At 37.6% G+C, this 237031-nt stretch overlaps 3 protein-coding genes, 1 long non-coding RNA gene and 3 pseudogenes across 14 annotated transcripts; 4 read left to right on the top strand and 3 right to left on the bottom strand.

Moving 5' to 3' along the window:
- Positions 1–395: 395 nt before the first annotated feature.
- Positions 396–4221, top strand: LOC100404843 (breast cancer anti-estrogen resistance protein 1 pseudogene; annotated as a pseudogene). Its single transcript, XR_013528461.1, has one exon. The product of XR_013528461.1 is annotated as a breast cancer anti-estrogen resistance protein 1 pseudogene (transcript).
- A 1588-nt stretch (positions 4222–5809) lies between these two features.
- Positions 5810–147317, bottom strand: IFT80 (intraflagellar transport 80). Of its 5 annotated transcripts, XM_054247144.2 has the most exons (21): positions 147196–147317; positions 146960–147110; positions 126465–126546; positions 123400–123622; positions 119366–119476; positions 117731–117799; positions 107556–107665; positions 103463–103552; positions 102145–102282; positions 66242–66421; positions 54037–54155; positions 50296–50370; positions 47304–47467; positions 32553–32617; positions 29308–29443; positions 27530–27677; positions 26085–26256; positions 24685–24774; positions 24414–24586; positions 15140–15263; positions 5810–6255 (listed from the first exon to the last, which is right to left on the bottom strand). In XM_054247144.2, the coding sequence occupies exons 3-21, from the start codon at positions 126498–126500 to the stop codon at positions 6145–6147; spliced, it is 2334 nt and encodes a 777-aa protein (XP_054103119.2). In that variant the 5' UTR covers positions 126501–126546; positions 146960–147110; positions 147196–147317; the 3' UTR covers positions 5810–6144. The 5 variants fall into 5 exon arrangements, with proteins under 5 accessions (XP_054103119.2, XP_078210061.1, XP_054103117.2 ...); XM_078353935.1 differs by having other exon boundaries at positions 146960–147317; XM_054247142.2 differs by lacking the exon at positions 146960–147110 and having other exon boundaries at positions 147111–147317.
- Positions 83542–84387, top strand: LOC128930025 (large ribosomal subunit protein eL6 pseudogene; annotated as a pseudogene).
- LOC128930038 (large ribosomal subunit protein eL33 pseudogene) lies at positions 84545–86092 on the top strand (annotated as a pseudogene).
- A 392-nt stretch (positions 147318–147709) lies between the features above and the next one.
- On the top strand, positions 147710–184015 carry SMC4 (structural maintenance of chromosomes 4). 4 transcript variants are annotated; one of them, XM_002759430.7, is made up of 24 exons: positions 147710–147819; positions 148884–149024; positions 149971–150149; positions 150709–150900; positions 152394–152570; positions 160477–160641; positions 160851–160978; positions 161952–162092; positions 162858–163008; positions 164398–164562; positions 166106–166339; positions 167762–167947; positions 169160–169321; positions 171512–171737; positions 171845–171924; positions 173266–173418; positions 174438–174564; positions 178399–178588; positions 179813–179957; positions 180246–180419; positions 180848–181030; positions 181453–181685; positions 182177–182360; positions 182790–184015. In XM_002759430.7, exons 2-24 carry the CDS (start codon positions 148889–148891, stop codon positions 182940–182942), a joined length of 3864 nt encoding a protein of 1287 aa, XP_002759476.1. In that variant the 5' UTR covers positions 147710–147819; positions 148884–148888; the 3' UTR covers positions 182943–184015. The 4 variants fall into 4 exon arrangements, with proteins under 4 accessions (XP_002759476.1, XP_008981804.1, XP_035134294.1 ...); XM_008983556.5 differs by having other exon boundaries at positions 148699–149024; XM_035278403.3 differs by lacking the exon at positions 148884–149024.
- LOC144579885 (uncharacterized) lies at positions 166022–173160 on the bottom strand. The gene is made up of 2 exons (XR_013528462.1): positions 173040–173160; positions 166022–168330 (listed from the first exon to the last, which is right to left on the bottom strand). It is a non-coding gene; the product is annotated as an uncharacterized LOC144579885 (long non-coding RNA).
- A 474-nt stretch (positions 184016–184489) lies between the features above and the next one.
- TRIM59 (tripartite motif containing 59) lies at positions 184490–199104 on the bottom strand. 3 transcript variants are annotated; one of them, XM_008983557.6, is made up of 3 exons: positions 199007–199104; positions 198008–198083; positions 184490–188096 (listed from the first exon to the last, which is right to left on the bottom strand). In XM_008983557.6, the coding sequence occupies exon 3, from the start codon at positions 188091–188093 to the stop codon at positions 186882–186884; it is 1212 nt and encodes a 403-aa protein (XP_008981805.2). In that variant the 5' UTR covers positions 188094–188096; positions 198008–198083; positions 199007–199104; the 3' UTR covers positions 184490–186881. The 3 variants fall into 3 exon arrangements, with proteins under 3 accessions (XP_008981805.2, XP_008981806.2, XP_078210064.1); XM_008983558.5 differs by lacking the exon at positions 199007–199104 and adding an exon at positions 198759–198858; XM_078353938.1 differs by lacking the exons at positions 198008–198083; positions 199007–199104 and adding an exon at positions 190291–190423.
- Positions 199105–237031: the final 37927 nt, after the last annotated feature.

The following is a 237031-nucleotide window of genomic DNA, read 5'->3' as shown; positions in this document are numbered from 1 at the left end:
TCTGTATATTTTTGCTCCACATGGATGTACCCAGAGTAAATATAGACAGTATTGTACTATTCTGCACCAAAGGTTTTTGTTTATGTGCAATATAATTATTTGGTAGCTTCATGTAACCATCACCACAATCAAGACACAGAACTATTCTATCATCACAGGATACATACAGAAATGCAAAATAATAAGAAATATAGTAAACATCCCTTGGCTCTATCTATAATATAGTTAAAGTGAGAGTCAAATAAAATGCTAGGGTGCATGTTGACCCTGAACCAACTTAAGATTTTGGTAGGTCTCATCTATGACCACTAGCCTCAAGCCACCCCCAAAAGGGAATAATCATAGTAGGACAGCAGGAGTTGCAAGGACTCTGAGCGCTCCTGGATCAGCTCTGGGTGGCTGGATCGGTGGTACCATGGCAGCCGTGGTGTGCTTGGAGCTCCAAGGGCACACGGCCCAGGAAGCTCAGTGTGTGCCCTCGGGGGAGGGGGGTTCTAGGCCCGCTGGACACCATGAACCACCTGAATGTGCTGGCCAAAGCCCTCTATGACAACGTGGCCGAGTCCCCATATGAGCTCTCCTTCTGCAAGGGCGACATCATGACGGTGCTGGACAGGACACGCAGGGCCTGGACAGCTAGTGGCTCTGCTCACTGCATGGGCACCAGGGCATTGTGCCCGTGAACCGCCTCAAGATCTTAGTGGGCATGTACGATAAGAAGTCAGCAGGGCCGGGCCCTGGTCCACCCGCTGCCCCTGCCCAGCCTCAGCCCGGCCTCCCACAGGGCCTCCATGCCCCAGCGCCTCCAACCTCCTAGTACACGCCCATGCTCCCTGCCACCTACCAGCCCCTGCCTGACAGCGTCTACCTGGTGCCCACCCTGAGCAAGACTCAGCAAGGCCTCTACCAAGCCCCCGGTTCCAGCCCTCAGTTCCAGTTGTCCCCAGCTAAGCAGACATCTACATTCTCGAAGCAGACGCCCCATCACCCGTTTTCCCAGCCTGGCCACAGACCTGTACCACATACCCCCAGGGCCTGGAGGCTCTGCCCAGGACATTTACCAGGTGTCACCTTCTACTGGGATGGGGCATGACATCTACCAGGTTCCCTCGTCCATGGACATACGCAGCTGGGAGGGCACAAAGCCCCCGGCAAAGTAGTGGTGCCCACCCGTGTGGGGCAGAGCTATGTATGAGGCTGCACAGCTGAAGCAGGTCGAGTATGACATCCCGAGACACCTGCTGGCCCCCGGCGCCCCAGAACATCTACAGGGTGCCCCCTGTTTGGGGGCTGCTTCCCAGCCAGTATGGCCAGGAGGTATATGACACACCCCCATGGCTGTCAAGAGTTCCAATGGCCGAGGCCCGTTGCTGGAGGTGTATGACATGCTCCCTAGTGTGAAGAGCCTGCCCCTGTCCAGCCACCACGCAGTCTACAACGTTCCTCCATCGGTGAGCAAGGACGTGCCTGACGGCCGCTACAGCGTGAGGAGACCTACGAGGTGTCCCGCCTTCACCAAGGCCAAGCCCTTTGACCCGACCCGCACCCCGCTGGTCCTGGCTGCGCCCCCTCCAGACTTCCCGCCGGCCGAGGACGTGTATGATGTGCTGCCCCCAGCTCCTGACCTCTACGATGTGCCCCCTGGCTTGTGGCAGCCTGGCCCAGGCAGCTGTATGACGTGCCCGGTGAATGGGTGCTTCCTCCTGAGGTGGCCGACGGTGGCAAGGCTGACGATGCTGTGTATGCGATGCCTCCCCCAGCTGAGCGTGAGGCCCCAGTGGAGGGGAAGCGCCTGTAGGCTCCCAGCACCGGCAGCACGCACAGCAGCCAGCCGGCATCCTCCTAGGAGGTTGTGGGGCCGGGAGGAGAACCCCTGGAGTTGGAAGTCGCTGTGGAGGCCCTGGCTCGGCTGCAGCAGGGTGTGAGCGCCACCGTTGCCCATCTCCTGGACCTGGCAGGCAGCGCCGGTGGGACCTGACGCTGACACAGCACCCCTGAACCACAGGAGCCACTGGTGCAGGAGCTGCAGGCCACCTTGGCTGCAGTCCAGAGTGCAGTCCACGAGCTGCCAGAGTTCACCCACAGCGCTGTTGGCAACGCTGCCCACACATATGACCACGCCCCGCACGCCAAGCTTAGCCGGCAACTGCAGAAGATGGAGTAGGTGCACCAGAGGCTGGTGGCACATGGTCCGGCCCTTGACACTGGCCGGAGAGGCCCAGGAGCCACCCCTGAAGACCTGGACCGGCTGGTGGCCTGCCCACGGGCCGTGCCTGAGGACGCCAAGCAGCTGGCCTCCTTCCTGCGTGGCAACGCCTCATTGCTCTTCAGGCGGACCAAGGCCCCTGCACCCCAACCTCACTGACAAGGTGAGGGCCCCAAGAGGGCCTGAGGGGGGTGGCACCCTGCATCCCAACCTCACTGACAAGATCAGCAGCATCCATCTTAGAGGTCATGGCCCCTGCCCTCACCCACTAAGTTCACCTCCCAGGACTCACCAGATGGGCAATATGAGAACAGCGAGAGTGGCTGGGTGGAGGACTATGTCTACGTCCACCTTCATGGGAAGAGTTTGAGAAGACCCAGAGGAGCTGCTAGAAAAGGGCAGCATCACACGGCAGGGCAAGAGCCAGCTGGAGCTGCAGCAGCTGAAGCAGTTCCAACACCTGGAACAAGAGGTGTCACACGGCCCATAGTTGACGACCTGACCAACTGGACGCCGGCCCAGCCCCTGGCCCCAAGGCAGACGGGCAGCCTGGGGCCCTCGGACCAGCAGCTGCTGCTCTTCTATCTGGAACAGTGTGAGGCCAACCTGACCACGCTGACCAATGCCGTGGACGCCTTCTTCACTGCTGTGGCCACTAACCAGCCACCCAAGATCTTTGTGGCACATAGCAAGTTCGTCATCCTCAGCATCCACAAGCTGGTGTTCATCCAGGATACACTGTTTTGGCAGGCCAAGGCGGCCGACGTGCATAGCCAGGTGACCCACTATAGCAACCTGCTGTGCGACCTCCTGTGCGGCATCGTGGCCACCACCAAGGCCTCTGCCCTGCAGTACCCATCACCCTCTGCTGCCCAGGATATGGTGGAGAGGGTCAAGGAGCTGGGCCACAGCACCCAGCAGCTCCGCAGCGTCCTGGGCCAGCTGGCAGCCCCCTGAGGGCAGTGATCCCGGGAGGGAGGCAGGGGAGGGGTGTGGTGGCCCCAGCTCCCCATCCCCCGTCTCAAGAGTAGCTGTGTTGCAGGCCTGGGGACAGGACCCCAGCTCTGCCTCAGGCCTGGCACCCCGGATGCCCAGGATCTGTATATATTTATGGCTGGGTAGGGCGTGGGGCCGTGCCCCTCAGAGGAGCCGAAGCCCAGGGGCTGGCCAGTGGCCTTCCCCATCGTGCACCACAGGCCCGGGCTGGTCCCCAGGCAGGGGGCTGGAGTGTGAGGGCCCACAGCCTGCAGGACCTTATGCCACCCGAGGGCTGAGCCTGGCCCCCAGAGGGTGCCCTGTCCCGACAGTGCCAATATAGTTTGGTGTGTTCCTCCGCCTCACCAGGAAAAGACCCTGAAGAACTATTTTTCATTATTGGTTTTCCAATCATTTGACTAACAGTCTCCATTTAAATAAAGTTTTAAAATGAAGAAAACCAAAGTTGGGTCAGCAAGAGGGTACTTCACGTTGCAGAAGGACAAACCCAAAAAATGACTGAAATCAGCAGGTATAGTGTGAAGGAGCTGTTTCATTTTCTGAAGTTATCAGCTTCCCGAAGAATCTTTACTAAAATGGACTGTAAGAATATCAAATTTAGGGGCAGTACCTTTCATTTTGAATGCTGCAGTACAGAAGGTTATGTCTGGGTTGATACAGGACCCACAGCTCACTATGGAACAATCGTAGGAGGCTGTATGTGATCCAGATACATAGCAGGTTATTCCAGACGGAAGAGCTGCCTTGGTGGACTGAATAAAAGCCACTGTAAGAAGTGTGATAAAAGCCCTGAGAAGGACTTTCTGACTTTCCCTCTAACTGCCAGGTGAAATAGCCCAGATGAAGCAGCTGATATGTCTTGTATGCACACCACTGAAACTGGATTTATGATGATCAGGATATTTATCTACTGAATGTGCCCATTACCTAGTCATGGTAAATGCTGTGATTAAAGGGACCCCTTTTGCAAGGGCACCCCATGTAAACTTACTCTTGCAGAATTAAACAACAGAGAAGGCTTATCAGGTTTGCTGTCTCTGCTTCTTGATGTGGGTCATAAAGATATCAAGAACATTAATTAACAAGACAATGAGAAGACACAGGATAATCAAAGGATTCCTTCCATCAGGGTGGAAATTTTTAGACGGTTATTAAGAAATAAGATAAAACAGGCACTGGTGGGTTGAAATAAAGATCTTAATATAGCACTATAGAAGGTTGGGTGGACCAATGGGACAGGACCCCTTGCTGAGCCTCCAACAATAAAAGGACTCCTAAAAGTCTGCTTTATTTATCCCAATTTGGAGGATTTTTTTTTTTTTGTAGAGACAGGGGCTTGTTATATTATAGCCCAGGCTGGTTTATGGATGGCAGTTCCAATGGGATCAGAAAACATCACAACTCTGATCAGAAAATGTAAAACCAAAAAAAATTTTTTTTTTGAGACAGCATCTTTCTCTGTTGCCCAGGTTGGAGTGCAGTGGCATGATCATGGCTCAATGCAGCCTCTGCCTCCCTGGTTCAAGCAATCCCCCCTATTGAGCAGCTGGGACTACAGGTGCATGTCACCATGCCTGGCTTTTTTGTAGAGATGGGGTTTCACTATGTTGTCCGGGCTGGTCTCAAACTCCTGGGCTCAAGCAATCCCCCTGCCTGGGCCTTCCAAAGTTTTTAAACTTCTCATTGAAACATAACAATACAGAAAACATATTAACAGTACAACTTACAAAATATACTGCTCAATCAGATTTCATCTGGATCAAGAACAGGATATTCCAATATTCCAGGAAAGAAAAGAAACATGCTATAAAGAAAACGATTTTTATTTTAAAATCCTAGACATAGTAATTAAAATGGGAGTTAAGAGCAGTAATTCCTCTATCCCTGTGTGTGTGTGTGTGTGTGTGTGTGTGTGTGTATCTGTAACATATTTATACATAATCCCATATATATGCATATACCCACTCTATAATGTACCATTTCTAGAAATGGGTTCACAGAAGACTTTCTAAGAGGTATTTGTTTTATTATTTAAAAGATTATGCGATAATAACTTCGGGACATACTAAATTAAGAGTAATCAAACCGTTTATCACCTATGAAAGTACTTCAGGGCTTATTGCCTGGCCATTCTCAAGTCAAGAGAGGAATGAGGAGAATCCTTCTTGCCATTCTAGATATATTTTTGAAATTATGACAATATATACATAGCAAAATTTACCATTTTAACCATTTTTATGGGTACAATTCAATGGCACTAACATTCACAATGCTGAGAAGCCATCATGGCTATCCATTTCAGAATCTGTTCATCCCAAACAGAAACTATGTACCTGTTAAACAATAAGCCCCCCATTTCCTCCTCCCTGCAGTCTCTGGTAACCACTGTTCTCCTTTCCGTCTCTATGAACTTACCTAAGCTGGTTTCTCCATGTTGGTCAGGCTGGTCTCAAACTCCTGGCCTCAGGTGATCCGCCTGCCTCGGCCTCTCAAAGTGCTGGGCGTGAGTCACCGTGCCCGGCCTCCGAATGTATTTTTGTTCTATAAATAAACTTTTCCAGGCACTTTAGAATTTAGAGGTCAAATAGAAATTAATGGTAACATATATTTCAAAAAGTACAATGTTTTATTATCAACATTAATATTTGTTCATGCTAAAGATTCAGGGATGAAGTAATAGGCAAAAAACTGAAATATAATCAACATTACACAGGTATATCTTAAGTATACAGTAATGCTTTGCTAATTATTGGACTAAAAAATATAAAGAAGTACATCAATTATTTTGTGTTTCACCTTTCTGAATATAGTTTTACATTAAATACACAGCAAGTACTTATTTATAAATTAAGCTTTTTTTCTTTAGGAACCAAAACATGCTTATTCTTGATTAATCAGAATTTGTTTCAAAAGATAAAACTTCTTAAAGATAAGCATGGCATTTAGAGTTTTAGACCCATATTCTTGCTGGATTGGCTGTTTGAAGATTGCTCTTGTTCTTTTGTAATTTCCATCTTGATCTTGGCTTTGATTTTCTCCCAATCTATTTGGAGCTGCAATAGAAAAAAAAAAAGAAGAAATATGCTTAGATAGTATAAGACACTTTTGTTTAATCCAAAGTAACCAAGAGTAAGTAGATAGAATGTGTGAATTCCAAAAGATTAGAGAAAAAGAGAGCATCAAAGTTAAGAAGAAGAATGCTTGGCCAGGCGCAGTGGCTCACTCCTGTAATCCCAATACTACAGAAGGCTGAGGTGGGTGGATTGCTTGAGTCTAGGAATTTGACACCATCCTGGGCAACATGGCAAAGTCCCATCTCTACAAAAAATAAAAAATTAGCTGGGTGTGGTAGCACACACCTGTGGTCCCAGCCTTTAGGGAGGCTGAGATAGGAGAATCAACAAAACCCCTGAGGTCAAAGCTGCAATTTGTAAATATTTTGGCTCACCTTTATTTAAAATAACAATTCCATATAATCAGGTATAATACCATAAAATAGATGAATTGATAAAATAATTCCTCTTACTCATAGAAATGAGTAAGACTCATAGTAATTCCTCTTACTCACAGACAAATGTCTGTGCTAAGATGTAAGTGACAGCTCATTGAAAAGCCAAGCAGATGTTAGATTATTTGAAAGACTCATTTTTTCAATCAGGGCAAAACCTGATACTTTTTAAATGGCAAAGCACTCATTTCTATGTCTAACCAAACAAAGAGAAGACAAAACTTGATGAATGCTTTGGCCTTCTTCCAGCCTTAAATTGACTTACATATATTTCTCAAATCAATCACAATAAAAGCATATAGTGATAGTATACTGAACAACTGTTGCTCTGTCGCAAGTAAATTGATATATTCTTATTAGTTACTTGTTATAATACAAATGAGGGTGTCAGTGGATAGCTGTCCTACTGAAAATAAATGTTTCACTTTCACTTTGGCATTGATCCAGTTTTAAAAGTGTTTCACAGATAATTTAGCTCTTGGATTAGAATATTTTTAATAGCAGGTTTTAGATAAGAATGTTCTCTGATAGCGGTCAAGTGATTTGTACACTAAAATCCATCTTTTGCTAGTATAAGGAGTGCCAATATTATCTGGCACTCCTTATTCTACTCGCTAGTCAATTCTTATTCACCTAGAAGCAATTTCAAAATCATACCAAAAGACTCTCCATTTTCTTAACACATTTTTCTTCCTCTCAGCTGAAGATCAGCTTCCTACTTTACAGAGAATACAGTGGCCATCAGGCATGAGTTCATTCAATTTTCCTTCCTTGTATTCACAAACTTACCTGTTATCTATACCCATCATTATCTTTCTCTTCCATCTCTGGCCAACCTCTAACACATGTCCCGATTCCATTTTCTTTGACTCCTAATTATTCCTCACACATTCAGTGTCCTTCTTTTCACTGGCTCTCTCTCATCATCCTTGCCTCTCTATTCTGTCTTCTCCCTGCGAGCTACCATCCCTCATTCTTCTCATTCCTGACTCTCATTCTCTTCCCTGTCCACCGTAATTCTGATCCATGACATTTTAGGAACTTTGCACTAAAGCTACCATCGGCTGTTTTCAGTTCTTATCCTATATACTTTCTCTGTATGATTCAATTTTTCATTCAACAGATATTTACTGATTAGTATATGTCAAAGAATGTTTGAGGTACAAGGATTCATCAGTGAACAGAAAGATAAAAATCACTGTCTTCATAGAGAGATAATAGAGACAGATAAAAATGGAAGAGGCAGATAATAAATAAAATAAAAAATATATCTAGTATGCCAGAAGCAGTAAAGATTTTGAAAACAGAGAAGGGAGACAGTCAACACCACGAATAGAATAAGAGGTTGCAGTGTCATCAGTTTACCTGATGGGAAGCCAAGGCAAGAGGATTGCTTGAGCCCAGAAGTTCAAGACCAGCCTAGGCAACATAGTGAGAAACTGTCTATGTAAAAACTTAGTTTTTATTTTATTTTTTGGGCGTGGTGGCATTCATCTGTAGTCCCATCTACTCACTGAGCTCAGTATGTTGAGGCTGTAGTGAGCTGTCATTTTGCCACTGCACTCCAGCCTAGGCAAAAAAATGAGACCCTGTCTCAAAAACAAAAGGCGTGGTGGGAGGACTTGATGGAGACGAGTGAGTGAACCCATGTGTACATCCGGGGAAGGGCATGGTAACATGGAGAAGAACATGGCCCTGGGATAAGAGCATTCTCTGGACCTTGCTTGCTAGCCACCGCTCTTTGAAAAATCTCTCAGACTGTATAATACTACGCTTTTCTACTTCTTGCTATCCTTTCTAAATGCTGCTTCTTTTTTTCTCTCTCTTTTCCCCTCTATATTCTGCTCCCTAAACAATGTTGGAGACGAAACAGAATTTCTCCTCAACTCTTGTAAATTTATTGATGGGATAGACCCCTGTCATAAGAGACAGGTTGAAAAGAGAAAAACAGGCCAGTTCAATAATATGTGCAGTATACATCACATTAGGAGAAATCTCAATGAAAGGTAACTCAAAACAGTATCTTGGAACTCTGGCTTACAGAGCATCTTCAACAAAGAACAAAACATTTTAGAGATGTGACAAGACTGTTTTTACATAAGTGAAAGCAGTTTTAGGCTTCCAGAGATTGGAAACCATGGGAATAAAAATATATGGAAAAAAAACTAATAAAGTGGAATTTGTTCTTTTTTTGAGACAAAGTCTTGCTCTGTCATCCAGGCTGGTGTGTGGTGGCCCAAACATGGCTCACTGTAGCCTTGACCTCCTGCTGGGACCAAAGGTGTGTGCTACCATGCTTGGCTAATTTTTAAATTTTTCTGTAGAGACAAGGTCTCACTTTGTTACCCAGGCTGGTCTTGAACTCTTGGGCTTGGCTTATGTGATCCTCCTGCCTTGTTCTCCCAAAGTGCTGAGATTACAGGGGTGAGCTACCACCCCCAGTCATGGAGTAAGGTTTTTTTAATTGCTCTGGAGTCATCTCTGAGCTGACAAAAGTTGTCTCCAGTAAAGGAGAATTTGCCTTTACTGGCAAATTAAATATGCCTCTTCCAAAGAGGCATATTTAGGAGTGTCATATTTTGGTTTCCTTCGACAACCTCTCAACTGTTAATATTCACCGGGGTCCAACCACAGCTTTCTCACGACTTCCCTAAGAAATATCAATTCACATAGCTTCAACTATACCTAGATGGTCAAGACAATAAATTTAGTTGATGTCTCCTTGTCAATGTCCTTGTGTGTTCATATTTATATTTCTAATTGCCTTCTAGATACCTCCACCTGGACACCTAATAGATATTCTAAACACATACAAAATGGTATATTTTCATGTATTCAAACTCAAAGGTCCAAAATGTGTATATTCTTATGTATTCTTTATCTAGATTAATGGCATTCCCATCTATTAGCTGCCCACACTAGAAATGCTCAAGTCATTCTCAAATGCCTTGCCTTACTTTACCACCTCTCCTCCTGCCCCCAGCCACAACTGTTCTCTTAATTTGACTCGTAAAATTTTTCTTACATTAATCTTACCCTTTCCATTTCCTGATGGGATTATTATAGCAACTTCCTAACTAGTCTAGTCACCACGCTCACCTCTAAGCTATCTTTCACATCTGATGTTATCTTACAAGTCATTCTCTTGATTACAAATCTCCAAGTCTTCTCATTGCCTTCATTATGAAGTCTATTCTCTTATCCTGGTATTAATAAGACCTTTCAGTGTCTTGTCCCAACCAGTATTCCAACCACCCAGGGCCCAGAGCAGTCACTCAGGATTCTTCCTCATTCATTCAAGAACTCATACGTTTGCTCTTATCACCACCTTCAACTGACTGGCAATATCTTAAGATAATTTTGTAAAAAATGTTGTTTCCATTTATTTTTAGGAATCAGGATTTTATTTTATTGATTATTTGTTTCTTTTTTAATTGAGACAAGGTCTCACTACATTGCCCAGGCTGGTCTCGAACTCCTGGGCTCAAATGATCATCCCATCTCAGCCTCCCAAGTGTTGGGATTACAGGTGTGAGCCACTGCGCCTGGCCAGGAATCAGGATTTTATTTTATTTTTTTTGGAGATGGAGTCTTGCTCTGTTGCCCAGGTTGGAGTGCATTGGTGTGAACTCGGCTCACCGCAACTTCTGTCTCCTGGGCTGAAGTGATTCTCCCACCTAGGCTTCCAGAGTAGCTAGAACTACAGGTGTATGCCAACATGCCCAGTTTTTTTGTTTTTTTTTTTGTAGAGACAAGATTTCACCATGTTGCCCAGGCTGATATCCAAACTCTTGGACTCAAGCAATCCTCCCACCTGAGCCTCCCAAAGTGTTGGGATTACAGACATGAAACACTGTGCCTGGTCAGGGATCAGAATTTTATTTTATTTTTTTTGAGTTCTTATTCTGTTGCCTAGGTTGGAGTGCAGTGGCACGACCTCAGATCACTGTAACCTCTGCCTCCTGGGCTCAAGTGATTCTCCCACCTAAACTTCCAGAGTAGCTGGAACTACAGGTGCACACCACTATGCCCAGCTAATTTTTTTTTTTTTTGGTAGAGACAGGGTTTCACCATGTTGCCCAGGCTGGTCTCCAAACTCTTAGACTCAAGCAATCCTCCCATCTTGGCCTCCCAAAGTGCTGGGATTACGGGTGTGAGCCACCGCACCTGGCCGAATCAGAATTTTAAAAGGGAAAAGTAATCATGTTATTTCTCTCCAATGGCTTCTCTGTATTTAATTTGCCCTGTGAAACCCTAAAGTCAATCCCTCCATTGCTTTTACTCTTTCCCACTTCAAAGCCTTCCCTCTGCCTGGAACATGTTTGTCCTCATCTCCCATCCCCAACCTCTACCCTGCAGTGAGCTTCTACTATTCATTCTCTAGAGCTAGTTCAAATATCATGGTGCTTTGCTAGAAAATTCTCTGCTGATTGCCTCACCCTAGGTCAGGATCCCCATTCATAAAGTCTTATGGCACCATGTACACCTCCTTCAAGGCAATTATCACAATTGAAATGAACAATTAACTATATAATTGTCATCTCCATTTGAATATAAACTTCATAAAGCCAGGGCCAGTGTCTGTCACATTTACTATTATAGCCCAACCACTAAGGAGAAAACATTGTCAGCAGGGGGCACTCAATAAATATTGAATGAATAAAAGGCAAATAATTACCCAGCAAATCAGTAATCAGCTAACAATTCCTCACCATTAATAATTCCTCCAAATTAAAAACCTGTAAAAGCAGCTTTTAGGTAGTAGCTAAGCCTAAAGTGATTTGTCCTAAATAGAGTATTGACTCAGATCTTCAAAATTCTAAACTTTGGGAAATCCCGCTCATGAGTTTGATTTCTTTCACTCTTTTTCTTTTTCCTAGCAACATGTTTGAGGTATTTCCCAGATCTACTTTTCTTCCTGTACAGAGTATATATGCAATAGAATGAATGTATTCTTTGACTGCATTTTGCAAGATTTACAATTTGTTTTATAAATATTTACAGAACACTATTGTAGACCTAGTACAATGACTCTAAATATTAGGGTTCTTAGAAAATAGTACTCCTTGTGTGAATCCCAGATTGTCATATTTTAAATCAGAAATGCCCAAATAACATTTCAGGGCTCATAAAGACTCTATCAAACTTCTCACTTCTTCCCTTATATAGATTCCATTCATTTATAAACTTCCAGATGGTATGCACTGTGAGCCCACCAAAATTCACCAAATATCTAGAATAAATTTCTCAATTTTATTTTTAAGTGACCCTTTTCTATTTAACTCTTAGTTCTAAAATAAAGGGCTTGTATAGTCATAAGTCTGGCAAAAATAGATAAATATGGATAATATATCATGACTAGATTATAGACCTAAATGAAACCAAAAGATCAGCAAGTAATACAGATATCCCTAAAGCTATTTTCCTAGGGTTACATTTTATTTCATTGGTGGGAATTTTTTAAGGAAAAAAAATAATTTTCATCTTAAAATACTGCTTTATAGGCCGGGTGCGGTGGCTCACGCCTGTAATCCCAGCACTTTGGGAGGCCAAGGCGGGTGGATCACAAGGTGAAGAGATTGAGACCATCTTGGCCAACATGGTGAAACCCCATCTCTACTAAAAATACAAAAAAATTAGCCGGACGTGGTGGCACATGCCTGTAATCCCAGCTATTTGGGAGGCTGAGACAGGAGAATCACTTGAACCCAGGAGGCAGAGGTTGCGGTCAGCTGAGAATGCACCATTGCACTCCAGCCTGGGTAACAAGAGCGAAACTTTGTCTCAAAAAAAAAAAAATACTGCTTTATGATTTTTAGTTAACTCCAAATGACATTTATGAAGAAAAGTAGGAAACTAGAACATAGTACCATAGGGAGTCAAAGTAATTATATAGTTTCTGGATGAAAAAAACCCTAAAATGCCTAAGAAAGCCATGTTGTTCTGGTTATCTCAGTTTGGAAATTTCTGCTACTCTTATGATTAAAGTATTAAATTTTGCTAACAGTTGAATATATGCATAATGAAAAAGATGATAAGGATGGTAAAATTTTGCTATCCCAAATATAATTGCCTTTCAAGTAAGAACTTTCCTTCCCTCCCTCCCTCCCTTCTTCCCTCTCTCCATTTCTTCGTTCCTTCTCTCTCTTTTTCTCTTTCTCTGTTTTCTTCCATTCCAACAGAATCTCACTCTGTCACCTAGGCTGGAGTGCAGTGTCATGATCTCAACTCACTGCCGCCTTGAGATGATCCTCCTACCTCAGCCTCCTAAGTAGGTGGGCCTACAAGCATAGGCCAGCATGTCCAGCTAATCTTTTAATTTTTTGGTAGAGGTGGGGTCTCACTATGTTGCCTAAGCTGGCCTCAAACTCCTGGGCTCAAGTGATCTCCTGTCTTGGTCTCCCAAAGTGTTAGGATTAAAGGCTTGAGCCACCACACCTGATCAGAACTATATTTTCTATGTCTTCAAAAGTATCTAATGTGAATATTGAAAAAATATTGATGACGATGAGGAAGAAGAAGCAGAGCAGCTTAATCTGCTTTAAAATTATACAATAAACAAGGTAGGTGCTTAGTTTTAACATATAGCCATATTTCCAAAACTGTGACACAAAGATCACGTAATCTGGTGATTCCCTGGGCTGCTTAGCACTGTTTTGGTGGTGGCTGCTGTCATATACTATGAATCAGAGTATAGCCCCAGAGATCCCTGGGATGCTGTGTTTGCCCTAATAGTAGAGTACACCCACATTCCCAGGAAAATGAAATAAAAAAAGGTTTGTGGAGCTTCTATAAAATATGCCTCCCTTTTACCATGAAATCCACAACTTGTAGCTATCCTGGATCCAGACGTTGAAGTTGCATTGCTAAACTCTAAGAATGATCTCAAGGGCCTGACTCACCTGAAAATTGTTCTGAAGTACAAGACACTATGTATTCTAAATACAATAAGTAGATAATGTTGGCTTTAATGGAAAATTGTGGGTGCCTTCTCTCTACCTTCTCTCCTTTTCCTAAAGCTCCTCTAACCCACTCTGCCCCTAGGATGAACCAGAATATTCCATTTTATTCTATACCAAGAAGGAATGTTCCCACATAATCTATAAGCTCCACAGAGACATACGAGGCTGTATCTGACTGTAACCCCTAACATAGTGTCTAACCAGAGTGAGACCTCATAAATATTTTTTGAATAAATGAATGAATAAAAGGCTAAAGAAAGTGGTTCACAGGACTGAAAGAAAGGTCAGCCCTGTCTTGTAATCACAGCTCTTAGGAGTCAAGCCTCTGGGATCTATATAGCTAGTGACAGCAACGCTGTTTCTACTATCTAAAACGAAAAGAATCTGAGTAAGTGGCTACAATCAGTTATGGTCTAGGCAATGGGGCAAACACATTCTGAGTCTCCTTGTGGGCTGATCTTTACTGGAATAAATTTCTTCTTATTATTTTTATTTATTTATTTATTTAGAGGTGGGGTCTTGCTATATTGCTCAGGCTGGACTGGAGCTCATGGGCTCAAACAATCCTCCTGCCTCAGCCTCCCAAGTAGCTGGGACTACAGGCATGCACCACTGCAACCAGAATGACTTTCTCCTAGAGTGATAAAATCTGAGATTCTGGTAGGAGCTTGTAAGGCAAAGGATGAGTCTTCTTTGGTTCTAGCTAGTGAGATCTACCTAGGCTAGGCACTTCTAAGAGGTACAACCTAGCTCCCTAGAATTCTACAAAGTGACCAACTATGCATTTTCTGGTCAGCACCCTCTGTGTATATGTATTTCCCCTGCAGCAGAAGAGGCAGTTGGTGGCAGGTAAAATTTAGGAGTTAGAAGCTTTTATTCCATCCACCTATATTATTTATCTAAAAATATCAAATAGGACCCAACCTTAGCACAAATAGAATATGATGATGACAGACCTGAGTTAATCAAAACATGCCTGCAAGTCTCTGGAAAAAAAATTCAGAACTATAATTACATAGTCAAAATAAGATGTCATACGGTAAAAAGTAATTCTTTTAGTGATTAACAGATTCAAAATTTTTTTTTTTTTTTGAGACGGAGTTTCGCTCTTGTTACCCAGGTTGGAGTGCAATGGCGTGATCTTGGCTCACCGCAACCTCCACCTCCTGTGTTCAGGCAATTCTCCTGCCTCAGCCTCCCGAGTGGCTGGGATTACAGGCACGCGCCACCATGCCCAGCTAATTTTTTGTATCCTTAGTAGAGACGGGGTTTCACCATGTTGACCAGGATGGTCTCGATCTCTTGACCTCGTGATCCACCCGCCTCGGCCTCCCAAAGTGCTGGGATTACAGGCTTGAGCCACCGCGCCTGGCCCCAGATTCAAAATTTGAATAATTCACATTTTGTCTCAGGATGAATATGATATATACTTATATGTATTATTATAAAAAATTGCAAAATACTTACTCCTTCTGCATAATGCAAGAATCGTTTATTAGTTTCCTGTTTACCAAATGTCTCCAAAAACTTTTGACGGTAAGCAAGAACTGTATCAACATGTGTTTTGTATTTTGCAGCCAATTCCAATGCCCTATAACGAGAAATAAAACATTATTAACATTGTTTGTGTCAGACTCCATGAGTAGTAGGGTTCTGGAGTTGGGGGTAAGACAAATGGCTGTTCTCTCTGTTTATTCCAGAATATAAAATGTCATTTTCTACCTCATCCATCTTGCAAATTCCTATTTTTATACTTCAAGGCCCAGACCAAACATGACCTCTTCTTCCCAACCAGCTCCCCTTGTAGAAATAAATGACTATTATCTTACCTATGCTCCATACCATTTATATATATATAAATATATATATACACAAATATATATATAAGTATATATATACAAATATATATACCATTTATATATATTTACATATATACACACAGACATACACACTTATATATATATTTACAGCACTGCTTATAGTACAATTGTTATGAGTCTGTTTTCCCTACTAGCCAGTACAGTTTTAAAGGGATATATTTCTCTTTGGTGAGTACTACAGAGTACATATGTGGTAAATATTCATTGAAAATATTTTTGAGGCTTGGCGCAGTGGTTCATGCCTGTAATCCCAGCACTTTGGGAGGCCAAGGTGGGAGGATCACTTGAAGCCAGGAGTTCAAGACTAGCCTGGCCAACATGGCAACATTCTGTCTCTACTAAATATACAAAAATTAGCTGGGTGTGGTGGCACATGACTGTAATCCCAGCTACCTGGGAGGCTGAGGCAGGAGAATCGCTTGAACCTGGGAGGTGGAGGTTGCAGTGAGCTGAGATCACGCCACTGCACTCCAGCTTGAATATCAGAGCAAGACTCTGTCTCAAAAAAAAAAAAGAAACTACTTTTGAAATCATCCTGTAATCCTATAATTCAAGTGAATGAACTTCCTCACAATGTAAATGATCCAACTATTTTGACCATTTTCATAAGTCTATACTGAGTTTATAAAATTAAAAACTGGTATCTTTACATTATTACTACAGCAAATTAAAAATCTTATGCAAGTAATAAATTGAGGCTAAGAAGTCTGACAAAATGCCTTTTACCATCTGAGTCTCAGAAAAAGTTGACAGTCATTTAAGTTTTATAATTCAATCAATATTTATGCAAATTATTTTAAAAGTAATATTTTATTTAAATGGTAGATGAGAACTAAATGAACTGCTGCTGAAAACGGTGGTAAAAACTAAAGATATAAAATATATGCACTGACAGTAATCTGCAGGAAAATAAAAAGATTAATCTTCAGTTCCAGGCTTACTTTCACAAGTGAGTTTTAGCACCTCAGCCACTGCAATTCTATGCATAACACATATTAGTTGAGTTGGGAACAATCCAGTGGATGATAGCTCTCCTATACTGTTCACTGTCATCTCGTTTCAAAACATAGATAACAGGCATTATAACAGTCAAAAGCACATTAATTCTCAAGTTCTCTTTCTTTTTCTTTCTTTTTTTTTTTTTTTGAGATGGATTTTCACTCTGTCACGCAGGCTGGAGTACAGTGGCGTGATCTCAACTCTGCAACCTCTGCCTCCCGGCTTCAAGCGATTCTCCTGCTTCAGCCTCCCAAGTAGCTGGGATTACACCATGCCTGGCTAATTTTTATATTTTTTTTAGTAGAGATGGGGTTTCACCATGTTGGTCAGGCTGGTCTCAGACTCCTGATCTTGTTATCCGCCTGCCTCAGCCTCCCAAAGTGCTGGGATTACAGGCATGAGCCACTGCACCCAGCCTTGTTCTCTTGCTTTCTAATATGACATAGGACTTCTGAATATTCCAGTCAGGATTTATCATAGCTAACTATTATAAATCTGTTGTTTTAGCAAAGCTGACTACTGATTAGATTTTTTGCAATTAGACTCTTCAATAGGAAAATCTGGTTCATTCTTCACATGCTTTGGTGTGCCTTACTATTTTTTTTAGATGGAGTCTCACTCTGTTGCCCAGGCTAGAGTGCAGTGGCATGATCTTGGCTCACTGGTGGCTTGAACCACCACCAGGTTCAAGCAATTCTTCTGCTTCAAGCTCCTAAGTAGCTGGGATTCCAGGCATCTGCCACCACATCCAATTAATTTTTTATTTTTAGTAGAGAAAGGGTTTCACCATGTTGGCCAGGCTAGTCTTGAACTCCTGACCTTAAGTGATCTGGCTGCCTTGGCCTCCCAAAGTGCTGAGATTACAGGCAAGAGCCACTGTGCATGGCCTGGTTTGCTTTACTATCGATCAAACTAAGTAGTCACTTTAAAAAGTATTTTAGACATGGTGTATGTATTGACTGACAACTGATAGACTTTTGAGAAAGATATTAAACACTTAATATGAAAAAATGATGAATTTGTTGTATATGATACAAACAGTATGATTTCTTATAAATATGTTGACATATACTATATTGTGAAATCCAAGGGTCAGTATTTGCTACCTATCACACACTCTCACAAAGTTCCCGACCATTCCTCTGTGGCCTTAAGTCTTCCAGAGAAAAATCAGATAGGCAGAAGAGAATGTAAAGTTACTAGAATATAGAGGGGAAAAGCAGAAGATAAAGAAGGCAAAAAGCAATTCAGAGAGGCTCAAAAAAGGCAAAATGGAAGTAAAGATGCCTCAGGTCTTCTAACCCTCTCCCATACAGTCCTCCCATGCATATCCCTAAGGCTCTGATTCCAGTGGTATATATGTGAGTGGAGACTGATAAGCTACTTTTTTGTCACCTTAGAAGCTCCATCTCCCATTCTTTCTTTATGATTGAACATGATGAGGGAAGGGGATCTTGATTGTGCAAAACTGAAAGTATTCTCAATGGGGAGTACATAGAAGCATCCATTCTGGGTTGAAGCTTTTCCAAAATTGCAAAAGAGATACTTTGGTATAAAACACCAGTCTATTTAATTATGTAGAAAGAATAGAATATGATGTCTAACCCTGTATTTAGATGCTAGATACTAAGAATTATCTATCATTGTCATAATAAAATATGTATCAATTGATTGAACAGCAATGGCTAAAGGTGAACATTCAAATGATATGTGCTATTTTAAATGTTCTCTAAAAGCACACACTGGGTAAAAAAATGTTTCTTCACCACTTTTAGGAGGGAGCTTACTCCAAATTATATAAGGATTTTGGGAACAGTATGTCTCTAGTTTTAAAATGGTTATTTGGCAACCAAACAAATATGACAGTAGATTCTAAGGCTGGAATAAATTCATAATTTTAAGTAGAAGGAAATTATATAAAATGATGTTATAACTTCAAAATATGATTTTTACATAACTGGAATGAAGCAAAATCACTTTGTATAACTGGTAGAAGATTAGAAATTATCATTATTAATATGCACATGAAGAATCAATAAACATATCTGGAGTTGCTAGTTTCTATCTCTCTTAACTTCAGTTTTTGAGAACAGACTATCACCAAATGTCCAAAGTGGATAGCAAACAGATAACTTGCTTACCTATTACTCTGCAACCTTATTATGTTGTAGGCAATTTTCCAACTCAAATATAAAAGACAGAAGCAAGACCATGGTTCTCAAGTGGAATATCACATATGAACAAAACAAAATCTGTTCCCTTCTAGAGGATTTAAACAAATATAGAAATTCAGGAATATTAAAAGCAATCTAATGTATTTACCATCTAACAAATTCTATTCTTCTGGAATGATAGAATATCATCATTTTGTAAGCCCATAGAAATAGATTTGGGCAATGATCATCAATGGCTAACAACATCACAAAAAAATATCATGAAAAACCACCAGAGCCAATCATTACAGAAACATATAACACTACTATAGTGAAGTCTTCTACAAAAAAAATAAATAAATAAAACCTAAATCTAATCAAGTTCCTAGACTGAACAACCAATTTGCAACTAATTCAGGGGACAGAGGACTATGTTAAAGTATACCACAAAAATGCAATCTTTGTCCAAAGATCCAATAATGCCCACACTATGGTAAATTCTGTAGGTCCAGTTTCCTCAATGGGAAAATTGCAAGAAAACAGAAAAAAGAATAGGAGAAGCTATAGATTAAAATAATTTAAGAATATATCAGTCAATCACAATGTATGGATCTACAGGGTTCTGATTTAAACAAACCGTAAAACAAAGCAGAACACTTATGAGTGAAACAGAAATAAGAACACTGAATATAATTACTGTTAACTTTTTAAGGTATGACCATAATATTGTGGCTATGTTTAAAAAAATTTAGAGATACATACTGAAATATTTACAGAAAAAATGATATGATGATTGGGGTCTGCTTTAAAATAAATGGCACGGCAAGAGTAGAAATTGTTCACAAATTGATAATTGTTGAAGTGAATGATGGGTACATTCTGATTCATTACCCTATTCTCTCTACTTTTGTGTTTGAAATTTTCCATAATAAACACTTTTTAAAAATTCCACCTTTTTGTTCCCATCTGATCTCGACTGCTAAATTCTCTTCTTAAAGCAGATCGTGAAATATTGGTATTCAGCAGAGATCTGCTTGCTGCTGCTCTCTTAAGTTTTCATGATTAACTTTAGCCATACTCATGGCTTCAACTACTGTCTATAGGCTGATAATTCCCTCACTGGCTTTCCTTCAATGTCTAGGATCTCTCCTGAATATTACACTTGTATATCCCACTCCCTACTGGGCCTTATGAACTGGATATAGAAAGTCAATTAAAGGTAAACAAATTCAAATTGTTAGCTTAACCATTACCTTATACTCCCTATAAAAAAAATCTAGTACAGTTCTGTTCTGTACATATATTGAATGTGGGCTTTCCCTGCAGCTAAGGTACACAAACAAATTCAAGTCCTGTGCATAGGTTATATGTGAATACTATGCCATCTTATATACAGAACTTGAACATCCCAGATTTTGGTATCCTGAGGGTTCTTACCTGTCTCATGGATACCAAGGGATTACACCCAATCATCTGTTGCATGAATGAATGTGTAGTTGGAACAAATACTCCAAACTGTTTCAGAAATATCTGTAGAACTTAGAAATGAAGACAATATATAAGTTACCTGAGGGTTTCTTAGCAGCTATTAATTACTTTTCCTTACTATTTACAGTACTTTCTTATCCAATCTCAATATTTATGCTAAAAGTAATGGGAAACTATGAATTTCACTGAAGCAGGTTTCATTGAAGTGAATCAGAGGCAAGAGTGATATGATCAGAATTCCATTGTGAAAAGATCACTATGACTGCAGAATGAAGAATGAGTAGGAAAGAGACAGAGTAGATATAGGGAGAACAGTGATGACATTAAACCGAAAAACTTGGATCAACTTAGATAATGGTACTGGTAGTGAAGTGGATGAGTGGCTGAGTGGCTGAGTGTTAGAGCCAGGTGGGAGGGAAATGGTTGATAATACAGAGGGGGAAGGTGAGGAATATGTCAAAAGTAACTTCTAGATTTCCAGCTTTGTACAACTAAAAGAATGGTAAGATAGACTAGTCTGGAAGAGGACCAGGTTTATGAGAGAATAAACATAAATTTGAGCTAAAAAAAATGTGAGATATCTAATGGAAATGTTAACTATGCAGCTGGAGAATTGATTCTGGAAACAAATATGGGCAGAGCAGAAGGCTAGGTGAGAGGGGCATATTTTGGAGTCTTAAGTGTATGGATAGTGTAGTATATAGATAATTATTAGAATTTATTATCTTATCAGTTAGACTCAGAGATTCTACTAGCATCTGACCAACCCACTGGCTTACGTTAGATAAAAGCAAGAAACAAAGGAAAAGGAAGTGCCAGGAGATAAGAAGAATGGAGGAGCACCCAGAATTCATTCTCTTTCCTCATTACATGTTCTTTGATCCTCTTGTTTTCCTTCTCCTTGAAATCTAATAATCTCAAGGCAAGGTCACTCACTGAGAATTGGAAGGTGAAGAGGGGCATGCAGGGAACAGGATATAAAGATAGCAGGGAAAGTCTGAGGTCTCAGCAAAAAGTAAGTAGAGACACATGATACAAGCCTTAAAGGACTGGAGATTTTATAAGATAGGCAAATAAAGATGAGGGAAGCAAAAAGGACATCAACTCCACTGACACTGGATCCTAAGGAATGTAGAGAGAATAAATGGACTCCATTTGAAATGACTGGTAGAGAAGTGGTGTGCTCTGGGAAAAGGTAGGTTTCATTTGGGTCAAAGAGGTACAATAAATGTTCAGAAGGTTATTTGATAGGCCATCAGAGGCAAATTTCCTCATCTTCTTCTGTGATATCTACTCACTCACTGCATGCATCTACATCCAATAATTGTTTGAAGAAGAGGAATGCTGCAAAATGATGAAGAGTATTATAGAGAGAGTAAGAGCATGAATATTAACTACCCACTATGTATAGATAATGTGAAATGTTTCTGCTCTTCAGGAAGCATATAATCTGTAAGGGGAATAACATCTTCAAAGATAAAGAGATAAATAGTAATCCAGTAAAAACAACGTAAGTGTGGCTGAGCACAGTAGCTCATGCCTGTAATCCCAGTACTTTGGGAGGCCAAGGTAGGCAGATCGCTTGAGGTCAGGAGTTTGAGACTAGCCTGGCCAACATGGTGAAACCCCATCTCTACTAAAAATACAAAAATTAGCCTGTAATCCCAGCAACTTGGGAGGCTGAAGTGGGAGAATCCCTTGAAACCAGGAGGCAGAGATTGCAGTGAGCCGAGATCATGCCACTGCACTCCAGTCTGGGTGACAGAGTGAGACACTGTCTCAAAAAAACAAACCAAACCAAACCAAAAAAATATAAGCAATGGTACCAGCTGCAGATAATTGATTGCTTGGTTATAAATTGAGCTCTTCTTTGATATTATACAACTTGAGGGTACAAATACTAGATTTTGTGCTTACTTATAAGTAAACCTCGATTTCCTCATTTGTAAAATGGGGCTGGTAATATCTAAACTTCTGGAGCTGAGATAACCTAATGAAATAATATATAGGAAGTATTTAGCACAGTTAATGCCTGGTACATCATAACCACTCAATTAAGTGGAGGCTAGTGTGAAGAAGTATTATTTCAACCTTTGTATGTTCCCACTAAACATTAGTTAGTGGGTCATTTTTGATTCTTTAGATGGAAGTTTTTTTTATAGAATTGATGTACTGAATCCTATCAATCTAAAAAAAAGGAATGCTGCAAAATGATTATTAATGATCACGAAGCAGTTAATTACATACCGCTGGTACCACTGTTCATATTGTTTTTTACTGGATTACTGTTTATGTCTCTAATTATTTATCTTTCTAGATATTTATGTTATCTGTCCCCCTTACAGATTACATGCTTCCTGAAGAGCAGAAACATTTTACATTATCTATACATAGTAGGTAGCTAATATTCATTCTGTGTGCAATACTCTTCATCATTTTGACATTTGACTATTATTAATCATAATAAAGTGGAATTCCTAATTAGGTTATAAGCTTTTTAAGATAAAGACCATTAGCTTAAATTTTTTTGTTAAATTGTACAGTATTCAGAATGCTATATGAAGGGTAGTGTCTACAATTTCAACATATTTTTTCAAGAACACTGGTCAAAAGAATGCTATAAACACAATTCTTCCCTATTCTCATAGAACTCTGTTAGCTTGGTAATGATATATACAATTTTCTATAAGTTACTTAACATATGATTTAAAAAATATTCGCACTCTCTAAACTAGTTACCTTCAACTTTATGAATTATGAATAAATTCAGGACAAAGACAATGGCCTATTTATTTATCTATTTTTGAGACAGAGTCATGCTCTGTCACCCAGGCTGGAGTGCACGATCTCGGCTCACTGCAACCTGTGCCTCCTGGGTTCAAGCAATTCTCCTGCCTCAGCCTCTTGAGTAGCTAGGATTACAGGCATGTGCCACCATGCCCGGCTAATTTTTCTGTATTTTTAGTAGAGACGGGGTTTCACCATATTTGCCAGGCTGGTCTTGAACTCCTGTGATCCACCCACCTCAACCTCCAAAGTGCTGAGATCACAGGCACCAGGTGGCCTATTTATTTTTATAGAATTAAAAACACCTTTCATGATCCTTTGTATGGCTAGACAATGACAATGAATTTGTGTTAATAAAGGACAGAAACAGAGTAGCTAAATTATATGAATAGTATAGATCATTAGGTATAAATTAAATAAGGAGACTACAGTATGTCAATCACAAAATTAACCATCTGCCATTTTTGTCATTTCTAGTCAAGGGAAAGACAGAGATAAAATATCTATAAAAATTCTAATCCAAAGACGTTTAAGTAAAGGGCCTTGTAATTGACAAATACAGGGGTTATTTTTCAGCCCAGGGAGAAACAAAGATAATGAAAGGCATTTCAAACCTGGAAAAGTACATCAATTTCATAACATAGTAACTTCAAGAGCATATAAAAACTATAAGAGCAAATAAAAACTATAGTTTTGTTCACTGAGTGACATGTACCTGAGAGAATGAGTGGGAGGAACCTCTTTATGTCACAGAAAAGAGCAACTTGCCACTTTGCTTCAGAAAGCAATCTGTCCCAGAGCCTAATGTAAGGCTGTTGATTGCTGCTGACAGATTCTTTCCTGTTTCTTCCTTAGCACTACACATCTCTTGGTTCTTCTTTTCACTGCCTGTCTGGCTGCTTAATGGAATAACATTTCACGTCTTTCTTTTCTTTCATCCATCTCATAATGTAGAGGATGTCTTCCCATTCCACACATTCCCCAGGCAATTGCATCCATTCCTCTGACTTCAACTACTATCCATTTGCGAATGACTTCTAAATCTAAACCTGTAGTTCTGTTCTTTCTTATGAGTTCAGGTCCATTTAATCAACTATTATATCTCTTTGCAAGTATTTCAAAGTAAACTTGGCTAAAATGAAATTCACTGTCTTCCCTACCAAATCTGCAAATGGTGTCATGATCTCTCCAGTTACTAAAACAAAAATTTGGGAAATATCCTAGCTTCTCTTCCTCTTCACACCCCAACTTTTAATCAGTCACAAGTTCAGAAAAGAAATAAACTGCAAACTATTCACAAATATAAATATGAATAAATTATTCTGTGATTTAAAAAACTAAAATATAGTGGAAAATGTAATTTACTAAGTGGTAGGTGGAAAAATACATTAAGGTCAAATAGACTTTGGAACTGATGAAAAGTATTCTTATTACCTTTCCCAGTTGTACAGATTAATATTGATCTGGATTGCTTGATAAACAAGGCCAGCCTGAAGAAGTACTATTTCAGCCTCCTGTATGTTCCCACTGAACAGTAGTATGTGGGCCATTTTTGATTCTTTAGATGGAAGATTTTTTATAGAATTGATGTACTGAACCTTATCAATCTAAAAAAAGAAAAGAAAAAAATTGAAGTAGATAATAACAGAAATAAATTAGGCTAAGAAAAAACACACATATATATATGTAAACATTAACTACTTACTTCACCAATTGCTGCATAGGCTATTTCTGCAGTAGTCATATCTCGATTAGCAACTGCCATAGCAGCTAGACAAGCCCACATGGTTTGCTCCTAAAGTGAAGTATGAGAACAGTTATCTTAACTACATGGCTGAACTGCCTTAAAATAAGGATCATTTAAATGCTCATATTAAAATTATATTTTAATTTAAAAAGAAAAATTACTGAGCACAGCATTGAAAAATAATAATGTAGAAATTTCATTGTGGCCATTTTGTTAAAATATATTAATAACACAGAAAACTTTTGAATGAAATTTTCAATTTCAAGTTATCATGGATTTATCTCTGAATTAAAAATAACTCAAGGTTATAAACCTTTCAGTCTTTTGATGAAGTGTCAAAGAATGTAATTCATAGGGAACCAAAGAAATAGTGAAGTTCTCATACAATGCTATACCGGGGGTACAGAAGTCCTAGATAAGGTTTTCCTTTTAATGAAAAGCAGCCCCCAAATCATTTTCTTTTCTAATAAAGAGCAGTCTGTAAAATTGAGCTGTAGACATAAGCAAGCAGGAAGCTTGCATGGGTGAATGCCAGTAGTTGTGCCCATAGCAATATACTACCTGGGACTAGGCATGTTCAAAATGGCAGCTCCATTTTCTCTTTTTGCCAGCCACGTGTACAGTAAGGAGTAGACAAGATGGCGCTGGCCAAGTGGAAAGTCCATTTGCATAATAAGATTAGGGTGGGGTGACAAGCCTTCCCTGTGCTATGTAAATGTCACACCTGGTCAAACCAATCTGTGAGCACTACATAAATCAAACACAGCCTCCTCAAGCCTGCCTGCCTATAAAATCTGCTGCAGTCTGCCACTTTTCCCTTTTTGGCTGCCTCTCTCTGGCAAGAGTTGCTCTCCTCTCTTCTTTCTTCTGCCAATTAAACTTTCCACTTTTTAACCTACTCACATGTCCACGTCCTTAATTTTCTTGGTGTGAGATGATGGACCCTGGTGTTTACCCCAGACAATGATGCTGCTTTACCACCAATGATCCATTGTTAAAAAAAATCATCTGAAAGTCATTTCACAAAAGTGTATATTCTAAGGAATGTTCACTGATATTCAATTAAAAAAGTCTATGGTCAAACATGTTTGAAAAATAGATTCAACCAAGTTGGAAAAAGGCTGATTGAAAGCAGAGATTCTTAACCTTAGCTGTATAAAACAATCATCTGAGGAAATTAAAAAATATGCCCAGGACTCAATCCAGACATAATGAATTAGAATCTTTACTTCTAAAACAAAAGACATGATCTTATTCACAATCTTTCCAGCCTTTAAGCCTATTATCATTACTCATTTTTAACAAAGGTAAACTACTATGCAATATATATGCAACTATGAATCTAAAATGTAAATTACCTTAACAAAGCGACAAAGTCTTACGGCATCTTCCCATTTTGAACTGCTTACATATTCATGGAGAATAGCAGGATATGGTGATATGCTGATGTGAACCAGGGAGCCATCAGCTCTTCTAATAGTTACTTGATTTCCAACAAAACTCATAATATGGGGATTTTTACTAAATTCACTGTTTAAAAAAAAAGCAAAGTATACTTTAAAGTTGTATTCTAAGCAAAATTTTTCATGTATATTAAATCTGGGGAGTGGACTGTGAAACATATTTGGAGTCTCTATTCTCCAAAAGGCACACCCCTAGAAGGTAATTGAAATTTATTTGAATATATACATTCTCCCTGGAATTAACTTTGAATATAAACATTAGAATATAACTTGCTATATACAGTTTAAATTGGCAAAAATTATTACATATTTAAGAGCTATTCCTAAGAGCATTTGAAGTCTTTTTTTTTTCCTGGAGCTTAAGACAAATTGCAACAATGATTAATATAGCTTTAGTTTTTAAAAGTATTAAAGGGTAAGCTGATAAAAAATAAATTTAATTCCAAGACTATTTTCTTAGAATAAAAAGAGGGGAGCCAGGTGCAGTGACTCGTACCTGCAGCCCTAACTACTTGAGAAGATCACTTAAGCCCAGGCTGAAGTGAGCCATGATTGCACCACTGCATTCCAGCTTGGGCGACAGAGTGAGATCTTGACTTTAAAAATAAATAAATAAAAAGAGATAACCTTCAAATAAAGAGACTAATTTCTTTTCGTTAGTTCGAATACTTTTTAAAATATACTGTTTTATTTTGATGCCTCTCTGGTTTTGTTAAGGTTGTGAACTTGAATACTAAAAATGAACTCAAAATAGATTTGAAAACTAAATTAAGGTCTAGAATTAAGAAGTCTTTGTATGCCTATTGTGTCAAGAATAAGATCTCCTTGCCATTTCTTAGAGAATTTAGGAATATAAATGATTTTCTGAAGCAAATACATTTTTTAAAAATTTAAGTAACTTTGGTCTTTTCCTACTTTTAATATTAACCCAAAATTCAATTCTAGAGACGTACACATTCTTGAAAGTGTTGAAGTCAATGATAATACGTGATAGAATTGGGTAGTTGTCACAAGTTCGTGCATCCTGTTAAGAAAAATCTTAACAGTGCCTATACTAAAATCACTTGATCACATTGAGAAAACTACTGGAGCTACCATTACACCATACTAAGCTTGAAAATTATATTCATACAAGGGAAAAATACATAATTCATATCATACAACACCATCGACTTGATTCTGTCACTTAAGTCTCAAGCTAGCTTTAGCTGAACAATTTATCTACCAATAATCTGACTGATGTGAAAAATACCTTGCAGGATTGAAAACAGAAGCAAAACATGATACTCTATTAGAGTTTTATTTACTACAATACAGAATTATATGCAGTAAAATGTTACCTTGCATCCCTTTCATATAATGTGTTAGGCAAAATGTCTCTGTCCACATAAACTGTATTGGGGTAATACCACACTATAAATCGAGTATCTTGAAGTCCACAAAGGATATTGCATGCATCATTCCATGCCAAGGTATGCACCATTGTTCCTTAATTTAAAAAGAATGTTAATATGCTATCAGTTTTAATATGTAAGTATTAAAATATATCTTTAAAATGCCTGACAAACAAAATCCCATATAATTTCTGATATATATGACTCTAGTTTCTGATTGTATAATGGTGAAAACACATACAAAATAATTACACAAGAATTGACAGAAATATTTGAATGCTTTACCTAGAACCCTTATATTTTTAATTTGCAAATTTTTCTTTCAGTGACAATTTAAGTGCAGCAGCTAAAGACTTGCTATTAAGATAAGTTAATCCTCTTGCCTCAGACCATCAAGTTCCAGATGATCCTCAGTGAGGGATACCGTCCTCTCAATATTCAAGAGGCACTCTTCTACAGGGGACCTCTAGTCTGCCTATCAGTGGGACATGACAGAGGTGAACTCCTGCCCTTCTCTCCCTTGGACCTGGCTGGATACTGCTTTCACCAACCCATGGAGCCATCCTGCCCTGAGAGCTAGCAGGAGGCTAAAACCCACAGAACAACCACCACTGCTCCTCTGTCAGCAGGAAGCAGTTAAAGAAGACTGACCTTTCTCCATTTTTACAATAGAATTAGGGTCTTGGACCCTTGGGGGGTGGGTATTACTGCAGGTGGTCAGGTAGACTTAAGCAAGGCAGGAGAGGCCCCCCGCCACTAGCACCAGGAATGTCAGGTAACCATCAGCTGATGGTCAGGTAGTTGCTAAGCTGTCTCTCTAAAATAATAATTGGTTACAGCCAGTATCAGGGAAAGGCAGTCTCTTAATAGAAACACCGAAACTGGAAATTAGTAGCTTCTCAATACGATCTCAAGAGCTACGTGAGTGGGTTCACACATGTGCACTAATGACAAAATGGTAGAGGAGTTTAACTGGTATATGAACTTCGTTAGGAACACTGGAGTGGTAAGGAAAAAAACGCCTCAAGTGAGCATGTGTACAACTTCAGTAAACACACTGTGCATGTGGCCCCTCCCAGATGCTGGCAGGCCACCGTGCATGTGGACAGCCCACCCCAAGGGAAGAATTAAGGCCAAAGAGTTGCAACTCCCAGAAGAATGCCAAAGTATAAAACCACAAATCAGAGGTCAAACAGTGCACTTGATCTCTCAAATTGTGTGCCGGCCCTCTTGTGAGTTTACTTTACTTCCATTCTTTCCTGCTCTAAAGGTTTTTAATAGACCGGACACCTATAATCCCAACACTAAGAGACTGAGGCAAGTGGATGGCTTGAGCTCAGGAGTTTGAGACCAGCCTGGGTAACATGGTGAAACCCTGTCTCTACCAAAAATACAAAAAAATTAGCTGGATGTGGTATCGCGTGCCTGTAGTCCTAGCTACTTGGGAGGCTGAGGTAGGAGAATCACTTGAGCCCAGGAGGTGGAGGTTACAGTGAGCCTTGATCGTGCCATTGCACTCCAGCATGGGTTACAGAGTGAGACCCTGTCTCAAATAAAATAAACTTAATATAAAAAATAAAGCTTTTGAATAAACTGTCGCTCCTGCTGTTAAAAAAAAGTAGCTAAGATTAAAACATTTCCAGATTCATTTGAACAAATTATTTATTATAGCAAATATAAGAAAGTAGACAATTAAAACTTCAAATGTATTAAAATTATTTTACCAAGTTTGATAATTTGTTCTTCCTTCCCAAATCGTTTCACAGAAGCGATACAGAGATCTCTATTTTTATCAATGAAAGCAATTTTTCTATCATTGGTAAGTCCTTTTTGATCCAGAGCAATTTCCAAGATTTCATTCTAAAATTTTTTAAAAATGTAAATACTAGGTTAGTTTTAGTGTTCGATATAATTTTAATTATTTAATTATAAAAACATTTTCTTTTTTAAGATCAATTAAATGTCATTTACCCACTTACAATGATAAAATGTCCCTGTTAAATAATTTTAAACTGCCAATATATTAATTATTCAAAAGCTGCACTAAAGTATATTTGCCTGACATCCAAGGAAAAGATACCTCTCAAAATACAATAAAATAACATATATTTTGATACTCTGTTGGCTGAGAAACACTGCTATCTGTCTTGTCCTATCTTTCACAGTCAGGGTGAAAGGGGCAGGTAAGTCTGAGTATGATGAGAGGTCTATTTTGATTAACAAGTTGCCTAATAACTATATCTTAAATATTTGTAAAAATAAATTTTGGAAATATATCATGTGTCCAGATCCTTGTATTTTACAGATTCTCTCACATTCGTTCTTGCAAAACAGAAAAATCTTGTAATATAGATATTATAATACTTACTTTGCAAATCATAAGACTAGATTTATACTCAATAAGTGGTTTTGCTCAGAAAAAGCCAGTATAAAGTATATCTAAACTTGCAACTCAGACTTCTAACTCCAAGATCATTGGTTTTCATTTGCTAGTACGATGAATTTTCTTAAAACTTGAAAATGTTTTAATACGGTACATTTTAACCAAAATCGAGAAAGATTTATTTACTGTCTACAATGTCTGAAGACTTTGCTAGGAACTGTGAATTCAACAAGAATCATGACCACAACATCAAATCATTGTATCAAAATGTAGTATAAGAAACATTGTTTAAAATAAAACAAAATACACATATATCTTAATCCAAAATGATGAATCAATCATATACCAGTTCATAATACATTTTAAAAAATTCAACTCTTTCTAGAATACCATAATTTACATTTTAAGGAATAAAATAATTTTGTTTCATATATATCAAGGCATGCAGGAAATATAACGCTAGGTATTTTCAAAATGGAAATGTTTCAGAGAAACTGATCTTTACAATAAAGAATTGCTTATCATTATCATCATCATCAGAACCTAGTGTATTATTTTAAAAACACTGTTAAACAGATATGATTCTTCTGTCTAAGAAATTAAAAATCAAAGATGCATAGTAATTATAATAATGCCTATGTACGTAGGGGAAGAGGAGTTCTCCAACTTCATTCAGCAGGGCATCCCCCATTTTCTTCTTGTCAAGTCCATCTCCCCCATATGTTCTATTCCTCCTGGGTGACTCTTTGTAGTGGGGCATAAAAGCAGTTCTGTGTTCAGTAGAACCATCTCCCTTGCCCTACACTAATTAATATTTATTTACTGATACACAGACTTGAGCTCTAGTTTGGGTTCTGTTACTATTTGGGAAGATCCTGGATATGAGTTTCTTCCAGATATAAAATAAAATAGTTTGGGTGAGTTTTCTATTACTTCATAGAATGTAAAATTTAAAAATCCTTTGTATTGCATACCAATGTACTGGGTAATTGGGTGAAGTGTGACAAGTAGAAGTCACTTCCATTCTTATAATTAGGAAATGGCAAATTTTCTAGGAAATTCTTACACTTAGGAAAAATGTTATAGAAAGCATTATAACATTAAAATAAATATTTAACCTTATTAATTGACTCTCTTTTCAATCCTACTAACAAAAATAACTGCATCTTGAAAAGCTGAGAAATTTACTCCTTTTGATATGCTTAATCTTACTGAAAAGGAAAATCTCTGCTTACAGTCTTGATTTAAAATGACAATAATGGAGACATTGTAGTGAAATAAGCACCTCAGATATTACCAGTGCAAAAGTAAACTGATACAATCTCTTTGAAAGATAACTTCAACATACTTATTAAAATTACAAATTCTCATATCCTTTGACCCAGCAACAATATTTCAAGAATAAATCCCACAGTTATACTAGCACATTACAAGAAGATGTATATGCAAGGTAATAATTCATCTTGCCAATACCGTAATATTCATAGTAAAAGGTTGGAAACAGTTTAAATTCTGATACATCCATAAAATGTTATACCATACAGTGGAGAAAAAAGGGTTGAGAAAACACTTTAGGTATAGATATGGAACCATCTCCAGAAAGAGAGTATTACACGAAAAAAGCAAAGTGGTGTAGAATTGTGTGTTACATTTTTGTAAAAGAGGAGGAAGAGAACATATATCAGTTTTGTTGGTACATACGCTAAAAATCTCTGGAAGAATATATAAGAGATTAATAACAACAGTTACTTATTTGGTAAAGAGGCACTATAATGATGAATAGTAGGTATAGTAGGGGGACTACCACTGTATACTTTTTAATGCTTTTTGATTTCTGAACCATATGAATGTATTTGTTATTCAAATTTAAAACTAGGGCCAGGTGCGGTGACACATGTTGGTAATCCTAGTACTTTGGGGAGCTGAGGCAGGTGGATTGCTTGAGTTCAGGAGTTCGAGACTAGCCTGGGCAATATGGCAAAACCCTGTCTCTATCAAAAACAAACAAACAAATAAAAAAACTAATAATTACAAAGATATATATATATGATTTTGAGTAACATTTCACTAGAAGTATTAATAAAACAAAAGCATCTTTAGACTAATCAGTAATTTAGAAGGATAACTCAATGCAATGTGCTTCTTTAAGGCTAAAAATCAGAAACCAATAAACAACTTACAATTCAGGGTCTTTTGTACTTGTATAGATTTCTTACTACAGTCTTAAAACCTAAAGAAAATGCTAGCTAAGAACAGGTCAATGAGAAAACTGCAAGATATTCAGAAACACAAATACATTTTTATTTACTGATAAATGCTAACATTTTAATCAAAATAGAACACATAACTGAAAAACAGTGAAGAGGTTGACAATAGACATATAAGTCAGATTCTTTTATTCAATTAATTTCCATATATAGACTAAGGTCTTTGCGACATTTTTAGGCAGAAGAGTCAATGGAGAATGCAGTCATTTTAAATACAAAACTAATTCCTTTGTGTCCTCTTTCAATTGAAAACATTAATTTTAAAAAGGAAGTAAATAAATAGTGGCTATCTACATTAGAAGTAGTTAATGTCCATTACCTTATGAGAAAGAAACTTCCCATCACCTAATGGTTTTCCAGTTGATGCCTCAAAGAGGAAGATTACTTGAAAAAAAAGTAGAACATTAATTAATGTGTCATATTAAAATTTTTACTGGTAAAATTCAGCAAAACTATTATAATCCTTATGAGAAATTATTTAACTCTCTAGACCACAGAGAGTTAAATAATTCAGCACAGAAGAGCAGCAGCATCCAATTTTAATTTATTGATGTGGTCACATTTCTTATGAAAATAAAACTGAATACTTCTTCCTAAAACACATCCCTTAATTAGAATTTTTATTAATGGCATGGCATCAATGCTCCATAGGCTCAACAATGGCAAGTCCAAATGTGAAAGTAATTTATAATTCTGATAACTTTGATTTAAACCAATATAACACCATAGTGTATGCGCCAAAGAAAAACTTCCTCTTTGTCCTTTGGAGGTTAGCTAAAAACCAACTCACAAAAGGCAGATTAATAGGATAAATGGTAGACATATTTATCAACTTACATGAGGGAGAATCATAGAGTGATTACCCTACCATACAATGGGGTGCAGATGGTTAAATCCCCTTATTCCCCTCTTAAGGGAAATGGAGATGGGGAATGTGGATGATTTTAGAAGGGGTAGTAAATGATTTCTAGGGGAATTCAGTGGGCAGGAAGAACATACAGAGTCTGTTGGGCACACAAGAGCACACAATGGTTTGTGGCAAATGTCTGCCCAGGTGTGTTGACAGCCTTCTGTATTTCTTCCTGCAATAGGAGTTTTGTTAATGATAACTCAGGGAAGGGACCAGAGGTAATTTTTTTCTTCTTTGGTGGGTCCAAAGTTGAGGCAGATAAGGAAACTTCAGCACAGCATGTCAAAGAATCATATTTTGGGGTATTGGTTTCTAAGCCCCAACAATAGACAATCATATTCCACAAAGAAAAAACATGTTGAATGCCTATTATAATGCCAGGCAACGTGTTATGTCCTGCTCAGTTTTCTGTTATTAATATGTTACTCTGGTATAATCAATAATTTATCTGGTCTCTGTCCTGGAGCTTCAAAAACTCTTAGAATTTCCTGATTAGAGCATCTTTATTACTGCTAGTGAAGAGACTCTTGGTGGGCCCCTAGATAGCCTCAGGATAGGGGCCAATAATCCGATCAAGTATGTGGTTTGACAGTCTGAATTTCAGGAGATGGGAAGCAGGCTGGAGACAGTTCATCCGGTAGCCAATGATTTAATTAATCATGCCAATGTAACAAAACCCCATAAAAATTCTGAATGTCAATGTTCAGTGGAGCTTCCTGGTTAGTGAACACAGTGATGAACTGGGAAGGTGATGTGTCCTGAGAAGAGAGGACACAGAAACTCTGTGTCCGTCCTTTATAATAAAACTGTAATAATAAGTATAGCTTTCCTGAGTTCTGTGAGTCATTTTAGTGAATTTTCAAACTTGAAGGAGTTGTAAGAATCCCTGACTTTGTAGCTAGTTGGTCAGAAAGGTAGGCAGCTGCAGTGGGGTTGGAGGAGTCTTAGATTTGTAGCTAGCATCTGGAGTAGGGGCAGTCTTAAGCTTTGGTGTCTGCACTAGGTCCAGCTAGTGTAGAAATGAAATGCAGTAAACTCAGTTGAGATGAAAATGGAATAGTTGGTATTAGGTTATTGAAGCACATGGTTTGGGAAGAGAAAGGATGAAAGGGTAGAGGATGAAGAACTTCTGATTCCTCAATGGCCATGGGGTCACCCATGGTATGAAACACCAGTTATGCTGCCATCAGTTATTGGAGGTAAAAGTTACCCATGGAATTTAAGATGATCCATACATCTTCTGGGGAACTGGCTCACTAAACGTATAGCAAAATGCAAAATCATAACAAAAAGAGAAATACACAATCTCTTGATTATTGCTATCTCTAATAGCTAAAAATGAAAGGAAGAGATGAACCAAATATAAATTCTGGCCAGTCTAAATTATGGCCTCTAGTCTCAGGGCCCCTACTGAAGGAATGAATGTGTTGGGAAAGATATTGATTCTTGTCAGTTCAAGGAACAGGCACTAGCCTCAGAGTCATTTTCAAAGGAAAAAGTTATGCTGAAATAAATCTTGAAAAAGACTAAAATAATTTCTAAGAGAACAGAGATAGAAAGAGGGAAATGTCTAGAAATTCACCCAAACTGGAGAAAAAAAATCTTTAAACAGTTATTAAGAAATAGAGTGAACAACACTATAAAAACTCAACCTAGGCAATACCATTCTGAACATGGGAACAAGAAAAGATTTCATGACAAAGATACCAAAAGCAATCTCAGCAAAAGTAAAAGTTGACAAATGGAATCTAATTAAACTCAAGACCTTTGTCACAGCAAAAGAAACTATCAACAGAGTAAACAGACAACCGAGAGAATAGGAGAAAATTTCTGCAAACTGTACATCTGACAAACGTCAAATATCTAGCATCTACAAGGAACTTAAATTTACAAGAAAAAAGACATTAAAAAGTAGGCAAAGGACATGAAAAGACACTTAAAAAAAGACATACATGCAGCCAACAAGCATGTGCATAAAAACACAATATCAATTATCATTAGAGAAATACAAATCAAAACCACAATGAGATATCATCTCACACCAGTCAGAATGGCTATTACTAAAAAGTAAAAAAATAACAGATGCTGGTAAGTTGTGGAGAAAAAGGAATGGTTTTACACTGTTGGTGGGAGTATAAGTTAGTTCAATCATTGTGGCAAGAAGTGTGGCAATTCCTCAAAGAGCTAAAAACAGAACTACCATTCAACCCAGCAATCCCTTTACTGGATATATACCCGAAGGAATAGAAATCATTCTTCCATAAAGACACATGCATGTGAATGTGCACTGCAACACCTATTCACAATGGCAAATACATTGAATCAAGCTAAATGCCCATCAATGACAGATTGGATAAAGAAAATGTTGTACATATATACCACGGAATACTATACAGCCATAAAAAAGAATGAGATCATGTCCTCTTTGGGAATGTAGATGGAGCTGGAGGCCATTATCCTTAGCAAACTAATGCAGAAACAGAAAACCAAATACCACATGTTCTCACTTATAAGTGGGAGTTAAATGATGAGAACTCATGGACACAAAGAGGGAAACAGAGACTGGGGCCTTGAGGGTGAAGAGTGGGAGGATGGAGCAAATCAGAAAAAATAATTATTAGGTACTAGGCTTAGTAACTAGCTGATGAAATAATCTGTACAATAAACCCGTATGACACAAGTTTACCTATGTAAGAAACCTGCACATGTACCCTGAACCTAAAACAAAAGTTTTTGTTTTTTTAAAGAAATGAAATGAAAAAGCAAACAATGATGGGGGTAAAATGAAAGAGAAAGAGAAAAGGGAGAGTCAAGGGACTTATCATAGTAGGGTGGAAGTCTGGGGTCAAAACACAGCGGCTGGGTGGCCTGATGCAGGGGTTCCTGCTAGTGTCCCAACATTTAAGAACACTAAGTAAATCTGCTTTATTCATCTTAGTTTGGAAGAATCTGGAAAGCAGAAAGGCGAAGATGGCAACAAGAAACTCGACCTTCAATTACCTGGAGCAACAGTCTACCAATTTAATCAAGAAAGATTCAGGAAAAGGTCTGGATTCCTTGGCTCAGTTATGAGCTGGGGACCCAACACCTTTATCACATGAATGGGCAAACTGATCAGTGGGTGGAGAGGAGAAGACTTGAGGACACCTTGACACAAAAGTGCCATGTACTTTGATCCAAAACCCCCTGGTGATGCCCTAAAGAAGACTACAATTAAATCGAAAGAGTACAGAAGTGCAAGCATTGATGGAATTAAGGTGAAAGTTTAAATGAAAACTGGAGAGTTTAAACAGACTATGTGAAGAGGCTGCGTCTCCTTTACTTGAATGTTTCATGGGAATAGATATTATGTCTGACTGCAACACTTCCCCTACTTACTACTGAAAGTCCCAATGGGGCTGGGTGTGATGGCTCACATCTGTAATCCCAGCACTCTGGGAGGCCAAGGTGGGTGGATTACTTGAGGTTAGGAGTTTGAGAACAGCGTGGCCAACATGGTGAAACCCCATCTCTCCTAAAAATACAAAAAATTAGCTGGGTGTGGTGGTGCATGCCTGTAATCCTAGCTACTTGGGAGGCTGAAGCAGGAGAGTCACTTGAACCTGGGAGGTGGAGGTTGCAGTGAGCCAAGGTTGTGCCACTGCACTCCAGCCTGCAACAGAGTGAGACTCTGTCTCAAAAAAAAAAAAAGAAAAGTCCTAAGGGGAATCACAGCTAGATTGAGAGGATATAGAAAGGTAAGAGTTAATGAAATTAAGGCAAAAGTTTGGATGAAAATTGGTAGTTTAAACAAGCTTTGGTTTTTTTTTTAGAAGAAATTTTTGCTCTTGTTGACCAGGCTGGAGTGCAGTGGCACAATCTCGGCTCACTGCAACTTCTGCCTCCTGGGTTCAAGCAATTCTCCTGCCTCACCTTCCTGAGTAGCCAGCTAATTCTTTTGTATTTTTAGTAGAGATGGGGTTTTGCCATGTTGGCCAGGCTGGTCTCTAATTCCTTACCTCAGGTGATCCACCTGCCTCAGCTTCTCAAAGTATTGGGATTACAGGTGTGAGCCACCATGCCTAGCCCTAAACGAGCATTATGTTAAGTAGTTGTGTCTCATTTACCAGGATGTATTATGGGGACTGATATCATGTCTGGTTGGAGAGCGTTTCCTCTAACAAGTAATATGAAACAGAAGGCATATAAATCCACCCTTTAAGCAATATTAACTGGGAATGCCAAATGGGAATAAATAAGATTACTCAAGTTCACACAGGCCTTTAATATCAATCAGTATATGAACTATTATGGATGAATTCTCTGTACAATAACCCTGGGTGGAATGCAGACTGGAACTTAAAGCCTATGAGTTTTCACCTCTCAGTGAAAATTACTGGGACTGTGGACTAGAAAATTCCCATCTGAGGAGCAATTACTAGCTTGCTATGTGACATTAATTGAAACTACCCTTATAACCGAAGAATAAAAAATAATTTTGAAATCTACTGTACTCATAATACAGGGTGATATTGGAGACAGATTCTACTAGGAAAGGCAATGCCCAAAAGAGCTTCATAATAAAACGTAAATGTATTGAGTAGAAACATATTACTGGGGAGTGCAAAAAGTTACACAGTGTATATATATATATATATATATGAGTCTACCTGCTCTGACTGGCTTTGGAACCACTTGAGGAGCTGCCAGATTCTGTCAACACTTGGACAGTGGCCTATAAACAGCTCTCAATTAACCAACAAATAGCTGCCTAGTTTATGAATAGCAGTTCCACTGTGAACATACAACATTTTATTTGTAAGGCCACCCCTCTGACAGAAGGTGAAAACAAGCATGGTGGGCTGCACTGCATGCTGTTTGCCTAGATATGTGAGTTCTTATTAACTCACAGGCAGTGGTCACATGGTCAGGCAAGAAGGACAGTTGAAAACTGGCCTATTATAGGGATGCCCATATAGGGTACAGCCTCAAGCAATTTACTATGGGAATGTGATGGCTGCATTAAGGTATGATGTATCAATGCCCATCAGGAGACTTCCCCTTCTAGGTTCAAAAGTCGATTGGAATTGATGAGCAAATACCTCAGGATGCCTGCTTGAGGTGGCCCCCTGGATACATGAAGCAAGTGGACACTGAGGGCTGCAGCAATGCAGAGATGAACTGAATCTAGAAATGTTCATCTCATACCCTCTGAGGCACAAAATACCAATAAGAACTGTTCTGTCTGCCCATGACAGACTGCAGATGGCTATGGGGCAGATTCCTTGGGAGAAAGGCTCTACACACAGCTGGAAACTTGGACTAATGCCAGTAGCTGGGGAGGGCTACAAATGGGTCCTGACATGAACAGATGCCAACTTGGGACCAGGCTTTGTTTAACCAGTGGTAGCCTGGCAAATACTAAGGGTACTATAAAAGAACCAGTAGAGAAGGTAATTCACTGATTTGGACCACCTAGTCACATTTCGTCAGACCAAGGAACATATTTTACAATTCACAATGTCCAACAATGGGCAGAGAGATATCCTCCCCAGCGTAATGGTTTGGTGAAATATCAGAATGGGAAGTTAAAACAGTGGCTCTCGAAAACAGGGGAAAGGACGAACTGGCTTGCATGCCTGCATGAGTATGGCCTCAACAAGAGAGAAACAAAGAGATAGATTTCTGCACTAGATTCCTCTGTTGTTTTTGTTTTGTTTTGCTTTTTAGACGGAGTTTTGCTCTTATTGCCCAGGCTAGAATGACACGAACTCACTCATCATAACCTCCGCCTCCCAGGTTAAACCAATCCTCCTGCCTCAGCCTCCCCAGTAGCTGGGATTATAGGCATGCACCACCCCGCCCAGCTAATTTTTGTATATTTTAGTAGAGACGGGGTTTCTTCATGTTGGTCGGGCTGGTCTCAAACTCCCGACCTCAGGCCATCCTCCTGCCTCAGCCTCCTAAAGTGCTAGGATTACAGGAGTGAGCCACCATCTCAGGCACTGTTTTGTTTTGTTTTGAGACAAAGTCTCACTCTGTCACCCAGGCTGGAGTGCAGTGGCGTGATATTGGCTCACTGCAACCTCTGCCTCCCAGATTCAAGCTATTCTCCTGCCTCAGCCTTCTGAGCAGCTGGGATTACAGGTATGTGCCACCATGCCTGGCTAATTTCTGTATTTTTAGTAGAGACCAGGTTTCACAAGTTGGTCAGGCTGGCCTCGAACTCCTGACCTTGTGATTTGCGTGCTTCAGCCTCCCTCTGTTTTTTTGATGAATCTCAGGAAGAAGGGGAGGGGAAAGGAGGATACTGGTATGGCAAAACGCTTTTTTCTTTCTTCCCTATATCATCTCAGCTTTCTCCTATCTGATACCATGGTCCCAAGGTCAGGGCTACCACTATACTTCTCTGTCAGAAGCAGAGATGGTTCCCAAGCAAGAAACTGTAACTATACTTTTAAGCCTTAATGTCAAAATTCCTAAGGACCTGATAGGATTGGTTGTGCCTTCACTCCATCTGGAGAATTTGGGGTTAATAGTGAATGCAGCTTTATTGGCTTGTAGTGGAAATAGCCTGTTTGCTCTATACAAATGAAAAGGATGAATAATAGCTAAGAGTAAAGGAATGAATAAATGGGTTGTGCAATAAGTAAAATTTTACATTAATGCTTCAAAAGAGACTCAGAGCAAAAGAATGATATTGTTTCTTGGCTTAATTATAGCTGATACATGAAAGGGTGAAACCATATATTGCTGAGACCTCTCCTGTTTGGAACTTAACACACTTGAATGGAATCCTGCAAACCTCAGAGGCCTAAACTTGAAGACAACTTGGTCATAGAACGTGAAGATGGACTGGACTAATTACTAATGACTAGTAGAACCCTAGTAATGCACTAGTGTCTTCTGACTCTTATCTTATAATATGGTATAACACTGGAATTGTTGGTAAGTGTATAATACTGACAGTGATGGTCAGATGTACTGGGAATGGAATTTAAAAGCCTCCTATCTCTACCCAATATCGATTCCTCCAAACACTAGGCATATTCATACTGGTCCTATAGACAGGAATAATCCTTTTGCTATAAGGGATCCATGGTCATAGACCAGGGGATGATCTGTGGTATAATAAATAATTTGTTTGGTGTTTGTCTTGGGCTCCTGGCAGGTAGCTTCAAAAATGCTTGGAATTTTCTGAGTGATAGAAGTGTCTTTGTTGTCCTAATAAGGTGACTCTGGTGAGCCCCTAGATAGCTTTAGGATAGTGACTGGTCACCAGAAAGACCAATCTCATGTTCAGAGGGTTGAGCACTTTCCCCCCTCCACCCCACCCGCAACCTCGAGAAGAAAGCTGGAAACTCAGTTTAATCACATGGCCAATGATTTAAATAATTATGCCTAATTAATCAGGTCATCAAACCGCAGAAGTCTTCTCTGGACACCAAAGCTCAAAGCTCAGTGGATCTTCCTTGTTGAACACATTGATGTGCCAGGAAGATGATGTACCCTGATTCCATGAGAGCACAGAAGCTCCAGGCCTCATGTCTATCCTTTGCAATAAAATTATAATCATAAATACAGTGCTTTTCTGAGTTGAGTCATTCTAGCAAATTATTGAACTTTAGGGGTTGATGGGGTCGCCAAATTTTTAGCCAGTTGGTCAGAAATGCAAGTGCCCTTGGGAACCCCCATCCCCCAAAAACTAGTGCTGGCATCTGAAGTGAGGTCAGTCTTGGCAGACTTTTGTCCTTAACATTTTTTTTCTTTTTTGGAGACAGGGTCCCTATCCGACGTGCAGGCTGGCGGGTAGTGGCGTGATCTCAGCTCCCTGCAACCTCTGCCTCAAGCAAGCTCAAGCAATCCTCTCACCTCAGCTTTCCACATAGCTGGGAGTACAGTTATGCACCAATATGCTTGCTTAAGTTTTGTATTTTTTGTAGAGATATGGTTTTGCTATGTTGCCCAGGCTGGTCTCAAACTCCTGGCTCAAGTGATCCACCCATCTTGGCCTCCCCAATTGCTGGGATTGCAGGCATGAACCACCACGTCTGGCCAACTTTTGGCATTGCACTAACTCTGAGTAATCAGTGTCTGAATTGAACTGAAGTACATTCAGTTGGAGTAGAAAGATTAATTACTAACAAGTGAGATTTTCCATAAGTCATCAATACAGTATTACAAATTTGTGTCCTTATTGTAAAATATTCAACTCAAAGTTTCAGAATACCAGAGAACTAGGAGAAATCTTGAAGAACTTTTATTTGTCACAAACACTTGCTTTGAGAGCTAAGCTAGTTCCCAGTCTGAGAATTTCCCTAAACTCTTGAGGGAGGCTTTCAGAACTGTCCTCTCCATATCTCCAGTAAGCCCCTTAATTTTTTAGTTAGTGAAGGAAAAAGCATACATGCAAATAAGGTGAAGTCTATAAAATTATTTATTAAATTAGATAATGATTATTTTAGCATTACTTCGAAAGTGTTTTTCTTTTTGAGGGCTGCTTAGCAATGATTTATCTAACTGATAGTTGGGTAGATTAGCTCCTGTAATAAACTGGGGCAGGTATTTCAAGATTAAATATTTTCCAAAGATAATCAGGAGTTGATTCTAAGACAGAGAGAACATATGCTTGGGTCAACAGGTAAATGAAAAGGTGTTCAATGTCATTAATCATCAAGAAAACGCAAACCAAAACCATAATGAGATATCACCTCAAACTTGTTAGGCTATTACTTTAAGAAGACAGTATGTTGGTAAGGATGTGAAGAAATTGGAACACTTGACCACTTCTAGTGAGAATGCAAAATAGTACAGCCACTATGAAAATTATGAAGGTTCCTCAAAAAATTAGAATCAGCCAGGTGCAGTGGCTTATGCCTGTAATCTCAGCACTTCGGGAAGCCGAGGTGGGAAGAATGCTTACTCAGGAGTTTGAGATCAGCCCGGGCAACATAGTGAGACCTTGTCCTACTAAAAATACAAAAAATAACCAGACATTGAGGTACCTGCTTTCTGTAGCCCCAGATACTTGGAGGCTGAGGCAGGAAAATCACTTGAGCCCATGAAGTAGAGGCTGCAGTGGAGCACTATTGCACTCCAGCCTGGGTGAAAGAGGAGACCGTCTCAAAAAAAAAAAACTAAAAATAGAACTACCCAGCAATACCACATATGAGTGCTTATCTGAAAGAACTGAAATCAGGATCTTGAAGAGATATTTGCATTCCCATGTTCAGTGCAGCACTGGTCACATTAACCAAGATGTAGAAACAACCCAAGTATCTGTTGACAGATGAATGGATAAAGAAAATGTGGTATATATGTACAACTGATTATTATTTAGTCTTCAAAGAAAAAAGAAAATCCTGTAATAGGTAACAACATGGATAAGCCTGATGGACATTGTGCTAACTGAAAAGCTTGTCACAGAACAAAGACTGCATGATTCTACCTATATGAGTATACTAAAATAGTCAAATTTATTGGAACAAAAGCAGATCTGGTTGCCAGAGGCAAAAGGGAGGAGGAAATGGGGATTTGCTAATCAAGGGCATAAAATTTCAGTAATGCAAGATGAGTAAGTTCTAGGGATCTGCTATACAACATTGTACCTATATTGTATTGTGCACTGTTAACAATATTGAATTGTATCCTGAAAAATCTGTTAAAAATATAGGTCTCATGTTAAGTATTCCTATCACAATCAAATAAAAATAAATTTCAATCCTAAAAAAAACTCCCTGGAAGCCACTAAATAGATAATGAAATATTCATTAAGATGATGTATTAAAAATTTTCACTATATAAAAATAAACTTTTGGTAACTTTTGATGTAACAGCTCAATTTCCCTCAGATTTATCTCCAAACTTACTTATAAGTTTGGTCCTCACCACATGCATTCTAATTTCAGGCAAAGGAGTATCTATTGCCCATACTTCTCCATCCCTACTACATTCTTTACCTATATATTGTTACTCTATCTGTTATTGTATCTGCCTGGCTTTCTCCGAAGTATTATTCTATCAACGATCCCCACTTTCTCCTGCACCTTTACCCTGGTTCATTCTCAGCATACAAACAACTCTGATATTACCCTCACTTAAAAAAAAAAATCACAGTTACAATTATTTGCCTTTTTTTAACTTCCTGAAACAACAATTATTCCAGTTTTTACAACTCCCATCCATTCTTCAACCTATGACAATTTGCTATTCAACCTCACTACACTGATGACCCACATGTTGCCAAATAGGAGCCTATTTTTATTCTTGACCTCCCAGCAGCACTGATGCTTCTGACTATCCTCTCTGTCTTGAAACTCTTATATGGGCTCCACATAACATTGTTTTCTCCCAATTCTCTTCTATTTTGGATCATTCCTCACTCTCCTTTCCTAGCTTCTCCTTATCTGACAACCCTTGATCTTAAGGTTTTGTTCCTTGCAGACTTTTCACTATAAATACTTACCCCAGTATCATTTACTTCTATGACATAAATCACTATTTAAATAATGATAATTCATAGTTCTCTATTTCCAACCTCAACCTTTCTCTGATGTGCAGTAGGTAAAGCTGTAAAAATTACAGTAGATATTCTACTGAAGAAGCCTGTAACGAATGCTGCCTCTGCCCCTTTCTCTGTTTCACCAAGGCTTCTTTTAGTCTCAATCATAACAGTGGTATTGGTAGCTGTTGTTTATACTTTTGAAAAGATTGTTGGGAAAGAAAAAAACAAGATTATTTTGATAGTTCTCTTTAAGTAATTTTCAAATTACTTCAACCCAAGATTAATCTCAAATAGAGTAATTTTATATGACAGCATATGAATAGGATTACAAGAATTGAAAACATAGAAATGGCGTAAGACAGAAGTGGCATTGAGTACTCAGCTAAAAAAATTGGACAAAATATACAGATTACAAAAATGCTACAATGTATATAACATGAAATTTAATTCCAGAGGATCGCACTAATACATTATTAGCTTCTACTAAATCATAGGATGTTAAGTTGGAGGTCATTGGCTATATTCACAAAGAAAGGCCATGTTGTAACGTTTAGTTATCTTCTAAAGTTGCCAATTACGAAAAATAAAAAATAAAAATACTACAATAGAATTTTTAATTAAGTAGGGAAACAAAAATTTAAAATTTTTGGCTTTCATTTAAAAAATGCTTTGGGTTTAGCTAATTCATATTATTTTCATAGCTATGCAAACTAATAAACTTTTTAAATGATAGCAGCCTTCCATCCTTTTTCTGACTACATATATAAAAGCTAGAGGTAGGCAGATGAACTTGTCTACTTTTTTCACAACTGTAAGTGCACCTGATCTATGGGAGGCTGGTCCTGTTTTTCAGTGTTAACATGTCATCGAAACTGGCAGAATGAACAACAAAGGAGCTGTGAGTTGAAAGAATTGCTTCTAAATATAAATAACTATCCCCCAACTTCTAGACATTTCTTTCAAATAATCACCCACACTTATATAGCATATCTGTGCAAAGTGAATAGGGAGAAGAAGGAAGACAAAAACATCAGCTCTAGTACTTAATCACCAAAAGGAGTACTCAAACCCACCCAAGATCTATTTATGGAGCACCTGTTATAATACAGAGTACTACACTTGATGCAAGAATAAAAAAGCTCCCAAATTAGGAAGAACTAGTGATGTCAAATACAGATGGCACCCTTCTAAGGGTTAAATATGTTGGGTACTTCAATTGTATTTTCCATTGTTAGCACTTACCACTATTTAGCCATCAATAACTATTTTTTTAAAAAAGGAACATACAAAAATATTTTCCCTCTCATTTTAAGTTCTACAATAATTTTATTTTAGTCTTTTGAGTTTATATTCACAGCAAAACAGAATTACATAATTATCTTGTTTAACAATCTAAACTTACAGAAGTAAAACAGATAATTTATTGGCTTATAAATTCATATTTCTGTAAATGTTAATAATTTTTTATAGTTTTAAAATTCTATCAATTGTCAATGGATTAAAGAATAATGAAATATGTTCCAGATGTGAATTAACCACAGAAAATTTCAGAATAGGGTATATTCAGTTGGGAACACACATACTGTCATGCCTTGCTTAATGACAGGAATATGTTCTGAGAAATGTGCTGTTAGGCAATTTATCATTGTGTGAGCATCATAGAGTGTACTTATATAAACCTAGACAGTATAACTTACTGTACACTAAACACAGAAAAAGGTAATGCACTATGACATCACAATGGCTATGACATTACTAGCTGACAAGAAATTTTTAGCTCCATTATAATTTTATGGTATATGCAGTCTGTTAATGACTGAAATGTTGTTAGCAGGGCATGTCTGTACTTTATAAAATCTTTTATCTAAAATTCATGGTATTGAATAAGGAGAGCACAGACAACTCATAGTGATCACAGGGGCTTTCGATCTTAAGTTTATTGAAAACAAAAATCTGTCTTCCAAACTACTATTATTTTTACAATTATATAGTTATCTTAATTCTGTCTGCTATCTGGATACTATTTTATTCCATTCTCTTTTCTTCTTTTTTAGCCAGAAAGAAAGTCCTTTTTAAAAAATTACTGAATGTCTTCACTCAGAGAAGGTCTAAGGCATGAAGAGATAGAAAAGCTCTATTTAGGAGAGTTGTATTTCCTACCAGTATAAGAGGTGCTATTATCCGAAGTACTGAAAATTAAAAATTAGGACAGTTCCTAGTTCATGAATTAGGTCTTCTGTGGTATGAACTAACAAAACTAACATTCAAGTCAGATTTTTTGGTAACAGTAATATACAATATTTCATGATATATTTTAACAGAGAGAAACAATTATTTAATATACAATATTTTTCACTAGGTTTTTGGGATCACTCACTCTTAACTTTCCTCTTATCTCACTGGCTTCTCTTCCTTTTATTCATCCCTAAGTACTGATGTGCTGCGTTTAGTCCTCTTCTCTGTATACACTTACTTCCCAGGTGATTTCATTCAGTGTTATAGCTTTAAGCACTAGTAGTACACCAATGACCGCCAAATTCATATCTTTAGTCCCAACCTCTCTCCCAAGCCTTCGGCTGGTTTATCCTATTGTTCACTCTCATCCCTGCTTGGCTGTCTAAGAAAGATTTAAACATACCAGGACCAAAATCAACTCTTGGTTTGCAGACCGGCCCCCTCCAAATGACCTCTTTCCCTGTCTTCTATCTCATTTACTCAGGGCAAAAACCTAAGATAATATGCTTGCCTCCTCTCTTTCCTGCATGCCCATATTTTTACCATGGCCAAGTCTTTACGTGATCTGGTTCCTGCCTATCTCTACGTTGTCCTCTCCTCCCACTTTCTAGCTAGCTGATTTGACCCAGTCACATGGCCTTCTGGCAATTCCTTTAACATGCTGGTTGCTCCCACCTCAGAATCCTTGCACCCTTTATTCTCTCACCCTGCACTAGTCTTCTTCATAGCCTATATCATTATGTGACAATTTATTAAATATTTATTAAATTTTAATTTTTATTTGCTAATTTTGTTCACCATTGTATTCTCAACTTCTAGAAAAGTAGTTGGCACATAGTAAGCACTCAATAATACTTACTAGATGAGTGAAACTGTGAGATAGACATGCCCTAATAAAATGGTTTCATTGTACTATGTAATCCAAAAACACCTGACATACTTATATTTATTTATAAGTATTAATGTGGCCTAGATTTTTAAAAAGAAAATTTAAGTTATTCATACCTTTCTTTCACTTAAGTTAAAAATATTAATTTAAAAATATAAACAAACTAAATAGTTCAATGAAGTGCGGTATTTACTATGTTACCAAATGAAGAAAACTGACATTTAAAAAGATCAAAAACTTAAACATTAATATATATTTTTAGGACCACAACATTGAGTTCAAATTCTCTATCAACAGATACTGAATATATATGTTTTCCTTATCACTGATCTTCGATGTTGTGACAATATCTATTTGTCCTATTAACTAAATAAAATATGACAATTTTAGTTGCTTAATTAATTCATGTTTTGAAAACAAATTAGAAAGCTCATAATTCTTTTGATATAAAGTTGATGAATTGGTAGATAAGAAAATGTAAGTTAATTTATGAAAATTTTATAATGTTAACAAATTTCATATTTGACAGGATAAATTACAAAAATATACTTACTTTTTTCATCAGCTTTGTCTCTTATTGCTATGGTATCATTACTCAAAGATACAGTCTGTGCATTCAGAATATCTGTTCTCATCCCAGGAAATTTTGGAGATGAAATAAAGCGCCCTTCATACGAATATAAATAGATACTACTACCATCTACAAGAAGAAAATGTCTAAAAAATAAAGAATAGAAATAGATTCTCAAATATGGGTAGACTATATTTTCATTTTTATATTACAGAATAGTTTATCTTTGGGAAAAAAATCTAAATCTTACAATTGATATAAATGTGTAGATATATAAGGAAGAAAACATTTTAAAGACTGAAAGCCAGCACTGGTTGTTTTGGTTTGTTTTCTGGGTTTTTGTTTTATGATGACGTAGGAAAAGAAAAATGAAAATGTCCATAATCACCACCCTATACACTAAAATTCTGATTTTTTTTATATTATACCCACAATTCATTCCCTTTCCTAAAGAAGATTCTATACAAAGGCAATTGAAAAATCTTATAATTTATAATTCAGTGATTTTAATGCCAGGTGCCATTTGTTTCATGAAAGTTTTAATATGTATTTTATAACTAAAGATTATGCTAAAAATAATTAAAGATTCAATACAGGTTAAAGTCTAAAGCAGTGAAGATGACTAAAAAAATTACCATGAGGGCAAGCATTCATTAAAAATAAGGCAGTTGTGACTTTAAAATCATATGGTGACCATCAGTATGTATTCACATCTAAAAATTCCTATATTTTTGCTGCAGGGTCAGATTCATTTGCTGTGTTGACAGCTATATTTAAGGCATAGGGCTCTGTGTAGTTAATTTTTTATTAACTCAAAACATAAATATTTTATGGCTGTTATATTTTTCCTTTGAAAATTTATGAATATTGTACAAAATAATTCAAGCAATACAGAGAAAACAAAAGACCTCTTGAGATCCTACCTCCATAGAGATAACTATGCCGAAGTATGAACTTCCATAACTTTACTAACTCACTCATTCCTGACATGCATTTGTTTCAAACTATTCACTGTTTTAAAGAATATCTATAGTGTATATACATCGCCAATGTCTTCCCTACTTATTTTCCTTAGTACAGCTTCTAGAAGTGCATTACTAGATTAAAAAGCATACATTTAAAAATTTAAAATATATATTGTTATACTGCCCTTTGAAAAGTTGTATTGATTTACACACATACTAAGGCTATATTAGTATGCCTGCTTCCTTAATGCTGAAGACATTACTTTTCAAAATCTTATGTTTAATGTTTTAATATCCTTGATTCAGAACTGGTTCTTGATTAAGGAACTGTTAATTATTCTTTTTTTGCTATGGAAACAAAAGGGAAATAAACACAAAAACCAATGAAAAATTAGTATCTAATGAATACCAATTATACATACTTCAATTAAATTAATACTTGAGGATTGGTAGGTACTTTATTTAATTGAAGGGTTTGGCCCTTACACACTGGTGTCTGGTCATGTATAATGGCTATGAAAACTATATTTGCTAAACTTGACAAAGTGACATATATTGGTATGTATTCTTCTGTCTCAATACTAAAAGCATTTTCTTTTCCAAACAAGAAACTATAGCTTTTAACCTTACTTGTGAGTAAACACCCTGTTTCAAGGGGCAAACAACTCTTAAGTGTATAAATAAGAATAATGATAGGTAGTAACTATATTTTTTGGCTATTTATGCCATTAATATATGTTTTATTAAGAGCATATTCAATAAATACATTTATGAATAATATGTAAATAAATATTTGGAATAGAGTAAAAAGCATTTCAGAAATATGGTCTTTTAGAAAGCTGACATCTTACCTTCTAAATGACAAAAATGACTGACTTAAAAATGTATGATATAACTAATTCATATATTTAAATTTCATTAAATAAATAACATAAAAGTTGATAAAATACTTTCTTGGGCCCTCAAGGTCATCAATATGGTGACCACATTTTTCAGTAACAATTTAACTGATAACTTTGATACTCATCGGAATCTGTTGGTGCTCAGAATCATTACATTACTCAGGCACTCCAATATTCCCTTGCCAGGCAGTCACTTTTCTTCCTGTCATTGTGCCAGCCTCTGACAGCCCACCAGTACCATTCTTCTTCTGGTTTTCTATTTATAAAAAGCTGTGGGCTAGAAAACCTACTAATAAACACTATTAAGAGCTGTCTACATGATGAGTAAAGGGATGAGGAATAAAGTACATGGTTTTAGTGCAAATGTTTTATGGGTAGATATTTTAGGTAATTGTCGATTATATTTTCATAATTTTTTAACAAGTTTTATTGGGTCATAGCTGTCTAAGTCCTCCTCTGATTCAGTAGAATATCACTGTATTCAAGAGACTGACGGTTTTCATGGAAAAGTGTGGGTTCTTGAGTAATAGCTATTTCTAATTTACTCAGTTAATTGCCTGGGATTTCTTAGCCCTGCATACACTGAATGTCTAAGTAGAAAAAACTAGTTTTCAAACTTCAGGTCACAGCCCAGCAGGCCCACAAAACCAGTTTCAACCAATATTTAAAACAAAGCAGAATAGAATAGAATGGAAAATAGGGAACTATGAGGTAAAAACTCTTTAATAGTTATTTGCCTGTGTTGCTTTCATTCTCTCAGGTCATTACTCTGATGTTTACTTGTAATGAGTTTATTCTCAACGTTTCAAATAAATAGCTTTAAAATTTCTGTTTTAATTTCTAATATCATAAACGTTGATATATATAATCCATATATAACCCTCAATAATTTTCTAAGAATGTTAAGAAATTCAGAGATTAACATGTTTCAGAATTACTGATTTAAAGAGCTTATTCATTCTTTTTTTCTTAAATGTATAACAGAAACAGATTAGTTCTAAATGACTAGTATACTATTCTTTAAATTAGATGTTTTTACTAAAGAGTGCTTTAGTGCTTTTTGAGATATTTTAACCCCAAATCCAATCGTTAAACATAATAAATTACCTTTCTGCCTGTAGAATTAAACTAACAGTTCCTTCTTTGAGATCAAATATAATTGGTGTATTCCAGTTCTTTGTGCTAAAAGACAAATAAAATGGATATTTATTAAACTTTAAAATACCGAATACTTTAAAATAAGTAGATAGGTATTCATTTTAAATAAAGTGACTCCAGTTTCATAGCAATTATATACATACTTCTATTACAGCACTTGGTGCATTGTTCTGAAATTATTCACTTATATGTCCGTATCCCCGAATAAAAAGCAGAGACTCTGTATCCCCTAGAACTAGCACATAATAGGCATCCAATAAATGCTCACTGTAGTATTACAACATGTGAATTGAGGAATTCTAAGTATAAGTCTGAGTTCTGCCATTTGTTGGCTCTGAGTTTGGGCAAGTCATCTCATGATTCTCATTTGAAAAACAGTAGCAGCATGGCATAATGAAGAGATGATAGCTTTTTGTTAGACAGATCTGGATTAGAAATATGGTTTCACCACCTGTCAGCCACTTGATCTCAACAAGTCTAACCTGCTAAGCATTAGGTTTTTATTTGTAAAATGGGGATAATGGGCCAGGACTTACATAGTGTCTGGCAAACTACCTAATATAAAGCAGGTACCAGACAAACAGAAACTGAAATAACAGTAATATGATGAACATGATTATTTTTCCTACAGGCTTCCCAAAGTTATTGCTGGTTTGAAATAGAAAGATTTCTTTGAAGCATTCTGCAAACTCTAAAATACTATATAATTTAAGCTATGAACATGCTTATTAAATAAATGGATGAATAAATAAATCATTTTGTTTTTACAGGGTAACATGAATCAAAGATTGGGGTGGGTAAAGGGAACATTTACAAACAGGAAAACCCATCCTCAAATAATAAAAGTTGTTCCACAGTTTAAAATAAGTTTTATTACTTCTATATATTCTGAATTTCTCTCAGTAACTTTCATAAAACCAATTCTGTAAATCAAATTAAATCTCATGTTCAAATCCAGAAGATTGAGGAGAGAGGAGGAAGAATGCAGTGAATAAAAGCAAACTGGTAGGCAACTGATCTTGGCTAATGCAAAGAATCTGATAATCATTTTAGTTAGTAAATACATGCAAAATGCAAAATAACAAATAAATTACTACTAATAATTAGTGATTACTAATTACTGATTATTAATTAGTTTGGGGTTCATAGATATAAGATATGCTTTTGTATTTTAGAAAAAATATCACAGCATACTTTATTAATTAACCTTCATTCTTTGTCAAGAGAGTTGGTAAGCAGTGATTATGTATGGTTTTTTTAATGTCCCTTCAGAAAAAAATCTGAGATTTCTGACAACTGAGATATATAAATGCCATGAAAATATAAATTCCCTAAGCTACAAATGCTGAATAGAACAAGAATATTTTCAATATAATTATCTGAAAAATCAAATGAAAATTTAATGTAGAATGCTTATATATTGTTTTCTTTTTCTGGAACTTCTTTTCATATAAATCAGTAAAGTACTTGCATGTCTGTTTTTAAAATTATATTTTTATTACTAAAAAAGAGGCAACAATTATTAAGAACTTGGATTCAAATTCCTGCTTTCCTTTAGTAACAAAGTCAATAATCTGACATAAGGCAAGTTACCTAATCATTTTTATGTCCTTTAGCTTCAGATTTCAAATAAGAATAATAGTAAACATAAAAGAGAGTAAAACAATTGCTCAATAAATGATAGTCATTATTATCTAAAATGCTAGGTTTTAAAATTTTATGAAATATGTTTTGGTGATGATTCATTCCCACTACTACATCCTGGTATTTCATTACCACTGCTGCATCCTGGTACTAATAAATATTTTGTACCTTAATAAATGTCTTGACAATCAAAGAAGGGAGGCAAGGTTCAATCACAAAAGAAGAAAAGCAGTCTTACATTTGCCACGCATTAACTGGTAAGGAAGAAGCAGAGTGACCAAAAAAAAAAAAAAAAACCTAACAGCTACTAAACTTTGGGTATTTTAAAAGACAGCTTCTCTAATACATGTAACACCTAATGATACTAATCCTACAGATTTGCCGGCCGGGCACGGTGGCTCAAGCCTGTAATCCCAGTACTTTGGGAGGCCGAGGTGGGTGGATCACGAGGTCAACAGATCAAGACCATCCTGGTCAACATGGTGAAACCCCATCTCTACTAAAAATACAAAAAATTAGCTGGGCATGGTGGCGCATGCCTGTAATCCCAGCTACTCAGGAGGCTGAGGCAGGAGAATTGCCTGAACCCAGGAGGCGGAGGTTGCAGTGAGCCGAGATCGTGCCATTGTACTCCAGCCTGGGTAACAAGAGTGAAACTCCGTCTCAAAAAAAAAAAAAAAAAATCCTACAGATTCAAACATTATGTCCTTACCACTATAACTAGTAGAATAAAAGGGAAGTTATTATAGAAAAGTTAAGAGCCTGGCCTTTCTTCAAACAAACAAATAAACACTAAACTGAAGAAATTTCTGTTCTCCCCTGCCCCATGAAAATTAATTATTCAAACACCTATCTGCATTAAAGTGATTGAGTGATCTTCTCACATTCTATAATCCCTTCCCCATATCTCAACTGCTTAACTTGGTACCTTTTTTGAATTTTCCCAAATTCTTACTGTTCCTCTTTCCTGCTCATGTAAGGGAAAAAAAAACTCATATAAAATTAAGTTGCTTATTTCTTCATCCACTCACCTCTGTTTCTTCTATTTCATTACTCCAGACTTGGGTATTTGTCCCAAATTGCAGATTCTGATTAGTAGCAGGTTTACACATAGTGAGTGGCAATTTTTAAATATATAGTTGTAGCAGTTGTTAATTAAATTAAATACCTTTGTGTTGTGTACTACTAGACTTTAGGATACTACGATGACAAAGTACTTTACATATTTTAATTCATTTATTCATTCAAAAGTATTCATTAAGTACCCACAACATGGGCACTGTGCTAGGTGCTGGGCATACAGTGGTGAATGAGACACGTATAGTCTCCATCCTCAATTTTATATTCAATGACTAAACTATAACGACATAATGTTATAAATACAAGGAAAAAATTTTTAAAAATCCTTAACTATGTATAACTCTTGAAAGTATCATAATGGTTACTTGAGTTTTCTGGATAGTTGAAGAATCAACTGGTAGTATGCTAGAGCCAGCTTGTACTAGTTATTAAATTTTCAGGAATTTTGTAAGACAACTGTTAAATAAAGCCATTATTTATTATTTGAGACAGGGTCTCCAGCCTGGAGTGTAGTGGTAGGATCACAGCTCACTACACCCTCTGCCTCCTGGGCTCAAGCAATTCTCCAATCCCAGCATTCTGAGAAGCTAGGATCACAGGTGTGCACCACCATGCCCTGGTATTTTTAAAAAGTTTTGTATAGATGGGGTCTCACTATGTTACTTATGCTGGTCTCAAGCTCCTGGCCTCAAACAGTCCTCCTGCTTTGGGCTTCCAAAGTGCTGGGATTACAAGCATGAGCCATTACACCTCACCTGACTATCAGCTGTTGATGTACAAACCTTGTTAGATCTATTTTTGCTGCTCTAAGTTCACTTTCTCTCACTTCCTGGTTTGAGGTAGTTCAGGATAGCTGAGGTTTTGAGAAAGTTAACTTTAAACCAAACCATGCTGATGTGAAATCCTGAAAATAAACCCCTCAGCACAGACAAAACTCTGAATTTTTAAGAAATACAAGATGCTTACGAGAACACATAACATTGAAGAGACGTTGAAACCACTAAATGTGCATAGTTCAAAGATGCTTTAATGACTCTATCACGGAATTCCAGTAAATCCACTGCATCATTAAGAACGTTACGAACCTAAACAAGGAAAAATAAAATACCAGCAAACATCATTAAAACACAACCCTATTTTATTTAGATAAGTTAGCAAGATTTTGAAACACAAAAAAATTCAATGCACTATTGATTACCTAATCATATAAAAAAAGAATTTAATAGAAACTAGGCATAAGATAGTATACCTAATTTTAAAAAACCAACCAACAAAGTATAGATACAGAAAATCTCTCAGAAATAAGTAGAAAAAAACCTACAGAGATTTCTAACTTGCAAACCAAAATAAATGATGTAGCAATGAATTGATATGAAAAATACCCCAACACTGAGATGTAGTCAAAGGAGGGTGGCATATTGAAGTTGGAAAGAATCTATGTGATTTCTGCCCAAACGGTAAGAATATCTCTTTTTGGGGTTAGATTTTACTTTAAAATATACATTCTAAAAGAAGAGACATAATTGCTTTAAAAATCAAAAGTGGGGTAGGAGGTATTGGTAAACAAACCAATTACATAGTGAAGAAGCCAAGCTGCATGGAGTGGGGAAAGGTATTTCCATATGCAAAAACCTGGAGATCGTGTATAAAAAAGTCAAGCAGCAATGAACAAAGAGAGATTTGCTTATGATAGTCAGATTTATCATAAAAGTTTGTAACAGACTGTTTTGCAAGGATTTTTAAATTTCGCAGTATTGGCCAAAAATCTTGAAGTTGATGAACAAAGTGCAAGAACTTAAGAAAAATGTTGAGCAAGTTAAATTTACCTAATCTCTGGTCTAAACCAGAATAGGTATTATGGGAGTATAGTAAAAGGTGAAAAATAGAGGAAAAAATGTAATTATACCTACAGATTAAAACTCCTTTAAGTTCTCCTCAAAGTGTTACCATATTTCTAAATAAAATGTGACAATATTAAAGAGCAATGAAAGGGTATAAAAAGAAAAATAGGAAGGTAAATCAAACGTCTTGTAAGTACTTCAAAGAAGTACTTATGCCTACCAGGCACTGCCATGATCTAAATGTTTGTGTCTTCAAAATTCAAATCTAATCACCAATATGACAGTATTAGCAGGTGGAGCCTTTGGAAGGTTGTGGGTGCTTATGAATGGGATTAGTGTTCTTTTAAAAGAGGTCCCAGAGGGCTGCTTTGCCCATTCCGCCAAGCGTGGACATAGCAAGAAGGCACCATATGAATTAGAAAGTGGGCCCTCACCAGACACTAAATCTGCTGGCACCTTGATCTTGGACTCCCAGCTTCCAAAATTATGAGAAATAAATTTCTGTTGTTTACAAGCTACCCAGATTATGGTATTTTGTTATAGCAGCCCAAACAGAATAAACAAGTATGTTACTTTTTTTACTATCTGCTCCCCAACTCCCACCTCCACCAAAATATTGACCCAGCAATCTCATTTCTAGAGTTCCATCCCAAAGATAAACAAGCAAAACTATAAAATAACATATGCACAGACTATCACTATAGCACTATTACTAATACCAAAAAACTGGAAATAGCCCAAATGTCTATTGATAAGAGACAGGTTGTATAAACTATGATATAGTCAAACAGGGGAATATTATACAGCTATAAAAAGAAATAAGGAAGATCTATAGACATCCATGGGATACAGTAAAGTAAAAAAATGCAAGATGCAGAACAGTGTGTATAGTATGATACGTTTTATCTTAAAAAGGAAAAAATATAAAAATATATGGATTTGCTAACTTTTTAAATAAGAAATCTTAAACAGTATTCACTAACATATTATTAGAATAATAATATTGTTATTTTAAAACTATATTTTGGGATATAATGTTTTTAGGAACCAAATTTTTCTGGTCACAAGAGTTGCTCTTAAAAAACCAAGAAGTAAAACTCTATAATCTTAAAGTTAAATTAAAAATCTCAGTATAAACTTGTGATGCATTTTTATCTGCCAAAAACAAAAACATTTCTTCCCAGTATAGACTCTAGTAAAAAGAAAAAAGAAAAAAAATTTTGTCTAGAAGTAATGATCAAATCAATAGTAATGAACACATGTTATTAGAGATCTGATTATGTCTGTAAATAACATTTCCCTCCAAAAGGAACGAGGCCTTCATGGAAAAATAGTTGGTTTTAGTCTAGATGGGAAATGTACAAAAGGAGCCTGAAACATCTTGTCACACCAGAAAGCAAGGACGCTACTGAAATCAGTCAAAAGAATATAGGAGCCAACTGGCCAAAGATGGGACAATCTGAGTATTAAAGTGAGAATAACCACGATGGGTAGAAACACATTAAAAAAGTTAAAATCGGCAGGGTGTGGTGGCGCACGCCTGTAATCCCAGCACTTTGGGAAGCTGAGGCAGGTGGATCATGAGGTCAGGAGATCAAGACCAGCCTGGTCAACATGGTGAAACCCTGTCTCTACTAAAAATACAAAAAATTTACCCAGGCATGGTGGCGCATGACTGTAGTCCCAGCTACTCGGGAGGCTGAGGCAGGAGAATCACTTGAACCTGGGAAGCGGAGGTTGCAGTGAGCAGAGATAGTGCAACTGCACTCCAGCCTGGGCAACAGAGCGAGACTCCATCTCAAAAAAAAACATTAAAATCTACAAGTTTATAATGATAACATCAATGATAACAAAAAGGAAACTTATTGGACTTGCTAGGAAACCAGATTATTACTTGAAAACTGGCAAAAATAGAAAAATAATTCAGCATTTGATACCATTCTCCAAAGGGTAACCCAGTGGTGGAGGAGGCAAACAAAGTCTTTTACAGAAGAATTCTAGCTAATAAATGTGGAAGGAATGATAGAATTACAATGTTACCATTTCACAATTCCCCAATGAAAAATACATCTAGATGACTATTATCAATGGCAGCTAAAAACATTAAGGTGAAAAGCCCAGTGGGGAAATACATGATAGATGAATCAGGTTTATAATATCTGATCAAATGTTAACATCAGTAAAAGAGAGACAAGCAGACATATGCACCTCCTGATGCAATGCAACAGGAAGCACACAGCATCACTTAAGGCTTTAAACCTAATAACCAGTCTACAGGAAACACAAGATAAATGAACATATTAACTGTAATCAAGGCCAAGAGTGGTGGTTTATGCCTTTATTCCCAGCACTTTGGGTGGCTGAGGTGGGCAGAGTTCAAAACCAGCCTAGGCAAAAAGGTGAAACCCTGTCTTTACAAAAAACAAAAACAAAATAGCTAGGTGAGGTGGCAGATGCCTGTGGTCCTAGCTACTAGGGAGGCTGAAATGGGAGGATTGCTTGTGCTTGGGAAGTCAAGGCTGCCATGAGCCGTGATTATGCCACTCACTCCAGCCTGGGTGATAGAGTGAGACCATGTCTTGAAAAAATAAATACATAAATAAGTAAATAAAAATAAATAAATAAATAAATGTAATCACATCACAAAGATGGAATCAGTTAAATATAGAATGTGGGAAATTCAACAGAATAACCTGGTTTCTTTAACAAATAAATCATAAGTTGATAAGTTGTTTCAGATTTCAAAAGACTTAAGAGACAAATTAACTAAGTGCAATGTGGGACTTTATTTCCTGATACAAACAAACCAACTGTAAAAATATACTTAGAAAATAATTGGAGAAATGTGATCTGTTACTGTAGAAAGATGTTAGAAAAAGACTGGGGAAATGTGAATGTTACTATGGTAATGTTAAAATGAAAATAGTTCTTATCTTTCAGACTGTTTAAAACAACTTAAAAAACAATTCCAGAACTAGTAGTGAAGAGATATCATCTCACGCCAGTTAGAATGGCGATCATTAAAAAATCTGGAGACAACAGATGCTGGAGAGGATGTGGAAAAATAGGAACACTTTTACACTGTTGGTGGGAGTGTAAATTAGTTCAACCATTGTGGAAGACAGTGTGGTGATTCCTCAAGGACCTAGAAATAGAAATTCCATTTGACCCAGCAATCCCATTACTGGATATATATGAAAAGGATTATAAATCGATATATTATAAGGACATATGCACACGAATGTTCACTGCAACACTGTTTACAATAGCAAAGACCTGGAACCAACCCAAATGCCCATCAATGGTAGACTGGACAAGGAAAATGTGGTACATATATACCATGGAATACTATGCAGCCATAAAAAACGATGAGTTTGTGTCCTTTGTAGGGACATGGATGAACCTGGAAAATATCATTCTCAGCAAACTGACACAAGAACAGAAAATCAAACACCACATGTTCTTACTCATAGGCAGGTGACACATGGGCACAGGGAGGGGAGCATCACACACTGAGGTCTGTTGGGGGGAACTAGGGGAGGGACAGCGGGGGTGAGGAGTCAGGAAGGGATAACATGGAGAGAAATGCCAGATATAGGTGATGGGGAGGAAGGCAGCAAACCACATTGCCAAGTATGTACCTATGCAAAAATCTTGCATGTTCTTCACATGTACCCCAAAACCTAAAACACAATAAAATACATATTTTAAAAAAAGAAAGAAAGAAAAAAGACATGAATATTTTTGCTCACCTCTTCAATGAGTAAGAGTAACGACTGCAAAGAGGGGAGTAGTCTGATGACAAAAGTTTCAAAGGAGCTAGAGTTTTTTAAGGAACCTCAGAGGTTATAGTGATCTAGAATCAGCAAGGAGGAGTAAGGAAGACATCAACCCAGATCCAGTGATAGGTGGCACATCAAAGAAAAACGCTTCTACTTGAGAAGGCTGGAGGAAAAACACTGCTCTCAGTATTCAGCTGCTGTTAATTAGAACAAGAATGCTTTCAGTGAAAGGGCTGAGCTTTGTAAGGCCACAGCTATATGACTGCAGGTTGTGTACTGCACAATTCTGGGTCTATGTGAAAGGTGCCCTCTGGAATCGAGCGGGCGCTCACTGCAGTTGGTGTCATGTGAGCCTCTCTTCAAATTTCCTAGGACTACAACTCCACATATGAAGCCCATATAGCAGTTGGCTATAGATTTTTTAGGTCACCTTTTTAGGATGAAGAGAAGGAAGCTACCTCATAGACCCCCCAGGCTCTGATTTCAAACAGAAACCTGGATCTAGTCCCTTGTCTCACTGTAAGTATTAATACTTTCAGTTTCCTTAGCCAGCAGGAGCTACTCTCCTCACTGCCTTTGCCTGCCTGCTTCTGGACCTGAAGTAGGTCTGAGACTCCACACTGCATTTTTGTTCTGTTTCTAGTCCACAGAGATCTTTATCTTGTTTTTGAGTCCAGATAAGTCTTTTAAATACATATCTATATATATTTTTTAATTTTTTGGAGCCAAAAGTATGTCTTTTTCTTCTAAGAATGAACTAACACCATTTTCATGAGAAGTCTGAGCTCCCAGAGATTTTTTTTTTTTAAGAGCCAATTTCATTGTTTTCTAGAAACAGTTTAAAGCTAATAGAATGATATAAAAACTTTAAAGGGAAGTTATATGTTAGTATTTTTATAGCAACTTGCTGTCTAGTCAAACTGCCTGCAAACTTTCCTAAACAGGTTTAAGAAAATTCAACATTTAAAAATTCAATTGTATAGGCCTCTAACATTATTAAAATTATAGATAGATTTCTTAAGATCCATATTTGTCTAAACCTTCACCTGGGGGAATGCACCTTTTTGTGAATCTCGTACACTAGAACCAAACCAGAATAAAGCATCCTAGCCATAATAATAAAACTAAAGACAGTCTAGTAATTGCTGCTATAGTTTCAAAATTACAGTAAATTTCACATCAGAAATGTTCTGTGCTGAATTTTAAAATACACATATTACTCTATTCAATTCAGGGCAGCTCCAGGATTAATCTCCTGATATTCACACCACCTAATTATTCTATGTGATCACAATATTTAGACTCCTCAGATTGACATAAGTCTAAACATTCTGTTTGCACATTTGCAGAACACTCATTTAGTCCTATACATAGCTATAATCATAATAGCAATAGCTATTATGTATTTTTGTTATATATACATTATCTCATTTCATCCTCAAAATTATTATTAGCTCTTATTTTTACAAGACATAAAAGTGTCCTGTAAATTAGACACTTTTGAACTTTGACTACTATTAAAAGCCAAATTTGTGCTCCATCTTAAAATTAGAATGGCAGGAAAGAGATAAAGGTAATTTCTGAGACACCAGAAATGCCTCATCCTTTGTACCTGCACACTTTCCCACCTAGGTAGGCACTTCCTTCCAAATATATCAACGATCTCTTTGGGAAAGAATTATCCACTGGGCTGCTCTTCCTGGAGGCAAGAGGCAGATTAAGAAACTTTTTCCCTCCAGCTATTGTGCCCCACAAAAGACAGTAGGGCAAAGAAGTCTATTGTAGGAAAACAGCACCAGCCAGTCAAGGTGTAGATTTAACAATCATGACTCCACAAGATCTCTGGTTTCTGAGTTAATAAAACACAGACAAACCAAAAGTCAACTAAGCCTCTAAAGAAACTGTAAAATTCTAAATTGGGCAAACAAAAAACTTGTGACTGTTTAGTTTCACTGAAATCCTGTGACTCCACTTTGCAACAAAATTGAGCTGCTAAAAAGTACAACCCTCAGAAGGGGAATCCTCCAAATGTCCAGGGATATCTTCCCAGAAAGGCAAACTAGAGTTAACAAACTGACCAAGCAACTGCTTTATTGCAAAGAGAGTTAACAGGATATTCTTGGTGTAAAACCAAAGAAAATGACTGGAGGTGAGTCTCAATCAATTTGTAGGTTTATTTTGCCTAGGTTGGGGGTGTGCCCAGGAAAAAGGAACACAAAACTCACAGGAACATCTGTGATCAATGCTTTTTCCAAAAATGTTTGGAGAGCTTCAATATTAAAAGGGGGGGGGAAGTAGACAGGAGGGGAAAAGAGAGAAAGAAAGAGTAAAGAGGGAGGGTATGGTCACATTCTTGTGAGGCTTCGATGAGAGCTCACTGAATCCACATGTTGCAAGTGAAAACAGGTACAGCGATAGTCAACTATGTATTCCCCTTGCAGTGAATCTGAATTTTTCAATAAGGTAAACACAGAGTAGAAGAAGCAGTGAAATATGTATTGTCTCAGGTGATCAGAGGGATGACTTCTAGTCGTGTCTTTCCCACATCCATGAAGATAAGCTGTTAATTTATATTGTCACAGTGAAACTCAACAGAACTCTGTTTTAGGGTAAAGATTTTGGGGCCCAAAGGGAATTTACTCATGGGCACATTCTGAGGAAAGCCCTCTGCAGAGGTATGTGTTCTTTTATCTTTGCAGCTATCTACTTAGGAAAAAAATGGGAGGCAGGTTTGCATGACTCAGTTCTCAGGCTTACCCTTTCCCTTTGAGATAGTGAGGTTGGGGTCTCAAGATTTTTAATTTTCTTTCACACTCACCAGCTAGATTTTAGCTATAAACTGGTAATCACTGTGTGTTGTTTTCCTTTCTCTCCTTTTCCAAATTGTTTTCATTGCAGCCACCCTCTTTTCCCTTTGCCACTGTAAACTGGGAATATGGAGAGTGGGAGGGGAGGGGAGAAGAATTAAAATACATACTTATGTATCATTTTCCAAACCAGAGAATTGGAGCTGGATGCAATAACTGGAGAGTCAGGTTATCTTTTTTTAGAAAGGGGATGGGTTTGTTTTCAATCATATATTAAATATCTGCATGATAAAGTAGTATATTTCTGAATCATATGTATAAGAGTAGGTTGAATATATATTCATATATATAAATAAAGGCATTGCAAGGTGACTCCCAATGATGCCTGCCTCCTGGTATTTACACATGTGCAAATCTCTCCATTTAGTGTGGACTGGACCTAATAGCTTGCTTCTAGTGAATAGAATATGGCAAAAGTGATGAGATACCACTTCTGAGCTCAGGTTATAAACACTGTGACTTTTGAGAGGCCAAGGTAGGCAGATCATGAGGTCAGGAGATCGAGACCATCCAGGCCAACATGGTGAAACCCCATCCCTACTAAAAATACAAAAAAATTAGCTGAGCATGGTGGTGTATGTCTGTAGTCCCAGCAACCTGGGAGGCTGAGGCAGGAGAACTGCTTGAACCCAGAAGGCAGATATTACAGTGAGCTAAGATCGAGGCACGGCATTACAGCCTGAATGACAATGCGAGACTCCATCTCAAAAAATAAAAATAAAAAAACAAGAACTGTGACTTATGTCTTACTTACACTCTCTCTGTTCCTTCTTGCTTGCTCTAATAAAGCAAACCACCAAGTTGTGAGCTTCGCTTTAAGAGGCCACATGCAAAGAACTGAAGGAGACCTCTAGTCAATAGTCAAGAAAAAACTGAGGCCCTCAGTGCAAAAGACACTGATGAACTGAATTTTGCAACAATCATGTCAGTGAGCTTGAAATTAAAGCTTTCCCCAGTTGAGCCTTTAGATAAGACTAAAGTCCTGGCCAACACCTTGTTTGGAGCCTTGTGAGACTGTGAAACAGAGGAACCAGCTAAGCCATGCTTGGATTCCTGACCCACAGAAAATGAGTGGTAACAATTGTTGCTGTTGAAGCTACTATGTTTAGGGTTATTTATTATGCAGCAATAAACAACTAACACAGTATAGCCACTAAACAGTGCAAAAATAGACTATAATATATATCTATCATTTTTTTGTCTGCCCAGAATCAAATGACATATTTTCTTGCAAATATACATTTATTTTCCTTTAAGAAACCATTCCTTCCACTATTCTCAGTGACTGGCAAGATGGGATTGACTCATCTTCCTCTGCCTCTCCCTGACTAAATACATTTGACTCAGGCTCAGCATATAAAATCCAAGGCTGAGATTTCTCCTGGAATTACTGGGAAGAAAGCACTCTTTCTGCTGAACTTGAAGTTGGTAGGATGTCAGCCTGGAACTACCAAGGCCACAAAATAGAATCTTTCTGAAAACTAAGACAGTTACAGAGAAAAAGAGAGTTGAGGAAGAGAAAGAGATGAAGTCCTCTTGGCATTATTTAAGCCTCTGAACTAGTAATGTCTCTCAAGTCAGTCTATCTCTTAACTTCACATGAATCAATAAATTTCCTTTTTTTCCTTCATTTTTCACTTTACATCAATTTCAGCTAAATTTATGAAAAAAACATTTTCAAGGTACTAATCGCGGAGGTCCATAAAAACAAGGACCAAATCTGTCTTATTCACTACTGTATTCCTCATTGCTTAGCCCAACCCCTGGCAAGTAGGGATCACTCAATAGATATCCATTGAATGAGTGAATACAATCATTCAAAGAAGAAACAGTGAATAGGCCTAACTCAGCAAAAATGCAGTAAAATGTTTTATAATCATGGAGAAAGTAAAACCTCTTTTAAAAAATAAAAATAATGTTCTAGTTTAAAACTTTATTTATTTATAAATATTATTTTAAACACAAAGATAATTTAATTAGATAAGCCAGTTAAGCATTTCCACAGTTCATTTTATTTCACATAAAAATCCTCTAATCGCTAGGATAATTCCTTTTTATTATAAAAGAAGAACTCCTATTTCTAGATATATTCTCATGTTGGGGCACTTCTGTAATTAAGGCCAGAACTTATTTTAGCAATACTATATTAGCTATAAATATAATATTATACCCCAATTAGCTGATTAGAACTCACAATGGATTCTATGTCATATATAGAATATTATAATGTTTTAGATGCCAGGTTAATTAGAAGTAATATATATTTACACCATCATCTAGATCATAAATCCTTCTTTAAGGAATTATAGAAGATAGAGGGGCATGTCAAATCACCCCATGGAGATACAATCAGCCAAGTCCAGCCTGAGAAACTCTACCAGACAAATTACTTGGTTCTTCAACAAAAAAACTGCAGGGCAAGAAACAGGGATAGAAAGGGAATTCACAGTAATCTACAGACTAAAAGAGACTTAAAAGATACATCGGCTGGGCACAGTGGCTCACACCTGTAATCCTAGCACTTTGGGAGGCTGAGATGGACAAATCACCTGAGGTGAGGAGCTCGAGACCAGTCTGGCCAACACAGTAAAGCCCCATCTCTACTAAAAATACAAAAAAATTAGGTGGGTGTGGTGGCAGGCACCTGTAATCCCAGCTACTTGGGAGGCTGAGGCAGAGTAATTGCTTGAACCCAAGAGGCGGAGGTTGCAGTGAGCCAAGATCGCGCCATTGCACTACAGCCTGGGCAACAGAGGGAGACTCCATCTCAAAAAAAAAAAAAAAAAAAGATACATCAACCAATTGCAATATGTAAACCTGGATCCTGATTCAAACAAACTTCTGTGACATGTAGGAAAAAACTGGACATTTAAATACTTTGTGGATATTTGACAATGTTAAGAAATTATTTTTATATGGTATGATAATGGTAGTGTGACTTTGTAAAAACAGAGTCCTTATCTTTTAGTTATATATACTAAAATATTTACAAATGAAATACAGTGTCTGAATTTGGGGAATAGGGAATGTAGATAGGACATGGACCAGGCAGGCTTAAGTATGAACTGATGATTTTGGGAGCTGAGTACATGGGGATTCATCATACTACTCTGTGTGTGTTTTATACTCTCTAAATAAAAAGTTTTACAATTTTAAAATAAATAAACAGAAAAGGAAAGTATAATATATCTAATTATTAGGAATCTAGTGATAATATTATCCAAATTTTAAAATCTGGATACCTGGGCTAACAGAATATTTGAATAGGCCTGTGCAAGAAATCACATGATATATGCTTCTAAATTTTTGTAGTAATAATATGAATTATGAATACTGAAGAAAGAGGCAACTGATACAGACAAAAGGAAGAGGAGGAAGGTCGAGCCTTCTTTTCCAGAGGATTTGCGTTGGCACATTGTATTTTGGTCTTCTCCTTGTACCTTTCTTCAACTAATTATTAATATATTAAGTGCAAGGCACTGGGCTAGAGGCCCTGAAGGAGAGATAAAGATGAGCCATGAGGATACCTGTGCCCTCTCACTGATGTCCTAGGACCTGTAAAACATTTCCCCCCACTCCCCATTGCCATATTCCAACCTTCTCGTATTAATCTACAAAGTATTTCACTTCAAAATGTTCTTCTGATGGGATTGAGGATACACTATTCCAAAATATGGCACTATGGCATACTGAATAAGCTAAAGGAATTTGATAAAACTAGAGCAGCGGCAGATCACTCTGACTTTCCCCTACTCTTCTTACCAACACAGGTCATAAAACCTAGGAAGGATTTTCTGACCTTTCCCTGAAGCAAGTCATAAGACTGTCATATGAGAGGTGCCCTCCCTATACCCAGAGGAAAGTTACAGTCTTATTTCTGAAGACACAGGGACACAGAGAAGAATCTAACAGGCCTTGCTAAATCTCCCCCAGCTTATTACCACAAGATGATATCTTTTTTGCCCTATTGTGTATTGCCACCAACTGTCTACTCTTCATCAAACCTGCATAAAAGCACACGGGTTTAACTGTTTCTTCAGGTCTTCATTTCCTCAGGAAGGCTCTGGTATCATGTAAAACTTACATGGAATCAGTTAATATGCTTTTTTCTTGTTAATATGTCTTTTGTTACAGTGACGTCAGTTATGAACCTAAGATGGGTAGAGAGTTTTCTTCCCCTACACTTCCTAATCCCCAATAAGAACTTCCTATACCATTTTCCCATTTTGACTCTCCTTAGGTAATTCTTAAAAGAAAAAAATTTTTTTAAATCAGGTTAAATAAGTTATCCAATTACAAATAAGTAAAACAATTAACCCTGTCAGTAACTGGCAACTTAGACCTGCCTTGGAGTCAGCTCCAGGAGTTAAATCCAGTATGTTTCGATTTGTTACAACTTCTTCTCTCCTTTCCTCACTAAATCCACATATTTCCTCAAGGTTTCCAATTTCATTGTCTTTGTCCTAAATGTATAATGGAAGAGCTTGGGGCATTCAGGTTCTATATCTGTGAAAGGTTCTTATGTCAGAGAAAAGCAACTAATGGCATAGTTAAAATATTTCTAATGTGACTGAACTTTTATAAGCTTGACTAAATATAATTATGAAGATAACTCCATATTCTGTACAGTTAACTAATACAAAAAGAAGTAGGTTGAATCAACCTTGGAACATAATCATACCTGCATGGTCCTTCTTTTAGTTAATGTTACTTGAAAATTTTTCCACTCCCAATGTTGTTCCACCACATGTGCAAAAACAACATGTCCATTTCCACAGGCTCCAGCAATCTGAGTGCCATCAATAGACCACGCAATATTAAATATGCTGCCAGTGTTCGGTTTTTCTAATGTGTATGACCACTGGGGAAGAAAAAACAAGAAAAAAATTGACTTATTGAAAAGAAAATTTTAGGAAGTTTTAAATCAGGCATGTGACAACATATTAGGTCATTTTAAAAAGAATATCTGTTTATTCTGGAATTATGAAACACTGCATGAATACTATTTTATATATTATTGGAATTTTTCTCAATAAAATTATATCATACTAAATAGAAAATACAGATATAATTGTTAAAGTCCATAGTAGAACATCATGATAAAAGTGTATGAAATATCTCAAGAACTGTAAAAAACAACATAATTTTAATGTACATTATTACTTTTAAGTAATAACACTTAATAGGTAAACACAGATTCTATAGAAAAAACAGACATGTTACTATTCATTCTTAAGGCTGCATATAGTCTTCACTTCTAAAAATTTCTCATTACAATATTTTAAGAATGTCACAAAAAAACTGAAACTAAACACATAATGTAACTAAAATTGCTCTACACACATCATGAAATTACATGCAACTGAATCTATTTTTTTCTTTTCTTTTTTTTTTTTTAACAGACTACAGTCAGTATAACCTCTCCTAGAACCTATCTGTCTGAGAAAGTTATCTAGAGATATCAATAAGCATTAAATAGGATGAAAGAGATTCTGGTGCATGTGTATAAATAAGACATAAGAAAACAATCCAAACTTTTTGATACATGGTATTATGTATACTTGTTTCATTTTTTCAGATGCAACATATGTTATTTGCCAGGATGATTAATTTGACTAAACTTATATACATATTCTCTTTCCATTCTTCCAGCCTTTACAGCCTGTAGGCACAGTCTTGATTTTGTTGTTGTTGCTCTTGGCTGGAGATATACACACACACACACACACACACACACACACACACACACACAGTTTGTTTGTTTGTTTTACATTTTTTTTTCCAGAAATATTCCTTATTAGCTACAGGTTCACCTTGACAACAAATTTGGAAGAAATGGAAAAATACAGATAAAGATTTACTAACGGATGCTATTACAAATCAAGACTTTAAAATTCCTAACAAAAGTTCACACATAACCTAAAAATACTGAAAGGCTCTTTGACCACTCACTGACACTTTTTTTCAACTCTCACCACCCTACAACTTTGCAGCTACTAATTGTTGCCTTAATGGCTTAAGTAAAGGCCTAATAATAAAGTTATCAAGACGAAGATAATGAACAAACCATAACCTTTGCTTCATTAGCAGTATGAAAATACCAGAAACTTTCTTTTTGAAAATTAAGAAGAATAAATTTTTTAAAATACATATAATATTTGAAGTCATCTTTTGAAAATAATTGTAGAAGACTGGGAACTTCAAAGATACTAATGATCTGCTTTGGGCAAGACAATGAAATTAAGTCACTTCTGTCTGACAAACAAGAATTATGAAACACTACATGAATACTATTTTACATAAAGATTAAAAATGGTTGATAATGACAAATGAGACTTGATTTGTTAACACAAAGGCTTACGACATAGCTCACTCTTTTTCTAAATCCAGTCTATAGTCATGGCGTAGAAGAAACAGAGATCTTAGTTTAATTTGTATTTTAAAACCATATATTCATATAATAGTCTCCCCTTAACCATGGGGATAAGTCCCAGGATCCCCAGTGGAAGCCTAAAACTATGGATGATACCAAAGCCCATACATCCTATGTTTTTATCTACACATACATACCTACGTTAAAGTTTAATTTATAAATTAGGGAAAGTAAGAGGTTAACAATGTCTAATAACACAATAGAACAATTATAAAAATATACCATAGCAAAAGTTATGTGAATGTAGTCTCTATTTATGGAAATTTCCATTTTGGGCTGCAGTTGACAGAGCAGAGGGTAACTGAACTCACAGAAAGAGGAAACGTTAAAAAGGGAGGACTACTGTATTTAAAGTATGGTTTTAAAACACTCGAAGAACCAAATCAGCCAGAAAAAAAAAAGTCTTACTAAAATTAAACAGAAATATTTATCTAAGAACTTATAGATGCATGATCCTAAGAGGACAAATGAAAAGAAATGCTAAGATAATAGTATATCATCATCCTATATTCAACTGACTTCCTTTACAGTCCACATGAACCAACAAAAATAAAATCTGCAACATGCAACTTATCCCTGAAAACACATTTCAAGGAATACAGATTGAGTATCCTTTACCAGAAATGCTTGGGGGACAGAAGTGAATCTCGGATTTTTTCAGATTTTGAAATATTTGCATACACATAATTAAATATCTTGAGAATGAGACCCAAATCTAAACAGGAAATTCACTTACGTTTCATATACATGTTATACACATATCATGAAGGTAATTTTTTATATATTTCTTATAATTTTATGCATGAAAAAAAGTTTTATAATTGTTTTGGTTGTGGCCTGTCACATGAAGTTAAGTGTTGAAATTTTCCACTTGTGGCATCATGTTGGTGCTCAAAAAGTTTTAGATTTTGGAGTATTTTGGCTTTTGAATTTTTCAGATTAGGAATGCTAAACCTGTATAACAGTATTACAATAGTAAAGTTAAATTAAGTTCTTACATCAAAATTTTTTTAATTCACAATTTAAAAATTATTTTAAATGTAAGCATTAAAAATTAAAATTTCATCATCCAGGTATTAAGCCTAGTACCCATTAATTATAACAAATCCCCATGATACAAGGTTACCCATATAACAAACCAGCACATGTACCCCTGAACTCAAAATGAAAGTTAAAAAAATAAATGATTTATCTCTTTTAGATTACTCTAGTAATAAAACCATATAATCAAAACCTAATCAGCAGAGAATAAATCTTTAATAGTTACAAAAATTGGGGAGACATTATGGAACTACTCCAAAAAACTAAAAGGAGGCATTCCTCTCTAAATCATTCTATGAGGCATCCTGAAACCAACATCCTGGCAGAGATACAACTACAAAAAAAGAAAACTTCAGGCCAATATCTTTGATGAACATCAATGCAATAATCCTCAACAAAATACTGGCAAAGTGAATCCAGCAGCACAATAAAAAGCTTATCCACCATGATCAAGTAGGCTTCATCCCCAGATGCAAGACTGGCTCAACATATGCAAATCAATAAATGTAATTCATTACATAAACAGAACTAAAGACAAACCACGATTATCTCAGCAGATGCAGAAAAGACTTCTGATAAAATTCAACATCCCTTTATGTTAACAACTCTCAATAAACTAAGTATTGAAGAAACATACTTCAAAATCCTAAGAACCATATATGACAAACTAACAGCCAATATCACACTGAAAGGGCAAAAGCTGGAAGCATTCGCCTTGCAAACCGGCACAGGACAAAGATGCCCTCTCTTACCATTCCTATTCAATACAGTACTGGAAGTTCTGGCCAGGGCAATCAGGCAAGGAGAAATAATAAGCGTACTCAAATAGGAAGAGAGGAAGTCAAACTATCCCTGTTTGCAGGTGACATGATCCTATTATATATCTAGAAAACTCTATCATCTCAGTCCAAAAGCTTCCTAAGCTTATAAGCAACTTCAGCAAAGTTTCAGGATACAAAATCGATGAGCAAAAATCACTAGCATTCCTATACACCAAAAACAGAGAAGCAGGAGCCCAATTACGAATGAACTCCCATTCACAACTATCACAAAAAGAATAAAATACCTAGGAATACAGCTAACAACGGAAGTGAAAAACCTCTACAAGAAGCACAAACCACTGCTCAAAGAAATCAGAGGTGACACAAATGGAAAAATATTCCATGCTCATGAATAGGAAGAATCAATATTGTGAAAATGGAGGCCAGGCGCGGTGGCTCACGCCTGTAATCCCAGCACTTTGCGAGGTCAAGGCAGGTAGATCACAAGGTCAGGAGATCGAGACCACCCTGGCCAACATGGTGAAACCCCCTCTCTACTAAAATACAAAATAGCCGGGCGTGATGATGCATGCCTGTAGTCCCAGCTGCTCAGGAGGCTGAGGCAGGGGAATCACTTGAACCTGTGTGGCAGAGGATGCCATGAGCCAAGATCGTGCCACGGCACTACAGCCTAGGTGACAGAGCAAGACTTCGTGTCAAAAATATATATATTTTGTGAAAATGGCCATACTGCCCAAAGCAATGTAAGGATTTGATGCTATTTTCATTTAACTACCATTGATATTCTTCACAGAATTAGAAAACAACTATTTTAAAATTCATATGAAGCCAAAAAAGAGCCCAAATAGCCAAGACAATCCTAAGCAAAAAGAACAAAGCTGGAGGCAATATATTACTTTGACTTCAAACTGTAAGCTACAGTAACCAAAACAGCATGGTAGTGGTATAAGTACAGGCACAAAGATCAATGAAACAGAAAAGAGAACCCAGAAATAGGACTGCACACTTAGAACTATCTAATCTTCGACAAATCTGACAAAGCAAGCAATGGGGAAAGGATTCCCTATTTAATAAATGGTGTTGGGGCAGGGCGCGATAGCTCACGCCTGTAATCCCAGCACTTTGGGAGGCCGAGGCAGGCGGATCACCTGAGGTCAGGAGTTCAAGAGCATCCTTACCAACATGGAGAAACCCCATCTCTACTAAAAATACAAGATTAGCTGGGTGTGGTGGTGCATGCCTATAATTCCAGCTACCCAGGAGGCTGAGGCAGGAGAATCGCTTGAACCCGGGAGGCAGAGGTTGCGATGAGCTGAGATTGTGCTATTGCATTCCAGCCTGGGCAACAAGAGTGAAACTCCATCTAAAAATCAATAAATATATAAAAATAAATTAAAAAATAAAAATAAATGGTACTGGGATAACTGGCTAGCCATATGTAGGAAACTGAAACTGGACCCCTTCCTTTAACCATTTATAAAAATTAACTCAAGATGGATTAAAGACAAACATAAAACACAAAACTATAAAATTCCTACAAGAAAACCTAGGCAATATCACTCAGGGCATAGGCATGGGTACAGATTTCATGATGAAGATGCCAAAAGCAATTGCAAAAAAGACAAACATTGACAAATAGGATCTAATTAAAGAATTTCTGTACAGCAAAATAAACCATCGACAGAGTAAAGAGACAACCTACAGAATGGGAGAAAATTTTTGCAAACTATGCATCTGACAAAGGTCTAATATCCAGTATCTCTTAGGAATTTAAACAAATTTACAAGAAAACAACCCATTAAAAAGTGGGCAAAGGACATGAAAACATACTTCTCAAAAGAAGATATACATGTGGCCAACAGTCATATGAAAGAAAGCTCAACATCATTAATCATTGTAGAAATGCAAATCAAAACCGCAGTGAGATACCATCTCACACCTGTCAGAATGGCTATTACTCAAAAGTCAGGCCAAGCACAGTAGCTCACACCTGTAATCCCAGCACTTCAGGAGGCTGAGGCAGGTGGATCACTCGAGGTCAGTAGTTCAAGACCAGCCTGGCTAACATAGTGAAACCCTGTCCCTAATGAAAATACAAAAATTAGCCAGGCATGGCAGTGGGCTCCTATAGTCCCAGCTACTTGGGAGGTTGAGGCAGGACAATCACTTGAACCCATGAGGTGGAGATTGCAGTGAGCTGAGATCATGCCAGTGCATTCCCCAGCCTGGGTGACAGAGGGAGACTCCATCTCAAAAAAAAAAAAAAAAAAAAAGTAAAAAAGTAACAGATGCTGGAGAGCTTGTGAAGAAAAAGAAATGCTTTTACAATGTTGGTGGGAGTGCAAATTAGTTCATTGTGGAAGACAGTGTGGCGATTCCTCAAAGAGCTAAAAACAGAACTACCAATCGACCCATCAATCCATTACTGGGTATATACCCAAAGGAATATAAATTGTTCTATTATAAAGACATACACAGCCATATGTTCATTGTAGCACAATAGCAAAGACAGGGAATCAACCTAAATGCCCATCGATTATAGACTGGATAAGGAAATGTGGTACATATATGCCATGGAATTCTAGGTAGCCATAAAAAGGAAAGAGATTATGCACTTTGCTGAGACATGGATGGAGCTGCAGGGACATTAATTATCCTTAGCAAACTAACACAGGAGCAGAAAACCAAATATCACGTTATCATAATAAAGTGGGAGCTAAATGATGAACACGTGGACACATGAGGGGAAAAACATACACTGGGTCCTACTGGGGGGTGGAAGGTGGGAAGAAGATCAAGAAAAATAACTAGTGGATACTAGCCTTAATGCCTGGGTGATGAAATATTCTGTACAACAAACTACCATGACACACATGTAACAAATCTGCACATCCTGTACGGGTACCCCTGAACTTAAAAGTTAAAATAAAATTGGGGAGACAGGGTTATATTTTTCCAATGAGTAAACTGAATAGTTTTTATTGGTAAATTTAAAAATGCATTTATCATTTGGGCTTTCTAAAGAGATCTTTTTAACATTCTAATTCTGTTTTCTTCCTCAAATATGCTATGAAATACTTGATTCACATTTGTATTACTACCCTCTAAAAGGGAATGAGACAGCTGTCCTGGGTGTAATTTAGTGGTACTGACAGTGAGAACCCTGGTAGATGAATTTTAAATATCCCTCTTGATGGGGCTCAGAACACACTACCTCCAAAGTATGGCACACTGACATAGAGAACACAGCAGAAGCAGGAACGTCATTCTCTAATCTTTTTCCACCCATCTCCCAGGGCAGGTCAGTTCAAGAGAGAGGTACCTTCCCTGTACTGGAAGGAGACATATCCTTATCTCTAAAGACAAACAGACATAGAGAAAAAGAATTTGAACAGAGAAAGCCTTTGCTAAATTTCCCCCAGTTTATTAGCATTAGATCATATCCTCTTTGTCCAATCATGGACATTTTTCCATGACTGTTTGTCATAAAACCTAAGCATAAAAACACACAGGTTTCTCTGTTTCTTGGGGGGGAGGTCTGAAGGATTCCATGTGATGTAAAGTTTGTATTAAATAAAACTGTATGCTTTTTTTTCTTGTTCATCTGTCTTCCGTTATATGGTCCTCATACATGAACCTAAGATGGGAAGAAGAGATATTTCTTTTTCTCCCCTACACTCTTACTTACCTTAGGTATCTCTTTCTTTAACCAGACTATCTCTTACTCTAAGATGTTACTCAAAGTGTGTAAGCCAGCAGCATCTGTATCACCTGTGAGCTTATTAGAAACGCAAACTCATGAACCCTACCCCAAGCTATTGAATCTGAATCTCTGGGGAGAAGAGACACGAAGCTTTTAACAAGCTCTTGAGATAATTCTTATGCATATAAAGCTAGGATACTTGTTCTCAATACTAGCTAAACATTATAATCATCTTAAAAACTTTTTTTAAAAAACCAACCAAAACCTTGGCTCTGATCCAACCAATTAAATCCAGAATCTCCTGGGGGTAGGTCTGGATATGTGTTTAAAAGTTCTCTAGGTAATTTTAATAAACAGCCATTGTTTCAAGAGAAGAGCAAAATTTGTGATTTGGTTTATCATTAGCAGCTGGCTCTCGGACGGTACCTTACCAATTCATCTGCTAACCATTAAGACAATTAGACAACCTTGTCTTAGCCTCTAAACCAGCTTCTCCTAGCTATGTGTACATTTGGCTTCTTATATTCATAACCTAATTTTTTCTTTTGCACTTTTTATTTATTCGAATTTCAAACATGAATTTAAATAGGAAGAATAACACAAAGCAGTGCTTGTGTGCATTAGAGTTACCTAGAAGGATAGTTAAAATGGATTCCTGGGCCCAACCCCAGAGTGTCTGATTTAGTAGATGTGGGCTGCGGTCAAATAATTTGCATTTCTAACAAGCTCCCACAGGGTGCTGAAGCTACTGGGCCAGTGACCAGTGACTTTGAGAATGACTGGCACAACAGACCCCCATTTACCTGTTACCCAGTTTCCAACAATTATCAACTAATGGCTAATTCTCATCTCTGTACCACCACTCACTTCTCCATGGCCCAGATTATTTGAAGCAAATCCCTCACATATCATTTCATCGATAAATATTTCAGTATACAGTAGTCCCTTTTTATCCACAGGGATATGTTCTAGGACCCCCAGTGGATGCCAGAATCCAGATAGTAGTGTACTTTCTATATAATACTAAGAACAGATTTACTTTTCCTTCTTCACAATCTCATGGACAGAAGATTCATTTTTACCACAGAGCTTAATAACCTCAGCATACCATTTTTTTCTTATTGAGAACTTTCACCTTTTCACTTAAAGGAACCACTTTACGGCTTCTCTTTGGCACACTAAATTGCTAGCATTCCTACTCTTGTGCTTTGGGGCCATTATTAGTAAACTAAGGGTGACTGAACACAAGCACTGAAATACTGTGACAGTTGATCTGATAATTAAGCCAGCTACTAAGTGACTTACACAGGTGGGTAATGTATACAGAGTGAATATGCTGGACAAAGGGATGATTCATGTCCTGGGAAAACAAAGTAGGATGGCTTAAGATTTTATCATGCTGCTCAGAACAGTGTGCAATATAAAACATAGGAATTCTTTATTTCTAGAATTTTCCATTTAATATTTTCAGATCGTGGTTGACCACAGGTAACTGAAAAATCATGGAAGCAAAACCACAGACAAGGAGGAACTATCATATATCACTAAAAACACGGATTTTTAAAACCCAACTTCAATAAAATCATTAAGTTACTGTCCAAAGTTTCCCAATTGTCATTTTTTTCCAGTTTGTTTCAATCAAGATGCAAATAAGGTAAAACCGCTGTTAATGGGTCTTTTAGATATCTTTTGATCTGTATGTTCTCCTTCCACATATTTTACCCTTGTATTTTTTGTTTCTTTTGAGACAGTGTCTTGCTTTGTCATCCATGCTGGAGTGCAGCAACACAATAATAGCTTACTGCAGCCTCAATCTCGGGGCTCAAGTGATCCTCCCACCTGAGCCTCCTGAGTAGCTGGAACCACAGGTGCATGCCAACACACTAGCGTTTTTATTTTTAGTAGAGATAAGGGCTCGCTGTGTTGCCCAGACTGTTCTCAAACTCTTGAGCTCAAGTGATCCTCCTGCCTTTGCCTCCCAAAGTGCTGGGATTACAGGCATGAGCTATCACGCCTGGCCTCCCCTTGTAATTTTGTGGCTGTTGAAGAAACTGAGTCATGTGTCCTATAAAATTTCCCACAGTTTGGATTTTGCCTTCTGCATTCTCAACGTGTTAACATTTCTTCTGTTCCCTTTATTTCCTGTAAATTAGTAGTTAGATTTAGAGTCTTGATCAGATTCAGGTTCCATATTTTTGGTAACATTGTATACTGTTGTGATTTGTTAAGTGAGGTATTTAAGTTATGTATTTAAGTTAGGTGATGTTATATACTGTTATGATTTGTTAAGTGAGATATTTAAGTTTTGCGTGGCACAGTGAAGAACATTCAGACTGGAGTGGTGGAAAGATTAGGTTTATTACCCATAGATTTAAGAGAGAAGACAGTGGGGTGTCATTGAGAACATGAATGCTCAACCAGCAGATGGGGAGCAAGAGAGAGGCTGAGACCTTTGGGTGGAGGCCTTCATTGGTGTCCAAGGTTTTACCTAGGTGGGTTTCCCCTGACAACCCCCAGGTGCGGTTGTTTGAAGGGAGCACAAGTTTAAGCACGGGCTTGGGGATTACATTATCTGGTTCATAACATTTAAAAGTAGAAGGTGGTCAAACAGTTCAGGGTATGGGCCTTATCTATCTAGAAGAAATACTAACTAGGTGGAGACTATCTCAAAATAGGTAGGTCAAAAGTAACAAGTCAGGGACAACATAACAAGATAAATGCTGAGACAGCATTACATGAATAAGAGTTGTAACACGTACTACCATGAGGAAGCATTTATTGCCTGTTGCCTCTCTTCTTATGGTTTTAGTAAATGATGATCATTGCCTACATCTACTGATTCAGTAGGGTTGCAAAATGGGTAATCTTCTAATCTTTTCTTCATTTACTAACTGCAATAGTTTTACAAAAAGAAATATGTCCTCATCACCTACTTGGTTACCCTGGGGTATATATATCAAAGGCAGGATAAATTCTTGATTATTTCTAGTTCGTTGTGATCATGTGTTGCTTAATGAAGGGGATGCATTCTGAGAAATGCACTGACAGGTGATTTCATCATGTGAACATGACAGTGTGTACTTACACAAACATAGATGATACAGCACCTAGACTATATGGTATAGCCTATTGCTCCTAAGCTACAAACCTGTCAAGCACGTTACTGTTTATAAACACACACATTAGCCTAGGCCTACACAAGGTCAGAATCATCAATATCACATCTTCCTCCGCTACATCCTGTCCCCGTGGAAGTTCTTCCAGGGCAATAACATGCATGAAGCTATCATCTCTTACGATAACAATGTCTTCTTCTGCTATATCTTCTGAAGGACCTATGTGAGGCTGTTTTACAGTTAACTTCTAAGTTGGAGTATACACTAAAAAAGAATAGTATAAGAAGTATATAAACCAGTAACACAGTCATCTATTACCACTATCAAGTACTATGTATTGTACATAATTGTATGTGCTGTACTTTCACATGACTGACACCTCGGTGGTATGTTTACACCAGCATCACCACAAACACATAAGTAATGTGTTATATGATAATAGGATGGCTGCGACATCACTAGGCAATAGGAATTTTTCAACTCCATTATAATTTTATGGGACTACTGTCATATATGCAGTCTGTCACTGACCAAAATATTGTTATGTGGTACAAGATTGCATCACTTTTCAAAAATATAAATTTGAATAGTGACTGGATATTTAAAAATTACTGTTGTTTTCAGATTTAATAATGGTATTGAGGTTAGGTTAACAACAGACTTTGTGTTTTCAGTGATATATACTGAAATATTTAGTGATGGAATAATAGAATGCCAGGGATTTGCTTAAGTGGGTGGTGATACAGATGCGATATGTATTAGTTGACAATTGTTGGAAATTCAGTAAAGGGTAAATAGGGGTTCATTATACCAGTTAGTACACACACATTTGATGTGTTTCGATAAATATGATGCTCAAATTGGCTCACTTTTAGCCAGTGAGATCTCTTTCAAGTTGGCTTTTATTTTTTTAGTCTTCTTAACAGGATCTCATAGCTTTCTTTAAAAAAAAGTGACTTTCCTTGTTTTCTACTATGATAAGATGTCCACATTCACATTTTACATTTCCTGACTCACCCAGGGAATTCTCAGTGAGCTCTGATTCATTTTATAAAAATGTGGAAAATATTATTTAAAGAATGCCCACAAGTGCTGGGATATTCACTATTACTGAGTTCATCATTGTTCTTCTGGGCCTTTTGAGTGGACAGAAACAGGTAATTTTTTCAAGATAAAAAACAAACTCTAATACTTTCCATTTAAATACAGGAACTATCAGATTTCTACTTACCCTCACCAATCTTACCTCAGGATCTCCTTTAATTAACCAAAAAAAACTCCTTTTTTTTTTTTCTGTTGAGACAGAGTCTCACTATGTTTCCCAGGCTGACGATGTCAAACTTGGTTTGGCAGAAAAATCACAATTTTTTTTTTTTTTTTTTTTTGAGAAGAAATCTTGTTCTGTCATCTAGGCTTGAATATAGTGGCATGATCTTGGCTCACTGCAAATTTTGCCTCCCAGGTTCAAGAAATTCTCCTGCCTCAGCCTCCTAAGTAGCTGGGACTACAGGTGCCGCCGCCATGCCCAGTTAAATTTTCTATTTTTAGTAGAGACAGGGTTTTGCCATGTTGGCCAGGCTGGTCTCGAACTGCTGACCTCAGGTGATCCACCTACCTCAGCCTCTCAAAGTGCTGGGACTACAGGCGTGAGCCACCACACCCAGCCCTAAAAATCCCAATTCTTAAGACGCCAATATAGATACTCAGAATAACACTATTAACACCACAAACAGATGACTATAAAAGAGTTTAAAGTGTCTTTTTGCATTCTATTTTTCTCTTAGGCCAATTTTCTTTTAAGCAACATCTTTCTTCAATATTTGTGTATGTGTGTGTATCCCTAGCAATATGTCCCAGAGATCATCTATTGTAATACATGAAGATATACTCTTCTATATAGCTACTGACAGTATGATAATGTTTCACCTCAACTCTATCATTTTACGTAATATGTATGTTCATACATCTGTGGCTTTCAAACAGCCTTTGCAGGTGGTCTGTTTTATTTGCTCTCTCTTTTTCTTTGGGATATACTTTAGTATACAGGAAAGTTTCTATTTTTAATGTAATGATTACATTTATGCTAATTATTTTTACAAAAATACCTTATCCCCATGCCACATATTTTTCAGGGCAATTTTCTATTTGTTCTCCACTATAAGCAAGATGAAAATTAAAAAACAGCCTTCCCCCTCCTCTCCTTTTCTCCATATCTGACTTTAAGTAGTATCATTTTATTACCAATTAATATCTACAAGCCAATGAACAAATTTATTCTACTTTCCTAAACTCTTTTTCATTCTCTTCCTATTACTGCAGTGTTGGTGTCTATAGTCAATATATATATACTTACTATACTGTATCTTTCATGTCTGCCATTTTATCTTAGTTCTATAGATGAATATAAAATGCTCAAAATCAGTCCTGATTTTACTGTCTCTAGTCGTATTGTTTATCTGAATCTGGTTGATTGCTCAAAACATTTATAGAAACATTCTGTGAGTTTTTACATGTTTATAATAGTTTGCTTATGACCTTTATAGTTAAAGGTAAGAATGGGCCAGGTGCAGTGGTTCACGCCTGTAATCCCACCACTTTGGGAGGAAGAGGTGGGTGGATCACGAGGTCAGGAGGTAAAAACCAGCCTGGCCAAGATGGTGAAACCCCATCTCTACTAAAAATACAAAAAAAAAAGTAACCAGGTGTAGTGGCAGGTGCCTGTAATCCCAGCTACTCGAGGGCTGAGGCAGACAATTGCTTGAACCTGGGAGATCGCTCCACTGCAATCCAGCCTGCATACGGTGAGCTCTGCCTCAAAAAAAAAAAAAAAAAAAAAAAAAGGTAAGAATGATTCTATGTAAAATCTTTGGCTTGCATGTTTTTTGACACATAGTTATTATATTAACCTATTATCTTCTGACATGAAGTGTTGCTGTCAAAGTCTGATGATGTTCTGATTTTCTTCTTTATGAGGGACTTGGTCTTTTCTTTAGATAGCCGAAGTATTTTTTTCTCTTTTCTCTAAATTTTTATAGTTTTCTTAGCACATATCTGGGTGTTAGCCATCTGGATCAATTTTCCTAGTTATCTGGTATGCCTTTTCAATATCAATGTCAAATCCCTTATTTTGAGGAAATATTTATTGAATGGTAGCTTTTAATATTTCTTCTATTCATTGCTTTGTGTTTCATCTTTGAAGACTCCTATTATATGTACTTTGGATCTTCTCTGCCTAAATTCTCTATCACTTTGTATTAAAACGTTTTATCTCTTGAGACTTCAGGTTCTAAAATGGCAGCATAGAAATAAGGTGGCTTCAACCATACCCCTCACCCCCAGAAAACCAAAAACAAATATACAGCACCAAGATTATCCCCTTCAATATCCTAGAACTCAAATATAAAGATGAGATAGTTCCTAGGGCCATAGGTAAATGAAAAAACTCTTGAGCAGATAGTAAGAGAATGGACTTCCATATCTGTGGCAACCTTTCCCCATCTGCTTGGCACCAACTACACAGAAAAATTTGCCCCCAGGCTGGTTGCAGTGGCTCACGCCTGCAATCCCAGCATTTAGGGAGGCCAAGAGAGAAAGAGCACTTTCATCTAGGAATTTGAGACCAGCCTGGGCAACATAGTGAGACCCTGTCACTACAAAAAATTAAAAATTAGCTGAGCATGGTGGTATGTGCCTGTATTCCCAGCTACCCAGGAAGCTGAGGCAGGAGGATTGCTTGAGCCTGAGAGGCTGAGGCTGCAGTGAGCCATCACGGTGCCACTGCACTCCAGCCTGTGCAACCAAGTGAGACCCTGTCCCTGAAAGAGATGAGTGAGTGAACCCATGTGTATATCTGCGGTAGGACATAGTGACATGGAGAAGAACACGGCCCTGGGATAAGAGCATTCTCTGGACCTTGTTGACCACTGCTCTTTGAAAAACCCTTCAGACTGTATAATACCACCCTCTTCTGGTTCCTGCTCTCCTTTCTAATGCTGCTTCTTTCTTTCTCTTTTTTCCCCTACATTCTGCTCCCTAGACAGTGTTGGAGAAGAAATTTAATTTCTCCTCAACCTTTATAAGTTTATTGCTGGGATAAACCAGTATAACAAAAGATATATTAAAAAGAGAAAAACAAGCAAGTTTACTAACATGTGCAGTGTATACATCATGCAGGAGAAATCTCAATGAAAGGTAATTCAAAACAGTGCTTTGCAACTCCAGCTTACCTAGCATCTTCAAGATGCTATGTTTCTGGAATATTTATAATGTTCTTTATTAATATTGATGGTGGTTTCTTGGATATTTACGTATGTAAAAAATTACTGAGCTGTACACTTAAGTTACTGTATATAATATCTCAGTTAAAAACAACATGCTGCCTCTGTCATTATCTTTCCTCCTCAATCTATTTTTATAGAAATTATAGTCAGGCCTTGCTTTCATAGTTTAAGAGTATTGTGAGACTATATAACATAATACTGAGTTAAAATAAGTATATCAATACCAAAATGTAAAAAATGTCCACTCAAAGACAAAAACCTGGAAGGTACACAAAAACATTAAAATATTTTGTTATGATTATGGGTACTATTTTTTCTAGCTTTTTGTTATACTAATTTTTTGCCATAAATGTCTCCAAAATATGTTTATCCTATATATCTAATTAACCACTTAACACAATTTTTGTCTCCAAAATGGTTCTATTTTTCCCTAATTCTATACAGCAAATTGCAGCTAACACAGTTTTCTTAGGTTACAGAATATGAAAAAGTAAACAAAGATTATTTTTGGCTTCATTTGATACAAATAATTTCTAAAAGCAAAAAGTAGGTAAGCAAAAAATGGAAAAAAATACAGTAATTACAAAAGATATTTATAGGATACAAAAGTGATCTGTATTAACAATATGATATCCAACTAAAGAACTAATGTTATTTTGAGCTACTTATGAAGAAGCTCTGTATCACTGAACATGAACACAACAATCAATTGTTGTTAGCTTTTGAAGATTTAGCAACATATTTTTGTCTGAAAGCGGGGCAGTCTTGAAAAAGTCTGAGGCTGACCAATTTGGTTTTTAGCTCTGGGCAAATATCACTGACATTTCCCCAAATATCCAATACCTGGATAGTGTTCTATAACTAGCCAAAATCTCTCCATAAAGGGCCATCTCCTGGGCCAAAAGATTCTATGCCTCTCTTAGCATACTATAAAGTCTGCTCTCAGCTACCCAAGTTACTTAGAAAAGGACCTGACAAAAATAACTTTATGTGTTATTCCCATGATACTCTTACATTTTAAGAAATAATTTCTTAAAGCAATAAAGCTAATGAGAGATTTATTTTTATTTTATTTATTTATTTTTTTTGAGACAGAGTTTCGCTCTTGTTACCGAGGCTGGAGTGCAATGGCGCGATCTCAGCTCACCGCAACCTCTGCCTCCTGGGTTCAGGCAATTCTTCTGCCTCAGCCTCCTGAGTAGTTGGGATTACAGGCACGCACCACCATGCCCAGCTAATTTTTGTATTTTTAGTTGAGACGGGGTTTCACCATGGTGATCGGGATCGTCTCAATCTCTTGACCTCGAGATCCACCCGCCTCAGCCTCCCAAAGTGCTGGGATTACAGGCTTGAGCCACCGTGCCCGGCCCAGTAAGAAGAGGGTAAAATCCTTCCCGAGTTATCTATCTGTGTGACTCATTGCTCACACGGCCCTAAAATGGAGTTACAAAGATAGTTTATATCTTTGCAGATATATCTGCAGTGTTTTATTACTGCTATAACAAATTACCACAAATTTAGAGGCTTAGAAAAACACAAATTGATTATCTTGCAGTTCTCTAAGTCATAAACTCAATGTGATTTTCACTGAGCTAAAATCAATGTGCTAACAGGGCTGTGTTCCTTTCTGGAGGCTCTGGGAGAGGGTCCATTCCTTGATCATTCAGGTTGTTGGCAGAATTGTTTCTTGCCACTGTATGACTGAGGGCCCGTTTCCTTGCTGGCTTGCATAGCTCCTAGAGGCCACCTCCATGCCTCAGCTTGTGATCCACTTTCTTCACCTTTAAAGCCAGCAACAGCCGGTGGAGCTGCTCTTACTTTGAATCTGTCCTCCTTCATCCACTAACCCCTAACCAGGAAAGGTGCTCTGCTTTTAATAACTCATGTAATTATATTGGATGACTGGATAATCCAGGATAATTTTACCATCTAAAAGTCCCTACCGTTAACCACAATTGCAAAGTTCCTTTTGCCACATTAAGTAACACATTCACAGGTTCTGGGGATTAACACATGGGTATCTTTGGAGGCCTATTATTCAGACAGTCATGAAATTACATTAGGAAGAATATAGCAGTTAATTTGGGGATTTAAAATTGTATTCCTTTTTTTTGAAAGATTCATATTTAGATATGAGCATAAACACATAAAATAATATTTTTATTACTTTTTTTTTCTTTTGAGACAGGTTCTGACTCTGTTGCCTGGGCTGGACTGCAGTGGTATAATCATGGCTTACTGCAGCCTCAACCTCCTGGGCTCAGGCAATCCTCCCACTTCAGCCCCCTGAGTAGCTGCAGCTACAGGCACCTGCCACCACGCCTGCCTAATTCTTTTTTGGTATTTTTGGTAGAGATGGGGTTCTCACCATGTGGCCCAGGCTGGTCTTGAACTCCAGGGATCAAGCAGTCCTCCTACCTCAGCCTCTCAAAATCTTACCACTTTTTAAATGTAGTTTGTGATATGTGGTTTTGGCTTTCAAGGACTTATTCACAATGATTTTTTTTTTAAAGCCTAAATAACAATTTTACCTTGTGACCACGTTGTCACCAAGTGGTGGTAGGAACTTGGCATGTGGTACTAGATTACTAAAGATATCCAAAAGAGCTCTTTTCCATCTTGCAAGATGGCGGGTGAAAATGTTGAGAAGCCAGATACTAAAGAGAAGAAAACTGAAGCCAAGAAGGCTGATGCTGGTAGCAAAGTGAAAAAGGGTAGCCTCAAGGCTAAAAAGCCCAAGAAGGGGAAGCCCCATTGCAGCCGCAATCCTGTTCATGTCAGAGGAATTGGCAGGTATTCCCGATCTGCCATGTATTCCAGAAAAGCCTTGTACAAGAGGAAGTACTCAGCGGCTAAATCCAAGGTTGAAAAAAAAAGGAGGTTCTTGCAACTGTTGGTGGTGACAAAAACGGCAGTACCCGGGTGGTTAAACTTCGCAAAATGCCTAGGTATTATCCTACTGAAGATGTGCGTCAAAAGCTGTTGAGCCACGGCAAAAAACCCTTTAGTCAGCACGTGAGAAAACTGCGAGCCAGCATTACCCCCAGGACCATTCTGATCATCCTCACTGGATGCCACAGGGGCAAGAGGGTAGTTTTCCTGAAGCAGCTGGCTGGTGGCTTGTTACTTGTGACTGGACCTCTGGTCCTCAGTCGAGTTCCTCTGCGAAGAACGCACCAGAAATTTGTCATTGCCACCTCAACCAAAATTGATATCAGCAATGTAAAAATCCCAAAACATCTTACTGATGCTTACTTCAAGAAGAAAAAGCTGCAGAAGCCCAGACACCAGGAAGGTGAGATCTTCAACAGAAAAAGAGAAATACGAGATTACAGAGCAGCGCAAGATTGATCAGAAAGCTGTGGACTCACAAGTTTTACCAAAAATCAAAGCTATTCCTCAGCTCCAGGGCTACCTGCGATCTGTGTTTACCCTGACAAATGAAATTTATCTTCACAAATTGGTGCTTTAAATGTCCTAATAATCTAATTAAATAACTGATTACCTTTAAAAAAAAAGATATCCAAAAGAAAGTATTTTAAATTATTGAAGTTGCTTTTAAAAAGAAAAAAAGAACCACAATAGGTATACTACCCCAACCTGCCTAGACACAATTCATTAGACCAGGCATGTGTACCAAACCTAAGCCAAATCTGTGATCCCTTCCCCGAGAGAGTGTTTAAAATTGGGACTAAGATGCTGTCTCAGCCTGACTACTCTCTCAAATAGAAAAATGTACTCTTGAGACTTGTTAACACTAGTCACTTTCCAGCACATAAACGGAGGGGGATAAAAAAGGTCAATCACTGGAAAAGAAAAAAAAGGACCTGGATATACAGACAGAATCAGATACAAAAGACACGAAGAAAACAGAGACTTTCTGTGTTCTCCTAGCACTCCAGTTCCTGTTTCCTAAGGTCTGACTACATCCTTTCCCTAGCTTCTGCAAGATATCCCTATATCCTTATAACCAATTCTCCTTTTTGCTTAATGGTTTCTTCTACTTGCATCAACTAAAATAAAACATAGAGTAAATCTGAAGTCATAAGATCAGTCACACTTCTCCAGCACTGCTTGTGTTTTTCTCAATTCTGGCATATCATTGCAGTGTTGCCTCTTCCTATATAATAACTTTATATTAAAAAACAAAGAAACAAACAACACACTAATACTTGTAAGAGGAAGCAAACAGGATGCCCATGGAGAAGTTATCATAGAATCCTGGAGTTCAAAAGAGAAAGGTAATCATTTAGCCTAGACAATTTACTTTGTAGATGAGAAATATTAAGACCCAGAAGAGGCCTCTGACTTTGTAAACTCGCCACTGGAGTCTTGACTCTAGGCTCCACAAACTTGCTAATGCTACTCATACATTTAAACAAAATAAACAATCATACTAAACAGCACAATAGAGAGAACAATAATTGAGAATGTTTTATAAAGTGTTGATATATCAAAAAATGATACATTCCTTTGAGGAAAGAGACTACTTTTCCTTCTGTATTCTGTCAAATTGCTTAGGCATGCAGGTTATTTCCCAACAGAGAAATAAATATTTAAACTAAAAGCATGACTTGACTATAAGGACTTTTAAAAGTACCTCCTCAATGCCAACCTCACCCTTCTCTTTACTACTCCTGTATAAATATATTAGATTGAAAGAACCCTCAAAAGTATAATCTTTGGCTGTTTCTGCCATCTTGGAGCCTGTGGAGGCCTGCTAGGAATAGGATGTCTAAAAGGGAAATACGCCTGGAAGGCTGTCGTACAAGATCATGTTTGCTTGCTCTAAGTGGGGACTCCAGAAACAAAGGGAGGATGCAGCTCTTCTTAAAGTTGAAGGTGTTTATGTTTGAGATGAAACTGAAATTCTGTTTGCGCAAGAGATACGCTTATGTATATAAAACAAAGAACAACATAGTGACTCCTGGTGGCAAACCAAACAAAACTAGAGTAATTTGGGGAAAGATAACTTGGGCCCATGATAACAGTAGCATGGTTGGTGCCAAAATCCGAAGCAATCTTCCAGCTAAGGCCATTGGACACAGAATCTGTGTGATGCTGTACTCCTTAAGGATTTAAGCTAATGAAAAGTAAATAATAGTAGATTTGTGTTTTTGGGGGAAAAGGCATAAACTTTGGCCAAGTTCAATGAATTCAATTCATAAAATTGTACACTCACAAACTTTAAGTGGGAGAGAAATTAGATGTAGAGTTTTCTATATTCTATTTAGGGTACAATAACTGATGTTTGGGACCAGTTACTGCAGATGATAAGTTTCTCTGTTCATCTATTCATTGTAATTATTTTAATTGAATAGATGAACAGAGATATGTCTTTTTATTATAATGTCTAAACGAATATTCAAAGACAGAGAAAATGAGAATCACAAAAAAAGTTATCTCTTCCACAAGAAATAGCACCACCTGCTGATAAATAAAAGCAATAATGTCAATTAATTTAAAATGAGGCCAAGTACTTTTTATATTTAGATCTTTCCCCTTGAACACTATTGTTTAATATCGATAATTCATTAATATATTGTATAATTTACTTACTTATAATAAATATGTTAATTTAAACATTTGTCCCTTACAATTGGAATCAAGCATTTCTTTAAAATCAAAGGTAAAAATAAAATTTATTATGTAACATTGAAAACATTATGGTACTATGACTTTTAATTTTTATCCCAAAGGTAATTTACTTGTACCACATTTATTTTACTTACCATCCAGTACATTTAGTTTCTACATTTGTTTTTATATTCTCTGATCATTTCACTTAAAATAATGCCATCTCCTTTTCCCAGCTTAATTTTTATAGCACTCATTCCCATTTAACATATATTACATTTACTTTTTTGTTTATAGTCGTTCCTCTGATGGAATAAAAACTCTCAATAACAAAGAATTTATTTTACTTATTGATTTTCTTTAACAGCTAGGGCAAGTGTCTGGTATGTAACAGACTCTCAATAAGAGTCTGTTTCATATTTGTAAAACAATAAATATGAAAATAAATGAACAAATTAATATGCAATGCATTTTTGAATTTTTTTTTTTTTTTTTTTTTGAGACAGAGTTTCACTCTTGTTGCCCAGGCTGGAGTGCAATGGTGCAATCTTGGCTCACTGCTACCTCTGCCTCTTGGGTTCAAGCGATTCTCCTGCCTCAGCCTCCCAAGTCGCTGGGATTACAGGCGTGCACCACCACATCCAACTAAAATTTTGTATTTTTAGTAGAGATGAGGTTTCCCCATGTTGGTCAGGCTGGTCTCAAACTTCCGACCTCCGGTGACCCACCCGCCTTGGCCTCCCAAAGTGCTGGGATTATAGGCATGCATTTGTATACTTCCTTGAAGTAATAGCTATATCAAAAGTTCAAAGCTCTTGATAGATTTTGCCAAATTATCCTTGGGAAAAGCTGTACCTGTTAATGTTCCCATCAATGTTCCATAAAGAGGCCCATTTTCCCATTTTCTAGTGAGTAGGAATGGCATAACATTGTGATTTTTATTTTCATGAAACTCACCGATAAAGAGACAACATATTTTGGATTTCTGGGGATATTACCCTTCTTTTATCCTTTGCTCACTTTTTTCCAATTCCAAAATTTCTATTACATTCCTCTTGCACAATTTCTATTTTTTATTGATATTTTCTATTTGTTCAGACTGTATTTTTTCCTTTGGCTCTTTGAGCATATTTAAGAGCACTGATTTAAAGACTTTGTCCAGTGTCTTCAATAAATGGTGCTGGGAAGACTGGATACTTATATGCAGAAGAATGACCCCTGTCTCTCACCATATACAAAAATCAAGTCAAAATGGATTAAAGCCTTAAATTGAAGACCTTAAACTATGAAACTACTATAAGAAAGCATTGGGAAAAATCTCCAGGATGTTGGTCTGGGCAGAAATTTCTTGAGTAATACTCCACAAGCACAGACACCAAAGCAAAAATAGATAAATGGGATTATATCAAGTTGAAAAGCTTCTGTATAGCAGAGGAAATGATCAACACAGTGAACAGACGACTCACAGAATTGGAGAAGATATTTGCAAACTACTCATCTGACAAAAAGGATTAGTAACCAGAATATACAAGGAGACCAAACAACTTCACAGGAAAAAATCTAATAATCCGATCAAAAACTGGGCAAAAGATCTGAATAGACATTTCTCAAAAGAAGTCATACAAATGGCAAATGGATATATGAAAAGGTGCTCAATATCACTAAGCATCAGAGAAATGCAAATCAAAACTGCAATGAGATATCATCTCACTGCAGTTAAAATGGCTTATATTCAAAAGACAGACAATAACAAATGCTGGTAAGGATGTCGAGGGAAAGGAGTACTACTACACCATTGGTGAGAAGGTAAATTTGTATAACCATTTTGGAGAACAGTTTAGAGATTCCTCAAAAAACTGAAAATAGAGCTATCATATGAGCCAGCAATCCCACTGCTAGCTATATACCTAAAAGAAAGAAATCAGTATATCAAAGAGCTATCTCCATGTTTGTTGCAGCTCTGTTCACAATGGGCAAGATGTAGAAGCAAACTAAGTGTTCATCAACAGATGAATGGATAAAGAAAATGTGGTATATATATATACAATGAAGTACTATTCGGCGATAAAAATGAATGAGACCCTGTTATTTGTAATAACATGTATGGAAAGGGTGACCATTATGTTAAGTGAAATAAGCCAGGTACAGAAAGACAAATACCACATGTTCTCGCTTATTTGTGGGACTTAAAAATCAAAACAGTTGAACTCAGAGAGTAGAAAGATGATGTCTGTAATCCCAGCACTTTGGGAGGCAAAAGCAGGTGGATCACTTGAGGTCAAGAGTTCAAAACAAGCTTAGCCAACATGGTGAAACCCAGTCTCCACTAAAAAAATACAAAAATTATCCAGGCATGGTGGCAGCCATCCCAGCTACTTGGGAGGCTGAGGAAAGAGAATTGCTTGAACCTGGGAGGCAGAGGTTGCAGTGAGCCAAGATCGTTCCATTGCACATCAGTCTTAAGTGACAGAGCGAGACTCTGTCTCAAAAAAAATTAAAAATATAAAAAGAGTAGGAGGATGGTTACCAGAGGCTGGGAAGGGCTGTGGGTTGGGTATAGAGGGGAGGTGGGAATAGTTAACATGTATTAAAAAAATAAAAAAGAATGGATAAAATAAGGTCTATTATTTGACAGTACAACAGAGTGACTGTAGTCAAGAATAATTTAATTGCATATTTAAAAAGTAACTAAAAGAGTATATTAGATTGTTCATAACACAAAGGATAAATGCTTGAGGGAACAGATACCCCATTCTCAGTGATATGATTATTATACATTGCATGCCTGCATCAAACATCTCATATATGCCTTGAATATCTGTACCTATTGTGTATCTACAAAAATTAAAATTAAATAAATAAATAAATCAAATCTATAAAAGTAGAGAGTAGAATGGTGGTTAGCAGGTGGTAGGTAGTGGGGAATGGAGAAACGCTGATTAAGGGGTATAAACTTTCAGTTAGACAGGAGAGAAAGTTTTCAAATCTATTGCATACCATGGTTAATAACAAAGTATTGTACATTTCAAAATTGCTAAGAGTTTAAATGTTATCACTAAAAAAAAGTTATATAAGGCAATAATATGTTCATTAGTTTGATAAAATCCTTCCAAAATGTATACATATATCAAAACATTACATTGTACCAGTACCTCATAAGTATTTACAATTATTATTTGTTAACTGACAATAAAATTTTGAAAAAAAAAAAAAATAAAGTCTTTATCTAATAAGTCCCATGCTAGGCATTCTCAGGGATGGTTTCTATTGATTTCTTTTCCTGTGAATGGACCATAATTTCCTACTTCTCGTATGCCTTGTAATTTTTGGTTGAAAATTGAATGTTTTTAATATCATAATGTGGTAACTCTCGAAATCAGAATCTCTCCCCAACAAGGCTTGTATTGTTGCTTGTTGAAGGCTGCAGTCATTTATCTATTTACTGACTTTTCCAAACTATTTTCACAGACTGCTTTTTGTGTGTGGTCATGGAAGTCTCCACTCCATTATCTCAGCAGTCAGCCAGACAGAGCCAAAAAGAAAGAAAAAAATATTCTCCCACTGTTTGCCAACTGGTTCTGACCTAGGCACTCCTTTAACACATAGCCAGACCACCTACAACTCTGCTTTACCTTTCACTCCTTGTTCATTCACAGATCAAAGATCTTCGAGTGATAGAAGCCTCACATCCTCTGGTCTTTTCTGAGCATGTGTCTGGCCCCGGGCATGTATGCTACATTCTAGATCCCTCAGGATATGTGAGAACCCCCCAAAATCTTTCTTCTTTGATGCCACTCCAGCTCTGAGAGATTTCTAAGGGGTCAAAATAAAGACAAAACTCTATGTCAGTCCTTCAGAGAACTATGACAGGTCAAAAAGTGCAATCTGTGAGAACCACAACTTCTTGAGGACACTGTCCATATTGCATCCCCTGCCCTACCCCCACTGCACCACCAAGTAAACGCACACCAGCAAGACACACCCGAACCAAGGCTGCCATCATTTTAGCTGCTGCTAGACTGGGAGTGGGGGAATGGTAGGCAGGTAAGCAAAAATGCCACAATGCTTTCTTACCAAAATTTAGCAGTATTTTTTAAAATTAAGCACGCCTTTGGCTGCTAGTGGTTTTTTATTAGATCCCAGAGCTCTGAAAAAGTTGATTCTGACATTTTTTGCCAGCTTAATGGCTGCTTCAGTGGAGGCACCAATTTTTAGGACTGCCTACTCCACCATTTTCTGTGACATCATGCTTCCTCTGCTCATTTTTACTGAAGAAAGTTTTAAAACCTTTATTCCATCTGCATAACTGATAGAGTCAAAAAGAAAGGCTCAAACTATACAAAACCATCTAAGGAGGAAGAAAAAGATGACCCAAATATACTATCCAACAACAATGAGTATACCTTTAGCCACAGAGTTAAGAGATATGGGCACACAATTTTACTTAAGTGGGATCATAGACTAACATGCTGTCCTACAATCCAGTCTTTTTACTAAATAACATCATGGGTATCTTTCCAGGTTATTACACATGATCCTTCTCCATTTTTAATGAGTCAGAGTATTGCACTTTAGGTATATGGAATAATAACCAATTAGTCTCCTGCTCATGGACATTTATTTTTAATTTTTACTATTAATACTGTGATGAAAACTGATATGCATATATCTTCGTGTACTTATACAATAATCTCTTTAAAGAAAATACCAAGAGAGATTCCTGAGTCAAAGGATATGTACATCTGACATTTGGATATGTATTATCAAACTACCCTCCAAAAAGTCAAATCACTCTATATTTCCACTAATACTGTATAAATGAAGGAGCTTATCTCCTCCTGCTCAAGTGAAACTGAGGTGATTCTTAATCTTTTCAACTTACTGGGTAAAATATATCATTTTATTTATTTACTTCTTTATGTATTAAATTGAACATCCTTTCATGTCTTTATTGGCCATTCACATTTGTCTATGAACTACTCACGGCTTTTGGCTATTTTTCTGGACAATTTCTTGAACGATGAAATTCAAACAGGTAGCTTTTCCACTCTACTCCACTGTGAGAATCACTGCAGTAGTTTAGCATAGCTCTAAAATGTACAAAGCTGATTTTTACAAACTTATGTTCAATTATTTAAAATAAACTTTTGGTATGTAAGGAATGACAATAGCAGAACAGCTGCTATCAGATCTGCCTCTCACAGATAACACCTATACACTCCAGACAAAATACAAAACACGTATTTGAAGCCTGGAAAGCAATCAAAAGTAGGCAGACAGCCAGTTTGGAAAACAATTTGGCAAGTCCTCAAAGAATTAAACATAGGGTTACATTTGTTGCAGCAATTCTACTAAGTATACACCCAAGAAAAATTAAAACATATCCACACAAAAATAAAAATGTGCTCACACATTCATGGCAGCATTATTTCTAACAACCAAATTTTGAAACCACCTAAATGTTGATTAACTGATGAACAGATAAACAAAATGTGTTATAAACATATGATGAAATATTATTTGTCTATAAGAAATAAAGTACTGATACATGGATGAATCTTGAAGACATGCTAACTGAAAGAAGCCAGTCATAAAAGGCCACATACAAATTATTTCATTTATATGAAATGTCCAAACTTGACAAATCCAAAGAAAAAAAGTAAATTAGTGGTTGCCAGGGACAGGAGTGGAGTAGGGAAAATAGGGATTGACAGTCAATGGGTATGCAATTCCTTTTAGGGGAGAGAAAAATGTTCTAAAATTAGAGTTTGAAAATGGTTGCACAACCCTATGAATACAGTAAAAAAACTGACTTGTATATTTTATTTTATTTTATTTATTTATTTTGAAGCGGAGTTTTGCTCTTGTTACCCAGGCTGGAGTGCAATGGCGCGATCTGGGCTCACCGCAACCTCCGCCTCCTGGGTTCAGGCAATTCTCCTGCCTCAGCTTCCTGAGTAGCTGGGATTACAGGCACGGACTTGTACATTTTAAATAGGTAAAACGTATCATATACAAATTGTATCCTAATAAATTTTTTTTTTTAAAAAAGCAGCAAGAAACTTGAGAGAAGTCAATGGTTGAAAAAGGGAACAGTATTGAATGAATTTCCATTTTGTAAACAATCTTTTACCAGAGAACAGATCCTACTTGATGTCAAGCATGATAGCTCAACCTCAAATAGAAACCTACAGTTTCTACGGTTTACTGGTAGAAAGATTAACAGGGCAGAGTTCTGGTGACCACCAGAGACGGGGGAAGATCCTGGAAAGAATAAAGTCACAGAGATCTTATCTTCTGACTACCACATAGGAGTTCAATGCCTGATTCCTGATATGGGAGACAGTTTGAGTTTCAAACAAATTAAGTCCCTGTTAACAGACACCAAAAAATTAGCACTCTTTAGAGAAACACAACAGAATCCAGTCTCTACTATGCATTATACACAATGTTTGGAGTACAACCCAAAATTACTAGTCATTCAAAGGCACAGGAAAACCAACACAATGGAAAAGGTAATCAATGACAAGATGTTAGAATTAGCAGATGATGATTTTAAGGCAGCTATTATAACCAAAGCCTTAGTGAAAAATAAGTCCCTGAACATGTAATAACAGTGAAAATCTCAGCAGAGAAATAGGAACTATGAAAGAATAACCATATGGAAATTCTAGAATTAAAAAATACAATATCTGAAATGAATTCACTGGATAGGCATATGAGAAGAGTTGACCAATGAAAGGCTTAATAAACAAAGATAGATCAGGAAAAATTATCCAAATGGAAAAACTGAGAGAAAAAAACAAAATCGAGACTTGTTGACCTGTGGAACAACATTAAAAGGTCTCAAAGTTCTGAACTTCCAAAGGGAAGGAAAGAGAGAATTGGATAGAAAAATTATTTGAAAAAGCAACGGCCCCAAATTTCCCAAGTTTTGTGAAATCGTAAGTTTACATTTTCCAGAAATATAGACAAATATGAAGACCTGTGGAACAACATTAAAAGGTCTCAAAGTTCTGAACTTCCAAAGGGAAGGAAAGAGAGAATTGGATAGAAAAATTATTTGAAAAAGCAACGGCCCCAAATTTCCCAAGTTTTGTGAAATCGTAAGTTTACATTTTCCAGAAACAAGACAAATATGAAGAAAATCATATGCTGCCAAACTGCTAGAAACCAAAGACAAAGAGGAAGTCTGCAAAGGAGCCAGAGATAAATGCCATTTACGTTTGGAACAATGATACAAATAATCACTTTCTGATCAAAAACAATAGACCAAAGGACAGTGGGGACAACATCCTTAAAGTGCTGAAGAAAGAAGAAAAGAAAAACAAAACAATCTGTCAACCCAGAATTCAGTGGTAGCACTCCTCCCCTTCCCCACATGGTGCTTTAGAGACAGTGAGGTAGAGAGCCCTGTCAGATCATTCCAGCTTTGCAATAATAATGCAGTGGCCCTCCCCAGTGAGCTCGGTAAAGACTGTGTGGTACATCCTTGCCTACTATCCCCAGTCTGCACTAACAACAGCAAAGAGACAATATTAACCCCTTCTCAACAAGAGAGTTAGGGAAGGATTATGGAGAGAACGGAGCTGGGGAAATAGATTCTTTAAATCAAAGTATGAAAGCCTTGGAGTACTCCTAAGCAGCCCACACATGAAACTGACTAGAACCAACACAGTAAAACTGATAATTGAACTACAGTGTGTAATGCTACCTAGGTTTCAAATTTGCCTCTGGGTTGAAAAGAAGCAGGGCAGATCAGAATAGTACTGCAATGACTTTGAAAACTAAATTGATATTTGAACCACAGTCCACAAAAGTGAGCCAGAAAATGACTTCTGAAGCAATACAAGTAAATGCCTGCTCAAACAGAAGACGTAAACAGGAACTGGAATCTCCTCAGCTTAGTGATGATCTTTTTTGACCAAAGGAAATACTTCAAAGTTGATGGGAAAACTGGATTTACTATATAACGATGGAGTTGGAGTAATGTGCCTATAAAAAAATGAAAATTTCTGCTTTTTCAAGTATTCCTATCATAAATCCAGTTACACACTTGAATATTAAGAAATGCATTCATGAGGCCAAGAGTGGTGGCTCACACCCATAATCTCAGCACTTTTGGAGGCTGAAGCAGGCGGATCACTTGAAGTCAGGAGTTTGTGACTAGCCTGCCCAACATGGTGAAAACCGGTCTCTACTAAATGTTACAAAAATTAGCCAGGTGTAGTGGCTCGTACTTGTAATCCCAGCTACTCAGGAGGCTGAGGCAGGAGAATTGCTTGAACTGGAGAGGCAGGAGTTGCAGTGAGCCAAGATTGCACCATAGCACTCCAGAGTGAGACTCTGTCTCCAAAACGACAACAAAACAAACAAACAAACAAACAAAAAATGCATTCATTCTAGACACTGGGGGGGAAAAATACATTGAAACCAAAACTTAATCTATTATTAATATTAACAGCATAGAAGTACTCAAGCGTTTTCTCCCCACTGGAAATATTTCTTTTTTTTTTTTTGAGACAGAGTTTTGTTCTTGTTACCCAGGCTGGAGTGCAATGGTGCAATCTCAGCTCACTGCAACCTCCGCCTCCCGGGTTCAGGCAATTCTCCTGCCTCAGCCTCCCAAGAAGCTGGGATTACAGGCGTGCACCACCATGCCCAGCTAATTTTTCGTATTTTTAGTAGAGATGGGGTTTCACCATGTTGACCAGGATGGTCTCAATCTCTTGACCTCGTGATCCACCCGCCTCGGCCTCCCAAAGTGCTGGGATTACAGGCGTGAGCCACCGCACCCGGCTGGAAATATTTCTTAAAAAAAAATTTTAAAAGGCCGGGCACAGTGGCTCATGCCTATAATCCTAGCACTTTGGGAGGCTTAGGAAGGCGGATCATGAGGTCAAGAGATTGAGACCATCCTGGCCAACATGATGAAACCCTGCCTCTACTAAAACTACAAAAATTAGCCAGGCATGGTGGTGAGCACCTGTAGTCCCAGGTACCCAGGAGGCTGAGGCAGGAGACTTGCTTGAACTTGGGAGGCAGAGGTTGCAGTGAGCCAAGATGACACCATTGCACTCTAAACTGGTGAAGGGCCAGACTCCATCTCAAAAAAAAAAAAAAAAGAAAGAAAGAAAAAAAATCACATTTTCTAGGCTTAATATTTGCACAGATAACCTGGAAATTCACACCAATGTCATTATTTTAAGCTAATATTATAAATTACTCTTCAATTTCTGTCAAGGAAGCCTAGATAAGAACTTTTAACAAAATGTTAAGAAACACTGCACTCAGCTAAAAATTTGTGAAGAGCTCTCAAACACTAAATAGAAATTTGATAAATTTGCGGAAAATGCTAGGGTATAGATCATTCCTGAGGATTAGATTCTTATAATATGTAACATTGAAATTCTTTTACAAAATCTGGCCCTGGATAAATGATTACTACATTATTTAGACATATATTCATTATACCACTTTAAGTTACAGATTATGAAACAAAAAGAAAGAAGAGGCTACATTTAAGGGTAACATTTCCAAATTAAAGAAAATACGTACTTTTTAAAAGAAGTCTAGGAAGTTTTTTTTCCCCGAAGGGGGAAAACATTGTGTGAGAAAAGCAGCTAGCACCAGCACATTTTCACGTCTAAATTGACACCCTTAAGAGTAAGCTGGGTCAATTTACTCTAAGCTGACACCAGCAGTTACTGTATGTACTTACTTGGTAAGCAAAAAGGAGAAGAGCCTCAATAAGTGTTGCCCTTCTTACCTTTTCATCACCTGCCTTGATCCTCCAGACATACTAGTTCTCATTACTAGCGCCTGTTCCTGTTATTAAAATGTATTACAACTCTAAGTAACTGAGGGTATAATTATTTAATAGATGTCTTATCAACAAAAAAGTAAACTTTATAAAGGCAATGTCTGCTTGGCATTCTTAAAAAAGATATGAAGGGCCAGGCATGGTGGCTCATGCCTATAATCCTAGCACTTTGGGAGGCCAAGGTGGGTGGATCACTTGAGCTCAGGAGTTTAAGACCAGCCTGGGCAACATGGTGAAACCCCATCTCTACTAAAAATACAAAAAATTAGCTAGGTGTGGTGGCGCACGCCTGTAGTCCCAGCTACTCGGGAAGCTGAGGCATGAGAATCACCTGAACCCAGGAGGCAGAGATTGCAGTGAGCCAAGATTGTGCCACTGCACTCCAGCCTCGGCGACAGAGTGAGACCGTTTAAAAAAAAAAAAATGCATAAAATATTTAGATAAATTTTTAGCTCAAAATGCTCATAGTATTTATATCTTAGTAAGTAGAATTATTCCCCAATGAAAATGGATGTCACCAGGCCGGGTGCGGGGGCTTACGCCTATAATTCCAGAACTTGGGAGGCCGAGGCAGGTGTCATGAGGTCAAAAAATGGAGCCCATCCTGGTCAACATGGTGAAACCCTGTCTTTACTAAAAATATAAAAATTAGCTCGATGTGGTGGCACACGTCTGTATTCCCAGCTACTCGGGAGGCTGAGACGTGAGAATCGCCTGAATTGAGGAGGCAGAGGTTGCAGTGAGCAGAGATCATGCCACTGCACTCCAGCCTGGTGACAGAGCAAGATTCCATCTCAAAAAAAGAAAAGATGTCACCTTAAAAATAATTTCCCATGATTTAACTAGTACGTATTTCTAAAATAAATTGGATAGCTTCAAAAATAGTAATTTTTTAAAAGAGAAAGGCTGAATTACATGATTACAGAATCTAGTGAAAACTAAATAAAGAATAAAACTATTTTTTCCTTTTTCAAAAACTATACATTTTATCTAAAAAATGTACATTTAGAAAATGTAGATATGCAAAAAAGAAGAAAAATCACTATCACCACCTGTGACCAAATCAACAAACTTGAGACATACCATTGTTAAAATTTGTTATATCATGTCAGATTATTTTTCTGTTCATTTATACAGATATGTACTAATAAGATCATAATATGCATAAAGTTTGTAACTATTTTTTTCTTGTGGTCATATATTTTAAAACATTTTCATGGCATTATAAAATCATTTTTAATAACTATATAATAATTTATTATAAGGCTTATATTCTATAATTAAATAATATCTTGCTGTTAAGAGATTTAGATTGCTTTTCATTTGTTAAATTATAAATAATTTTATAATTTAAGCTCAACTGAGCATTCTTTATCTTATTGTTACCTTAGGATAAATCCTAGAACTGGAATTGCTGGGTTAAAGTATATGTATATTTCTTGGGTTTTTGATATATAATGTCAACATATCCTCCAGAAAGATTTGAACAAATATACAGAGTATGTACATACATATATATGCATACACACAGATAAATAACACATGAAGTCATAAAAATCTAAATATTAAGTAACTCATAAAAATCTAAATGATAACTGTATATGTTACAGGATTAATAAAAACCCTGCAAAAAGAAAAAAAATGATTGCATAAATGAATTCCAAATACTTTTGTGGAAATACACAAGGCAGAAAATGAAACAAAAAATCTATTGATAATTCAACGAATGAAAGTGTTTGAATAGTATTTACAACTAGTTATTCTGAAAGAATCAGTCTAGAATATTAATAGATAGTATCATTGCACATATGATTCATATACTATAAACACTTTTGCTGCAGCAAAAAGGCAGACATAACCAAACAGTAATTTTTTTTTTTTTTTTGAGACGGAGTTTCGCTCTTGTTACCCAGACTGGAGTGCAATGGCACAATCTCGGCTCACTGCAACCTCCACCTCCTGGAATCAGGCAATTCTCCTGCCTCAGCCTCCCAAGTAGCTGGGATTACAGGCATACGCCACCATGCCCAGCTAATTTTTTGTATTTTTAGTAGAGATGGGGTTTCACCATGTTGACCAGGATGGTCTCGATCTCTTGACCTCGTGATCTACCCGCCTCAGCCTCCCAAAGTGCTGGGATTACAGGCATGAGCCACCGCACCCAGCCCCCAACAGTAATTTTAAATGAAGAACATGCTTAGAACAAATCAGAAGAATAAATTACCTGAGATTTTAAAGAAATGTATTTTTTCTATTATACTATTCTTTTTTGGCATCACCTGAATTATAGTTTACTATTTCATCTCCAAATTCAAGGTATTTTTTTCTACAATAGAGTAAGCATTGCTCCTTTCAGAACTCAAAAGGAATATCAAACATCTCACTAAGTCTTCTTTCAAGTGCCCTCTAAGGACAACCTGCATAAAGACAACTAGGAAACTTCCTAAATATATCACTTTAGAGAGCCTCATTCTCGGAGATTTTGATTCTCCATATTGCAAACGGTGCACAAGAATGTGTATTTTTATAATACCCAGGTGATGCTTATGAATGCTGAAATTTAGGTAACTTGGTTTACTATTGTAATGATTGAATAGGGCATTACGTCATGAAAGGGCATTATTCTCAGGCCAACCTCCAAACAGTAAAGTACTTGAATAGATACTCAGGTAATTATTCTTGACTCTTTCTACTCATACACCAAGGATTTATCTCCTGAACCTCTTTCTCTCCATCTCCATTACTTCCCTATTATTCAGGCCAACATCATCATTTTCTTGTACTACAACAGCTCCTAATTAGCCATTCTGCCTCTAGTGTACCTTTAATCTATCCTCTATGATGATCTTAGAGTATGCTTCCCCAAAAATGCCAAATCTAATAAGGTAACTATCTAAAATGGATCAGTGACTCACCATTGCCCCTAAGATAAACTCCAAACTATTGTAGCACACTAAATTTTTAATTTTTCTAATATACTATTATTCCTTACCTTTGTTTATTCCCTCTCTTGAATCACTGTTCCTTTGACCTCAAAGCAGTATTTCCAACATTTAAATACTATCATGTTACTACACACAATCCATGGCTCTCTACTGACTAATATATTCAATTTCCAACTTCACTATTTCAGCTGTTCAAAGAAAATCTTATACTAGATGCTGAAACAGTATAATTGGAGCTGCTCTCGTTGCAGGTAGTGAGAGAGATCAGGAGCTCAACTCCCTCACCTCTTTTCCACCCCACAGCAGCCCCAAAGGAGCCCCCACAGAACATAATTAGATTTTAAAAGACTGAAATCTGGATTCTGTTACATAGCAAACACTTCAGTCCATCTATCTTTTCTGAATTATCTCCAGGTATTATGCCATGAATATTTTACAGAAATTGCACAAAAAGCACCATACTGTTTTATACTTTGCTTCACAAGAGGTTTCCTTTGCCTGCAACTCTCTTCCCCCAACTTTATCTCCTTGGAGAATTACTAATTCTTCAAGGTTCTGCTCTTGAAGAAACGTCCCACAGGCTGAGTTAGGCTCTGCCACATATTTGCAGTGTTTGTATGAAAAAACCTCTTGTATAGCACTTATCATAGTTACTGTAAGTCTTTTAGTCTAATTCTCCACTAGACTGTCAACAACTTGGGTGAAAGTCTTTATATCTTTTTCTTATTTATAACCCCAGTTTCTAGAACACTGTCTGATGAGTAGTATATATTTAACGTTTATTGAATAAAAGATAGATGTTATTAACATCCTAAATAAAAAGACTTGGTGCTTAATGAAGTAAATCTTTAATTCAAGTTTTTAAAATTTTTAAATACTTTAATCAAAATGATAAAGTAAAATTATGTTTAAATTGACTTATTAATAAATTGTTGAATATCTACTGTGTTGTACAGATAATAGAGAATCGTTGAACTATGGGATTTTATAGCCAAGGGAGTCAAAAATAATATACATGAAACTATTTGGACAATGTAAGAACATAATACATTGTGAAAATGAGACTACACATTTTATAGATTTACAATCACTGATAGGGAAAATCAGAGGTAAAAGCTTCTTAAGTGATTAGATGGGATGATTTAACATCCTGATGTAATTGAGAAAAGAGGGACCTAGCAGAAAAGAAATTAGAAAAATATACAAACTTTGGAGTCAATGGAAGGCACGTTCAAAGGAAGTCAAACATGAGACAGGATTTTAAGAATGGGTAGAACACCAGGGCGCGGTGGCTCACGCCTATAATCCCAGCACTTTGGGAGGCTGAGGCGGGTGGATCACGACGTCAAGAGATCAAGACCATCCTGGTCAATGAGGTGAAACCCCGTCTCTACTAAAAATACAAAACTTAGCTGGGCATGGTGGTGTGTACCTGTAGTCCCAGCTACTCGGGAGGCTGAGACAGGAGAATTGCTTGAACCCAGAAGGCAGAGGTTGCGATGAGCCGAGATCGTGCCATTGCACTCCAGCCTGGGTAACAAGAGCGAAACTCCGTCTCAAAAAAAAAAAAAATGGGTAGAACTCACTATTGTCTAAGACAAAAATCAAACTATTTCATGAAACGAGAAAATGAGTGGGGATGTTAGTAAGAGGCAGGAAAGGTTCGAGAGCCAGTATTCAGTGTGATTTGAACACAGTTAGAGAGTTGTGGGAGAAAAGACTAAATGGATTTTACGGCATCAGGTTTCAAAGAGCTTCTAAAGCCAGGCAGAGGACTTCATATTTTATGTGGTAGAAAACAAGTAACCAGAAATCTTAACAGATTAAGCTCTAAAAATTCTAACTGTCTTTTTCTGTATTAGGGGCAAATAAGCCACAGAATAATTATATGATTTCCTCAATTAGGAATAGTATTAAACAGCCCCACTCAAACTCTTTTTACCACATAATGCTGCTGCTATGGCAGTACTTCAATGAAAATTTATTCAAGTACAATGAGTAAATACTGCTGAGCTTGGCTATTTCCTAGGTTCTAAACAGAATTTGTATGAAGGAGGGCATATTCTCTTGTGAGGAAAAATTCTTGCATATATTCAAACACGAATTCTTGACAAAGAAAACTATGTCCTTTAGATATTTATTTATTTAGAGACAGGGTCTAATTCTCACTCGGGCTGGAGTACAGTAGCATGATTACAGCTCACTGCAGCCTCCACCTCCTAGGCTCTAGTGAGCCTCCCATTTCAGTCTTCCCAGTAGCTGGGACCACAGGTATGCGCCATCATGCCTGGCTAATTTTTTTATGTTTTTGTAGAGACAGAGTTTCAGTTTGTTACCCAGGCTGGTCTCAAACTCCTGGGCTCAAACAATCCTCCCTCCTTGGACTGCAAAAGTGCTGGGATTACAGGCATAAAACACCACATCCAGCCATGTCCTCTGGTCTTAAAATGACAATTTTTCAAATGCACTATTAATTCCTTACAAAAAAATATGCAATTCAGATTTCATATGAAACATATTGACAGCAAAAAAAAAAAAAAAAAAGTTTCGGAGCTTCAAGTCAGTGAAAGCTTAGAAAAAAAGTTTAAACCTGAATTGTCCATACTGAATGGGCATTTTAATACTTTACCCCCATCACAATCATGCTCAAAATAAGTATTTCCAGAAAAAAAAAAAGTAGAGAATGTGCTCCATTCTTCAAACTTAAACAGATTTTGGTCCCATATATCTGGAATTGATTAAACCAGCATATTAAGAAGACAAATTAGAAAGATTCAACCAAACGCATCCATTGACAATGTTTTTTAAAGACTGAGAACCATGTGTGTTGTGCATTACCACATTTATGACAGCACATCCGTGATTGCTCACCACTATAACTTACCCCAGTTTTATCACACAAGCGTAAAGTATGAAATGATCCAACAGCAAATAATTCTCCATCTGGAGACCAGGCAACTGAAGTAATAGGATGCTCATGAGGTTGTGAATTGTACAGGAGGCGGCCATAACTATCCCATACCTACAAAAGCAATTTTTAAAAATCTTTTATAATATCAGGGAGAAATTTGCCAAAACTGAAAGAAAAATACATGAATAAAATAAAAATATTTTATAACAGACACCACAGAAAAACAAGTTTGTCTTCCAGTAAGGTAGCAAATAAAAATTAAGAAATCAGCACCTTATTTATTTGCAATTAAACATCTTTACCATCACATGAGGGGAAAACAAAGCTGTATTTCTTGAAGCCTAAATATCTCAAAAAGAAACTATTTTATAACATTGTCAAAATTTTCAGATTTTACTTAATCTCTGAACATAAAATCTATCAATTTTAAGTCCTTTTAAATTTAATAGTACGTTTTGACAGGTATATGCTGCCATGCTTGGCTAATTTTTTAATTTTTATAGATACGGAGTCTTGTTATATTGCCTAGGCTGTTCTCCAACTCCTGGCCTCAAGTAACCCTACTGCCTTGCCCTCTTAAAGCACTGGGGTTACAGGTATGAGCTATCATACCTAGCTTGCTTAGTATTTTGCTTAAATTTTTTTCACCCTGTAAGGGCTCTACCTACTTTCTCTAAACCTATTTACTTCAATTTAATTGGCTCTAACTCTAGTTATTTATATATTAAACCTTATTCTTCTCTACAAATTATTTTGACTTGAAATTAATCAATATTTAGTAAACCAGCAGGGCTAATTTTTAAAAATGCACTGAATTGACTTAAATTGAGTCACAGTAAAATTAGGGGCTATGCTGATATTGTTACTTATTAAATATCCAACTCTATAGATCAATGAGATAGTCTCTTTCTCTTTTTTTTTGAGAGAGAGAGCGTTTCACTGTGTTACCCAGGCTAGAATGCAATGGCACAATTATGGCTCACTGCAGCCTCGATCACCTGTGCTCAAGTGATCCACTTACCTCAGCCTCCCATGTAGCTGGAACCACAGATGTGCCCCACCACACCTGGCTAATTTTTTTTTTTTTATAGATAGTGTCTCACTATATTGTCCAGGCTAATGAGAGTATTTATGAAGTCTGTGCTTTTAAACACCACTTAACATTATAAAATAATTTGCTAAATTACTAGAGTATAAAGACATGGCTAAAGTAAAAGAACATTCTTATATACTAAAAACTTTTCATATAAATTTGATTATTTCAGTAGTGATAAATCTAAACATTACATACCTTATATTTACAGTCTTCACCAGCAGATAAAATAAGATCATTGACTGAGTTCCAATCTACTTTTAAAATAATGCCATCATGAGCTTTCCACTGTGAGAAAACAAATAAGATATTAATTATAACTTTAAAAGCATTTAAGTTTTTTTCTATAAGAAAATATACTTTGCCTCTTTTTAATGACTCCCTTGTCATCTTCTCAGGGATTCCTATCTTCCTTTTATAGCTATTGTACAATACCTCATTTGCTTGTTTCATTTGCAATTTACGCTAATGTTGGCACCTATAATACTCACTAAATAGCTTCCAACCTTATGAATTTCCTCAGTTGCCTGGACTCCAGATGGAAAATCACTTGCTGCTGAACTATTTCAAGCTTGACATTTGTGTGATAACACCGAATGAATATGTTATGTATTCCAAAAATGTCAACTGAATCCAAATCTTGCTGTCTCCTTCATATAGCAGATCCCATTACTGCTATTACCTTCATGCTTGTTTACTTTTTTTTTTGAGATGGGTTCTTACTGTCACACAGGCTGGAGTTCAATGGCATGATCAGGGCTAACAGCAGTCTCAACCTCCCATGCTCAAGCAATCCTCTCACCTCAGCTTCCTGAGTAGCTGGGACTACAAGCGTGTGCCAACACACCCAGCTAATTTCTTTTTTTCATTTTTAGTAGAGAAGTCTTGCTATGTTGCCTGGGCTAGTCTCAAACTCCTGGGCTCAAGCAATTCTCCGGCTTTGGCCTCCCAAAATGCTGGGATTACAGGTGTGAGCCACCATGTCTAGCTCCCAACCTTTTTTTAGAAAACCTTCTGCACAAACATCTTTAATACTCTCTTCATTTCATTCTGTTCGTCATATTCTTCTAAGTTTCATTCACTTTACCTTCATGTGTCTGTTCACAACGGGACTACTCTGAGAAACTTCTTCTGTATTTACCATGTAACAAAAAGATGTTTTCCATAGACAAGTATATATTCTATGTATACAGTCAATCTTTGGTATCTGTGGGGGACTGGTTCCAGGACCTCCCAGTGACATGAAAATAACAAGTTTTCCTAATATAAAATGGCATAGTATTTGCATATAACCTATGCATATCCTCCCATATACTTTAAATCATCTCTAGATTACTTATTATATGAATAAAATGGCAATACTATGTAAACAGTTGTATTGTTTAGGGAATAATGACAAGAAGAAAGTCTATACATGTTCAGTACAGATGCAATTTTTAAAAAATATATTTGATTCATGGTTAATCTATCAGTACAGAACCCACGGTTACGCTGACTGTACATACAATGCATAGACATGGGTGTTTTTAAGTCAAGAAGAAACTGGCAATCTAGAAAGTAAACATGAATGCCTCGCTCTTAAACATGGATGTCTTGCTCTTAAATATAATTAATGGGCCCATTTAGCTATTATGTCACATGTAATTAAATGTTACCATAGGCAGAATAATGTAACTAAATAGAATTAACTGGCCTTGGTGGCGCATGCCTATAATCCCAGCACTTTGGGAGGCCAAGATGGGCAGATCATGAGGTCAATAGATGGAGACCATCCTGGCCAATATGGTGAAACCTTGTCTCTACTAAAAATACAAAAATTAGCTGGGTGTGGTGGGACATGCCTGTAGTCCCAGCTACTCAGAGTCTGAGGCAGGAGAATCACTTGAACCCAGGAGGCAGAGGTTGCAGTGAGCCAATTGTACCACTGTACTCCAGCCTGGTGACAGAGCAAGACGAGACTCTGTCTCAAAAAAAAAAAAAAGAACCATCTTTGAAGTCTATAAGGTATATTTTAATGTCTGAGTCAATTAACTCCATTTCAAAGGGTTTCAGATTTTAAGGGCTTTCCCCTCAGGCCCTGCTCAATCTATTGTTCTCAATGTATACAGTACAAAGTATTGAATGTGAGCCAAATAAGCTCTAAGAATAAGTAACAATTCATAACTTGGTTTATTCAAAATATACAAAAATACACATTTTCAAAGAAAAGTTTTGATAATACATGTTGAAAAGCAACAGTTCTTACAATTAACTGTCAAATTAATCCAATATCCTGAAATACACTTCAAGGACAAATATAACAACATATACAGCTACACATATACATACAAATTCTTTTTTTTATTAACAGAGTCTCACTGTCACCCAGGCTGGAGTGCAATGGTACGATCTCGTCTCACTGCAATCTCCAACTCCCAGGTTCAAGCGATACTCATGTCTCAGCCTCCCAAGTAGCTAGGATTACAGGCGCCTGCCACCATGCCCAGCTAATTTTTATATTTTAAGTAGAGATGGGGTTTTGCCATGTTGATCAGGCTAGTCTCAAACTCCTGACCTCAGATGATCCACCTGCCTCAGCCTCCCAAAGTGCCAGGATTACAGGCATGAGCTACCATGCCCAGCCATAGACTCTTAAGAGTTTCATTTTAAAGGAACAAAATAAGTATTTGCCTATTCAAGATCTATGAACAAAATATGATTTAAATTTTTCTTGCACTGTAATTTAGGATATCAACATGTATTACAGATAATAGCATACTGTTATGCATATACTAATTTTTATTTATTTATTAATTTATTAGGCATTTTGTAAAATTCCCTTGAACAACAAGCTCCTTGAAGGCAGAAACGATGTTCTGTTTCATTTTGACTATCTGATACCACAGTGCCTGGTATATAAAAGGTATGCACTACATTTTTATTCCATGAATAAATAAAAATGTCCTCACTATAAAGCCAAGTTCTGGGTGTCGAGAAGGTCTTAAAGGAAATGAGGTATATATGTCTGAACTGCATTCCACAAGCAAGAATTAATTAAACACACTTTTTTGTGGACAATCCTAATTTGAATATGTTTTTATGTTCAAGAAGAATTGCAGCTGCTTTAGTCTCCCAAAAGGAACAGATAATTTGCATGAAGTTACTAATTATACTTTAACTCCTGTTTCTCTCTAGCCGAATTTTGGCTTTGGATACTTTCCTTATCTTTACTACCTCCTGGCCCACAGGTTCTACTGAATCATTAAATCATGTTGTACTTGACCAATGGTGATATAATCAGCCCCCTGAGTTTCATTTATACAAACCTAATTACAGATACCTAAACAAATTCACATAACTATAAACTAAAGGTATAAACTCAGAGATTCACCTTGCCTATTTTGCCGTATAAATTTCATAGCACATTTTCAGCATCGGTAATTAGCATGGAAGGACTTTGACTAAGGGCCACCAGAACTAGTCCTCTTTCCCAGCTTCTTCCCTTTGCCCAAATTCTTTACATTAGGTCCCTAAGGACAGGGGCTTGTATGTTCTCTTCTTGCATGACCCTATAGTTCCTAGAAGAGTGTTCTGCACACTGTAAAAATGTACATGTATGTGGACTGCATAAAATACATATAGCATAAGCTATACAGATGTTATTAATATGGAGCCTCAAAGTCATCTCTATGTCTTTATTCCCTGAAATCTACATTTACTAAACTGTTAAACACTTCTATACCTGCTGTAGCCTGTCAATGTCTACCAACAAATCTCTTACTCAAGTCCTAGTCATTCTACAATGTTTTCCTGGCCTCCTTGGTTGACTAAAAGATAGAAATGGCATAATAACTTATAATCACATAATAATACAGATAATAACAGGTATTCTATATTGAGTGGTTACTGTATGCCAGGAACTGTCCTTTGTACTTTGCGATTTAACTCATCTAATCATCACAGCAACCCTGTTAAACTGATATTAGTGTCACTACCTAAGAAACGAGAAGGCTGAGGTTCAACGATATTTTATAACCTGACTAAGATTTGAACCCAAGTGGCTAACTCCAAAGTCTGTTCTTATTAGTAAAACTCACTGTATCATTATCAAAATAAGTTGGAATAAGGGAAAAACAAACCTTGTTGGAAATATAAAGATATTCCTTGTTCTGTAATAAAGGCTGATTAAACCATAAACTTAAAGACCAGACTGTAAAAAGACCACCCAGAAGAAAGAGACTCCTAAGCAAGTGCCCTTTAGTTTACCAGTCAGGCAGATCCTGATAACAATTTACAAATGACTGAGAAGTACCTGTAAAACTTTAGCATTTGGTTGAAGAGGTTTAATGATTAGTTGCTTTCCTGCTGTAAAAAGAACATTTTCTGAATCAGGGCCCCATGCTACTGAATACACTGGTGTTCCTGTAAGATGAAAAAAAAAAAGGCTGATAAACTTGAATTCTTGTGCCTTATAAAAAGAGAGATTGTTAAGAGGATCAAAAAGCCATTTGAGGTGTCAATTCATTTCTTCTCTTTTCGAACTAGAGTATAGTCTATGTTGAAATACTGACATACTAAATTTTTAACTAATTAGGACCTTGCTGAGAAAATATGGAGTTTTTAGAAATTCCATAGGGTGTGCTATTGAAATACATAAGATAAAATTAAATATACTTCATTTTTAATATATAAAGGAATAGCAGAAAAGTCATGGTTTATCATTTTTCATCATCGACAGCCATCAGCATATATTCATTTATTGGCAGCAAATGTTTTTACATTTATTTGCAACTAGTTCAACAAATGATGTTGGTTTAAACAGCAGTCTTGGGGCTTAGCTGCACTTTGTAATAACCTAGAGAGCTTTCGTAAAATTTTTATCTTTAATTTTTGTGGGTACATGGTATACATATTTATAGGGTACATGAAATATTTTGATATAGGCATGCAGTGCATAACAATCAAATCATGAAAAATGGGGTATCCATTCCTTCAAGCATTTTTCCTTTGTGTTACAAACAATCCAATTATATTCTCACCCTGTTGTGTTAGCAAATACTAGGCCTTATTCATTCATTCATTCATTCATTCTATTTCTGGTACCCATTAACCACCCCACATCCCCCACAACTCCCTCACTACCTTCCCCAGCATCTTGTTACCATCCTTCCACTATCTCCATGGGTTCCGAGTTTTGAGTTTTAGATCCCACAAATAAGTGGGAACATACAATGTTTATCTTTCTGTGCCTGGCTCATTTCACTCAACATAATGAATATACTACAGTTCCATTCATGTTGTAGCAAATGATTGAATCTCATTCTTTTTTAAGGCTGAATAGTACTCCACTGTATATAACTACCACATTTTCTTTATCCATTCATCTGTTGATGGACACTTAGGTTGCCTCCAAATCTTGGTGATGTGAACAGAGTTGCAACAAACACAAAAGTGCAGCTATCTCATTAATAAATTGATTTCCTTTCTTTTGGGCATATATCCAGCAATGGAGTTTTATAGCCATCAGTATTTAAACTGACTCAACAAATAAAGTAACTGAAATGTTCCATATTAAAATACAAATGGCATACTCACCTTATATATTAATTCTCACACCTGATGCTGTAACGGGCAACAGAACTTCCCCTCACATGCTGCTTACATAGTAGACTAATACAGAAATAACTGCAACCAAAAATAATCTAATAATCTACTACTCATGAATTCACAAATGGCAAATTTTTTAAAGTTTTATTATCTATTAGGTTTGGCTTTAGTTTGAAAGCTTGGCTAAAAAAAGCTCCAATATCTTATAACTAGCATAAAGTTTACTTCTAGAGGAAAAATACAAGTTTGATTTACCTACTACTCTACAAACTATATTACACTTGATACTGTTTCCAGTTGCCAATAGGAATTTAGAGATGGTATTTTAAAAATCAATTACATTTAAGTATAATATTTCTTTTTTTTTTGAGACGGAGTTTCACTCTTGTTACCCGGGCTGGAGTGCAATGGCGTGATCTCGGCTCACCGCAACTACCGCCTCCTGGGTTCAGGCAATCCTCCTCCCTCAGCCTCCTGAGTAGCTGGGATTACAGGCACGCGCCACCATGACCAGCTAATTTTTTGTATTTTTAGTAGAGACGGGGTTTCACCATGTTGACCAGTATAGTCTCGATCTCTTGACCTCGTGATTCACCCACCTCGGCCTCCCAAAGTGCTGGAGTATTTCTTAACTTACTTTTTAGATTACCTAATGTCTTCTGGAAAACTATACTTTATGTAAGCCTAGTTCTAAAAAATGACTATCATATTTTTTGAAAGCATTGGATATATGGCAGTAAATAATCTGTATTCCACTTGCCTGGTCCAGCTACTTATTCATTAGGCAAGTGAATCAAGGTTATGTCGTTAATCTATTAAATAGTAACCCATTTATATTTACAAAACCAAGCTTTTAAAAATTGTCTAGGACTCCTAAATCAGACTATTATAGTAATTGACTTTCTGTGAATAAATGAACCAATGAATAAATGGAGAATCTTTCAGGAATTTACATTCTTAGCAGAATGAAATCTGAATTTGAAGATTTATGGGCAATCAGTAAGATTTAATTGTTTATTTAAATGAAAAGCCCAACTGATGCTATCTATAATCAAAAGGGAATAAATTTCAGTAAAACCAATGCTTTTATTTAAGAGGTACTCTACCTTTTTTGTGCCATTTTCTCCCTAATAAAAACACATTTCAATTGTGAGCAAGTCCCAATGGTTTACAGAGGTTAGAAAGTCTAGTCTAGAACCAGTTAAAAAAAAAAAAAACCCCTGAAACATGTCCTCCACTGTTTAGGTGTTATAAAGTATCTAAATATCTCATTTAGTCAATGATATCTGGGATTGTTCTGTATCAAAGGAACCCACAGAAATTCTTCCTGATGAGATGACACATCTCAAAAGGTACTCCTTCTTCTGTACTTAGTAGGCATATTTTCTGGGAATATTCTCTGCAGTCAGGAGCTACCTGCGCTTCAAAAGTTAATCTACAAATGAATGAAGTTCAACCCTAATAAACTCCCGCAAAAATAGAAATCAAAATTTCAGATATTTCAAATGTAGTTCTTGGTGAGGACTAGAGAGTAGTGACAGGGACTTACTTGTTAAGGTGGTAGAATTACAGATGCTATCTTTATTTCCATTATAATGGTTATAATTTTTGTGCAAAAAAGTAAATTAATATGTTTTAATTTATAGCCTATCAAATCTTCATGAATACACTTAGTAAAATTATGCTTTCCTGGGGTATATACTAAACTATGACAAACATCTACCCTCAAGGAAATAATTCAGTAAATACAACTCCCATTGAGTTATACAGGATGTGACTTTAAGGCTTTAGTTGTGGTAAAATGCACCGTTGGGGTATAGAATGAGGAACTAGGGACTCTTTAGTCCTCTTAACTTTAACATTTAATCTGTGGCCCCATTAAGTCAGCTATGACACCGTTTCCTTGTTTATGAACCTGTCTTCATAGTATTTATCTTCCCTTTTTGGACAAAGAGATAATTCATTTCCTGCTTATAAAATAAATTTGTAAACAATAATAATGTTAAAGAAACTGGTATAACTTATATAGTAAAAGAAAGTAAGCTTATAAAGAAAAAGTTAAGTAATTCCTTTGTTATAACATGCAGTTTTTAACCACATTTCCTTCAATCAAAATATAAGCAATGGAAACAAATATGGAACTTTTTATGATAAATAAGCAAGGTCAATAGCTAGAACTCATTAGTTCAACTCTCCTTAACCACTAAAAATTCAAAATGGATATAACATCAAAAATCTTGATCTTTATTATAATCATTCCTTTCATTTAAAATAAAATATTAAGCATGAAACTACTGTATACGTGAACATTTTCTTTTCTAATAGTAGATAAACTACATAACCATACAACTTTCAATTTGGGTGGTTCTAATAAAGATCATTATTAAAAGTGAAAGAGCTTCACAAAGAAAATAATTTCTATTATTATGAAACCCATCTACCAGCACTTAAAAAATCTACAATATCTCAAAAATTTTTAAATATACTTATTAAAGCATGAATGATTCCCAGTGCTACACAAAGTGAAGACTTTGCAAAGTCAGCATGGAAATAACAAATTTAGGCTTTGGATTGAATTGCTTTAAAATAAAGAGTTTAGCAAATTATGTAACAAGACGTTATTATTTCATCATTAATAAAAATGGACAAAAAAACAAAAAATAACTCTACAATAATTAAATAGTTTTTGCTTTTTATATTGGAAATTTTAATTTATGCTCCATTTCTGCTAAGACACTCAAAAAGATCTTGTTTTTCTAACTTTGTACACTAAAATCATGTGATCTTTTTGACATTTTTTAAGAAACCACATGCACCTGGGGTTGTGTTAAATGTCAGACCCTTATCTCTCCATAAAACAAATTATCTAAATTCTTTCAACCTGTTGAAGGCATTTTAAACCACAGAAGAGGAGACAAAAATGTATTTCAATTGTTTTAAGGAAGTACATGGTCAAATATACCATGTTTTTCACATTCATACTATAAAAGCATCCCCTAAAAACTTTGTTTTTGTATGTTTTTAAGAATGCCTTTGAAACAAACTGTTCACTACTATAATAAAGCATTAGTTATCTTGCCTTGAATGCAGTATTAGTCTATACTGAGTGAATAGAAGTAAAGCACTTGGAATATAGCCTGGCACTACATAGCACTATCCTGTTTACTACTACTACCACAAATTATTTTGTAATGTAATAAGCAACCATTTTCTTACTGCATTGTTCATAGTAGTAGGCATTTGATTTTTTTTTTTTTTTTCTGTTTTGGCCAAATCATTGGAATTCAAAAACCAAGAATGATTTCCTTTTCATTCTATTTGTAGAAGACGTGGGCTAACAATAGTTCATCGAGTGGGATTTATTTTAAAAACTCCCATGCTAATTTATGTCACTGAATCAATACAACAAAAAGTTTAAATAAAAGGTTTATTTTTGTTTTTTGGTTTTTTTTTTTTTGAGTTTCTATCTTCAACCACCTCTCCCTTGGGGGTCTCAACTCCCCCCATAGCTTCATTTTTCACCTTAATGTAAACTGACTCCCAAATTAATATTTTACCCTTTACCTTTGACTTCCAACACATTTCTCCTTAATCCAAAGACATCTCCATCACAGAGCTTCAAATTCTACATATCCAAAACCATCATCCCTCCATGTATATTTCCTAATTTATCCCTCTTTGAAGTCTTTACCCTTACAGGGTATCCAGGCCTCTCAGTCCCTGAGAACTATTCACTTTTTCAACTACTGTTGTCACTGCCTCTATTCAAGCCTTAATCACTGCCTTTGTTCAAGTGTTTATTAGCACTAGCATAAACAATTTCAAACCTTACTGCCCACCTCCATTTAATCTCTAACTCCTCTAATTTAACCTTATTATTACTGCAACGAGAATCTTTCTACAAGATTGGCACTATCTTTTACTTTCCTGATCTTTTTTTTAAAGGTTTTGTATGCTTATAGAATAAATGCCAAACCCCTTCCTTTAGCATCCAGGACTGTCAGTGTTTTGGTCCCCTGGGCAGTACTATCCTTCACACAACCTACAGTCTGGACCAAGAGTTAGCTCTCACTCACCTGACTTCTATGTTTCACACTCTTCTGTCTCTAAGCCTCTTACAGTGCTAAGCTTCTTAACAGCTTCACTCTAATGCCAACAAGCCCATTTCCTTACCTAATTTCTTCACTCTTCAAAGTCCAGTTCAAAAGGTGCTACAATACTTGCCAGAAAGTCTTTTCAATACTTCACTTTCCCCAGAGCATTAACCTCTGCCTTCCAGTCGACTCTCACCTGCCAGTGACAGCACCTTAATATTCCCTTGTATCACAATTATTTATTTATTTATCCTTATTGATTGATTTTTTTTTTTTGAGAAAGAGTCTTACTCTAGTGCCCAAGGCTGGAGTGCAGTGGCATGATCACAGCTCACTGTAGCCTCAATGCCCACAGGCACAGGTGATCCTCCCACCTCAACCTTCTGATTAGCTGAGACTACAGGGATGCACTACCATGCCCAGCTAAGTTTTGCATATTTTGTAGAGACAGGGTTTTACCATGTTGCCCAGGTTGATCTCCACCTCCTGGGCTCAAGTGGTCTGCCCACCTCAGTCTCTCAAGTGTTGAGATTACAGGTGTGAGCCACCGTGCCCAGCCACAATTATTTTTTTTTTTTAAAGATGGGGTTTCACCATGATGGCCAGGCTGGTCTTGAACTCCTTACCTCAGGTGATCTACCCACCTCAGCCTCCCAAAGTGCTAGAATTACAGGCGTGAGCCACCGTGCCTGGCCACAATTATTTATATTTACAGTTTACCTCCTTTACTAAATTCATTATAGACAAATTCCATGTTTTGCTGTTCTATTCCTCCACTTGAAAATAGTGTGGGAAAAATGTCCTTAGAGGTTTGCAGAATTACTTTATATATTTTAATTAGATATTAAAACTAGAACAATGACACAAAAGATATGGCCTAAGTATAATTATCTCTGGTATACATATTTTTTTCTCTAATAAGGCACAATAAACTCCCCATAAATATCAGTAAGAATCATTTTTAAACTAAGTCAAATCCCCCCACCCAAAATTGAGATTAAAGATTAGAAGAGAAGTTAATGACTATGGCTTTTTCTATCTGAACATCTGGCTCCGATAGTCATGAAATGCATTCAGGGATTAATCTTATTCATCAAGAAGTAAGTATAATTAACACATATAAACAAAGTCACATGGATGCTTTCAACACTGTTTACAGAATTCCAAATTTTATGATAATTCAGGTTTATTATTATTTCATTTTTGTGTCAAAATTTAGTTTCCCCTTCAAAGGAGGCAGTAGTCTTGCACCCCCAGCTGCCTTGGCATTCTTATTTGAGCCATTAGCATACAGCTCTCAGTAGTTCAGATTTACAATTACTCTCAAAACTTGTAGTCTCTAATAGATCAAAGAAACTTTACAAGTAATTAGGGACTTTTCCTTGTGGGTTAGTGTCAATTATAACAACTTAACTGCTCTACTGATTTTTCTGGAGATGAAAAAGGAAGTCTATGCCTTATTAGGAAAGTGTAGTTGGCACCAATGATTAAAAACTCAAAAATTAGATGCATAGTTCTATAGTTAAGTGTAATTCTTAATCTAGAGAAGATATAAGATTACTTTGTTGAATACCAAAAGGTTAGCCAAAATGGGAATATTTATCTAATTTAATTCTGCTTATTAATCTTATAATTAACACAAACTTTGAATGAGAACAATAAGATTAAAATAAGACAAAGATGATAGTTATTTCAAAGTTGTTTGATGTTAAGGAAAACACATTTTAAATGTTGATGAGTAATATCATTACATGATATGATGAATACATACGAAAATCACCTGTATTATATGGTATAATCTGTATTTTTAGCTTTTAAGAAAATCTTGCTTACCCATCTACGGGAAGGCAGTGAGAAGAAGAACATCACCATCCTTCCCCATAATAAATACCGCACATAAAAACTAACCCAAAATGGATCATAGACCAGAATGTAAGCATTGAAATATATGTGAAATTTTTATGACATGGGATTAGGCAATAGTTTCGTAGCTATATCAAAAGCAGAAGCAAATTTTGTATTTTTTATAGAGATGGGGTTTTGTCATGTTGCCCAGGCTGTTCTCAAACTCCTGAGCTCAAGTGATCCACCCACATTATATATTTATATAATAATATGATTAACATAACTAGTCTCCCAAAGTGCTGGAATTACAGGAGTGAGCCTGTATCATGCCTGACCAGAATGTCCTGATTTTTAATATTGGGCCTCCACCATGCTAGTAGGTCAGATTAAATCCAGAGGCCATCTATTTGTGATCTCCAATTTTCTTCATTTATCAACATGTGCTTCCAACCAGCCTTTCCAAGCCTGGAGACTCAGAATGCATTCTCCCTATGAGAATAAAACAAGTAGCAATTTGGTTTCCAGACACATTATATAGGAAAACTATAGTACTAAACGATTAGGACTATTATTACCTAAACCAGTGATTCCCCAAGTTTTTGGCACCAGGGTCCTGTTTTGTGGAAGACAATTTTTCCAAGGACCAGGTGAGGGGTGGTTTCAGGATGATTCAAGTGCATTACATTTATTGTGCACATTATTTCTATTATTACACTGTAATATATAATGAAATAATTATACAACTCACCATAATATAAAATCAGTGGGAGCCCTGAGGTTGTTTTTCTGCAACTAGATGATCCCATCTGGGGGTGATGGGAGACACCAACAGATCACCAGGCATTAGATTCTCATAAGGAGTACACAACCCAGATCACTTGTATACACAGTTCACAATAGGGTTCGCGCTTCTATGAGAATCTAATGCCACCACTGATCTGACAGGAGCAAGTGATAGGGAGCAGCTGTAAATACAGATAAAGCTATACTTGCTCACCCATCCACTGCTCATCTCCTGCTGTGCTGTCTAGCTCCTAACAGACCACAGACAGCAGCTGATCTGTGGCCCAAGGATTGGGGACCTCTAACCTAGACTAAACAATTAATAATGTTTATATTAAACAACTTATTCCAAGTTTCCATTTTAGACTCGGGAACATCTAAAGTGGTGAATCCACAGGTAGTAAATGGGAAGCAGATAACAGAAAAATTTAAGGAAGGGGAAGAAGCATTGGGAGGGTGCTGGTGAAGGATCCTGAGAAAGAAATCAAATCTTCAGACAGGCACAGTAGCTCACACCTGTAATTCCAACACTTTGGGAGGCTGAAGCAGGAAGATCACTTGAGCCCAGGAGTTCAGGGCCAGCCTGGGAACATGGCAAAATCCCAACTCTACCAGAAAAAAAAATCTATATATACAACAAATAAGCCAGATGAGGTGGCACACACATGTACTCCAAGCTACTTGGGAAGCTGAGGTAGCAAGATCGATTGAGCCCAGGAGGTGGAGGTTACAGTGAGCTGAGATCATGCTCACTGTATTCCAGTCAGGTGATAGCGCAAGACCCTGTCCGAAAAAAAAAAGAAAAATCTCCCATGGTGGATAGTGGGATGGGCTTTTAGAATTTCTCTGAAGATCTGTGTCATCTACAGGCAACAAATTGATAAAAGAAAGAGAAAAGAACATAAAAATAGATATAGCATTTCAGCGGCTGCACACTGTCTCAGCAGTAGCAGTGGCTGAAATTCTTATAGTTCTTCCAAGAGGCCAGTGATATCTGGAAGAATTCTGTCAATTACTCATAAGTCATTCATCACAAAATGAGGATGTCAAATAACTAGGCTTAAAAGAAAAATCTATGAAGCCAAAAGTAAATCCATCTGCCTATTAGAAGATTAAAGTAAGATTTATGTTCTAAACGTACATTTTATTACTGAAGTGACAATAAGTTGACTTTTGCTATTAACTGAAATTAACCCATGGCTACTTCTATGAACTCTGAATTTTCTATTCATGAATAAATATTCTACCTTGAGATTATCCGTAACAAACATTTAAGCTCAGAAAAGAAATATTACCAGTATTTCTGGTTACCTTTGCTAACATTCAGTTAACATACAGCTGAAGAAATGTGAGTTGAATGTTATCCTAAAAGTAAACAAGATTTTAAAAATAAAATTTGGAAATTTTTAGAAGTCAGTTATTAAAAATGTTTCACAATATGACTTTATCACATAGTTCTGAGGAATAGTCTACAAGTTTTTGGCAACCTGAAGATTAGCTGATACATGCTCAGATAAACGTTAAAACTGCTTTACTGTTCCTACATAACTAATTAATTTGTTACACAGAAAAAAATCATATATGTTATCTAACTCGGAACAGGAAGGACCACTGGATTGTCTCTATGGCCACTCCTTTCTATTAACATAGAAAATTAACGTGCTCCTCTAAATAGGGTGGTTTACCAAATTTCAGATTCTTAATGTGTCTGTTCCCCTCCATTAGTATAGAAATCAAACATACAACTTAATTTGGAAAAGGTGTTCATATTATGAAGTTATTGGGGTTTTCAAGTAAGGAGATACTCAATGTCTTTTTGTACTAGACAACCAATTCTTCTATATAAAATATGCTTCAAATGTTTCACAATTATTTTTTGAAAATATTTAGCTTGTAACTGCCTTCACAGAGATTCACTAACATAAGCAAAAAGCCCTTGAGTATTTCTTCTATTTCTTGGCTTGAAATAATAGTTATCATGGTACATCAGATACCAAGGAAAGCAAGACAAAAAAGTATAAAAAATAAGAGATTATAGATTTTGAACTCAACCAAAGTCAGTCTCAACCATCATATCAGATTGTTTCTAAAGGAAAACTTTAAGGCATTTTTGTATTGTATAATTTGCAAAAATGAAATTGTCAATTATAAAACATACCTTGGTGAGCTAAAGTTGATCTAAGCATCCCAGTCTTTGACCAAATTTTTATTTGTCCATCTTCTCCAACTATACAGGGAAAAGAATTTAATCAGTGTTTTTACCTATAGAAAATAAATTTAAACATTAAATTTGAATATAAAAATCAAGAGTACCTATAATACTGCGTATTCTTTTTTTTCTAGGCTCCCTCAAATCATGGGATATTACCACATATTTAAAATTCAGATACGATTTAATTAAATGACAGAGAACTTTATAACTGTATCAGTTAATAAAAATTACTTGGAGATGATTTTATCAAAGTAGCTTAACTTTCATAATTAAAAATTTTTTTTCCTTTAATCTTAGAAGACTTCTAAGTATATTGCTCAAATAATGTTTCCTTTGTCACTGCAATCTCCATCTTAGAATTCTAAGAAAAGTATTTGCAATGTAATAAGAACTGCAGCCAAATTCCAGTGAGTTGGGGACTGAATGAAGTGAAGTAATAAACTACTCCTTTGAACAGCTTGGCTGAAAAAGGGAGAAAGAAAATAGCTGCAGGTACAGAAAGCTGTTTATTAACAGAGGGATTTTTATCTCTTGTTAATTTTTAAAATGAGTGATATCTGAACATATTTACATGCTGACAAAGAAACCAATGGACAAGGAGACGTTGAAGATACAAGAGAAGCGACAATTCACTGAGGAAAGTCCTAGAGAAAGCCCAGGGTATAGGTATGACGGTTTTAAAACATATCCTCAAATTCTTTGTTATTCTTCCCTTCAAGAGGCACAGTTTAATTTCCCTCTCTGCCAGTGTGGGCTGTATGAAGTGACTTATTAAGTCAACAGAATATAATTGAAACAGAGTACGATTTCTGAGGATGCATTACAAAAAATACTGTAGCTTCTACCTGGCTCTCTTTTGGATCACTGGGAGACAGCAGCTGCCATGTTGTAAAAACACTTAAGCAGCCTTATGGAGATGCCCCTGTGGCAAAGAATTAATTAAGGTCTTCTGTCAAAGCCAGAGAACTAAGGCCTCATGCCAACAACCATGTGAGTAAGACATCTTGGAATTAGATCCTCCAGCACCAGACAAACCTTCATATGACTGCAGCCCCATCCAACAACTTGACTAGAACCTCATGAGAAGCTCTTAGACAGAACCACCCACCTAAACTACTCCCTGACCCACAGAAACTATCGGGTGCTACATGCTTATTATTTTAAGCCACTAACTATTGGAGTAATTTGTTATGAGCAATTGATAACTAATGTAATAGGTGAAGATAAGAATCCTTAATGTAGGGCAGGGGATGGGAAAGAGACAGAAGGGAGATAAAGATCAGTTAAACGAGAATATTTGGAATTTTCAAATTTTAAAGAATTTTTAAAGAACTTTTATTTATCTTATACTTGACCATTCCAAAAGCCTTCTTTGACAGAACAGTCTCCCAAGGTCACATAAGAAAAGGATTAATATAATATTCTGCATTATAACATTTATATAGCAGGGTGTAACAACATTATGCCAATTTTTTGCTATTAGACAATGAAAGACACTATTGCTAAATGAAAATATTCTGTTTCTTTGGAAATTTTTCTTTAAAAAATTCATTTCAAATGTCATTTTTACAGACAACTTACCTGTAACTAATGCTGTTCCTTCGTAATTCCATCTTCCTGCAAGTACTGCTCCACAGTGAGCTTCTACACTTTTTTCCACTCTTCCTAACTTGGAAATCAGATGAAATTTACCTAAAAGAAATTACATTTGAAAAATCTATTATATTAATTTATTCAATCAACAAAGCACTTACTACTAGACTAGGTAAAAGGCGATGGAGGCATAAAGGCAAATATTAACTGTAATTATTCTTAATCTCATACATGAATCTATTGGAAAATAGGCACAAAAACAAAATTATTTAAATATTGTAAAATATTTTAAAATAAATTGAAAATGCATATGTTTACTTGGTTCAAAATAATTATATATGTTCATAATAGGGAAAAAATAAAAATTCATAAACATTTTGATTTAGTTAACATAATTTAAATACCTGTGGTCTGGGTATATGTCTGTGCTTCAGAAATAACATACCAATAAATATATCACACCTATGGATGGGAAAGTGTTTTAAATTACCAGCTGTATATGATTAAATTTAATGATCATTCAGAAACAACATTGATCCTTCCTTTCTTGACTTCTTGTATCACTTATTCTTTGCACTGTTGATTTGTCTATCTGACATCCCATATAATTAGCTTATGTCCTTTAGAGTTACACTGTTTTTATTTTTTGCCAATATATGTACATACTTCTGCAACTAAGTGGCTTGCTTTGTCTACCTGGTGCCTGACAGAGTATAAAATTATATAAGGCAAGTATTTTAAAACTTGGGATTATCCATTTTACTATTTGGTTCCTCTCCTTTATGCCTTTTCCAGCATTTTTACAGACTGTTTAAAAAAAAAAAAGTCAAGACTGTAAAACTGTGCTTAACACAAGACTTTCTTGACATTTCTCTTGACCCTCCCTTGGCCACATCACAGCAGAGTTTTATATCCCTCTGATTTATCATAGTACTATATACCTATGTCTATTATGTCACTTGTTTCAAGGTTTTATATTCACAGTTCTTAGCTCTATCTACTGAAAGGGCCTTGAAGCAAATACACCCCACTGGAATGAGCAGAGCTAGCACTGTTATCTTGTTTTTTAAAATACCATTAACTACCAGAAAAAGAACAGGTCTCTGTGGAAAATGGCTGATTTGGGGGCTGGGACTAAGAAAGTACAAGATAAGCCTGGAACATCTTGTGCCAGCAAGGAAGGCTCAAAAAATGATAAAGACACATGTAAAATTAAAAAAAAAAAATCACTGTAGTTGGCTTGATGGAGCTCCCACTGACCAAATCTGGGGCACTTTTAACATCAAAATTAAAAAATGATAATATTATTTGCAAAATAAAATAAGAATCTACAAGTCTAATCTGACCCCAAAAAACAAATAAATATATGAACATGGGACAGGAAGCTCTACCTTGGTGTAGAATACCAACTAATCAATATGGAATGAATTATGGAGTTGGAAAATTCACCATTTGGCAAACCATCTTTGTAATAAGTGATTCAGCCAAGAGTCATCAACAGATGCTAACAGAGTGGGAGGAAGTTTGATGAGGAGGAGAGTATTTTTACATAGTGTCAAAGTATCTTTTCACAAATTATTAAAAGGAGTAAATAGTAACTTTACAGAGATTAACTTAATGAACATGAACTTACTAACTTATAATTAAGGTTAACATAACCAATAATGGGTCAAACCAACATCATAAATCTCCTAATCTGCTGCCCTAAGTATCCTGCTAAGGACGTATAAATTGAATCTAATCATGAGGAAATATCATACAAAAATAAATGGAAGAACTATAAAATAACAGGCATATATTCTTCTAAACTGCCAAGATCATAAAAGACTGAAGAGTTGTTCCAGATTAAAGGAAGCTAAGGAGACACAATAAAAGCAATGTATTATCCTGTACCAGCAAAAACAAATTTCTATGGAAAATTAGAATGATTGTTAAAATTTAAATATAAACTATGGATTAGATAATAGTATTGCTAAATGTCCTGATTTTTATCAATGTATTGTGGCAATGTAACAGAAAATTCTTATTCCTAGGAAATGCATTGAAGTATTTATGGTTAAAAGTACATGTACGCAAATTACTCTCACATCTTTCAGAAAAAGTGTGTGTGCGTGTGTGTCTGTGTGTGTGTCATGTGTATGTATGTAATGTATGTAGAAAGAAACAGAGCCAATATTTTGTACCAATGTATACGGGACAAAATGTGAAACTGGTGACTCTGGATAAAGGACATGAAGGAATTATTTGTACAATTCTTAAAACTTTGCTGTAAATGTGAAATTACATCAAAGTTATTTTTTTAAGTCAATGGCTCACTTTATCATCTGGGGTAAACTAAACTCTAGCTGTGGTTCATCTTCTAAGCACCAGGCACTCTACCAAGTTATTTTACACACGTATCTCATTTAATCAAGTTTGCAAAAAACAAAGCTTTTAAAAAACTACAAGTCTCTCTGTAAAACAAGTGTAATCTGAGATTCCTAACAGCCTTTCCCTCTTCTGGTAACAAAAGCACTCTTCTTTCTCTTCCCCTTTGCATGTGGATGGCCTGAGGCTGGATATACTCAGTCAGTATCCCATTGTCCTTTTTTTTTTGAGACAGAGTCTCTGTCACCAAGGATAAAGTGCACTGTTTGATCTCGGCTCACTGTAACCTCTGCCTCCCAGGTTCAAGCAATTCTGCCTCAGCCTTCCAAGTAGCTGTGACTACAGGCATTCACCACCACACCCAGCCAATTTTTTTGTATTTTCAGTAGAGATGGGGATTTCACCATGTTGCTCAGGCTGGTCTCAAACTCCTGACCTCAAATGATCTGCCCTAAGCTCCCAAAGTCCATTCTCTTGACCAAACTGATTGACTCAGTGATGAGCACATGACTCAAGTTCATTTAGGGTCCCTCTGCAACCTGCCTACATGAGACACTGAGGAAGAAGCAGTCTTATGAAGTATGATGAGCCTTGGCTACTGGCCGCATCATATTCACCATCATGTTGACCCTGTGGACAGAGCCTACCCAAGAGATGGTAAGAACAGGGGCCTGATGCAAGTAGTGCTTGATCTACTCCTAGATCTGGGGGAACCAAAAAAAAAAAAACCTCTATTTGTGCTTAAATTAGCCAAGAAAGTTTCTGTTACTTTGAATAAATGTGCTCCTAACTGAAACAGTAGGTAAAATATAACACAGATGAAAACAGTTCAAGATTTCTAAGAAAACAAATATAAAAACAAACCCTTAAAAAGTGAAAAAAAAATCATACTTTCTATGCACCAATAGAAAGCTGTGGTCAAATTATATAACTCTTCAACTCTGGAACTGAAAATTAACATGTACTGGAAAATAAAGGACATATTTAACAGATACCTTATTAAATGAGTATGTATCTCTTTTCATTGTGGTTGTATTAAGTTAAATTTGAAGAATTTAGAAACTAAAACTATGATAACAGCTTAACTCAACTGGTAAGAGTACTAAAAAAGTAAAGCCAGCTGGGCATGGTGGTTCATCCCAATAATCCTAGCACTTTGGGAGGCCAAGGCAGGAGGATTACTTGAGGCCAGGAGTATGAGACTAGCCTGGGCAACAAGATGAGACCCTGTCTCTACAAAAAAATTGTTTTAATCAACCAATGTGATAATGTGCACCTGCAGTCCCAGCTATTCAAGAGGCTGAGGCCGGAAGATTGATTGCTTGAGCTCAGGAGTTTGAAGCTACAGTGAGCTATGATCACATCACTGCACTCTGGCCTGCAGTGAGACCCCGTCTCTAAAAAATATATATATGTAATAAAGCCAAAGGCCCATATTCAATCCTAGCATATGCCAGTTAGATTAACTTTCTTCCATGACAATAGTCTCACAGCCTATACACAAACCAAGTGACTCTTCAGAAAACATATACAATGTGTGGATAAAAGTATGCAGATCCACCAATACCAGTTTTGTAAAACAACTCAAAGCACAAATAATACTGTTAAGTCTTTGAAATACAATGGTAAGCATATAATGTTTATTAAATACTTACCATCAGAACTCGTGAGGACAAAGCTTTCTGCCTGGGTTTGCTTCTTTACACCCAAACTTTTCGGAAACCAGTGAAAATCTATAGGGTAAATATCATCAGGAAGCTTTACTATTTGAGTTGTTTCACTAGTTAACAAGTTCCACTTCACTATCTGGTGATCATCACTGCATGAATACAGCTCTTCAGCAGTAGTCCAGCCCACACAGCTTACTAATTCTTGATGTGTCACCATGTTAAGGAGATATAAAACATACAAAAGTCTTAAGTCTTAATGAATAATTCACAGATACAGATTATAAGGTGTAAGTAAAATAGGATCAAATCTTTTCAAGCTTCTAAATGTATTTTCCATTTTATGACTGGTATTTTTTTCTATATAAGAGAAAATAAGCATCTGTTAAAACAGTTCTAAGAATGGAAAGCAAGAAAGAAATCCAGATGACAAAAGAAGGGGAAGAAAAGATCTGACCACATGAAAATTTACAACTTGTGTTATACAATATTGTACAAACAAGCCAAAAGGTACACAAAAGAAACCTAGTAGATCAAAAGGTATCAAAGGATCTACACGTAACTGTTGGGGGATAGGTAGGGAGCAAAGGGAACTATACTTTTTTCTTTATATATATCTGTGCCATTTAAGTTATTAAAATAAGCATGTATTCTTTTGCTAAAAAAAAAATCAAGTGTCAAAAGAAGACTGAAATCTAACAGTAAGATACCCTTTTAAATCACATATTATCTTAACAATTCACCTAGGAAAGAACCTATGGCTTAACAGCTGAAACTAAAATCTTACCGAATTTTTTTTTCATTTTATATTTTTCATTAACAATACCAAACTTTCTTACATTAAACTTAGGAAATAATTCAATTATGATTTACTTCACTTATAAAATGCACAGTGCTGGACGAGATATGATTCCAAAAATGTTTACTTTATTTGACCCATTTTTTTCAGTCTCTAATTTATCAGAATTTCTACGTAAGTTGAGATGCTCAAGTAGCCCTCACTTCCTCCATCAGGACAGAATGCTTACTTACCCTAGCAGAATTGTGGTATCTAAAGGCATTTCAGTTTGTTATTTACAAAGAATGTTTTCTCTTGCTACATCTGGATGACTATACTGCCCGATTATTCCTAGTTGAGTTGTTTATTCTTATTGTTATGATATAATCCTTTTATTTCCTTCATTTCTCACCAGTACTTTTATTGTCTTATTTGAGCAATAGTTTGATTGTTTTTTCCAAGGAAACAGAGACAATGTGCCATAATTATTCTAGGATGTCCCAAGACTTTTTAATACTTCAAAATATGACACATTAAGCAGAAACCAAAAAGATAAAAAGAGATTACGGAAAGATCATAAAAGTCTGCACAAAAAGGTAATAAAAAGAATAGTGGAATACTCAGAACTCAAAACACAATCTAAACAAAAGGACACTAGACCGTTCCTGAAAAAATTGTTCTATTAAAATTGCTGTCGCCTAAACAATGTTAGGTAAAACCTAAAATAGGAGAAGTTTAGGTAAAACCCAGAAAGGAAGAAAACTCACAAACAAATATGCATACAACCGAAACAAAAAATCATTAGCTTAACCTTATATGAATTGCTATAAGTACATGCCAGACATCCATGACATTATCTTCAAACTAACAGGTCAATTAAAATTATGAGAGAAATGAGAGGACTGCCAGATCAAGAAAGTCTAAAAACATTGTTATTCCTTGGCTTGAAAGGTAAAAGCAGACAGTAGACATGGTTTTGAAATCTATAAAACTGTATGGCATGAACTCTTGAAAGCACACTTTTTGAAAAGACAGTAAAAATGATTTAAGGAGAAATAAACATAATTGCATCTTCACTTAATAGTTAAATAAGCAGACAAGATAACATAAAATGAAAACACCAATTTAAAACGTCTGATCAAACGTTTAAATCAGTGCTTTCCTAGTTCTTACGAAGCACCAGATTTTTTTAAAAATTTGAATCCATTGCAGATGGGTATTTTGGAAGATATAATAAAAATGAAATACTAGAAAATTTGGACATTATAACAATGTCAAATTGCTACCAAAATTTCTCAGCCCTTACTTTCAATTTCTTTTATTCTTTCACAGACCTTTTGTAGACTTTTGCAATAAAGTCTACAAAAGATACTTTGAATAGAATTAGTCTAAATGTCTAAGAATGATGATAGTGGTGCCTGCCATATCTCCTTGACACATAACTGGGGACTCTTGCTGATAAAATATAGGGTCACGTGTTTGAGAAAATATTACTAATTGCCACCTTCCCATGTGAAATGAGGATTTGACTGCTCAGATTTCCCCAACTTGTCCTTCACTTTATCATGAATGTTAAGAAATAGAGCACAGCTGAATTTAGTAAATGCTAGATCACACTAGCAAAGAAACTACTTGGTTTTAAAAAAAAAAAAAAAAAGGTTGCTTTTTTGGCCCGGCACGGTGGCTCATGCCTATAATCCCAGCACTTTGGCAAGCTGAGGCAGGCAGATCACCTAAAATCTAGAGTTCAAGACCAGCCTTGCCAACATGATGAAACCCTGGCTCTACAAAAAAACACAAAATTACAAAAATTAGCTGGACATGTTGGTGGGCACCTGTAGTCCCAGCTGCTCAGGAGGCTGAGGCAGGAGAATCACTAGAACCGGGGAGGTGGAGGTCACAGTGAGCTGAGATCGCACCACTGTACTCCAGCCTGGGCGACAGAGCCAGACTTCGTCTCAAAAAAAAGAGCTTCCTTTTTAAGATCCTATTAAAGAAAACAAAATCTGTTTTTTAAGTTTTTAAGTATAGTACTTAAGTAGAGTAAGAAAAATGTCAATAAGAATTTGAAAGTAAGATTTATAGCAAATAGTTCACTTTGGAGAATTACCTACAACATGTGATCTTAAATATTTTTAAACAATTTAGGTAAACTGCCACTAAAGGAATGAAAAAATATATATATTCTTCAACTAGAATATAAAATAGAGGAAAGTTTTAACAATACTATAATTAAGAAAATCACAATAAGATTTATAAGCATTAAAAGGATATGCTTTGGTTCTTTTAAAAGAGATATCTTCAGTCTCATGACTCCACTTCCAGCAAAAATTTCAGATGCCACTTGATTCTATTTTCTGTAAAAATAAAAGGAGAGAAAATATAAAGTCAGCATGAAAAACAAATGTATGTGTACACACAAAAAAAGCAAACAAAACTTCTTTGCACCCCAAGGAGCACCTTCAATCCTTCTGACATCAAGTACATGGAAAGAGAAAGAAAATTAGTGGGTGTGCCAATCCTGCCACGGGATGGAAAGCCTTGGGTCAAACCCCAGGAGTCCTCTACAACCTGTCTGAGACTGTTCTACGCAGAACAGCACTAGGTAGATCTGGTCAGGTAAAGAATTTCCATGTCCTGAGGCCAAATCAAAAGATTCCACAAACTGGGAACTCTTCAATTTTGGTCCTGTCTACTGGATATAAATTAAATATACAAGGTCTGATTGAGGACTAAGCTACAATTCTAGAATCCATGTGGAAAAATATAACATCATAAACCTAGGGGCCCAATCAAGGGTTGACATCCTGCAGTGGGGGCAGATACACTGCCCAACAGTTATGGTTACCACAGTGACAATGTAAAAAATAAATGACTTATTTAAGGAAGAGGTAATAAAATGCTTATGAAAGTTATATGAAAATCACAATGTAATTGCCAAATAAAAACTTACAAAAAGAAGAATAACATTCCCTAAATAGCCATAACATCAAGACACAAATCATTGCTATGAATATGTTGCTGTACAAAAAAAAAAAGATAGAAATCAAGAACATGCTAAATTGTCTGAGTCCGATTTACATTTACAGAATTCTTTCTGAGTAACATCACTAACCTAAATAGGTAAATATAAATCAAATGAAAGCGTAATTAATGGGGAAAAAAATCCTCTTTACCAAGTTGAAAATTACTGCTAACTACATCAAAGGAGGTCCTGACTATAGATAAGAATCCAGTAGGCCTCCCTTAGACAATTTCTCATTCTCCTGAATCCAAGAAACTTTACATCAGCACAGTGCTAAATAAAGCTGTATTTCAAAGCACTCTTTTCACTTCTTTCTCTTTCAGTTCTCTTAGAGTGATTTCTGTTGAACTTCAAAAGTATGAAACTATGTGTAGCACAGCCAGAGCCAGATTACAATGTCTCCCAGGCACACTTCCTAGGTTCACTTTTTTTGATCTTTAGGAGTTCTCTACCTTCCTCCAAACTCCCTCTTCCATCAGGCCCCCTCCAATTAGAAAGGGGAAAAAAGACTAACATTTTATGAAATGCTGCTTTTTCACAGTAATTGAAATTTACTCAATTTATAAGGATTTTAACAGAAGAAAGGCAGATAAATATTTGCTTCTGGAAATGCAACACAATCAACAATAAAATACACACAAAAGCTGAATATACTATTACAATCAGAAACTTAAAAGACATGATTTATTCTACATCAGAAAACCTAAAACTGCCAAAATCCATAATTAAAATAATTCCTCATGAGAATAAATCATAATCCCCTACAAATAGTAGAAGCAGTATGGTTTTTGTTTTGTTTTTGAGATGGAGTCTTGCTCTGTCACCAGGCTGGAGTGCAGTGGCATGATTTCAGTTCACTGTACCTCCGCTTCCCAGGTTCAAGGAATTCCCCTGCCTCAGCCTCCCAAGTAGCTGGAACTATAGGCGTACGCCACCATGCTGGGCTGATTTTTTGTATTTTAGTAGAGACAGAGTTTCACCATGTTGACCAGTATGGTCTCTATCTCCTGACCTCGTGATCCACCTGCCTCAGCCTCCCAAAGTGCTGGGATTATAGGTTTGAGCCACCACACCCAGCAGAAGCAGTATGATTTTCATAAGAAAGGAATCATTAACCATTCAGAAACATGATGCCAAGGAATCAGCAAAAGAAGACGATGGCATTCTAACACTGGGAAGATCTTCCCTTACTCAGAAAGATCTTTCCCACACATTCCATTTATCTGAGATCATCTGTATGAATGATACGTGTACTCTGATGTGAGATTGAATAGGGGAATAACAGAAAAAGTAATATTAAAACAGCCAATTTGGGGAAGTGCAGATGTGCCTGAATGCTGCATTGAGGTATTTTTATCTGCCTAAGGGTATTGATCATGAGGCTCTGACTATCCAGTGGTATTGGGGCAGGGGTTGGATTTAGATAATATAAAGAAAATTTTGAGGGTATAGGTAACTTTGCAAGTTTACACAGGGAGCAAGTAGCAGCAACTATGTCTTTGCTACTAAAAATCATTTAAAAGTTGTTTTTGGTCCAGTGTGGGTCTACATTTATGAGGCTTGAGAGGAAAAAAATGTGCCCAACAATATGTGACAATCCAACCACTAAAATATACAACAAATCTGGTCATTTCTGAGTACCTTCCTCATAGTCCAAAGCCACCACTATTCTCTGCCTCAATTATTGCAGTGGTCTCAAAATGCATCTTCCTATTCCTATACTTACTCCTACAAACTATTCTAAATACACCAGCCAGTAATTGTTTTAAAGCTAAGTCAGAATATGAAGACCAGTATGCCTAAAATAAAATAAGTAAGGGACTGGCAGGAAATTAGGGAAGAAGAGGGTGGGACACATCATACAGAGCCTTGGAAAGTCATAATAAAAGCTTTAGTTTTTCTTCTGAATGAACCAAGAAGCCAGTGGAGAGGTTATGAGCAAATAAGCGATATAAGCTGATTTACATTTTAAATGGATGCTATGGGTGGTATACAAAAAAGAGCCTCTCAGGAGAGAAAACGAGTAAAACTGGAAGTAGTAAGACCAGTTAAGATTTCAATAATCCAGAAGAAAAATGAAAGTGACTTAGATAAAGAAGGACAAGGAAGGCAGTACTACAAGTAGCATGAAGTGGTCATATTCTAAATATATTTTGAAAAAAGATTTCAGAAGATTTGCTGATGAATTGGGTTTAAGAAAAACAGTAGTAAAAAATTACCGTAAAGTTTCAATAGGTAGAATAAAGTTGCCATTTACTGAAATGAAGAACATTGAGAAACAGGTTGGAAGGGGTGACATCAAACATTCTGTTTTGGATATATTAAGTACAAGGTGTCTATTAGACAACCCAAAGGCAAACCCAAAGAGAAATCAGACATAATACAGTAAGTCTGGAGTCAAGTGGGAAGTTGGAGTTGCAGATATCAACTAGATATCAGCAAAAGATCCTATTCAAAGCCATGCAATAAGATGAAACTACCAAAGAGAACATGAAAAAGTGGTAGATTCAATGGCCTGGAAATCCTACTGAAGTCTTTAGAATTGTTAGCATTAAGAGTCCAGAGGACATTAACTAGTGAAAACAAGTGGAGATAGACAAAGGGATACTTAAAACAGATTTTAGAGCCAGTATAAATATTGGTAATGATAAGATAGGTTATGACTGTGAAAGTGGGTGGCCCAGGTCAAGGAACTGACAGGCCAGGCAATGGACTAGACTTATTTGTGGACATTTAAATCACGGAAGATAATGATAAGAATAGTATTGGAGATAGAGATAGCAAGATGCTTAAAATACTCATTGAATGAGGACAGAGCAAAGAGTTCTGCAGATGACTACATAAAAGCACAGCAGAGAATGGTTTAATCTGGTAGGACTTGTTTCAAATGGACCACGAGATTTTAGACAGGAAGAAGAAAGAGAATCAACTGTCCAGAAACAGTAATGAGAGATAAGACTCTGATATATGGGAGTTTGGGAGGCAAAACAGCCTCTACTTGAGAGATCTGTAAAAGCAGCTTCTCCTTAGGAAACAACCAGATTTAAGTTAGACTTCAAGAGTAAAGCGATCATTCAGAATAAAAGCTGAGGACACTGATTTGGCTAATGACAAACCATGAGTTCCAAAAAAATTTAGATGGTGAAGAACTAAAGGTTTAAAATAGATGGAGATGGTAGAAACAGCTGGCTATCCCACAATATCCATTCATCCCTGCTTCTGTGGTATAGGAATTTGAAGTTTTGCTGTACATCTGGCCTCCTAAAATGAAGACTATGTTTCCTAGCTGCCTTTGAAACCAGGTGTGGCCACACAGGGTATTAATAATACTGAAACTGACAGTGGATATTATAATATCATCAACCTACTGGCCCAATCTGGCTTTTATATTCTGTGAAGGGTAGAAATGAAGAGGCAGGACTCAACTCTGAAGGGAGGGCTCCAATGGGACCAGACTGGGGACTGGCTAAAACATAGAATAGGTGAAATCACCTCTCTGTAAGACACGTCCATCAGTGTGCCATGTAGGTTTACCATTGCCACAGTAACACCAGGAAGTTACCTGTTTTTCTAGAAATTTCTGCATAACTCACCTCTTAATTTGCATAAAGTTAAAAGTGGGCAAAAATGTGACTGCAGAACTACCTTTGAGCTGTTCCTCTGGGCATACTGCCTATGGGGTAGCCCTGCTCCACATGGAACAGTACCTTTGCTGGGGTTGTACACTGCTGCGTCAATAAAAGTTTCCACATAACACCACCGGCTCACTCTTCAATTCTTTCCTGGGCCATGCCGAGAACCCTCCTGAGGTAAGCCTGCCCTGCATCAGATACACTACCCAACAATAATACCACCTAAGTTCATATTGCCTAACTCCAGAGTGGCAATGTGAAAAGTGAGTTATCTGAGAACCCCATTTCATTACCTCTTACAAAAGTTATGTAAAATCACAGCATACTTGGCAAATAAAAACACCTGGAAGAGTAACACTCCCCATGCCATGCCATGAAAGCCATATATAACACAGCAAGATAAAAAAGAGCCAAGATTCCTGACCTTGTGGAAAGTCACATCAATCCTGTACCGTTGAAGTTTAAAGTGATAGAGAATAGTTTTATTTAAGCTACTGTCATCAACAGCTAATCCTAAGAACAAACTAATGTAGGGAATTGAGTCTTAAATGTGGAGACTGAGGTAAACAGGGATATAAGGTATGACAGAGTAGTCCCATATGCCTCTTGAGAAATGGTGGCTAATCAATTTAAACTGTAGCCTTCTTGGAACTGCTCTCTTAAGCAGTGTTGATACAGACTTGTAAGAGAAAAAGCGGCAGCCTTCTAGCAGCATATGAAACTCTGTGGAATTTCTTTTCAATCTTGATAAGAAATTTCTTCCCAAGTCCTAGCTACTTGGGAGGGCTGAGGCAGGATGATTGCTTGAGTACAGGAGGTTAAAGTTACAGTGAGCTCTATGTTCATGCCACTGAACTCCAGCCTGGCCAATACAGTGAGACCCTGTTTCTAAAAAAAAATAAAAAATAGATTAAACCATGGTACTCTCCTGCTCAGCACTCTTTAGTGGCTTCCTATCTCACCCGGAGTGAAAACAAAGTTTTTACGATGTTGTCCAAGGTCCTTATTACTCTGGATTTCCATTGTGATGGTTAATTTTATGTGACAACTTGGCTAGATTATGGTACACAGTTGTTTCAGCAAACACTAATCTAAATGTTGCTATAAAGTTATTTTTTCACAGGTGAGTGTAACATTTTCAACCAGTTAACTTTAAATAAAGCATATTACTCACATAATGTAGGTAGGCTTCATCTAATCACCTGAAGGCCTTAACAAAGACCAAGGTTCCCCCCTCAGAAAAGGAATTCTGCCTCCAGACTACAACACAGAAATTCCGCCTGAGTTTCCAGCCTTGGGACTCAAAACTGCAACATCAACTCATACCTGAATTTCCAACCTACCGGACTGGCTACAGATTTTAGCCTTGCCAGCTCCCACAATCACATGAGACAATTCCTAAACTCTCCCTCTATATATAGACAGATATATCTATGTATATATGTGTCTATGACTATATATGAAGAATATATATATATATATACACACATAGAGAGAGAGACATAGGTATTTCTTACTTTATTGTGCTTTATTACACTTCACAGATATTGAATTTTTTTTTTTTTTTTACAAATTGAAGGTTTGTGGTAATCCTGCCTTGGGCAAGTCTATCAACCATTTTTCCAACAGCATGTGCTCACTTAATACCTCTGTATCACATTTTGGTAATTCTTGCCATATGTCAGACATTTTCATTGTTATTATATCTCCCACGGTGATCTGTGATCAGTGATTTTTACTATTTTAATTGTTTGGGGGCACTGCAAAGCATGATTGTGTAAAATGGCAAACTTAATGCATAAATGTTGTGTGTTCTGACTATTCCACCCACCAGCCGTTTCTCCATCTCTCCTCTCCTCAGGCTTCCCTATTCTTTCAGGCACAGCAATATTGAAACTAGGTGAATAAACCCACAATGGCCTCTAAGTATTCAAGAGAAAGGTCTATCACTTTAAATCAAAAGCTAGAAATGACTAAGCTTAGTGAGGAAGGCATGTTGAAAGCCCAAGCAGGCCAAAGCTAGGCCTCTTGTGCCAAATAGCCAAGCTGTAAATGCAAAGAAAACGTTCTTGAAAAAAATTAAAAGTGCTACTCCAATGAAAACACGAATGATAAGAAAGTAAAACTGCCTTATTGCTGATATAGAGAAAGTTTTAGTGGTCAGAATAGACGATCAAAGTACCCACAACATTCCCTTAAGCCAAAGCCTAATCCAGACGAAGGCCCTAATTCTCTTTCATTCTATGAAGGTTGAGCAATCTCAGTGAGGAAGCTGCAGGAGAAAAGTCTGAAGCTAGCAGAGTTTGGTTAATGAGATTTAAGGAGATAAGCCTTCTCCATAACATGAAGGTGAAAAGTGAAGCACTAAGTGCTAACTTAGATGCTACAACAAGTTATCTAGATCTAGCTAAGATAATTGATGAAATCAGGTGGTTCCACTAAACAACAGATTTTCAATGTAGATGAAACAGCCAAGATGATGCCATCTAGGACTTTGATAATTAGAAGTTAATGCCTGGCTTCAAAGCTTCAAATGACACCCTGACTCTCTTGATAGGTGCTAATACAGCTGGTGACTTTAAGATAAAGCCAATGCTTATTTGCCATTCCAAAAATTCTAGGGCCAATAAGAATTAAGCTAAATCTACTCTGCCTGTGCTCTATAAATAGAACAACAAAGTCTGAATTATAGCACATATGTATACAGCATGGTTTACTATTTTAAGCCAACTTTTGAAACACACTCCTCCAAAAAAAAAAATTTTTTTTTCCTTCAAAAGATCACTGCTCATTGACAATGTACCTAATTACCCAAGAGCTCTGATGGAGGTGTACAAGGAGATTAATGTTTCCATGCCTGCTAACAACAACATCCTTTCTGCAGCCCATGGATGAAGAAATCATTTTGGCTTTCAAATCTTATTAAGAAGTAATGCAGGGAGGGTGACTCAAGAGCTGGGAGGGGGACTCAAGATGGCGCTGCGAGAACAACCCAGGATTGGAGCTGTCGTTGTGTCCGCGAAGAGAGACCCAATCGAAAAGTCAGCAATTACGCAGACGACCAGCGGACAAATCCACAAAGATGGGAAGAAACCAGCGCAAAAAGGAGGAAAACACCCGAAACCAGAACACCTCGCCTCCTAGAAAGGACCAAAACTCCTCACCAGCAAGGGAACAAAGCTGGATGGAGAATGATTGTGACGAAATGACGGAATTAGACTTCAGAAGATGGATAATGAGAAACTTTTGTGAGCTAAAAGATCATGTATTAAATCAATGCAAAGAAACTAAGAACCTTGAAAAAAGATTCGAGGAAATGATAACAAGAATGGATAACTTAGAGAGGAATATGAATGAATTAAAGGAGCTGAAAAACACAGTACGAGAACTTCGCTAAGCATGCACAAGTTTCAATAGCCGAATTGACCAAGCAGAAGAAAGAATATCTGAAGTCGAAGACCAACTCAATGAAATAAAACGAGAAACCAAGATCAGAGAAAAAAGCGCAAAAAGGAATGAACAAAGTCTCCAAGAAATGTGGGACTATGTGAAAAGACCTAACCTACGTTTGATAGGTGTACCAGAAGGGGACGAAGGGAATGAATCCAAGCTGGAAAATACTCTTCAGGACATCATCCAGGAAAATTTCCCCCACCTAGCAAGACAGGCCAACACTCAATTGCAGGAAATTCAGAGAACACCACAAAGATATTCCGCAAGAAGAGCAACCCCAAGGCACATAATCGTCAGATTCAACAGGGTTGAAATAAAGGAGAGAATACTAAGGGCAGCCAGAGAGAAAGGTCGGGTCACCCACAAAGGGAAGCCCATCAGACTCACAGCAGATCTCTCGGCAGAAACACTACAAGCCAGAAGAGAGTGGGGGCCAATATTCAACATTCTTAAAGAAAAGAACTTTCAACCCAGAATTTCATATCCAGCCAAACTGAGCTTCAGAAGTGAAGGAAAAATAAAATCCTTTGCGAACAAGCAAGTACTCAGAGATTTTGTCACCACCAGGCCTGCTTTACAAGAGCTCCTAAAAGAGGCACTACACATAGAAAAGATCAACCAGTACCAGCCATTCCAAAATCACACTGAATGCTAAAGAGCATCAACATAATGAAGAATCTACAACAACTAACAGGCAAAACAGCCACTTAGCATCAAAATGGCAGTATCAAATTCACACATAACAATATTAACCCTAAATGTAAATGGACTAAATGCACCAATCAAAAGACACAGACTGGCAAATTGGATAAAAATCCAAAACCCATCAGTGTGCTGTATCCAGGAAACCCATCTCACATGCAAGGATACACAAAGGCTCAAAATAAAGGGATGGAGGAAGATTTACCAAGCAAATGGAAAGCAAAAAAAGGCAGTAGTGGCAATTCTCATCTCTGATAAAATAGACTTTAAAGCAACAAAGATCAAAAGAGACAAAGAAGGCCATTACATAATGGTAAAAGGATCGATACAACAAGAAGAGCTAACGATCCTAAACATATATGGACCCAATGCAGGAGCACCCAGATACATAAGGCAAGTTCTTAATGACTTACAAAGAGACTTAGACTCCCACACAATAATAGTGGGAGACTTTAACACTCCACTGTCAATACTAGACAGATCAACCAGACAGAAAATCAATAAGGATATCCAGGGCTTGAACTCAGACCTGGAGCAAGCAAACCTGATAGACATTTACAGAACTCTCCACCCCAAATCCACAGAATACACATTCTTCTCAGCACCACATCACACCTACTCTAAAATTGACCACATAATTGGAAGTAAAGCACTGCTCAACAAATGCAAAACAACTGCAATCATAACAAACAGCCTCTCAGACCATAGTGCAATCAAGTTAGAACTCAGAATTCAGAAACCGACCCAGAACTGCACAGCTTCATGGAAACTGAACAACTTGCTCTTGAATGTTGTCTGGGTAAACAATGAAATGAAGGCAGAAATAAAGAAGTTCTTCGAAACCAATGAGAACGAAGACACAACGTGCCAGAACCTCTGGGACACATTTAAAGCAGTCTCTAGAGGAAAGTATATAGCAATAAGTGCCCATATGAGGAGAATGGAGAGATCCAAAATTGACACCCTATCGTCAAAATTGAAAGAGCTAGAGGAGCAAGATCAAAAAAACTCAAAACCAAGCAGAAGACAAGAAATAACTAAGATCAGAGCTGAGCTGAAGGAGATTGAGACACGAAAAACCCTTCAAAAAATCAATAAATCCAAGAGCTGGTTTTTTGAAAAGATCAACAAAATAGACAGACCACTAGCCAGATTGATTAAAAAGAAAAGAGAGAACAACCAAATAGATGCAATAAAAAATGATAAAGGGGAAATCACCACAGATTCCACAGAAATTCAAACCATCATCAGAGAATATTACAAACAACTCTATGCACATAAACTAGTAAACCTGGAAGAAATGGATACATTCCTGGACTCCTGTGTCCTCCCAAGCCTAAACCAGGAGGAAGCTGAAACTATGAATAGACCAATAACAAGGTCTGAAGTTGAGGCAGCAATTAAGAGCCTACCACACAAAAAAAGCCCAGGTCCAGATGGGTTCACAGCCGAATTCTACCAGACACACAAGGAGGAGCTGGTACCATTCCTTCTAAAACTATTTCAAACAATCCAAAAAGAGGGAATCCTTCCCAAATCATTTTATGAGACCAACATCATTCTGATACCAAAACCCGGCAGAGACCCAACGAGAAAAGAAAACTTCAGGCCAATATCCATGATGAACATAGATGCAAAAATCTTCAGTAAAATATTGGCAAGCCGATTGAAACAGCAAATCAAAAAACTTATTCATCATGATCAAGTAGGATTCATCCCAGGGATGCAAGGCTGGTTCAACATACGCAAGTCTATAAACGTAATTCACCACATAAACAGAACCAAAAACAAAAACCACATGATTATCTCAATTGACGCAGAGAAGGCATTTGACAAAATTCAACAGCCCTTTATGCTAAAAACCCTCAATAAACTCGGTATGGCTGGAACGTATCTCAAAGTAATAAAAGGTATTTATGACAAGCCAACAGCCAATATCATACTGAATGGGCAAAAACTGGAAGCATTCCCTTTGAAATCTGGCACTAGACAAGGATGCCCTCTTTCACCACTCCTATTCAATATAGTACTGGAAGTTCTAGCCAGAGCAATCAGGCAAGAAAAAGAAATAAAGGGTATTCAAATAGGAAAGGTGGAAGCCAAATTGTCTCTATTTGCAGACGACATGAAAGTATACCTAGAAGACCCCATCGCCTCAGCCCAAAAACTCCTGAAACTGATAAGCAACTTCAGCAAAGTCTCAGGATATAAAATCAATGTGCAAAAATCACAAGCATTCGTCTACACCAATAACAGACTTAAAGAAAGCCAAATCAAGAACGAACTGCCATTCGCAATTGCTACAAAAAGAATAAAATACCTTGGAATACAACTCACAAGGAACGTAAGGGACCTCTTCAAGGAGAACTACAAACCACTGCTCAACGAAATCAGAGAGGACACAAACAGATGGAGAAACATTCCATGTTCATGGTTAGGAAGAATTAATATCGTGAAAATGGCTATACTGCCCAAAGTAATTTACAGAATCAACGCTATCCCCATCAAGCTACCATTGACTTTCTTCACAGAACTAGAAAAAACCACCATGAACTTCATATGGAACCAAAAGAGAGCCCGCATAGCCAAGTCAATTCTAAGCAAAAAGAACACAGCGGGGGGCATCACACTACTGGGTTTCAAACTATACTACAAGGCTACAGTAATCAAAACAGCATGGTACTGGTACCAAAACAGAGATATAGACCAATGGAACAAAACAGAGGCACCAAAGGCAACACAACATACATACAACTATACAATCTTTGATAAACCTGACAAAAACAAGCAATAGGGAAAGGATTCCATGTTTAACAAATGGTGTTGGGAAAACTGGCTAGCCATGTGCAGAAAGCAGAAACTGGACCCCTTCCTGACACCTTACACTAAAATTAACTCCAGATGGATTAAAGACTTAAACATAAGACCAGGCACCATAAAAACCCTAGAAGGAAATCTAGGCAAAACTATCCAGGACATAGGAGTAGGCAAGGACTTCATGAACAAAACACCAAAAGCATTGGCAACAAAAGCCAAAATAGACAAATGGGACCTAATGAAACTCCACAGCTTCTGCACGGAAAAAGAAACAGTCACTAGAGTGAATTGGCAACCAACAGAATGGGAAAAAATTTTTGCAGTCTACCCATCTGACAAAGGGCTGATATCCAGAATTTACAAAGAACTCAAACAGATTTACAGGAAAAAAACTAACAAGCCCATTCAAAAGTGGGCAAAGGATATGAACAGATACTTTACGAAAGAAGGCATATATGAGGCCAACAATCATATGAAAAAATGCTCATCGTCACTGGTCATCAGAGAGATGCAAATCAAAACCACAATGAGATACCATACCATCTCACGCCAGTTAGAATGGCGATCATTAAAAAATCTGGAGACAACAGATGCTGGAGAGGATGTGGAGAAAAAGGAACACTTTTACACTGTTGGTGGGAGTGTAAATTAGTTCAACCATTGTGGAAGACAGTGTGGCGATTCCTCAAGGCCTTAGAAATAGAAATTCCATTTGACCCAGCAATCCCATTACTGGGTATATATCCAAAAGACTATAAATCGTTCTACTATAAGGACACATGTACACGAATGTTCATTGCAGCACTGTTTACAATAGCAAAGACCTGGAATCAACCCAAATGCCCATTGATAATAGACTGGATTGGAAAAATGTGGCACATATACACCATGGAATATTATGCAGCAATCAGAAATGATGAGTTTGTGTCGTTTGTAGGGACATGGATGAATCTGGAGAACGTCATCCTCAGCAAACTGACACAAGAACAGAAAATGAAACACCGCATATTCTCACTCATAGGTGGGTGATGAAAAATGAGAACACATGGACACAGAAAGGGGAGTACTAAACACTGGGGTCTATTGGGGGGAAAAGGGGAGGGCCAGTGGGAGGGGGAGGTGGGGAGGGATAGCCTGGGGAGAAACGCCAAATGTGGGTGAAGGGGAGAAGAAAAGCAAAGCACACTGCCATGTGTGTACCTATGCAATTGTCTTGCATGCTCTGCTCCTGTACCCCGAAACCTAAAATCCAATAAAAAATTAAAAAAAAAAAAAGAAGTAACATATTGCTTTATAAATTGCAAGAGAACTAGAAATGGAGTCTAAAAATGGGACTAAATTACTGTAATCTTATGATACTACTTGAACAGAAGAAGGGTTTCTTCTTGCAGATGAACGAAGAAAGTCGTTTCTTGAGATAGAATCTACTCCTGATGAAGATGCTGTGAACCATGTTGAAATGATAAAAAAAAGATTTAGAATATTACATAAACCTATTTGATAAAGCAACAGCAGAGTTGGAGAGATCTCGCTTCAATTTTGAAAGAAGTTCTGCCCTGGGTAAAATGCTACCAAACAGCATCACATGCTAGAAAGAAATCTTTCATGAAGGCAATAGTCAATCAATGCAGAAAACTTTATTGCCATCATATTTTAAGAAACTGCCACAGCCACCCCAATTCAGCAACCACCACTCTGATCAGTCAGCAGCCATCGACATCCAGGCAACATCCTCAAACAACAAAAACATGTTAACTCACTAAAGGCTTATGATGAGTATCAACTTTTTTTTTTTAGCAATAAAGTAGTTTTTACTTAAGCTATGTACATTCTTTCCTTAGATATTACTACTGCACACTTAACAGACTACCATATGGTATAAACATGACTTTTATATGCAGTGAGAAACCAAAAAATTCATGGGACTCACTTTATTGCAATATATATTGTGGTGGTCTGGAACCCAACCTGCAATATCTCTGGGGTATGCTTGTATATATCCCATGGTGGTTCTATTTCTCTGGAGAGCCCTGAGTAAGAATATACCCATTATTTCTCTGACCATATCTTCTGCCTCTCTCCTCTTTCACTAGAACTGCTCCAGCCACAATGGCTTCTATGCTTTTCTTTCTTCTATGCTGCCTCAGGGCCTTTGTGTTTACTGTACCCTGCCTGGAATCCCTATCCCCTAAGAGTTGTATGGCTTACTTCCCTTTACTTCTTTACATATTTGCCCAAAACTCACCTTTTCGGTAAAGCCTTCTCTGTATACCCTATTATATGTGTCTGTCTTGCTATGTATTTTATTTACTCACTATTGCCCCTTTCTAAGATGTAAGCTCCATGAAGGCAGAAATTTTTGTCTGTTTTGTGCACTCAAAATCCCCTGCAACTAGAACCGTGCCTTCTTTACAGTAAGTGCTCAGTAAACATTTGCCCAATGCACAAATGAAGAAAATATGAAGCCAGTAGGCACAGCTCATAAGTGTAAGGGTAAAAGGTATATAAGTATAGACAGATAGATGTAGTATATGTGTGTTTATTAATATACTGTATATGTGTGTGTGTGTGTGTGTGTGTTAAAATATACATAAGTAAAGGAAAGAAATACAGCTGTAGCTATGAAGGTAGTCATTAGTAAGTTTGGAAGCAAAGAACAAGTTTGGAAGCAAAGGACCCAGTGGACAGGGATAGATTAGCAATACCATGGAAACAGAGGAAAACTAAGAGAGCACAGTCCCCCTAGAAATCATTTGATCAAGGGCACTGATAATGGGCTATCTTCCATTTTCTAAAATGTACAGGTTCATAGAAACATAAAGATGGTTAATGGGCAATCAGAAACATGAAACAATGGCCAGCCTCGATTATAATTAAAGAAATGAAAATGAAAACAACCAGATACATTGTTCTGTTCTCCAAGTGGCCAAATGCAACATACTCAAAACCCAGTTGGCCGGTAGACAGAAACAGATACTTCCGTACATTATTGAACAGTAGGTAAACTGGTGCTGCATTTCCTATGTTTGGGGAATTCCCTGTCTCATAAGTCCTTCTTCCCATTATACAAAACAAATTATTTCCTCTAGCCTTCCTTATAGCTAAAACACAGGTAAATATTAATAAAACTTAGGCTCTGCCAAATCTACAATCTGAGCTATATTTTGAACTGGAAGCTACTGATGCAAAGGAGGTGGTGTCATATAAGGAATATACTCTGGGAAGAATTCCTAGTCATAGAATTCACCCTACACATATGAATGTACACCAAGATACACAGATGCTCCTCAACAATTTACAAAGGGGTTACATCCAATAAACCCATTATAAGTTAAAAATATCATTAAGTCAAAAATACATTTAACATACCTAACATATCAAACATCATAGCTTAGCCTAGTCTACCTTAAGTATGCTTAGAACACTTACATTAGCCTACAGTTGTATACTGTAGCTTATCAGTTGTTTACCCTTATGATCATGCGGCTGACTAGGAGTTGCAGCAGGCTGCCCACTGCCAAGCATCCCAAGAGAGCATCATGTCATGTATTGCTAGGCCAATAAAAGATCAAAAGTCAAAATCTGAAGTACTGTTTCTACTGTAAAGTACATCCCTTTCACCCCATCATAAAGTCAATAAAAATCATGTCAAACCATCATAGTCTGAGACTGTCTGTATACACAAATCTGTTCATTACAGAGCTCTGTAAGTACTACCAAAAATTAGAAATTTAAATGTTCATAGATTTTACATCTCTGTGTGGATATGTATGTTTATAATGTGGAACAGAGTTAGAATCAAGAAAATATAATGAAGAATTAGACCTAAGTAAGCATTATGATAATTGAAAAAAGCCAGTCACAAGAAGACAAACACTGTAAGATTCCACTTATATAAGTTACCTAGAGTAGTCAAATTTACAGAAATAAAGAGTAGAATGATGGCTGCAAGGGGCTAGGGGAAGGAGGAATAGGAAGTTATTGTTCAGTAGGTACACTTTCAGTTCTGCAAGATGAAAAGAGTTCTGTGGATGGATGGATGAATGAATAGATGTGATAGTGGCACAACTGTGGATATACTTAACGCCACTGAACTATACACTTAAAAAAGATTTTTTTTGAAAAAGAGAAAAAAATTAGATTTAGGAAATAAAACTAAGAGGTAAAACACTAACAATAAGAAAAATTTTAGGTGATAAACAGGGAGTCCATGACTTGTCAACAAGAATGTACCTATAAGTAATAAGTGGCAGAAAAATCTTGAGTAGTAAACAAAAATGTGAAGGATAGATAAGAAATTCAAGAGCTAGATCACAAGCATATTTATACCAAGTTTTCTTTGAGTCACTTGCATACTAGTTAATAGAGCCAGCAGGCTGGCTTACTACTATCCAAGGTCCTGTTAAAAGTACAGTTTTTTTCTCAACAGTCCCGTAAATTGATAGCTCTGACCAAACTCCTGTGAGAGTAGAGAAAGGAGAAAGGCAAGTCTTTTACAGATTGGTGCCATCATAAAACTTGAAGACTTGAGAGGAGATCTCTTGTATGATAGAAAAGAAAGAGAGGCAGGCCCACCATTTCCAGGCACAGACTCAAAGACTTAACCACAGGAAACAGTACGGCAGTATAGTTCATCAAGGGTGTCCAATCTTTTGGCTTCCCTGAGCCACACTGGAAGAATTGTCTTGGGCCACACATAAGATATACTAACATTAATGATAGCTGATGAGCTAAAGAAAAAAAAAAATCACAAAAAAATCTCATAATGTTTTAAGAAAGTTTACAAATTTGTGTTGTGCAGCATTCAAAGCTGTCCTAGGCCGCATGTGGCCTGTGGGCTGTGGCTTGGACAAGCGTGGTTTAATTAGAAAAGACCTCCATCTTCCACCCCATCCCAATTCCATTGTATATGTATACATTTGCTAAATGTGTACATTGTAAATGTACACATTTGCTAAAGTGTATGTGTACGCTGTGGTATTTATGTTTCCTTGCAATTCTAGCTCTGATTAATAGCCATACTTCAATATTATTCTTATTGGCTATAATTATAATTCTTCTGTGGCGTGGTCTAATAAATTCTAACCAATAAACCATATGATTCACAAACTTAAAAATATGTAGTCACCTTTAATACACACATTTAATTCAACTAACATTTTTTTAAATCACATAATATAATTGAATGTTGTGTTTTAAAACTATTTTTAAAATGAGATGAATCCATACATGTCGATATAAAGAGACATCCATGTTAAAGGACAAAAGCAAGGTATACAGCTGTATTACAGAATTCAATCCCCTTTGTGAAAATAAAAAGTGAGATATATATTTAAGCTGGTGGATACCAAAACATTTTTCTGGGAAGATATACAAGACACTTAATAATGGAGACCTCTGGGAGGACAAGAGCACTGGAATGAGAAGAAAAGCTTTAAATTCTAATTTTATACGTTTCTGTACTGTTTCAAGTTTTTCACAATGCTCACAGTATTTTTTAATCAATCCATCATATATTTAATACAGGATTATCTAAGTGTAGGATTATGACCCTTTTTTATACATTTCTGAATTTCTATAAAACCCTAATAAATAATATTTTTATACGATCACCATTCTCCACACATAAATCCCTTCTTATTGAAACATTCACCTGGCTTATCTTCCTGAAGATACTATACTTTGTTTTCTTATGTAAATGAGGAAAATAATGCCTACTTGGCAAGTTAGTTATAATGATTAAATGAGATAAAGTATGTAAAGTGTCCAGTAGAGTACCCAATACATAGTAAGCACTTAATAAATGTTAGTATATCCAGTGAAAATTCTTTTTTCACCCTGCACATATATATTCATTCACTCATTTCCTACCTAAAAAGAATTTCTCTTTGGAACAACCACTTCTTCACTGTTAGCCTATGTGGCATGAGGCCCAGACTTAAGCCAATTAGAGCATTCCATTCCCTTTGCACAGACTGTTTCACAGGTGGCCCAGGACTTTTATTCAAATCAATGCTGGGGAAGAGAAAGTCTCATTCCCCTTGGATTTTAATTTTAGAAGATATGTGGCTGGCGTTTCTGTAGCTATCTTACCACAGCAAAGGAGAGCCTAAAGGTCCTAGAGGCCATCATATGGAATCTGAAAATAATGCCAAGACAATGGAATTCAAAGGGAGGAAAGAAACCAAATCTTTGAGTCTTTATTTGAACCGTTAATCCAGTTATAGTCACCTGACTTTTTAGTAATAGGAGACAATATTTTTTTCAAGACAATTTGGATTGAGTTTTCTGTCACTTGTAATCAAGAGGGTCCTATCCTAGACATTACTATATTACTTCCTTTTCTTACATTCTAAAAATGAACATTTTCTCAATATCCTTGGTCTGATGCTAGCTTCTCTCTACTTACAATCTTAAAAACCTAACCTATTTTCAGTGTTCCAGTTATTCTTTTAACATTACCCATTTTATTTTCTCTCTTAAGCCATACTCTCTACCTCCACTGCTTGAATAGATCTTTCCAGAATTCCAACCTACAGAAATAAAAACATACTTATCTTTCAAAATGATATTTACAAAAAAGAGCTGTTCTGCCTTCTAGCTTTCTGTGTTTTTGAGGATAAGGTATACGTGTTTCAGTAATATTAATACACCAAGGGGTTATATTATCAGGAGGAATATTCACTTCCATCTGTATTGTGTCTATATCTAATTTATTATAATCTTGAACAATATTCTCTAAATATTTATACAATACTTAAATTCATATTTACTTTTATTTATTAGCTAATATCTAATTTATCTAAATAGTTACAATTATAAACTTAATCTTTTAAAATATTTACTTATAAATCTAATTTCAGCCTTTCTGAAATGTTATGACATTAAAAAGCAAACAAAACACATATATTTAAAATGATGACAAAAGCTTGCACTTAAAGAACTGAACACTTTAATTCTAATTCCAATTTTTCCCTTTGAACTTTTCTAAGACTGCCTGAACTAGGAAGATAAGAGCTGGTTATATTAATACTTTCCAAAATGAGTGTAAACCAGTCTTTTCCAGGTAGACCAGCTTTTCTTTGTAATTAAACTCTGTTAATTTCATGAGACATGTCCAAAATATTGGCAACAATCAACCAAAAGGCTTTATTTCTTGTGACCCTAATATCTTCTCAAAAATTTTGCTTATTCTCGGCCGGGTGCGGTGGCTCATGCCTTCCTAGGACTTTTGGAAGGCCGAAATGGGTGGATCACCTGAGGTTAGGAGTTCAAGACCAGCCTGGCCATCAGGGTGAAACCCCACCTTAAAAATAAATAAATAAAAGAAAAAAAAATTAAGTTTATTCTCAATGTCTCATTTTTCGTGGTATGTATACATCTCCAGATTTAACTCTACTCTGTAACTGCTTATGTTTTCTCATTTTACAACCTGGTTTATGCCACTTCTGAAAATATTTCTTCTGCATGGGCAATGGTTAGGTTCAATTAAATTTAAGGCCATCAGTCAGTTTATTCATCAAAATTATATTTCTGTGTATTATCATTCTTCCTATACCCTTATCAATAATTCAAGGATTCACAAAGAATAGTATATGACTGACTTCAAGGGTTTATACACTGAACCATCACAATCTACAAAAGCTATAGATTTTTCTCCCAAAATGACTTCAGATTTTTTTCGATCCTACTTTATAGGCACTTCTCACTTACTGTTATCTAGTAACAATCTTAACTAAAGCCTAGACTGATCTCAGTTTCCTTCCCCTTTAGCACATTCCACATAACTACTGTTAATCATTCTTCCTATATTTACCAAGCCATTCCTCAGCTCAGAATTGTTCTAAAAGTTATTTCCTCCATTTCATATCTAACATCCTAGATTTGGTTTTCAAGATCCTTCAAAAGCTACACTTCCTCTAACTTGATATCCCTTATTCATCCTCAGCACACCCTAAGGATGTCATAAACACAGCAAAATCAAATCTTTATGGAATGTGTGCTAGATGAATAATCATAAACAGTATGCTGAGACAGGTATTATATGCTGGTTTCATAAATAAATACTCTCAAGATTGACAAAGTGAGGAAACTGTCAAGCATATACCTCAGAAATGATGGAACTTGGGACTCTTTTTTTCTATATTACATTTTTCCACTACATTGTGCTGTTTGAGCACACCACTCGATTTGGTCTATTTATTTTTTTCATAGTCGATACCTCTCTGACTCAGGTTTTGCCGTGTTCTACAACTTTTGGAAATGCAAAACTTCCAGAAGCCCTCAGAGATAATCCCTGAACTTCTTGGTGTGCTTACCAGCCAAAAACTTCTTTTATTGAACATTACTTTCTATAGTTTGTTTTATGAGAAAACAACAATTATTTTTTAACTTCAAACATAAAGATACATCATGATATTGAGCCTATGCTTATTCAAAACACACCAGTCTCCCAACCTCACCGAAGTCTTACAGTTGGTTGGCGGAGGGTGGCTCTCCACCTCTTTTTGAGAATCACTTAACCTGACTTCATGCTCTTCGATGGAAGAATCATAATATATTTAAATTGATCATGTAAATTCATTCAAAAAGCAGATTTATTTATGCTTTAATATGCCAGACCCTAAGTAAGCAAAAGTTAAAGAAAAAAAAAGGAGGCGAGTTCTTAATGTCAAGTACTTAAAAGTTGTTGCATAAATACTGGAGATAATCACATGAGCTGGTAGTTCTTTAACAATGCAGGGAATTAGGAGCCAAGTATGAGATTATGATGAAAGTTGCAGAAACACTAACGTTCCAGAAAAATGCACATAGAATTATGTATACAATTTTCGGGGAGTTATGAACTCTGAAGCCCAATCACCTACCACCAGATCCAGACCCCAGGTTAAAAACCCACTAAAACTAACTTCTCAGGAAACAGTAATTGCTAAACTTGCTTACTAATCCTAATTATGCCTTATCCAGTGTAATGTATACAAAAGCTACTTAAGGAATATTTGCTGATCGATAATACCCTCATAAAATTTTTTTCCATTACAAAGCCTTTTAGTAAAATTATTTTAAAAGTCCGAAACATTTCACTAGTTAACACCACTGATCTAAAACCAGTAACTCGAAAATCGTTATTGTGATACTCACATGTGGACTAAGCTATACTAATCCAAGTCTTCGAATTGTCTCTCTACTCCCTTCAAACTCAGGGGCTTCCTCCTTCACATTTCAAAAGCTACACCCAGAGCCCCCACTGCCGCCAGCGAAGACAGAAAATGATGCTCCACGAAGCACACACCTTCAAAACAGGAAAGATGGGGATCCTGTGACTGCTACAACTTCCAAACTCTTTTCTCACCACGTCCAGAGTTGACGAGATTTACCTTAAGTTCCAGGAAAGCGGTGGTGATTGCTCACAAATAGTTGGTACCAGTTACCAAGAAGCCTCCGGATCTCCCCGTCACCATAGTGACTTCTAAGAGTTACGCTCCCTTCGTCTTCCCGCGATACTTCTACGCGCACGTCATCCGAATGGGGCCGAGACCCCGCCTCTGAGCGAGCCCGCCTTCTTCTGAAGAGGCGTTTATGGACCATTGAGCCCCGCCTCCTGCTGCGAGCAGAACCCTACCCATTTTTAAAAATCTTTTCCAAAACTTGCCAGGTTGTTTTTCCAAATATTTTTAATAATAGTGCTGCCACTGTAGACCATAAAGAAAACAATCCCTCGCTGTTTTCACTTAGTATAAACTTCTATCGCCTAGGTCCCGCCAGAAGTTCGCGCATGCGCAGGAACGACCATAAGATGGCGGTGATAATCGCCGCACTTTTTTTCAAATTAGTGGATCCCAGAAATCATTGCGCGCATTTGTAACGAATTTCCGTTCGAGTTTGTATTTTAGGCGCCATTTTCGAGTGAAGGACCCGGAGCCGAAACACCGGTAGGAGCGGGGAGGTAGGGGGTACTACACAACCGTCTCCAGCCTTGGTCTGAGTGGACTGTCCCGCAGGTAAAGTACTTCTCTTCCTGGTCAGGTTGTCACGCTCTTACTTCCTGTCTTGTCCGCGGGCGCCTGGAAAATAGAGGCCTTGAGCCGGAGCAGCGAAGTCCGGGCTGAGGTTGCCGCTGGGAGATTGCGCTTGCTGTCACCCCTCCCCCCTCGGCCGCTCCCCGGCCGCCCGGGCTCCCGCCCGCTGCTCCCGGGCGCCACTTTTCCGAGCTACTCAAACGTCTCTCGGGGAGACTCCAAGCCTCGCAAATCTGTTCTAAAAAAATATTGGTCTGTATCTGGGAAAGGGCGTCTCCCCCTACCCCTCTTGTCTTCTGCCAAGGGATTAGTTACCGGGTCTCAGCCTTCGCTGGTGACCTTTCATGGTTCACTGTCCAACGGGAGGGATTCCACCCGGGGAGCAGGAGACACAAACTCCTGCCACCCCAAAATTAGTAGGCAGGCGCTGCCAGTGTCCCACTTGAAGTTGCTAGTGGTTGGTCCCAGCCTTCGCCCTTCGCGGTTCGGACTGCGGAGAGGAGGGAGACCTCGTTATGCCCCAGGCCGTCCACGGCGCCGGGAGCTAAAGGGCGGGCAGAGGAAAGCGTGCGGCGAGTCGCCGGTTAGTCCTCACTGCTCTCGAGAGTTGTTCGCCACTGGATCCTGACCCTGACACGAACTCGTCTCTCCCAAGTCGGATCACTTGCAGTCCTGGCCCCGAGAGCGTGGGAATGTCAGGAAATGCTGGCGTATTGGAGTTCCTCCGTTAGAATTACGTTAGCGAGTATTACACGCTTGTACCGCGGGCGGACGATTGGAGGGTCTTAAAAAAAAAAACCCTAAGCAGTTGCTCGATTGTTGAGTGATCTCAGGCACGTCTAGGTTTTCCCACTTACATAGGTCTTGTTAAGAAACCAGTCCTGCCTTCTTGCCACTTGCCTCTTCCGGTGGCCTCTTCACGAAGTCCCGCTGAGCGGGATGTTAAACGGGGCTCTCGGAAGCCGGTGGACCGAGGTTTCCCCGGGTGGGACGGGCGGTGCAGCGGCCCGCGGGCTGACTTGCTCCCGGCTCTCCACTGGCCCCAGCGACCATGCCCCGTAAAGGCACCCAGCTCTCCACGGCCAAGCGCAAAGAGGGAGGGCCGCCGCCGTCCCCTGACGGCGCCAGCAGCGACACGGAGCCTGAGCCGCCGTCCGGCCGCGCGGAGAGTCCACCTACCGCCGCAGGTGAGTGACCCGTCGCGACTCGGCAGGAACGCGCGCAGGGGGACTGGCAGGCATACGCGCCCAGCCAGAGGTTGGCTGAAGTTATTGAGCGCGGGCAAGAGGCTGCGGGGTTGACATCTAAAGGTCCGGTGTTTGTCCCGTAGAGCAGCTCAGGAAAGCCATTTGGTGACTTTGAGATAGGACTCCTGTGCAATTTTGGTGTAACGGCGTTGGAAGCGATGGGGGCAAGCAAACGGGTTCAGTTGTGAATCTTTGTGACCTTTCGGAATGGTACATCTTTATTGTAGTTCTGCTAAAATCGAGACGATCAGTCAAGAGCAAATGGACTTTTTTCCCAGAGAAAATCAGTATGACTATGTGAGCGTGATGAAAATTGCTTGACCCTAACCTCACCTCCGTGGTCTTAGATTGCCTTTAAAGAGCAGACGATAATTTATTTGAAACCACTGTAGCTTTTGTGAATCCAGGAGTTAGGTGACATTATGAAACCCCTATGGCAGTGCCCCCGAAGTTCATGTGTTTCCAAAACGAAGGTTCCAGGTGCTCAGCCGTAGTGGTACGGAGAATTGGATCTATGGCCCTAGGATTGATTAACCTCCTGTTTAGGATAGCAGGAAATCAGCTTGTTACAGTTTTCCCAGATTTGCTCTATAATGTAGTGTTTTGACTCTTAGGAGGTATAGGTATATAGAATTTTGTGACTGGTGGCATTTCTTTCAAGAATTTCTTTTTTAATGAAAACCAAGCTGAAGGTTTAGATTCTCACCCCCGTGAGTTTAAGACAATAACATATTAAGTGGAAAATATAGACTGCAGAGTGTCATAAACGGCATCCCTCAATCCCCTTCTTTAAAGATGGGCAGTCATTAGTTCTCCAAACTAATTTCACTAATGTAGGGTCCCCACCCCGCCTTTGCCTTCCTTTTTCTTTCCTTCTCTGGCTTAGAGTCTGCAAGTGAGGAACTTGATAATAGAAGTTTAGAAGAGATTTTGAATAGCATTCCTCCTCCCCCGCCTCCAGCAATGACCAATGAAGCTGGAGCTCCTCGGCTTATGATAACTCATATTGTAAACCAGAACTTCAAATCCTATGCTGGGGAGAAAATTCTGGGACCTTTCCATAAGGTATTTGTATGGAAATAACTATTTTATAACTTTTAAATAACTATTGTAGGGTAATACGTCTTTACACAGTGTTTCAGGTTTTGTAACTATCCTCTCTATACTGACAGTCATATTCATTCTGTCTGTCTCTCTGTGTGTGTCTGTCTCACGCACGATCTGTTCATACGATTTTAACAACTGATATTATCTTTTGTTTATCTGGTTATCTTTGGCACCTCTAGCTATAAAGTTTTCCATTGAATGGAGTTGGTGTGTTTTTGTTTGAAAGAGTATTTTCCTTTAGATAATTTTTTTCCTGAATAAATCCTTTATTGGAACCGTTAGGTAATTTATTACAATGAGTTTTCTAAAAAGTCTGCGTTAGCATTCTTACTGAATGTTGAAGCTTGTAAGAGAACGTGATGTAGGGAAACTCCAGTTGTATGCCCGTGGTTAGAAATGACTTTTAAATACTTGTAGTTTTACTATAAATGAAACAATCTAACAGTTTAAGTTAAAATCAGTAGTATTAGCATGACCTTATGCCTTTGGGTGTTTTTGGTTTTGTTTTTTTATGCAGCGCTTTTCCTGTATTATTGGGCCAAATGGCAGTGGCAAATCCAATGTTATTGATTCTATGCTTTTTGTGTTTGGCTATCGAGCACAAAAAATAAGATCTAAAAAACTCTCAGTATTAATACATAATTCTGATGAACACAAGGACATTCAGAGTTGTACAGTAGAAGTTCATTTCCAAAAGATAATTGATAAGGTAAGGGATTTTTACTATTTACTTATTGGCAAGTTCAAGTGAGGAAAATGGACTTATATGCATTGTATATTTTATTATTTTTGGCTTAAATTGACTTTAAGAAATCTGTATGTAATTATACCACAAAGTATTGGTTCCATACCGCTATGACCATATTTTATTTTGGGGGAGTGATGATGCCTGTTAAAATATTAATTTTTTTAGCTAAAGAAATGAATTACAAATAGTTCATAGTAATCCTTTAAGGAATAAAAGCATTCAACAGTTTTAGAATCCTGAGTACAATATAGGCATTATTTTACTGTAAATACTGGGTTCATTTTTAGAGCGATATTTTGCTTGCTTTAAAACAAATTAGCTTAACTTGAAAATGTAGCAGTTGGCTGGTTTTACTGTCTTCATTATTTTAATGTTTTAACTTTAATGTTAGTGGCCTCTGAGTATCTGTGATATGAATGAGCTTTGCCTCAGTTTGACTACTACTGTGATTAAGTCCTTTTGAAATTGGGGAAGGGCAAACTAATGTTTGTTTTCTAGAAATAGACGATAATAGGTAAAGTGTCTAGATTATTTACATAGTTCTGTTGATACTCTCTTCTGTTTAATAATATGGGAAATTGTTCAAAAATGACTCGAAACTATATGACTATTTTTCTAAAAATACAGAAAACTACATAATGAAATTGGGAGGTGATTTGGCTTTTGAATTTGGTTTTCCTTTTTAATATAAAGTGCTTTAATTGCACAGAGTCATCTCTTTTAATTTGGTTTCTTTTGTGCTTTCTATTGTACAAGTTGGGTTGGAAAATAGATTGCCAGGAATTTTATTTCATTGCCTATTAATTACATTTGATTTATCTAAATTTTAGAAGCCATTGCTTCAGTATGACAGAACTTTTAAGGGTAAGGGAAAGTGAGTGTTAACATTAAAGTAGATTTGCACTTGATTTTTTTAAAATATCTGTTTGTTTAAAAGAAAATCTGGGGAATTTAGTTATTTCTTTGTGATTCTTTTTACTTTAACTTAATGGCACACTCTTTACCCTCCCACACAAAAAAACTAAACCGTATCACCCGGTTACTACCTTCCTTTCTTTTTATTTGAATCATCATTTGAAACGCTGCAGCTTTTTAAATCTGTCAAGATGTTAATAATTTGTGTGGGTTTTGGATATGGTGGAAATCTTATCTACCTTAATCAGCTCTTCTCAGTCAAATATGTTTTTAGGCTTGTTTAGAGGTGAGTTTTTTGTTGTTGGCTGCTTGGTTTGGCTTCTTGGTTTTTGTGATCTATGAGAAAGGGCCCAAACAACATGGAAAAGTATCAGTTCTTTGCCAAGCTGGGTTATTATTGAGAACTACTGGTAGTTTACGTGTGCGATCGAAGTTTTTAATCCATAGAATTAGTTTCAATATGAAATGAGTAAATTTTGAAGTAGGCGTGTGACTTAATATCAACAGTTGTTTTCTGGCTTTGTTTTTCCTCAAAACAGGAAGGGGATGATTATGAAGTCATTCCTAACAGTAATTTCTATGTATCCAGAACGGCCTACAGAGATAATACTTCTGTCTATCACATAAGTGGAAAGAAAAAGACATTTAAGGATGTTGGAAATCTTCTTCGAAGCCATGGAATTGACTTGGACCATAATAGATTTTTAATTTTACAGGTAAGTTTATTAACGACTTCAGAGATTCCCTTGTTCTTGTTGCTTTTTTTTCTAGAAAGCTAGGTTGGATGAATCCTGTGTTTTTGAGGCCTTAAAGTACTGTAGCAGCACATCATGGTTTACATACTACAGTCAAGATGCGAATCATTATTTGCTGCTCCAGAAATTTAAGGAAATTCATTCAAAACTATGTTCTCATCATCAGATGTTCATTTTCTGTTTCGATGAACTGACATTCTTGTTCCACTCTAGCAGCACGTAAATATTGGCGTAGTGAAATATATATTAAACACCAATATTACTGTGCTGCTTTAGTGTGACAGGGATATAGCAACTATTTATCAATAGTTTGTATTTCCCTTTAAGTTAACATTTTAAATGTATTATGTTTTAATAGTCAATGCTTTTCCTTTGTTTTTGTTCTTATTCTTATCTCTCCTGTTATATAACCCAAAAAATGAAAAAATCTGTACAGTTAGTGTTTGATTTACCTAAGCACCTAATTAATTGAATCTTTGTAACACTTTGAATGGTTAACTGAACCTTTACTCAAGTAGGCTTTTGTTTTGTTGAAAATGACTTAAACTTGGTGGAGCCATTACTTTTGAAAGAAAAATTTTGGTATTACATTCTTAAGTATCACAGCTGTTAGAGAACAAGTCCTTTTGAAGAGATGTAAAAATTAAGTACCTGGTGCTGAGTTTATTTTTATTAGAAACCTATATTTTTTAAGTAAAAGTATATTCTACCAGCATGGCTTGATAAGAAAAATCCTGTATCTTTTTTTCCCTTTCCTCAAAATTCAGAATTAAAAAAAAAAAAAAAAAATTAGCGTAAAACCATGGCTTGTCAAGTTCCTGTTTGATTCGAGGATATCTTCTTTTCCTGAGTTCTATCCAGAATCACCAAAGCATAATACTAAAAGCAAAAAACTGTTTTGTGATGCAGAAGTGACTGAAATAAGTAGGGAATTTTGATTTGATACTAAAAGTTTTGTTAGGATGACTGGATGTTCCTAGTAACAAACATAAAATGTTAGCCTCTGTTTCCATTTTAGTCTTTATTCAATTGTTTTTAAAAATTATTACTTTGAGACATTCATAGCACACAAGGTAAATCAATGTCATTCTAGGATAACCTTTTTTAGTATCTTTTATTACCAGGCACAATACATTTGCAATACTTCAATCTAAACTTATTTAAAATGAATGTTGAGGAAATTAATTGCAGATATATTTCTAAACAAGATTTGAATTTATAGAATGTGGCATTAAAGCATTTTGTGTGTTTTTAAAATCAAATGGAACTGTTTCCTTGTCTTTTATATTCTGGGACTTGGTTTGATTAATATGGATAAAAAGTTATGTCCCTATATAATACTAAATTTGATGATGATACCAGTTTGTAGGAAATTATGTTTATCTTTTGTTTATTTTTCTAAACTACCGTCATCCTGGGATAATCAAAGTTTTACATTTATGCAGATTCATCAAGTACACTGCATTTTAACCCTCTTAAGGATATTTTTTTTTTCTGTGCAGCATCTCTGTACATAATTCAGTAATAGAGAAGGTTAATGTAATGTCCCAAGGGAGTAAATAATTTATAAATTGTCAAATGTATATTAAATGTATGCTTCTAAAGTATATGGGATGCTAAAGCCATTCATCCACATGATAATCAGAACCTTTTTTATGTGATCTTTACAATTATTTAAAACATTTCTTCTCAAATAATACCAAGGTAAATGTTCCAAGTTAACAGATCCAGTTTGACTCAATTAAATTAGGAACTCACCTCTTAAGAAGAAGAAACAGAGATTGGACTAGGGTAGAACTAATTGTGCCCAATTAAAACTTTGAGGGAAGGTGGCAGTGGTTTCTATGTTTAGTCACTTACGAAAATTTCAGACTCTTAACTGGCAATTTAAAGCATTTGAAGGTAAGTAAACGTGTTTTTGATTACCTTCTCTCCGACTGGATAACATCTATCTTAAAAACTGATTTGGGAGGCTGAGAAATTGGAAACAACATCATAGTGTCAACATCCAAGACCTAAGGATTACTTGGAATAAAACACTATTTGGCCAGTAATAGTGATTAACAGCAAAGGTAATCTAAATTTAGTAAAAGAAAAAATTTATTTTTAAGATTAAAAAGAACCAAATGTTTAGAAGTTTAAAATTTTTCAGTGTTAATATATTGGTTTAGCAAATTTGTCAAGTAGGCATTTTTATTAATTACTTGCATCCATTAAAAATTTCATTAATTCACCATTCAAATGAATTCCTGTTAAGGGCAATATGCTAAGATGCTATATATAATATAAAGATGGCTAAACCTTGTTTCTTGTCCTTAAAGACACATGCTTGCCCTCAAAAAGTTTTAGATTATGATTAACCATTTTTTTTATAATTATACATTTCCTTTTGTATATACCTTCTTTGGGAGCCTTTGTCCCATTGTAATAACTATAAGTCCATACAATGAGAGTTTTATTAGCTCTGTATAAGCATTTCTTGGTTAACTATGACTTATAAATTAGGGGTGCTTTTGCTCCATTCAAGGTTAGAAGAATGGTTAATGCTTTTACTAAAAAGTTGTATTAATGATTGCTGCCTTAGGAATATTTTTGTAAACTCAAAAGCTATTAGCACAACTTTAATTTTGTCAAAATTTTCAACTTCATATGCTCTTGTTTTCATATTACAAAATCTAAAGTTTGAAACAAGAACCAGGCTGGGTGTGGTAGCTCACGCCTGTAATCTCAGCACTTTGGGAGGTCTGGCAGGCAGATCACTTGATCCTAGGAGTTCGAGACCAGCCTAGGCAACGTGGTGAAACCCTGACTATAGGAAATACAAAAATTAGTTGAGTGTGGTGACACACACCTATGGTCCCAGCTACTCAGGAGGCTGAGGTGGGAGGACTGCTTGAACCCAGGAGGCAGAGGTTGCAGTGAGCCAAGATTTTGAGATGGAGTCTTGCTCTATCCACCAGGCTGGAGTGCAGTGGCGTGATCTCAGCTCACTGCAGCCTCTGCCTCCTGGGTTCAAGCAATTCTCCCCCCTCAGCCTCCTGAATAGCTGGGACTACAGGCACACGCCACTATGCCTGGCTCTAATTTTTGTATTTTTAGTAGAGACAGGATTTCACCATGTTGGTCAGGCTAGTCTCAAACTCCTGACCTTGTGACCCGCCCACCTCGGCCTCCCAAAGTGCTGGGATTACAGGGGTGAGCCACAGCACCCAGCCTAATAACCAAGGTTTTTTAAAAAATGTAATTTGGAGATATGATTAACCTAGGTCTGAGTTGCTGCCTGGCCATCTCTTCTTTTTTCCAATGTACTTCTCCTAAGCTTGTCTTGTAAACTACTTGTGTTCCAGTCTCGTAGTCTGTAGAAATGACCCTATACTATAATATCTAAAGAAACTTTTAGTTTTTTCAGTAATAGCTCAGTTTTCCAAAGGTGTCTGATTCAGTATCTACAACTATTGGGGGAAGTGGGGAGCAGGAAGGAAGCTACATCCAACCAACCAGAAGTAGACATTAAGAAGTTCAACTACTAACAAATTACTCTTTCTGTTTATGAGCTTATTTTAGAAAGATACTAACCTTGGCGACTTAGTTTCTTGGCCGCTGGTAGCTTACAAAGATCAAATGAGAGTAAAATGTATTAGAGGGAAGATAAAGAACAATAATTTGTAATATAGTATAATAAAAGATGCAGAAAATAAAAAGATGATCAAAATAAAATAAAAACTTGATGTCCACTAATTTTAGGCCATTTAATTTTTATGCAAACACCTATATTTGCCATAAAATTCATCGAAGCCTTCCTTCATCATAATTGTAAGTAAAAATGAAAGAATAATTGAGGCTTTACTAGGAAAACAAAACTTCATTATAGCTATGTAATATTTGATTTTTCTGTAGTTTATGCATGCTAAAATTTGGATTACATTTGAGTAAGGATAGAGGGCATCATAACCTATTCATTCCTCTTAGATTTTTAAGCTGTATTTCTGTAAATTAGATTCTCAAAGAGTGGTAAAACTGGATCATAATATCCCTTGTGTGCCACTCAACAAAGTCTTCCACAAATTAGGATTTAAGCCCTTGATATGGTAAACGCACTCTTAAAGCATGTTTGCTGTTTTTGTGTGACTCCTAAAAGTCATACTTTATTTTTTCCACAGTTGCTTAATGTCCCTAATACAGTAGGAATGTAATTTAAAATGTAGGAAGTTTGTTGTAAATAACAGTGGGGGTGAAAAAGCATTTAAGACCTCCTTTCATATGCTTTAAGCTATAGCAAGAAGAGATGGCACTGGGAGCATATTAAACTTTATCAGCATCAGATTATAGTATCATAGCAACTTGAAACATCTTTTGTGTGTAATTGTGCTGATCATGATTTGTAATTTGGATTGAGCCTTGATAATGACTTTAAATTCAGGTTGATATTTTAAATTTTTTTCTGAAATATATTGAGTTTGTTGCCCTACATTAAAACCATATTCTTTTTTTTTTTTTTTTTTTTTTTTTTTTTTTTTGAGACGGAGTTTCGCTCTTGTTACCCAGGCTGGAGTGCAATGGCGCGATCTCGGCTCACCGCAACCTCCGCCTCCTGGGTTCAGGCAATTCTCCTGCCTCAGCCTCCTGAGTAGCCAGGATTACAGGCACGCACCACCATGCCTAGCTAATTTTTTTTTTGTATTTTAGTAGAGACGGGGTTTCACCATGTTGACCAGGTTGGTCTCGATCTCTCGACCTCGTGATCCACCCGCCTCGCGTATAATTTTACGAGTTCAGTAAGTTTTCTAAAGAAATAAGAGTCCTTTAGGTGCAGACTGTCATTCTACAGATTACATAAGAGATGACACAAATAGAAAAGGAAGAAAGGAAATGGTAGCAAGTGGTAGGGCAGGCAAAGGACCTGAAAGAACAGAGCAACAAGAAAAGTCCCAGGTTATCATTGGAATACCGCAATAGTCTTCATAGTCAAAGGACAAGAAAAGGCAGTCTTAAGACTGAATGTTATATGGGATTTAAGATGGAACTATTTTGCTTTGTAAATATCCTGTCTTGACGTTAAAAAAAAAACTGGTCAACTTTATTAGAGTAAGAGGAAATCGTAGCTGTATCTTTCATTTTATTTGGAGAGAGAGGAACAACCAAAAATAAGCAACCATTGTTATTTACCCAAAGCTAAGCTGTTTCTTAATAGCTGTACTCTGTCTCTTCAATAAGTAATTTGCTAGGAGAAATATGTTTTTAAGGAATTTATATTTTGTCTTTTTTTGTTGAGATGGAGTCTCGCTTACACTGTCACCCAGGCTGGAATGCAGTGGTATGTTCTCGGCTCACTGTAACCTCCACCTCCTGAGTTCAAACGATTTTCCTGTCTCAGCCTCCCAAGTAGCTGGGATTACAGGTGCCCACCACCATGCCCAGCTAATTTTTTGTATTTTTAGTAGAGACAGGTTCCACCATGTTGGCCAGGCTGGTGTCAAACTCCTGACCTCATGATTCACCTGTCTCGGCCTCCCAGAGTGCTGGGATTACAGGCGTGAGCCCCTGTGCCTGGCCAGAAGATTTTTATCAGTGTAAACCGTTATACTGAATCCCAACTTTTAGCTGTCTGAAAAATGTATACTTAAATAATACTTTATGGCCATTTGACTCAAATGTAAGTTCTCTTGGGAGGGTTTTTCATTTTCTTAAAATAAGTATTCATATATTCACCTTGAATAGGGCAGAATATTGTCAGATATTGTTTGTTATTTGGATTATAAACACTAACCCACAGGAATTAAACTATAACTTCTAGTAGCTCATGCTCTTTATCCCAGCATTTTGGAAGGTTGAGGCAAAAGGATGGCTTGAGCTCAGGAGCTTAAGACCAGCCTGGGCAAGATAGGGGGTCCACCATCTGTACAAAAAAATTTTTTAAAAGATTAACTGGGTGTGGTGGTGTGCACCTGTAGTCCCAGCTACTTGAGATGCTCATGTAAGTGGATTGCTTCAGCCTGGAAGTTAAGGCTGCAGTGAGCTGAGAGTGCACCACTGTACTCCAGCCTAGGTGACAGAGTGAGACCCTCTCTCAAAAAAATAATAAATGAATAAAAAAACAAACTGCAGCCTCTAGATCAGTGGTTCTCAACTGGCAGTAATTCTGCGCTCTTGCTCATACAATATTCAGCAATGTCTGGAGACAGTTTGCTGTCCAGTTGGTGAAGGTGAGTGATGCTATTAAGGCATCATATAATGCCTAGCATAGCTCTCCACACAACAAAGAATACCGAGCCCAAAATTTCAGTACTGCCACTGTTGTTAAACCCTACATAGATACAAACTTTGAATAAGACTCTTGGCTTCCTCAGTGACTAATGTTCATCCTGTTGTAATCTAAAGGTTTGGACATTTTTCCAGGCTTTAATCCTGTTTAAAACTTAAACTATTGCTGCAAACGTTTAGAGAGAACTAACATTTGAAAGCAGAATAAAATATTTCATATAAATATCTACATATTTTCATCTATATACTGATTCATACATAATATAATGAATGTTATGGAAAATAACTTTTGGGTAACAGTTTTACTTTATATTTGATAATCATTGTGCTAATAGATTGTCAAAAGTATGGAAAAGTGATGTATACAAATAAAATTAGGCCTTAACAAGTAGATTTTCAAATAAGCTGTTTTAACTTGTGCTCTGTTATTAAATTATCTACTCTTTTAATTATGTTGAGGGTTTTGGTGAATATCATACTCTTATTAGTAAGTTTTATCCCAGATTTTTAAGGCTCACCTGTATTCACTTAGGAAACGAGAATCACTAAGATATTTAAATAGAGAAAGGACAATATATGATTTTTAATGTGTAATTTTTTTGTTGACTTTTTTCATCTTAGCTATTTTGCTGAAAATAAGAGGTATATCTTTTTTCACTTGGCTATACGTATTCTTCCATTATAATAGTCTGGAGTAAAAACAGGCTACTTCTATAAAGTAGCAGCATTTGGCCTGAACATATTTAGATACCATTTTCTCTCCACCATAAAACTAAATGGCTGCTTGGCAGTCAGCCTTGATGGTTACTTATTAAGGATTTCTTTTTTCTCTTTTCTCTTCACAGTTAAACTGCATAAATGCAAATATGTAAAGTTAATCTAATATTTTGATTACAGTTCAAAGTTGTTATATTAGTGCTTACAAACTAAAAGTTTTCTGATGTCTTATGTACCAGTGCCATTAGTTTTCTCTAGTCAAGGTGGTCAGTTTGATTTCTGTTACTACTGTAAGAAATAGGTAATATCCTTTTCTGTTGAAGGCTCTTGTTTTTAGAAAATTAAACATTTAAGTTTTTGACTACCTTTGAAAACCATTACTTGTTAAGGAACTCATAATAACAAGGTTTAGAGAGAGAGTTAGTAATACTACTTTGGGACAGGGTTCCTAGCATGTTTAATCGTGCAGGTGTTTTTGAAAATTATTTTCGAACGGGAGCTTCAGTTGTGTTGACAATTGATAATGTTGCCACCATAATCAGATTGCAGATTTAGTGAATGCTTTCCTAAATTTTACTTAAAGAAACAAGTTTTATTTATTTATATTGAACATTCTAGATGGGGAAATGAGTTGTATTACACTTTTATAAGGATTTATTTAAGGGAGTATAAATTCATGTTTTGTATCTCCTTATGTAAAATTAAAACTCGTAAGAATACCAGTGAAAATAACATTTTTATTTATACTTTATTAAATCTTTCCATTACTTACTGTATGTTTTCATATGTTTATTACTCTTGGCTTTGTTATTTAACTGCTCCTGATTCTTACTTAAGATTGATTTAGCTAAACATATACAGTGAGTATGAAATATAACTTTTTTTAAAGGGTGAAGTTGAACAAATTGCTATGATGAAACCAAAAGGCCAGACTGAACACGATGAGGGTATGCTTGAATATTTAGAAGATATAATTGGTTGTGGACGGCTAAATGAACCTATTAAAGTCTTGTGTCGGAGAGTTGAAATATTAAATGAACACAGAGGAGAGAAGGTGAATCTTCTGTAGACTTTCATTGTAAATCAGTGTTTGATTCATGATTTGACAAATTATACTAAGATACTCATATATCTTATATTCAAATGTATGTACTAACATTTAAGATGAGCATTCTCCTTGTTTTTATCTAATGATGGTATATTTTAAGTTCATATTGTACATATGAAGTGTGTGCTCAGTCTTTAAACTTTTAATTTCTATAGTTAAACAGGGTAAAGATGGTGGAAAAGGAAAAGGATGCCTTAGAAGGAGAGAAAAACATAGCTATCGAGTTTCTTACCTTGGAAAATGAAATATTTAAGAAAAAGAATCATGTTTGTCAATATTATATGTAAGTGCCTTAATTTATCAGTTTTTAACCATTACGTCAAAACCCTTCGCTTTTCCTAAAGAAACATGAAGACTGAAGTGAAAAAAAGCTCTAAACATTGTTTTATGTGACTGGACATGGTAGCTTATGCCTGTAATTCCATTACTTTGGGGGTCAAGGGCAGGAGGATCACTTGAGGCCAGGAGTTCAAGACCAGCCTGGGCAATATAGCAAGACCTTAACTCTACAAAAAAAAATTATGTGGTGAATTTATCACATGTGAGGGCAATCTGACTGCTATATCTGTCACCCCATTGATCACCAGGGTTGAATTTATTAAATAAGGCTCATTTATCAGTTCATTGAAGTTGACTTTTTAGTATCCTACATTAAGTTGAAAGGTGGGTTCATAGGTATTTATTACTATAGTATTTTTACATCTGTACTTTTAAAAATTCATGTAATAGCACAGATCTGAATTTTTTTCTACTTACAATGAACTTTTTTGAAATAGGGTCTTTCCCTGTCACCCAGGGTAGAGTGCAGTATGCAATCACAGCTCACTGCAGTCTCAACCTTTCTGACTCAGTTGATCCTCCCACCTCTACTTCAGGAGTGGCTGGGACTATAGGGCACACAATACCTGGCTTGTTATTATTGTTGCTGGGTTTTTTGTTTTTCCTTTTTTTGGTAGAGATAGAGTTTTGCCATTTTGCCCAAGCTGGTCTCAAACTCCTGGGTTCAGGCAGTCAGCCTGCCTCAGCCTCCTAAAGTGCTGGGATTACAGGTGGCAGCCATGGCATTGGTGGAGTGAAACCTATTTTTGTTCCTAAATTCTAGCCTTGACCCAGAGAGATTTTACCCTTCATAGCCTAGGTAGTCACATATTGACTGTAGTTAATAATATTTTAGAAACACCTAATTTTACTAAAATTGTTAGTTTTAGAAATGGCATTTTAGGAGCTTCACTTACTTTTTGTTTTCCTCCCTCCAGTTATGATTTGCAGACACGAATTGCTGAAATGGAAACTCAAAAGGAAAAAATTCATGAAGAAACGAAAGAAATTAATGAGAAGAGCAATATACTATCCAATGAAATGAAAGCTAAGAATAAAGATGTAAAAGATACAGAAAAGTAATAATATTTTGGAAAGTACTAAAAGTATTTAGATTTAGTTAATTTTATTACGTGTGTATTTATATATAAACTTATTACCAACACATGAGTGTAAGATGTTTGCCAGCATATCAAGTGGTGGCCCCCTTGGCGCGGGGGGAAAACATGCCTTGCATCCAGTTCATTATTACAGATTAAATGCCCAACTCTGAAATCTTAGAATTATGGGGGTGCTACCCCCTAGTGGTGTAGCACAGTAACAAACTATAAAAATAAGTATTTGACTTGACAGGATAATCTTTTAATAATCCACAAATCTGATAGAGGGGTAGGATTTGGGTTTTTCTAGATCGATTTTTAAGGATTTTATCATGTTCCTATTTTATGCCATTTTTCAATGATACTAGTATTTCTAATTATTTTAAAGAATAAAAAATTTGTGTAGTAAGTTGATTGTATAGTAACTTGGAAGTATATTCATAAAAGTTTTTTAAAAATTTTTCTGTGGTAAAATTTTTATATACCTAGACATTGTGGTCACTAGAAAATGTGGTATTTTACCTCCAACTTAGAAGGGCAAAATAGCTCTCATCATCGCAAATATAGGTGCTTTTTCAACTATGGGGAGAGGGATCATCTTGGAATAGGGAGGTTTAGGATCCTGCCTTATTAAGAGCCTGGACATATTTATAGAGGAAGTGTTACAGGTAGGAAATATAACATGGCTTTAAAATACCTGAACATTCAAAATAATGACTACTAGTAATACATTTGCTTTGCCAGGAAACTGAATAAAATTACAAAATTTATTGAAGAGAATAAAGAAAAATTTACACAGCTAGATTTGGAAGATGTTCAAGTTGGAGAAAAATTAAAACATGCAAAGAGTAAAGCCAAAAAACTGGAGAAGCAACTTCAAAAAGATAAAGAAAAGGTAGGTGTTAGAAAAAAGTCTTAACATTTCATGTGTGAATATCATAGCTAGTTTTCATAGATGTGTTTGCCCCTTATTGCCTAAGAGAATGAATTAGTATTTAAAATGTTGTTACAAGATTTGTCTCTCAACATGATTCTACCCCACCAAGGGAAACCTTGCTTCCATTGACTTTGTTTTGCAGGAGGTTTTTTGCCTGGTTTTGGAGTTTTGTAGAGATGGGGTCCCAGTCTCTTTTCCAGGCTAGAGCACAGTGATATGATTGTAGTCTTGAATGCCTGGGTTTAAGCAATCCTCCTACCTCAGCCTCCCAAAGTAACTTGGACTACAGGTGTCAGCCATTGCTCCCAGGTAGACTTTGAGTTTTATTACAGTAAAACTCAAGTTTACAATACAATAATATATGTTATTAGGAAAACATTTACCAAATCAGCAATTCCATTTTGGCATTAATTTTAATTTTTTTTTCCTAAAGTAGTAGTTTTTAAAGATCTTTAGGTTAGGTATCACAGACTTAAAAATATTGCCTGTCTTCTACAAAAACTAAGCTAACAGGATCAGAACAGGATTTTTCCCTTAAGAATTACCAATGTTGGCCTTTCAGCTGGAACCACCGTCTTCCAGCAATTCGCTAAAATGACGAACAGAAAAGGAAAGAGGAGAGGCACTCAATATATGTTTTCTAGGCATTTTAGAAAACATGGAGTTGTTCCTTTGGCCACATATATGTGAATCTGTAAGAAAGGTGATATTGTAGACATGGTAACAATTGTTACCATGGCAAAACTGGAAGAGTCTACAATGTTACCCAGCATGCTATTGGCATTGTTGTAAATAAACAAGTTGAGGGCAAGATTCTTGCCAAGAGAGTTAATGTGCCTATTGAGCACATTAAGCACTCCCGAGATAGCTTCCTGAAACTCCTGAAGGAAAATGATGAGAAAAAGAAAGAAGCCAGTGAAAAAGGTACCTGGATTCAGCTGAAGTGCCAGCCTGCTCCACCTAGAGAAACCCACTTAATGAGAACCAGTGGGAAGGACCCTGAGTTGCTGGAATCTATTCCTCATGCGTTCATGGTATAATAGGTGTTTAAAAAAAAAAAAGACCTCTATACTGTTTAAAACACACACACACACATGCGCGCACACAAAACCAATGTTGGCCAGGCATAATGACTTACACCTGTGTTCCTGGTGCCTTGGGAGGCCAAGGTTGGAGAATTGCTTGATGCCAGGAGTTTAAGACCTGGGGAAGGGAAAATACGTTAAAGTTAGCTAATGTAACTCTGATTATAAGGAAAACAAATAGAGGGCCCTGAGAAATGCCTTTGAATAAGTCAATATTGATAGTATTGGCTAGCATATTCTATAACTTGTTTTTTAATCTCAGGTTGAAGAATTTAAAAGCATACCTGCCAAGAGTAAGAATATCATAAATGAAACAACAACCAGAAACAATGCCCTTGAGAAGGAAAAAGAGAAAGAAGAAAAAAGATTAAAGGAAGTTATGGATAGCCTTAAACAGGAAACACAAGGGCTTCAGAAAGAAAAAGAAGTAAGATTCTTTTTATTACTCAGTGTTTATTTTGGTGGCCTTTTTATTTATAACTTAAAGATTATTTTTGGCTGAATGCCATGGCTCATGGCTATAATTCCAGCATTTTGAGAAGCTGAGGCAGGTGGATCACAAAAACAAGAGTTCAAAAACTCCTGGACAAGATGGTGAAACCCATTCTCTACTAAAAATACAAAAATTAGCCAGGCATGGTGGCAGGCGCCTGTAATCCCAGCTACTCGGGAGGCTGAGGCAGAGAATCACTTGAACCCGGGAGGCAGAGGCTGCAGTGAGCCAAGATCATGCCGCTGCACTCCAGCCTGGGCGACAGGCCAAGACTCTGTCTCAAAAAAAAAAAAAAAGATTATTTTTTCAAAAATACTGAAATCTGAACTTGTAAGTTTGGACTTTTAATATCCAACATTCCTAAAACTAGTCAACCTAGACTTAAACTACTCTTATAGTTCCTGCTGTCCTGTTTTTTTTTTTTTAAGTTAGTGAGAATTTGTAGTAGTAGTAGCAGCAGCAGAAGATGTGATGTCAAATACAGTACCTTGATTATTATATATACCACGCCTAAGCAAGTTGAATCAGCATCCTGTTTGGTTGCCAGCTGTGAAAGTGTAGCTTCTATAGCTTTTGTGTAATAGTTAAAAGCTGTGGCTCTTGTTTCAGTTTGTGGTTCAAAGCCTAGCTCAATCACTTACTGTCATTGTTCTTGTGCTGCTGGTTATGTCTCCAAGTCATCTTCCTTAAAATGAGGGGGAATATATCTACTTTGTGAAAATAAAGAAAAATATGTAAGTACCAAGAAAGAAAATAAATGTTAGCTATAATCTTAGCACTTTATTAATAAATATGTAAGTACCAAGAAAGAAAATAAATGTTAGCTATAATCTTAGCACTTTATTAATAAGAGTGTGAAGTTGTTTATCACATATGTATTATCATCCCAACAAGAGTAAAGATAAAATAAGCTATCTTTGTTTATATGTACCACAGCATTTTGACAGTGCTGAGAATGTTAAATACATATTTGAATGGATAATATGTTGACTGCATTAAAAAGTCATGGACTTTAAATAGAGTCTGCTTTGGAGTATGGACATGTTCTAATGTCATACTAGAAAACTTTACAAGTAGAATACCTGTGTTAAAGTAGCAGTGGATAATGCAGTAGCTTTCATGATGGAATACTTTATGGTTAGTGGATTTTCACTGTTTGTTCACTTAATATATATTGAATACACATGTGCCCTGCACCCCATATTAATAACAAAACTAGGCCTCAAATGTCTTCATTCCTCAGCATAATAATCTATCTCACGAAGCTCTTGTGAACTCAATTGGGAAGAGACTGTGTATAGTGAATATTGACAAGTAGGCAAAAACTAAATCTAGTCCACTTGTAAGAATTTTTTTGTCTGTATACTATGCTTGTAGAATCTCCTTTCTCAAGTTGAACATAAAATGTATGGCTTTATTTCAGTTTAGGTTTGAAAGTACATATCTGTCCAGATTTAATGAACTCATATTTTAACAGAGTCGAGAGAAAGAACTTATGGGTTTCAGCAAATCAGTAAATGAAGCACGTTCAAAGATGGATGTAGCCCAATCAGAACTTGATATCTATCTCAGTCGTCATAATACTGCAATGTCTCAATTAACTAAAGCCAAGGAAGCTCTAATTGCAGCTTCTGAGACTCTCAAAGAAAGGAAAGCTGCAATCAGAGATATAGAAGGAAAACTCCCTCAAACTGAACAAGAATTAAAGGAGGTAAGTCTTTACTTCTCTGTTGCATCAGAACATCATTCATCAGCTTCAGTTTTATACATGTTTGTTATTTTTAATCTCAACATCTAAGGTGACTAGTGATAGATAAATTTTCTTTGTTTTGTATAATCTCGAAAGAATGAGGTCAGCATTTCAGTATTCCATATGTGAACTGAGAGTATCAAGAAACGAACTATATTCTACCCAGAAGCATCATACAATAAATCACCCTCACCACCCCACTGAGGAAATCATTTAAACAAAAGAAAGTTTGTGTTTCTTTAAATCTTTAAGTATAGACAGTTTATTTAAAGATAAATAAAAAACATGTGTATATACTTATAAATATACAAACAACTATCTTAGTATGTTCTTTGTTTTGAATTTATGGATGTAGTTTCTTTACTGGCATTCCAAAATGTTATAAACTAACCAAGATATGTAGCTTAGCTCATTAGTACCCATCCCCCATCCTTGAGTGAATTAGATGTTTAAGGAATTTCATAAACTTTAAAATAATCTCCAAAGCCTCAGTAGGCAAGGTGGCAATAAAAAAAATTCTGTTTGAAGTGAAATTGTACTGAAAATAAACGTGAGTCTTTTTTCATTTTAGTAAATGCATACCATTTGGACATCAGGGAATTTCATGACCATGTAGAATTGAAATGTAAATTAAGTTAGATCCACTGACTACTTCTTTCTTCCTGGTGACTCAGTTTCTTTTGGGATGAATTTTGCCAGTAACTTGGTATAAATTTTATGCCAGTGCAGTGAGTAATAATTTAAATCTAGTGGATGGAGGAGAATACCATTTACAAAAGATGGCTGCTGCTAAGTTGAAGATTGAGAAACCGAGAGGTTGTGTTTATGTGTGCACGTGTGTGGTTCCTCTCTTGTTGGGAGCCTGGCATTTTTGTATAGCAATAGGACTATCCAGTCATCTTTCTCTCATAAGTTTCAGAGGTGCGCGTTTTCTCCCTCCCCCCTTATTTAGGTAAAATCAAAACACAGCATAACCATAGTCCTGCCCAGTCATTCATACCTTGGATCCTGTTTCTATGTCTGCTTTTAGTTAGGGCAGAGCTTAAGAATTAGGGCACACTTATGTATAACTATGTTGTGTCAAACTGGGATTTCTACAGCCCCAGCTCTACTTTCTCTATCAGGATAAACTGCTCCTGGAACAATATTACATTTATGTTTTCTTTTATTGACCCAAGTAATTCATGCCTCTTTTAAACCTATCCATATTTTCCGTAACCATATTGACCACAATTCCAGTATAGCTGCTCAGTTTCTGTTCAAGTTTTTATTGCTGGTCTTTTTTTTCTTTCTTGTTATTAAAGCATTACAACTAATTCAGTGCTATGACTGGTCATATTTAGGCGATAACGCTTGTGGATTTTATTTTATTTTTACTTTTAGAAAGAAAAAGAACTTCAAAAACTTACACAAGAAGAAATAAACTTTAAAAGTTTGGTTCATGATCTCTTCCAAAAAGTTGAAGAAGCAAAGAGCTCATTAGCAGTGAATCGAAGTAGGGGGAAAGTCCTTGATGCAATAATTCAAGAAAAAAAATCTGGCAGGATTCCAGGAATATATGGAAGATTGGTAAAGTAGAGTTTTGGGGGGCATGGCTTTACTTTTTTTTAAGCAAGTGTAACTTATTTTTTTGCCTTAAACAACTGTATTTCAGGTGTCACTCACTATATATAAAATAACGTTCATTTTGTTTTCAGGCACATTTATTTTTAAACATTTTGCTCTTACAGTTTTTTACTTACTTAGCTTTAGATAAATACAATTATTTCATACATATCCAGAAAAATATTAGTAATGACACACAAACTTAAAACCACTTTATCCTTTTTTAAAAAATGAGAATTTAGCTAGTCACAATGGTGTGTGCCTGTCGTTCCAGCTGTTGGGTAGGCTGAGGCAGAAGGATCACTTGAGCCTTGGAGTTCAAGTCCATCCTGGACTCCTTCAAGACTCTGTTTTTGAAAAAATGAAAATTAAAAATATAAGAATTTGATATATTTGGGGTTTCATAACATTTTACTTAGGTTTTGGCTTGCATTTAGGGATATAACAAGGGATAATCTAAAATCCAAGGCTAGCCAATAGTGAGGACCATTACTGCTCCTGAGCCATGAGGGAAGGAAGTTGTGTTCCAGAGGAGATGGGGAAAATAGATACCTAACCCCACCCATTTTCTGTCCTCCAGTCTTAGCTGAAACCTCACATTGGCTGAAGCTGGAGAGTCAAAGGAGCCAGTTTATGCAGTCCTTAAATCAGGCTTTTGGAGAAGGGAACACAGAGTGATTCAGAAGGGCAAATAAAAAATTACCCAACATGATTGCTTCTACATCTTGTATCAAGAGAGTTCCACATTGTTTTCTTGAAGATAAACACAGTTGGATCCTATTCATTTGCTCTCAAAGAAAGCCCAAACCAGTGAATGTTGCTAGATAGCTGTGTAATAGATTGATAAACGGATAAATGTGTTTCATCAGGATTTACATAATTTTGGATGCTTTTCAATAATTAAGTTTTCTGAGTTTTTCTGCTTACACAGTCCATTTAGGTTTCATAGCTTCACATTGTTTTCATAAAATGAAAACAGTTTTTTCATTTTGTGCTCATTAGAAATTCAAGCTTCATATTCATAAACATCTACATATTTTGTTGTGCACTCTTTTGTGCCCTTTAAAACCACATATACATAGTTTTTTAATTAAAAGAACTTCTTAAAACTTGATGAATGAAATGGTCCTGTGCTTTTTGCCTAACTCTTTTTTTCCCCCTCGTCTTAATTATTAGGGGGATTTAGGAGCCATTGATGAAAAATATGACGTGGCTATATCATCCTGTTGTCATGCATTAGACTACATTGTTGTTGATTCTATTGATACAGCTCAAGAATGTGTAAACTTCCTTAAAAGACAAAATATTGGAGTTGCAACCTTTATAGGTTTAGATAAGGTAGGTATTCATAATAATCTACCTATAATTGAATTTTTAAGTGCTAAGTGTTTTTTTCTTTCTGGATTCTAGCTTTTTCTTAATGTTTACTCAGTGAATACCTAATGGGTTTTTAGGATTATTTTATGTTCTGGGGTTATATGATTATAAAAAATGGTTTGACATATTACAGTGTCTCCTCTAAAGGAATGTACATTCCAGAGTTAAAAGGAAAACCTTTATTGAGATAATTTACATTCAATAAAATTTATCATTTTAGGCTAGGTGGTACAGTGGCTTAGGCCTGTAATCCCAGCACTTTGGGAGGCCAAGGTGCGCGGATCACCTGAGATCAGGCATTTGAGACCAGCCTGCAACATGGCGAAATCCTATCTCTACTAAAAATACAAAAATTAGCCAGGCATGGTCGCAGGCACCTGTAATCTCAGCTACACGGGAGGCTGACGCAGGAGAATTGCTTAAACCTGGGAGGTGGAGGTTGCAGTTATGCCACTCCACTAAACTTCCAGTCTGGGCAACAGACTCAAAAAACAAATTAATCATTTTAAAGTATGCAATTCAGTGGGTTTTAGTATATTCACAATGTTGTTCACCCATGACCACTGTCTGATTCCAGGATATTTTCATCACTCTCAGAAAGAAACCCCATAGACAGTAACAGTCACTCCCTACACCCCTTCCCCCACCAAACACTAATCTACTTTTTTGTCTCTATAGATTTAGCTACATATAAATGGACTCATAAAATATGTGGCCTTTTTATAGAGCTACATTTACTTAGCAGGTTTTCAGGTTCATCTATGTTGTAGCACATATGAGTACTTATTCCCTTTTATTGCCAAATGGTATTCTTTTGGATGGATATACATCATCTTGTATAACCATTTTTCAGTTGATAGATGTTAGTGTTTTTACTTTTTGGCTGCTTTGGCAGTACTTCTGTTATGAACATTTCTGTACAGGTTTTTGAGTGAATATGTATTTTCAATTCTCTTGGGTATATACCTAGGATAGAACTGCTGGGTCATACGGTAATTCTATGTTTAACTTTCTCAAGAACTGTCAAGACTCCACAGTGGCTGTACCATTTCTCACAAACGTGTAAGGGTTCCATTTCTTTACATCCTCATTAATACTTGTTATGGTATATCTTTTTTATTATAGTCATCTTAGTGAATATGAAGTGTATCTCATGGTTTTGATTGGGATTTTCCTTATGACTTATGATAGTAAAAGTCCTTTCGTGTGCTTGGCCATTTGTTTATCTTCCTTGAAATATCTTCTCAAATCCTTTGCCCATTTTTTAATTGGTTTCTCTTTTTTTTTTTTATTGTTGAGTTGTAGGATTTGTTTATTCTGAATACAAGTCTTTTGTGAGATACGATTTAGAGATATTTTATCCCATTCCTTGGGTTGTATTTACACTTTCTTGATGGTATCCTTTGAGGCACAAAAGTTTTTAATTTTGATAAATATCAATTTATCTTTTTTTCCTTTGGTTGCTTGTGTTTGGGGTATCATATCTAAGAAACTACTGCTTAAGCCAAGATCACAGTGATTTACTAAGAGGTTTATAGTTTTAGCTTTATATTTAGGTTTTAATCTACTTTAATTTTTTTACGTGATAGAAAGTAGGGATCCACCTACTCTTTCATGTGGCTATCCAGTTATTTCAGCACCATTTGTTGGAAAGATTATGCTTTACCCTGTTGAATTTTCTTGGCATCCTTATTGAAACCACCCAACCATTAATGTAAAGGTTTATTTTTGGGCTTTCAGTTGTATTACTTGTGCTAGTATAGCATACTGTCTTGACTATTGTAGCGTTGTAATAAGTTTTAAAATCAGGAAGCTTGAGTTCTCTAATTTTGTTCTTTATCTTATTGGCTGTTCTGGGTCTCTGGAATTTGTATATATGAATTTTAAGATCCAAATGGTCAATTACTGCCACAAAAAAGAGGGATGTGTAACTGGGATTTTGATACAGGTTCTATTGAATCCACAGATCCATTTAGATGATATTGCCATCTTAATAATATTAAATCTTTAGATCCACAAACATGGGATGTCTTCATGTTTGTGAAGGTCTAAAATTAGGTCTAATTTTGTAACTTTTGTATACAATTCTTATTTCTTTTGTTAAATTATTCCTATGGTTTGTTTTTTGGTTTTGTTTTTTTTTACTTTTAGATGGCTGTATGGGCAAAAAAAATGACCAAAATTCAGACTCCTGAAAATACTTCTCGTTTATTTGATTTAGTAAAAGTAAAAGATGACAGAATTCGCCAAGCTTTTTATTTTGCTTTACGAGATACCTTAGTAGCTGACAACTTGGATCAAGCCACAAGAGTAGCGTATCAAAAAGACAGAAGATGGAGAGTGGTAACCTTACAGGGACAAATCATAGAACAGTCAGGTACTAGTGTTTTTGTTTTTTTTGGTTGGTTTTTTTCTCCCAGCATTGACTTTATTTAATCTTGTTGGGGAGACATCTAAAGCTGACTTCTCTCCCCTGTTTTCCAGGTACAATGACTGGTGGTGGAAGCAAAGTAATGAAAGGAAGAATGGGTTCCTCACTTGTCATTGAAATCTCTGAAGAAGAGGTCAGCATATCTAAAATTGTAGTCAGACTTTTCTTTAAAAATAAAGCTTTACTGAGGTGTATACGTACTATGAAATTTGGCCATTTTAAGTATGGTATACTCAAATTATAGAAAATTCAATCTATTAAAAGTTTAGGGATTTTTTATGTAAAGCCCTTTAAAGTTCTGTAAAACAGAATATTAAATTAGAAAATATATGCTATATATATATATATATATATTTTTTTTTTTTTTTTTTTTTTTTGAGACGGAGTTTCGCTCTTGTTTACCCACGCTGGAGTGCAATGGCGCAATCTCGGCTCACCGCAACCTCCGCCTCCTGGGTTCAGGCAATTCTCCTGCCTCAGCCTCCCGAGTAGCTGGGATTACAGGCACGCGCCACCATGCCCAGCTAATTTTTTGTATTTTTAGTAGAGACAGGGTTTCACCATGTTGACCACGATGGTCTCGATCTCTTGACCTCGTGATCCACCCACCTCGGCCTCCCAAAGTGCTGGGATTACAGGCGTGAGCCACCGTGCCTGGCTTCAAAATATATTTTTTAATTAGTACATTTGGATCATATGGATATTCCATAATTATTTCTGTTTTGCATTATTGCTATATTATATAATTTAGTTCAGAAAATTCTTCATAGCAAAGACTTCTTGATGCACATCTCAACTTCAAAGTATTTTATATTTTTTCTCCTCAAAAACGTGTTCTTAGATGTCCTGAATACTTTTTCCAAAGTATTAGATTTTCCACCTTCCCATATTTTGAAAATATGAGTTTATATCCTTCCACTCAAGTATTTGAATGCTGTACCTTCAGTGAAATAATAGGTGACTGTACAACACTTAGTTACCTTTTCACCTGATTATTTGATCAAGAAATTACTTGATCATCTCCTGAACTTTTGATTGGGATTAGAACTGGGTGGTTTGATTTTTGTTATAGTCTTTAAGATCAGAAGTTTTAGGCCAGGCGTGGTGGCTCACGCCTGCAATCCCAGCACTTTGGGAGGCCAAGGTGGTTCAATCACAAGATCAGGAGTTCAAGACCAGCCTGGCCAACATAGTGAAACCCTGTCTTTACTAAAAACACAAAAATTAGCCAGGTGCGGTGGCACACACCTGTAGTGTCAGTTACTCAGGAGGCTGAGGCAGGAGGAGCGCTTGGACCCAGGAGGCAGAGGTTGCAGTGAGTTGAGTCAGTGCCATTGCATTCCAGCCTGGGAAACTCAGTGAGACTCTGTCGCTCAAAAGAAAAGAAAAGAAAAAGATCAGAAGTTTTAGTTTTCTTTGTAAGTTGACTTTCCTGTCAATCTGAAATGGCTCTTAGGGAAAACTTTATTTGTAGGTAAAGAAAATGGAATCACAGTTGCAAAACGACTCTAAGAAAGCAATGCAAATCCAAGAACAGAAAGTACAACTTGAAGAAAGAGTAGTTAAGTTACGGCAAAGTGAACGAGAAATGAGGAACACACTGGAGAAATTTACTGCAAGCATCCAGGTGCGTGCATGCGTGTATTAACTGAAAACTATTGGGATTCAATAGGAATTTATCAGAACCATTTTGGTATTTGCTTACAGTTTATAATATATACAAGGGAGGGAGGGAGAAGGATCTGTAGGCAGATCTAACTCTTGATGATTTTATTTCCCTGAGTACTAACTGATTGATAATGCCCCGTCACAGTGTTGCTCCAGACACAGCTATTCCTGGTTTACGTTTGTACTCCATAGAAATGTGACATACCTTAACAACTATATGACCCTTTATTTTTGTTCTTTTCAAAGTGGAATGTTTGCTTAATTATGAAAAAGCAATGCATGCCCACTTTTTTTTAATAAGTTTTCAGAAAATACCCAAATGATCATCACCTTCAATTTTGATGTATGTTCTTCAACTTTTCTAATACCTAGTTTGCGTGTAACATATATATATATGTATGTATGTGGTAGATATGTGTATATATGTATAAAGTATGCATATGGCTTTTTAAATGTCATATTCTTTTTTTAATAAATTATGGTTTTCTTTCCAAGCCAGTATAAATTTACTTTGTTCTTAATTGCTTTAGAGCATTTTATTTGTACCACAATTTGACAAATGTTTTTTTGTATTATTATGTACATGGCTATGTTTAAAAAAAAAAAAATCCTTGTGGGTATACATTCAGTTATTTCCTTAGATTTCAAAAATTACAGGTATCACACCATATGTGTACAATGTTTAAGGCATTTGTTACATAATGCCAGATTATTTTCAAAAAGGTTATAATTCATGCACTACTAAGAGCATATTCAAATAATTATTTTTCCAAGTCTTTGAATGCTAAGGTGGTCTAAATAAGTTTGCTACCTTGTAAACAGAACTGTGGCATTCTAACTTGTCTTTATAATTTTGTGTTTGTTGGCCATTTTCGTTTTTTATATCAATGGCGCATGTCTTTTGCCCTTTTTTAAAAATTCACAATATTTAAAGCAAATGTTAAAATATTGACCTTAAATGTTAAAACTGCTCTCTAGCGTTTAATAGAACAAGAAGAATATTTGAATGTCCAGGTTAAGGAACTTGAAGCCAATGTACTTGCTACAGCCCCTGACAAAAAAAGGCAGAAATTGTTAGAAGAAAACGTTAATGCTTTCAAAACAGGTATGTTTAAAGATAGACTTTTTTTTTTGTCAAAAACAGCTTTTTAAAGCTTGCAGTATTGCTAAGTATATGCAGGTCATTCCACTAAATGTTATGGTTTTTATTATAAAGTGCTGTTAGTCTCATTTGACAAATAAGGAAACTGAGGCACAGAGGTTTTTTTTTTTTTTTTTTTAATATAATTTGCCTATGGTCACACAGCACGTGGTAGTATAAAAATAGGTGATACAGTCTGATTTTTGAGCCCATGCTTTTAATTTCACACTTTGTACGTACCTTGTCCCTAATCTTTCTAAAACCCCTTCAAGATAGTAGTTACAGATTTAGAAAAACTAAATCACTGCAATAACATGGGGAATAAGAGGTATGCATTCAAAGAAAAACAATGCTTAGTTGAAAACTTAAAATATATATATTTTCTTTCTTTCAAAACTTCTTGTGCACATATAGACATGTAAGTGTTCTACCAAAAATAGAATCTTTAAGCAGGAAAAGGCATTCATAGGCAAAAATTGCTTTGTAGCTTTGGTTGAAATCCCCTGATCACATACCTGATCAGCTGTGCTTGTCTTCCTTGTTGGTTTCAATCAAACATAGATGTACATCTTATACTGAGAGAGGAGATGGTGGGTTATTGCTGCAGTCCCCTTCCAGGCTTACAGAATCTTAGCTAGTGACTCCAGCAGACACAGCAAACTTCATTTTATTCTTAAGAAGGATTCCTGTTGCAGTTTGCTTCATGAGCCAAGGAAGACAAATACTGATTAACCATCCCAAAGAACCAATGAGAGTGGAATTGGAGCAATTATCCAACTGTTCCAAAAATGAGGGAATTTTCTTCCAAAAGAAAAAGATATTAAAATGTTGACACATTTGTACAATACATACCAAATGTTCCTTTATACTCATATTAATTTGTATATGTATATCTCTCTATATATCTAATATTCAGGCACTCACTCACATAGCATCTGCTACTGTCCAGGCTTTGTTTTTTAGGTCATATTGATAGAGCAGTAAACAAAAATAAAGTTTCTCTTTCCAAGGAGCACACATGTAAGATGGTACATATTTGAATGGAGACCCAAAGAAAGTGGGAGTGGGTAAACTGTATATTTGAGAGAAAAGCATTCCAAGAAAAGTATAAAGGAGCAAAGGCTGAGGCAGGAGTATACTGGTATAACAAACCATTGTGGCTGGAATAAAGGACAGAGGAACCCAGATCCTCTGGGGCCTTCAACCCATGTTGAAGTACCCACAACCCAAGTACCCACAACAACAGCTTATCAACGGTCAGTTGAGAAGCCAAAATGTTTATCTGTGCCATTAATGGGAACACTTTCATGGAGAGACTGCAAGAATCTGTGTTTCATTTTTATTTGAAAAGGAATCCTTGACTTTATTAGGAGGTCTATATATCCTCTCTCTTAGAAATGCTGTATATTATCAGTAGACTCTGTTAATGTCTCATGTGGAGGGCCCATTTGTGTGAGCATATCTTTAAGATTCAATATTTTCTTTACCATTCATTGAGGTTTTAAAAGTATATTACACTGGCTAATGACGGAGCAAGTGGGGCCAAGGTAGATGCAGAGAAATTGAGATGCCACTTCAATAATTCAGGCAAGATGTGACTCAGCATATTTTTTGACTCTTGAACATATTTGTATTTTTAAATAAACAGGCTATAGTAAACCTTTATGTCTAAATCTGTACAAACGTTTTATATTTAAGATAAATATAAAATGGGCTGGGCATGGTGGCTTATGCCTGTAATCCCAGCACTTTGGGAGGCTGAGGCAGACGGATCACTTGGGATCAGGAGTTTGAGACCAGCCTGGCCAACATGGTGAAAACCCGTCTCTACTAAAAATACAAAAATAAATTAGCCAGGTGTGGTTGGTGGCACACACGTGTAATCCCAGGTACATGAGAGGGTGAACCTGGAAAATGGCTTGAACCTGGGAAATGGAGGTTGCAGTGAGCCAGTATCACACCACTGCACTCCAACCCTGGGCCGCAGAGCAAGACTCCGTCTCAAAAAAAAGATAAATTGTTAACTATGGAAGAGTGACGTCAGAATTGTAGGCTACATGTGCCACCGCTTTTCCTTTCTAATTCTAGTAGACATACTACTATAGGTATTAAAAAAGAAATGCACTTCGGGTACTTGAAAACAAGGAAAATACTATGTTGAATTTCTTTTGGAAGGATATTCAGGGATAGAAGCCTTCCTAGCTGCTTACCTAATCCCGCAATCACTGAGTGGTGCTGCTGCCTGTCAAGCAGCTGGTGCTCCTACAAGTGAGCCAAGCACACAGGCACAGCCTAACAGAATTTCAGCCACAAAGAACATCATTACCGTGAGCAAGTTAATCCCGTCAACAAATGGAGTAACTTAGACCTGAAAGAAGTGATTACCAGTGTTAGCAATATATAGGACTTTTAAATGTATAATATTCTTAAGAAAGTAAGGAGCCATCCATAAGCCCCCCCAAAAAGTATAGGGGTTTTTTTTGCTTTTGTTTTGTTTTTAGAGCCAAATGGTGATTTCAGATACTTGAAAAATAGAGCTACTGGAATTAAACTCAATAAATGGATTAAAAAATCGGGCTAAAGAATTACCTGATAATATACCACAAAAAAAAAGAAATTCCAACATCTGCCTAATAGGAGAGCAAAGGCAAAGGAAGCAGTAGTTAGATCTATCCAATCCTTTTCTCTCAGCAAATCCTATGTGCCTAATAGCCACATACCAATAAAAGCTTTATGGGAATCTCCACCAGTTATCAGCATTTTTTATTGCCTTTCTGTATTCTTGATAGCTTGAATTTCCCACCTTTTTGCTACCTTTTCATTGTTCCTAAATTGTATAGTGATTCAGATTCAAGTATGGAGAATAGAATCCATTATGACTAGGATAGGATTTGTGTGGTGGGTCAGTATGGTGGAGAGGGACAGGGTAATACATTGTCTATAGAGTCATTGGGATGTCTAAAGAGAGTTGCTAGATTAAACATTCAAGAATAAAATATTGAGAAATAAGAAATTTCTCTATATTTGGAAAGTAATCTCTCAAATTTGGAAGATGCCACTACAAGTACCAACAGCAGAAATAAATTGTACTTATAATCCATACCATCATAGTCAATGCCACTGCCTGTTAATACTCACAAAGCTATTGACTGGACGCCAGACCCTCTAACTTCATTACAGAAAATCCAGACTTCTGTGTGACTGCTTGCCAGAAGAAACGTGTCTAATTTGTTTATGCCTTCCAAATTATGCAAGTACTTTTGATTGAATTGAACTAAATTACATCTAAACCCTAGCTACCGGGGAATCTGGGAAATGTTAACTCTGACCCTTCATTGTCACAGGGAGGAATGCTAATTGATCTTATATCCTCCACTTAGTTATAATGTGGAGAACTGCAAAGTTATGTTAACAGAAGAAAATAACCACAATTTCTTCACTGTGGGCAAGTGAATACTGAGTTAGGCACATAGTGTGTCTAAGGCTAAAAATCATTATGAACTTAGTAGTCAAGGAAGTGCCCTAAGAAAAGTTGAAAAGATACTTTAAAAGAAGCCGAGAACATGAAGCCATTAACAAATGGTGTATTTACAGCTGAGCCAGAGAATTTAACCTGTGTGTTACTATAATAAATACCATTTGTTTTGATACAGGATATTGTTTTTTAAGGTGCTTTTTCCCATGTCTAAAATTTGTTTTAATGCATCATGTATAGTCATACTGACTGAAGAAGTGTACATCTAACAAATGATGTTCATTATAAAAACACAAATTAGGTTATTTATTTTTAAATTTCAGAATATGATGCTGTGGCTGAGAAAGCTGGTAAAGTAGAAGCTGAGGTTAAACGCTTACACAATATCATTGTAGAAATCAATAATCATAAACTCAAGGCCCAACAAGACAAACTTGATAAAATAAATAAGCAATTGGATGAATGTGCTTCTGCTATTACTAAAGCCCAAGTAGCAATCAAGACTGCTGACAGGTAGAGTATGCATGTTACCTAACCTGTTTTCCCTTTCCCTACCTTTACATTGGAAAGGAGGTTACTATTTAAAGTTCCATTAAATGTTTCTCTTACTGTTAACTTATTAATCCTATCTGACACATTACCTAATAGGACTTTCATGATGGAAAACATATAATGAACATTTATCCTATGGCCAAGTAAAAAAGCTGGTAAACAGGTATGCCATAGGAAAGTGCAGGTAGACTTCATTCTATGCCCCATTGTTGTGAGGGCATAGAAATCAGTTTCTTTTTTCTGGTCTGGGGGAAGGAATAGTTGGTCATTAAATAGATACAGGCCTTAAAAGAATAAGTAAAGTAGGTAAAAATAGGATCACTTAGCAAAATTAATTCTCTTAATAATATACATTTTATTTTTTAGTTTTAGTTTTTGAGTCTTGCTCTGTTGCCCAGGTTGGAATGCAGTGATGTGATCTTGGCTCACTGCAACCTCCGCCTTCCAGGTTCAAGCAATTCTCCTACCTAAGCCTCCCAAATAGCTGGGATTAGAGGCATGTGCCCCATGCCCAGCTAATTTTTGTATTTTTAGTAGAGACAGGGTTTCACAGTGTTGGTCAGGCTAGTCTCAAACTCCTGACCTGAAGTAATCCACCTGCCTCAACCTCCTGCTGGGATTAAAGGCGTGAGCCACCTTGCCCGGCCTTAATTTTTTTAGAGTATCTATTGAAGTGTTTCCAAAATAATTAAAGCTAGGTATGTATATAAAATATTGAAATTTAAACAGCCATTTCATTTCTTATTAAAAAATAGATTGCATATCTGGTTAAATTAATCCAGAGTGTTTTCCTCAAAGATAAAGAACTAATAAGGGAGAAGTAGTGTTTTGCTCTTTCAGAAGTACTTGTTGTCTTGTCTTGAAAGCATTTGAAGGTAAAGTTTTAAGAATCTCTGACGAGAAAATGACAAGAATTTGACAATTTAATGGACAATGCTGCATCAATCTAAAGTTAGATGATATAAGCAGCTTATGTAAGAAAGACCTTTATAATGAAAAATACACAACTCATCCCACAAGTGTTTGTATAAAACTACAAAAATTTATGAAATCATTCATAAATCATAAATTTAAAACTCTAATAGAAAAAATGTCACATTAAATGTCATGAAAAGTTCTTAAAGTTTTTAGAAAAAATAACGAATCACGTTACCACATTTTTGATGCATCATTTTGCTTCTTTAGAAACCTTAAAAAGGCACAAGACTCCGTCTTTCGTACAGAGAAAGAAATAAGAGATACTGAGAAAGAGGTGGATGACCTAACAGCAGAGCTGAAAAGTATTGAGGACAAAGCAGCAGAGGTCGTAAAAAATACAAATGCTGCAGAGGTAAGACTTGCTTTGTATTGAAGAGGAGATGGGATGACATTGGAACCAATTTAAAGAGCTGGATATGTGACATCAGTGCCTAGAATGTAGTAAGCACTCATAGATTGAAGGTTTTATAACTGAATTTTTATTTGTACAATAAGAATGTTACGATTTGTGAATTTAAATGCTTAAACTTTTAAAATGGAAGGGGCATGGGGAGAGATCGGTAATTCCTTCATCTTTGTAATATGAAAATGACTGCTCTATTTGGGAACATTCTATCTAGCAGTTCTTTTTTGTATTTAGAAATCCTTACCAGAGATCCAGAAAGAATATCGCAATCTGCTTCAAGAATTAAAAGTTATTCAAGAAAATGAACATGCTCTTCAAAAAGATGCACTTAGTATTAAGTTGAAACTTGAACAAATAGATGGTCACATTGCTGAACATAATTCTAAAATAAAATATTGGCAAAAAGAGGTGAGACAGTTACCATTTAGTTTAAACATTCTTTATTTTAGAAAAAAGGGTTTGGGGAGGATTGTAGGGGTTGGGGTTCTTAAATTTTGTTGGTTTTGTTTGTGAGCTATGTTGTGATTGTTAATTCTATGATCACTTCTCAGGTTTATGTGGGACATAATAAACAATATAAATTGTTATATACAGAAAAGTCTAAGTGATTGTTAGACAACTACCCTTTCACTGTAGGACTGATCTGGACATCTAAGAAACGATTACATGAACACTTGAGTGTTACAACTGTTTTTCTTGAAGTTGGTCCTTTGAAAAACAATGGACACACAAATCAGTCACAAATCCTATTATTTTAATAGCTATGTAATTTGTCATTTTTTTCAAACAATGAATTGTAATATTGTGCCTTCTAACTCTCCCCTAAAAAAATTTAGATTTCAAAAATATCATTGCATCCTATAGAAGACAATCCTGTTGAACAGATTTCAGTTCTAAGCCCAGAGGATCTTGAAGCAATCAAGAATCCAGATTCTATAACAAATCAAATTGCACTTTTGGAAGCCCGGTGTCATGAAATGAAACCAAACCTCGGTGCTGTTGCAGAGTATAAAAAGAAGGTATGAGAGAACACTTTAAGTATACTAGCTGGAATTCTTTTTAGTCCTTAGTGTAAATTAACAATGCTGTCAGCAGGGCGTGGTGGCTCATGCCTGTAATCCCAGCACTTTGGAAGGCTGAGGCGGGTGGGTCATGAGGTCAGGAGTTTGAGACCAGACTGGCCAGCATGGTGAAACCCCATCTCCACAAAAGATACAAAAAAATTAGCCAGACATGGTGGTATGTGCCTGTAGTCTCAGCTACTCGGAGGCTGAGGCGGGACAATCACTTGAACCTGGGAGGTGGAGGCTGCAGTGAGCTGTTGCACTCCAACCTAGGCAACAGGGCAAGACTTCATCTCAAAAAATAGTAATTAACAATGCTAAGTCTCATATCAAATTTATCTGAGTAGGTTTTTCCTATCATAACATTCTTTTCACAGGAAGAATTGTATTTGCAACGGGTAGCAGAATTGGACAAAATTACTCATGAAAGAGATAATTTTAGACAGGCATATGAAGATCTTCGGAAACAAAGGCTTAATGAATTTATGGCAGGTTTTTATATAATAACCAATAAATTAAAGGAAAATTACCAAATGCTTACTTTGGGAGGAGATGCTGAACTGGAGCTTGTAGACAGCTTGGATCCTTTCTCTGAAGGAATCATGTTCAGGTTTGTAATCCCACTCTTAACTTCTTTATACATATTCTCCAAACTCAGTATTTCTTGGAGGTAGGATGTGAAGGCAAGGTCTGCAGCTTGTTTTATTTGATGATAAATACTAATTTGTTTCCATGCTGTTTATGCTTGCAGTTTACAGGGGCAAACAGCCAGTATTGACAAAATATTTGTCTAGTTCATCTTTTAAATTTTCAAACCATTTTAATGGCAGGATTGAGAAATTATATTTGGTAAGGGGAAAGAATAGCAAGAAGTATAAGTATTTCCCTCGCTCTTTAAAAATCTTAAAATTTTGATATGTATTCCTATGTATTCATCCTCCAATGTTTTTATAAAATAACAGAAAAGAGTTCGTATTTGTGAAAAGCAAAGAACATATTCCTAAGAGAAATATGGCATAAGGCGATTAATGGAAAACAAATCATGAGGTCTTAACTTTAGCTATATAAGTAATTTGACTAAGATTTTCTTAATCATTTCAGTGTTCGACCACCTAAGAAAAGTTGGAAAAAGATCTTCAACCTATCAGGAGGAGAGAAAACACTTAGTTCATTGGCTTTGGTATTTGCTCTTCATCACTACAAGCCCACTCCTCTTTACTTCATGGATGAGATTGATGCAGCCCTTGATTTTAAAAATGTGTCCATTGTTGCATTTTATATATACGTAAGTAATCATTTCAGGATTTTCATTCCAGAAACTTTCAAGGGTACCCTAAACATTACATATGGAATTCTTTATTTCTTACTATTGAGCTTTTCTTTATTCTCTCAACTCCATCTTCTCTGCTATCAGTGGAGACCAGATTATTTCTTATTTGAACCAAATATTTCCACTTTGGAGCATTAAAATATAAATTAAAAATGCATATTAATCACAGCTGGAGTCCTACGTCATTTTCCTAGATTTTTTCCACTAGAAGTCAAAATAATCACATTCCTTTCAAACTCAAATACTGTTTTATGAATTAGTCCTGCCATCATTCCTTTACATGTTATCAATGTAATGTTTATTGTCCAAAAAATATTTGAGGTTACATGTTTTTGTGATTTACCTGTTACTACTTAACATTTCTTACTCTTTCTTTCTCTTTAGGAACAAACAAAAAATGCACAGTTCATAATAATTTCTCTTCGAAATAATATGTTTGAGATTTCAGATAGACTTATTGGAATTTACAAGACATACAACATAACAAAAAGTGTTGCAGTAAATCCAAAAGAAATTGCATCTAAAGGACTTTGTTGAACTTGTTTATACTGAAGATTCTTCAAATTGATTGTGTATTACTGATTTTTTTCTATTTGTAAAGGATTATGAGTTGTATAAAATACTTCTTAAACTAGATCACGAAACTGGTTTCTATTTTATGCAGTTCAGTCATTTATAAGGTCTAATAAAATATTCTCTGTAACTACTAGATTACAAAAATATGACCATTTTGTAAGTAGCAGACAATGGAAAAAAATGAGATACCTGGACGTCATATAACTTGCCCTTAGTTCCAAGTTGCTACCAGCAAAGTAAAAAGTATGCTATCAAGGCTCAGCATACCTTCGTGGGCCTTTTCTACCTACACTAGAAAAGTCTGCCAGATAATCTTGGATCAATTCTTTAAGGCATTCCACTTAGCTTGCCAGTTCAGACAATCACCAGTTATTACCCAAATACTAGGAACATATTTTTGTAAACCAGTCATTCTGAATTATAGTGATGAGAATAAGTATCATGTTTTTCTAAAATGTGATTGATGTGTTTGACCACTTATGACTTAAAAGAGAGCCAGTAAATTAAGATAGTGTCTCAACAAGCCTAGGCTATCTCATAAGTTGAGAAACATCCCACGATAGTTACTTGATGAGTATGAAGTAAGATGGCCCGACTTACACTGGTTCAACTTACAAATTTTCAACTTTATGAAACGTGTATCAGGGTACTCAAATGCATTTCAACTTGATAGCTTCAACTTACAGGTTTACGAGGATGTAGCCCCATTGTTGCAGCATCTGTATTTGAGTAATCTTTGCCTATAAATTTGTCAGGGTATTTTTACACTATTGGCTCAAGAATGTTATAATGCTACTGGACATAAGTTGGCAACCACTTGGTTTTTGGAAGGACTTTCAGTATTGAACTAGAAGTCTGCCCTATCTATTTAATTCCTGGGTATTTATCCTAAGGAATTAGAGTTAATTGTTTCTTCTGTGGACCATTGTTTTTGATATTTAAAAAAAAAATACAACAGTTTCTATCATGTAACTGTGAAAATGTAAACACATTTATAGCATGGCCTTTTAAATAAAGCAAGATCTGAAATTCAAGTATGGTAATTTGTTCTAAATCAAGAATACATAAGGGCAAATGTTTAAACTGCTGTAATTATAATCAAGTGTTTTCACTTGGTGAGAGAAGTGAATAGAATTTAATACTTCATTGTTTTTTTGGCAGGGCGTCTGTTACCCAGGGTGGAGTGCAGAGGCAAGATCTTGGCCCACTGGTTCAAGGAATTCTCTTGCCTCGGCAGCACCTGTAGAGGCTGGGCCTACAGGTGTACACCACAGTGCCCAGCTACTTTTTGTATTTTTGGTAGAGATGGGATTTTGCCATGTTGGCCAACCTGGTCTCAAACTCCTAGCCTCAAGTGATCTGCCTGCCTCAGCTTCCCAAAGTGCTGGGACTATAGGGATGAGCCACTGCACCCTGCAGTTGCTAAGTTTCAAAGAATTAGAAGTGCTTAGAACCTATATGAAAATCGCATAAGTACCACTCCTGAGTGGAACTCTCAAGCCACTCAATGCAAATATCAAGAGGAGTTTATTAAAATATTTTATTATACATAAAGCTTAAAAATATTTTAAGATTTATATACGTTAACTTTTGCAATCTTCCTACTGGTAAAAATACAAGACAGCAGCATAAGAACCAGTTACTCATATACTTAACTATATTTATACATAACAAAATGAAAAATTTTACTGAAAACTGGCAAGATACAATGTCAATAGTACAGATACATAATTTTGTGTTTAGCTATAATTCCTACCGATTATAAACCCCTATTAATCTTGGCCTACTTCTTTGAGTGATAGCAAGAACTCTGAAGATAATGTATGGGTTCTCTCTCACAGCTAATATGGCCTTGGGCAAGTCAGTTTTGTCAGTTCCCTCTACAAAAAGTGGGGGTTAAAAATATTCACATCACAGAAATGAGAGATTAGATGGCATACATTTCATTGCTTATGTGTATTTTAAACTACCGGGCACTTTTATGGTGTGACTAGTATTTAATGAATGTAACTTAACATTCTTATCTCTACCTTAATATCTGAGTATGTCTCTCCTTACCTCTACTAATCCTTTAAAATGTTCTTGACCAACACAATAGTTAATTGTGCTAGGTTTAAGTATGATTCTAATTATAAATTGACATAATAAAGTCATCTTAATGTTAAGACTTGTTTTCAGCAGATAAGAACTTAAGTTTTACAACTAGTTCCCTGAAAAAGCTGTATTTATTTATGATAGTTTATATGCAATCTGTAGAGCCAGGAACACTGTCTAATCTGACCCAAAACATCTTTTTGAACTAGATAAAGAGCAGCCCACAGGGATTTCTGGAAAGCAAATCAACTTGCACTTAGGGTTGCATGGACAGTGGGCCAAGAGTCATAACATACGCATCATAACTCCAGTCTCTGTTAAAGGGAACTACAAGGTTTTGATTTAGTAAGCCCTCTTAAGCAAAGCTAAGAATATAAGATTAAGTTGTAGTATTTGCATTGGCTTTAGGGAATGTGATGGAAAATTTAGTTTTTAATATGAATAAAGTCTACATGATGCCATCAAAACCTGTTGCAGAGCAGTTCATGAATATGATCCTCTTCTATTAAGAATGAAGGTTTTTAGATTTTTGAGACGGAGTCTTGCTGTGTCACCCAGGCTGGAATGCAGTGGCGCAATCTCAGCTCATTGCAACCTCTGCCTCCCAGGTTCAAGCAGTTCTGCCTCAGCCTCCTGAGTAGTTGCAACTACAGGCGCATGCCACAATGCCCAGCTCATTTTCTTTGTATTTTTAGTAGAGATGGGGTTTCATCGTGTTAGCCAGGATGGTCTCCATCTGACCTCATGATCTGCCCGCCTGGGCCTCCCAAAGTGCTGGAATTACAGGTGTCAGCCACCACGGCCTGCCAAAAATGAATTTTTATCAAAAAACTTATTTGACGAGTAGAAAAGTTAAATACAATCTTAAATTTACACAAACTATATATGACAAGTATGAGAAAATGCTGACCCCCAGGCACAGTGGCTTACATCTGTAATGCCAGCACTTTGGGAGGCTAAGGTGGTAGGATCTCTTGAGTCCAGGAGTTTGAGACCAACCTGGGCAATATGGCAAAAAACATTTCTTAAAAAAAAAACAAACTTTTTTAGTTAGCCAGGCCTGGGAGCATGTGCCTTGTCCCAGCTACTCCAGAGGCAGAGGTAGGAGGATCAATTGAGCCTGGGTGGTCAAAACTGCAGCTAATGATGGCCAGACCATTGTACTCCAGCCTGGGCAAAAAAAGTGAGACCTCTTCTCAAAGTTTTTTTTTAAAAGCAATTGTTCCTAACAGTTGCCCAAAAGCAATAGCTTTATTCAGAGTGAAGGCTAATAAATATTTAGGGCTCTTACATCTATCTAAAACACAGGTATGTTTGATCAAAAGATCTTTAAGCAATGCCTTATCACTTTAAGACTTTGTTGCTTGATTTTAAAACCTCTTTATCATCCTTATTCACCCATTCAAAAGCTTCAAGCCACATCAAAACAAAGGTATATGTACTTTCAGCTTTTGCTATGTATAAAGAACCATAAAGCCAATTAACTGCAGTATATAATAATAGTAAAAGACAATAATGGTACAAGAATGTTTAAATGTCACAGCAACATTATGTTGACCTTCACAAAGCCAATAAAAATGGGAGTTATTAATTTTCAAAGTAGTTACTAGATTTTATTTCCCAATTTGAATATTTCAGGTATCTCATTTCTAACTTTGATATATCATTGCTAACCAAAAGAAGCAACAAATATAAACACTATTTCTATTAGTTGCAGCACTGATAAAGCTCAGTTTACTATTTTTTTCATTTAGCAATGGTTAATCTCTGCTGCACAGCCCATTTAAACAATTCAGATTGACGTTTTCAATGGGAGACTATTTTCCACATGAATTCCTTCAATAAATAGAAAATGTGATACAGTATATTCTTTACATCATGCAGACTGTTAGATAAACTTTGGTAAATAGATAGCGAGGCTTCAGAAAACCATACTAAAGTAATTTCATTTAAAAAGGTTATGATGTGTTGGTTGAAAAAGAGTATCAACATCAGTATCACTGAAATTAATGTAACTATAACAACGTTTAAAATTTTTAAAAATTCAATTCCCTTTTCATCCTTATCAGGCCAGGAACATGGCATCCTTTTTGGAGAAATATTCATTTTGGGAATGAGAACTTTATTAATTTGTCCAATTTCTGTTCTGTTCCATTCTTCTTTCAATACTTCGCTTACTCGAGGATAAATTTCAAGAGGTAGAACCTCAGGAAGTGGTCTTTGTTTCAAGATCTGTACACGCTGGCGTACATCATCAACTTTTTCAAGAAAATTAAGTGGAGACTCTTCTTGTAAAGATGTTGTCAGTGTCATTAATTCAAGCTGCTGCTCTCTTACTTCTTTCATTCTTTCAATTTGTGGAGTATATACTTGATTAATCAGATTGCTAACATCATAGAGAGCTGTTAGGAAATTGTCTTTTTTCTGTTCTAATGTATCATTAAGCTCCTTAAAATACTGGAGAACAAATTCCTTTTCACCTTGGACCATTTTCTCAGAATGAGATTTTTGTTCTTCCAGCTTTTCAATAAGATTTGTAAGATCTGTCCAGTGTGTGTCAGTCAACTGTTCAAGCAGTTTCTGAGGTGTGTCCTTTTCTTTCAAATAGGCACTTTGAAGGTCATCTATAGGATGACCATGATGTTCACCTATGGTAAGGCAATGACCACAAACTAATTTTTTGTCTAGTAGACAGTAAACATTTAATGGTTGCCTGTAATGTTCAGGGCAGGTGACAATATCTGGATGGTCTTCTTGCTGGTACTTTTCAATAATAGCCCTTAAAGCAAAATTAACAGGTAAAGATTCAATGCCAGTTGGAGCAATTTCAATAATACTTCTGCAATTAGGGCACTTGAGTGGAATTCGTAAAGGTCTCCATATATAAAAGTTACCAGATGCCTGAAGAACATTTTCCAAACAATTTCTACAAAATGTATGGGAGCATGGCAGTACACGAGGATCTTCAAAAATACTGTAACATATGGGACAAGTTAACTCTTCCTCAAAATTGTGCATTTCCTGTCAAGAAGAAAAAGTATTTTAAGCTTACATAGAGACAGCTGTACATATTAACATTCTAGGTATTAACCTCCAAATTGTTACTATACTGTTGTCACTTAAAAGAGAACAAGGTATTTTTAGCTGGGCACACTGGCTCACACCTGTAATCCCAGCACTTTGGGAGGCTGAGGCGGGTGGATCACAAGGTCAGGAGTTCGAGACCAGCCTGGCCAATATGCTGAAAGCCCCTCTCTACTAAAAATATAAAACATTAGCTGGCCATGGTGGCATGCACCTGTAATCCCTGCTGCTCAGGAAGCTGAGCAGAATTGCTTGAACCCAGGAGGTAGAGGTTGCAGTGAGCCAAGATCTCGCCACTGCACTCCAGCCTGGGCGACAGAGCAAGACTTTCTCAAAAAAAAAAAAAGAACAAGGTATTTTTAAAATGAAGCTTTCTTAGTAATTCAATTCCTAGTATATATAGTGAATGATCACAATTAAGAGTTTATTCCTTAGGGACCAAAATCATCCCAAATAAAGCAATTATCATTAATTTGTAAAATGCTTCAAATTAAAGTTATTTAAATTTGTTGCTATGTGCCATCGTTTGGCTGTGTCTCCATCCAAATCTCATCTTGAATTGTAGCTCCCTTCATTCCCACATGTTGTGGGAAGGGCCCGGTGGGAGATAACAGAAACACAGGGTCAGTTCCCCCATGCTGTTCTTGTGGTAGTGAATAAGTATCATAAGATCTGACGGTTTTATAAGACGAAACCCTTTTGCTTGGCTCACATCCTCCCTTGTATGCCACCATTTGAGACATGCCTTTCACCTTCCACCATGATTGTGAGGTCTCCCCAGCCATGTGGAATTGTGAGTCCTGTAAACCTCTTTTTCCTCATAAATTACCCAGTCTTGGGTATGTCTTTATCAGCAGCATGAAAACAGACTAATACAATATGTAATAAAGACTAAGTAAAATTCAAAGTGTTCTGTGAAAGTCCACTTAGTGATTACAAATATTCTGTGCAATGTTTTAATGTTTAAGATGATAAAATCAAAACCAAACACATAAAATGAGTAGACAAGACTATTTCTATTATAATAAGTTAGGGTTATCAAAAGTATATTCTTTAATACAAAAGGAGGAAACATGTACCAGCTGGCTCAATCATAGTTTCTAAAGCAAGTTATTAAATTTCTCTATAGTAACTGTTACTACCGTAAATTTTTTAGCTTCTTGAATAAGAATACGAGTATGCCCAACACCCAGGATCCGCATAGTATAATTTTCTAAGGCAATAATTTTAACTTGGAGATCTAGAAGGCAGAAAAATTTTGAATTAATCCTTATAATAAAAATCAGTTTGAAAGATAAGAGTTAACTAAGGTAACTGTGAATTACTGCCTTAATTTTTAAGTGAAACACTAGAGCACAAAATGGTAAAGAATATAAAGGAGACCATTAGTCATCTTTCCTTCATGAAAAAGACCCTTGATAAGCATTTCTCTGAAACAGAAAAAGAAACCCAGCAATAGTTCAGAGACCATCTCTGACACAAGTAACTTGACCTCTTGACAAGCTATTATTATTTCCAATAAGAAAAGCCTGACCATTTTGCATCCTACCACCTCTTACTGTTTCCCTTTATACCTACCCTCAATGCAAGCCACAGTTGTAAAGACTGGCTTCCTCTTTGATAGAGAAAGATCAAGTTACACCACTGTCGAAAGTACCTTAAGCAAAACTTAAAAACCCAAGTGCCATTCATGTAAAATATAAAGGTTACTAAATCACATGCTATAAAACTAACTTTCAAGATTAAAAATCTGTGAAAACAGCATCTAAAAGTAACTAATTGCATTTTTAATAAAATGCAAACTTGGCCCCTTATCTTTACCAACTGTCAAACTTTTTTTTTTTTTTTGAGTCTGATCTTATTTGTTACTCAAAAAATCTTATTTCTGACTGGATTCAGACTTAGAAGTAGAAGCTCGGAGAGACGAAAGTCTGTTGTCTGTTCGCAATTTGTTCCTGGCGCTTCTCTTTAGCCTCCTTCATTCTCTTGGTTAAAAGTCTAGCATATTCTGCAGCCTCTTCCTTGTTCTTAGTACGCTGCTTCTTCAGAGCAATAGGCCACCGTTTGTGCTGCAGGACATGTGGAGTAACAAGACGCTGAATCTTGGGTGCTTTGGTCCTAGGTTTCTTACCTTCTTTGTTTAAGGGCTTTCTTAGAACATACTGGCGGACATCATCTTCTTTAGAAAGACTGAAAAATTTGCGGATTCTGCTAGCTCTTTTGGGTCCCAGGCGACGAGGCATGGTGGTATCAGTTAGTCCAGGAATATCCTTCTCTCCTTTTTTTTTTTACTATAACCAAGTTGAGAACGCTCAGATTAGCATCCACAATGCAACCACGAACGGGTTTTCTCTTTCTTTCTCCAGTTCTCCTTGGTCTGTAACAGGAATGCCCCCTACTCAGCAGCAGGCGGACACGGCCATGGGTTAAGACACCCTGCTTCACAGGGAAACCTCGTTTGTCGTTCCCACCACTGATTCGGACCACATAACCCTTCCATTTTTCATCCAGAGCGTCAGCAGCAACTTCTGTTGCCATACACTTCTCATAAAAAGTACGAAGTTTGCGTTCATCGTCCACTTCAATGAGTTTCTGGCAGCTTCACTTTGAAGCAGCTATATATACGCCTTCGAGGCGCCATGAAAAGAGGCTACCAACTGTCAAACTCTTACTCTTCCTTTAAGCCTCAACTTGAGCCTACCTTTTCCCCAGATTAGGTCCCCTGTCATTCTCACTAAACACTGCACTTCTACTTCATAGCATTTTAACAGCATTTTATTCAAAACAATTCTGCAACTCTTCTGTATACATTAGGATGTAGGCCTCCTATAAGGGCAGGAATTGTATCTAAACTATGGTTATATTCCTGCAATTTAGGTGCAAATTTTAACATAGTAGGCATTTACTTGTTATTGGTTCAATGAACAAATGCCTTTTCAGAAACCAGTGGCTAATACAGACTTTTGTTTTTTTGGGTTTTTTTAATAGCAAAATCTCTGCTTAGGAAAAGGTGTAAAAGGCAAATCTCTCAGAAAATACTCCATTCAGACTGACAACATTCAGATCCCAAGTGAGCCACAGTGTGTCACAGAGACTAAGCTTGAACTGTGAAACATTCCAGCAAACTAAAGTAATTGCGCAACAGTAAAGAAGATGACATTCACTGCAGAGAAATTCAAGTGAGTGCATGTTGGCAAGACTTTACAACTTTACCCTACACCTACAGAAAGCTCTGAAGTCATACAGAAACCATCCAAGAAAAACAAACGTTTTTCACAGCATTTCAGTGATGTCAGAATTCACAAGGAAGGAATAAACAGAATAAAACTTGATAGGAAATAAAATTTGAGCAGTGGACATACATTTAATCTAGATTTAATATTACTGGAACTATTAAATTGTTTAAGTAGCAAAATTAGTCCTAAAACACAATCTAACTTTTCTCTCCAAACCCAATCCTGTATTGCAAAAAGCTAGGAAACAACTCTGAGAATGCAGTTGGGGGCCAAAAGTTCAACTTCCTTTAGAATGAGAATATTCACAACATTGTAAACAAAATGTCATTTCCTAATCTTATATAAAATGGAAGCAGGCCAAGGCAGGTGGATCACTTAAGGCCAGGAGTTTGAGACCACCCTGGCCAACATGGTAAAACCCTGTATCTACTAAAAATACAAAAATTAGCCAGGCATGGTGGCGTCCACCAGTAATCTCAGCTACTCAGGAGGCTAAAGCACGAGATGGAGTGACTACACTCCAGCCTAGGAGACAGAGCAAGACTCTGTCTCAAAAAAAAAAAAAAAAAAAAAAAGGAAGCAAAAGTCATGGTTGGTCTCAAAGTTACTGCTATCATATGTATATTTTTCAGACAAAAATTTGTGGATAACTTAAAGATCACAGAAGTCAAAACCAACTCTCAGACTACCCTTTTCTCACTAGTTTTTTTATTAAAAACTTATTTTAGGCAACAAATTCAAGAGAAACCAGAACTGAAAAATAACTTTGTAAGGCTAGGAAATTTCTGACTCTGGTTGCTGCCTGAGAAGTAAACTATATAGGTGAGCCAAGTGCGGTGGCTCACACCTGTAATTCCGGCACTTTGGGAGGCCGAGGTGGGAGGATCACTTGAAGCCAGGAGTTCAAGACCAACCTGAGCAACACTGTGAGACCTCATCTCTACTAAAAATTAAACATTAGTAGGGCACAGTGATAAACGCATATAGTCCCACCTACTTGGGAGGCTGAGGCAGGAGGACCACTTGAGCCCAAGAAATTGAGACTGCAGTGAGCCACAACTGTGCCACTGTACTCCAGCCTAGGCAATAGGGCAAGACCCTGTCTTTAAAGAAAAAGAAAAAACAAGATATACGTGGCTATCATGCTTAGAGGCTAGTACTTTCGGAAACCAATATGAAATTTTATGCAGCAGAAATTTTCCACAAGCAGCCTAGGCTTCTGAGGGGAAGAAAAAGAGCAAAACCTTTACCTATGTATATTTTCTAGAATGAACATCTTGGATTTAGCTATGCTGTATGTAGGTTTCCAAACAGTAAAAACATCAATAACACTGGAAACCACAAGATAATGAAAGTAATGCCTTTGATATTCTCATTTTTTCAGGGGAAAAAAATGGCTTCCAAAATGGAAAATAAAATTCTATACCTAGAAAAAAAATATCCATTTTGATAAAAAAAAGTTTGACATATAAGGTCTCAAAAATGGAACAACCTTCTGCCAACTCTTTCTAAAGAAGCTACTGAAGGGAGAAAAGAAAAGCAAGAATGTTCACCAGCATAACGGTGAAATAAAGTCCAGGACAACTGTGAACGTCTAGAGAAGAATCGCTCCAGGAGAGGAAGACAGATCTTTAAGTAAATGGAACTGACAGAATATTTCATGTGTCTGAAACATATTGAGCAGTAACTAAATTTAGGGGAAAAAAGTGATAGAATCATGAAAGAAAGGAAAGATTAATATTATAGTATATGACTCAGCTGTCATAGTGATAGTCATAATATTGTAAATATCAAATACTGATTTTACAAAGAGTGACAAAATTATATTGAGAGGGAAAATAAGGGAAGGAAACAGTTTAAGAACTAAAACTTAATCTTTCCTTATAAGAAAGTCAATACATACTTAAAAAATAAATCACAAAAAATATCTAGAAATATAGAAGAAATGCCATAAGAAATGTTAAAAAAGATCAAAGTGACTGCTTCTAGAGAGCAGTAATCTGTTTTTCATTATAAATTATGGTTTTACTTTTAACTATTAAGCAATTAAAAATATAACAAAATTTTAAAGAACTAAAGATAATCCTACAAGAATCCACATAGAAAAGAAGGATGAAAAAAGGAAAACAAAACCAAAGGTCTCAGAATTCTCCTTTGGGAGACTCATTTCCAAAATTGGAATGGCCACAATAATTATCTCCCACATGTGCTGTCCTGTAATGTGAGTTTGCTGCTACTCCCTGTGCATGAAGAGATGAAATCAATTCTCTTGAATGTGTGTGGGCCATGTGACTGCTTTGACCCAATAGGATACAGTATAAGTGATGCAGTAGTTCTAGGTATAGCGATTAACTAACTTGGCAGGTTGCTGCCTCAGAGCCACAAACTGCTATGCCTCAGAGCCACAAACTACTTTGCTGAAGAGACAGGCCAAATAGAAGGGCAAGGAGTTGCCAGACAGATGAGTGAAAAAGACATCTTGAACATCAGGCCAGCCCAACTTCCAGATGTATGCTACACAGCAAGAAATAACCAGAACATCACCTGCAACAAGGAACGCTAGAAGACAATGTAGCAATGTCCACAAGGTCTAGAAGGACAAGGATATGAGCTGAGAATTCTGTACACAGCCAAGACATAATTTATTCATGTGAAACAACAGAAATACTCTCACAGTAAAATCTGCAGAGTTAAAAAAAAAATGATATGGGCAGAGCTGACACCATACACTTTCCTCACCAAACCAAAAAGAATATAAAATGAGTATTCAACTTTTAAAAGGGAAAAAAATGGGGAAAAGTAGAAAAAAAGAATAAAGATAGGCCTCATGTGGTGACTCACACCTGTAATCCTAGCACTTGGGAAGGCCAAAGTGGGAGGATCATTTGAGTTTGAGACCAGCCCTGGCAACACAGTGAAACCTCATCTCTACAAAAAATAAAGAACTTAGCTAAGCATAGTGGCACACACCTATTAGTCCTAGCTACTCAGGAGGCTGAGGAGGGTGGATTGCTTGAGCCTGGGAGGTCCAGGCTGCAGTGAGTCTTGAGCCATGGTCATACCACTGCATTCCAGCCTAAACTACAGAGCCAGATTTTGTCTTTAAAAAAAGAACAACAAGAAGAAAGATAGAAAAATGGAAGATGATAATGAACCAGAAAACTTACTAAAACTGGCCGGGCATGGTGGCTCACGCCTGTAATCCCAGCACTTTGGGAGGCTAAGGCAGGCGGATCACAAGGTCAAGAGATCAAGACCATCCTGGCCACCATGGTGAAACCCCATTTCTACTAAAAACACAAAAATTAGCTAGGCATGGTAGTGCACACCTATAATCCGAGCTACTGGGGAGGTTGAGGCAGGAAAATCACTTGAACCCGGGAAGCAGAGGTTACAGTGAGCCAAGATCGCACCATTGCACTCCAGCCTGGGCGACAGAGCAAGACTCTGTATCAAAAAAAAAAAATTGCTAGAACTGATAAATCCAAAAGATGGCGCTTTTTTCTTGCTCTGTCACCAGGGCTAGAATGCAGTGGTGTGACAAAGGCTCACTGCAACCTCAACTTCCCAGGCTCAAACAATCCTCCCAGCTCAGCCTTCCAAGTAACTGGAACTACAGGTGCATGTCAACACATGTGCCTAATGTTTTTATGATTTGTAGAGATAGGGTCTCATTACAGGCTGGTCTCAAAATCCTGGTCTCAAGCGATCCTCCCACCTCAGCCTCCCAAAGTGCTAAGAATATAGTTGTGAGCCACTATGACTGGTCTAAGAGTTGGTTCTTTAAGTAAATAAACAAGCCATTAGCTCATCTGTGATAAGCAGCCTCTAAAATGGCTCCCAATGACCTACACTTCCTGGATACTCTTGAAATCTCCTCTCCCTTAAAGTGTGAACTAGACCCTACTCAACTGTTCCAGAATACAAATATGTAAAGTTTTCTAGGCTGGGCGCAGTGGCTCAAGCCTGTAATCCCAGCACTTTGGGAGGCCGAGATGGGTGGATCACGAGGTAGACAGATCGAGACCATCCTGGTCAACATGGTGAAACCCCGTCTCTACTAAAAAAAAAATACAAAAAATTAGCTGGGCATGGTGGCGCATGCCTGTAATCCCAGCTACTCGGGAGGCTGAGCCAAGAGAATTGCCTGAATGCAGGAGGCGGAGGTTGCGGTGAGCCAAGATGGCGCCATTGCACTCCAGCCTAGGTAAACAAGAGCGAAACTCCGTCTCAAAAAAAAAAAAAAAAAGTTTTCTAATTGTTTTGAACACAGTATAACACAATTCGAAAACCTGAGATAATACAAATTAAAAATGGACAAAATTTCAAAAATGGGCACTGATATAAAATTCTAAATACAATGTTAGCAAAAATACAGGAGTACATTAAAAAAACACTGTACCATGACTAAGTAAGGTTCTTTACAGAAATATAAAGTTAATTCGCTAATAGAAAATCTATTAATATAATTCACTCAGTTCAATGGGAAAAAAATTTACAATCATATACATGTGAAAAAGCATATAACATCAAAACCAATAAGCAGTCCACAAAGACAGAAAGTAAAATGGTAGTTGCTAAGGCTTGAGAGCAGGCAATATGCTGAGTTACTGTTTTATGCAGGGGTCCCAAACCCTCCCTACCCACCCCACGCCCCTGCCATGGTGGCAGGCAAACCTGCCTGAACTCCACCTCCTGCCAGATCAGTGGCTGCATTAGATTCTCTTAAGAGTGTGAACCCTAAATTACACATGCAAGGGATCTAGGTTGTGGACTCATTGTGAGAATCTAACTAATGCCCGATGATATGCAGTGGAACAGTTTTATCCCAAAACCATCCACCACCCACCCGACCTCTGTCCATGAAAAAACTGTTTTCCACAAGACTGGTCCCTGGTGCCAAAAGGTTGAGGACTGCTGGTTTAATGGGTATACAGTTTTCAGTTTTGGGAAGATGAAAAAGTTCTGGAGATAGTGATGAAAGTTACAGAACAATCTGAATGTATTTAATACCACCAAACTGCATACTTCTAAAAATAACAATGGTTCATGCTTCTAATCCCAGCACTTTGGGAGGCCAAGGCAGGCGGATGACAAGGTCAGGAGTTCGAGACCATCCTGGCCAACATGATGAAATCCTGTCTCTACTAAAAATACAAAAATCAGCTGGGCGTGGTGGCGCATGCCTGTAGTCCCAGCTACTTAGGAGGCTGAGGCAGGAGAATTGCTTGAACCCAGGAGGCAGAGGTTGCAGTGAGCAGAGATCGTGCCACTGCACTCCAGCCTAGTGCCTGGTGACGGAACCAGACTCTGTCTCAAAAAAAAAAAAAAATTACAATGTAAATTTTATGTTAAGTATATTTTACACAATAAAAAAAAAAATTTTAAGTCTCTTCCCTATTATCCAGTCTTTCTTTTGCTAAATGAATTTGAATCAATTTATACTATTTTGTCTTTAAAAAGCAAAAAAGCAAAATAATTGATGTAAAATGTATTTTCCTCTAGTGAGTACTGAGCCCGTGTGAAAAGCAGCACTTCAAGATTTCCTGCTTCTCTTTCAAGTCACCAAGAAATATGAATATTAAAAAAAAGAATCTTCTCAGAAAGAAACCTGACTAAATCACTCTACTTATAAATTATTTCACTAATGTCTAGTGTGTTTAAGTGTTAAAAACAAATACATTTCTGAATTTCCAAACTTTTTATTAAGTCTTTCTCCAGAGGGCCAATTCACTAGGGAGTCTCCATGATGTCTAACTGGCATATTAGGTAACAAATAGTGTAACAGATGATGAATTAAATAGCACCAAAAATATAATTACCTGTATAAACCAGTTTTTAAGTCTCCAGTACAAACCAGTTTTTAAGTTTTAATTCACTAATGCTTTCCTGCCTTTCAGCTCTAAACATGAACGGCTATAAAACGTTCATTATATTTTACAACCTCTGAAAAGAAAATATATTTACTATAGTATAGAATTAGATGACTTGCCCAAAGACTTCTAGTGAGTCAGCTTTAAGTATAGGAAAATTCAAGTGGTGCCACCACCCAAACTGGGGCTCACATCTTTGTGTCCCTGATAAAGAAGAAACATATTTTATGCAATTCAAGCCTTACTTAAGATATAACTACAACTGCACCAATGATATACACATATAGGAATTTTTTTAACATTGTCCCGGAAAGTCTCAGAAACAAGATTTAAAAAAAATAATCTTGTCACATATAAATATACAAATATAATGAGGGGGCACCAAAACTTTTTCAAATTAAAAAAAAAAAAAAAAAACTATGGCCAGCTGATTTTAACTATTAATTCAATTTAACCAGGAATTGACTTGAGAAGTTGAGGCTTTAATTGCTTTTGTTATACCTTTCAAAGTAAATATATATCCAGTGGAAAATATTCAGCAATGTGTTTGGTGAAAGGCAGTGTCAAAACTAACATTACCTAAACTCAAAATTTCGTCTTGCCAAATTAAATGGCTAAGTACTCTACCAACAGAATGTTTTTTCAAGACTTTTAAGTTTCACCTAATAGTTTAAATCATACACTCTGTAAGAACTTAATTAAAATGTTTTCCATAGTCACTTAATCTCTCAGAACTTACCTACTTTGCCGATCTCCTGGTTTGGGGACTGAATGCACTATCTTCTCCAACTCTTCCGGAATCTTTTATTCTTATTCTAAAATTAAAATAATGTTATCTTTAATGTTTTCGATTTATTGTCGCGTCACAAAAATCGTTGTTAGTTCACTGTCTTTGATGTTTATCTTCACTGTGTCTCACTGTTTTCAGAAAAGTCACAAATACCAACAGTTGCTGGAGCTGAAGTGGAGGTATCGCTAGTACCCTGAAAATCCCAACTCTGACCTAATAGACGGTCACGAAGGACCTCTTTTTGCAGTGTCAAATAGCTTATGAGCTCTCGACAGTATTAACCAACAATGGTGATGGCAGAACCAATACTCACGGTCATTTTAGAGTGCTTAAAATTAACTGCAAGACAAAAGCAATCATAGGAGTCAAAGACTTCGCCGGCTCAAAATTAAAACTGATTTAATATAGTCTGCTCATCTCTCTGTTCTGCCATTTCAATGCTGTGGGACCCTGGGTCAGATGTACCTAATGCACCTCAAAACTGAGGCTTCACATCTGTAAAATGGGCATAACTGCACCTAACCCAGTTAAGTCCTGCGAGCACCTAGCACAAAGGGGCTCAAAATGGCAGTACTCTTCCATTCCCCTTCTAGAAGCTTCACTCTCCCAGGCCTCCCTCCTAATGCGTGTCCGCCTCGGCGCCCGCCCGCCCCCAACACCCGCGGGACCGACCGACTTGGCGGGCGTCCGCTCATCTTACCCTCACCACCACAGAGGCCTCCTCCCTCACAGGAACCCAGCTCCAAGGTGAAGGGGTGGGAAACTGGTTCCCCAAATTCCGGTGTGGGACAAGACGGAATGAGTGCAGGATCCAAGCCACCCCCCTCCATCGTCACGCCCCCAGGATTCCCCCGCCAAACACACTGGGCACACCAGCCTGTGCTCCAGGTAAAGAAAAAAGACTCAGAGCCTCCTTCTCGGATCAGAATTAAAGGTTCTTAGACTCACCGCGGGGAGGAGGTAGACCAGACGACTCCACAGCACCTAAACAGCGCCGAGAGCCCCCGACAGATGCTGAGAACCGCCCCGAGGCCCCGCCCTTCTCCGCCCCGAAGGGTTTCAGGTGCCCAGACGGGGCGGGGCCTCGCAGCGCAGGCGCAGGCTGCAGGCAACGGTCTACTGTGGGGCATCGGCCAATAGGAACAATTGCTGGGCTTGTTCGAAAGTAAACGGTGGACTGCGCGGCCCGAGGCAGGTGGCGGAGGTCGGCTCGAGACTGGCGCCCAGCTTTCCGCGCCTGCGTGCTAGGCGCAGGCCGCCTCTCGGAAACTTGAGTAGGCGCCTCGTAGTACCGGCTCGGTAGCCGGTGGGGAGCTTCGGCCGGCGGGCTTCTTGAGCTCGGGTTCCGCCTGGGGAATCCGGATGGCACTGATGGTCAGGGCGAGAGACGGGATCTAGCGCTGGCCAAGGCACAGCGCCGGCGGCCGACGGTTTCTGGGGAACTATCTTTTACTTGGAGCAACATGGGCATGGCCTGCTGGTAGGCTGTGGAGCGCAGGGTCTTCCATCGTAGCCTCACAGACCCGCTGCTCCGGGAAGTCGCCACGCGTCCTTGTGGCACATCCACACCTGTCTCCAGCACCCTCCGCCGCTCAGCTGTTTGCTTTGTTACGAGTTCCTGAGACCTGACCCACCCGAGCACTGGGATGAGCACAAGATAAGGGGCTTGGGAACGCTCTTTGTACTCAAAGAACTCCAAGAGCGAGTGGGAAACCCCGGACTGGGGTGGGTGGATCCCTCCGTCTCTTCCTGGCCTTCCTCCTCTTCTCACGTTTTTCCACTTTATGAAAGTATTGTCTAGAGATGAGAGCTGTCCAACTCAACACTTCCAACTTCAAGTTCCTACTTCACCTCTCTGACTCCATAGAGTTAGAAAACAACGAACAGTTCAGTGGTCCCTTTCCCTTTTTTTGTTGAGAAACTTTATTCAGCTTTATCTCAAGACATCACCACTTCCCTATCCTGTCAACCTTAAATAGTGAGGTTCAGGAAATATGATTACGTATAGAGTTTATTCCAGCGTCAGGCTTGCGGGTAGCCACCCAGGAAACACCAGCTCCAAATGGGATCAGCATTCCAAAGTGAAGTTAAGGTTTCACTTAGGTGGGCAGAAACAAATTTTAGCAGGATTTCATTTTCATAACAGACCAGTGCATACTTACAGCTATTTGGTAGGTTACAGATTGCTATATTCCAAGAAAGGGTACTCCGTTATTCCGTGAGGAGGGGTCGTGATCTCAGGGGGTTGTATCTCTGGTATGGTTTTGTCCTCCTATTATAATTATTTACAGAAACAAAAGGCAGACGTTGCAGATGCCTGTTGCTTGACTCAGGCTGTAGCCGCATTCCTCTCAAAGCTCACCGTAAAGCTCCAACAGCTTTAAGTTTGAATTATTGAACTTCACATAACTATACTTAAGTCATTTTGTTTAGTAATGTGCTACATAAAGATACGGGTTCTAAACCAGGTGCGGTTGCTCACGCCTGTAATCCCAGCACTTTGGGAGGCCGAAGCCGGTGGATCACCTGAGGTCAGGAGTTCGAGACCAGCGTGGCCAACATGGCGAAACCCCGTCTCTTCTAAAAATACAAAAAAAAAAAAAAATTAGCCAGTCATGATGGTAGGCACCTGTAATCCCAGCTACTTGGGAGGATGAGGCAGGGCAGGAGAATTGTTTGAACCCGGGACGCGGAGGTTGCAGTGAACAGATATCACGCCACTGCATTCCAGTCAAAAAAAAAAAAAAAAAGTTACGGGCTCTATATACTGTATATTGCAGTACATTCAGGTCTTAGGTTTTATTCAGTAAGTTACAGGAAATATTAAAAAAGGATATAAAGCAGAAAGTAAGGCAATATTAGTGAGGCCTTAGTCAATCTCAGATATATTCACCAATTCAGCTCCTAAAAAGTTGCTCATGAAGTGTGAATTGTAGTGATAGCTACTGTTTCATGGTGGTGAATATTTGCTTTGGCTTTATGTATATTTTCTATTTAAATACGGAGTCATCCTGATAGACATCTTTCTAACTTCCTGTCGAAAGAACATGTGGGACAGGTATGGTGGCTCATGTGTGTAATCCCAGCACTTTGGGAGGCCAAAGTGGAAGAATTACTTGAGCCTAAGAGTTTGAGAGCAGTCTGGGTCACAAAGTGAGAACCCATCTCTATGAAAAATAAAATAATTAGCCAGAGTGGTAGTTCACACCTGTAGTCCCAGCTGCTTGGGAGATTGAGGCAAGAGGATTGCTTGAGCCTGGGAAATCAGGGCCACAGTGAGTTATGATCACACCACTGCACTCTAGCCTGGGCAGCAGAGTGAGACCCTGTCTCAAAAACAAACAAAAAACCCAAATTATTGTGAATTATCTTTATCTTTAGAAATAGCAGTAAATGTATTGTATTTCTATAAAATTATTGACTTTAAAAATGTAATTGCTTCTGGAATTGAATTAATATGGCTGAAAATTGAATTAATATGGCTGGTTTTTGAGCTATAATATTTTTCATTTGTTTTCCCCTCTGCTTTCTTACCTCAAGACAGTTATGTATGTAGCAAGAAAGCAGAAGAACCTCTCACTAGACTTACTGGCTATAGTTCCCAAAAAGCCCAAGCCAGAGAGGAAAATAATATTTGAAGGAAGAGGTGGAATGCTTGAAAGAGGCAGAAATATGTTACCCAAAAATAGAGATGATTTGGGTCCTGGTAGGGGGAAACTATGACACCAAAAGGGAATAGTTTTATCTGTGCCTCCAGGGAGTCTGGCTTAGAGGCCCATGGGTTCCCAACCCTGCCAAAGATTCAAGATTTCTGTAGCCCAGCATGAATTTGGGGTTTGAGAAGGCTGGAATGGTGTAGAGAACCACAGGAGCCTACAAAAACAATGGTGGTGGCAGTCAACTTGACATACTTGGTTTTGTGGACTGTAATTAACATACTCTACAAAAGATAATGTTTTCCTGGGAAGTTGGGACGGGGGAACTAACATTCAAAGGCAGGAGTACTTGCTTCAAATCTATAAGCCTAAAACTCAGGTGAGAAGTTGCTCAGCCACCCAAAAAACAGGTGGGAAGAGGACAGTCCAGCTGCTAGGAGTCTTTTTTTATTTTTATTTTTTTTGAGACCGAGTCTTGCTCTGTTGCCCAGGCAGGAGTGCAGTGGAGCAATCTCAGCTCACTACAACCTCCACCTCCCAGGTTCAAGCAATTCTCCTGCCTCAGCCTTCCAAGTAGCTGGGATTACAGGCGTATACCACTGCGCCCAGCTAATGTTTGTATTTTTGGTAGAGATGGGGTTTCACCATCTTGGCCAGACTGGTTTTGAACTCCTGACCTCAAGTGATCCACCCACCTCCACCTCCCAAAGTGCTGTGATTACAGGCTTGAGCCATCACACCCAGCCTTACTTCCAGTAATTTTTTGATAGAATGTTGGAAAGGGATAAAAGATGATAAAGATTTGCAATTATTTCCAGGTGTAGAAGAGGCAGCAATATAACATTAATTTTATGACAACCAGGCCAAGCATGGTGGCTCACACCTGTTATCCCAGCACTTTGGGAGACGGAGACAGGCAGATCACTTGAGCTCAGGAGTTTGAGATCAGCCATGGGCAACATGGCGAGACCCCATCTCGACAAAGAATTTTTCTTTTAATTATGACAATCTTTTGGTGCTCAGGTCAGACTTTTTGCTTCTAGGCGTCTTCTGTCTCAACTGCTAAAACAGGAGACATCAGTAACAGAGAAGGGTTTTGTATGCAAGCTAAAACACTTCAATTAGGGGTGTTCAGAGCTACAGAGTTTAAATACTCTGCTCTTGTCTCCCATCACATTAGCCTCAGCAAGATTACAATAAAGAGAACAGTGATTTTCCAAAGTTAGAAACCTCCTATATTTCATTTCTAGGACTTCAGAGAAAATGCAGCCGCTCTTATCTGGAGCCTGGAGTGCAAAGAAAACAAAACAACACAGCGGCAGCTGGCACCGTGATTCCAGTGCAAATGAATCTGTGACAGTGAGCTAGGAGAATATACCTCACAGGTCATAGAAGGTCATTTTATCTGGAAAAAAGCACACAGCTAGATGATGCAGTGCACTTTACAGACTCAGAGATCAGGAGTTGGGGGGATTTTGGAGGCAATCTGGAAAAACCTCATTTTTACAGAAGAGAAGCCTATCAACCATGTTGGTGTTGCTTTCAACTGAGTTTCAGCTCATTTGCATATTACTACCTAAAAATGCATAAACTACACAATTTTAAAAACTAGAACATGTTATACAGAATTCATTCTCACACAGCCCTTTACAGCTATATCTCTGAATACAACTTGGAAGACTCCAAGGATGTTTCTGTCCAGTTGCAGTTTACCTTGTGACTAGTTTCCTTTTCTTATTGTCATCGAGTCCTTTTTATTTCAAATGCCACTAACTTTTTTGCCACCAGCTTTTTTAAGTACTCAGTGTTATGGGTGGCTGTAATCTTAAGTAAATTTGGGGGTCTCTTTATGTAGGCACTTAATATCCAATTTTCTAGACTACCCTGTAATTGTTATGTGTGCATCTATTTTTAAAAAATTATCCAAAGATTTTTGAATTTCAAGAATTTTTTCTGATAAATGATTCACAGAATTTTGATTTTGATACAGCCTTGTGTAATTCTCTAGTCCATTTTATCAAACCAATATCTGTTAGTTGCTTTCTAAAATACACAGCATTACAGATGCAAAGAACACAGCTCCTGTACTCAAGTTACTTATCTAAGTGAGCTAACATCCAGATCTAGTTAAATGACAACATCAGATAAACTGCAGATTAGAGTGATCTTCCAACTGGGACAAGCAGCCCAGGCCTTATGCCTTCCCCAGATTTCTGGTGAACGATGACCAGAAGTTGGAGCTGCATCTGGATGATCTTCACCTGTTCTGAGCTTCATAGAGGAATTTCCAGAATAGATACAAATCACACTGGCTGCCCACCTCACAGTTAGGCGTTCGTTTGTCATGTCGGTGCTACATCACCTTTTCAGATGATAGTCTTTGTCTCTCTTTTTCAGAATGGTTGGATTTGGGTCAGCCAGACAAGTCTGGGATTGGGTAATATCTTGCTAATGCTGGTTGGCATTATAGCTGAAAAGTCAAGAAACATTTATCTTTTAAGTTTTGGAGACTGGAGAGAATAAAACACCTTTGTAATTTAGATTCTCTACTGAGATACTGCCCTGTTGTCTTTTAAAGGAGAAACACTAGGACTTTCCTAGGTAAGAAAACCCTCTCACACTACGTACATGTCACTCAGTATATTCAGATTGCCAGATCCCAAATACATGTGTGTGCCAAGGACTTCACATAGTTCATGTGCATGATTACGTATACAGTTAACCCTTGAATAACACAGGTTTGAACTGCAAGGGCCCACTTATGGGTGGATTTTTAAAAATAAATATATTGTTTGGGAGGCCGAGGCAGGCGGATCATGAGGTCAAGAGCTTGAGACCATCCTGGCCAACTTGGCGGAACCCCATCTTTACTAAAAATATAAAAAATTAGCTGGGCGTGGTAGCACCCACTGTAGTCCCAGCTACTCAGGAGGTTGAGGCAGGAGAATCGCTTGAAGCCAGGAGGTGGAGATTGCAGTGAGGTGAAATTGTGCCATTGCACTCCAGTCTGGCGACCAAGCGAAACTCCGTCTCAAAAGGTAAATTAATAAATTGGAAAATACTGTGGATATTTGAACAATTCAAAAAACTCACAGATGAATTGTGTAGCCTAAAATACCAAAAATAAGAAAAAGTTTTGTCACGGATGCATAAAATATATGTAGATACCAGTTTACTTTATCATTTACTACCATAAAATAAACACAAATTATAAAAAGTTAAAACTTCCCAAAACTTACACATACAGACTATACATAGCACCATTCAAAGTTGAGAGAAGTGTAAAGATGCAACATTAAATCATAACTGCATAAAATGAACTCTAGCATACACAGTACTACCCTGAAAATTTCATAGCACCCTCTGTTGCTATTGCAGTGAGCTCATGTTGTATCTTCTTAAAACATCGTGTGACCTTAATCATCTCCACATGAGCAGTTCATCTCCCTAGTAAACGCTTACTGTGGTAAAAAATGTTCTCATGTATTTTTCATTCTGTTTAGTGCAATACTGTAAACCTTGAATAACACCATGGGACCCATGCAGAGTGTCACTAATGATGCTGGAAGTACTCCCAAGAAGCAGAGAAAAGTCATGACATTACAAGTATAAGTTGAATTCCTTAATACGTACCATTGAGTGAGGTTTGAAGCTGGGATTACCCACATTTCCAGTTAAATAAATCCAGCATAAAGGCCACTATAAAAAAAAAAAAAAGGAAAGGAAATTGGCCTGGCACGGTGACTAATGCCTGTAATCCCAGCACTTTGGGAGGCTGAGGCAGGTGAACCACCTGAGGTCAGGAGTTAAAGACCAGCCTAGGAATACAACTAACAAGGAACGTAAAGGACCTCTTCAAGGAGAACTACAAACCACTGCTCAATGAAATAAGAGAGGACACAAACAGATGGAGAAACAGTCCATGTTCATGGTTAGGAAGAATCAATAGCATGAAAATGGCCATACTGCCCAAAGTAATTTACAGATTCAATGCTATCCCCATCAAGCTACCAATGACCTTCTTCACAGAACTGGAAAAAACCACCTTACACTTCATATGGAACCAAAAGAGAGCCCACATAGCCAAGTCAATTCTAAGTAAAAAGAACACAGCAGGAGGCATCACACTACTGACTTCAAACTATACTACAAGGCTACAGTAATCAAAACAGCATGGTAGTGGTACCAAGACAGAGATATAGACCAATGGAACAGAACAGAGGCCTCGGAGGCAACACAACATATCTACAACCATACAATCTTTGATAAACCTGACAAAAACAAGCAATGGGGAAAGGATTCTCTGTTTAATAGAAGACATACATGAGGCCAACAAACATATGAAAAAATGCTCATCATCACTGGTCATTAGAGAAATGCAAATCAAAACTACATTGAGATACCATCTCACACCAGTTAGAATGGCGATCATTAAAAAATCTGGAGACAACAGATGCTGGAGAGGATGTGGAGAAACAGGAAGACTTTTACACTGCTGGTGGGAGTGTAAATTAGTTCAACCATTGTGGAAGACAGTGTGGTCTTCTTTTGTAAAGTGTCTGTTCATATCCTTTGCCCACTTTTGAATGGGTTTGTTTATTTCTTGTAAATCTGTTTTAGTTCTTTGTAAATTCTGGATATCAGCCCTTTGTCAGATGGGTAAACTGCAAACATTTTTTCCCATTCTGTTGGTTGGTGATTCACTCTAATGACTTGTTTCTTTTGCCATGCAGAAGCTGTGGAGTTTGATTAGGTCCCATTTGTCTATTTTGGCTTTTGTTGCCAATGCTTTTGGTGTTTTGGTCATGAAGTCCTTGCCTACTCCTATGTCCTGAATGGTTTTGCCTAGATTTTCTTCTAGGGTTTTTATGGTGTTCGGTCTTATGTTTAAGTCTTCATAGGCGGGTCATCTGTTAAGCGGTCAGTTCTCAGCAGAGAGGAGGCCCTGGAGAGGGTGGCACATCTGCTGGCAGGTCATCTCTGCAGTTGTCAGCAGAGAGGGTAGGTCCTCTCTGCAACTGGTTGTCCCATTATCTCCAGCTATCAACAGAGAGGGTAGCTTCTCTCTGCAGCTGGCTGTCCAGTCATCTCTCTGCCCAATTGGTCCTCTGGCCATACTCTGCCCTGCAGCTGGGCCCAGGGCTTTTATGGACCTCAGAGGGAGGAAGCGTGTGCTGATTGGTCAATGAGCAGCCATGAGCAGGCCTAGAAGAGGCACCATGAGTCCCTACTCCAGTTTGAGGGAATGGCAGCCTGCCTCCCAGCCTTCAGGTTCTCCCTGGCCTGAAGGTGGGGCCTTACCAGGAACCCACCCCATTCCACCCAGGAATCTGTCTGCCTCCTGCTGCCATTCATGGCTCCAGGGGTTGTCCCCAACCCCACTCCAAGATTGGAGCTGGCACTGGGAGAGGAGAGAGGCCAGGCAGTGGGAGCAGATACCCCCCAGCCAGCAGGGACAGAGGGGTGAGGGGCCCTTCCCAGGCCTCTGAGGATGTAAGTGGCAGAGATACTCAGGTCCTTCACCTGGGAGGGCAACTACAGCTGCACACAGGGAGCCCCACCAATTCAGAAAGGGCAGAGTTCCTGCTTGTCCCTGACTCCTGCCTGCTGCGTGGAGTGGGAGGCCCAAGTCTGCAACTGCAAGTCAGGCAGATGCAGATGCATCCAGGAGGGCAGATCCTGCTAGCTCCCAACCCCGTCTAAGAACACAGGGAGGCTCAAATCCACAGCTGCAGTTGATCACGAGGTCAAGAGGTGGAGACCATCCTAGTTAACATGGTGAAACCCTGTCTCTACTAAAAATACAAAAAGTTAGCAGGGCACAGTGGCGCGTGCCTATAATCCCAGCTACTCAGGAGGCTGAGGCAGGAGAATTGCCTGAACCCAGGAGGCGGAGGTTGTGGTGAGCCGAGATGGCGCCATTGCATTCCAGCCTGGGTAACAAGAGAGAAACTCCGTCTCAAAAAAAAAAAAAAAAAAAAAGAAAAAGAAACTGGTCTTTGGTGCCAAAAAGGTTGGGGACTGCTGTGTTAATAAACTGTTTATGTTATTGGTAAGGCTTCTGATCAACAGTAAGTTATTATTAGTGAAGTTCTGGGGGAGTCAAAAGTTACATGTGTGGATTTCTTACTGCATGGGGAGTCTTCACCCCTAAACTCCACATTGTTCAGGAGTCAACTGTGGTTCCTTTTGTTCTCCTTTTCCGGATGACCTTCATGTTCATCATAATCAGAATTTGCCTTTTTAAAAAATGTAGGCAGACTTGTGGTATAATATGTACCTGCCTCATCTTTAAGATGATCTCAGCAATGTGTGAGTAAACATCAAATGAGTTTGAGAGATAGCTTTCAAAAGGAAAGCAATTGTCACCCCATGTATGCAATGACCTTAAATACAATGACGAATGTTTATGTAGCACTTGTTATAAACCAGGCACTGTAGTAAGTCCTTCATTCTCTTCTGTAATCCTTACAATTGTGCTCTAAAATAGTTACAATTTTTTAAACTTTAAATGGAGTATGGAAAAGAAACAGTGGTCTCTATTTTCATCCTTGTTTTACAAAGGAGGAAATTAAATGCCCTCCAGGTTGCCTGATGTTGTTCTCTAATTCCAAAGCAGGAGCTCTTCGTGCTGGATTGTGTGCTCTTATTTTCTTCTTCACCTTCTGTTATTAATGTTTTAGGGCTGTTATAACAAGTTACCACCAACTTGGTGGCCTGGAGCAACAGAAATTGATTCTTTCTCAGTTTTGGAGGCCAAGCTCCCCCTGAAGGCTCTAGGGGACAATCTGATCTTGCCTCCTTCAGCTTCTGGTGGCTCCAGCCATTCCTTGGCTTAGGGTTACATAATGCTGCTGTCTGCCTCTGCCTTCATGTGAGCTGCTGCTCTGTGTGCCTTCTTTTCTGTCTGTTATAAGGACACTTGTCACTGGATTTAGTCCTACATTGGTAACCCTGGATGATCTCATCTGAAGATTCTTAATTACCTCTGCAAAGATCCTTTCTCCAAATACGATCACATTCACAGGTTTTGAGGGTTAAGACGTGGACATAGCTTTTGCAGGACCATTTAACCTACTACACCTTCCTAATGTGATCCTTATGGGTTGGAGTCGTCATTTATACAATCTTGAAAGCTTAACAGACTCATAGAATATTAAGTGGAGAGTGAATCCCAGAGATCTTATCCACATTTTCAACAGAATAAACTTCCAAAGGAGAGGTGCCTGACTCGTGATAACACAGCAAAGTCACAGCAGATCCAAGACCATGCTTAAACTTCCTGATGCCCTACCCAATGGCCATTTCACACTATCAGAGAATGATTGATATTATTGTGTGATTAAGAATGTTTTCCATCTCATAGTGTTTTTCATCTGCCAAAAATCATGGTAAAAACAATTATCAGTATGTCTCTGTGACAAATTTCTCTCAGATCTCAAGCCCTTAAAAAGTGTTTTTTTCACTGATAGGCTGTTTCACATGGCTAGGAAAGCTACATAATTATTTCTCTCTGTGACCAGCTGCTAAGGGAGTAGGTCCAAATCTTAGAATCTCATCAATTCCCTGCTTTCCAGGCCAAATACATTACTTTTCCTTGCATGGCTTTTGTGTTAGAAATTTTTGCTGCATCTTCAAGACACAGGTTATCAAATGTCAAAGTGAACTGTGAGGCAGACAGACCTCTGGGGAACATACACAACGTAGGGGCTTGAGAATTGTTCTGGGGGAGTCATAACTTCCTGCCCTCAGAGAGGACTTTTGGCAACCCCACACCTGCCCATCTGACCCTTGGAAGCACTCAAAGTTTCTCAGCACCCACCAACTCTGGGAATGCAGCAGCAACTCTCCCTCACTCTGGCCACCAGGGTAGACAGCTATCTCTGTCTCTGGTTCCCCAAGGTTTAGTAAATGCCAGGCTACTCAGTCCCTCCAATGCAGAGTAGACATAGCTGAGCAAGGGTTGGGGATGGGATTTATTAGAACTCCCTTGGAAAGAGCTGTGGGAGTGCTTTCAGTCCTACCTTCTGACCTAGTGTCTGCCCCTCACCTCAAGCCTAGTGGGAAGGGCTCAGCTATGTCTACTCTGCATTGGAGAGACTGAGTAGCCTGGCATTTACTAAATCCTTGGGGAACCAGAGACAGGGATAGCTGCCTACCCTGGTGGCCCGAGTGAGGGAGAGTTGCTGCTGCATTCCCAGAGTTGGTGGGTGCTGAGAAACTCTGAGTGCTTCCAAGGGTCAGATGAGCAGGTGTGGGGTTGCCAAAAGTCCTGCCTAATTGTTTCAAGTAGAGGGGCAAACAGGCCTCAGCAGAGAAATACTGAAAGTATCGCAGCACTCCTGGGGGATGCAGAAAGAGTAAGCAGTGAGCCTGAGGGGAGCAAATCCACCAGGTCAAGCAAACTGCAGGTGAAAAGTCCCCAGTAAAATGCTTTAAAGAACCCATGAGAGAACTCCAGAGTCTCCAAATAACCACAGAAGATTCTCCACAACAAGAGAGTCAGCTTGAAACATTACCCCTGTCAAGAGAATGTGAGCTGGGCTTTCCATAGCCCCAGACAGGTAAGAACTCTCCTGCTTCACCTCTCTCTCCTCCACCCTCTGCTCCGATGCAGGAAGGCTGAGAAATGAGAAGGTCAGTTGGGGAAGTGGGGTGGGGTGGAAAGGAGGTAATTTAGAAAGAAGCAGCCAATCCTGTCTGTTCCCCAGGAGTCAACAACCCCCCCTGGAATAGGCCTTATCTGAGGGAGAGGGTATAACTAGGTGTAACAACAGTTTCAAATAAAGTCTCTTTGAGACTTTATTTCCAAGTCTCAAAGTCAAAATTTCCAAGCTTTGACAATGGAACAAATTTCTGAAATGAGACTGTTTTGCAATTTAAAGGGGCCTCAGGATTTTGTGTTAGCAAACAGTGACTAGAATAGTCATGGGCCTGCTGACCACTTTCATCCAGGGTCAGAGGAATTACTTTCTTCACGGAGTAAATTTTAAAGGGACAGTTGAAGAACAAAACTAAACTCTGTGTAGTTGATAGGTTCTTGCTGAAATCAGCAGTTACACTGTGTTGAAAACAAAAGCCACAATCTCAAACACCAGTCCATAAACAATTGGAGATCTATCACTCTTAAACAAAACGATGTTTGTTATTATGGGACAATGCTGGCAGAGATGGATCTCATCTTGTGATGACTTCAGCGGACTGCCACTATTCACCACATACTGCCATACCCTCCCTTTATTTTCCTGGACTTCTCTTCCAGCAACCCTCTCTCAGGCGCAAAACAGTCTATTCACTTTTCTTTATAAAGCACGTTAGCCATTTCTTATTATGAAAGCTTCTGACCTCCACATTCACAGGGTAAAATTGGTTTTCCTAATAATAATGATAATTCCTTCTCTAATAATAATTCTGATGTCAACAAAAGAGACTGTTTCTATCCCCACTGCACTTGATAGTAACCAAAAACGAGCTTCCCATGTTGTACATTTACAAAGATAATCTTTTCTCTTCAGTTAAAAATTACACAGCTGTCAAAACCATGAAACTCACATACATGGTGAGATTTTGCTTGGCAAAATGTTCAATGTTTCTGGTTCCTAGTGGTTATTAAAGAGTTATAAGCTTCATATTCACTCAAGCCTCTGAATTCTTATTCATAAAGTCTGCTCAATCCAACTATAGGACTGACAAAAGTAAGGAGTGCCAAATTAGTGGCCACATTATTGGCAATGATTTGACAACATTTCCAACAGGATGAGAGCTGGATGTCATAAAACTGGGAAGCTTTCTACGATTTAAAACCATTCAGTTGAAGAATGTTCTGGTAAATAAGAGATGATTGACAGGATTTTAAAAATAACTCATGATCTTAGACTGTGAAGAATTACATATCATTTGCAATTGACAAGACATTTGTCACAGGAAAAAAATTACATACTGATTGTAATACCCTAAAATATTTATAATTTCTCAAAGGTTATTATAACATTTAAAAATATCTTCTCAGCATAATTTCTATTCACTTCAGTTTTTTTGTTTGTTTGTTTGTTTTTTTGAGACGGAGTTTTACTCTTGTTACCCAGGCTGGAGTGCAATGGCGCGATCTCGGCTCACCGCAACCTCCGCCTCCTGGGTTCAGGCAATTCTCCTGCCTCAGCCTCCCAAGCAGCTGGGACTACAGGCGCGCACCACCATGCCCAGCTAATTTTTGTATTTTTAGTAGAGACGGGGTTTCACCATGTTGACCAGGATGGTCTCGATCTGTTGACCTCGTGATCCACCTGCCTCGGCCTCCCAAAGTGCTGAGATTATAGGCGTGAGCCACCACGCCCGGCCCTTCACTTCAGTTTTTAAAATATGCATGTAAAAGTTATAACCATAAGGTAAGTTGTATGATTTTAACTTTATGAAAGTTCATACCAGATAGATTTGTATCAGTGCTACGCCTCTTAAGTTGTAACACATTAGGAGACTCAAATAATCACTAACATTGCTCAAGGCACTTCTGGAACACGTCTTTGGAGTTATCTTTAGAGTTGATCTATGAACCAGACCAAAAAACAGACAAAACAAAAAGTCGTATTATTTCATAGATCTACCTTATATTAGTTTTTAAAAAGAATGAACAGATTACAAGAGGGGGAAACTAGCCCAACCAGATATGAAAACATACTGAAAAGCCTCTGTAATTAAAACAATGAGTTACTGGTGCAAAAATAAATGAGTGGAATAATCTACAGCAGGGATTAGCAAGCTATGGTTCAAGGTTATTTATTTTTATAAATAAAGTGCTATTGGAACACAGCCATGTCTGATTTACAAATTGCTTATGATTGCTTTTGCCCTTTAACAGCAGAGATGTTGTGCCCTGCAGTCCTAATATTTACTGTGTGTCCCTTTAAAAAAAGTTCACCAACTCCTGGACTAGAGTGTCCTGAAATACATTCAAGTACGTATAAAAATTCAGCATGTGATAAAGTTGGCATCTTTATCTAACTCAACTTTATACCAACTACTTAACCCAGTAGTTGGCATCTACTGGGACAAAGACAGAGTTTTAAATAAATGATGCTGGGACAAATAATTCACTGTTTGAAAAAAGATAAAATGAGATCAATACTTCACACCCATACAGGAATAAATTCCAATGGGTCAAGATTCTAAATTAAAGAAAATTAAATCATACAAGCACTACACAAAAACATGGATGGAATACTTCTCACATCTCTGTGTAAGGAAAGGCTTTCTAATTATGACTCAAAATCTCGAGGCAATGAAAGAAAATATTGATAAATTTTACTACATAAAAATGAAAAAAATAACATGCAAACCCACCATAAACACACACACACACACACACACACACGACTCAAAATTTGAAAGAAAATATTTGCAACATATGTCAAAGATAAAGGGCTAATATCTTTAATATATAAAGAACTCTTAAAAACTGAGGAATAAAGAACTACAAATCTCTTTTTAAAAATTGGGAAAAGAAACCGGAAATTCACACAAAAGATATACAAATGGCTCTTAAATGGGTCAGGCACGGTGGCTCATGCCTGTAATTCCAGCACTTTGAGAGGCCGAGGCAGGTGGATGACGAGGTCCCGGAGTTCGAGACCAGCCTGACTAACATGGTGAAACCCCGTCTCTACTAAAAATACAACAATTAGCTGGGCATTGTGGTACATGCCTATAATCCCAGCTACTCAGGAGGCTGAGGCAAGAGAATCACTTGAACCCGGGAAACAGAGATTGCAGTGAGCTGAGATCACACCACTGCACTTCAGCCTCGGTGACAGAGTGAGACTCTGTCTCAAAAAAAAAATTGGCCCTTAAACATATGAAAAGATACCCAAACTCACTCATACTTAGAAAAATGCAAATTAAAACATCATTCTAGGTACCATATCTCACCTACAGTATTGATGAAAATTACAAATTAAAAATTATGACAACATATTCTGAGGCTCTGGGGAAATGGCAGTCTCATTTATACACTGCTGATGGGAATGCAAACCTTTGTGGGACAGAATATGGCAATATCTAACAAGATATATTACCAGTCTTCCTCCATGTCCTGGATAATGAAGAGAACTCGAATTTAAGATCTTATCATAATGTCAGTTTGTCCTTTGTTCTCACTCTAGCACCTCATCCCTGTGATTAGGCCCAGGTTTTGTGTTTCTGTCTTCTTTACCTTGCCAGTCCTGCCTGGAGTTCCGGTGACCTGAAGTCCACATGTGGGTTGTGGAGCTAAACCACCATCAAGAAGGGAAGTCTATATACCCACACAGCCACATCCATCACAAGTTTCTGTTGCAAGCTTGTTAAACTCATTACAAGACAGATTAGTTCAGTTCAGTATCAAATGCACATTTACAAGATGATCATCTCTATCTGCTAGGTATCAATACAGTAAAGTTAATTTTTGTTTCTGTTTTATCTTTTTATGATAAACCTGTTTTATACTTTTCCCCTCTTCAAGTGAAAGACAATCTCTAAGTTCATGAAACAGTTGAAAACTAGAGTGTGAAATAAAATCTGCTTTTAGTCAGGTGTGCTGGCTCGAGCCTGTAATTGGAGTTTGAGACCAGCCTGGGCAACACGGTTAAACTACGCCTCTACAAAAAGTACAAAAATTAGCCAGGTGTGGTGGCACATTCCTTTAGTTCCAGCTACCCAGGAGGCCAAGGTGGGATAATCACCTGAGCCTGAAAGGTCAAGGCTGCAGTGAGCTGTGATTATCCCACTGCACTCCAGCATGGGTGACAGAGTGACATTCCTTCGTCTTCTTGCTATCACGCTGTCTTAGGAAAAAAAGGAAGGAAGGAAGGAAGATCTGCTTTCTAAAAGTATTTTGATTGTCAAAGTAATGAAACTCCCTGTTTAAAAAAAATCTTCAGTACAGAAATGAAGAAAGTGAAAAACATAATTATCCCATTCAGCACTGTTAACAGTGTGGTATATATAGCAACTGGCTGAGTGTGGTGGCTCACACCTGAAATCCCAGCACTCTGGGAGGCCAAGGTCGGGGGATCATGAGGTCAAGAGATTGAGACCATCCTGGCCAACATGGTGAAAACCCATCTTTACTAAAAATAGAAAAATTAGCTGGGCATGGTGGTGCATGCCTGTAGTCCCAGCTACTTAGGAGGCTGAGGAGAATTGCTTGAGCCTGGGAGGCAGAGATTGTAGTGAGCGGAGATTACACCACTGCACTCCAGCCTGGCAACAGAGCAAGACTCCATCTAAAAAAAACGAAGAAGAAAATAAATTTCCTCTACTTATGACCCTTTATAAGTGGAAATATGTGGAAAAGTTACACTTTTAGTGAAGCACTTGAAAATTTTCTCAGGTGGTAGAAATTGAGAATGGTGGGTAGTTTAAAGAAAAATCAAGGGATGAAGTGGGGTTTGTGTACCTCAGCTGACCTCAACGATGCATGCCATCTAGGAAGAAGTATTTGTTGGAGAGAAAGAAAGTTTCTGGGAAAAGAAAACATTATACAGCATAGACCATTCTAGCCAACATGGTGAAACCCCATCTCTACTAAAATACAAAAAGCCCAGATTCTTCTCTTCAGTTATTCAGGTATTGTCTTCTTCCTTGAAAGTCAATAGTTCTCAAAATTTGGTTTCTGAACCTGCAGCATTAGCACCACTGAGGAGTGTGTTAGAAATGCAAACTCTCAGCTGGGCATGGTGGCTCTTGCCTGTAATCCCAGCACTGTGGGAGGCCGAGGAGGGTGGATCATCTGAGGTCAGGAGTTCAAGAGCAGCGTGGCCAACATGGTGAAACCCTGTCTCTACTAAAAATACAAAAATTAGCCTGGTGTGTTGGCAAGTGCCTGTAATCCCAGTTACTTGGAAGGCTGAGACAGGAGACTCACTTGAACCCAGGAGATGGAGGTTGCAGTGAGCCAAGATCGTACCACTGCACTCCAGCCTTGGCGACAAGAGGGAAACTCAATCTCAAAAAAAAAAAAAAAAGATTGTCCTGATTTTCCCAGGCCATAGTCATCAGACAAAAAGCTTTAGTCATCATGAGGAAAATGAGTTGTATTAGTGCTACACTTTATACTGGGTAGCAACTCTAAATGAAAATGATGCTAATAAATGTTCCAACTCAAGAAGAAAGAGAAATGTCAATCTTCCCATGGAAAAGAACATAAGAAACTCAGTCACTGTTAAGGACCTTTCATCTTGAAACTCTGTTGATGTGTTTAGGATTAAAACCAAGCCTCAAACCAAAGTGATTGCTACTAGTAGGGTGTCTGCCTGGTAGAAATTGTGCAGTTCAAAGGCCTTGCTAATAGCTGCTAATCATAATAATGTTTGCCATCAAATGCTGAACCACTGAGTTACTGTGTCCTTTGTGGGCCAAATGAAGCCTATGCTATAGTATTCTTTTTCATGTACATATTTGTTCTTTAGTTTGAAGTTAAACTATCATCAAAGTAACCACATATACACATACACTCACACATATATATATACCTAACCAGTCTTCTTACATATAATCTAAATCTAGGCCAGGTGTGTTGGCTCATGCCTGAAATCCCAGCACTTTGGGAGGACAAGGTGGGTGGATTGCTTGAGCCCAGGAGTTCAAGACGAGTCTGAGCAACATGATGAAACCCTGTTTCTACAATAAATACAAAAAATTAGCCAGGTACAGTGGCATGTGCCTGTAGTCCCAGTTACCTGGAAGGCTGAGGTGGGAGAATCACCTGAGCCCGGGAGGTCGTGGTCTAGGGTAAGTTTTCAGTCCTGATCATCAGCTGCCTGGAAATAGACTCAGTGCTGCTTTGGGGCACAATTCTTTTTATTTATGTTGACATTCTGTTTCATTTCACAAAGCGTTTAAGCCAAACTACCTTTTTTTTTTTAGACAGAGTCTTGCTCTGTTGCCCAGGCTAGAGTGCAGTGGCACAATCTCAGCTCACTGCAACCTCCGCCTCCCAGGTTCAAGTGATTCTCTTGCCTCCGCCTCCTGAGTAGTTGGGTTTACAGACATGCACCACCACATCTGGCTAATTTTTGTATTTTTAGTAGAGATGGGGTTTCAGCATATTGGTCAGGCTGGTCTCAAACTCCTGACCCCAAGTGATCCACCCGCCTTTGCCTCCCAAATTGCTGGCAGTACAGGTGTGAGCCACCACACCCAACCCAAACCACCATCCTTAATACACAATTTAAAAACCAATTCTTGAAAAATGCACAAGGGATGAAAAAATTATCTGTGAAACAATTTTAAAAGTTGAACTATTTAGTGACCCATATATTCCCCACCTTCTGGTGTTCACGCTTTTATACAGTCCCCTCACCTGAGTGTGAGTGGGGCCTGTGCCTTGCTTGTAACTGATACATTACAGCAAAGGTGATGGGATGCCGTTCCTGTAATCGCTTATGTTTATAAAACTTCCTCTTGCCCATGCTGTAAACTGCCTATGAAGGGACCCACATGGCAAGGACCTGCTGAGAGTTTATAGGAGGTCAGGGCCTACAGCTTCAAAGGAATGAAGTTTGCCAACAATCTAAGCGGACCACAACGTGGACACTTGCTCAAACTGTAAGGTAAGAATGATATTCAGCCTACACCCTGGTGGCAGCCTGAAGCAGGGACCCTGAAGCAGAGAACCCAGCTAAACCATGCCTGGACTCTTGCCCCACAGAAACTTTGAGATAAATATATGTTATTTTAAGCTGCTTACTAATGTTAAAAGTTTGAACCATGTGGCACTATTTTTCAGCAACTCTATATGCAGAATGATTTTTTTCCTCACCCAATTTCCCCGAAACATTAAGGCCTATGCTGTTCAAAAGCGGGCAGGCAGCTTTAATAAGGGAAGTCAAATGGCAAATAAATAGAAGATAAGTTTCGCAGTAATATTTGAGACATAAAGAAGACAGAACTTGCTAGGAGGCATTTTGTGAGATGACTAACCATGGTCATTGTTGGTAGCCATCTGGACATTTTTCTTTTCTCCTTTCTCTCCTGCTTCTCTTTCTCCTCTTCTTCCTTTACCTCTTTATGTTCCAGAAAATTTGCTTAGCACTTTGTATACTACCTCATTTAATCCTCCCATGACACAGAGCACATGATGTATTTTCCTCAGGTAGAGAAACTGAGGCTCTGACTGATTAGGTAGTTGTTCTCATCTAATGAATTAGCTAGGATAAATAATATGCGGAAGTAGGATTCACACTCAGGCCTGCTGGAAACAGAGGCCCATGTTCTCTCCACCACACTGAGGTCTAAGAAGGAAACCAGTCTGAGTCTCCACAAGTACAGAGATTTGGTGGACCATCCATACTGTATTTGAGGATCTCCCACCCACCCCCACTTTTTTCTACTACCTATAACACTTTATAAAAATTTTGTCTTCAGTTTAAGTGTGTTGAAATATTGTTTATTTTATTTTATTGAGAGGGAGTCTCACTCTGTCACCTAAGCTGGGGTGCAGTGGCACGATCTCAGCTCACTGCAACCTCTGCCTTCCAGGATCAAGCGATTCTCTTGCCGCAGCCTCTGAGTAGCTGGAATTACAGGCGTCCACCACCATGCATGGCTAATTTTTGTATTTTTAGTAGAGATGGGGTTTCACCATGTTGACCAGGCTGGTCTCGAACTCCTGACCTCAAGTGATCCAACCGCTGCACCCTCCCAAAAGGCTGGGATTACAGGTGTGAGCTGTTCACTTAACCTCTCCAGGTGCTACTGGTATTCAAGGCTGAAGTCTGCGACTGGTGTGAACGTGAATGGAGGTTGGGCTCTTCACCTTGGGCAATGCTCCCAGTGATGTTCCCCTGGCTGCCTGGCTGTCCTCTGACTCCTGGTGGTGGCAGGCCCCTGAGTCTCTGCAATATCTTCTCTCTCCAGTCTTTAAGCCTTTGTCTCCACTCAGCCTCTGAGTGCGGTTGAGTTACCTTGCTCTGCCTCACTGAGTCTCAGGGCAGATGTGCTACTACTAATTCAGTGTTGGCACTGCTGGGGAGCTGTGGGTGTGTCAGGGAAGTTAAATATGAAGACCTCCTTCTGTTGAACCATGTCACTACATTGATATGGCAGCTTTCCTGTTTTGTACGCAGTCTGAGTGGTCAGGAGCCTGAACAAAGTTGTGTCTATTCCCCCTTCCTATTTCCATTCTGTTTCTACTTGAAAAATTTAGGGGAGCTGAGGTGAGTGGATCACCTGAGGTCATGAGTTCAAGACCATCCGGGCCAACATGGCGAAACCTGTCTCTAATAAAAATATAAAAATGAGCTGGGTGTGGTGGTGGGCACCTGTAGTCATGACTACTCAGGAGGCTGAGGCAGGAGAATTGCATGAACCCAGGAGGCAGAGGTTGCAGTGAGCCCAGATCGTAACACTGCACTCTAGCCTGGGTGACAGAGTAAGACTCCATTTCAAAAAAAAAAAAAAATATTTAGGGGAAAGCAGGAATAATAAAGACCATTTAGAGAAGCCAAGAACGTCTGTGTTCTCAGCGGTCCCTAGAGAGCCTTTAGGCAAACTTCAAGGAAGGAAAGTTTAGGAGTCTTAATTACTGTCTTCAAATCAAACCCAAGACACCACAGGCCTTGATAGAGCAATCTAAATAGCGGCTGGAAAATAAGAGCTGCAGTTGCAATGAAAGGTCTACAGGAATAAGATGTAGCATGAGAGAGGCAAGCAGGTCCTGAGGTGGCGCTACCCTTCACATTATCCCCTTGACATTTATGGCAAATTCAGAACAGCAGGAAGGAAGGACTGCAACTGCCAGTGCAAACAGTGATCCTATGCGGACTTTGAGTTCTTCCTCCAACCCTTGCACACTCTTTGGCCTGGACTTAGAGTTGCAACTGCAATATCCAATGCTAAATTTATCTGTAGTCCTATTTACAATCAGCTCTAATATAAGCTCCATGAGAGGAGGATCTTTGTCTTAGTTACTACTAAATACTCCTAAGGACTAGGGCCTAGCACAGCACTCAGTAAACTTAGAAACCTCAAGCAATATGTGTGACCTGATTAACTGATTATTTTATAAATTATGTGCTACATTGAAACTTTTTTATCAGCATGTTCTGTGTTGAAAGCAATAATTCTATAGTGTATTAGCTTACTTATTTTTTTAATGTAATAGTTATCATTATTATTATTTTTTGTCAGAGGGCCTTGTTCTGTCACCTAGACTGGAGTGCAGTGGCACACTGATGGCTCACTTCAGTCTCAACTTCCTGGACTGAAGTGACCCTCTTGCCTTAGCCTCTGGAGTAGCTGGGACTACAGATGTGTGCCACCATGCCTGGCCAATTTTTTTTCTTGCATTTTTAGTAGAGATGAGGTCTGGCTTATGTTGCCTAGGCTGGTCTTGGACTCCTGGGCTCAAACGATTCTCCCACCAAAATTCTGGGATTACAAGCCACAGCCACTGCAGCTGGTCATACATTTTGAGGCATGTGTTAGATATATAACAATTTTTTTTAAATCACAATGCTAGTTCCATTAAAAGATGATTTTAAAGAATTTTTTTGTTTTGCACCAAAAGACATAATCCCACAATTATGGCAAAAACATACATGTCATTGCTATAGTTTGGATATTTGAGCCTCCAAATCTTATGTTGAAATCTGATCTTTCATGTTGGAGGCGGGGCCTAACAGGAGTGTCTGGGTTGTGGGGTGGATCCTTCCTAGACAGTTTGGTGTTTCCTCGCAGTAATGAGTCAGTTCTTGCTTTATTAGTTCCTGCAGGAGTTTCCCTGAGAGCTGATTGTTAGCAGAGAGCCTGGCACCTTCCACCTCTCTCTTCTTTCCTCTCCTGCCATATGATCTCTGTGGGGCCAGCTCTCCTTCACCTTCCACTAAGGGAATCAGCTGAAGCTTTACCAGAAGCAGATGCTGGCACCATGCTTCTTGTACAGAAGGCAGACCATGATCCAAATAAACCCCTTTTCTTATAAATTACTCAGCTTCAGATATTCCTTGATAGTAATGCAAACTGACTAAGACAGTCACATTGGAAATACCAAATAAGGCTTTAATTTGAGAACAAAGTTACTAATATTGGTTTAGTCTACTATTAGATTATTTTGATGTCATTCAATTTATCAAGTATTCATAAAGTATCAATTGTGAAATATTTCACATTACTATAAATATTCCAACATTACTGAAATATTTCACATTTATAAGGTATGAACCCAGTCCTCTCTTCCTGGGATGCCAGGAAGCCACCCATGTCCTTAGGAAAGAGCTAAGTAATAATACAGTGAACATATAACTAATATGCTCAAGTGAGGGATATCAATGGTGAATGCTCTGGGAATGCGAAAGGCAAGGGTGAGGTCAGCATGAACCAGAAGAGACAAGGGAGGCTTCAGGAAGAAGTAGGGGTAGCTCTGCCCAGAACCCCTTCTTAGAGGGCCCCACTCTGGCCCTTCTCTGGCCACAGTCCAACACCAGAGTGAGGCGTCCCTGAGGAAACGCCCAGCAGAGCCTGCATCCCCTCTCTTCCAGACCACACTCTGTGTACTGGGAACCTAGAATTCTGCCCAAACACCATGAGTCCACTTCTAAGGCCTGTATAAGGCCTCTTAATCTGACATCCACAGCAGGCGAAGGAATGTGTTACAAGTAGAAAAGAAACTAGGTGGGCCACGGGCCTGAGGCGGAGGGCCAAGGGCTGACTCTTCCTGCCCCACTACATTTAGGCACAGAACAATAATTAAAAATTAGGACCCCCTTTCCAGGTTATTTATGAAATATATTGGTCAAGGTAGGAAGATAGTGCAAATCTTCTCTTTCAAAATTTTAGGTTAATTTGTATGATTAAAATATTTAGATACAAGTAATATTGACCCAGATTTGTACTTTTGCCCCATACCCAACAAATGTTATGAACAAGCCTGATCTGAAAGGATGAGGAAAGGGAAGGATTGATATGGAGTGAGAACAGAACAGCTAGGAGCAATGCTGTGTGCTCCATTCAGGTGTTGAAAGTGAATCTCTCCCAGTGCTTGGGATGTTGGATAGTAGATGGAATATTCTTTTTAATGAATAAGAAAAGAAAAGCTCTTACCTGAACTTGTGCATGTAGGATTTTGTGAGCTAACCACTTTCCTTTCAATAAATTCCTTTGCAGCTTAAACAGAGTATATTTTAAAATACATATTTTTTCAGTTTTTAAAATTGAGACACATTCTTATCCCGTCATCCAGGCTGGAGTGCAGTGGCATAATCACTACTTACTGCAGCCGTGACTTCCCCAGCTCAGGGGATTCTCCTACCTCAGCCTCCCAAGTAACTGGAATTTCAGGCACATGCCACCATACTTGGCTAATTTTTTGTATTTTTTTGTACAGACAGGGTTTCTCCGTGTTGCCCAGGCTGGTCTTGAACTCCTGGGCTCAAGTGACCCATCTGCCTCAGCCTCTCAATGTACTGGGAGTACAGGTGTGAGCCACTGCGCCCAGCCCAAAGTCCATTTCTGAACTGCAATTTAGACAGATACACAAGCATACAAGAGAACTCAGGGATAAGAGAAGTTTCTATAATAACAAACTAGGCTGGGCATGGGGCTTACACCTGTAATCCCAGCACTTTGGGAGGCCGAAGCGGATGGATCACAAGTTCAGGAGTTCAAGATGGTAAAACCCCGTCTCTACTAAAAATACAAAAATTAGCTGGGCGTGGTGTGCATGCTTATAATCCCAGATACGCGGGAGGCTGAGGCAGGAGAATCGCTTGAACCAGGGAGGCAGAGATTGCAGTGGGCTGAGATAGCACCATTGCACTCCAGCCTGGGCAACAAGAATAAAACTCTATCTCAAAAACAAAAACAAAGAAACAAATAAAATTGAGACCAAGCAAAATGTCCAACAGGAGAATAACAGGTAAGCTGTGATCAATTCAGATAATGAAATACTGTGTAGCTTTAAAAACCGTGTTGAAAAAGACCGTTTTGTGACTTGGGAAATTGTTCACAATATTAGTAAAAAGAGCAGTATACAGACTTGCACATAATAAAATAATATCGTTTGTGTTTAAAAATACACCATAAACATAGTGAAAAGGCTGAAAATATACTGTAATGTTAACAGTAATTATTTGTTTGGTAGATTACAGACTTCTTTTATTTCTCCATATTTCCAAATTTTATACAAGAATATATATTACTTTTATCATCAGAAGACCAACGACTGTTGTAAACACAAACACACACATCTGAGGGACAAAGATCCGAGTGAAGAAAAAAGCAGAACTAGGAGTTATCTCCAGAGGATTCCAGTTCAGTACAGTGAGGAACCATTTATGCTTTCTCTATTCTCTCAGGAGAACCTGATGAAATGAGTATGACTACATAGAAGAACAAAAAGGAATAAACGCTTACCAGTGAGAGCTGAACCCTTAGATGAGAGGTGTCAAATGACTTCAGGAAAATGAGAAGATGGGAGCATATGTAAGGCTTGGTCAGAGTGGAGGAAGCCCATAACACAAGCCTAAGTACGGAAGAGGCTAAAGTGGAGGTGAGAGCTTAGCTTAATGGTAGAAAGCTGAGGAGGTTCTAGGCCAGGGCTGGGCCGCTATGCAGAGACAAGAAAGGGGTCTCCAGCTGGGTGCAGTGGCTCACATCTATAATCCCAGCACTTTGGGAGGCCAAGGTCGGCAGGTCATGAGGTCAGGAGTTCAAGATCAGCCTGACCAACATCGTGAAACCCCAACTGTACTAAAAATACAAAAATTAGCTGGGGGCGGTGGCATGTACCTGTAATCCCAGCTGCTTGAGAGGCTGAGGCAGGATAATTGCTTGAACCTGGGGGGTGGAGGTTGCAGTGACCCAAGATCATGCCACTGCTGAGGCAGGAGAATCACTTGAACCTGGGAAACGGAGGTTGCAGTGAGCCAAGATCGCACCACTGCACTCCAGGCTGGGTGACAGAGCAAGTCTCCGCCTCAAAAAAAAGAAAAAGAAAAAGAAAGAAAGGGGTTTCAACATAATACATCTGGTCTCTTAAACTCCTCTCCCTTCTCACATCTACATTACTGTAAAACAATCTACAGTTATCCCGAGGGCAAAGAAGCAAAAGGAAAAAGAAACAAGTGTGCTCTTACCAAAAGAAAATGATCTGGTTAGAGGAAACTGAGGCTTCCTTCGTCTTTATTCTGACATTTTGAGGCTTCCAGTCTGACGCTCAGCATCAGGTTCACACACTTAATTTAATTAATTAATTAATTTTTACTTTAAACTCACTCTACTGCCCAGGCTGCAGTGCAATGGCACGATCTCAGCTCACTGCCACCTCCACCTCCTGGGTTCGAATGATACTCCTGACTCAGCTTCCTGAGTAGCTGGGATTACAGGGGTGTGTCACCATGACCGGCTAATTTTTGTATTTTTAGTAGAGATGGGGTTTCTCTATCTTGGCAGTGGTTCACACCTGTAATCCCAGCACTTCGGGAGGCCGAGGTGGGTGGATCACAAGGTCAGGAGTTTGAGATCAGGTCCATACACTTTAAAGCAAAGTCTGCAGTTAACATGTACTGGCCAAGCATGCAGAATTCCCTGTCTTCCCAGTCTAAGGGGACATCTCTTGGGTAAAGAAACTGACAATCCAACAGCAGAGAAAACTAGCACGAGCTACATGGAGTAATCAGTCTGGTCCTCCTCCCAAAGTGTTGGGATTACAGATGTGAGCCACCGTGTCTGGCCAAAAATGCTTTTCTATTATCTTTTTCTTACCATGGGCCTGTAGTGCTTTAATTAAAGCAAAACCAAAATAAAATAGACTATGATCACAAAACTACAGAAATAAAACATATTTACATGACTCCTAAAATATACTATCTTATATGAAAATACATTTTACCTATTTTCAATCCCCAGTTAGAGCCTTGAAAATTATAGGCCCAATACAAAAATTTCTGCCTTGAGACAACTTTCAAAGTACTCTTCTTTTATAAAGACATTAACACTGCCACCTTGTGGCAGCAAAAAGCACTCTTACTTATGTAAAAAGTTATGTGTTTACTTTTATTATTCATGCGGTTCAAAATTCAGTACTTTTAAAACATCATGTGATAAAAGTCTCCCTCTGACCCCATCCTTTCCATAGAGAATACAATGTTAATAATTTTTGTGTATATTCTTCCAGAGATGTTTTAAGCACAAACAGAAATGTATTTTTAATACAAATGCTAAAATACTACATTGCTACATATTTTGCTTTTTCAGTCTTTAATAATATTCTGGAGATTTTTCTGTAGGCTGAGGCAGGAGAATTGCCTGAACCCAGGAGGCGGAGGTTGCGGTGAGCCGAGATCGCACCATTGCACTCCAGCCTGGGTCACGAGCGAAACTCCGCCTCAAAAAAAAAAAAAAAACAACAACAAAAAACAAAAAAAACTTCCTTATTTTAAAAATAGTGTAAAATTGTTCACTATATTAAGGTTGGTTGATTTAACCAGCACATTAATGATTATTAGTTCCAGTCCTTTTCTTTTTTTTTCCTGAGACAGTCTCACTCTGTTGCCCAGGCTGGAGTGCAGTGGCATGATCTTGGCTCAATGGTTCAAGCTATTCTCGTGCCTCAGCCTCCCCAGTAGCTGGGGTTATAGGCACGCACCACCACGCCTGGCTAATTTTTGTGTTTTTAGTAGAGATGGGATTTCACCATGTTGGCCAGGCTGGTCTCGAACTCCCGGCCTCAAGTGATCCAACCACCTTGGCCTCCCAAAGTGCTGAGATCACAGGCGTGAGCCACTGTGCCCAGCCAGTTCTAGTCTTTTCATTTTCCAAATGATATGCCAATAAATACATTTGTATGTCATTTCACACATTTTAGGAAGAGTACCTGTATTTATAATTTTGACAAATTTTATCAAATTTACCTCTCCTGAGTTTGTACCAATTTGCACTCCAAACAGCAAGATATGAGGGTACTGTTGTCTTATATCAATGACATTCTGTTTTCCAGACTCTTTTGATCTTTAGCAATTTCATTAGAACAAAAACAGTTTCTTGCAGTTTTAATGTGGATTTCATTTACTATACGGTAGGCTGAGTAAAGTTTCATATATTTAAGTGCTAATATATTTAACTAATATTTATATATTAGTTCACTAGGGCTGCTGTAGCAAAGTACCACAAACTGGGTATGGTTTTAAATAACAGAAATACCTTGTCACAGTCTGGAGGCTGAAAGTCTGAGACTGAGGTGTCTTGTGGGTTTGTTCCCTCTGAGGGCTGTGAGGAAAGATCTGTTCCATGCCTCTGCCCTATCTTCCAATAGGTTGCTGGCAGTTGCTGGCATTCTTTGGCTTGTAGAACTATCACTCTGATTACTGCCTTCATTTTCATGTGGCCTTCCCCCACTGTGTGTGTGTCCAGATTTTCTCTTTTTATATTTATTTTTTACACCTTTCTTTAAGAGACAAATCATATTGGATTAGGGCCCTCCCTACTGAGTTCATTTTAACTAGATTACTTTTCTAAAGATTCTATTTCCAAATAAGGTCACATTCGGAGGTACCGGGAGCTAGGTCTTAGACATATGAATTTTAGGGGAACACAATTCAACCCATAACCGAGCAATTTATATTTTGTTAAATTTTCTGTTGACATAATTTATCTATTGAGCCTTTTAAAATTGGCCAGGCATGGTGGCTCACGCCGGTAATCCCAGCACTTTGGGAGGCCGAGGTGGGAGAATTTCTTGAGCTCAGGAGTTTGAGACCAGCCTGGGCAATATGGTGAAACCCTGTCTGTTAAAAAAAAAAAAAAAAAAAAATGTATGTATTCTTGCAGGGCTTTCCACTAGTACTTTTATAGCATTAGTGTTTGCTTTTACTTTTAGTCACATGGATTTTTTTTTTTTCTGGTAGAATGTGTGAGGTATAAAGCCAATTTTCTTTCTGGGTGTCTATTCAGTTTTCCATTAATATTTATTGAATAATTCATGTTGCCCCAATTATTTGAGATGCTATCTTTAATACAAGGTATGTTCCTATACTGGGTCTAATCTGAATTTTCTGTTTTTTTTTTTTTTTTGAGACAGAGTCTCGCTCTATCATCAGGCTGGAGTGCAGTGGCGCCATCCTGGCTCACTGCAACTTCCGTTTTCTGGTTTCAAGCAATTCTCCTGCCTCAGCCTCCCGAGTAGCTGGGACTACAGGCAAGCACCACCACACCTGGCTAATTTTTTGTACTTTTAGTAGAGACGGGGTTTCACCATGTTGGCCAGGATGGTCTTGAGCTCTTGACCTCGTGATCCACCCGCCTCGGCCTCCCAAAGTGCTGGGATTACAGGCGTGAGCCACCGCGCCCGGCCCTAATCTGGATTTTTAAAAAATTTGGCTCTAGTGAACTATTTATTAATGAGCCAGTTCTATGCTATTTTAATTATTGAGAATTTAACATTTGACAAAGCTAGTCCCCTTTTTAAGAATATTCATGAATATTTCTTCATATTTTTTCCTTTTAAAAAATCAGCTTAGGATAACTGACATTTTATATGTTTTTATTTTAGAAAATCATATAACTTTTGATTCAAATCTCCATTTGTGTTGAACAGTAGCATATAAAAAATTAAGCTGGGTGTGGTGGTTCATGCCTGTAATCCTAGCACTTTGGGAGCCTGAGGTGGGAGGATTGCTTTAGTCCAGGAATTTGAGACCAGCCTGGGCAACATAGCAAGACCTTGTCTCTACAAAAAATTTAAAGAAACAGCTGGGTGTGGAGGAACACATCTGTAGCACCAGCTACTTGGGAGGCTGAGATAGGAGGACTTGAGTCCAGGAGGTCGTGGCTGCAATAAGCTGTCATCACATCACCACAATCCACCCTGGATGACTAAGTGAGACCCTGTCTAAAAAAAAAAAAAAAATTAAGCCAGGCAGGGTGGCTAGTGCTTGTAATCCCAACACTTTGGGAGGCAGAGACCTCATCTCTATAAAATACACACACACACACACACACACACACACACACACACACACACACATAAACATCCTTCTTACAGTTCTATGAATTTTGAAAAATGAATATGTAACCACCACCACAATCAATATATAGGATTTGTCCATCACCCCCAAAATTCCCCTTGGGCCTCTTTATAGGCAATCTCTCCCCTTCTTAGTACATGGTAACCACTGATGGAATGTTCTATCCTTATAGTTTTCCCTCTTTCAGATTGTCATATAAATGGAATCATACAGTATGAAGTCTTTGAATTTGGGTTCTTTTTTTCATTAGCATGATGCACTTGAAATTTATCCATGTTGTATGCATCAGTTTTTTATTGATAAGTAATAATCCATTACATGGATGTACCAGTTTATCCATTCACCAACTAAATGAACTTTGAGTGAGTCATTTCCAGTTTGAGATTATGAATAATGCAGCTATAAACATTCACATACAGATTTCATGCAGACAAAATTTTTACTCCACCTGAGTAAATACCTAGAAGTGGGATTGCTGGTTGTAGGGTAAAGTGCAAAACTGTTTTCCAAAGAGAATGGACCATTTTGCACACCCATCAGGAATGTCTGAGAGTTCCAGTTGTTTTGTATCTTTGTCAGCACCTGCTAGTGTCAGTTTTTAAAATTTTAGCAATGTAATATATGTGTGTAATGGTATCCTGTAGTTTTTATTTGCATTTCTCTCATGATGATGTTAAACATCTTTTCATATGTTTATTTACAATCCACATCTTTAGTGAAGCGTCTGTGCAAATTTTTGCTCATTTAAAATTAGGTTGTTTTGCTTGTTTTTTGAGATGGAGTTTCACTCTTGTTGACCAGGCTGGAGTGCAATGGCACGATCTCGGCTCACTGCAACCTCTGCCTCCTGGGTTTAAGCTATTCTTCTGCCTCAGCCTCCTGAGAAGCTGGGATTACAGGCTAGGTGGTTTTCTTAACTGAGTTTTAAGAGTTTATATATTGACATTGAATTAATTGCCTGCAGTATTAAAGTTTTCTTCTTAATCTGGTACTTTTTTGTCCTTGGTATGTTGCCCATGCTGGTCTCGAACGCCTGGCATCAAGTAATCCTTCTGCCTTAGCTTTGTTGGGGTTACAGGCATCAGCTTCCTTGTATAACAATTTCTTATAAAGTTTATTCCTTGGATGAAATTCCTACAGTAAATACATTTTCAATTCTTCTATATGACACATACATACATACATTGCTGTGGAAGTGGCTTGTTGTGGAAGCATCTGCCATTGAGAGAGCATGGCCTAAAAGCACAGTAGGTACCTGAGGACAACTGGGCTGCAACGGTGAATAGTAAAAATGGACAATGGGAACTTGGAAGTGTTTTTCTGCCACAATATAGTCTGTGGTGTCACCCTAGTGCTCTCTGTTGACAAAACCTAACACTGTGCCAGCTGGTAAAATAAAAATATTTACACAGTTCAGCTCCAGTGTCAAAAAGTCAGGCAAAGAGTGGATTTGGAGCTGGTGGGACAATAAATTGAAAACGGACACACCTCTATATATATTTTTTTGTCATCCCCTCTTTTCTATTTCAACTCTTTCAACCCCTATTCAGGACCACTATCTCACGCCCAATTGCTCTAAAAGCTTCCTAATCCATCTTCCTCTATTCTTACAATCTTTCCACAATCCATCTTCAACAAAGATCACAGTGATTTCTTTAAGAGTCCAATTTTGACAATGATACTCTCATACTTAAAATCTGCCACCTTCCCATTATTACCTGCTGTGAACTTTTAGACTAAAAACGATTCCATTCTCCCCTTCCATGACATTGCTCACAGAGGAATGCTCTTACCTCCACTTCATTTTGTTAAGTCCTGAGTCACTCAGGAGGTCTTATCTCCCCTAAGTCTGGGCTAAGTATCCATCCTCTTTCTCACCATAAATCCATTTATTTAATCATCTGAAAAATATCTGTGCTCTATGTTCCAAGCAATGTGCTATATAGTTCCTGTTATAATCTAGTAACGTAAGAATTTTAGTTGTGAACTTCAACATGCTCTGAAGAAAAGGAATGGAATTCTGAAACTGTATTAAATGAGGACAAGCTGAAAAGCCAGTGCAGTTGAAACACAGAGAAGAGTAGTATGCATGCGAAGTAGCTAGAGAAGTAGGCAGGGGCCAGAAAATGAGACTATAACCATGTTAATGATTTTTACTTAAATCAAGGATATGTGAACACAAGTTACTTGTATTAAGAAACCGTTAATTTTTAAAAGGGTTGATGATAGTACTGTAGGTATACTTTAACATTTTTTTTAGAGATACGTAATGTTTGGGATTTGCTTCAAAATAATCCTAGGGAGACAAGAATGGAGAGTGGGCTGGTAATGCAAGAAACTGGACCACGTGTTGATGATTGTAGAAACTGGGTGATACATACAGGGGAATTATCTTATTCTAATTTTGCACTTACTTGCAATTTCCAATAATTTAATCAAGAGAAAAGTAGATGGTTTTTATTCTAAAAAAAAAGGTGAAAAGATATCAACAGTAAGAATGATCTGAACACCCAGATTTGATTTCAGAAAGATCACACTGTCCTCACTGCAGACATCAGAGGAAGGGGGTCAAAGTGGCTGTGAGAGACCATCTTAATAGACTTAAATGATTCAAGAAAAGAAATGATGGTCAGACTAAGGAGGTGAAAATGGAAATAAGTGAGGCAATGCAAGAGCTGTTTTGGAGAACTTTAGGGTTAGGGCAGGTGACATTCATTGAGACAGGAAACAATGCAAGAGGATCATGTTTGGGGGTGGAAGAGAAAGACATGAGCTTAATCTTGGATGAGAGTTGTGGTTGCCTTTCAGATAAATGAACATTTCAAGGAGGCAATATGGAGATTTCAGAGAAAGCCAGTACTCAATTAGGGATCAGTAGTATGTCACCGATCATCTTTAAAGTGTGGTCATCATAGAATAAAACGAGTTTGAGAAGAGAAACTTGGTTGAGGCTTGAAAAACTAATATTTAATGACCAGGGTAAAAGATGTGCTAGAAAGGAGACAAAATTGCTGGGCAGAGGTCTGAGGGCATAGGGATGTGGCAGTGATTGGAGGAAAAACAATGTGGTGGTGTGAAAATCTAGAAGGGAGTGGTGAAGTGCCCAGTGTTTGAGTCAAGACAAAGACAAAAACTGCCCATTTAATTTAGTAACACACAGGCTGGTGATTTTTCAAGGGCGTTATGGAGTGATAGGGCCAAATCACAAAGATTGGAATGAGTTGAGAAGCGAATGGAATTTGAGCAACTGGAGAGAGCAAACTTATGCGAACTTTGGCTGTGATTGTAAGGGGAGGATGTAGTAGCTGGATGTTGAGCTTTCTTAAGATAACGCAAAAATTTCAGCATGTTTAAATGTTAATGGGTACACTCACATTGAAGGGGCACAGTTGAATATAAAAGGGAAAAATCATAATTCACGGTGTGAGATTCCTAAGTAGCAGGAGATATGATGCAAGACAGTAAGGCTACCTTGGTTATGAGGAAAGCTCCTCTAATGGAACAGTAAGGAGTGGAAGAGTGATATATAAGTGGGTTTCTAAGCTGGAAGTGAACTAATGGAGTTCCTTTCATATAGTTTCTCTTTGCCACTGACCCCCACTGAAATAGGAAAGGTCATCTATTAAGAGTGAGGGGGAAGCAAGGAGTTATAGGCTTGAAAAAATTAATGTCTAAATAGTTGAAGAAAGTTTAAATTTGGAGATATTGAATTTAGAGATACCAAGTCTAAATTTTGTGTGTGCTCCATCACATACTCTGATGCAGTACCAAAGCAGTAGGGTTTGCCTAATGTATCATGTACGTTGCTTTTATCATGCTTTCATTTACCATTCATCTATCATTGCTTTTTATTTGCCTATTTATGACCGTGTCTCTCCCAGCAAACTAAATTGACAGCGCTTGTTACATTTAATCGGTTTGGTATCCCTAAGTCCTGGTTTATTGTCTCACCTAATGTAGGTTCTCAGATATTTGTCAAAGGTGGAAATGAGTAACATTTCTGCCTTTACTTGCAACAAACTTTAAAGGGAAAGGAATTTCCCCTAGATTCTATAAATGACTGTTTATTATCTACCTAGAATTATTTTGTATACTTTACATGAATCAACTCATTTAAGCCATACAAGTAGGTACTATTACTATTTTCCATTTTTCAGATGAAGAAACTGAAGCATAGGGATAACCTCACATACCTAAATAAACCAAAGCATTCTAATAATTTCTTACTATAGCTGACTGACCAAAACAGCAATCAATTAACTTTGTGGTTTGGATAATTTCTTTGTAAAAAATCTTATTAAAATAAACTTATTTCAGTAAGTGACCCATACAGTATTTCCAAAAAATAAATTATCAATAGATGATATTAGTTTACCTCTGCTTCGTAGTATATAAAACTGGTATTTGAAAACCACATGAAGATCCATTTCAATATCCTATGGATGTCAGATACCCAGACCGGACACTGGGTAAAGTACCAAAAGTGAGGAAAAGTAAATAAGGAAATTGGCATTCATATGACAAGTGATGAAGTATCTTTCCTTTCTATAGAACGCTTTCTAAAACTCAGATGCAATGAGGCAAATGTAAAAACTGCAGATTGAAGGCTTTTAGAGGTAGTCACTACAATGAGTTCATCTGAGAAGTTGCATCATAATCACAAGCGTTTATTGAGGGCCCACAGAACTCATGGTATCTTCAGTGTGTTTACAGAACTTTGCTTACATGCCGACCTTGCCCTTAAGGAGCTTACAATCTACTGGAAAGATGGAGAAACTCAGATGTGATAGAGCAATGAATGAACAGATACTACAGACTCAAAAATTATCATAAATGTAAAACACATACTGAAAAATGAGGGTTAATGGGGATGGTAAGGATGGTAGGTAGTCCTGGATATACTCCTGACTTCTTGAAGGAGACAAGTATCTAGAATATTCAAGGACGTAAAGTGCGGTTGAGAAAGCCAGGATGCAAACACTTTCTATCTGCTGCCTGCAGCTGAGAATTGCAAAATCAATACAGGGGTGGAGATAATGGGGAAAGAAACTTTTTAGTATTCTTTTAGCACTTCTGATTCTGACTCAGACTGGAACAAAGTCACCATTTAGGTAACTTAGCTATCCTAGATCATCTAAACTGGTTCAAAGGAAAAAGATTTTAAAAATTAGTTTGTCTGTATGAGTTCTATATACAATTTAATCTTAACTAAAAGGTTAGGATGACTAGCACCGCCACTATGCTAAAGACTACTGAACTAAATGTAATACAGACATGGCAGAAGTGCAAACTGTTATCAGTGATACACATTGTGTACTGCAGTGGGGGCTTACTAGATTTGTGGCAGAATATACCCGTTTATGAAAGCAGCCCATTGGCAAGTGAAAACGGAAATGGAGGTAGAAAATACCTAGAATACGTGATGTTTTATGCAGCTGAACAGGAGAACAACCTTGAAGACATAAGAATTATGGTAATACCATAGTGACTAAGGTCATCTTGATTCCCCCCACCACAGTTATGAATCAAAATATGGAGTCTTTTTTTTTTTTTTTTTGGAAAGGGAAATACCCTCTTCTAGCTGAGTCCAAGAGTTTGGATATTACAGTACCTAAAAATAGTAAAATGGTGGCTGGGTGCGGTGGCTCACACCTGTAATCCCAGCACTAAGGGAGGCCGAAGCAGGCGTACCATCCGAGGTCAGGAGTTCAAGACCATCCTGGGCAACACGGTGAAACCCCATCTCCACCAAAAATACAAAAATTAGCTGGGTGTGGTGGTGCGCACCTGTGGTCCCAGCTACTCAGGAGGCTGAGGCAGGAGAATCGCTTGAATCCCAGAGGTGGAAGTTGGAGAGCTGAGATCATGCCACTGCACTCCAGCTTGGGCAACAAGAGTGAAGTGGTAACTATGTACAAAGAATGGGGAAAGGTGGCTCAGAAGGCTCAAACATCAGAGGAATGGAGAGGACAGGACAATGAGGGAATTATCAGGAAGGTAGGTAACTAGACTGAGCACCACGAGAAGCATGTAGATTTAAGCAGATCATGAGACATTTTAAACACCTGTTTCAAAGCAAGAGTAAAAACAGGCTGGAAGAAATCTTGGTAAAATTAGAGTAACATGGTCTAGGAATCCATCAGTTATGGAGATAAGAGGTAAGATATAGTCAGGGAAAGTAGGATTCATGCTTGAAGTGTAATAGAAAAACCTAAGTGAAATAGATTACAAATTTCTTTATAAAGAATAAAACTGGAAGACCTGATAGTCTAGAAAGGTGAAGGTGATACTCTAGAAGGTAATCACCTTTCTAGAGTAGGCAACATATTTAGATTTCAAAAGGTATAGTTTGTGGAGAAGGCAAACATTGGGGCAGAAAATATACATGTCAAGGGAGTACTGCAGTCCTCTGGTGGGAGGTAGATCACAAAGAACCCGTAGCACCATTTACTTTTCTTTAGTCAGCTGCTCTTATACCCAGAACAGTAGCTGTCAAGTCAATTTTATTGACAATACAGCTTGACTTGGACATCCTGAGTGAAACTGCTGTCACCTAAAGGGCCTGAATTTAGAAGGGATGTTTAAAATTATTCAAACTTCTACGTTAAGTCTTTAGGGGAAAAAATGTCAAATCTACTTTTCTTTTACATGATCTATGTGCTTAAATTCATCAATTTGACACTACAGTCCAGATTTGCTTCCGATCACACTGGAATACAGGTTTTACCATGTTCATTTTCTTTTTTTCAACTTCCTTTAAGAATTAAGACTGGTTGGGCGCAGTGGCCCACACCTGTAATCCCAGCACTTTGGGAGGCTGAGGTGGGCAGACCACATGAGGTCAGGAGTTTGAGATTAGCCTGGCCAATACGGTTTCTACTTAAAATACAAAAATTAGCCAGGTGTGGTAGCGTGTGCCTGTAATCCTGGCTACTCAGGAGGCTAAGGCAGTAGAATTGCTTGAACCCTTGAGGCAGAGGATACAGTGAGCCGAGGTTTCACCACTGCACTCCAGTCTGGGCCACAGAGCAAGACAGTCTCAAGGAAAAAAAATAGACTGCACTAACATCATCAACGTGCATATTGATTAGAAGGCATCTTGCAGCAACTTTAAAAAATTACTGTATACATATTATAAAAACATTTTATTAATGTGCTTATTAAAAAGTTTAGGGAAAACTTCTTTAAGTGTTCAAAATGCCAAGTTCGTTAGGCACCAGTTTGCTAGTAGTGTTTGGGAATATGGTATCAGATGTCTAACCAAAATTTTTTCCTCCCTTAATATAAACTATTGGCTGTCATTTAATGAATTTTGCCAATCAACAAAATAATCAAGGAGTTTAAAAAAGTATAAGATATTCAGGTATCTTGGCCTTCAAAACAGTCAACGATAAATCTTGAAATTGTATACATAAATGGTAAATCCACCAAGTCGGAGGAATTAACAATGGGCATTTTCTTTTGATTAAAGTTGGCCTATTTATAGTTAACTTTAATAGCTACAATGGAAGTTTCAATTTTGAATACTCAAGAAGGTCAACTAATTTCAACTCTTAGGCAAGCTTCTATAACAGTTACACTACCCATTTCTTAGTATACAAAAAAAGATCCAAAAAGCTTCATTCACCTTTTTTTGCATTGTTTCACAAATTTAAATGAATTTAGATTACTTTTAGAATAGTAATTAGAAGCTCTGGGCCATATGCGAGTTGAGATGTGGGCCTTATTTGGCCCTCAGTAGCTGTGTGTGTGAGCTTGGGCAAATCACCTCAACTCTATCATCTAAACGGGAGGGCTGAGACAGACTGTAATTCATGGACTCTTATGAATCCCCTTAAACTGTATGGAAAAACGGCATGTGTATGCACTCGTGGGGGAAGCCAGACCAAAGTTTTCATTAGTTCTCAGAGGCAACCTTGATCCCCAAATAAGCCTGCACTATATAAGGTTATCACTTCTCAATTGTTACAGTTCTAAATAATTTCCTTGTCAGAGGCAGAACTCTAAGATGGCTCCCGATGCCCTGGTATACATACTCCATATAAACCTTTCCGTTGACTGTGATCAGGATCTTTGAATATGATGGATATCACCTGTGATTGGACTACAATGCAGGGCAAAGGTGAAGGGATTTTGCAGGTGTAATGAAGGAACCTCATCCGTCTGGCTTTGGGTTAATCAAAAGGGAGATCATCTGGGTGGGTAGGTGGCCTGATATAATCAGGTGAGACCTTTAAGAGTGATTAAGGCCTTCCCTGAGACCAGAGATTCTCTTGCTGGCCTTGAAGAAGTTGCCACAAATTCTTCAGTTGCTAGGCAATGGATTTTGCCATATGTGCATAGAAGAGGATCCCCTAGCTTCCGATAAGACTGCAGGTCTGGCTGACACCTTTATTGCAGCTTTGTGAGACCCTGAGCAGAAGACCATAACTGGATTCTTGACCAACAGAAACTGTGAAGTAACATATGCTGTGTTTTAAGACACTAAGTTTATGGCAATTATACCACAATTATACAGCAATTAGTCTCTAAAGCCAAAATTTAGCTTAATCTCTGTAACTTTCTCCTTGAAGAAACTGAGGCAATGCAGAATCCAAAAAGGGTGCTCCATAAATTAACGTTACAATAAACCCAGTCATTTTACAATGCAGTTATACCTTTAAAGAAACAAAAAACTCCTCACCCTGTAAAGTGCCACTGAGGTAAGCCTAAACTAAATTCTTCCAGATGTATTTTTAATGATTGATAGCTTTAATTATAGAAATGCTCCAGGTTTGGTCCAGAGCAATGCAGAAGGTATTATTTCCACCATAAGACAAAATTACTGAAGTCTTTGAAAATTACAAAGGAATTTACCTTTAAAGATAGATTTTAGACTAGGGCATCTCACACAACTCTAGTTAATATTCTTATTTTTATAGCACTTGAAGTGGTCTCAAATCTTAAAAAGACAGTTTAATACATGAAACATCAAGAACATTTAGCTTATTAGGCATATTATTCCATGCTGCCATCCCCATCAGAAATAAGCCTGTTAAAAATGAATCAATTTCCTAGATCACAGAAGAATTAAAAAAAAAAAAAGTGTTTAAATCAGGTAACCGTGAACTGTCAACTGTACTGAAACAATTTCAGAGACAGAAAAGCCCTTCCTAGAATTTCTATTAGAAAAATCAATGTTCTATATGAGACTATAGGTGGAAATAAAATATTTAAACCATAAAGTAGTCCTTATACCCAGAGATGTTAATGTCACCCTTACCACTTTTCCATATCACTATTCTATATAATAATTTGTATATAAAATTTGTATACAAGCTCAT

Source organism: Callithrix jacchus, chromosome 17 (genome assembly GCF_049354715.1).
Source record: "Callithrix jacchus isolate 240 chromosome 17, calJac240_pri, whole genome shotgun sequence".
NCBI lineage: Eukaryota > Metazoa > Chordata > Mammalia > Primates > Cebidae > Callithrix > Callithrix jacchus.
Note: the sequence above shows the minus strand (reverse complement) of the source record. Positions and strands in the feature narration are given on the sequence as shown.

Excerpts from the sequence above, each read along its gene's own strand:
- IFT80 (XM_078353935.1), bottom strand. The coding sequence starts at position 126,500 with ATGAGACTGAAGATATCTCTTTTAAAAGAACCAAAG. Across the intron at positions 117,800-119,365 it reads AGGAACAGCATTAGTTACAG|TTGGAGAAGATGGACAAATA; the intron begins GTAAGTTGTCTG and ends TTCCCTGTATAG. Across the intron at positions 24,775-26,084 it reads GACTTTGTCGCTTTGTTAAG|GAGCAAACCATGTGGGCTTG; the intron begins GTAATTTACATT and ends ACTTCACTTTAG.
- SMC4 (XM_002759430.7), top strand. The coding sequence starts at position 148,889 with ATGCCCCGTAAAGGCACCCAGCTCTCCACGGCCAAGCGCAAAGAGGGA. Across the intron at positions 171,738-171,844 it reads ACAAATCATAGAACAGTCAG|GTACAATGACTGGTGGTGGA; the intron begins GTACTAGTGTTT and ends CCTGTTTTCCAG. Across the intron at positions 181,686-182,176 it reads TCTGAAGGAATCATGTTCAG|TGTTCGACCACCTAAGAAAA; the intron begins GTTTGTAATCCC and ends TAATCATTTCAG.
- TRIM59 (XM_008983557.6), bottom strand. The coding sequence starts at position 188,093 with ATGCACAATTTTGAGGAAGAGTTAACTTGTCCCATATGTTACAGTATT.